The sequence below is a fragment of the Rhipicephalus microplus genome, chromosome 7 (genome assembly GCF_043290135.1).
Source record: "Rhipicephalus microplus isolate Deutch F79 chromosome 7, USDA_Rmic, whole genome shotgun sequence".
In the NCBI taxonomy this organism is placed as follows: Eukaryota; Metazoa; Arthropoda; class Arachnida; order Ixodida; family Ixodidae; genus Rhipicephalus; species Rhipicephalus microplus.
The window spans coordinates 151,364,885-151,653,242 of record NC_134706.1 but is presented as its reverse complement, the minus strand read 5'-3'; positions in this window follow the sequence as shown (position 1 = coordinate 151,653,242).

Below are 288,358 nucleotides of genomic sequence, written 5' to 3'. Positions count from 1 at the left end.
TATTCCTTGGTGGCATCACGTCCAATAGTGAGACTCTACAATTAGCTTACACCGCGTAATTACAGCGTTATTTATGTGAGATTTTCTGTCTAAAATTTACACAGTGACCGTGTTGACTATGCTGTTGCAGCCTTGTAATAAATATTATATCGTTGCTACTATGACTCAGTAAGCTAAAGTCTAGGGTTGTTCGGGCCTCCAGAAATCAGCGTACGGTGCCTATTAGGGTTTAACGTCTCAAAACCACCATATTATTATGAGAGACGCCGTAGTGGAGGGTTCCGGAAATTTCGACCACCTGGGGTTGTCTAACCCGCACCCAAATCTGAGCACAGGGGCCTAAAACATTTCCGCCTCCATCAGATATGCAGCCGCAGCAGCCGCGATTCGATCCCGCGCCCTGGGGGTCAGCAGCCATGTACCTTAGCCCCTAGACCACCGCGGCGGGGGAGCGTACGGTGCCTGTGATATACTCGTCAGTGCAGAGCAACTTTACTAATATTTGACGCAACTCATGTCGGTGCTCTAATGTGACAGCAAACGTTAAGTTTGCACTATGAGGTATCCTTCAGGTTTCACAGTGAAGTGGATGTAATTGGGAAGGTTGTGTTACGCAAACAACTGAATTTGCAGAAAGATTTCAATCCGCCTCATAACACTTGACTCAAACATTAAAAACATGGCACAGGCCGCTATTCGACGACTATTTCACATGACATGGGTCTTACCACGCGTTAAGTTCCATATAATTTCTCGTACCAAAAATTATAATGTCAACTTGAGTAAAGGTTTCAATTCAGTCTATACGCTCTGAGAGAAAAAGAATAATGAAGAACTCTGACTTTTGTGTCCTTGTTTGCGAAATATGGTAATCTTCTTTAGAGACACATAATTCCTCTCTTTGGGGTGTCGCACCTCATGCGCCTCCCCAAAGCGAGCATAATGATCTGTAAAAGAGATTGACATATCCCAATAAATGAAGTATTACATGTTACAACTATTCAGAAAGAAAAACAACAGACACTAATATTTTTTAAATGCGAAGCATTTCTTAGTGAGCTTCGGTGACTGAGCGTATCTATCTCGCCGCTTACGTTCGGGTGCTTTCGTGGTCACGCCATTTAGTTGGCGTGAACCGAAATTAGCTTGAGAGGGTAAGATGTCTTGACGAATACGACGCGCTTGTCAAGACAAGAATGATATCATGATCCCGTCGCGTACGTTGCCAAATACTTCCGGTCAGACAGTGGCACATACCCTATGTGCCCCTGATATGCGGGTATGTGCCACAGGTGATCGGCACTTGTTATCTGTTCAGGAATGACTAGAATACACATGGGCAATTTTAACGCGTGAGTGTTACGAAATACCTGACGTCGGTAGCGTCGACCTGACGAGTACCAGCTGGAATCGAACCCAAGCATTCAGGGTGCCAATGAAGCATCATCATCATCTTCAGCCTGACTACGTCCACTGGAGGACAAAGGCCTCTCACATGTTCCGCCAGTTAACCCGGTCCTGTGCTTGCTGCTGCCAATTTATACCCGCAAACTTCTTAATCTCATCTGCCCACACAACCTTCTATCTCCCCCTAACCCGCTTGCCTTCTTTCGGAATTAAGTTAGTTTCTCTTAACGATTAGTGGTTATCCTGTCTGCGCGCTACATGCCCGGCCCATGTCCCTTTCTTCTTCTTGATTTCACCTATGATATCCTTAACCCCCCCTTATTCCCTAATCCACACTGCTCTCTTCTTGTCTCTTAAAGTTACACCTACCATTTTTCTTTCCATTGCTCGCTGCGTCGTGCTCAATTCAACCTGAACCCTCTTTGTAAGTCTCCAGGTTTCTGCTCCGTAGCTAAGTACCGTAGCTAAGTACAATGAAGCATTTTACCACAAAGCTACGCCCGGTCTCAGAACTAATTTTCAAATAGACGCTAATCTTCGTGAAACTTCAATAGTTGTTTCAGTGCTGCCTACCCGATGTTACAAACATTACCTATGTACTATTTTGACACATTTGTTACGTCGGGTTAACGACCGATGTGGTTAGTTGCCATGCGCTGAAGTTGATTTGTGTAGCAGTGTCCAGCGGAAGCATCTTCGAGAGCATCAGCGCTTCATCTCTGCTACAGGTGTTGGTAATACGCATGTTCCAGTTGGCATCGTTGCGCAAGTGCAAACAACTGGTTATATAAATATCTGCAACTTTTAACATATGTCTATGTGTGCGACAATTGTACAATTATTTAGCATCACTTCATGACGTGTCGCTCAATAAAAAAATTGCCACACGATCACCTTTCTTCCGCATGCCTCGCATAACGTGGATTCTCAGGTACGTGGTGTGTATTGCCCCGTAGGTTGCGGTAATAGATGTACAACCTAACGAGGGGACGTCCGACTCCGGTTCGACCTCGGCCACTACCTCGAGGAAGCGAGGAAACACATCCAGTGAGAGCGACGACACTGAGCTGTACTCCGCATCTTGCGACGAGTTCTCAGACGACGGCTTTCAACCTGTCCTGCACCGCAAGGCCAAGCGACAGATCATCAATCCATCGCCGGTATCAAGTACAGCCACCGTGAAAACGGCGCCCCAGCGATGGCCCCATTCCATCCTGTTTGTGCCAAAGAACGCTACCGAAAGTCTGCGTGTTCTGAACAAGGAAGCGCTTTCGCTCTATTTTGAGAACACTGTGCCAAACGAGATTAAATACCGACGGCTTAATACAAGAAGAAACATCCTGGCTGCCGATGTGCGTCACCCGAGTGCGCGGAGCACGCTGCAACAAGTAACACAACTGGGAAACATTGCAGCTAGGTCTATCATACCAGCCGATGGTGCGACCACATCAGGAGTCATTTACGACATTAACACGGAAATCCCAAACGCAGACCTTCCAGTACTTATAAAACCAGCCAGTCAAGACAACGTCATTGTCAGCGTTGGACGGCTTGGTAACACACGCTGTGTGAGAGTAACGTTCAAAGGCGACTGTCTTCCCGCACACGTGAAGGTTGGCCACTTTCGTCAACAAGTTCGACCGTTCATTCCTAAACCCGTGCAATGCTTCAATTGTCAGAAGATCGGCCATGTAAAGGGTGTTTGCAGGAGCTCCGCAGCGTGCCCCCGGTGCGCCGAACCACACGCGGAAGAGAACTTAGCGCTACCACACTGAAGTGTCCTAACTGTCAGGGTGCTCACAAGGCTTCTTCGAAAGAATGTCCACACATAAAGAAAGAATTTTCTATTCTGAAGCAAATGATACGAGAAAGCTCAACCCACAAAGAAGCTGCCGAGAAAATCCGGCGAAAACGACGTCGCCGTCGAAGGTCTTCACGTCGGAGAGCGCCAACTTCAGGCGATAAGTCGACGCATCAGGAAAGATCGCCAGCTGCAGTTTACAGCACGGCAAACACAGACGTTGGAAAAGAGAAAAGGGGCAGACCAGTTCCTACAGAAGAGTGGCCTCCACTTACGCGTACACAACGCTCAGAAGAGCCGCAGCAGAAGCCGTCTTCTTCAGAGCAAGCTGCTGCAATCGAGGACTTGCGGAACACAGATCAGCAAGTGATAGCTCTTTTGCGACCCTTAGTTAACACCATCCGCTTGTTGTTAAGCAACATGCACACACCGTCAGCAAGAAGTGCATTGCAATTACTGGACGCTTTGAGTCCAGTACTCGCAGCGCTTGAGTAAACAGTGGCTCACCAGCCACTGTCTTTCAGAGAAGAGGTCTGAAAAGCAGCGATTATTCAATGGAATGCCCGCGGCCTGAGGTCACGCATCGCCGATTTCCGTCGGTTCGTGTACACCAATAAGTTCCCCATCATTGTGATCTGCGAACCAAATTTGCAGAAAGAAATCAGACTTTCTGATTATGAGTCATTCATGTCGTCTACAACTGCGGACAATAGCAAAGTTCTGATGTTTATTTGCCGCGACCTCACCTACATTCATCATCCGGTGTCACCCCGCGACGACAATTATTATATAAGTATAACAGTGAAAAGGAGACTTACCATCACGGTTGTGGGTGCCTACCTCTCTCCGTCAACCCGTTTCGACCATACAAGACTACAAGGTATCCTGTCAGCAACTTCTCACCCATACATTATAATTGGCGACTCCAACGCCCATCATACAATCTGGGGAAGTTCGAAGACCAATGTTAAAGGGAGAAAGTTGGTATCCTTCGCCTCCGACAACCAACTTTTCTTGCTAAATGATGGCAGTCCAACGTTCCTACGTGGTTGAAGGTATAGCAGCTGCCTTGACCTGGCCTTTGTCTCACGAGACCTCGTCAGGCGTGCTGAGTGGTTTCCAGACATTGAAACGCATGGAAGTGACCACATTCCCACTTACGTCAAAATCGAAGGATTGTCCCATGCTAAGATACGCGACAGTGTTCAGAAAGTGGACTGGTTGAAATTCCAGTCTCGCATGGAAGAGCAATGTGAAGCAAACATATCCCTCGACATAGAGGAGATAATTAAAAGCAGCACAATGCACGATACTACGTGTACCCTCACCTGCTCTCCCAAAGTAACGGAATTTGACATCGAGCTAGAACGACTTCAAGCAATCCGACGGCGTGCTGAACGAAGATACCGACGCACGGAGGCATTAAAAGACTTACGGATCGCTCGACGTATACAAAAGAAGATTCAGCGTCGCATAAACAAACTCGAGTCACAACGTTGGACTGCTTTTTGTGAGTCACTTGACCCACGAAAACCTTTATCCCAATTGTGGAAGACGGTACGAGGTCTCCGCACAAAACCCAGTCAGTGGTCACCATTCAGGGCTTTCGCACTTTCTGAACAGAGACGCGGCATTGACGTGGCAGGAGACTTCTGTGCCAGAGTGTCTGGGCCACTCGCAGAGCCAAATAGCCTGTTGCCCTCGAAGTAACTGTCCAAAAACACTCGATTCCCGCATGGATATGTCTTTTTCCATCGTGTAGTTCAGAGCAGCACTAGCTTTGTGTGGACGCACGTCGGCACCTGGGCCCGATAGAATTTCTTATAGGGCCTTGTGTCATCTGGGTGAACGCGCGAGAGTCGTCCTTTTGGAGTTGTACAACAAATTCTGGCAAGATGGAACGCTCCCGACAAGCTGGGAGACAAGTCACCTAGTTCCACTTCTGAAGCCAGGCAAGTCACCGTTGGACCTCTCATCTTATCGTCCGATCGCATTGGCCAGTTGTGGAGGCAAAGTTATGGAGAGGATGATCCTTGGACGCCTGGAGTGGTTCTTGGAGTGTAACAACATCTACCCTGATGCCATGGCAGGATTTCGGCGTGGTCGAGCATCGATTGACAACGTAGTCGACCTGGTCACTTATGTCCAACACGAGAAAGGTCGTAAGCGTCTCTGCGCATCTTTGTTCCTAGACGTCAAAGGGGCGTATGACAACGTTACGCATGAAGCTGTTCTCACCGCTCACGAAGATATAGGAGTAGGTGGTCGGATGTATCGCTGGATACGTAGTTATTTGTCAATGCGATCCTTCTTTGTGAGCACTGAAGATGGTCCAACCTCTCCACATTACAGCCACCGTGGCGTCCCCCAGGGTGGCCAACTCAGCCCTGTGCTGTTCAATCTTACGTTAATTGTTCTCACTGAGCATCTGCCAAGCACGGTCAGGCTATCAGTGTACGCAGATGATATCTGCGTGTGGACATCGGCTGTAACACGCCTGCAGTTACGAGGGAGAATTCAAAAAGCTGCCACTGAAACATTACGCTACCTCTGAAATCGAGGCTTGGAAATTTCTTCCGAGAAATGCGCCCTTGTAGCTTTTACACGAAAGCCTGTGCATAAGTACACCATAAGCATCAGTGGTCAAACTGTACCATACGTTCGATCACACAAGTTTTTGGGCGTCATAATTGACAGGAATCTATCATGTAGCGATCACGTTTCGTACATAAAGAAACGGTTATTGGACATCTGTAATATACTGAAGTTCTTTGCAGGGAAGACTTGGGGAATGTCTTCCAGTGCAATGCTACAGCTGTACAGAATACTTTTTCTCGGTTTCCTGCGGTACAGTTTACCGGCATTGACCAATGCAAGCAAAACAAGCCTTCGAACGCTACAGAGTGTTCAGTCCCAGGCACTCCGGATATGCCTTGGCTTGCCTCGTAGTGCGTCAACAATGGCTACTATAGCTATCGCCGGTGACCACCTCATCACTGAATGGGCTTGGCAACACCACAGCTATGGCCACGGCCTCTTACTTGCAACGCCTTTTTGTCCTGCAGGCTTTCGTGTCACTCTGCGGCCCGCGGTCCGACGGCGCGCGCTTCGGTGCCTTTGGTGACTTCCCGGAGGCGTCATGGTCCCCGGCATGGCTGAACGTTGACCGCTACCCGGACCCACCCCTTCGGCCTGTGCAACTACGACTGCCACAATCGCCTTCTGCGCCCCCGCGCAGAAAGTGCGTACCAATGCATCGACTGCCGCTACCGGATCAAGTGATTACAGGGATTGCTAATCTTCGGATAACATCCTCCTTGCCCCCGGACTACATAAGCTCGAACTCGCCCAACGCAGCCTTCAATGGGCTTGGCAACACCACAGCTATGGCCACGGCCTCTTACCTGCAACGCCTTTTTGTCCTGCAGGCTTTCGTGTCACTCTGCGGCCCGCGGTCCGACGGCGCGCGCTTCGGTGCCTTTGGTGACTTCCCGGAGGCGTCATGGTCCCCGGCATGGCTGAACGTTGACCGCTACCCGGACCCACCCCTTCGGCCTGTGCAACTACGACTGCCACAATCGCCTTCTGCGCCCCCGCGCAGAAAGTGCGTACCAATGCATCGACTGCCGCTACCGGATCAAGTGATTACAGGGATTGCTAATCTTCGGATAACATCCTCCTTGCCCCCGGACTACATAAGCTCGAACTCGCCCAACGCAGCCTTCAATGGGCTTGGCAACACCACAGCTATGGCCACGGCCTCTTACCTGCAACGCCTTTTTGTCCTGCAGGCTTTCGTGTCGCTCTGCGGCCCGCGGTCCGACGGCGCGCGCTTCGGTGCCTTTGGTGACTTCCCGGAGGCGTCATGGTCCCCGGCATGGCTGAACGTTGACTGCTACCCGGACCCACCCCTTCGGCCTGTGCAACTACGACTGCCACAATCGCCTTCTGCGCCCCCGCGCAGAAAGTGCGTACCAATGCATCGACTGCCGCTACCGGATCAAGTGATTACAGGGATTGCTAATCTTCGGATAACATCCTCCTTGCCCCCGGACTACATAAGCTCGAACTCGCCCAACGCAGCCTTCAATGGGCTTGGCAAGACCACAGCTATGGCCACGGCCTCTTACCTGCAACGCCTTTTTTGTCCTGCAGGTAAATAATCGATACTCTCCGTATGCACGTCGTACTCGTTACGCGGCCCTCCTGGTGTTGCCAAGCCCACAGTGTTGTTTCAATGTCGTGCTTGATTGCGCGCATGTCATTAAGCTATTGTTAGCTTTGTCAGGCGACATTGAATTAAACCCTGGTCCTACCACTCGCTCTAACGTATACGACTCTAGCGAATCGCTACTGTCGAGTGACGTAATAACAGCACTTAAAAACATCCAATCTGGTCAAGCTTCCATGCTACAAGAACTTAAGGCAATCCAGCAGAAACTGTCTCAAAACAATGATTCGATCAGGGAGATGAACAATAGACTAACTAAAATAGAAAAAGACTGTGAATCAGTATTGGGCATAAAAACGCAATTGGACAATATCAGTAAGCTTTCAGACCAAAATGCACAAGATGTCACTGCAATCATGACCAAATTGGATGACTTTGAAGACCGAGCACGTCGATCGAACCTTGTTCTTTTTGGTTTAAAAGATCGCGAGCGTGAAACTTGGGCCGAATTGGAAGCCTCTGTGCTCCAATTTTGTAGCAAAGAATTAGAAATCAGTCTTGATGCAATGGATATAGAAAGGACTCATCGTTAAGGTAAATATAATGCTAACAAAAACCAACCAGTCATCATTAAATTTGCACACTTTAAGGTTAGGGAGAACGTACTGTCGAGTGGGCGCAAGCTATAAGGTTAGAACTATCGCATATCGGAGGACTATCCACCTAACACACTTAAAGCCAGTAAACTTCTCGGTGAGTTTGAAAGGGCACAGTAGCAACTTTAGAAACTCCGTCATGATAAGCTTGTCATTGGCAACAAAACTTTCATTTACGATCGTAAGACTAACAAAGTCGTTCTGCGCCCGTTAAACACATAGGCCCCAGCCGTACTATTCCAACCAGGAAATCATTCTCCTTTCTTTATACTAACATTAGAAGCATTATGCCGAAAGTTGATGGCTTACAAAATCTAATTAGCTCTTCAGAGTCAGATTTGTTCGTAATAACCAAAACTTGGCTTAACTCTTCAATAGCAGACTCAGAGCTGCTACAATATTTCCCGGACTTCAACATTTTTTGACGTGACTGCACTAAGAAACGTGGAGGTGGAGTGCTGATAGGCAGTCATAAAAGCCCTCAATGTACAGAAATTCGTGTGTCCTCATGCTTAGAAATCACGTTCATTCTCTGCAATACTTCTTATCCCCCCACGATAATTGGAGTTTGTTACCGCCCTCCCGGTCTTCACCCCCTTTTTGTACCGAATTTCCATGTGGCTATTCACTCTTTAACTAAACCTTTCCGTCATTATCCGATAATTCTCTTCGGTGATTTTAATTTTCCAGCAATTTCGTGGAATAATTTGCCAAGCACAGCCGCCAAACACGGTCCTGAAAGCGATTTCGTCAACTCATGCCTAACATTTGGACTAACGCAACTCGTCACTGAACCCACACGTCAACATTCTACCTCCTCCAACACTCTAGATCTTATCATCACTTCCGAGCCTGACAAGGTTTCCAAGATGACGTTCTTGCCTGGCTTAGGTGACCATTCAGTGATTCATGGTACCTACCTCTGCCAACTAACACGCTGGCCTAAAATAACAAAAACGATAACATTGTATAACAAAGGAAACTATTCCGCCCTAAACAATGAATTTGCAGATTTCGCTACTTGCCTGCTAGCTGATTTTTCGCAGCGCTCTGTCGAGACTAATTGGTTGCTCTTCAAAAATAAAATCGATGACCTGTTTCTAAAATACATGTCCACCATTACCGTCACCGAAAAAATACGTCGCCATGGTTCACAGCTACACTAAAACGACTCAATAATAAAAAGAAAAGACTTTTTAGATCAGCAAAACGATCTAAACACATTTCTGCATGGAAAAACTACTACGCTGCGGAAAAAGCATTCAGCACGCATGCTATGAAAAAAAACGTTCTTTTTACTCACAGACTTTGCCGGCCATGCTGACCAATAACCCGAAGAAATTTTGGAGCGTTATCAATCCTCAAAATTTCCAACCACTGGCACTGTTTGATAATCATGACCTTCCGATCCCCGACAATGAAGCCGCCGAACAACTTAATCATTTTTTTCTCTTCCATGTTCACTATCGAACCTAACGGCAACTTACCTTCATTCCATCCTCGTGATTACGACATGATGCCGGACATCACGCTTTCTCAACAGGGCATTGCTAAATAATCGACTCATTAAAGCTTAGATCTTCTTGTGGCGTCGATGGCATCAACGCTAAAATGTTAAAAACACACAACCCATTGCCAGTCTGATATTATGCCATATTTTTCAGCAATCACTGTCTTCAAGAGTGGTGCCGGAAGACTGGAAAGTGGGTAAGATTGTACCAGTCCCTAAAAAGGGCCCTCCATCCCAGCCTAGCAGCTATCGTCCCATCTCGCTCACTAGCATTTGCTCTAAACTAATTGAACATGTGATCTACTCTAACACCGTCAAGTTCTTAAACCGCCACAACTTCTTTCATCATAGTCAACATGGGTTTCGCTCAGGATTATCCTGCGACACACAACTTGCTTCATTCTACAATGACATCAGTTCTAGCGTTGACCTAAATATACCCATCGATGCCCTCTTTTTAGACTTTAAAAAGCATTTGACAAAGTTCCGCATCAACGGCTACTCCTCAAGCTTTCTTGCTTAAACATTAATACATCGTCGTTCAACTGGATTCGTAGTTTTCTGACTAATCGGCAACAATTTGTGTACGCTAACAACCATTCATCTAACCATCTTCCCGTGATCTCTGGCGTCCCACAGGGCACAGTACTCGGACCCCTACTTTTCTTAATTCAGATAAATGACCTCCCAGCTAATATTTCATCAAATATTCGCCTGTTTGCAGATGATTGCGTCGTGTACCGTCCAATAAAAAACCCTACCGATATTCCTATACTTCAAAACGACCTTAACCTTATTGAATCCTGGTGTAACGACTGGCTAATGTCTTTAAACGTAAATAAGACATCGCTAATATCATTTCACCGTAAGCAACATTATCAGCAAGCGACTTACACCATTTCGGGCTCTGCAATCTTAACAACAGAATCCTATAAATACCTCGGCGTAACTTTCTCAAGCAACCTCACCTGGTCCACTCACGTTAACAACGTAGCATCCTCCGCTAATTGTGAGCTGGGTTTTCTTCGTAGGAACTTAAAACTTGCTCCCTCATCAGTGAAGTTGTTAGCTTAAACCACATTTGTTCACCCTGAATTGGAGTTCGCATGCTCGGTTTGGGACCCTGATCAATATAATCTATCTAACCTTCTCGAATCTGTACAAAATCACGCAGCCCGGTTCATCTACTCCGTGTGCTCTTATAATTCCAGCGTTTCCGAACTTAAAACTCGTGGCCACCTCAACAACCTAGAATCACGTCGTCATATATCTCGGCTCTGTCTTTTTCACAAATTTTATCACGCTCCTTTCAATGTTCCAGCCATCTTGCCTGCTCATCGATTATCTAGCCGTACAAACCATCCCCGAGCCGTTTATCCACCGCCAGCACAAACTACTGCCCACCTTCGCTCCTTTTTTGTTGCAACCACCCGGGACTGGAACAACTTGCCTGCCTTCGCCATGCACCACTCCGACCCACATGTATTCAAGACCGTGATTGAATCGTTAATATGTTGCTAATTATGCCCATCCCTCATGTAATACCCCGACTGGGGCCTGGTATACTAAATAAATAAATAAATAAATCACGACACATATCGACGTTGAGGCACTCAGGACACATATAAGGCACATGGCTCGGGCACCCTGCCACCACCTAGCCTCTTTACCAGCAGACAGACCACGTTCGTCATTTTGCCAAACGGTCACCACATACCGCGATCCTTTGCCAACATGCTTCACACCCGCCGCCAGGCCTTCGACTCCTCCCTGGTGCCTGACTCAGGCTAATATCAGGCTAACTATACCTGGCATCAAGAAAAATGCAGATATGTCGTCACCTGCTCTTAGAAAGCTTGCTCTGCTCTTGCTATACGAGACGTATCAAGGCTGTATACACGTATACACCGACGGCTCTGTTTTACAGAAGAGTTCAACGGCATCATTTGTTATACCGATAAACGACGCGACAAGAAAATTCAAGACCCCCCACCTCACGACATCAACGGGAGCAGAGCTCACAGCTCTTCGTGCCGCAGTGGAATTCATCAGCGATCAACAGCCACAAAATGGACAATTTTCAGTGACTCAAAGGCGGCACTGCAATCCCTTTTATCGCCTTTACGCCATGGCCTGTACGAACAACTGGTATTTGAGATTGCAGGAAAGACTCACCAATTCATTGAGGAAGGACATGAAATAGCCTTTCAATGGCTTCGAAGTCAGTGTGGAATAATTGGCAATGAACGGGCCGTCGAGCTGCCCGTTCTGCCCATTCTGAAAGCGATGAAATATCAATTCCGCTTTCCAGATCTGACGCTGCACGGAAACTCCGCATGCTTGCTCGCAAGCGCACCACGTCACAATGGAACGAGTCACATTTCACCCATGCTCGGTTAGGTACTTTAGACCCAACCCTCAGTCTTCGAATTCCTCCGGAATTACGCCGACGAGACGCTACTATGCTGTGCAGATTATGGTTGGGCGTCGCATTTACCAATGCGTACGCATTCCGCACAGAAATGGCTGACACTGCTGCATGTGACCATTGTGGTAGTGATGAAACAACTTGGTACATTCTGTGTGAATGCCCACAATACTGCTCGCAGAGACAGTCACTCTGCAATGCACTAGATAAACTGGACAATGAGCCTCTTTCGGAAGAACGACTGCTGCGCTGCCGACAGGACTTTATGTCGCAGAAGGAGGCTATGAAGGCGCTCCTGCGCTTCTTGCGTTCAACCGGCCTGTCGAAACGACTGTGATCGGAACTCCCTGAATGTGTGTGCATGTGGTTTTTTCCTAATTTATTTTATATCTCTCTATATCTATCCTCTTTCCGACCCTATTCCCCACCCCCGTACAGGGTAGCGAACCAGTTCGTCTAGGTTAACCTCTCTGTCTCTTACTTTTAATTATTTCTCTCTCTCTCTCAGGTACGTGGAATCTGCCGCATTTTTTTCTGTACAGTAGCACTATCACAGCGTAAAATTGGTGTGGTTTGTTTGAAAGTTAGACTAATTGTGAGTATGTGCGCAGACCACGTCGTGGAAGAAACCCGACACGGACAGTGGCAAGTTACCGTATTTCTAACCAATCCTTTTTTATGAGAAGAACGCATCTTAACAGAAAATGCCTAATAGTTCGGCAATTTGTTTGAAAATTACGCTAGTATTGATAAGCAGGCCTTTTAATAGAAAGAACATTATAGCTAAATAGAGAACGTATAACGGAGGTTCGTCAGCGTGATACATATTGTTATATTTCAGGAATCGCTTTCAAAGTTTGTGTTGTCGGTTAGGATCGCATTTGTGGTGCGTTTTGCATTTCATAAGTTCTTCACGTCGGCCGGCATTCAATCAGTGGTTTTGATAGAATGAAAGAGAAAAAATAAGCAAAAATAAATAGAATAAAAGTCATTGCAATTTCCTAACTACTGGTTTGAAGAGGTTCTCGTAGTCGCAGTGTGATTGCTGACGTGTACAATACTGAAGCGAAGGCCGCTTCCGGACCCATGTCACTATACAAGGCCTATTGGGTCTGAAAAAAATGCACTGAATAAAATGAAATCGCACAGTTGACCTTCTACCTCTTGAATTTTAAGAGACATCCTACGGACTTGGACACTTGTTTAAATGTGTAATGTATGTTGTGCTTTGTTGTTTGTTTGTTATTGTGCCTGTTATACAGACGCTTGTCCCTTAGCTTTGTAGCGTCCCAGGAGAGAATAAACTTTTTCTAAACACAGAGACGGCTTTATGCTCTCCCATAATAGAGTACTTCGTACTCTAAATTGTTTTCAGTTTTTTGCAAACACACAAGAACGTTGTTTGTATATCTGCTTCCATTCACAGTTACTGCATTGCCTTCCGTGCTCCCGCTTTTCGGCAGCCGCTAACCCTGTCCTGGAGCGCAAGTGTGCGTGCCACAACAAATCGCACACTTGTGTTCGGTTACGGTAACACGTCAACAAAGCTGCTAAGCATTGCTAAGCAGCATTTAAAGTAACGCTAACATAATTCCGTCTCCGGTGCACGCAAACTATTCTGTTTATTTTGCTGAGATGAAACGTACACTAAACGCACCACCAATCACCATTATTTAGATTCGTCTAATGATCACTGATCACACCTTAAGCAGAGAAATGAAAGCAAGAAACATACCACCGGCACACTCAGTAACAAGATTATTGTGTAGCCTTTCTAAAGCTGAAAGAGAAGGAGAGAGATGCTTGTGAACAGACACGTGCAAACGAAGTGTACGCTGACGTTTCCAAAACCGCGGTCTGATGATTGCTTTGTAAAGTGTTCCTCTCTGCGGGCTGTACTTGTATACTCCGAAAATCCGCACCCCGCCACCCACCACCTCACTGGCGCTCCTCACGCCGCCATGGCGGCGTGAGGAGCGCCACCTGGCGGGTGATGAAGACGTCACACCGGCCTAATTGAAACGACCGCGCGAAACCGGGTGTGCGTGCGTGTGCGAAGGAAGGGCCCGTAAAGCACGAGGGCTTCTCACCTAAACATTCATCACGTGACCCATGAAAGCACACGAGCCCGCCTTCATTGGTCACGTGAAAGAAAAGATCCTGTGAAGCGCAATCCTCACCTGCCCTCAACAACCGGATGCAGTTGTTTTGTTGTACGTTTCGCCTATCTTTTTTTCTTCTTTGGCTATAGGCCACCAAGCAGGCACGCTAGCGTCTGCCGAGCCCCTACTCTGTTCCAATACAGCAAACAGTAATGAGCAAGCAACGTAGTGCTGCACGTACGGTTACGGGGCTCGGCTGTCACATTTCGATTGAGGTGAGAGGCAGAGGACCTTGCACTGTACGATGTCACCGCATACATTATTAAAAAAAAAAAACACCAGTTGGGCTGCTCGATGGGTCGCTTATTGTCGACACTGGTGAAAAAAAAAAAGAAAATGCCCTGACTTTGCATTCTAAACCAACGTTGCAAGTAAAGCCTCCTACAGACTTTTCCACGGTGAATATGAACCCCTGAGTATCGTTTACGCAACTCCCAATAAGGACCTTGTATGGTTTATTTTTGTCAAGTACATACCTTTTAAATGCATGTAAATAATTCCCTTCCCAATATTTTTACTGCTTTTTCACTGCGTTGCTATGAAAGCTCGACTCAGTGGCTGCTGAACAAATTTCGTTGCATTATCGTATAAAATGCTCTGCTTATCAGTATAATGTACTTCGATGCTTAAGTTTCAATACGTGAGCACCCAACCATTGAAAATCTATTTTGCTTACTCAGAGTTCAATCACAATTTTATTCACTTGACAAACGCATATCAATGTATGTGCGTTCGCGTCGTAATTGTTCAGGTACTTACTACCTGTACTTTATTGTTGTTTTCATGTTAAACAGCAGAGCTCCAGCAAGTGTCATGTAATAACGAAAGCTCGTGGTATGGCCTGTTGTGACGCCACAGTGACATCATATCGGTGTAATGATGACTGACAAATTTTGTTATGTTATACCGTATGGTGGTAAAAAGAAGCGTAAATTTAGGAACCCCTTTGCTTTGGCACGCAAAGTATTCTAACTCTTAATAAGACTGTGTCTCACGTTGACGTCATAAAATGGTGATGAATTTTTCATTGTTAATGGTTGCACCGACGCCCCACGACGCCGCTGTCATTAACAGGGGACGCGTGCCAATTTTCTAATTTTCTGAAGCATCCAAGGCTATTTTTTGCCTTTAGAAGTGACTGCTCGATAAGATATCCACATTATTTGGGTGATTTTTTCATAATGGTGCCTATTATTCACAATTATTCCAAACAATACTATGAGCGGAGCCTACTGGGTCTTTTAAAAGCAATAAACAAAACACGGTCACGCAGTTGACCTCGCTTGTCTCATGAGATATTGCGTCATGAGACAAGGTTATTCATATTATTTTCTAGCCTTAGAAATTCCAGACGTTTTTCTTATTGCTTTAGCAAGCTGCCGCATCGTCACCATCTATTGAATTCCAGCACAATGCGGCAGATTGGGAAATGAAGATGCAGACGCTGAAGTTAAAGAGGCTTAACCAGTGGCTCTGAAGTGCGTATTCAGTTTTGACGGCCAGACATGAACACCCTGCATCGGTGCGTGATGCGAAACTTGACGCTTGGGCACTGAACTAAACCGGTGTGACGACACCGGTGAGTACGCAAATGGAATGCGGAAATGAAATTCCGAATACAAAAACGGCATATCTCAAGTCTGATTCACCGTGTTCGTCGTGGTGTGGCCTCGACACGGCGTAATGCTCATACCATCGGCTACCGCGACACCTGTTTTAATTGTGAACACTGGGAAGAAGCATTCATTGCTAACGCGCGTCTGAAGTAGGGATTATCATAATTGCTTCGTTTTTGAAAGCCGGTACCCCCCTACAAAAGGCACTCACGCTACTACGCCTATTCTGTTAAGGCCACGTAGTGGATGCACAGCAAACTTGAAAAAGTTTACTGCCTTAAGTGTTTGAAGTACGCCCTAGGAACAGGCTGGCGCTATCGCGTTGAACTCCCAAAGGCGAAGCTTTAGGGTGCCCTAATTCTTCATTTATTGCGCCCTGCCCTAATACAGATAAAAAAAGAAAACAATGCTGGACATTAAAAAAGAAAACTTTGATTTGAATACAATGATTTAGCAACTTTATTTGACAGATTTTCAGGCAGCTTTGATACCCAATTAGTGTAGTTTAACTGAGATATGTTTGCACCTCAAGAAGAACAAATAAGCAATACGTATATCTCTTGCCATACCATTATATCAACGTGCGTGCCCCATGGCAAAACGCTCACATCAAGCACCTATCTAACAGAAACAAACGTTTTTATCGTGCAGCAAGATGTTTACCTACCATTCACCCGCGCTGGCTGCCTATAAATGGGCATCATTCATCTACATATCTGCACTGAAATCCGCCGAAGACAAGTTTCTTACTAATGATTCGCGGTCTATGATGTTACAAACTAAACTAAAAAAATTCTGAAGAGTCATGAACCCGCCATCCAACAATCATATTTCCTTGATTGATTTATCTGGTAACAAAATTAGTGAAGGCAATTGCGCGGCTGTTTCAAACGATTCTTCATCAAAAACTTGTCCGTGGATAGTCGTATTTATTTACCTAGCGCGACTTTTCACAAATATTCCCCCACGTCATTAGTCATTATTTAAACGGTTTGAGTTGTATGCCTTAATCAATCACTTAAGAATAATTCATCTCTTGGTTGTGATGGTACGAAATGAATGAATGAATAAATGTTGTTCAAAGTCCAGCAGCTTTCACTGGGCGAGGTGGGGAAAGAGGGGATTAACCCCGGTCCCTTCCCACTTTCTGTTGATGATGAAGGCGATGTCTCAGGTGACCTCTCGAAGTCCTTGGACCCGGGTGGCATCTTCAGCTTGGCGGACGGCCCAAAGCTGGTCGGCCAGCTTGTCGCTAGTGAGTGCCGCCTCCCAGTGGCACTGACATCACCAACATCACACTTTCATCAGATTCTTGATAAATCAGCCCAAGCCGACTGTATTTTTCTAGATTACTTGAAAGCTGTTGACAATGTTTGCCACGGACTGCTACTTAACAAACCTAACCAACTAAGTGTTGACGGTAACCTACTAATGTGCATTGAATGTTTACTCACTAACTGATCACAATTAGTTACTGCAAACGGTCAGAAGTTTTCTTTTCGCAAAGTTTTTTCCGGCATTCCGCAAGGGTCCATTTGTTGTTGGTCATTTATATTGTAGACCTGTCATCAGTTGTATCGTCTAACATTCATCTCCTTGATGACGACTGTGTTATTTTTAGAGCAATTGCTAGCGATATTGACATTAATATATTGCAGGCTGACCTTAACGCTATGTATAACTGGTGTGATAAAGTGCTATTGAACGTAAACATTAAACGAAGCAAACTGATGCGTGTATAGAGAACTTCTACAACGTCACCTTTTCACTATCCTTATAACATTACTCTGAGTTCTGTTAACTCTTACAAATATCTTGGAGTTCACACAGGAACTAATCTGAACTTGTCACCTCATTGAATATAATACTGACAAAGCTAACCGCATGCTTGGCTATTTACGACGCAACTTTTTAACGCTCCATATGACTTAAAACTGCAGCTCTTTAAACACTAATGCGCTCTATACTAAAATATGCTACAGTTGTGTGGTGCCCCACCTATAATACTCTGATAACCTCCCTTGAATGTGTTCCGAATAACTCCATTCGTTTTATATTGTCTAATGATAAGAGAACTACGAGCATTTCAACAATGAAACCTTCCCTTGCAGCCCTTTCTATACCATCTTGCAGAAAGGTATACCGTTCACTACTATTTCACAAAATGTACCATCATTCCTTCTTGCATGGCCAACTACTTCTTCGCCCCCAGCACATATTCAGCTTCATTGACCAACATCGCAAAGTAGGCATCCCTACATTCAACATAAAAACGTTTTTCAATTAATTTTCACCTCGTACATCAAACGAGTGGGATAGGCTTTGCGGTGACATTGTTGCTCTTAGCGGTAACAACTTGTTCCGTAAAACATTAGCTAACATTGTGTAATTATGTATTTTTGTTGCAATAGATAGCATTGTACAGTTAGGTTCTGTATTCTATTATCTAACATGTGTTATTATATAGTGTACAAGCAGACATTGTATATATAACAGATTTATTTGCATATGATCCAACCGTATTCACTGCTTTTTGTTCAATTACATATTCTTTAAATGACCCACCAGCTTCTGTAATGCGATTTAGCCTGGAGCGAGAAATAAATAAAAAATAAACAAAGAAAAAATGCCAAATCTGTTCGCACCTTCACTGTGGATGTCAAAATGTTGGACCAGGTAGAGCCCTCCATGGGCTGATTATTCCGACCCGGGCCTGATCCGGCCCAAAAAATTCATCCTCTGGCCCACCCGAGCATGGCCCCGGGTTTTTTTAACACGGCCTGTACCCGGCGGCCCAGGCCCAAAAGGGATGGGGCCGGTCTAGCCCGGCCCATTTCAGCCATATATGCTTTCAGCGCGAACGAAGCACTGTACATTCGTCGGTGATTGCGTAGATATCGGCGGCACACAAGATAACTTGTAAAGAGTGTTCTTAGAATTTGTTTTGAAGGTGAACACTTTGGCTGGTTCTGTGTATATTTTTAGGTAATTACGCCTGTAAAGCTTTTGTAAAATAATTTTAGAGCTATATAAATTAAAATTGGAGTCATAGTGGGCTCTCTCAAGTACGCAGCCCTAACCACGCTCTCTTATTTTGGCATTTAAAAGAACGACTATAAAATATAATACCCTAATGAAGTGGAAAAAATGGCAGACATCTATTCTTTGAGCATATACAAAGTGCATATGAGCTGCGGCTGTTGAATGGAAGTAGAAGTCTCCTGCATACTTCATTTATTGCACGATGAAATAAAAAAACACGCTCTAGCTGCTTCTGGCAGGACAACACCAAGTTGAGCAGCTTTTCGTAGAGCTTTCATGTCGACTCCTCAGTAGGCAAATGTTCCCAGACTACACAATGTTTTCGCGCGCAGAACAAGAGGGTTCTTGTAGCGAGTGAGCCACCGTACTCAATGTTCACTGACGATGCATATCTCTTTGTCTTCACGTGACAGCCTTTGATGTTTGAGTACGACGTCTCAAAGAGGCTTCCAAAAAACTGTCAGAGAGGGCACAGAAGTTAACCAGCCGGTGCGGTATCATTGGCGTACCTGTACCCGCAGTACGCACTGTGCAGATTGTCTGGAGTGCTATCTCTCTCAGGGACCGGAAGCTGGAGCACGGGTTACCGGTGACTGAAGGCCTTGGTGCGATCGGGGGGGGGGGGTGAAGTCTGGCTGTGTGTAGCTCATGATAGTGGTTGCAGACTTGCAGCTCGTGGCAGCTACAATGGAGGAAAGTGAGGTGTGTCAAATATAGGAAAAGCGGCAAATATGGTGGGGAAGAAAAGCTTGAAGGTAACGAAAAAGATTCGCAGAGCCCATGTGCTCTGGAATGAGCGTTACGTGAAGCATGCGGAGGGAAGGTGACTGTGTTGTAATTTTAAGGACGATAGTATTTCTTGGGGACCTTCCACGCAAAAAATTTTGTCTATCTGTCTGTCTGTCTGTACATTTGTCTATTTGTCCATTGTTACCGCGAACCGGGTACTCTGATTAGCAACAGCCGTTACCCAGAACGACCGACCTCATCCGCAGCACCCACAAATGTTGCTCAAGAATAAGCGTTCATACGTGTGCCATTGTCAATTAAAAAGCAATTGTTGCGCATATCTGAGGCACCATAACAACACGTATATATTCTGCATGTTCGCTTTTTACTAACAAAGGCATACATAGGTAAATCTAAGGACCGTAGCGCTTATCACGCTGCGCTGACCATGCAACGCTTGCACACAGAAGCGAGTGTTTCCAACGCTTAGCTAAGACGAGATGGTGGTGGCACCCACCTATCGCCTTGCGTTCTACACCTTATCACCTATTAGACGGGCACGCACGCCCGTCTCAGGGCCACGCGCTTTTTTTTTCAAAAAAGACTGCCAGATGGCGCTCATGTCTCATGTGTGACGTGACTTGATGTGCTCGTTCGCCTCCGCTGCACGCTCGAGGCACTCTAACGCAGCTCCTCCGGAATAGCATTCACAGAAATTCTTGCGCAGAACATCAAATAAATGTTTTGTTCACTCTCTCCACACGGAAGACTTTCGTCTTTCGACGACATTTGCAGATTACATGCAGATACGGGGCCAATTTTTCATTTAGTAAAACGTTATGAATTGATGTGAAAGTTATGTTGAAAATTGTACGCACAGTCATATGTTGAGCAGTCGAATATGGTTGATATAACCAGTTGTTTACAGTTGCGTAACGATATTAACAGCAACATGTATATTAGTAACACAAAAAGTTGTTAGCTTATATGTCGCACTTGTGCTTGCGAGAATGGTAGTCCTGGACACTGCTACATAAATAAAGCTCATTGGATGTCACTTAAGCACAATTGACGCAAACCCAACGTGACAGCTGCACCTTGGGAGTATGCATGTAATGTTTACTTTGAAAATTCCATAGCCAGCACTGCAACCACACTTGACTTTTTACAAACATTACTCTCTATCTAAAAAGCCGTTCCGAGACCTCGCGTGGCTCTGTGGTAAAATACTCGATTACCACGCAAAATGCTGGGATTGGATTCCTGCTAGGACCCTGACATTACTTTTTTGCAGTAGTCTGATGTCAGCTCTTTCATAACCCTCTCTGGTTAGGTTTGCAAATGTCTATTCTGACCATTCCTAGGAAGATATATAGCGTCAGTCACCTGTGGCACTGCCCGCGTTCTGCTTCATCTAGAATTTTGCCCAAGCACGCGGGGACAAAGATGAGAAACACAAACGGGTGTGAAAACAGACAGGCCCGCTGCGAGGAACGTGCAGCGTAGTCACAGCGAAAGCTGGAAGAGCGGCCTTTCAGAGCTTTTTCTAAACTCTTTGGGTAACTGCTACAAACACACTTGCTGATTACCCACTATGGCATAAACACTTATAGTTTTTGTGTAGTAGGTCGGTCTTATTTTTCTTGTTCTTGTTGACCTCTTTCTGCGGCTCATGTGCACTATGTGGGATCGGCCAGTAATTTAGTGGTCTTAAAATATACCATTCAAATATGCTGTAGCCTTCACAGAGCACCGATAAACAAAAAAGGATAGCTTTCGGTGCTTTGCCAAGCCGGTTTTTTTTTCGTTTGTTGAGTGCAGAACTGCGGTAGTATACTGTTTGCTCTTGTCATCGGCCAAATCGGCCGGTGCCCAAATATTAGGTTGACGAAGCACAAGAGACCATTGTCTAATAATGCTTACTCACACATAAGGTGGCATTGTTCACAGAGTGGCTGTTCCCCGCTGTTCTCTGAGATTGAAATACTTTCCAGTCACAGAGATCATGTGACCAGGATAGTTATCGAGGCCTTCCACATCACAAAAAAAAAGAACTGCATTAGCCTTGCATCAATAACTTTAATTGATTGCGGAGTGTACATTTAGAAAATATGCTGCAGACTGAACGTCATTGTAGCACATGGTACACCGTCATGTTGTATAATAACTATGTTCTTCTGTCAAATAAACTAGCTGAGAGTGTAGCGGTGTCCCTATTGTTCCTTTTGTGCCTGTCGTCATGCACTGCTTCATATGTTATCATGAACTATTACCGACTCACCCAACTTTTGACATTACTGAAAGTAAAACCGGATACACGTGCCGATACACCGATAGATATGAGACCCGGGCCTCATTTAAGCCTGAATCAGGCCCAGTTCACAGGCGCAAGCCCAGCCCGGGCCCTATCTAACAATTCCTTAGCCGTCCCAGCCCGCAGGGTTGGCCGGGCCCAGGCTTTCGGGCCGGCCCGGGCCCATGCACTGCCCTGCTTCAATGCACCGCTACCGCTTCGGTATAGCTCTCCGATCAGAAGTATACGCTAGACGGAAGGCGCGTTATTATACATTCAGTACACATTACGCAAACCTTCATGACATTTCTCTGAGACTGAAATACGCAAACCTACATGACATTTCTCTGAGACTGGACATGTTGCACAATGTACGTACAGTGGTCAACATGTTCTGCGTTGCAATGTCGCAGAAGATTATGAATAATTTTTTAAAGAGTCTGAGTGAAACGGTAAAAAAGCGCATGTTGCTTCATTATTTCGTTTCAAATTAGTTTTATCACTTAGAATTAGCTCCCTGGCAAAATTGAAGAAATTGTGGGCTTCGAGCCTATGCTGAACGTGGGCAAAATTATCCCAAAGTTAAAAATTATTGGTAACATTTTTTCTGGACCAGTTCTTTCCCGCCTCAGCGCTGTACCCGTGCGTCCACGCGATGTTGTGAGGACGCCTCATATTAAGCCGACGTACACGGGTCTCTTCAATGCGCCACGCGCGAGCAGTCCATACAGAGCACGCGATGCGCCCCTGCTCCTTTCCGCCTTTCCTCATTCAACCACCCGACAGAGTGTACCCCTCTACTTCTGTGTTGTTTGCACTTATCGTGCCTACTCCTCCATTCCCCTGACATCCCTCCATTCAGAGTTAAGGGGCGCTAGATTTGGGAAGCGGGGCTGGTGAGGGATTCAGGTCGGGCTGCATCGCGTCAGAGAGGAACTGGTGCAGTCAATGGGCCGGAGGGTGAATACGCCGCACGTAGGGAAAAGAGGGATCAGCCACATCAGGATGGCCAAACGGAAAGAATACAAAAGCAAACTAGAATTTGAAGGATGATATCGCGTACGTTACAAATAGAGTGAGGTGCGAAAAGGGGAGTGTGCTGGGGGGGGGAATCAAAGAGGGCCGCGGGACTATAGAAGCACGCCGTGATAGGATGCAGCGTGCATGTGCTTTTGATAGTAGTTTTGGGAAGGAGAAGGGGCAGGGAAGTGTGACAGAACAAGTGCAAGGAGGGAGGGAAGATCGGGACGAGGCTTGAGGAAAGCAGGGGGATAGCATCGACGCTGTGGCTGAGGAGAAGCAGGAAGTGTAAGCTTTGATTGTTAAACTATTTGAATTACTTTGATTTACTGCTTGTTTAGAGACATAGGGGTCGCGGGAGGTAGGAAATGAGTTTTGTCTGCACACGCCTTCTCCCCACTAGCAGTTGATGGCTTAAGCGTGACGGGCTGGGGACGACAGCATTAGAGCTGGTATCGGGGTGATTTTGCAGACGTACTCTGAAGTACGTGCTCTCATGGTTTTCCGAAGCGTTCCTTTCTTTGCGAGCAGAACTAGAACTCGTGGTGTCGGGGCATTCATGTTTGATGTAAAATGAGGTTGACGGTGCGGCACAACGCGTCTTATTTGACAGTGAGGACTATATATAATGCAAGAATGGCATCCCATTGGTTGAGGATGGCTGGGGGAATCCACAGGGACAGGAAGGATGTTGTGATCCGCGCTGGGAATAGCTGGGCTATCCCCAGCGCGGTTCAGGTGGTGTCAGTGGCGGATTACGATTCTTAATGGATCTAATCCAATTTCCTAGGTGGCGATGTGATCTGGATTAGTGGTTGCAGAGTCAAGCACCATCGTCACTCCCAAATTTCACGCTCAGTGGACGACCATTGCGTTGAGATAAGTAAATAAATGGCTTTGAAATCAGGATATTGTTGAAGAGATTGTGGGAGGTTTTCATCTGTCTTTTTTTGGTACTTATGTTTTGCTGAAAATTGAACTGTCTTTCATGCAGCTGATATTTGAGCTTGAATTATGTACATCATGAAGGGCCCACTAGAATGTGGTGAATTTATTGAATAATGCCCGTTATTCTTACGCTGACAAAGGTTTTCATCGCCTCCACTCAGCTACAGCCGAAGCAAGAACGTCTTTTCTGCGCAGAACCACCAATTTTTGCCGAAATAGATATTCTTTAGGGAGTCGTTTTAAGGATGCGGTGACTTAGACTATTATTTGTCATGCAAGAGTGGTTTGCAGGTTTTTATAGAACATTTTTGATACATTGTTTCGTAATTTGTGTTTACAGAAATATGATCACAATGTTTACTAGTAAATAATCCTACCCTGTTGAGTGCTAGGACCCCTAAATAGAAACTTTAGGAGGCTCTGCGCAACGGGAGATTTCGTTTATTTATTATATATTTTTTTTGTTTAGATCTATCCTGGATTCGTTTTTTCACAATAGCGATGATATGGGTAATTCTAGACGGATTCTTGCCGTTGTTGTCACCGTCTGGTGCCGTATACCTAATTATTTATTTATTTATTTATTCTCATAACTTAAGGGCCTAGGAGCGCTTTACATAGGGGGGGGGGGGGTATTTACAATAATGCGGGGTCATGTTCTCAAAGGAATATTTACATAGAACAAGAAAAGTTAAAAAGGTAAATGCAAAAACTCAAGAAGTTCGCACTAAAGCAGAAATAGTATTGCGATGCAGCACTCGGTATGACATGAAAGTAAGTATGCAATAACTCATGTAATATTGAACTTAGACTAAACAAAATAAAGGTACACAATGTTACAGTTCTACATTGCACATATCCTTTAATTTGCTAACAAATGTTTCGTGATCGCGATCAGTTGCAACATTTCTTGGCCGTCTATTCCAATTATAAATCGCAAAAAGGAAGGGTGAGTCCTGAAGGAAATTAGTACGGGCAAACATGGGTTTTAATTTGTAAACAACATTCAGGCGTGGGAAATGTTTCATGAGCTGGTTTAATCTGTGAATATAAGAACGAAAAATACCTGAAATATAGCCTGTGGAAATGAGACAGCAGTGTGATAAGCCTACGCTTTTCTAGAGTGGGTAATTTCAACAACGTTTCAATAGCTGTTGGGCTATATACCCGGAATTATTTTCTTGTGGTAAAGCGGGCTGCTCTGTTTTTAAAGACCTCGAGATTATGTATAAGATATTGCTTGCTAGGATTCCAAATAAAAGCCTGGTTTGTCATTTTCGAGCGAACTACAGTTAGGTATGAGAAGTTTAGTGGACTGGTTAGCAGAGTCCCAATTTAGTTTAATGAATCCTACAGCTTTTGTAGCCTTACTGCTTGTCGCCTGAACATGAGTACTCAATGAGAGGTTGTGTGCAAGAACACCTAAGTATTTTATTGTGCTCACATTATTGACTAGCCTATCGTTAATTATCATGTGAAAATATAACTGACGTTTCGTAGTTTTTTGTATATTGAGTGTACTTCATTTTTGAGACATTATTTTTCATTTGCCATTGATAGCATCAGTCGGTGATTCGGTTAATATCAGACTGCAGCACACTCACAACAACATGGTTTGCAATTTGTCTGTAAACTACACAATTGTTGACAAAAACCTTAATTGGGAACGACAATTGGCAATTTATATCATTGATGTGTATCAAGAATAGTATTGACCCTAACAAGCTACTTTGTGGGACACCTGAATTTACCTTTACTAATACAGACAAGGTATTATTAACAAAAAGAGACTACTAGCAATCGAACAAAAATTAAGCAATTTATTTAGAGAAATTAAGAATGATGTTAAGGATGCTCTGTGTCATACTTACGCAATTATGGGGGACCTTGTCGAAGCCATTGGGAAAGTGCATAGATAGAGCACAAATGTCTGTTTCATTGTGTATCGCTTCGGCAATATTTGTTTTTAGTTTGAATAGCTGAGTTTTGCAAAATAGGACGCGCTAAAAATCATGCTGACATGGTAATTACTTGTTCGTGGTGAGATGTGTCATAATTACTAATAATATAATGCATTCTAAAAGTGTTCACGGTATTCTTGTTAGTGAAATTGATCTATAGTTACAAAGCATGGGTAGTCACACCTGATTTATAGATGGAAGTGATGCGGGAAATTTTGTTTCAGGCGTCATCAGACACACACACACACACACACACACACACACACACACACACACACACACATATATATATATATATATATATATATATATATATATATATATATATATATATATATATATATATATATATATATATATTGTCATGACCAAGAAAGACACTGGGGCTCCGGCGCGCGGATAGCTAGAGCAAAGAAGATAAGAACGAAGTCAGAATAAGAACAGCTGGCCCAGGATCGGGTGTTGTCTCTTGTTCTCTGTCTAGTACATCCATATATATATATATATATAAATATATATATATATATATACACATATATATATATATATATATATTTATATTTATATATATATATATATATTTATATATATATATAGTTAAGTAGATCCTGCGTGAGCAGTCCTAACGTGGTTTATTTCAACGTTTCGGCCTATACAGTCGGGCATTTATCAGGATTGACTATATATACTCTTTATAATCTCTATATATATATATATATATATAATACTTAAGCGCTCGTTTTTCTGTGCTCGACGCAATAATATTGATATCTAACAGAAAATAATGCGAAGTAAAGTATAAAGGAAGGTAATGAACCGAATCGTAATGTAAATGTCAAGATTGAAAAGTTGGTAAAAAGATAACTTGCTGAAAGCAGCAACCGAACCTCTCACCTTCAAATAACGCGTTCGATGCTTTGCCACTGAGCTGCCCCCATCACCCAACCCACTTTTTAGGGCATATATCAATATTAACGTGGGAGTGACAGTCAGCGCCACAAGTAGCCAAGGCGGCGAGTGTGGTACACTCTTTATGAGCCTGTTTGGCGTCACGTAGCACGTGAACATATTACGAGCTGGTAGATGGCCAATAGCCCCTCGTATAAAAAATAAAGACACGAAGTCTGCCAGCACGAGACCCTCATTAACGGAATAGAAAAGAAGTCTATACTTAAGAGCTCGTTTTTCTGCGTTTGACCCAACATTATTGAGATTTAACAGACAATGATGCAACAGGAAGTATAGGAGAAGCTATTAGACCAAATTTTAATGTAAAAGTGAAGAAAGAAAAGTTGGTGGAAAGATAGCTTGCCGTGGGCAGGAATGGAACCGGCGACCTTCGAATAACGCGTTCGATTCTGTACCACTGAGCTACCACGGCGGCTATCTCCCTAGCCACTTTATAGGATTTATATGTGATTTCAAAGTGGGAGTGTCAGTCAGCGTCAAGTGTAGCCATGCGGCTGAGTGTGGCACACTCATTATGAGCCTGATTGGCGTCACGTACCACGTGAACTTATTACGAGCTGGCAGCTGCCCAATAGTCCCCCGTGTACAACCCAACGGCACCATGTCTGCCAGTACGAGACCCTCGTTAATGAGTAAAGGAGGGGGGGAGAGATGAAAAACATAGGTTTGCCACCCTACGCTGGGGGAACAGGAAGGGGGCATTAAGGAGAGAGAGATGAAAGAGAAGCGAAAGAGAGAGAGAGAGAAGACAGGATTGTCTGTCAAAGGGCTGACGCGTATGCAGCGGTGGCACTACACAAAAGTTAAAGGTGGTCACGTAGGCCTGTAGTCCTCAAAAAGCACAAGACAGCTTTAACTGCTTTTTGAGCCACGAAAGGTGAGGACGGTGTTCCAGTAGCATCTGCATTGGGAATGGCCGATCGTCCGATTGTCACAATGCGTCCGAAAGCCTCTGTCTTTCAGAGGCAAATCGAGGGCAATGGTATATCAGATGGTTGATGTCTTCTTTGGTGCAGCAGACGTCGCATTCCGCATTGTCGGTCAATGCAATGAGGGTTTTATATGTTTTTGTGAAGGCAACCCCCAACCAAAGGCGACAAAGAAGCTAAGCTTCACGTCGACGGAGTCCGGATGGAGATTGAAGTGCCAGTCAAGGGTTTATTTGGTAGAGTCTAGTATGTCTTATGCTTGGGGCATTCCACTTCAGCAAACACAGACTACGTGCCAGGTGACAAAGTGGCTTTGCAGCGTCAATTCTTGACAAAAGCATCGGAAGGGTGTGCTCTTCTTGGTGCGATGTGCGAGCCGCGTTGTCTGCGGAATGATTGCCACTGATCCCACCCACAATGCCCAGTTATCCACTGAAACTTGACCTCGTGGCCTGTTTCTGTGACGTGGTGAAGAAGCTTGACACGCTCGTAAGTTAACTGTTCATGGCAACCCTGTTGAAAGACTGATTGCGTCCTCTGTAGGGCCGGTTTCGAGTCGAAAACACAGCCCATTTATTCGGTCTCTGGGATTTGATGTACTCTAGAGCGCCACGTAAAGCCGCAAGTTCTGCCGCCGTAGACGTAGTGACGTGTGACAGATTGATTCACAGAGTGATTCTTCTAGCTGGAACCACCACCGCACCGCCAGAACCAGACGCTGTGGTTTAACCATCGGTGTATATGTGCACGTGTTTATTGTACATTTTGTGCTGGAGGTGCAAGCTCACTTGTTTAAGGGCTGATGAAGGCAAATTTGATTTTTCCGTATTCCTGGAATTGAAAGACGTACCTGCGAAAGTGTCAGGCACCACGAAGGTTACGACGGTTTCTCAGCAGGTGCAAAACCTGACGTAAACGACGCACGATGTGCACAGACAATTGAACTAAATTTCGTGTGGGGCCTCTCAGTAGCGAGGGTTGCCAAGTGGTGGGAAGGATTTCTATGCCCGAGGTACGTAGGCATCGTTCAATGGAGATGTGCGTCGTGATCGAGTGGTCCTGTGCAGTGGCAATTTTTCAGCTGTCGATGCGCAGTGGGGTAAACCAAGGCACATTTTAAGCCCCTGGGCTTGAATATTTTGGATTGTGCGCAGGTTCATTTTGCACGTGTTAGATATAACAGGTGTGCTTTCCCACAGGAATCCAATAATTATTACCTTTACAGCTGTAACATAGACACGACAGACACTCCCGAACATTTCTGGCAAGGAACCTGAACAAGCGACAAATGGCAGTCAGCCGCTTTTTCACGAAGTTTACGTGTGGGGTCCAAGACAGGTTTCCGTCGATTATAACTCCCAAGAACCTGTGACTCGGCTGCATGACACCAATTGCCCGTTAATTGATATGCCGTAAGCGGACATTGGCTTTTCTTGTGAAAGCCACGACTGCACACTTTCCACATGAAATTTCGAGCCCTTGTTTGCGTAGGTGATGCGATGTCACTGATGCTGCCTTCTGAAGTCGAATGCGAAGTTGAAGTCACACCTGATGTCCACACACAGATGTCATCAGCATAAATCGAAAGTCGTAAACTGCTTGGTTGTTTGCTAACTAGTCCAATGAGTGTTACATTGAACAGCGTCGGGCTTAGCACTCCGCCTTGCGGGACTCCTCGGCTACAGTAATACTCGGGTGTCGGGCCATTCTTTGTCTGCACGTGAAATAATCTACTCTGTAGGTAGCTCTGAACCCATTTGTATATTTTGCCACTGAGTCCCACTCCTAATACGCCGAGAAATGCTTCGTGGGTGACATTGTCGTATGCTCCTTTAACGTCAAGAAACAGAGAAGCAGATAACCGTTTGCAGGCCTTCTGGTGCTCTTCATATGTCATGATGTAAACTACATTGCCAATTGATGAGCGGCCTCGTCTGAACCCGGACATGGCATCTGGATATATTTCGTAGAACTCTAAGTAACATTCCAGACGTGTTAAAATCATCCTTTCCATAATTTTTCGCACACAGCTCGTGAGGGCGATCGGGCGGTAAGAGGAAATGTCCAAAGGTGACTTGCCGGCTTTGAGAAGTGGAATCAGGCGACTTGACTTCCCTTCCTGTGGAACCATGCCAGTTTGCGAGGAGTCGTTGTACAGCAGCAAGAGTGCCTTCTGAGCTTTCTCTCCTAGGTGACAGAGACCGCGGTAAGTAATGTCGTCAGGTGGTGGCGTTGAAGAACGTCTACACTAAGCAAGCGCAGCTTTTAGTTCGTCCATTGAAAACGAACGCTCCATTCAGGGATCACGTCAGGATACAGAAAAGTTGGGCGTCTTCGTCCCAGTTGCATTTGCCCCGCAGGCAATTCTTCGACGGAGAGAATCTGAGACATCAATCTCTTCGCAGCGTAAGTCAAGGGCCAGAGATTTTGATGGGTAGCACTGAGTAATGGTTGTATAAAGGCTCCGGACAGTTCTCAAGATTAGTGACAGAGCCTTTCTAGGATCCAGAGACTCGCAAAAAGATACCCATTGTTAGTTATCCAACTTGACCAAGTGACACTGTATTTTCTTTTGTGTGCGTCTGGCCACTCTCAGATCATCAAGTGACTTCGTGCGTCTATAACGTCGTTCTGCACGACGGCGAATCGCTCGGAGTTTTTCGAGATCAATGTCCATATCACTGCGAGATGAGCTCACCGGAAGCGAACGCGTGGTGGACTGTAGGACACTCTTTATTGCGTCCTCTAGGTTGAAGGGTGTGCCACCAACATAGTCTTCCTTGATTAACTTGTATTTTTGCCAATCGGTGCACTGGATGGCTCTGAAGGACTTGAGACTTGAAAAGCCGTCAATTTTCAGGTATGTTGGGATGTGGTAACTACCCCTTGTTTCCAAGTCCGAAAACCAGTGCACTCTGCTGGCAAACGAGCGTGAGACGAAAGTGAGGTCCAGGCAAATGCTATAGGCTGATCCGCGCAGATAATGAGGGCTGCCGTCAATCACGAGGATAAGTTTACATTCAGAAGCGAAAGACACTAACTCTCTACCTCTAATGTTGACCCTGGAGCTTCCCCATAGGTAGTGGTGGGCATTAAAGTCGCCAGTTGTCAATCATGGCTGGATAGTTGCATTTGAAATCCCGCGCAAGCGCTCATGGTCTAGACGACTTGATTGAGGTAAGTAGGCTCCGATGATTGTGAATGTGGTCTTCTTGTTTATTACTGTTAGGCAAACGCACTGGTTTTCTTCGTCAGGGGGTACAGGGTAATGAACAAGGGTTAATTTGCGCCGTGTGAACACAAGGACCTTGCTGCGCTCTCCGTGGGTAGAAGACATAAAGCAGTCATATCCAGACAGGCTCATGTGAGCTGACAGGTTCGGTTCACAAATCACAATTACGGGGAACTCGTTCGTGAATACATATTACCGGAACTCGGACTTACGCGCCCTAAGTCCTCTGGCATTCCACTGAAGGACAGATGGGTTCTTAACCTCCTCTGGAAGGATAACATGTCGCAGGCCATTGTTTTACCTTGGAGCTGCAAGCACCAGACTCAAAGTGTCCAGCACCTGGAGTCCGCTCTGCGCTGAAGGGGTGTTCATGTTGCTTAGGAGCATGCGCATTGCGCTAATAAGGGTCTGCAACATGTTAATGACCTGGCTATCCTCATTTGTCTTTTCATCAGTTGTTCGTGATGGCATCGAGGATGGTGGGATTCGATGCACCTCTGAAACAGGCTGTGTTCGTGGAAGCGATGGCCACTGTTCACGAGGTGAAAGTGTTCACCCTGATTCTGTTTTCGGTGTATCCGTCTTCGCAGAGCTTGATGATGGGGGCCAGTTGTTCTTGCTTGAGATGACGTGTCTCTATCGGCAGATGTCAAGTTTTGAGATGATCTTCTGTGGTGACGCCGACGTCGCCTAACAGAAGCAGAGGATTCTCTGTGCGTTGAATTGTCACGCACCATGCGTTTCAGCCCCGTGCGTTCATTTCGCACTCACGGGCAATTTTGAGAGGATGCTTTATGAGCGCCGTGGCAGTTCGAGCATTTGAACGCTGTTGCGTGGCAGGTGTCTTCTGAATGAGGTTCGCCGCACCGCGGGTACACGACATTGCTGGTACATACTCCTTTTACATGTCCCATCTTGAAACATCTGTAGCATTGTAGGGGCTTCGGTATGTATGGACGGACCTGGTGGCGAACGTGGCCAACTTTTACGTGTGGGGAAAGACTGTCTCCCTCAAAAACGATCTTCAGGCAACGTGACTGACCAAGCCTTGCGATGTGCTTGATGAGGATGTCATCTGTGGTCGGCTTTATTAAGATTGGAAAATCGTCAGCGGGAATCGAAATGTCCACGTCATAAATGACGCCAACACTGCCCATACAGTCAGGGGGATCAGTGATTTAACTATTACTCTGTCAATTTTCAATATGTTCTGTAGGCTTTGCAGCGGACTACAGTGTAAAACATCAACTGCCAAAATACTCTTCCGTTAGTTGATCCTGACGTCTTTAATCTCATATGGAGCAAGTCCTTCGAGGTTTGCAGAGAGGTCTTGCCTGTTAAGCCGCCGTAGGTTGGCTGAAGGGTCCAGAGCCATGAAGAGTGTATGTAGTGTGTGGCCAACGCTGCGCGGTAGCCTGCACGGTGGGTAAACTCGCCGTCGACGATGGTCGTAGCAGTCTCCTTTTTGCGTTGCGGCTCATGACGACTGTGTAGTCGTGGTCCAATGACTCGAAGCCGTCGGAGTAGAGCTCTGTGGCCTCGCTGTCTGTCAGACGTAGCGGTTGTCCACCTCGAAAATCCTGAGAGGCTTCTTCATTCGTTCTCGCAAGGAGGGAGCAGTAGCTCCCAGAATTTGCAGAAAAACGAATAGAAAACTTCACACAAGGGTTCAAGCGTTATTTGAAAAATACACTTCAAAGGAATGAAGTGTATACTCAAGGGCTCGTTTTTGCATCTTTTGACACAATGGTAATAAGATATAACAGACGATAATTGCAAGGAATGTATGGGGGAATATATTAGACCCAATTGTAATGTAAATGTGAAGAAAGAAAAGTGGGTGGAAAGATAACTTGCCGTGAGTAGGATCTAAACCTGCGACCTTCGATTAACGCGTTCGATGGTATACCACTGAGCTACCACTGCGGCTATCTCCCCAGCCACTTTATTGAGTTTATATGTAAATTCATAGGTGGGAGTGTCAGCCAGTGCCACCAGTAACCGTAGAAACGAGTGTATCACTCATTTGAACGAACGAAAACCTCTGAAATCATCAAGGATTACGTGACTTTGAACATTGACCTCGATCAACAACGTCGTCTAGGTATCGGGCGCTAAATCGCCGTCTTTCAGCAAGCTTTCCAAGACGCCGCTCACCTAGCCCACGTCAGGAAAACTAAAGTCAGGGGCCTGGGGAGGCAAGGCCGCTGTCGACGCTGAAGCAAAAATACCTCCATCGCTGACTATAACCGACGATGAAAGACTCGGCAACCGGTGCTGTAACGACGACGTCACTTCTGATTTGCGCGTGCTTGTTGATGGCTACGAAGTCATCGCGCTGGTGTACACTGGCACAGATTATTCGGTAATGAGCCGTGAACTTTCGAAAACGCTGCGGAAAGTGATGCCGCCATGAGAGGGGCCACAGATTCAGGCAGCAGGAGGACACCTCATAGACCCAACGCGAATATGCACTGTAAGAATCGGAGTACGGGGTTTCACGTACGCGGCAAGTTTCGTAGTGCTGCACTAGAGCTTAAGGTGATTGATTAATAGAATGGACTTATTGAAGGCTAACGATGCTGTGATCAACTTACGAGAATCCTGTGTTTCATTTTCAACGAGGCATGCTAACGCAACCTTCGACACTGACAAAAACAGCCATGACCTCTGTATTGCGGACGAAAACGTCGTGGTACCGCCGAGATTGTGCGTATCAGTTACGACAACAAGCAAAGCGTTCAGTGACTTCGAAGAATTCGCCGACAGCAAGACGAGCCTGATACATGAAAAAGGAATCTGCATAGCATGAGGCCTCGTTCAGCTACACGAAGGATGCCCCGACGTCTTGCTTGCCAACTTTGGATACGAGGTGCAGCACATTGCGAAGAGAACTGTCATCACCACTTTCAATGACTTCGTCTGGGTCACGGAGGTGAGTGTTTCCGACACCTCAACCTCCGGTGTAACAGATATAGATTCTGTTCTCAAGTCCATCGATATTCAACCACAATTACTACCCGACCAAAAGGAACAAATTGAGAGCCTCGTAAGGGAATTCGCCACATGCTTCTCGGTATTATCCTAAGTTTAACGTACAACTATCGCCAAACATTGTATAATTGTGGACGAATAGGTGAGGCCCATAAATCAGCATCTCTACCGAGTTTTGCCAAGAGAGAGAGAGGCTATTGGCAGACAAGTAAAAAAAAATGCTACGGCACGACGTAATCCAACCGCCAGCAAGCCCATGTGCGTCCCCTATGGTCCTTTTAAAGACGAAAGATCAGACCTTACATTTCCGCATAGACTATCGGAAACATAACGCCATTACTAAGCGCGATGTTCACCCTCTTCCATGAATATATGGCACTCTGGATAGACTAGGAGACACGAAGTACTTTTCCTCGCTTGATCATAGAAGTGGATATTGGCAAATAGAACTTGATGAAAGGGATCACGAGAATATAACATTGGAGACACCAGACGGTTTATACGAATTCAAAGTGCTCCCAGTTGGCCTTTGTTCACCACGTGCCACCCTCCTGCGAATGATGGACTCAGTGCTCTCCAGCCTGAAGTGGCAATGTGGTCTCAATGATCTTGATGACATTGTAGTTTTCCCGAATACCTTCAAGCTTACGCTACTCTTCCAAAAACTGAGGTGAACAACTCAGCGACAGAAAAAGAATGCCTAACAGTCATATGGGCTATCATCAAGTTTCGGCCATATTTACACAGTAGACCTTTCTGAGCCATTAGTGACCACCATTCATTGTGCTGGCTCGCAAATCTCAAGGACCCGTCTGGAAGGCTTGCAAGGTGGATCCTACGGCTGCAGGAATACCACGTAACGGTCGTATATGAATCCGGTCGAAAGCACAGTGATGCTGATTGCTTGTCTCGAGCACTGATTGAACCAATGGTCTCCACTTCCACAGAAGATGGGCAAATTTTCTTTTTTTGGAGCAGTGACGGCATCACAAATGACGCATCACCAGCAATCTGACTCGGAATTACTTCTACTGATCAATTAACTAAAAGAGCACTGTGTTGACGTTACACGAGTGTTTGGTCGTGGTTTGCAGACGTTTACCTTGTGGAATAACGTCTCGTATAAACAAAACTTTGAGCACAATACAATGAATTCCTGCTCGTCTATTCTTCACTGGTTCTCCAGAGATCTTGGAGGCCTGCCACGACGACCCATCATGGGGATACTTGGGAGTAAGCAGAACGGTAGCACGCATTCGTACTAAGTATTACTGGCCAAAGTTGCTGAGTTCCGTGCAACACTACGTTAGGAATCTTCCGGACTGCCAGAGACAAAAACACCACCTTTGAAACCTGCTGGGCTCCTACAACCTACGGAGCCACCAGGGGCACCATTCAGACAAGTGGGAATGAACTTACTCGGCCCATTTCGTACTTCATCATCTTGAAAGCGGTAGATTATAGTGGAAACTGACTATCTGACTCGATATGCTGAGACGGGGCCGCGTTTACGGCTGAGTTGACGAAGTCCATAGGAAAATTGATGCACACCAGTCATAGAAAAACTACAGCGTATCACCCACAAACAAATGGACTAGACGAACTACTGACAGAACGTTGGCTGATATGTTGTCGATGTATGTGTTTCTGGAGCACCGAACATGAAACAAAATCTTGCCGTACGCAACGTACGCTTACAATACTGCACTGCAAGAAACGACCAGTGTGACGACTTTTCAACTTGTTTTCGACCGACAGTTAGTACAACTTTAGATGCAATGCTGCCTGTAGAGGAAATGTCCGAGCACAAACATGATATCAATGAATTTGTACAAACAGCCGAAGAAGCAAGACAGCTTGCACGAAATCGTATTCCCAAGGAACAACAAGTCGACACGTGTAGACACAATCTGCGACGAAGAGACGTTCAGTACGCACCGGGTGGCAGAGTTTGCATGTGAATTCCCGTTAGAGTACGTGGCTGGTCAGAAAAGCTGCTACGCCGCTTTTTGGGTCTGTACAAAGGTCATCAATGGATTGGTTCTCTGAACAATGAAGTTGTTCTGGACGGACAAGAAAACTCATCATGGCGGCGTCAGCGCACAGAAATTGTGCATGTCGTAAGAATGAACCATTATCATGACAGACGATCAACCATCAAGCAAACACTGGCCCTTCACGAAAACAGCTTTCACCAAGAAGCTCTTTGAACGAGCCTGGAAACCATCTCCTTTGAAGCATTGAGACGATGCAGTTTTGGTAGGGGGGGGGGGCAACGGCAAAAGACACAAGAAAACTATGAACGCTCTTGGATTCTTATGCCCTCCCAATATTAGAAAGATCACCAATCCATAAAATAGCACGTGTTAGCAGGAGCCATATAACAGCAGCCTCAAGAGAGACTCTAGAGAAAGAAGATGAGGTGGATGCTTTTGAACGGACCATTGTCAGGAGCGGACACATAGACTTTAAGTCGTCTGTTTCTGGGGCACAAGTTCGTCCCAACCACTTCATTTACTTAAAATGTAATGTTCAATTTTGCGTTACAATATATTAGGATACAATCCAAGAGGATCGTATTGGATCACATAACGATGATAGTATCTTTCATCTGGAATACATCTTGTTCTGTCAACGAGTGTCGTATCGCAATACCATTTCAATTATCTTTGCTCAGCCCGGTGTGGTCGTTAGAATCTGAAAATGTCGCACCGTACTACAAACAACATCGTTGCAGAAGACTCTTCGTAATTATATCTACCTCTAGCGTTTTGCTTTTTTTCTGTTAGCACAATGTGGCAGCGCCCGCGAAATACGACATTGTGCAATGTCGTCTGCACGACTGCAAGTCAAGCCAGCAATATGCATCTTCGAAGTCAATCACTCCCGAGACAACACCACGCATGCATATCTATAACCGTTGCAGTCACTGGACCACTCACATGATCACCAGAGTTAGTCTATTCACACATATAGGAGAAGAAACTATGCCGAAAGCTGTTTCCGATTCTTTTTTTTTATCTTTTGGGATGAAAATGGAAAGAAAGGAATACTGCTGTATTGAAATAAAGTATTACGCGCTAGAATACGTACGTGGCAAAAACGTTTTACTCAATCATATTGCGCGACATACTGTTAGCAAAGGTGTTTATACAGCCATTGCAAACTTAAAGGACCCCTGACACGAAATCGGGAAACTCGAGATGCTTGTGTTCTTTGATAATATTTCAGGCAGGGTCATCTCTGACCGATCATTACCGGCGAGCATTGTATAGAATATATTTTAATATGGTTTTAAAGTAAGGGGCGTGCTTCTCCGAGTATTCAGGTACAATCGACATTTTCTGTGGTTTCACGAAAACGGGCATCCCCTTCTGACGTTGAAGAGGTCAAGAGCAGTTGCGGGACGCGCAAAATACCCCCACTGGCATCGGGCAGAGACTGTTCTTCGTCACACGTCTCGCTCTGCTGCCGGGCTGCTGTCGAGGTAGTTTGAGCTGCTTTCGCCAGGAATGCTTGTCTTTTTTCGGAGGGGGGCACGCTCAAGGACCCCACGTCGTTTCATTCTGCACCGCTCATGGGTCCCCCTATTATTACTGCACAATTTTTAGACGGGCATTTCTAACTGACCCAAAATCGTTCTGAGTGATTACCACTAGCATCAATTATACATTGTGTTAAAGCATTGACGATACAATTTGGGCATTAACATGCGCAAAGCTACAAATTACGGCAAAAAACTCGTTAACAAAGTTTTCGCTGTCAGGGGTCCTTTAAAAATTCTTCAGTTCACCCTGATCATTCTTACTAACATGTAAGAGATGCTATTACAGTCTTCTTATTCCCCGTGACATTGATAAAAGGAAAAATGAGTGTGCACAAGGTAACGATCATCCCCCTGATCCGTGCGATTCGTAAGCCCGTTCAGACACACACCGCTAGAACTCGCCATCGCGAAGCCATCTACCGTTGTGAGTCACACCTTCCCATTCGATAAGTATACATCGTCAGTGTCGACACCCACTGATGCCGTGGTCGTAGCTTAGTACAGATTATCCTCTCCCATCGCATGCCTTAATCTCGAGCAGGGTGGATGGTGACGAAGCACAAAGCAGCACGCGATTTTTCAACCCGCGTGTTTACGGGAGTTTCTCGTTGCCCCAGAATTGGGCAGCGTATCAGCAAAGTCTGTTTAGGGGCCGGCTTAAAATATACGGGGTACATTCAACATAGCAAATGGGTTCTTGCGTAATACAGATATCATTTTATAATGTATTTACAAACAATTTTATTTTGTTACAACCGTCCAATTGAGTGGGGACATGAATACGAATTTATGTGATCACAAAATGGCATGTGGCTGCACAGTTTGCCTTCCACGCATTCATTGATCGCGTGTCTTTCTCTGCGAAACCATTCAGCCATCTACTAAAGTAAGTGGTTAACCCATAAATGAGCCACATAACCTAAGCGTTCAGTTTTATTGTGGGTAGCTGCCGCCTGCAAAACGCCGCTTTTGGGCTTTACAGGCATGACGTCTTTCATGTTTTCATGTTTTAACAGGAAGTGCTTTTTTTCTAAAACAGCGTAATTCAGTGCATTTGGCAAGAATGTAATTAGCAGCGAGTACTGCACCCGATTTATTACAAAAGGTTTGATCAGCACTGGCAGAAAAGTTAGAGTGTATACTGTGTGTTGGCCCAATGCACGTTCTGCCTGCCTATCCTCCTCGATCACCGTACCATTTATCGTCCACGTCCGGTGCCTCATTTCGAACCACTCGTTTTTCCCACTGAAACGATTGTAGTACGCCCTATCATAGCAGCTGAGTCAGCCAGCGTCCAAGCCAAAGCCCAGCCAAAGCCAGCAGTGTCAGGTTGACGCCTGTCATCGAGCACCAACCATGGCCACGACACTAGCACCTCGTCCTTGCCTTTTTATTCTTTGCCGCATCCCTCCGGTGGCTCTCCCATAGTGCATACTGGGAACCAGTGTTTTGTGCTGGGTGACCAGATCTTTGCACTGGATTCACCACATGCTGAGTCACGGTATATGATTAGAAAACTGCCCTAGCGTTACAGGGCCAAAAATGAATTGCGACGGCAAATGCTACGAAGTAGACACGACCGGGAAAATGCTAATTCCCAATACTCAATACTAATGTGCAATGTTAAGCAATACGCTAACGTGCAGGTGTATTTTGACTACTTCCACTACAACAAGGGTTACATGATGATAGTGCACGGTAGTGATCAGGTAGAAGATAGGCCAATAAACGCCAAATAAGGTAGAAAATTCTCATATTTCAAAGACTAAATAGGCAAACTAAGACACTCCTAACCCTAACCTAATCATCAGACAAACACGGGATTTTCGTCACCGGCGAACAAACACTTTATCCCATTTACCTTTGTGGAACTAGAAATAGGAAGCAGACTGACGCCACTTGAACAGGCCAGGTGAGACGTTGTAGCCAGTAATGGCCGGAAAAGGCACTCTACTTGCCATAATCATAAACAGCCTATCAATTATCGTTTCTTCTCTTTCTAGCCTGGTCAAGCACCAAACACCAAGAGACACTATGTAAGCTCTGTGCACTGTATATAAACATACAGTATACAATCAACTACCATAATTAAGGCACCATTTACTTTTGTGTGTGTACCAATTTCTATGTAAACGGTACCATGTTTTTAAGCGTCTGCTTTATTGTTTTATTTAAGAATTTTGATGAACTCAGCTGTGAAAATAAAGACACGTGACTTTCCTCGCGGTCGAAATATCGTAGCTTCAGTTTACAGATGCGTCCTACGTAATGAACTAAATTGAAACAGGGCCAGAATGCCAAAGCATTCTCGCAGAGTTTTTTTTATATTTGTCAGCATCATGTAGAATGATGAGCCAATCAGAGATGACAGGACAATACAGTCTTCAGTTTACGCGCACACACGTGGGTATGCGCACACACATATTCTCATTTGAGTAGCGTACTTGTTATATTCACCCGAGCGATGCACGGAAGACTGGAGCCAATTTTCTCGGCGCCGTTTTTCGTTCGGGGACGTTGAGCTCTTGATTACGAAGCGGAATCAAACAGCCGCACAATGCACTGGAATGCACTGATGCCGAAGCCAAGGATCCTGTAAGGGCCATTAAAGCAGGATCCCTTGGTCTTCATGACTGCTCATTAGCTAAGCAGCCATTAATATTGTATGGCTTCTTATTCATTCCTTCACAATATTTATACGAGAGGCAGGTTTTTTTCTTTCATTGGAGCTGATTAGTTCGCATAGCTGGTTGTTGCAGAACAATTCATTTTGCAACAGACAAGTCTGATCTTGCGTTACCTACGCTAATGACCTATAAGTCACGCCCTTTGTGTCTTCATTGCTTCGGCGACACCTTAATCACCTGAAGGCCTTTTATTGCGCGTCCTTTATTGGAACTTTTCGCTTGGAGCGAATAGAGCGTAATAGAAGTTACGTTTGGAATGAAGTAATTAATACTACCACCGCCATAAGCCTAAATAATTTGCGGCCCGTTAGTGGACTTCATTTCCTGTACCACAACCCACTGATTAAGTGACGCTGACGCAAGCAGCCGTGGAAGAGGCACTTAATAAGTGAATGAAAAGTAAAAGAATAAATGATTTGTGGTAAGGACGTTAAATGAGGATTGGGTAATGCCTCAATGAGATTATTTAGATCTTGCATGATTAATTCTGGCTTCGGAGAGCCCGACTTCTTTGAATAGTTCTGTGAATTTTCCAGTGTGCGCAAGTTTTAGCTTTGTGTTTAGAGACCACATTAGATCTGTGTGTCATGCATTATGTGTGCTTGTGTTAACACTGATACACGTTACGATGACTGCTTGTAGGCATAATACTTTCACTGTAATGTCTCATTTATAACACTGCTTTAAGCATTATTCATCGCGCCCATCTCAGCAGCCCTCTGACGGGAAAGAGCTTCTTGAAATCTGCTATAAAAAAGGTAATGAATTTTTCCGCGACCATGAAGCTATAAGGTTTTAATTCATTCGGGAATTATTGTTGACATTGCTTGCTTGAAGTGTCTTATTTCTTTTTTTTGGTGGGGGGGGGCAACTTGAAACCCGAAAACGCCATATGAGAGGCCCGTCAGGGCGTTCATTACAATCGAATATGTCAACTTCACGCGACGCGAGACAGACATGAAAGTTCACTAATGTAAAATTTTAGAAATACTTTTCAAAGTAAGCCACTCTGCAAGCTTAGTTAAGGACAAACACCATCCGTGGCTGGCGTAGTGACATATAGGAGGCGCAATCATTAAAAAGAAGTTGGCGCAAAAACCTGCGACAGGAACTGGCGGACCAGTCGCGTTTCAAATAGCACAGGTGACACTGTCTCAGGACTAAAAGGCGACAAGGAAGCATATGGTGCCTTGTGCCTGGCCTTGCAACGTCACTATTGGAAATCACCAATAAGACTTTAGCGTACACTATCTTCTGCAGCTTGGGGGGGGGGGGGACTATCGCGTCTTATTAAGTCGTTTGCGCCTCGTGGCGCACACATGTCTCGCGGATAGGCCGCAATTGGTCTACCAGCCACGAGTGATAGGTGTCTCACTGCTCACGCGATCTCGCCATCGTCATCATCATGGTTAGAGCGGTCGCCATAGCAGTAGCGCGGTGGCGAGGCTTGTTATGCGAACAGGAGAAAGGAGCCAGTGTCTTTGGCGTATAGCGGCTAGTACAAAACAGACATCTCCTGTGGTTGGTCCATGGCGAAAGCACCGCAGGTCGTCTCCTTTGGTACGGCACCGCGAGTCGAACAACGGGGACGCTGCCTTCGCGTCACCTCGTGTTTGTTGTCATTTGTTTGAGTGTTGTATTGGGAATAGTGTATAAGAATTTCTAGTGTGTCACAGTAAGGTTTAGGGGCGAAGCTTTTTATAGCGGCACCCGTTCGTCCTTTGTAGCCGTTGTAGTATGTAAAAAGTATAACATTTTGACCTCCAAGGTGGTGCCGGTGAGAGATTTATTCTGTGCGTCGTTGAACAATAAAAAAATAGTGCTCAGTGTACATGACAAAGGCTGCTAATGGGGAATGAGAGACAGGAGCATTCGCCTTTTAGTTAACGCGCACGCTGCGATCCCCATTAGCATGTAGCGGCGAGAGAAGGAGAGACGTGAGATGACGTCGAAGGCGGCCGATGGGGCCGTGCCGATCTCGCCACTTTATTGCAGGCCTGAAGCGGAGCCACGTCGGCTACCAGCGTCCGCCACGCCAGGCGTGTCAGCTCGTTCTCCTTCTCTCGCCGCTACATTGGTGACCCGAACGAGCTTCTGGCCTGGCGGTTTGGACGCTGGTAGTCGACGTGGCTCCGCTTCAGGCCTGCAATAAAGTGGCGAGATCGGCACGGCCCCATCGGCCGCCTTCGACGTCATCTCACGTCTCTCCTTCTCTCGCCGCTACAAGCAGCCATTGGCATGTACATCAAGCGCTATCTGACAAAAAAGGGTTGCTACGTTATACTCGCTGGGTGTAACCTCCTTAGTTTTAGAAAAGTTTAGCGAGCGTGGAGCCGCAGTGCAATGAATAAAATGGACTAGTATATACCATGAATGAACTCGAGGTGGGGACTCGCTCGCTGGATTCCGTGCCGAACGGTTGTGCCCTCGCAATTGCTGACGTCAGCGTAGCTCTGGACGACTGGACTTGCTCTACGACATCTCCTGACGCCAACAAGAGCTCTCGCAAGTGGTGCTCCGTCCTCGGACTCCTGTGACCGTGTTTCCATCTTTCCTATCTCACCTATCCCCTCGATGTGTCGTCGCTCTCACGCTTTCACGCTTACCTCATCTCTCTTTTTCTCTCTCTACACTTTTATTCCTATACTGTTAATCCCTCCCACCCCCATCCCCTGTGAGCTACTGTTGAGTTGTAGCTCCCTGATGCAGACAGTTACGGGGCTCACTTTTCTTTTCCCTCTTACAACATAACCACTCCCCCCACTCGAGGTGGTTAAAGGTGGGAAGTAGGTGCGAAGCGCAAGCCATAAGAAAGTAAAAGCCGAATTCTCCTGACCCTCATTTCTCATTAGCAGCTATTTGCATGTACATTGAGCACTATCTGACAGGAAAAGGTTGCTACGTTATACTCGATGGGCGTAACCTCCTTGGTTTTAGAAAGGTTTAACGGGCGTTGGGCCGCTGTGCCATTAATACAGTAAACTAGTATATACCATGAACTTGAGGTGGTTAAAGGTGGAAAGTAGATCCGAAGCGCAATCCGTAAGAAAGTGTGCTTGTGCCACCTCTCGTTTAGTCCTTGGAATGCCCGCTGGATGACGGTGCTTCTATATGGGGAATATATGATGAAAAGGTGCGAGATGTTGGTACTTGGAGTGTTGAATAGATAGACGAACGGACACACAGACAGATGCATGGATGGACGCAAGAACGGACGCAGGGGCGGATGCATGGGCGAACGCAGGGACGGACGCACGAACAGACGCACGCACAGATGGGCGGATGGACGCATGGACGGTCACACAGACGGACGTGTGGACAGACGGAAGCAAAAACGAATGGACGGACGAATGCTTCGCCCCGCTCTCCATCGATCACTCCGTGGATATGCTGCCATTTTGTTTTTCATTGGGCTGGCGGTGCCGTTTGTAAACGTATTTGAATTATTGTACGCGATAATTGTTGTGCTTCATTCACGCCTGCTGTGCCCGTGTGTTGTGAGAATGGCGCTTTCTTTTCGAGATCACACAAGCTGCAGTAGTACTGTGAAAAAAAAGTCATGCGCAACTCAGAAGTACCATTTTTTGTAAGGTGGCCGTTTCGATCCGTTAGTTTGCCATTTTAATGAGTAAACTTGCAAGACCGACACACGGGCACTAAAAGAGAAAAACAATTAGAGGCACGAAGCGCAGACATACAACGTTTTTTTTTATTTAGAGAATCGCGAGAGGTTTTTTATACATGCCTGTCACACACAGCGATTTTCACGAGATTTCACAGAGCATGTGTGCACTGGAAAACTAATAGACCAAGCAATGGATGGGTCACTGGTACCTTGTATTTTAGATATACGTGGAGCCTAATTCACAGCGAAAGCTGTTAGAAGATAGAAAAATTGCCCGCAGCTTCCCTCGGGGGAACACTGAGGAGGATGCGGAGCATATAATTGGTTAACGGGGTGTTAAATTGGGACTTACTTGGGTCGATGGCTAAATTGGTTAACGTGGTTGTGAAATGGGGTGTTAAATTGCGACTTACTTGGGTCGCTGGCTAAATTGGTTAACGTGGTTGTAGGAGGGGTGTTAAATGAGTGAACACGTACGACACGTATGCGAAAGGGCGGTGTTTATTTATTGCGACGAACTTTGAGCACGATGGCTTTTAGATGCCACTTTGGCCGGCGCTGGTCGAAGGGACGTCGATCATTGCGACCTCGGACGTCGACGCGCCGTACAAACCAACCGACGAGCGGCAACTGAGCGAGCGAGCACCGACCTTGAGTATGTATACAGCGCGACGGCGCATGCACTGTCAGCTGTCGAATGTTCGAGAAGGGGGAGAAGCGCAACGGCGCATGCGCGCGCGTCAGCTGCCGATGTTCTCGAAGCGCGACGGCGCATGCGCGCGCGTCAGCTGCCGATGTTCTCGAAGCATGACGGCGCATGCGCGCTACAGTATACAGCTAGCGAATGTTCGTGAAGAGGAGAAGCGCACGCGGTGTGTAGAGGAGGAAGGTTGCACAGATGGTGGAGGAGTGAAGCGCGCGCGGTGTGTAGAGGAGGAAGGAATGCACAGATGGTGGAAGAAGGAGGAGGAAGCTTGCGGACGACGCCGCACTACAAGCCTCGAGTATTAGATGCTCCGCATCTAAAACACGGTTGACGTGCGGAGCCGTAGTTGTCCGCCGCTGCCGCTGCCGCCGCCGGTGTACGTAACCAGTACCTATGAATAAAAAAAACTTAATATTAACAAAAAAAAACGCCAGGTCTGCGCAGAAGGCATATCATAGCCACAGCGAAAGTTGGAAGAGTGGCCTTTCAGAGCCTTCACAAACACTCATTGGGTAACTGCTGCAAACGCACTTGCTTGATACCCATTACGGCATAATAAATCTTAAGGGTAGTAGGCCGGCGTTTGCTATGCTATCTTTCGTCATTTTTCGCAGAAGCGTGGTATCCACTAAACCCCGCACCTCCACCAAATTGTTAAGGCGTTTATTAGCCGGCAACGAGCGAGAATATGCAATGGCGACAGTCACAGCAAAGCACGGGCTCTCAGCGCGAGCGGCGTCCTTGTTGGGTAGCCCCACTAGAAGGTACGCAAGAGTTCGACCCATTTCATAGTTCGGAGGCTTCGCTACACGAGAAATTTGGTGCCAGTTGTTCATGCAGAGGCTGACGACGAGAAGGAATTATGCCTGAAGCGCGTATGCGCCACAGATAATAGCTGAACAAATTCAAGCTTTTGTAATGGGTTGGAACGTTGGATGGCCCACTTGTTACGCATTAGCATTGTGCGACCACTGCTTGTTGTTTCGCTGTTTTAAAACGCTTGATAAGTCGTATTAACGTGAACGCTTTTGTGACATCAAGCCTACGTAAGGTAAGTTTGCCAACCAAGTGCAAAAAAAAAGCTGACTTGGCTTAGTGGTAGAATACTGGGCTGGCACCCAGCGTACCCGGGTTTGAGCGCAATTGTGCCATTGGTACTAAGTTTTTTTCTTTAAATTTCGAGCGATATGGTTACAGATACTGGTGGCGGACAACTACGGCGCTTATAAGAACTTCACTATGAAAATATTAGGGACACAATGGGATTCAAAACCGGTTCTGTTGCGTGCCAGCCGAGTATTTTACCACTAAGCTATGGCAGTGCTAGTAACTCACTTCTTAACTGGCCCCAGGCAGGCTTTATGTTGAAAAATAAATTGCAATAATAGGAGTAATAAAGCATTTTATAACATCAAACGAACGACCAGGCGTCGCATATAGCGAATTGCGTAACGAGTGGGTGATCCAAGGCTCCAACTCATCAGAAAACTTGTTCCGGATCATCGAATGCATGTGGCGCAAACACACGTAAGGTATAGTACTTCGTCTTCAGCATCCACTGCATAAAAAAGTGCAAAAACAATTCGTAGCAGGTGTGTAGCCGATCCCACGCTCTGCAATAATTTACGAAGGAAAGGATAGGAAATTCTGGCCTACTACACAAAAAGTATGATTTTTTGTGGCGTAGTAGGTACCCAGCAAGTTTGTTTGTAGCAGTTACCCAAAGAGTGTTTTGAAATGGCTCTGAAAACCCGCTCGTGCGGCTTTCACAGTGACTGTGCGGCGCGCTTCGCGCACACCAGGCGTTGTTATAAACCACGTCAATACCTTCGGCTACTGACTTTTAAATAAACAACTCAAGTACAGGCCTAAGGTAATGCGATGAAAAGGGCTAGTTGGCTCATGTTCACTTCTGTCAACATTGTGTCATGTGTTTGATAACACTACGTTAACATGTCTCCTGTGTTCTTTTTACACGCCGTCAACACATTCTGTTAAGACTACGTCCTGTGTTTATTGCTCTCTGTAGCTACCGTAAGCTTATCGCAAAGCTACAGGCCTTAACCCACAATGCTTGCCGTGAATTGCCAAACAGCCAACTGTTTTATTCTCGACATTATCAGCACGCTCGTGTAGAGGAAGAAAAAGATGCGAGCAAAGGCTGTTGCGACTTTAGGAGCTTCCAATAGGCTATGTTGTTCCCAGAATAAGGCAAATATAAGCGAGATGGTTGTGCTAATACTTAGCCTTGATCACTCCTTCCTCCAACAGCACTCGTTAAGTAGATCTTCTGAGGCCGTCTCGTTTTTATTGTTAGTAGCAGGTGGTTTTATCTTTATTGTAGCAGTCAACTGCTTCCGAGTTTGAGAAGTCGCGGCGTTCATTTGCAGTGTGTAACTCATCTATCTCGTATATGGTAGCCACTTCAGACCATAGAGGAATGGTCGAAATCCTCTGTGTGGAAAAAAGATTTGAAACTATAGTGAAGAATGAATCAAGAAATATAAAAAATTAATTGAAAATTAGGGATGCTTGTAGTGAATGTTACTTAAAATAGACGTAATAGTGTGAATTATGTTGACTGAGAAAACAATAAAGCTGGCCCCGTGGATAGTTAAAACCTAGACATAGGGACACTTACGCTCTAGAGGCATAGGAAGGTGCCTCAAAGTACAGTGTGAACGGACTTAAGAATTGGCATTTCGTGCCTACGTAGTACTTGTTCGCCTGGAAGGCAGTAGACTAAACTCGTTTACTGTTCGAATATAATGAATTGAGCGTCTAATTAGACTGTAGAATGCCGATAGATCAGACTTAAGGTGCATGTACAACACTGCACTTCATGACAAATTATTTGCTCTGACTGGTTGAGATTAGTAAAACCTTTATGGGGAGCGCACTGCATCAGCATACTCTACCATTCTTATGAGCTTAGGGTAAGAAAAAGAGTGTCGTTAATCGCTGTACCCATCCGCCATAATACAGAGGCGTCATTATAATGCCATCGTACTATAATGTCAGCTGGAGACGTGTGCGCGCTTGCAGTGGCTTGCGCTCGCTCCCTTGACGTGTAATGGAGATGCGCGATGGTCAACCACGAAGTCTTAGCGCACTGTGTGAGCTCACGCAGTCCATAAGTTCACACGAAGGGTCCTCAGAGTTTAGTGAAACTACATTTCATCGCTTGAGCAGCGCTTGAGCCATTTCATCACTCAAGCGCTGCTAAGGAAGCCTTAAGCTTTAATCTTGTGTACAATTCGGTTGCCCGCACATATTTGCTAGGCAACCATTTTCATTGGAGTCAACATAAGAGAAATAAAAGAAAATGTAAAGAATATAATGACGCCAGTGTATCAGCCTGCCTTCAACCAAAGTTATAACTGTCTAATTAAACAGCAGCTTCGCCTTGGGAGCGAGCACACCCAGCTGAAGCTTATAAACTATTCCAAAAACTTAAGCATCAAGCCACATTACATGAAGGAGGAATGATTTACGCCGATATTGTTAATCAATAATTGCGTGCAGATCAATGCACTAAAGCTGTTCTAATTGCAAACAACACCTCTGCTGTTGCGACAATTCAAACATGCTGGGTAAACATCACGTGTTATCCTTTGCGGTATGAATTGAATAGCTCTACGAATAAGCGCCCTATTTCTGGATGGATAGATAGATAGATAGATGGATAGATAGATAGATAGATAGATAGATAGATAGATTAACGTTCCTAGGTTTTGCTAAGGAATGCTTCGCATTCAATATAGTGCGCAGGCAAGATACTTTGTTTTACGGGCAAAGCTCCTTAAGGTGTGGGCTGTGCGTCCCTTGTATGTAGCCACCTCTCGTTTATTTCTTGCACTGTTCACTAGATGGTGGTAGCGTCCGCTGTATGTAGTCACCTCTCGTTTAGTTCTTGCAGTGTTCCCTAGATGGCGGTACTTGTAGCTGATGATGAAGAATGAGCATGGTCTATAAAGAAAAGGGGGACAAAGCTGACATAAACAACTACCGCCCTATAACAGTGACATCGGTGATCTACAGGCTGGCGATGTAGGTTATAAAGGAAAGAATGCAGGCATGAATAGACGATGAGGGGAGGCTGCGGGAACGACTAAATGGGTTTTGGACACCAAGGAGGTTGGAAGACATTCTGTTCTCACTGACGCTGTGCATCGAAATAGCAGAAAAGGAACACAGGCCCCTGTGGCAATCATTTTTGGATATCAAGGCAGCATACGATAGTGGGATTCAAGAGGACTTGTGGGGAATACTGCACACACGAGGTGTGGAAGATGGGGTCACTAATATTTCAAAGCATATCTATAAATATAACAAGGTAGTTATGAAGTGGGAAAAACAGGTATGCAAGCCCACAGGGGTGAAACGGGGGCTTAGGCAGGGGTGTCCTCAGTCACCCTTGTTATTCATGATGTACCTACAAGGATTAGAGGCCAAATTAGAGGGAAGTGGACTTGGCTTCAACTTCTCTTTCGTCAAACAAAGTAAACTCACTGAACAGGCACTACCAGCATTGATGTACGCAGATGATATAGTGGTAATGGCCACCAACAAGGAAGATTTGCAGAGATTGATGGAGATTTGCGGTAATGAGGGAGACAGGTTGGATTTCTAATTCAGTAAGAAAAAATCAGCAGTCATGTTTTTATAGATAATGAAAGTAGTGGGCTTAAAATTCTGGATGTCACGCAAGAGAAAACAAATAAATACAAATATCTGGGCATATGAATAAGCAATGGGACCGAGTACCCAAAGGAACACGGAATATACGTGACGACTAAAGGTAAGAGGAATGCAGCAGTGATGAAAAACAGAGCAAGTGATATTAGAATAGGTATGATGTTGTGAGCGGAACATGAAAAGGCGTCATGCTCTGACGTTTGGCAATGCGGTGTTGTGCATGAGATCAGAAGTTCAAGCAAGATTAGAAATTAAGCAACATGGAATAGGTCGGTTTGCCTTAGGAGCTCACGGGAATGCACCAAATCAGGGAGTGCAAGGTGATATGTGATGGACATCATTTGAGGGCAGAGAAGCCAGCAGCAAGATAAAATTTGAGAATTGACTGAGAGAAATGGGGGAGGAGCGTTGTGCTAGGAAGGTATTCAGCTACTTGTACATGAAGAATGTCGATACAAAATGGGAGAAGTGAACCAGAAAATTGAATGGTAAATACTTAAAAAACAGCAGCGGGCCGAACCAAAAAGAATTATTGGTTAAGAAGAAGGTGAAGGAAGGTGAAACCGATATTAGGAGGATTGGCAAGATTAAGAAGTCTGCACTAGATATTTCTCGAACTTTTGGGCAGGAAATTGCCAAGGAAAGGATCTATGATAACACTCGGGGTAGTTCTCTAATGTTTGAGGCAGTAATGGGAACCATGACATATCGGGCCAAATATGAAGGGGTAGACACGTTATGCAGTGCGTGTGGAGAGGAGGAGGAAACTGCCGAGCACTTGATAATGTTCTGTAAAGGGCTTCACCCTATAGTTCAAGATGATGGTGCAGAGTTTTTCAAAGCACTGGCGTTTAGGGACAGGGGGGGCATAATAGACTTTAAGCGGGTAGAAATAACTAGAAGGAGGTTATCTGATTGGTGGCTAAAGTCAAGACACGAGTGAAAATTAAACCATTCACAGCAAGGTACCAGTCCTAAACCTCAATATTTAAAGGGTTCAAATCACTTTATTTATTGGCTCACTAAGTATTACGCCTTTGTGGCGTTAGTGACCAGCCGAAGGGTACAGCCTTATGAATTAAGGCATTCATCCATCGGATGAAAAGATGCAAGATGTTATGAACTAGACGGGGGTATTTGTAGTTGATCATGAAAGATGCGAGAGAGAGAGAGATAAAGATGCAAGGAAAGGCAGGGTGGTTAACCAGACGCACATCCAGTTTGCTACCCTGCACTGGGGAAGGGATAAAGGAGAGAAAAGAGGTTGCAGAAAGATTAGAAGGTACACAAAATCACGAGCACACTCGAGGAGCACACACAGTCTACAGGCGGTCGCTCAGGTTTGTTGAATCGTGTGTGGCCCACAAGAGAATGAAGAGAAATTTTCGATACGTTTGGGCAAACTTATGTCATGTCTAGTTTGCTGAACGTTTCATGCCTTACTGAATATACAAACAGCGCAACCTAGAAGTAGTTACAGCGTAACTAACGGAATTACAAACAAAGATAAAAAAGAGCACTGATTTTAAACAATGACTTAATAGCAGAGTGATGTACGTATAAAAGTGAAAAGGGAGATTGCGCTTGCGTATAAGGGCGCAGTTTTCAATCACTGCGATATAATGCCAACAAAACTTGTCATTGTTGAATGAGCTGAAAAAAAATACAAAGCCAAAAAGTCATACAAGCTGCCTAGAATATGGCGACAGTTCTTGAATAACTGCAGATGTTGTCAAGTAGGAGAAATAAACTTTAGTTTAATAGAAAATAGATTTCAAAGACCAATTTGGGTGTTCCCGATAGCCGGTGTTCCTATTCCTGGACACCGGAAAGCCAAGCCACCACTCTTGCCTTCAAAATAGGCTCTCGTGAGCTCCCGAGCATCCTGACAGAGGTCTTGGTTGTCGCCCTTACGGTAGGGAATATGAATGAGAGTGGTTTCGAGTGCATGAGCACACTATTATACAAAGGCTGGCGTATCCTTGCAGTGCGGACACTTCCCGTCTGGGTGGGACTCCTAGAAATATAAAATAATGCGGAGCCGAGCAGGGAATCAGTTTGTAGCCCCAGATAACTTGCTCATCCCTCCCCTCAGGCATTTAGCCGGGTGCGAGTAAGATCAAATTTGCTCTCGAACATCAAGCAAAATTTTCTTAAAAGTCAGGAGTGGTTTCCTGTATCGTGAGTCTTCAAGAATTTGGGAAACGAGACGCCCGAAACGTACACGCGCTTGTCGATGGCTTGAGTTAGTTCCCCATTATTTCTGAATAACGTAAAAACAGAAGGACGAAACCCGTTTATCGTGTGTACTCCGATCTGAAAGCCAATAAAAAAATTCAGGAAAAATATTCCATAGCATGTTTAGACAATAAAGGTCTATCAGTAGTAATAAGAGAAGTGAAGGGTAAGCAAGCATTGTGAATCAGCGTGGATTCGATAGCCAACTGTGGTGAGACTTACGTCGAATGCGTCGCCTTTTTTACGCCCTGCTGGTTTGCTGTTTCAAATAGATTGGATGGGTTGTGAAGAATACTTGGGAGCTGTTAAGTTTTCAGACGTGGGGATATTGAGATACCACTTTGTGCTAGAGCAGTGATGTGGTTAGCGCCTATTAAGACTTTAGACGAAATCAGACAAATGCAAAATAAGGCTTTGTGGGACACTTAGTTGACGAGAAAAATGCAAGACTCTACGTAGCGGCTGCGGGAATCACAAAATGACATGCCGGAAGGTCTCTTCCAGCCGGGAGTGTTTGATTGAAAGACTGGCTCATCAAGCTGGAAATAGGCAGAGGTGCTGCGAGACAGTGGTGAAAGGCGTGTGGTGTAACGCCACAGGCCGTTGGTCTCATGCAACCTCAGTTGGAGCATACCGGAGGTGGTTATTGGTAGTCATAAAGGTAGGCAAAACGAAAAAAAAAGATTGCAGATAGGCATGGCGAAACGTAAAATAGGTAATGCGACTTCGATCTCTTAGCGCCAAAATATGGACACAAAAGAAAGAGACGTAGACAACATGAGCGCTAACTTAAAACGCTGAGTTAGCGCTATGTTGTCTACGCCTCTTCCTTTTGTCTTCGTTTTTTGGCGCTAAGATAACGAAGTCATGCATCTTCGCCAACCCGCCCAACTCGCCTCACTCATCAGTAGGTAATGCGATTCAAGATATTAGCAAAATGATTAGTGGCTAGAGGCAGTGATCGTAGTAAACTTTCACTTCAGTCACACTCTGAAGGCGGAGCATTTCGACCACCTGCGCGACCAGTAGAGCCGTTCTTTAACTCCTTCGGTGTAGATCCTGTCGAGCCAGTGGGGATAGGAAAAGATGGGGTAGGATAAAAGCTGGATTGGGAGCAGTTGGCATGTAGAAAGTGAAGCGTGACGGGTCGACATATGCAGAGTGACAATACGGACAGTAGAGGTCAGATCAAGGAAAGCGCGACAGGAAGTGTTTAAGGCAACGCATTTGGGTCTTACGTAAAACTCAACACTCTGGCGCAGTGAGTGATGAACGAGGTGGAGTCTAGAGACCCTTGTTGAGTCTGAGCTCAAGTCATATCTAATTGATAGGATGGTGCAGGGAGAAGGACGCGGTGAATGGAAGCGGTATTAATGAGAGTCGTAGCGGGAGTGTCGCTCTGAAAAGGATTCTACTACACTTTTGGAGCTTCTTGAGAAAACGCAACTCATCTGTAGTGGAGGCTCCCGAGGATGCACGTGCCAAATAATACAGCACAGCACGCCATTTCAATTTACAAAAAAACAATAAAATGAAGCAAATAATTGGCAGATCCCACGTACAATGGTAATCAATGATATCCGAAGCATGAATGAAAAAGGTCGATATGTCACTTTAAAATCAGCACAACGTTACGAGACGGAGGTAAATGATGCCACGTACATGACTACAGTGTCATTATATCATGTTTGAATGTGGAGTTTACTTTAGTCATCTATTCACTTCACGTGATACCGAATTTTTAATATGTGGAGCTACCGACACAGCTGCGAGCACACTATGAGCGTGGTATGTTTTCATGTTCTTACATGACACGCATGTCAGGATATGATGTTTGCACTAGTAATATATGTCATCATCCATTGACGTCAACTAACACCAAATTTAGTATATGCGGAGCTAGCAAAATGGCCACGACCTCATCATGAAGGACCCAATATACTCCAATTAAGGGTTGACATGCGCGCACGCTGGGCACACTGACGCTACGTTAGCAAAATGCAAGCAATCTATAGGCTGACGCCAGGCGCGACCAGCTTCCGTCGGCGCGGCCCGACGACGGAAGCTGAATTTTGCGCCGATTTCATATAGCATTACTCAATGCGGATGCATTACCCACACAACACTGCGTCTCCCTCTTTTCGTTGCGGAGGGACGCAAGACGTGCTGAAACACGCATGCGTCAAAGCAATGGAGCACGGCGCGTGCCTGCGAGTGTATGGCACGACCGACACCTGGCGTGGCAACGCCGGCGTGACGCGACGCAATTAACGCCGGCGAGCACGGGCACCGCGTCATGTTTATATGTATTGGCGTCTTGACTATGGAATGTGGTCATGTCCTCACATGACACGCATCTCATGATTATCATGTTTGCATGTGTCATATACTTTCTTCATCCATACACGTACCGTAATACCAAATTTGGTATATGTGACGCCAGCAAAACGGCCGCGAGTGCATCATTAGCGTGGCATGTAGCCATGTTGTTACATGACCCAATTGCCATAATTTTCACGTTAGGGTCTGTCGTTTGTGTTCGCAATGCAATCATGTCATACCATACAGGTTTCGCAACATGCCATGTGAACGAACCCACCGCAAGAGCTGTAACACCATGAAATGTAAGTCATGACACTCATAACATACATATCTTTACTTTCATGCTACGACTAGTCAAATATGCTCTTCCTACAGTCACGTTATGCAATACCGAGCTTGGTATTGATACCATTAGGAAAACGGTCAGGAGAGTTAAAAGTCGTAGGCGGCTAGACAGATAGATACGCTCTAATTCGCCGTATTTCGCTAAGAAATGCTTCGAATTTAAAACGCTTTCTCCTCTCTCAACTAATAACGCTACAGGCTTACCTAGGCCTAGTATCAACAATTGACTGGTTCCAGCATGGCGCGCTTGCTCGTTACTGGGACGTTCGTAGAAGGCCGCGACTTGCCCGCGCGTGCGCGCGACATCGCAGTAAAACGCCGCGCATTCGAAGAAAAACGAGGAAAAGGGGTGAAGTTCGCGAGAATCCACGTAGTGATGACTTCTTAGTGGCTATTACCGTGGAAGTCATGCCTAGTTCACACTTAAACATCCGCTTTCTACAGCGACCGAAATTCCCCTGCCACCGAAACGCATTGTCGTTCGCACTGGACGCGCCCCGTGCCGCCGAATATGCTATCTACTACGGCGCGAACGCGGGATGGATGCGCTGTCACCCGGTTGTTGTCGCGGCTCGCAAACGCTACTACGCTATCCGGTGGTGTATACTTCGACGATTCTCGAACGCAAGAAGCAAAAAAAAAAATTGCCCGCAGCTTCCCTCGGGGGAACGCTGAGGAGGATGCGGACCATATAATTGGTTAACGGGGTGTTAAAGTGCGACTTACTTGGGTCGATGGCTAAATTGGTTAACGTGGTTGTGAAATGGGGTGTTAAATTGCGACTTACTTGGGTCGATGGCTAAATTGGTTAACGTGGTTGTAGGAGGGGGTGTTAAATGAGTGAACACGTACACACGTATGCGAAAGGGCGGCGCTGTTCGAAGGGACGTCGATCATTGTGTTTGTGGATTCGTTGGAATTCATTTCACCGCGACCTTGGACGTCGACGCGCCGTACAAACCAACCGACGAGCGGCAACTGAGCGAGCGAGCGCCGACCTTGAGTATATATACAGCACGACGGCGCATGCACTGTCAGCTGTTGAATGTTCTCGAAGCGCGACGCCACATGCGCGTCCACTGGAGAATCAGGAGAATTGTAGATGTCGAACGCGGTGTGTAGAGGAGGAAGGGTGCACAGATGGTGGAGGAGTGAAGCGCGCGCGGTGTGTAGAGGAGGAAGGGATGCACAGATGGTGGAAGAGTGGGCGACGGCGCGACGGCGCATGCGCGCGCGTCAGCTGTCGAATGTTCGAGAAGCGGTGCGGACGGCGCGGACGGCGCAGACGGCGCACTACAAGGCGCGAGTATAAGATGCTCCGCATCTAAAAAAGACATTACTGATTACTTCGCTGGCAAATGACTGTCTTGTATTGCACGAAGAGTAGAAAAACCACCGACGTAAGTGGCGTTGGTGGGTTCGTTTCGCTCTGCAAGACCGCAACAAGCTCGGTCACGCCAATAGCAAGCTCGATCACCTCTTTCATGAAATACGGAGGTGAAGTATGCACAGAGTAGGTTAAACTCCCTTTGGTTTCAACATTGAGTTACGTGCACTGCGGCATAACAAGTGAGTAGGGCTTGGCCACCATTTTTCAAAATTCCTTGACTAGCGCTCCTATTGGTCCGCGGTGACCGATTCGGTGGCAGACGCCGTAAAAATCGGTCCGTGAGCGATCGGCGCGGAGAGGGCCCTTTCGACGGATCTCGCCACCGCCGAACCGGATTCGGAGCACTTTCGGCGGCCGGAATGCTAAGTGTGAACGCGGCCTCATTGCACCTCTCCCCAGACTATTGAGAGTCACAGACTGGGGATACCTTTCGTCAATTGCAAAGGATACAAAGGAGCTAGGACCACCATGGATACGGCAGCATAACTAGATAGCCTCATCGGAAGGCTCGTAGGGGATGCTAACGCTGCGAACGAGGTCGCCAAGATGAATCTTAGGGTGGGCGCAAAGTATCGCATTCCGGTGGCGTTTTCTACGAGCAATAAGATGTGCAGGAAACATGGAGCTGTTGAAAGAAATATAGAAGACACCTGTGCAGAAGTGGCTCGAGTGTAAAGTCAAACAAAGAGACGGAGTAACGGAGTGATATACTTGGTCCCTTTTTCCTGTGGCAGCAGCTGTATTGGTTCTTGAAGAAAAAGCTTTAAATAATTACAAGTTATTGCGTTGTACTGAGTGCATCCCGGATTTGCGGGGAAACTTAGTTCATTGCGCGGCTCCAGGAACGTGCGACTCTTGATCTTGTTGACGCGTATTTTATTTTAAAACCGGAGATAGTCGTGTAGCCAGAGGCTCTGTTGCTATGCGCCAAGTTGTATCTGCGATACGGTGGTCTGAGTCATTGTGCATAACTAATGAGAGATTGGTTATTTTGATGCGAAAATGTAGGAGTTTTTTGGTTTTTTGGAACACCCACTTTGGATTTTGCGAAAGTTTTCGGAACAGCCACTTTGGATGTTTGAACCTACTTTGAGTTTTGCGCACGAAATTTTTTTGCGCAAGAAATAAAGTTTAGGTTGTGGGTAGTTTCCTGCGTCGGTGCTTTTTTTTTCGTCCACGGTTTTCGCATAAACTTGGTACTGTTACAGACATAAAAATATTCCCTACATCGTCACTCGTGGCTGATTCTGATATTTCAGTTTTACATAAAACACGTTTGTTGCGTGTTTATGTAATGTACATATCTGCCTACTTCTAAGGAAATTTTGATGTATTCATTCTGCCTTTTTTGTCCCTACACTTTCACGTAGCAGCATGATCACTTCTAATCAAAAAAAAATTCCGCCATATCCACGAAGTGAATGATGATGAGTGGGCGAAGCTTCGGAGGTAAACCTGGTAAACCATGAATCTTCTGTACATTTTGCCCACTCGATTTTATTACATCGCTCCCCCTAGCGTACGTCGCCGCACTAAATCGAACGATTGCCTTCAACCAATGACACGCGCCATGTGTGACATCATTCCTATTTTATAAGATCTCGCGTCTTTCATCAACTACAAGTACCGCTTTCTAGTTTATAACATCTTGCATCTTTTCATCATCAGCTACAAGTACCACCATCTAGTAAACACTACAAGAACTAAACGAGAGGTGGCTACATACAGGAGACGGTACCGCCATCTAGTGAACACTGCAAGAACTAAACCAGAGGTGGCTACATGGATGGATGGATGGATGGATGCTATGAGCGTCCCCTTTATAACGTGGTGGTGACAAGTATGCCACCAGGCTCGACAAAAAAAAAAACCTTTTTTCCTTTTTTTTGATGTTGGCCTAATGCCTCTACTTCGATAAATTCTATCTTAATGGAAAAAAAGGTAAATTTTCAGCTTAAGTTCTCTGCCATTTACGGCACACTGTCCATAATTTATTTTTCCAATATTTATTTTTGTCCTTTCTCTCTCATTTTCTGCCACCAATACTCTAACCGTCTCTTACTTATTTCAATCGCGGGTGTGTTCAGCTTTCCATTGTTGTTCCTAAAACCCAAGGCTTCCTCTAGGCTCGTGCCCAAACGTACACCTGGGTGGATATCTCCACATTCAATCAGAACATGCTCCGCCGTTTCCTTATCTTTCCCGCAGCATGTGCATTGTTCTTCTTTTTTACTGAATCTTGCTTTATAACTACGCGTTCTAAGGCAGCCCGATCTCGCTTCAAACAGTAAAGCGCTTCCCCTTGAATTATCGTAAAATTCCTCCCTCCTTATTTCATTTTTGCCCTTTCGGTAGTTACTCAAAGCCGGTTTTTTCTCCATAGCTGCCATCCAGTAAATCCTCTCCGCCTCCCTGACTTTTCCCTTAACGCTCTTTGTTGACATATGGCTCACAATACCAGCCGTATATTTACTAGTGAGTCTTCTAGTTCTTTTTCTCCACTGTGTGTCCACGCTCTTCCTATACAAATAACGGAACACCTTCTCTGCCCATCTACTCTCCTTCATATTTCTTAGCCTTTCTTCGAACCTTATTTTGCTCTGCGCTTCCCTCGCCTCAAAACCTGCCCACCCCATATCGCCCTTTACAGCCTCGTTTGTCGTCTTCCCGTGAGCACCCAACGCGAGGCGTCCCACAGTCCTTTGATTTACATCCATTCTCGATTGCACCTCTGCCCTCATGCACACCACTGAGTTCCCAAAAGTAAGCCCTGGAACCATTACACCCTTCCACAGACCTCGAAGCACCTCATACCTATTGTATCCCCACAACGCTCTGTGCTTCATTATTGCCGCATTCCTCTTTCCCTTTGCTGCCGAGGCTTTTTCCTGTACCTCCATGTATCTATCACTCTCATTTACCCATACTCCAAGGAACTTGTATTCACTTACCCTCGGTATTTCTTGGCCTTGTATGGACACCGTCTGATCACAGGGATCATTGAATACCATCAATCCACACTTCGTTACACTGAATCCTAGTCCAAGAGCTTCACCTTCCCTTCCGCATATATTCGCCAGCTGCTGTATATCATCTCGACTGTCCGCAAATAAGACGATATCGTCCGCATAAAATAAACCTGGAAGCTTCTGCTCAATCATCATGCCGCCCTGTTTGTGTGCCAGATTAAAACCAATGTTGCTACCTTCTAGCGCTTTTTCCATACTCACCATGTACAGCATGAATAACAGCGGGGACAAAGGACATCCCTGTCTCAGACCCCTGCTAACCTCAACGTTCTCTTTGCTACGCATTCCTTCCCACTCTATGCAAACTGTATTTTCTCGGTATATCTCCCTCAAAAGCTGTATACAGTCGTCGCCCATGCCCATTCCTTTCAATATATCCCACAAAATTTCCTGATTAACGTTGTCGTGTGCCCCAGTGATGTCTAGAAAAGCCACGTACAAGGGCCTATTCTCTATTTTAGATATTTCTATACACTGAGTGAGAACAAACAGGTTATCGTCTAACCGCCTGTCGACTCGAAATCCGTTCTGAAGTTCTCCCAAAATATCGTTATGTTCGGCCCATGTTTCTATTTTCATTTTTACTGCTTGCATCGCCAACCTGTATAGTACCGATGTAATGGTTAGTGGTCTATACGAGCGAATCTTGTCCTTTTCTCCCTTGCCTTTATAGATTAAGTTCATTCTACTTTGTCGCCAACTGTCCGGTATTTGTCCGTCCTTTAAGCTTTTTTCTACTGCTTTTAACAATGCTTCTTTAGTGTTATGTCCTAGTTCGTTAATGAGGCTAACGGGAATCCCATCTAAACCCGCGGCAGTGCGCTTTGGAATTTTTCCTTCGGCCTTTTTCCAGTTGAAATTATCAAGTACTAGCTCTTCCTCTGTTGCTTTCTCCGCCACACTTTTACTCACCGGGGAGATTCCCTGGACGCTCTTTTGAAACGAATCGGCTGTTACCTTTTGGATGTAACCTAGCGCTTCGTACCCTTCCAATTGATTTCCTCCTTCATCTAGAATATGTTGTTGCGTTGTGACAGACTTCCTACCTAGCGCCTTTATGTGGCTCCAAAAAATCCTAGGCGCGGCCTCCTTTTTTTCGTGTATCTCTGTCATCCAGCGTTCACTTTCACCTTTAATTTTTGCCTCTACCAATTTCTGTACATGGGATTTTTTCTCTAAATATATTTCCCATATTTGTTTGACTTCGTCCTGCGGCCGCTTCTCCTTTTTTGCCTTTCTATGCTCCCGTGATGCTTCGCGTCGCTTCTCGATCGCCTCCCTGATTTCCTTGTTCCACCAACTTTTTGGCTTCCTTTTTCCTTTCCAGCAAACAGTTTTCTTCTCTTTCCCTATCTCCTTCGTCATTAGATGTAACAGCTCACTATACTCCCAGTCCTTGCCTGGTATTTCGCCTACTTCTTCCTCGAATCTTGCGGCTATATTTATTATTTGTTTGTCATTTAAATACGAGCTGCCAGACTTTGATTCCATGCTCATATTTTCAGTTTCGTATCCCATTTGTAATGTTATTCGTTTATGATCACTACCCAAGCTGTTAATGCCTTCCTCGTCTATCCTCATTTCTGTCAGTTTGTGGTAAATTCCTTCAGTCATGAGACAATAATCAATACTTGATTGCTTGTTTCCGACTTCCCATGTGATCTGGCCGTCACATTTAGGCCCCGTGTTTACAGGGGTTACATACAGGGGACGGTACCGCCATCTAGTGAACACTGCAAGAACTAAACTAGAGGTGGCTACATACAGGCTACAGGGGACGCACAGCCCACGCCCTAAGGAGCTTCGCCCCTAAAAGAGCTAGTATTACCGACGACGGAATGAACAAACGGCTTGCAAGCATGTCAATGCCCTCGCTTAATAACGATATCCCGAGGCAATTTGTTGGGACCACCCTGGTTTTTCATCTTGCTAACCTGCAGAAATGACTTAGCGATAATGATTGGCGAGTGATTATTTCTTCTTGACATTGGTACTCATTGGCTGTAGATATCGGCTGCCATTTCACGTGGGCCACGTCTGAAGAAATGGTTATGTTACACGATGGCAGTTCAACAAAAATAGCTTGATTGCACGGTGTGACAGAATTCAATGCTGTGCATCATGCCAACACAGTATCCCTGGGCGACAAGCGTCGCCTAACGACAACTCGTGATTATGGACGTCTGCGAGTTACTGCGTCCCTGCAAGGCATACATTTAAAAAATGCAACATTACACGGTTATAGGTGTATTTATATATTTCGTAGCAAGCGATGAATGTAGAAACTATTACGTCACAAGAGTGGAAGCTTGGGCTAGTTGGTGCGTAGTCATATTTGCAAGATGTTTCAGCGCGCGAACAAAGGTAAAAGTACAGGGTAGACAGAAAGAGCGCTGACTTCCAACTAACTTTATTTCACAGAGTGGCAAGAATATATACTGCTAAAAAGAATGATAACAGAGCATGAACGTAAAATGCAAGCCTAATCTACACATCAGTAACAAAACACGTGTGACGGGTCCTCTATCGCCTCAAAGCCCAGCCAGGCAATCACGTTCAGCCTGTGATAAAGCAATCGATGATGTGCTTACAAATTTATCTCGTAGCAAGTGTATTTTTTTTTGCTTCGATAATTTCTTGAGTAAGCTGGTCCCTGTGCCTTGCCAATATTGAGCACTGATCAAAGAGAGGGGTGCACCCACAATCTCGGCAATGAATGCCAAGATGCCCTTGTACCACATTGTGCACATTACCCGAGAAATTATCGAAGCCGAAAAAATACACTTGCTAGGAGATAAATGTGTAAGCACATCATCGATTGCTTTATGACAGGCTGAACGTGATTACCAGGCTAGGCTTTGAGGCAATAGAGGACGCGTCACACGTGTTTTGTTCACACGTGTGACGGGTCCTCTACACATGTCACACATGTCACACATGTGTAGATTAGGCTGGCATTTTACCTTCATGCTCTGTTATCATCCTATTTAGCAGTATATATTCTTGCCACACTGTGAAATAAAGTTAGTTGGAAGCCAGCGCTCTTTCTGTCTACCCTGTCCTTTTTCCTTTGTTCACGCGCTGAAACATCTTGCAAATAAGATATTACGTCGCTCTTGCACGGAAAGATGACATGTGTAGTCGCACCGTTGAGTTACGATGAATGGATTTCGTGGTGACCAGCGGCGTTTTTTTCTTGGTTATTGGTCAAATATGATTTCATCGTACTGATGTCATTGACGATGATCACAGCAATAAACTTATAGGGCCTGGAAAGTTTTTCAGAGTGTCGAAGCTGTTGGTTTGGTTTATATCAGGAAGAAAATGCTTTGATACTGGAACTTGTTGCTGGAAGACTTATACATTTGAAACCACACCTGCGCAATGTACTTAGACCATTTGTGGTTGCGTGCCTACGTCTCTGATACGCTCTCGTCATTTAAAATTGTAGTGGACTGGCAGTTTGACGATCACTGAGGCAAAAGCTAGTCAAGCTCAGGTTCACGTATTTTCTATTGCATACTTCTTTGTTGTTATATCAAGCCCTTGCTTTTAAATAAACCATTATGTTCTGAAGTTAGATTAGAAATTGTTTCACCAGTTGTAGCATTAAGGCAATCAACAGCGAGAATTGCTTTCCTATTGAACCAAAGTTCTCATTGGTGAAGTCGAAACACCGATCGGGCAAATGCACCTCACCTTGCGCTGAATAATTTTGTAGTTGAATCACCAATCTCTGACTTCATCTCCAGTGAACGGAGTTTCAAATTCACATTAGACACCACAACCTGCCATGGCGACTAAAAACTGACGCAAAGAAGTGGGCTTGTTCTACGTGGCCGAATTTCGTCGCCGTGGTTTGTCGAGCTGTTTGCTGCTACGAGGAATTGCCAATTAGAAGCACAAGCCAAGTTTCTGTGTTCGCAGTGTAGAAGCCACCAGGCTTTATAGTTTCCTAAAAATCACTAGAGAAAGCTCTAGCGCTCCGATCTTCAGGCCTATGGTAATGATGAGTAGTACATGAATTTGTCCAGTCTTCGGCTTCGGGCTTTCCCGCTTTGAACTCACTTGTAGCTTTGTTTATTCCTGTGTTTTGGTTTCGCTTAAAATAAAATAGTGAGCCGTTCCAAACTTCATGAGTTGATTTAAATTGGTAAGCCTAAAAAGTTTGTCGTAATGAAGCATAACACCTAAGCCTTCGCTGAACTTTGTTTTGCGTCAAAGTGGACTCAGGCCATACGGAGACAAACAGAGCGGAAAAATTGAAGATGACACACATCCGTGTACTACTCATGGATTCCATGCTAGCTGCACTGCAGTACGTTTCCGCCCCCATAGACACTAGTACCAGAGTTTTCTCTAGCGCGACAATGGGAAGCTTTATAGCGAAGACAGAAGCGCAGGGAAGTTCCGTGAGGTTAGCTTGCACTATATGACCTTTTCACGGAGCATAGGCAAAGTGCGCAATTGCTCAATGCTCTTTAATGCTGAATGTTTGTGGAATCTCTCATAATATTTTTATCTGCTAATAATGTTTCGAAAATTAATAAACTTTTCCTTTTTATTCTTTTTTACAGCCGGGGGTAAGCTTGCAGGCCCGTTGTCGTATAGCTTTATTACTTCTAATACATGCGACACTATTGTTACAAAAGAGGCGATCCACTCGTGTTGAACTTGCATCATGCCCCGACGTGGTGGTTCAGTGGCTAAGGTACTCGGCTGCTGACCCACAGGTAGCGAGATCAAATGCCGGCTGCGGCTGCTGTATTTTACATTGAGGCGAAAATGCTGTAGGCCCATGTGCTCTGATTAAGGCGCGTGGCAAAGAACCACAGGTAGTCGAAATTTCCACAGCCATTCTCTATGGCGTCTCTCATGATCATATGGTGATTTTGAGACGTTAAACCCCACATATTAATCAAATCAATGAACCTCCATCATCATAGCATTCCACAAAAAAGGAAAGATGGTGAAAACACCGTGTAACAAAGTTGGGTTTTAAAGAAACAGTAATGGTATATGCTTCATGCAGAAGATAGTGAGTGCATGAAACAAATAAAAAAGGAAAAGAGAATGGTGGCACATTACTCTACAACCATTTCTCTCAAATACAAAAGTCGTGGGGCCAGTTTCTCTTGTCTTCCGCAGAAAGCTTTTCTCTCTTTACAAGCTTTTAGACAGAAAATAGGGTCCTGTTTATTTTATCCTCTCTCATTACCGTGTGTATGTGTGCGTGTGTGTGTGTGTGTGCGTGTGTGTGTGCGTGTGCGTGTGTGTGCGTGTGTGTGCGTGTGTGCGCGTGTGTGGGCGTGTGTGGGCGTGTGTGTGCGCGTGTGCGTGTGTGTGTGCGCGTGTGTGTGTGTGTGTGTGTGTGCAGCAGCAGACACACTTTTCGTCCTCACTCATAGCACATATACCGCGAACTTGTGGAGTAAGGGCAGAGCTTGCACGAGCAAATAAATTTATGAACCGTTGTCTTTAAAAATTAGTAACCGAAATCACTTGTTTGACCAATGATTCTACGAATGTCTTGATCAAATAGTAAAATAACACTAGCAGGAAGACAGAGGATTTCTTGTCTGTTATTTATTCCATGTTTCTTCGTTTTTAAAAGGGAATCGTTTTTTTATGTACTGAAGTACTGAAGCCACTCTATCTATCTATCTATCTATCTATCTATCTATCTATCTATCTATCTATCTATCTATCTATCTATCTATCTATCTATCTATCTATCTATCTATCTATCTATCTATCTATCTATCTATCTATCTATCTATCTATCTATCTATCTATCTATCTATCTATCCCCCTAAGTCTGGGTGCTCTCGTACTCATTTCCTTAACGTGGGGTAGACAAAAAATAGTATGGGAGGGTCTCGTCTTGACAAAAGTAACGTGAAAACTTCTTCCCGTACGAAGTCAAACCCTTTCTTCCATATAAATTGGGGCACATATCCGTATTTCAAGGGCCTCACTGCGCGGATAGGCGCCACATGTGTTTAACAGTTTCTATCAAATAAAAAAATTGCTGCTGGGCTAGTTGATTGCTATTTAAAAAAATATCATCAGCACATTCACACACGCACACACCCAGTGCGCTGTTCGTGTTTGGTGCCTGGGTGCGTGCACGCGTGAAGCCGTGTGTTTACTCTCTAATGATATTTGGAGAAATACAGTTTATATCAAATAAGGATCGACGAGAACTGGCATTGCTAGTTGAAACGCGCTGGTGTTAAGAAAAAAACAGACATGATTAGCGCAGATACGACGAATGCAAAGAATATGTGCTATGGTCAACCCCCAATCGAATCGCTGCACTCCGCATGGCAATCAAGTGTTCTACCACACAGTGTCGCTAGGTCTCGGAACTCTTTTAGAAAAAGATCCTATGCAGGTGCAATGTTCGTGAAACGTCGATTGTGATTGCATTGCGGCCCATCAAATATTATAAATGCTCTTTGCTCTACCGGCTTAAGGTAATCTTCCCAGGATTTTATTACAGTTCTGTGTCTGTCTGTCTGTCTGTCTGTCTGTTTGTCTGTCTGTCTGTCTGTCTGTCTGCATATGCATTGCAACAATACAGTTGTCGCGTCATGTTAGTGTTAATTGTAGGTAAAATCTGCGGACTAAAGTTTGTGTACGCAGCACTATCCATGGCTTGCATCACCGTAGCACAAAAGCTACATTTAAGCTTCCAGACGATTATTTACTTTATTTATTTATTTATTTACAGGATTTCTGCTGGCTTCAAAGTGAAGCCATAAGCAGGAGTGGGTAACATATAAATATAGCACGCTGAACATTTTCACAATATATTACGCACAGAGAATGTCGCGGACACACAGGTTTTAACGCGGTAAAAAGAAAAATATACAGTGCATGACATGCAATTGCGCATAGCATAATACCCATATAAGTGCGTTCTAACATCACTTGTGTACTAACAACGAAACGTCACAAAACAAAAAGTACAAATAGGGCGGGAAGACATGCTATAAGTTTTTTAGCTCCGATAAGAATGACGCCACTGTCGCCGCCTCCACAATCCCACCAGGGAGGCGATTCCACTCGCGTACAGTTCGTGGGAAAAAAGAGCCCAGTACAAGTTCGTTCTGCAAGAAAATTCCTGTAATTTTTTTGAGTGATCCGCCCGCGTGGGTCGTCGCACAACTTTTTCTATATACGCACTTGAATCAATGCCAAGCTTATCGTGGTAGAGCAGATACATATATATTAGTCTTTCGCGATATCGTCGCAAATGTAATGCTTCCAAGTTCGCTGTCTGAAGCAAAGCGATGACTGACGTAAGGCGATTGTATGAGCGAAAGATAAATTGAGCAGATTTTCTTTGTAGGTTTTCTAGTTTATAAATATTTTTGTTTGTGTATGGGTCCCAGATCACGCAGGCATATTCTAAAAGGGGACAAATGTAGGTTTTATATGCTAATAGTTCTATTTCTCGCGTTGACTGTCGTAACGATCTTCTAAGATATCCAAGATTATACATGGCTTTCTTTTCTAGAGAAGTAATATGTTCATTCCACCGGAGGTCTGAAGTGATTATTAAACCTAAGTATTTATAACAATTTACAGAACTAAGACAGCGACTATTTATTGAATACTGGAAAGTTTGTGGTGCCTTCTTTCTTGAAATTGTCATTGAGACGGTTTTTGTAGTATTGATGCTCATCTGCCATTTTTCACACAAAATATGCAGTTTGTCCAGGGCACTACTTAATAATGCTGGTCGGTAGGTGTGTTTACTTCCTGATAAAGGATGCAATCGTCTGCGAAGAGTTTGAGTTTGACAGGTATATCGTTTACGATATCATTTATATAACCTAAAAAGAATAGTGGCCCGAGAACCGACCCTTGGGAAATGCCTGATTGCACGGGCGCCGGGCGTGAACACGAGCCGCCAACTGATACGCATTGACTCCTAGATGATAAGTATGACTCTATCTATGAGAGAAGTGAGTTATTTTGTAATATGGGTTTTAATTTTAACAAAAGCTTATGGTGCAAGACGCGATCAAATGCCTTCTTGAAGTGAAAAAAAATATATCGATTTGACTCTGTTTATCTAAGGCTGAGGCAAACTCGTGTATTGTCTCAAGGAGTTGGGTAACTGTCGACATTCCCTTACGGAAACCATGTTGGCGGCAATCAATCAATTTATTTTGTTGCAGAAAGTTTGACAAGTGCAAAAAATAATATGTTCTAGCAATTTTTAGCAGGTACACAGTAAAGATATTGGTCTGTATGACGTAACTAGTGAAGGATCTTCCGCCTTAGGGATCGGAACAACCTTCGCGCGCTTCCAATCTCTCGGGAGTTCTGAAGTGAAAAATGTTTTTTGAATATAATAGATAAATACTTTGAACACCATTCTGCATACCTTACTAGAAATGCGTTTGGCATGCAATCGATTCCTGGTGATTTCTTTATATTGATTTTAAGGAGCAGTGATAAGACACCCTCTTCAGTTATCATTAAGTCACAAATTTTGGGTAAGTCCTGAAAACTCGCAAAATTTGGTTGTTTCCCATTGTAATTTGTGTAGACTGACAAGAAGAACTTGTTAAACGATGACGCAAGGAGTGATTCATCAGTTACCAATTTTCCAATAATGAGGATTTTATATGCCTGTTGCTTCCTAGGTGACAAGTGTCGCCAGAACTTCGCAGGAGCAGAAAGCAAGAAGTTTTTCAAAGATATGTTGAAGAGGTAGTCCTTTGCCTTCTTTATGGTTTCATTCAACTGCAAACGCATATTAGAAAATTTGGATACATGAGAAGACGACAGGTTCTGGCGCAGTCTTTGCGCATCTTCTTTAGTTTGCGTCCCGCTCGCACTACTTTCCTCGTTGTCCAAGGGCGAGCAGATTGCGTCTGATAATCTTTGAGGGGACATCACTTGAGACGCATTTCATAAGAAGATTCTTGAAGAAACCCCACAAATCTTCGACAGAGCAACTACTTGATTAATACATATCACCGAAATCTGAAAACGATATATATAACAGGTCAAGAACGGCGACGTCATCAGCACGAGTGAAATTTGGCACTACGCGTTTTTTCTTCGCTTCTTTCCTCACGTGGAGTGGAATGCTCAAAGATAACAATCGATGATCGGATACACCGTCATAGACGCACAAAGCAGGATTTCGACCAAGGATTCTGTCACTCACAAGAAACAGATCCAAAATAGATTGTGCGTTACTTTGAACACGGGTGGGTTGTTTTATCAACTGTGTTAAGTCATGAAAAAGAACAATGTCGACGAAGGGCTCAGCAGCACTAGAAAGCGGTTCCGGGAAATCCGCGTCCCAATTAACTTGAGGAATATTAAAACCGCCATCTAACAATATATTAGAAGTGCTTGTGTTGCAAGAACAAAGGAAATCATCAATACCATCAAAAAACGCCTTCTCGGCATACGAAGGGCGGTAAAATGCACCCACAACCAGGTTCATTTCTTCAAGGTGTATTTTAATAATGACACCTTCAATGCCGTCTCTATCGGAAAGCCTAGTCACCTTGAGGTAGTTTTTAAACAGGATGGCCACACCACCGCCACGGGATGGTCTGTCTTTCCTCTAAATGCCATATCCTGGGGGCGCTATTTCGTCGTCCTTAATATCTGAATGTAGCCAGGTTTCTGTTATTACAATCAGATGGGGTGCATGGGCTATTGTGATACTTTTCATTGTCGCTACTCAACGAAAAATACGGCCAGAGGACCCACATTTACACCGATGGATAGGTCTCGGCTGACAGCTCCACAGGTGCTGTTGTCATCCCGGCGCACCAGGTCACTATAAAGCTCAAACTGTCGCATAGGACAACATCCACAGCAGCGGAGCTTGCCGCCTTACGTGCTGCTATACTTTATATCGCGGAAGCCCGACCTCAAAAATGGCCTATGTTCTGCGACTCCAAGGCATCCCTTCAGAGCTTGCAATCAGCTTTACGACAGAGGGAGCATCAACAACTAGTGAATGAAATAAGAGAAGTGATTCACGAAGTTTTATCGAAAGGACATGACTTGGTGTTCCAGTGGTTACCGGGACATTGTGGTATTGTCGGTAATGACCTTGCTTATAATGCTGCCCGATCCGCCCACGCGGACGCCCAGACAACCCCAATTCCATTGTCGAGAACCAACGCTGCAAGGGGCCTTTACTCGTTCGCTAACACCATGTCGGAAACTTGGCTGAGTGACCCCAGTGTCAGGAACCGCCGCCTACACAAATTGGACCCATCGAGAAAGCTTCAAGTTCCATCGGACCTCTCCCGTCAGGATGTAACTTTACTGTGCCGCCTGTGGTTAGGAGTAGCTTTTACAAAGGCGTACTCCTTTCTCATAGGAATGGTGGATAGCTCCCGATGTGAATCGTGCGACACTGACGAGACAATAGAACATCTACTGTGTTCATCTGAACGTTTTGCGAGCGAACGCAATTTGCTACGCGAAACGTTGGAGACACTAGACAGTAGACCTTTTTCCGAAGAGAAGATACTTGGCTCATGGATCTACGCGTCGCTGGCCAGCAAAGCGACGCGGGCACTGCTAAGTTTTATAAAGACGACCGGACTACGCGACCGCTTATAAGCGTGCAATGGACAAGGTCACACCTACATACACGTTGCCTTTCACTTCTCTGTCTCTTCTCCTTTAATCCCCTCACCCCTTCTCCCAGTGCAGGGTAGCGAACCGGACGTGCGTCTGGTTGACCTCCCTGCCTTTCATTTCTTCCCTTCCTCCTCCTCCTCCTCCTTTCAGGTCATCAAGTTTATTAATGCTGCTGCGGGCGTTAAACTGAATGCAGCGAAGTGAATTGCCTGATTGTGCTTCGGTTCACTGCTGAGATTTCTCAACGACATTACCTGGAAGTGGCACTCGTTCGTTACGGTCTGCATCCCATACGAACAGAACACTGTTAACTCGGATTTTGTCGTAGATTAATATCACCTTTTCGCCTGCCCTTCGATTTTGCGCCGTGCTTTTCCAAAGTTTTCTTCTTTTATGTCGTGTAGCTTCCGAGAAGTCCTCATAAATCGAGAAACCTATACCATTTAGTTTGATGCAATTTTTAAGTACAGGAGCCTTGTCCTAGTAATCAATAAACTTTAGAATTATAGGGCGAGGCCTACGTAGTTGTTTGCGCCCAATTCTGTGCATTCTTTCCGCAGACGACACTTTTATTGCCAGGATATCGGTAAACACACCCTTCAACACACTTTCGCCGAGTTCATCGAAACTTTCATTAGTTGTTTCCGGTATACCGAAGACAATCAAGTTGTTCCGCCTATTTCTATCTTCAAGATCAGCTAGCTTGCTTTCCAAGCTTACGACCCTTTTTTTCAACTTATACGCCATTGTTTTCACATCATTTACAGCCGTAGCAACTTCTTCCACTTTTTTCAACTTCAGCTCAATGCCATCCAGCCTTTTCCGAATGCTTGTCTGTCCATCCAAAAGCTCAGCAAGCAACTTTTGAACGTCAGGACCGGGATTCGCCTCGACGTCGCCACACAATAAAAGCAAAGAGAGGAGCGTTTCGCGTACACTAGAACAGATTCTGCTTAAGCTACAAGGGCATGTCAGCTGGACAAAGAAAGAGTCGTCACATATGACAGATGAAACATCATCATTAACCTGCGTGAAGAAAATAAACGGATTTGACATGATGTCGACGCGAGGCCAGCCGACATGCCCACTGAAGAAGCTCGATGGATGCCGTGAATTTATATCTCCGTCCGGTGACGTCGATGTAGCCGCGCGTGGCACCTTCCATCTTTCCCAGCACCGCTTGTAGTGCACTGGTTATCCGGCGCAGTCTTCAAAATTTTCCAAGGGTTCAGCGAGGACGAATGTGCAATGCGTCTCTCGGACCGTCGCCGTCGATCCCAAGACGAGAAGCTGCATGAAGAAAATAAACGGATTTGACATGATGTCGACACGAGGCCAGCCGACATGCCCAACTGTTAACTGTTAACAACTGGTTGTGTGAAACTGTTAACTGTTAACAACTGGTTGTGTGAAACGTGCGCGACAGCTCAACGTACTTGTCTGTAAGGATAACACTTGTAGATAAGTTTAGCGTCGTTTCGTAAAGTTTCGCTCAGAAAAAAAATATTACATCACAGTAACCTTCTCTTTGTATACTTCGCATGACATCGATTGTCATGGTTCGTGAGATGTGCCGCATTTTTTGTGTGACCCCCAGTAAAGAGTGTTGAATCCATGCGAGCTCATATATAAGTCAGTTATTCTTTTTCCCTAGCTTCTTGGTGGAGGCACGTAATTTATTAGTGACTTCGTAATGTGATTGTCACTCATTATTCTGCCTCGAGCTGCAATGATTTAGCGATAAGTACACAGAGAGGGGCCTTAGCTTGTCCATTCAACAAACAAGTCTCGTCCAGCACCGAATGGATTCTGCCTCGGGTACAACCCTATGTTTACGTCTGTAGGATAACAAGGTGAATTTATTTTCGCGAATGTTCCAGCCTCACGCACTACGCTTTGGTGACCTTGTTTAGGGCAGCCGATCACGCCAGCGGCTGCTGTTTTCCCATGCATTCATCCAGGACACCCCGGATATTGTCGTCCGAATATACATTTTCAGCCAGTAGCTATAGCCACCGATATAGGCAGGAAGCACGCGAGCAGTGAACAAGTCGCGATCGTAAAATTAATCTCCTATTACAGGCGCGCACGCCATTGTAGATTACATTCTCAAGAGCATGCTAGCCCGGATTGGCTACTACCATGGAAGCTGTGGCATGGAGGCTGTAAAAGCTATGCCTCATTTTGAAGACGTCAAGGCGTCGAACTTCAAATAGAGCATTGAGAACAACTATGTTTTTCTCGACGTCGTGCTTTTTTTTCGTAAAGTTTCCATAATGTGTTCACATCAAGTAGCCCACCTATTAACCTTTCTGTCAGTTTATTATGTTTAGCTGCCGCTTTCATGTGCAGTGCCGTGATGGCAGAAAGAGAATATGGGCTCTGGAGGACGCTTGTTTTTCGTCATGATCGTCATAGTCATGGCGTTTAGACTAGCGACTGCATTGACGAACGAGCCATGGGCGTCTACCACGGAGACTGCGTAGGCGCCATAATTCTAATATTTTGCAGCATTAACAAAGAGCACGTGTGCATCGTTGCGCATGATCTTGGCGTGTATGGCCTTAACACTTATTCATTCTGCAAACTGGAGTTTCAAAGTTTTACCGAGGTAAATAGATTTTCAGATTCCCTGGATGTTTGGACCTAAATGTTTAAAACACTCGTCTTTTATATTAGTGGGCTCTGGTTTCGAACAGCTAATCAAAACAAGAAACCAGTAGCTCAAGAACATCTCGTTGTATACATAATTAGTGAGTGAGCAAGTTAGTCGGGCAAGCCATGTTGGTCCGGCCACGATTCTTCACACTCTCTCAAACGCGCGAATACAGACACGTCCACTTGAGGAGTCAAAGACAACAGTGCTTCACTCGCTTTCATGAGTGATCGAGTACTCTACCCATTGAGTTGAAGATACTGCTCTTCGAGCAGCTGTAACAAGATTCTGCAGGTAGATGTCAAGAGGAGCCTGTATTTTACATCCGCTAGTTGTCTCTGTCAACGGTACACGCTTGTCGGATGATGGCACGTCGAAGACGGGGAATGATTGAACATATTTTCTTCTTGTTTTTGTGCAGTATTGATACCTATAAATCCGCCACTTATGGTAACCAGTGTCATGGGAATCGATGGGGTGCGCCCGTTTATTTCTTTTTTTATGTCGCAGGCCTATTTTTTAGCTTCACACACATCTGAATGTTGTGCGTTTATTCCCCCCAACACTCTTTAAAATTTTTATCCCAATGAACCGTTGTTGTGTGTGTGATAGTGCAAGTAGTTATTCGCTTTTCCATAACCTGAGCTGATCTGAAAGAGAATGGCATGTCTGGAGCCTTGCCGCGATGTAGAAGTATTTTGTTTTGTATGTAGCCGGAACAGATGACATGCAGCTGACAAGCTCTTTCTATCAGTCTTCTTAGAATCAGTAATTTTGCGCTGTTTCTTTTGTCACTATTTGTAAGAGTTTTGTCAGTTATAACTGTAGGCACAGAACCATCGTGAAGCTTTTTGGCTGAATGGTAGAGTGAGAGGGTTACAGTACAGCAGCTACGCTAGAAGGCTGGTAGAGACGCTGTATACATGCAACAACGACAAGCTTGCTCTATATAACGGCTATTACAACCACTCAGGAGGTGCCATGAGAACCATAACAAGGACTAGACACACAATATCTGCAGTTGCTAGACCCCCAAGCAATGTCATAGGCAACGCGAGACGTGAAATTGGAGCTGCCATTTAATCTATGCCACATCGCATGGCGTTCATGAAGGCTTTGTAGATATTGAGTGCGTGAAATCTTATTATTGCTGCTATAGCACTAATATACGAGTGCGAAACTATGTGTATGTTTCTGCTTTGTGCGTGTGTGAGTAGCGTCGTTGCCGACACTATTAACTTTATAAGAGTGTGTTAGTATGTACATTTCGTTGTGTATATCACGTGGCGCTGGGCGCTTGCGTCTTGCACACCCCCTGGGGAAGGATATAATTAATATCTAGGCGAACATAGACTGTTGAGAATTAACAGCCCCCTCATTGTTCGCAGGCGTAATCGTTTCACCACCTCATTTCAAGCATACACTTGAGAACAGTTTGCTCGCACTCGGTAGGAATTGCTCAAGCAGCGGCATCACTCATACGTGCTGCAGGTAGAGATGCAAAGGGTAATGAACCAGGCGCATTTTCAAAATTGACTGAAAAACACGAGTGCATCCTCCACTGGAACAGCGCCCACTGCTTAGGAGCGTCTCGAGTGTCACTGGCTTATTAGCAACACTATTACGTGGAATTGGCATTGTGCCGTCATAGCGAACCCTATTATAATCCTTCAGTGCTGCTGTTGAGAATGCGGAAGACGTTAACTTGGTTGGTTTCTAACTTTGTTCTTTTAGGGGCGAAGCCCCTTAAAGCGAAACCTAATCGGTTTTTGATCGTCGATCATCCGGTGTAGCCTGTAGTGTTCGCTTATATTACTATAGAAGGCGCTGTGTTATGGAGATGCATGCAAACTGCAGGTGGGTGACGATATACAAGATTGCGTGGTACGCATTCTATGCCATCATCTCTATTTCTTGTGACGATTCTAAGAGGGCACTGACCCATAGACATGCGCACATTGGGGAAAGGTACGCTAGTTGACGTTGGTGGTGCACCGCTCACCGATTGGCTGCTGCGTTGGCTGCCCGTGGCTGAGCGGAAACTCTCATTCACCGGGATCGTCGCCGTACGTGGAGGAGTGCGCTTGCCGGATCGTGCTAGGTTGGACGCAAGATTGGAAGAACGCACGGACGATTGGATGGACGAAATCACGAATGGACGGAAGCCCGCACGGATGGATGAGTGGACGGAAGAACGCACGGACGGACAGAAGCATGAACGGACGCACGGATGGATGGCAGCAAGTACGGACGGACTGACGCTTCGCTTCACTCATCATAATTACCTCCGTAGATATGCTGTGTTGTTTTTAAGTTTGCTTTGTTATTAGTAATTTATATATGGTCTTGGTCATTTATTTGTGTTCTTGATTGTGCGCAGTGAGCAAAGCGAGGTGAGTTCCTGTGCATTGTATATTGTTTGTAGGTTGCGACAGAACACCACTCAGCTGCCGGCGCTGTGTCAACGCTTGGTGTCTGTGATGTACGCATTACAGTTAAATTTACACTTATATCACCCGAATTGTAGATGGTCGAAAAAAAATTATGGGCTATTCTTAAGTTTTTTCGTTTCGATCTGTGAGCATTGCACCCTGCTTTGAGGAACCAAAGTAGCAAAAAAAATTCACTGCGTGTCTTACCAAATATAAATATATAGAACACGTAATTATAAAAACAAGGGGAACGTAGACGAATAAAAAGAAATTCAAACGCAAGACAAATTCAAACACGGGCTCATAAATCTCCTCACACCTTAAAAGTTGCAGATATGCAACATTTTCTATTTGTATTTGTGCAAGTGGTAATTTATTTTTGCTAATTCCTCGAACGTTAAAATGAGAAAAATACATAAATGTATATTTACATCAATATATTTATGAATAGTACAATAGCACGAAACCCATATTTTCCTGATGTAGAGTTTTCAATTAAACAGAGCACTGTCTTGAAGAAATAAAAAAAAGAAAGTGCTGTCGTATCGCCTAAACAAAACAGCCTAATGACGTAACTATGATTAGTATGAAGTTATTAACTCAGGAAGCGTGCAATGCGCTATGTTTTCTCAGTTATACTTTTTATGAACAACGTGCGAAGGTAATGAAAATGATGAACTTACCTTAAGATTTAATCGATACTTGTCTTTCAAGGTGCCTGTTAATCCTGATAACGTATTCACACCTTAAAGCCACCACATCCATTCGTTCTGCTTTTGGGAAAAGTTTTGAAGGAACGCTTGCCCGCAAGCATGAGTGTGCATTTTGTTTTCACACGAAAAGTTGACGATCGCCAATGGAGCGGTGTAAACACGAACACGCACACAAAAACACTTCTACATCTGTCCACAGTTTCGCCACGTACAGCGAAGTAGGTTACTGAGAGCTGCATGATTATCTTGTGTAAATTGGAGCAGTAGTTGAACACGAAATAAGAGCAAGAGGAATGAGAATTGACAAACTCGATCAGCACTGCACCCATAACTACGGCGAGCAAAAAAGCAACATTGGTGTGGATGGATACAGTGGAGTCTTGACAATGAAACATACTTTACTCCTTGAGCTCAAAGATTTAGGCGCTTTTCACTGAAACTAACTTTTCTTGAGCTGATCGAGAAACGACGTTTCATTGTTTAAGAATTATTGACGCAATATTATTACCATACGACCGAATGTTTGGGCAAACTATTTTCTTCGTCGTTACTTGAAATGGGCCGTGGCACTCTCTCTCCTGCTGTGTCGAAAGACTGGTGTAGGCCACGGTTGGGCGGCACGGCACTCATGTAAACTTCTTCGAACAACGTTCTCCAAATTTTCCACCCCATGTGACTGTTGCTCTTTTTGTATTTGTTTACTGCGTGCCCCTTGAAAACTTGCCAACAGCTGCAGTGCAGTCGGGAGAGTTTTCCGGGTCAATGGACCTCAACTTCCTCCCGCGGGCCCAGAAAGGTGCAGGTGCAGAACCTTTGAGACAGGCATTCCGTGAAGCTGGAATCACTGCTTCGTGTACGCTGGCTGCCAAGACGCTTTTCAGCCAGATTTTCATCTTATTTCTCAAGCATTTATAATAATAATAATATTGTGAGCGTAGTCACCGACTTTTCTTTGTCAATCGGACGTGTCATCATCATTTGTATAATTCCTCATCTGTAGATACCATCATCAGTGTGTGCCAGCTCGAGCTCGTCTCGAATAAAGCTCTTCCACATAGGTGCTGGACGGTGCCTTTCGATCCCCAAGTCCTCTCGCACGTTACCACTGGAGCGCCGCTAGGCTCATCGTCTACTACCACTGGAAAGACAGTGCAGGTGGTGGCAGGTGTCAGGTGGCAGTGCAAGACAGTCCTGGTTCATCCAACACCACCGGCCCAGTGCAGCCTCCGCCGTCGACTCTGGCCATCCACAGCCACCAGCGTTGTCCGCCAGTGTTTTCGGGTCTCAACGGGGATGACGTTGAAGAATGGCTACACACCTACGACGTCGTAAGCGAGTTGAACAGGTGGGATACTCTTCACAAATTACGTATGGTTCCTTTCTACCTGACTGATGTTGCCAAAACCTGGTTGTGGAACCATCTCCAAGATCTTCCCGAGTGGGACATGGTTCGCACGGCAGATTCATCAGATTTTTGGTTCCACCAGTGTTCGCGCTGAAGCAGCAACGAAGACGCTTGCTGAGCGCATTCAACGGGCGGGTGAATCATACACCTCGTACATTGAGAATGTTCCTGCCTTGTGTTGTGCAAGCGTGTAAACTCATCTATGCCTCAAAGTGACCAAATACGCCATATTATCAAAGGAATAATTACCGTCGCATTCAACGCTCTTGCGTCGCAAAATCCTACCACGACACAAGATGTCATCACCATTCGCCAGAGACTAGAAGAACTTTAGTCTATTCCTATCTGCCATGATGCCTTGGACACTCATCTTCCTGCGGCCCTTGACATCCGTGCCCTGGTCCACGACATCGTTCGTGAGGAGCTTCATGGGCGCTGCTCTTTCTGCGCTCCACCATCTACTTTAACCTCGGCTCCAGCCAACTTGCGGGACATCATTAGGCAAGAGATTGCTTCTGCGTTACATCCCTCATGTTCCGCCGAATTCAGACCTCGTCAGGTACCAACGTACGCAAAAGTTGCGCCGCTCTCAGCACCCACCACTATCCCAACGGCTACACCAGGTGGCCATGTACCTGTGGCGTCAGTGTCACCACCGATGCGCCCACAGCCGTATTACAACAAGCCGCCTCCTCCTCGCCCAATCTGTTATTATTGCGGCTATAGGGGTCACATATCTCGCTTTTGCCGAAGGCGCCAACGGGACGAAACACGTGGCTACGCTACAGAGGTACGCGGACGCATCAGTCCACTCATGAACTACCAGCGCACACCTTACCGGTGTTCCTTTCAGCGTTCGCCCTCTCCACCTTACAGTATGGGTCTGCCTGTACACTCCAGTGAGTCTCGCCGCCGCTCACCATCTTCGATCGCCGTGCCGTGTCGCCTCTGCGACCTGCCTTCAATGTTCTGAATGCCCACTCGGAAAACTCCCTATTGCAGTTTTAGGAGGGGAAACTGCATCCACCGGACAGCCAGCAATTCCTCCAGACAGACCATCCAACTTGTTACTAGTGTTAGTAGAAGGTATACGCGTTGAAGCTCTAGTGGATATTGGCGTTGCAATTTCGATTATTCGCTCTGACCTTTGCAAAGTCACAGCACCGTACTCGGACCCGTCTCTCCGTGCTGCGACGAACGCCATTACTCTCCCACTCGCCCAGTGGGCAGTTTGTGTTTTCATAGACGGTATTCGACATCATATTGCGATTGCAGTTCTCCGTGAGTGCACCCATGAACTCATTTTGGGGTGGGATTTCCTGTCTTCTGCATGCGCTTCTATTTCTTGTCGTCAGCGCCTCGTCCACCTGAATCCCACCGACTCTTCTGTATCAGAACACGAAAAGCGCATTCGTATGGTCACCAATTCAGATTATGTGCTTTGGCCATCCCGAGAAGAAGTAATTAGCGTTAATTGCATCAACATTGTGGATGGCGACGGGCTGCTACTAACGTACGGCCACACGGTACATCAAGGCATTCTTATCATTCCAGGCCTTGTTCGTTTTTCCAAAGGGTCTGCTTTTATTACTGCGCTAATCAGACCCCCGAATCCTTATTGTTGCCCTGTCGATCAACAGTGACATGCGCTATTGACCGGCATCCCGTTGCAACTGTTGCCCTTCCAAGTCAAGAAGACCTACCTGAGCAAAGCGCGCCGCCCCTCTACTCTCCCCCTCCTCTATCGCTGACGATAAGCCCTGATCTGACAGCAGCCCAGAGTCAAGAATTGCTGAATTTATTGAACAGACATCGCTATTTGTTTGACGTTCATTCTGCTGTCCTTGGTCTGACAACTTAGGCGACTCACCAAATTTAGACTGACGGCTCCCCAATTATTCACCGACGCCCGTACTGCGTGTTTCTTACAGAAAGGACGATAATCGAGGAAAACGCCTCAGACATACTTCGACAGAATATCATACGTCCATCCTCGAGTGCATGGTCTTCGCCAGTTGATTTGATGAAAAAGAAAGACGGAACAGTACGTTTTTCAGTTGATTACCGGGCACTGAACAAAGTAACGCGCAAAGATGTTTACCATCTCCCACGAATCGACGACGCACTAGATTCGTTGCATGGCGCAGAGTTTTTTCCAGCCTTGACCTGCTATCGGGCTACTGGCAAATGCAAGTGTCTGAATCTGACAAAAAGAAGAGGGCTTTTACCACCCCAGATGGGCTATACGAATGTAACGTAATGCCTTTAGGACTTTGTAACGCGCCCGCTACCTTCGAACGTATGATCGATAGCGTACTTGGTGGCTGAAGTGGAAAACCTCCACGACATCTTAGTGTTTTTGTCTACCCTTTCGCAACATCTGCAACGTCTCGAAGAAGTCCTAGGTTGCCTTGCAAAAGCTGGTGTACAGCTGAATACAGAACAGTGCACCTTCGCAAGCAGCACGATCAAGGTTTTTGGGCACTTAGTCAGCAAAGAAGGTATTCGACCGGACCCTGTAAAGCTTGCCGCCATCCTCGAGTTTCCCCGTCCATTGCGTCAAAAAGACCTGCGCAGTTTTTTCGGCTTGGCATCCTACTTTCGGCGCTTCATACGCAATTTCGCAAAGCTTGCATCTCCGCTCCATCAACTGCTCGCAAGTAACACGGCATGCGACATGTCCGAAGACTGTGAAAAGACTTTCCTGGCGTTGAAGCAAACCCTGACATCCGACCCGATACTATGTCACTTTGATCCAGGTGCACCCACCATTCTTCACACTGACGCCAGTGGTCATGGACTCGGTGCCGTTTTACTGCAGCGTGACAACCCCGCACTGGAACGTGTCATCGCTTACGCCAGTCGTGCTTTGACTGCTGCCAAGAAAAATTACACAATAACCGAACAAGAGTGCCTTGCTGTTGTATGGGCAGTACAAAAATCTCTTCCATACTTCCATGGCCACCAATTCACAGTCGTCACCGACCACAACGCATTGTGCTGGCTTTTGTCACTAAAGAACTTATCGGGGCGTCTTGGGCGCTGGGTGCTTCGTTTAAAAGAGCGTAACTTTGATTTCGTCTAAAGGTCTGATAAGAAGAACCAAGATGCTGATGCTCTCTCTCGCTGCCTTCTACCCAACCGTGATAGCCCACCGTCACCAATTTCCACCGCAGCATTACCCATCGCGGGTCTCATTTGGCTAAGATCCGGTCGCCCATCTACCCTTGTGTCGCATCAACACGTTGACCCTTATTGCCGCTCCATAATAGCACGCTTAGAAGGCACATCTGCTCCTCCGAACGCCCAACTTCGTCGACAACTGAAACAATTCAAACTTCACGATGGTATCTTAGATCGCTATATTTACCACGTTGAAGGAAACAAATGGGTCCCCGTTATACCGCGTTGTCTACAACGTCAGGTTCTTGAGACATTCCATGATGATCCAGCTGCTGAGCATCTCGGCTGTCACAACACGTACGACAAAATGCGCAGTCGGTTCTCTTGGCCTGGCCTCTCATCTGTCATTGCCAAATATGTTTCTTCGTGTGCCTTATGTAAACGGCGGAAACGACCTATTACTGCTCTTTCTGGCTTTCTCCAACCTCTTCCTTGTCCCGCTTTGCCACTCGAAGTCGTCGGAATAGTCTTGTATGGCCCCCTTCCAGTGACCTCCAATAGAATTCATTTGATTGTGATGGCTGTTGACCACCTCACTCGTTACTCGGAAACAGCTTCGCTGCACGCTGGTACAGCCACTGAAGTAGCCGATATTTTTTTCTGCGTAACATATTTTTACGCCACGGAGCTCCACGTGTTCTGCTCAGGGACCGCGGCAAGGTCTCTCTTTCCTCTGTTGTTGCTGAGGTTGTACACGCCACCAACACCATCCACAAGACAACTTCTACTTATCATCCACAAACAAATGGCTTGACGGAACGCTTTCATCGTTCCTAACGGACATGATTGCCATGTACGTCAACCCTGACCACACGAACTGGGACGCCGTTTTGCCATTCGTAGCGTTCGCCTACAATAGAGCTACGCAACGCAACACAAGCTTTTCTCCCTATTTTCTGGTCCATGGCCGCTCTCCAAATGTAGCTCTAGTCGTCTCCTTTCCTTCGACTCCTGCTACCTCAGCAGGCCTTTTATCCGCACAACTTTGTCTCGCCTCGAGCACTGCCGTCATCTGGCCCGAACCAACACCGGAATCTCTCAGGAAGCTCGCAAGTCTTCCTACGACTGAACTCACCGTGCTGTCACCTTTTCTCCAGGAGACAAAGTTCTTCTCTGGACTCCCGTGCGTGTGCCCTGCTTATGTGAAAAATTTCTCAGTCGTTTTATAGGACCTTAAATGCTGATTGAACAAACGTCCTCCATTAATTACCGTATCTCACCACTTAACCCTCACTCCGACCATCGTTGTCGTCGGACAGAAATTGTGCACGTTTCTCGACTTAAGCTGTGTGCCCGACGCAATTCCTAATGATGTCTTTCTCGCGGCCAGGAGGCCACTTCCAGCGTACCGGGCAATTAGTGTTAGCGTAGTCACTGACTCTTTTTTATCAATTGGACGTGTCATCATCCTTTTTATAATTCCTCATGTGTAGACTCCATCATCAGTGTGGGCCAGATCAAGCTCGTCTCGAATATAGCTCTTCCTCAGATTATTCAATCAACCAATGATCAATCAATTATTTTGACGTATCCAGGAACAACCATAGAGCCTTTCGTGCTGGCGCTCACAAAAATAAAACAAAAAAGAAACAATACATTACAGGCTATCCACAAAAAAGCGAGAACGAGCAGTCGAAAAGAAATCAACGCACAATAAGAACAAACGAAAGAGTACTCACGGAATGGCACTGAAAAATAATGTGGAATATAAACTACCGTTTTCTTCAGAGACGGAAAAGGGAAGAATCTGCTCATGTGCAAATCTACGTTAGGACAGGGAAGCACTCACTGACCAAAAAATGACTGTAGATTATGAAAAACGTAACGAATCAAGAAAGTAGACGTTAGAGAGACTCCGTATTCTGTAAAGGATAGAGTGTAGGAAGAAGCTGGCAGGTACATGCAACGGTCGATTCTCTCTGGATAACTTACGCGGAGTTTGAAAATAATTACAACGGAGAAGGGCAAACTATCTCACCCTGAACTAGCTTGTAAAGAATTAACAGCTCAGCACGATTTTGTCGGCTGCCTAGTGAGGGCAAAGATAATATTCTAGCAGTGTTGAAAGGATAGTAGTGAAACGATGAGTAAATGCTCATGATTGTTTTCTGAACTCACTCAGTGGCGTTACTGCTGGATCTAACGAAGTTATTCCAGATCAGATATGCATATTCACTTCTTTTGAACACGACATATCACGTTGCACAATTTTAGAAGGCTGTAGAAGATACGAATTCTTGAGAGATAGTCTGCCAGCAGGGAGAGAATGAAGGCCTCGCATAGCAGCACATATATTGCAAGTAGAAAAATTTCAACGCGCTATCAAAAAGAACACCAAGATCACTGATCTCTTGAACCTTACACAACGACACAGTATTGACAGCGTATGAAATTGAAACGTTGGACGTTTTGCGAGATACAACAACAACAACAACAACAACAACCACGACGACGACGACGACGACGATAACAACGACAACAACAACAACATACTCATATCATTCTGACATGGCCGAAAATATCTGGCCATACTGAAGGAAATGCTATTGTCCGGGTGCCCCTTAATCTCTATACGTGAGCGTGTAATTGCGCAGTTTGGTGGGTATGTACTGGCATACATATTTTATAGGTAAAAGCACCACAGTGTTGATGTTCAAAGGTTATGTTCGCAAGGAATTTTGATTATTACGCGCCTGCACAGCAAGGGGCGGTTTACATAATGTAGAGTTTGGCTTAGGCATCACGCACGCCCGCAAAATTGTGTCATAGAAATTGTATTCGTGAAGCAATGTTTAATCTAATCATGATGATGGAAAATGCGCATTAGTAACCTCGACCAATTAATGACACGCCCATACTAAATAGAAGTTTTCTTAATTCGGCAGCCTACGTTAAATGTTGCAATAAAGCTTCAGCATTTCAATACGTGGTCCATTAAATTTGTATCACGTGTGAGTCAGTTGCACCTTTCTTAACGTACTTGTGTGTGACGTGACATTTATTTAACAATTGCAAACATTACAACAAATTATATGTTTACTAGCTCCATCATAAAATTTCTAATGACTTTACTATGTGCACAGACAAGAACATTGTACGTAGCTAAAGGAAACGCAAGATATATTTTTGCAATAAATTAGTACAACTTCAATCTTGATTTTCTTCAAAATTGTGCCTGCAAGTTGCATTCACGTAAGTTCTTTTTTTTGTTTTTGAAGATACTCCCTTAAACATTGCACTGCGCATGCAATTAGGGTAAATGACCGCTGAAAGCAATCGCAGATGGGGGTTCAACAGGATTAACCGAAATCTTCTTATAAGAAAGGAGAATATAGCCGTCAAAACTTTTAAATAATCATAAATTTTGTCCACCGATGTGGAAGCTAAATATGCATTCAAACTGCCATTTCTTGCTGCCACTCCAAACAATGCAATAATGTGAACAATATAAGTGGCATGCATTTAGTTTTTCATAAATCTATATAGGATCGCTCTAAATTATTAGCGACGTTCGGGAGCATGATGTGACCTGACACGATTGCTTCCTTGTAAAACATATCTGCTCTCGTATACATTATTTACGTCGTATTGATTGCAACTTATGGTTTGAAACCTAAATGCCTTGAGAAATTCACAAGTTAAATTACACGAATACATGCATACTTACAACTAAGCTGACCTGAAGTTTTGTTTTTTTTTGCTTGGCAGAAACAACATATGTAATTAATACTCTTGTTATTGTAGAATATAAGCTGTTCACCTTTGCGTACATATTGTTATGTATTACAATCCGCATAAAACTGTGTGATCATTGTGCTAAATATATACGTGGTTCATTCCATATAAGGGAGCACTTCCACATATAAGGATCCGCTTGATATGTTATATGTGGTGTGGCTGTGCCTTATAAGGCCGGATTCGACTCCTTATGTGGGCCAACCGTGTCGTTTATGGCTTTATATAACCCCATACATGAACCGACTCCACCAGGTATACATTCATATATCGTAAATGGAAGCCACACATGCTGACATATATGCTCATATGTGGCCACATATAAGCTACATAAGTGCCATATATGGCATTTCTGTAAGGAGACGTTCAGACGTGGTGTGCTGGCAACAGAGAGCGAGCATGTATACTGTGTGGAGGCGCTGCTCAAATGGCCCAAGCTAGCAGGCCATCCTGCATCCTACGCGACTACCAAAATAGTGCCGGTCACGTACGCACACAGTAAAAAATTTTACACCCAGAAGGGTGTAAATGAGCTTGTCCCGTGGACGACACCCTAAGGGTGTTAATTCAGCACCTTCCAAAAACGGTGCTTTACCATGCACCCTTAGAATAGGGTGTACATGTAAAAAACTGTAGGGTATTACAAAAACACCCTTAAGGAAGGGTGCCTTCGATGTCCATCACTTTTTTAGCACCCTCTGAGGAGGGTGCGAGAAGGGTGCACAAGGATGTTGAGTGCCCATGGCAGGGGTGGCCGTATTCTTTTAGACTGCACTAATAGATATCAGCATGCACTGAATAAACACTACTTGAAGAAAGTTGTCCTGATTATCGATGGTGCGTCACATGTCGAGCTCCATTCATTGCGTGTGGGCGAAAATATAAATGCGTACAATCGTGTATGAACTTGTGCTGGATCTATATATACTTCACAGTATATGCATAATGCGCGTTACAGAAAATGAAGCCTTGCTGCCCTTGCATATTAGGTTTTTTAATTGGCAAATAAAACATAAACTTTTCTTCTGCCACACAACTTTTTCACCAGATATACGTTCACGTATACGTACACTACACATGCAACACCTCAAATGTTTATTATATTTATTCAGTTTCACTTCATTGACAATTCTTTGCAACATACAATTACACTGGTTTCAGTTTAGTATACTGCTTCAAGTACATATAGACTACAAATGAAATACGCTAACATATCCCTATAATTCTTTCAAGTATCTACAATCCCAGGGGTTTCCAGTTTAATACTCCTTCGTGTACACAATCGCTTAATAGGAATGAAATGCAGGCAAATATATTTTTATGATTCTTTCAAATATATACAATCACCATGATTTCACTATATACGCCTTCATGTACACCATCGTTCCCAAGAAGTGATGCACACAAAAGTATATATGGATGGTGTTTTCAAATGTATACAATCACAGTGGTTCAAGCTTTGTATTCCTGGATTTATAACAATTGGTTATGAGAAATGATGTACATGCAAACATATACGGGTTTTCGCACATATAACTTTAGCGAATACTTAAGAAACCAATACAATGATCAGAAACACAATAAGCTAAAAACGAACACAAAACTGAGTCAGGACACACAAAAAACAAAAGAGGTAATGCATAATTATGGCTAATGACACAGCTGGGTCACTTTATGCCAAATGTCCCAGCCATTTTGGCAACCATCTCAAATGTATTCGAAAAACTCGTGCTGCATTGAAAATAGTGAACTTCTCGAATATTTAGGAGAGGAAAAATATTTGGTCACGTGGCTGCCTTCTGAACTTCCTAGAATGCCGTCTAGGTGTTGTATGTGAAAAATTTAATTTTAAAAGCACCGCTCCTTCTTTCCATACGAAACACGGTCTACGTGTTACGTAACAAGAGCTAAATTTGGGAGAGTTGGTTCATCGTGGTTGTGTGCTAGTCACAGCGCGACAACTTTAGGAAGAGCCAGAAAGGACAGGAAAGAGCACCGACTGTCAACTGAATTTAATGAATGTGCTACGAGTGCTTTTATACGGAGTACAAGAACCCTGTTCATGCGCGACGACACGTGTGAGCACTACAAAATAATCTTAATTGTAAAAAGAATACTCCCTTTCGGAAAGGATAAGTGAACGTGTAGTGATGCACTGATCATTGGTTTACCTGATAAAAATACTTCTACAAACGTTAAATTGGCATTAAGTAAACCTATTATCGTGACGAATGGGGCACGATTGACTATTCCTGTTGCTGTTTAGTACACACACTTTTGAAAGCTTGCAAGGGGTGGAAAACAACACGCTAATATCATATCTGCTGGCTATTTTTTTCATTGCGAGACACGTGATGTGGTATAACATGCAAAGGTTTCGGTCATTGTTTTTTGTTGGTCCTGTCTTCTTTCACTTTACTTTCTGCAGGAGGGCTTTGCAAACAAGTGTGATGATTCTGTTGGGATACCCAGCATCTTTTAGTCTTTTAATCTGGTCTTTAAGCCTGACCTCACCCTTGTGCTAACATGACTTCTGAAGGGTGGCCTGAATACATGTGGCATCAATGCCTCTTTCTACTAATCTTGAATGCCCACTATCAAAAGGCAGAACATTCTTAGCACTCCTGGGCTGATAGCACCAGCCAATACCCCAACAGCATCATCACACCTGTTTGCGAAACCCTCCTGCAGAAAGTAAAGTTAAAGGAAACAAGACAAAAAGAAAAAGAGAATGACCAATCACTTTTGCATGTCACACGGTACTACGTACATAAGGTGTCTCAAAATTTTAGGAAAAGAGCCAGCAGATATGACATTGTTGTTTTCCACCCCTTGCAAGCTTTCAAAAGCACATGTACTTACAGCAACAGGAATAAACAATCTCGCATCATCCGTCACTAGAATAGGTTTACTGAATGCCAATCTAATGTGTATGAGATACCGCTAACACGTGGAAAAGTGAACATAGGACAAACTGGGCAATGCTTCAATGATCAAGCAAGACAGCATGCTTTAAATGTTAAGAAGGGCTATAGTAGTCTCATGGCCGGACACCGTAAAGAATGTAAGTGTAGTCCTAGGTTTCATAAAACACGGTTTTTGAAAAAAATAGCAAGCAGAAAAATGAGAGATTTTTGATCTCTTTATCAGGAAGGCCAAAGATCAATGCATCAGTACACCTTCACTTATCTTTTCCGAAAAAGAGTATTCTTTTCTCGGTTAAAGTTATTTTGTCATGGTCACACATGTGTTGTTGCAGTGGAGTCCTGATCTTGTGCTCAGTATAAAAACGCTCGTAGTACCTTCAACAAATTCAGTTGACAGCACTCTTTCCTGTCCTTTTTGCGATAAGATTTTTATTACAGAAAGAATTTCATTTTCTTACAGTTTAGGTATAATGATGAGTATTCATTGTATCACAACATGGAGCAAATTGCATCTCAATACGGACAAAAATCACGATTTTGTAAAATTCGTGATATTTTCTCGTATATTTTAGCAGCTTGAGAGGTATAAAGATATTTTTTCCTCAAAATATACCTTCTGTGGAGTAAGTATTCACTGCTCAGATATTCATACAAAGTGCAATATTGCAATAAAACAGCAAACATAACACATTTTAGCTGTATTCCTGGAAGCGATTGTGGCATAAAAATTGCACTATTATTATTGAGCTTCAAATACCTTACAGAAGCACATTTACTTAACAGGTAGACCGAATTTGCTTTAGAAAAAATAAGCGGTAGTTTTAAAACGAAATTTTCCACAAACAGCACACAGACGGCATTATGCCAGGAAGTTATAAGCCAGCCACATGAACAAAACTTTTTTCTCGCTGAAATATTCTAGCAGTTCACTGTTTTCAACGCAGTAAGTCAGCACATTTTTTTTTCAAATACAATTCACATGGTCGCCAAAGTGGCTGGGACGTTTGGCATAGAATGGTCCAGCTATATTTAAGCAAAATAACTTACACAAATAACAATATTTGTTCATCTACCATGACCACACTAGAAAAAGTTGTTCAGGCATTGTGACACTAAAATTTTCAGCGTTGTACTGCCTGAACAACTTCTTTGATAAACTCCAAACTCACGCCGAGAAAAAGCCGCTCAATCAGTGTGGTTAATAAAGGCCTTGTGGCCGTAGACAATGTTGAAAATAAGAAAAATCAACTCATCAGTGCTGTTACTCCTTCTTCGTCATTACTGAGACGGAAGATTTTTCGGTTATCCATGGTTCAGGAAGTAGGCTTGCTCTAGGCTGGGTCCGGGGTAGACTACGCAGGACGTCAGCGGCACCCTCTCATCTTGTAATAAGAGCAAATATGACTTCTCATAAAAGGATGTTTGTGCTGTTCTGGCAGCACCATATATAAAGAATGTGTAGTGTGTATCCTTCGAAATGGCCCGTAATTGACATTACACTGAACTCGAAGCATACAGCCTATATATTCCAATAAGTTCGTATGTTAATGATAAGAGTTTTCCAGCATACAGCGAATTCCCAAAATGAGGTGAAGTGTAAGACTACAGCTCAAAAATGGCACTTACGAAAGCCTGAACTCACCTAACAATCAAATTCCTTTTAGGGTAGTGAGCCAGTGTGAAAAACAATTCTTGAAGTACAACGTTCAGAACATGTAGCATTAATCAAAACGCACAAGAAACTTACCTCTTCATGTACAAACAGTGAAGACATCTCTGCTTTCTCTTTTACATGAGAACAAATGATCTTGGGCGTGGCACTAGCGAAGAGGTCTGCAAAAAAAAGTAAAAGATTTACTGACTTTAATCACGCCTCTAACAATCTGAGGAATTGTTACAAGTCACCAATCAGTGCAATTCTGACTGCCTCTATAAGGGCATCAAAAATGAACAATTTTCTCGTTCTTTATACCCTCACAAGCCAATGGAATCTAATCCGAATTGGACGCTGTGCTTCCTATTTGCCTGCTTTTTAGACGTAGGGCTGCGAACATGTGTTTTGTGCACCTAATAATCTAGCACAGAAATTCGTCATATATAATTCAATCATCTTAATTCATTGTAATTTGATAAAAGATGTGATAGCTCGCCCAGTTTTTCAAGAGTTGCGGGCCTGCAATAGGCACTGCCTTGCACGTATGAAAGTACTTCTTTTTTAAAAAAAATTCAAAGGTTGCTTTCAGAAAAAGCGTCTGGCATATTTCGACAACCAAGCCCATCCTCTGATGGCAATCAGAGGCACGCTATTAGCGATTATTAACCACGGGATTTACAAACGTAACCCGTGCCTAAATACTCACTTAAACACAATCAAGCAAGTAGGAGCGCTCGAACGACACCAACGCGCGCGGACGCCGTCTACGTTGCAGCAGCCATGGCTTATGCTAGAGCTACCGCACATAGCTCCCACAGTCACGTATACTCTCTCGATTCTGTTATAACGCCGAACGTTATCGCAGATGAAGGCAAAGCACGAAAACAGCAAACAGAAACGAGGGAAAACAACGCACGGCGATGGCCACAACAACGCGCCTTTGGAAATCTGCTAGATCTTTCCCTGTTGCTGGTGACACTTGTCCTAAATAGCTTAAAAGACCGAGGCGCACGTGCTGGGAGCATCGCGGCATATCAGCACCTCCAACTATACCATCTTTAAGCAAAAAAAAAACATTTCGTACAGTGCGCCTCTGTACATATTTTTTTCTTTTTCTTTCTTTTCTATGCTTACACCTACAGAAGCACGTTGCACATTTGAGTATTAATAGAAATGTTATTATGATGTAGCCCAAAGCACATCTTAAAACAATATCAATCACTTTGTGCAGTGTAGAGACAATGTGCGATCAGCAACTAATCCAGCCCTTGTTAAGTGATCACATCACTCACTGTATGAGTGATGCAGGCACTTACCCAACATCGCGCATAGCAGTGTGAACTCGGTAAGTCACACGTTTAATCGGGCATCTGCAACAGGCCCGCGAACGCATGCTGTTGTACATGGCTGGCAGCCTACTTCGGCAGAGCTGCTGCAGGCGCCCAGCTAGCGCTGTATGATTACTACCTACGAAAACAGTACACTCACCGTTAACAGGCCCACGTTGTCCGTGTCCGCCACTCCATGAATATTCCTTAATCCGAGCATCACTTCGAACACGGTGTCATGCGTGACCACCATTGCATACGCCTGTTCGCTAGAACTCGCACAGCGACCAAGACCCCAGACCAACGCAACGCATTTGAAAGACCGATGAGACAGAGAGAGCGACGTTGAGAGAGAGAAGGAGGAGGCACTGGCGGCGGCCGGCGCCGCAGCTGTCGACGCAGGTGCTCGGTGGCGCAACTATTCGCTTATCTACGCCGCTGTTCTGGGGGCAACGCTGGCCGGGGTGAGCGGGGGGGGGGGAGCTGGAAACCCGTCAAGACGGGGCCGAAAGGCAAACGCTATGGCGCATACGGCGGACGGCCGTTCGACGCGGAATGACTCCTTGTAAACGGCAACTCTCCTTCCAGCCAGTCGCACAGCGACGCAGGTTATTTACCAGCCTCGGGTTCTTTGAGTACTTTGACGGAATGCGATTGCAGTGGGCGAAAAATAGCGAAGCAAAACTTGCGGAAAACGAAGTGCACCATGGAATAGCCTGAAACAATAATTATTTCGTCCTCGGTGGCATTAGCGGGAGAGCATCGCTACACCTTTTTCCAGAGGAATTTCTTTTCGCATTGTCTGTGTCTGGCAATTCCGCGTATGGTGCCGCCAACACGGAATGCGTAGTCGAAGCTGGAACAAATTAATCCACAGTCGCGTATGTTTAGAAGGCTTGTCACGCACCACGAAACGTGCCGAGGTTGTTATAACAAACTTTTTGCTGACCACATGATCAGCACATAATTCCATATGGTTGACCAATGAGCTAGCTAAGCACCTGTAGCAAAGGCAGGGCACGTTCTTGTTAAACGTTGTTAATATAAACGATGGTTGTGCATAAGTGCAGTGACAGCTTTCCGTGTGAATTGGTCATAACCCACGTTTTCGAGCGTAGAAGCGCCTCAGCGGACCTAATCAGCTACCACAGCAAGTTCGTAAGCAATGATGAGGTACGAAAATGTGCAGCTGTTTTCCATGTACTGAATAGTCCGTGTACAGTGCGTTGACCAGCGCCATTCCTTAAGCCACCTCACATATAGACTCCCAGTCGGAACATGTGTGGGACCTTAAACACTAAGAAGCAGTGCCCCCCCCCCCCCCCCGCACACACACACGAAATTGGAGGGCGCACGGGCTGATACACACGCATACTTACTCACAGGCGCACACACATACACGTATACACACATACGGCAACACACACACACGCGACCGTAAACGCACGCATGCATGGGCGTACACATGTGCACAGGCACGCTTAACACAAGCACGGACTCGCACATACACGCGCACGCACACTTGCACGGGTGTAGACACAATCGCGCTTACACGCGAACACATGCGCAGGCTCACGCACACACACCCATACTCGGGCGAACATTATGTTCCTGTATATAATCCACAGCGAACATGTAGCTTATAACCAACGCTAAGGTGAGCTTTCGTAACTTGGATTGCAGTTAATTGCCAATATAGATGAAACGCGATTTGCTTCTGCTGGCATTCTGATTTATTCGGAGAGCACTTTCACACATTCTAAAGTCTAGGCCGTCATTTAACGCAAGGTCCACATATTCGTGCAGTAGCTACGTTGCTCGGCCGCCAATCTGAAGGTCGCGGGTTCGATGCCGGCTGTGGCAGTCGAATTCAGATGGAGGCGAAAAGGTAGAAGCGTGTGCACTGTGCGATATCAGCGCCCATTAAAGAACACCAAATGGTCAAAATCTCTTCAGCTTTCCACTACGACGACCCTCATGATCATAATGAGGTTTTTGAGACGTAAAATCTCAAATATTATAATTATGTGTTCTTCTTATGCTGCATATTCCATCTGATGAATCGTCACTTACACCCTTCTCAGGCACAAAAGCACCTTAGAGCCTATTTTAGGGTGCTATCGAGGCAAGCACCCAAACAAATGGGTGCTTTTTTCAATCGACAATTTATGGGTGTTAAAGGTTGTTGCAAAAAGTGCTTTCTCGTAAAAGCACCTTTTTACACCCTTTTGGGTGTAAACATTTTTACTGTGCAGTCGCCTCCCAGCTGTCCGCCTGATGACGCCATTCGGGAGTGCGTGCCTCTTTCTGCAGGCTTCTCTGGACACAGTTTTGTAGGACTAATGCAGCAGACACCTAATGTTGTGCTCGGCCAAACATAGGTATGGTGTTTTGCCACCAGGTACCACCACAAGGCTCTTGTTTCAAAAGCAGCTAGTGCCACTCGTACAGTGGTCTATCACTTAGGCCACCTGCTTTCAACTCGCCATGTTCTTCTTCCTTTTCTTGCCGGACGACGTGGTATTTGCGGTTAGCACTTCGCGGTCGTTATGTCATCTGAATGGTGCGAAAGTAAGAGTTTTTGTTTTTTAAATGTGTCCCGCAACGCCCCAGCTAGTTTTCTCTTCCTCAGGAATGTTCGTTGAAAGAAGAAAAAAAGCAGAATGGTGGGCCGAAAGCACACATAGTGTCTGTTTGACGAATAGCATGCATGTCAGCTAAGCCTATACAAGAAAACGAGCAGACGCCAGACTAGAAAGATATAATTACACCACAACCAAGCAAACGCTTCAGTGGGACGCATAAAGAGTGCGAGATAAAGATGGAACCATGAAATGTACCCTGCACTTAACCAAGTGCTACCTGCCCACTCAGAAAACAAGAAAAAGAAAACCCACTGTTATCATGAATTACGCCCAGCAGGGTCGTGCGGCTTGGTTCTACTATGTTCTTCTGCACATGGTCGTCAGTATGTGCAACGTGTTTCTTGTGAACCAGTTGACTCTGCAGTTTTCCTAAAAAGAAAAAAATCGCTCTGTGAGAAATATGTTGTGGTGCCTCATGTGGTTTTCGTGCTCTGATGGCGTGCGACTTTTTTCTGCTGTGGTTTCCTTAGGACTTTTAAGAAATGCTATGTTTACCAACTTTATACTCTTGCTCTGTTCAGCAATCATTTCGCTACCGGCATTGCCTGTATGATGAATGAGACGAGCTTTCAGAAAAGGAAAAGTTTGTCCTCGTTCTATGGTACCTTAGATTCCGGCTTGAAGTTTGCCTCACAGTGGCAAAGGATTTTCACATATTCACCGGCCGAGTTCCTGAGTAAGTGAAATACACTGTTTTTTCGGAACACGCTTACCGAAGATCGATGACTGCTGTAAGCGAGCATGTCTTCAACCTTGTATAGCAGACAACTTAGCAAGACAAATCTTCAGTTCCAAAACCAATGAATCTTATACTGCAAATCTCGCTTTTTTATCAACGTGTATTCACCCTTAAAGGCATTTTTTACCTGCCTTCTAATATTGAAAAGCCGACATGGTAAAGTGAAGATGGCCGTCAGCTTTAACAGCAATAGTTCTCTCAAAGATTGTTCTCGGTGTATTTTGCTGCTTTCATGGCATTTTGGGTTCTTTCTTCAAAGCTATACTCTCCTCGGCTTGATTTCACGTCTCACTGGTGGGTAACTTTGTCTTCCTTGTTATCTGAATTCCCCAGTGAACTGGAAGCCATGACGGGCTTGCGAGAATAAAAATGTTCATACAAAAGTTGGTCCACTCACATTGGCAGGGCGGGGGAGCCGAGAAGAAAATGACATGAGGCTTTTTCTTTTTACGATCGTAATTGTTATAAAAGTTGTACTACGTACCTGTGGGCACGTGGAAATACTAATCCAAGGTTTCAGAATGACATTCTGAAAAGGTGTTGCGTTCCTTTAGTTTGTGTGTGTATGTATTTCTGTGTGTGTGTGTGCGTGTGTGTGTGTTACGCACATAAAGGGAACAAAAAAAATCTAAAATAATTTTTAAAGACAAACCACTAGACGAAATTTTCACAGCAGAAAAATGATTCGCGCAGTAACTTTACGCTCAATGCACGCTCATGAGGATAGAAAAAGTACTGAAGACCCTACATTTCTGCGTGGAAATTTTTTACTCATTATATTTCGGGAACAAAGCAAATGGAGACACATAATATTGAAAACGTGTTTGGACGAATATAAGCTCTGTTAGACAAAAAAATTCGCCTTAATTGAAACCGGAGCTTTGTATTTTATTGTTTAAAAATGATCTGTTTTGAACTTAACTTAAACAGCTGAAACGCGAGAAGGTAACAACGGACTAAGAAAACAACGAGGACAAGCGCTAACTTCCAACTAAAGTTTTATTGCAAAGTAACTGACTTCTTTACCTGCCTCTTTCTCTCGCATTGCTGGCACTTTGAATGACCCACACGAGAAGGCATGCATGGCGAGCTTGTGCAAGCCGCGCTTCGAAGACGTCATTCTTTTTTTTCACAGTGATCAAAATTGCACTGCAAGAGCCTGATGGAGCGTCGAGTAGAAACCGATTCATCTCTTGCAGCTAAAGCACTTCAGACGCTGAGGGGCATTGATCGAGGTTGGTCAGCACACCGGAACTGCAGAATGCGTGGGAAAGGCCAAGGTGCTCACTCATGCGAAACAGTATTTCTTCGTTGTGCTAACCACTGCGTTCAACTATCTTCTCTGCGGTCGTTAGAGTAGAGCTATGGTACGTTGCTGCGTTAAATATGTTACCAACGTTCGTGTGCTTCACTTCTGGTGTACTAAGTGGAAGCGCATCTGTTAGACCGCCGCTGTCTACCGTTCACAGTCAGTGTTATTAGTGAGCGACAGTAATCTGCAAAGGAAATTGAGATATTTTCGAGTGCTCTGGGCAAATCGGAGCAAAGCCACGATGGATGATCTTTAATAATGGATTACGGTTACACCCATAAACAAACTAATGATTTGAGCGTATACTGCAAATTTACGTTATCGGAGTGTGCCTATTTAGTTGCGGTTGACTTCTATAGCGGTCGGGCCAACATAATCCGCTGTTTTTTGAAGTTCTGGCGCAACCAAAGGGCGTGTTTTTGAAGTCGATATCAAAAAATCCGACAGTTAATATTAGCAACAACTATCGCACACTAGACAGATGACTTTGTCTGGAAGCACAAATACATTCTTCAAGTTGGGGCAATGATCACCAGCGCATGAAACAACCCGTGTGAGCATAACGGTGCATTTACTTTGCGATTCGCGTTGTGGAAGATATTTACTAAGCCATAAGAACTCCATTGGGGTACTACACGAAGTGCGACCGAGTTAAATCAGTTTCGAACCAGCCAAAAGAATAATTGCAAGGGTTTACATCTCGCTTTTTAGCCCCTTCAACCTAGACAATGGCTGTCTGAATAGAATTCAAACTCAATTCACCTCAATACTCGCTAGCACTTGCTTCAGTTCAACTCACGCCCATCGGAGAATGCTCTTGAACAATGACGAGCTGCTTTGTGGGCGTTGTTGCGGTTCCTTGAAGCAACCGGATTGGAGACAAACTGTGATTGTTTGCGGATACACGTTGCTTCCAAATGCTCGGTTAGGGCTCCAGTGACTACAATTTTTTTCGCTACTCTCTCAAACACTTCTTCTTATCTTTTACGCCCATTTTCCATTTTGAGGCACTGCGTAGCAAACCGTAGCCCTTTTTAGCCAGTCTCTCTGCCTTTCCTTCTGTGTGAACTTGCACAAGTCTATGTATGGTCCCTTTTCTGGCCTTGTCATTTTAGCCTATTGTATTCAATATCTCCTAGATAGTGTTATCGCTGCTAAAAGTTCTCATTTCCCAAGTTGCTTTTTCTTATGAACTAAAATTGCCATTTAGTACATTGGCGCTGCACCCTTGCTACTTCCCGGCCCAGAAATGTTGGCTTGTATCTGCCAGAAGTGAAAGGGCCAAACGCAACAGTGTGACATGAAGAGACACGCGACCGCCATTTGTGGCTTGCGAGATGGGTCTTTTTTACAAGATGCGCTGTCAAAATGACAAGTCGCGAGGATGACGGACTACATTGGAGGCACTATTAGCGTGCTTACATTTGGCGGACTATTGCAGCAGGTGCGTTTGTTTGCGAAAATTTAACACTACACAGATGTTACAAAAAGAAAATGACCAGACCACTCATCGAAAATGCAAGCTTTTGTTACCAGCATTGTTAAAATCAAGCTTTTCGTGATTGCTTCTGTTTTCAGTTTATATTATGAAAAAGTACTTTGGGGCAGAATGATTATGATCAGTGGGATAATAATGTTTGCCGGTGTTCAGGTTCAGCATCGCGAAACGGCATTATGATTATGAAGACTGTCGTAAACCAAGGCTACGGAAATCTCGACCACCAGTTATTTGACGGAACCTATATCAAAGTACACGGGTCTCAAGCACTTTAGATTACGTCAATAATGCAGCCACACGCAGGATACCATCCTGGGACCTTTGGGTGAGAAGTCTAGTGCTGTAACCACCAGACCACCAAGGCCTGAATCCTCTTTGCAAAATGTGGCTTGACTAGTTGGATTCCTATTCTGCACACCTAAAGTGGTGACATTTGCAGCTCGAAAAACGAAAATACACATTGGATGCTCCTGCGACCGGATATGAGGGAGAAGTCGTGGAAGAAGAAATAAAATCACCGTCACGGGAACCCTGTAGTCTGGTTGATATCTTTTTTTGCGGCGCCGGGGAAGCCTGCCATATGCGAGCCAATGGAAGCGGGCTGTAAATCTGGCCGTAGCAGGCGAGCACCGCAGTGCAGAGGGCTTCATATGGCTGCAGGTTGGAGCTTGATGGGGCTGCAAGACGGCGCAGTTTCGTTTGGAAGGCGTCGAGGAGAATGGCGCGCTTAAGCAGTCGGTCCGTGACGCTAATGGCCGTGAGGACGGCATCAAGCCACATGACCGCCGTTTCACCCGACCTTATTCTATGCTTGAAATAAGGGTGCGTCCTCCAGGTCACCAGAGTAGTGAGAGACGAGACGTCAGACGACGTCGTGAAGGCGGCCAACGGGGCCATGCAAACTGCGACACCTGCCAATCGTGCCAATCGGGACACGATGAACCAATGACCAATTCAGCAAGGTGAAGTTTGCGACGAGAGGCGATGTGCCTGCACTGAGTCCATCGGGCATCAATTCGGTTTTCTCTGGTTTCTTCGTCAAGAAGAAGCTATTTCATTCACTCGCCCTCAGAATCACCGTCGTCGGCCGTCAATTGGTGCTGACGTTTGCGATTTTTCTGTGTTTCAAGTGCACCAAAGCCGCAAAGCTCCGCCACGTTCCGTCGGTTCCGCAGAGTGAAGCAGCAACATGGCGTCTATTCTCTGCGTCGCTAGGATACGCCTGTTTTATACAATTAAGCCGCTGGTTGTGCTCGTGGAAACTCCAGCCAAAAGTAATGACGTCATCCAGATAAGACATAGAAGTCTCCCACTTGAGACCACGAAGGATGGAATCCATATGTCACTTGAATGTTTGTGGAGCATTACGTAAGCCACACGACATAAGATTAAACTCGAAGAAGCCGTTGGCTTAACGAAAACAGTCTTCTCTCTATCAGAGAGATGAATGAGTATTGCCAGTACCCATATCTGATGTCAACAGACGAAAACTACACAGTAGGGTGCAGGCAATCTACAGCATCGTCGATCCGTAGGAAAGGATGCACGTTTTTCTTCGCGACATCATTAAGGTGGTGTTTGCCGACAGAAAATCTCCTTGAGTTGTCCTCTCTTTCAAAGGTATAACAGGGGCTGCCCAAGAGCTGAATGACTTCTGAATAATGTCTTTCTGCAGCATGTCGTTGACCTCATTATGAGATAACTTCCTTTCTAAAGGAGATACATGGTAAGGCTTTTGATGTATCGGTGTATCATGTCCCATGATGATGCAAACGGGGTGTTGGAAGGGCAGAACAGAATTGCGCCGAGCATAATCAAACACTAACATATATTCTACAAGTACTTGTTGAATAACATTTTTCTAGGTGGACAGCAATGACTGCTTATCATTCGCCATAAGTCGGCTGAATAGTCATGCGTTGGTAGACGGATATCGGAGAACTCTTGAACAGACCAGATGTCAATTCTGGTCTGCTTTTCAAAACTACATAATTTGCGTTCGGCTGGCAGACAGGCAGATTCTGCAGAGGCGTTCACTGTCCCCAACATGGCAAATTTGTCGAAGACTTCAATCAGCGACCAAGAGACTAGCACAATCTTTTTATGTGCGTTGGTGCGATGTGGCTCCACTAACCGCTGAGGAATCCCAGCTGGACGTGAGAAAAACACATGGAAAGAAACATGGCTGAATGACCAGGTATGAACGTGTCAACGACAACGAAAGAACACCGGCTGCATTGGTACGTAAGTCGTCAAATGCAGCTGTAGGCAGCGTGTTTTAAATAACAACATCCCCAGAACCTAAGAAAAGCGTAGCGCCGCCATCATGAAGAAAGTTGATTCCTAAAACGACATTACGAGATGCTGGCGCTAACACAATAAATTCTGCTCGAAAATTTCCTGCCCAATTATTATTAAAACAGAACAAACACCAACGGGGTCCTTTACTTCTATTCACACTCCACGCAAAGTTTCATTGCAATCCTACGCCAACATAACTTTATGTTCTGAAAAGAAGAAGAGATATCTCAGGTACAGTTGGAATCGATGACATGCGAAGCACGAATGAAGAGTGTTAATATGTCACTTTAAAATCAGCAAAACGTTACGAGGTAAAGCTAAATCATGCCGTGCCTGACCTCCATACCATGATTATTATGTTTGAGCGTGTAATTTACATTGGTTGTCTGTTCACGTATTGTGATAACAAGTTTGGTATATGCAGACCTAGCGAAACGACTGCGAATGCACTATGAGTAAAATTGTAGTCATGTTTTACATCACAGGCATGCCAATATTATCATGTTTGCACAACTCATATACCTTTATCATGCATTGGCATCACGTAATATCAAATTTGGTATATGTGAAGCTAGTGAAACGGCCGCGAGTGCATCATGAGCGTGGATTGTCATGCTCTTAGACGACACGCATCTGATGATTATCATGTTTCCAGAAGTCATATACATTCTTCATCTTTTCACGTCCCGTAATACCGAATTCGGTTTGTGTAAAGCTAGCGATACGACTGCGAGCGCACCACGAGCGTAGCGTGTAGTCATGACTTAATTGACATGCATGGCATGATTTGCACACTAGGGTCTGTCACTGATGTCGCCATGCAGTCATCTTATACCAGTTTTGCATTATGTCATGTGAAGGAATTTACCGCGAAAGCAGAAAGACGATGAATTGTAAATTATGACATCCATGCCACGATAATAAATTCATGGCTAGTCAGTAATGCTCGTCATTACAGTCATGTTACGTCATACCAATTTTGATATCAAGACCATTATTGTAACGGCCATAGAGAGCTAAAAGCTAAAAGTCTTAGGCGGCTAGATAGATAGATATATAGATAGAGAGATAGATAGATAGATAGATAAATAGATAGATAGATAGATAGATAGATAGATAGGTACGCTCAATGTTGCTGAAGTTTGCTAAAAAATGCTTCGCATTTAAAAGTGATTTATGATATAAAGGCTAATCACCGAGATAGTGGCACCAGAATCCAGAAGATCAATAGTAATGACGCCGTCTATTCAAAAAACGCAGTTTTTTTATGGCATCATGGCAGAATGTTGAATTGGCAAATCTAAACATCCCGCGTCCACACCTGAATCGGCCGCACTAGCTAGTTTCCCAGTTGGGGCGAAGGTGGCTGACGACGCAGAGACGGCGAACGGTGTAGTCGTCTCTAAGGTGTCAGACCACTGTTGCTGTTAGACCACTGTTGCCGTGGAGAGCTGACCATAGATTGAGAATGTTACGTTTTGTGCACACGAGCCAGGTATGCTGAAAAATGTGGCACCTGCGTTTGGCGGCGACAGAAGCGCGAGACGTGCCCACGGAGACCGCATTTGTAGCAAGCTGGTTCATCATGGTTCAAACTGGTAGTAGCAGAGGCCTGCTAAGTTAGGTGGCTGTCAACAAGCGCACGCCGTGACGTCTGATAGTTGTCAGCAGGATGTCGTTGTGGTGTTGGTTGCTAATCTTCAGCAGGACTTCGAGGTGTTGTTATCCAGAGGCGACGGTGATTTGACGGGAGTAATCAAAAGCTCGTGTGGATGTGTGCCTCTTCCTATTGTGATCGATAGTCGAGGTGACGCTCTTGCTTCCAAAAGTAAAGCGGTTGGGGAACCTCGTCGACCGCGCATTGTCAGCCAGTCTCTGCCACACTGAAGTCTTGCTAGCTTTTGTTGAACTGCTTGATACTCGATCAGAGAGACGGCTTAAAAGACTACGCCCTTCATACTTACAATCTAAATGCATGTCAATAACCCGGCGATCTGTTTCTCCCCCCTGTACCTACAAAATTAACGCCGTTCCCCTCCAACATGTCTCATCATATAAGTACCTCGGCGTTTACATTACCAACAATCTATCTTGGCACACGCATGTTACCTACATCTGTAATAACGCTAACCGAACGCTAGGATACTTACGCCGCAACTTTTCTCGCGCTCCGCTGTCCCTCAAAATTCTATTATACCGATCACTAATTCGCCCAAAGCTTGAGTACGCGTCCGCTATATGGGATCCCGTGCAGCAAAATTTAATTAACGCGTTAGAATCTGTTCAGAACCGCTCAGTTCGGTTCATTTGTTCTAATTATTCCCGTACTGCTAGCATATCAGAAATGAAATCTAACCTTGACCTACCCAATTTAACTGTCCGGAGGAAACTGGCGCGACTGCATTTTTTTCATAAGATATTTTTTCACAATCCATCAATGAAGCGAGACCTCATTTCACAACCGTCATACCACTCATCGCGCATTGATCATCAGCATAAGGTTGCCATTCCGTTTTGCCGCACCAAATTCTTTTCAGCAGCCTTCTTACCGAAAACAGCCGCCGATTGGAACCACCTTCCCTCTTCCGTTGTATCAATAACAGACCCCTTGTTATTCAAGACTGTAATTTCTCAGCAATGCTTGTAACTCTACGCAGTTTCCATTATCTATCTTTGTCTTGTATGTGCTTGAATTCTTATACATTTTTAGTTGACTTATGGTGCCTTCCTGATTTGCGCATCTGATACTTGTTTCTTTATCTTGTCTTTTTTTATTGTGTGTTATATATGTTGTACCCACCCCCTCTGTAATGCCCTACGGGCCCTGAGGGTATTCTAATAAATAAATAAATAAACCGTAGGCACTTCGTGCAAGCGCCCGAGTTTCGGTAGAATTCTTCGGGGTTTCAGCGCCTCTAATGCTCGAAATTTCTTGGTAAATTCGAAAGGTGTGATCAGGTTGTCCATTGTAATAAGAAAGCTACAAACATCTTCAACGATGCCTTTCAACCGATGTCTGACATTGTCTTCGTCGGGCATGTTCATGTTTACAAATTCATAAGCTTCCACAATTCTTCAATGAACCACATACACGTTTTGCCGGAAAATCGTGCTATACGTGCAAGTGCTTGTTCAGCCATCTTTTTTCTTGAAACTCCTGTTCCCAAAGCAGGACTTGAGTTAATTAACAAAGGTATGCCTATACTCTGTTCTAGAAGTTTCGTGCTGCAGAGCCAAGGCTACACGACCCTCAAACGCAGGTTGTTGCTAAGCGAGGTGGAGTGCCCCACAAACGTAGGCCGTTGTTTGTCCTAGTGACTTTTGCAAGCATTCTCGTCGGAGCATTTTACTGAAATGCTTGTCTGGGTGTTGTAGCGCTGATTTGTATGACAATTTTGTCGCACTTTCAGTAGAAAACAATTTTTGTGGCTCCATAATACTGCAGAAAGAGTTCTTGCTTGTACGTGACGTGTAGTAACATCCAAATGACGAAATAAATAACGCTGTTGTGGCTCGTATGTGTTATGTTTTTACTTATAAACTGCGAAGGAATAGTATGACACTGCTTAAACTTTTATGAGTAGTCCGCCCAGCCCGAGCGTCCACAGCGCTGCGGAGGACCAAGTCTTCGGTTGTAATTTGTCTGCGGTGGCAGATTTGGTCACTCCTGTCAAAATGGCGGCACCTGGATCAGCTTTACAACAAATGAGTGACGCAGTTGGCTCTAAATGTGTTCGGGACACTGCGTAAGGAGGGCGCCATAAATGCAAGCATGATCTTTCTCTTTTAGAGAACGGCTGCGTTCACCAACGTCAGCGAGCGTGCGCTGTACAAGTGGGTAGCGCAGCATGATAAGCTCGGTGAGGGACGATAAGAACGGCGAAGCACCGAGAATGAGCCATCATTTTGTATCGAATGCGAGCGGCACTTCGCGTGCCCGTAGGCTTGCGTATACGAAACCTGATGAAGCGTGGTGCTTTCATTTTCAATTTAGCTAGTGCGGCGCTTTGCGATGAAACATGAGCTGCTGAACCTTATCCTCAAATCTCTACGTAGAAGTATATTGAAAACGCGCGCTTTTACGGTGCGGAGAAGAATATTTAACCGCTTTCACAATTACAGCTCAGCTCACTGTACATTTGCACAGTGTCCCGAGACGCTCTTGCTGCTTTCGCTGCAGCGCACGTCGCTAGTAGACGACCGGGCGCGAAATGATACACTGGTTGAGAAGGCATGTAGCTTCCACAGTGCTGCATGGAACTTCTGGAATAGAGTAGAGTTCAGCCCATGCTCATGGCTCTCAGACCAAACGAGAATAGACCCTGAAAGAACGAGTGCCACATTGATGACCTTAACAGACGTACTTCATTCGTGCCAGCTACACACTCTTTCGTAGTGTTTGAACCAGTGAACCACGTCTTCATCGAGATTTCCTGAGAATGTGCATGGTTCAGATGCGTAGTACGTAGCGTGTCTAGGTTGGGAGCTTCTTTGATCCGTCACACTGGCCGCTGCCTGGGCGTTTCCGGTCGACGGACTTTCGCGGGCGTCAGTCATGTCTGTGTGCTCCGGAGAGTGTCCGGCAAGGCGTGGCCTTCTTCGAAGATAGTCTGCGACAGTCACGTCCACCACAAATATTTAGAGAAATATATATATATATATATATATATATATATATATATATATATATATATATATATATATATATATATATATATATATATATATATATATATATATATATATAGACGTGTGTGTATTGATATCAATCAACACTTCACATTTGATGGGTCTGGTCTGTTATGCTATGCTGACAGATTCATTGGGAAATGCAGAAATATTTCTGCGCGTAGCGTGTTAGCAGCGTATGTCGTTTTCTGGCCTAGAATCCTTTCATAATGTCGATGTGTATGATTTATTGATAGATAGATAGGTAGATAGATAGATAGATAGATAGATAGATAGATAGATAGATAGATAGATAGATAGATAGATAGATAGATAGATAGATAGATACGCACTCAATTACCACAGTGCATAGACGCGCCTCACTGGCATCTTCAATGGATCCTATTGCCTCCGTGCACACGGCAGCGTCACCGCTAGCTCGGCGTGGGGAACACTATTCGGCTCGAATACACTCTTTTATTCCTCTTTCTCACCCTCTCTCCCAAGCAGCCTTCGCCATCAATGGAGACGTCACGGCAGATGAATTCATAAGGACGACTCACTGATAGGATCTGCGCACGCAACCCATCCATCACAACGCTTGCATTCTCCTGTATAATTTATTTTGCATGAGTTTGCGTTATGCCGTAACTCTTGCATTCCTTTTTTAGTCTCAACTGTTATATAAAGAGCGTCCATTCTCACTTTGCACGCACACACACACACACACACACACACACACACACACACACACACACACACACACACACACATATATATATATATATATATATATATATATATATATATATCTGTACTCCAGTCATTCACTCCGACGAAGGCAGGCCCACCTGCCGAAACGTTAGTAAAACTAGTGTTTTTTCGCACGTTTGTCGACCTCTTTTTATACTATATATATATATATATATATATATATATATATATATATATATATATATATATATATATATATATATATATATATATATATATATATATATATATATATATATATATATATATATATATATATATATATATACCTATTGTGTATTTGGCGATTGAGCTAGTGGCGCAAACTTATCGACCCGTCTTTTCTTTCGGGACACGTACGCGTGGTGGCGCACCTGCTGCTTCTATACTTTTCACAATCTATGTCATGCACTCGCAACCGATGCATGCCAGACGGATTGGCTTGGCTCGCCAGCAGCTCGCAAAAGAAAAGATTGTGGACTCCTTATTGCTCCCACCGTTTTATATCGTGTTCATTAAAAGTTTTCCGACTGGGCACGAAAATGCTATGGTTTTGTGATTACATTAGAAAGCAAATGCCCTAAAAAATTTGAATCCCTTATGATTGATACGGAACTCGAGTGGCAGTTTCTGTTCAGTACACAGTGCGCGTGCATCTATTGCATTATATCTAGTTTTAAATGGTGGGGAGGCTGGTTAATGTGGATGGTCTATCTTATACGAATTGGTAATAACACTGAACTATACACTGGTTCACTTAATGAGTAATCTATCAGAATAGATTGACTTGATATGAATTCTCAAGGTTTCTGTATTTGTGTGCTTGCGTGAGGGAGCTTTTCAGCTTGTAAATGTTGCCGGCAGGGTTTAGCTTTGTCAACCTCTCTACGTTAACCTAAAGCATTTGTATTTATACCCTTCATCCCGATCTGATCTTCGTCGCTTTGTTGCTGCGTGTACAGATAATCACGTTAAAAAAGTTAGATTTTTCAGCATAAATCACGAATTTCTTCAACATTCAGAAGCGAAGCAACGGAAACTAATGTGAGCTTGCATTACACCTCTGACGTTTCTCATCATAATTATCAAAATAACTCATGTACACTGCAGCAAAAAGGCCTAGGCCCGAATTTCCGCCAATTTATTCTATATTGTGTTATCTGCATCCACTTGACCCCTGTCTTCTTGTTTTTGTGACGCAAATGCACTCGCAGCCATCCAGGACTACAATATTTTCATTTTTCTTGATATGCAATTCATTGCCCTTGCAACCTTTTTTTCTGTTGCTGACTTCATACGGCCGGTTCTGGCATCTTCTAGTACTTTATACATTATTCACACACCTTGGCGATGTAATGCTGTAGTTATGGTGCTCGAATGCTAACCAAACGTTTGAAAACAGACCCAGCTCTCTACTTTGGGGGGAAGAGGTGATGTAAACCGAATAGGAAGTAGAGGGTATCCTGAGTGCGTTGTTTATAAAAGTTATTGTCAAAAGAACCACATCACGGCGTGAATACTCCCAATTTCTTCATCTAATTTATCAAAATTGCGGATACAGGGGGCAACAGGCACTGAATGGAGGGATCGGAGTACTGACCCAGGTTTGGTGGAGTGGGATATTACCAACACTTCCCCCTCCCCTAGATTCATCGATGCACAGCTGACGGGACCAAATCCCTGCGGAGGTGGCCTCGTTTCGATGGAGACAAACTGCAGCAGGCCTGTCTACTTTGTTTGTGCACGTAGAACCCCAACGGCTCGGAACTTCCGGAGCGCGTAACTACAGCGGCCCTCATAATCATATTCGCATTCGCTCGAAGCATAAAATCCAAACATGCGTACTATCTATATTACAACCCCCGTTCTCACTTCCCAGCGTGTTCAACGATTAGAACTTCAGGTAACAGTCGTCCAGTCAACAGAATTGAGTAGTCTCAACTTGCGCATTTCCTACCGAGTCCTTAAAGAGAGCATCTTATCCCCCAACCCTGGAGGAACGTATACATAGTAGCATAAATAGTGCAAGCCATTTTCATGTCAGTAAACGGTCATATATAGGACAAAAAATGAGCAATATACATTTCAGTTATAATGTGAATATTAACGGCTCACAATAATAATACTGAATTCGTTGAACGCCTATAAATTTCCCGCACTTTACAACGCTAGGGACGCTTCATCTAGATTAGCTCTATACGTTGAGTTCTCAATTTACTTTGCCATAAACATAAAAATATAGCGGCTATACCTCACGCCAATACTCTGTGAGTACGCGTACTTTGAGAATAAAAAAAAGGAAGGCATAAATACTGGCCGCAGACTCAGTTATAGAACTTCATCATGATGTGTGGTGAAAGCACCTCTAATTGAGACGTTATCGCGGATGCACTTAATATCTGTTCTACAGCTTTTGAAACGTGGCTACTACGTGCATGCATCGTACAAAGGTTACACATGTGGCGCCATAATGCCGAAACACCTATTTAGTGCTGTTTTCATTCATTCTTGTTTTGTGTTCTACGCGCTCGATTGGGGTTTCGGTAGGTGTTGCACCTCAATGCTGCAAAATTGGTGGGTTGAAGAATGAAATACGGCGATGATGATGATGCTACATCACTATTGCCGGCCGAAGGAAAACGTAGGCAAAATAAAACAAAAAAAAATCACAGAGAACGTTTTTTTTTTATCATGGAGATTCTCTTAGCCGTTGATTACGGTTCAATGTTAACGCCGTGCAAGGAACTTCGTTCTGGGCCACCTTCACGAAGGCCCTTTTAATTTTTCTGTCTAGTATAGGCTCATCTACAACACTCAGTCGAGAGAAATCAGGCGCGGCATGCGATCACTTAGATATGTCATAGGAGTGATGCGTAGTGCATCGACAAGCCTAGTCTTCGTCCTGCAACTTCGAGCACGCTTGTGTCTTTCCTTACTGGCGTTTTTGGTTTCCATTTTTGATAAAATAAAAATCCTCTTGGGGAATTTCGCGAGCTGATCTGAAATAGTGCGCCAATAAATGGTTAAGGTGGTTGTGTCTGATTTCGTAACCTTTTTTTTCTGAACCGAAAATTTTTGAATTTTGGATTTTTGAACTTTTGTAAAACTTTCAGTCATGAGCCAATAAAGAACAAATCACAATTAAGTGCAAGTGAAAATATTTCATAAAAAGGCGTCACTTATGATGCGATGACTATGCGTGCACTTCTTACATGCGAACAAGTCATTGCTTCTTATGTTTCGTTATTTTTGGAATTAGTAAGCATGAACGATATTCGGAAGCCAATATCGTTTCGTGCTTGCCCGGCTTGTCAAGCAATTACCCTATTGACGACAAATTTATGCAACAGGAAATGCCAGTGGTGCCAATGTTTCGACGACAGGACTCGTATTTGTCGGGGCGATCTTTCGTCGCCACACTTCTGGCTGAAGGTTGGCTCTATTACATTACCGGTTGAAAGCCTTCCAACCACTTCAACTCACCCCGTTCTCTTGAACTAACACGATCGGTTGTCAATAATATTTATTTCATGCGATTGCGCCATCGCGACACGTTCAAGTCTACGTCGGCAATCAGCAAGTAACGACTGTAAATGAACGGCCGTATCGCTCGTTCAGCCGAGGACGTTTTCAGCCCAGTGTAAGATATATTGCCCGTAATAACGAGTAACGCTGAGCATAGAAGCCGGTGCGTCTTTAAATATCATGCAACCCCTCCTTCCCAGCCATGCGTCTCCTCGCTCCACACATTCCTGCCTTCTTTAATTGTTATTACCCATGGGTAAAGCATAATCTTCGATAGGGTCACCGACGCTAAGCCCTCCGGCAAATGTCTGCAGATTCTCGAAACCCAAACGAATCGAAGGTTGACTTTCCATAAGGGAGGACTCATATATAAGTGCCCTCCATGTTCACTGCCTCATATTTACTCATTGGCAGTGCTACACGGTGATGTCGTAATACGATCCCCGACTTTGACCCACAACAAGTCATCGCTTCTGTGACACGTTTCTTAAAAAGATTCACTATATACACACGCTGCATCATCGAAACAAAGGTTGCAGGAAGATGAATATACAGCAGATTATGCGTTTCGAATACGTACAAGTAATGCACGAAGTTAGCAGCCCAGATTGCCATACTGACTCCGTTCTGTGTAAAACATTCAAACCAGCCACAAAACCAATGACAGTAAATAGGTTAAAATGCAGTTTGTTAACAACTTCTGGTAGCAGTCAGGCAGCCAGTATAACAAAAAATCACATCAAGTTCATGAGTGAGTGATGATGAGTGAGGCGAAGAGCCAATCCGTCCGTCCGCGCATGCGCCCGTCCACCCATCCATCCGTCCTTCAATGTGTGCATGCGTCCGTCCATCTGTCCCAAAGCGTGTTCGTTCATTCGTCCGTCCGTGCATGCGTCCGTGCATGGCCCCGTCAATCCATCCCAGCGTATGCCTGTCCGTCTGTTCATCCGTCCGTCCGTCCATCGGTGCACACGTCCGTTCATTTATCCATGCGTCTGTGTGTTCGTCCGTTCGTCCATCTATTCGTCTGTCTAGCTGTCCATCCGTCGGTCCGTCCTTCCCTTTGTCTGTTTGTCCGTCTGTTTCTCTGTCTGTCTATCTGCCTCTCTATTTGTCTGTCCGTTTGTCTGTCCATCTCTGTTGGGCAACACCAATTAATGTGCGATAAGAGCGACGCTACTGCCTACGCCGGATGTAAGGACAGGACGACCGACCAGGTAATGCTATAAGGAGCGAAGTAGCTAATTGGGTTAGTTAGAAAATACTTAGCGCCGATCGTGATGCTGATCGTGCGCTGATTGTGATGAGTGGATGAGTCACCTTTTGGTCGCCGTCAACATAGCAATAGAAAAAGCACGTGCTGCTTTGCAAGAAACGTCCGGTAACTTCAATTACTGCTCTCTAACGCTGAAGCAGAAAACATGTTTTTTTTAATTGTACCACAATAAGGAAAAACTTTTTTTTCGCTTTCCGCTAGAAGGAAGGCGCTTGAAGTTAACGACTAACTTGTACAATGTTGTGTGTAGCTTAGAAGAAAATGCATTTGAATTATTTGGCCAGACAAAGGCAAGAAAAGTGTTGAAAATGAGTGGCGTACTCGCTATAGTATTCGTTACCCGCCAATATTTACAGGCCACACTCGCGCACGAAACCGGAAGCTGTCCTGCAACTTTGTTCGAAAACAACAAATTGGCCTATAGGGAGCTTCGCTCCTAAAACACTCGAATGGGCTCGTCGTCCGCAGCTCGCACCCAGCGCTCGCGCTTCGCACACGGAGACGGTCCCACTGGCGATTGCTTTGCTCCGTCACCACTAAAATACCTAGGTGATGAAGACGAGCCATCTTGGTGACACAAAGTGACGAAAGAATTTGAGCGTCCTAGGAGGGTTTGAGGCTACCTACGTGGACCGTCTCATGCCCTAGATGACACTAGTCTGTCGATGGCTTGAGGTACTCAATCACACATGATAGACGAGGGGCACTTGAAGACGCGGTAAGGCCAGTACACTTCGGTGTAAACTTGGGAGTCAGGCCAGGCCAGTAGAAAGGCTGTCGGAGCCACAAAGGAGAATCGACGAGGAGCGAACCCTGCTTTCGTATTTCTCGTTCACAAAATGTTGGTGCACATCGGGGACTAGCAGCAGTCGCGCGATGATTTGCGACTGGCGACCAAAAAGCGGCTGATGTTCACACCGGCAGACGCTGCATGTGAGCGACCGGAAGTCATGAAACCGGACATTCACGTCCACTTCTCCTTATTAGCAAGAACTCTGAAGATAGGCGCTGATCAGCTGATCGCCGCCAGCTGAGTGAGTGGAGCAAACCGAGCACGCCGCATTGATTGTTTTCGTTCGTTCGATCACAGCGTTCCCAGTAGCGTCAAGAAGTTTGACTCAAGCGAAGAACAAGAGATTGTCATGGTGGTGGTGCACTATTCCATGTTGTCAGCGCTGGCAGCACAGAAGCCTCCAAAGAAAAAAAAATGGCAGCATATCCACGAAGTGAATGATGGATAGTGCGGCGAAGCATCTTTCCTTCCATTTGTTCTTGCTTCCGTCCGTTCATTCTTCCGTCTGTGTGACCATCCATGCGTCCATTATACCGTCCGTGAGTGCGCACGTCCATCTGTGAGTCCGTCCTTTCGTTTATCCATGCATCCGCCCCTGCGCCTGACCATACGTCCATCCGTTCATGCAGCCATCCGTTCGCCCATCCATGCATCTGGCTGGGTGTCCGTTCGTCCATCTATTCAACACTCCAAGTATCATCATCTCGCATATTTTCATCATATATTCCCCATATAGAAGCACCGCCATCCAGTGAACATTCCAAGGACTAAACGAGAGGTGGCACACGCACACTTTCTTACGGCTTGCGCTTCGTCTCTGCTTCCCACCTTTAACCACATCGAGTTCACGCTAAATACTAGTTGACTGTATTCATGGCGCTGTGGCCTAACGCTCGCTAAACCTTTCTAAAACCAAAGAGGTTACGCCCAGCGAGTATAACGTAGCAACCCTTTCTTGTCAGATAGTGCTCAATGTACATGCCAATGGCTGGTAATGGGGAATGAGAGACAGGAGAATTGGGCTTTTACTTTCTTACGGCTTGTGCTTCGTATCTATTTCCCACCTTTAACCACCTCAAGTTCATGGTATATACTAGTTCACTGTATTCATGGCACTGCGGGTCAATGCTCGCTAAACCTTTCTAAATTCAAGGAGGTTACGCCCAGCGAGTATAACGTAGCAACCCTTTCTTGTCAGATTGTGCTCAATGTACATGCCAATGGCTGCTAATGGGGAATGAGAGACGGGAGAATTCGGCTTTTAGTGAATGAGCACGCTGCGAAGTTTTCATTGTTCAACAACGGACAGAAAAAATCTCCCACGGGCACCACCTTGCAGGTCAAAACGTAAGACCGGTTACACACTACGACTACTACTAAACTACGACAGACAAACGGGTGCCGCTTTAAGGACCTTCATCCCTGACAACAATTCTGAATACGGAGAAAATAGTGCATAATTCCTTTTCTCCTCATTTTGACGGTGTTTAGCTTTTATATGTGAAGCATTTCTTAACGATTTTCGGTGACTTGGAGCGTATCTATCTATCTATCTATTTATCTATCTATCTATCTATCTATCTATCTATCTATCTATCTATCTATCTATCTATCTATCTATCTATCTATCTATCTATCTATCTATCTAGCCGCCTACGACTTTCAGCTCTTCTGGCCGTTTTGATAATGGTATCAATACAAAACTTGGTATGGCAGAATATGACTGTATGAAGAACATATTTGACTAGTCATAACATGAAAATCATGGAATAAATATCATGAATGTTATGATTTACATTTCATGGTTCTGCAGCTCTTGCGGTGCTTTTGTTCACATGACATTTTGCAAAACTTGTATGGTATGGCATGATTTAATGGCAAACACAAGCGACAGACCCTAACATGAAAATCACGACATGCGTGTTATGTAACAACATGACTACATGCCACGCTCATTATGCGCTCGTGGCCGTTTCGCTAGTGTCCATATACCAAATTTGGTATTGAAGGTTGTGAACGGACGACATGGGTAAATGACACATTCAAGCATGATTATCACGACATGCATGTCATGTAACAACATGACTACATACCACACTCAAGGTCCCTAGACATTTTGACATGACGCGGTGCGCGTGCTCGCCAGCGTTCATTTCGTCGCGTCACGCCAGGATTGCCACGCCAGCAGCCGGTGCTGCCATATAGTTGCAGGCCCGGGCTGTGCTGCGTTGCTTTGACGCATGCGCAGTTCAGCGCTTCCGGCGTCCCTCCGTGACGAGAAGAGCGAGACACGGACTTCTCTGGACAAAGTATGAGCGCCAAATGCGGCATGTCGCATTTCGTGCCGGTTGCCGTCGGGCCGTGCCGATGGACGCTGGTATATAGTGCTTGCGTTATATATGTCATACTATATAGTGCTTGCGTTTTGCTAACGTAGCGTCGCTGTGCCCTGCGTGCGCACGCACCAACGCTATATGGGAGTATATGGGGCCCTCCATGATGCGCTTGCAGCCGTATTGGTAGCTTCACATATACCAAATTTAGTGTTACGTGATCTCAATGAATGACGAAATAAGTGACTGGTGCAAACATGATCATCCTCACATGCGTTTCACGTAAGAACATGACAACATACCACGCTCATAGCGGGCTCGCGGCTGTTTTTCTAGCTCTACGGAGACTACATTTGGTATCACGTGGCGTGAATAGATGATGAAGGTAAACGACACATACAAACACGATAATCATGACACAGAAGTTATGTGCGGCATCATTTACCTCCACCTCGTAACGTTGTGCTGCTTTATAGGGACATATCAACCTTTCTCATTTGTGCTTCGCACGTGATCGAATCGATTCCCACTGTACATGGGATCTGCAAAGTTTTTGTGAATGCCGCCACGTTAATTCGACACTTTGCTCGAGCTGCTGCGCCCCGCCAATTCCAAGCCAAGTACTCTGTGGTGACCACGGTGCCGCATACCCAGAGGAATGCACTCGTTTGTATCTGGCAACAGGAAACCTGCGCAATGAAAAAAAAAATAAAACAAGGAAATGATCGTGCATATTGGAACCTCTACACATATAAAGAAATGCTGGAGTCACTTCTGGTCATCGCTTATTGGTTCAAGCAGTTTTGACTGCAGTCACGCGACTGAAAATTGAGCAAGAAGCGACTTCCCAAAGCAGTCGATTTGGGACCATTTGCAACCATTTGCGACTGTTCGCGACCAGTCGCAAATGACCGCATGACTGTTGCTAGCGGCCGATGTGCACCAACCTTCAGGCTCCTGGTCCATTTTACAGCAAAAACTGGCATGAAAATACAACTTGGGTCTCGCGTAGCCCCGTAGTCATCCGCCCCACTGCCGCTGCCGTCGCCGCTTGTGTCCGTAAAACATCGCGCGAAATTAGAACAAAATCTAGTACCAATGACACAGTGGGGCTCAAACCCGGGTCTGCTGGGTGCCAGCCTAGTGAATTCTTCCAGAAAACTAGAAACCACTACTCGTAAAACCCGTTATAAAAATAATAAAAGATTGTGTGCTTCGTTTGCCGAGGTGGCATTGTGGCTATGGTGGTCGGCTGATGACCGCAAATTCGATGCCAACCGTGTTATGTAGTCGCATTTTGAAGGAGGAGAAATTGTATAGGCCCGTGTATTCGGCAATGTCAATGCACAATAAAGATGACCTATTGGTGAAAATTTTCGGAGGCCTCTACGACGGCGTCCTTCAAAATAATATCGTGGTTTTGGGAAGTCAAATTACAGGAATTTTATTTGAACATGTGTTAATGCCCAATCCAGTAAGGAACAAATTTCTGTGTTGAACAATGGTAGGATATTTAGTATAAGAGGAATACGGTTCCTATTGAAAATTTTTTCTTCACAGAGAGATAACATTTAGCGAAATATGATAGTTCGTATTAGCTGATTATCAGTTTTTTTCTGTAGCCAAAAATATTTATATATGTGTACAGTGCGAGAATAATATTTACAGCTGGTGAAAAAGTTGCAAAGATATTGCTACGTGGCGCCACGGATAACTCGAAACTTGATAACGAAGAGTGATGATGTCGGAGCTCTCGTGCACCCTGGGTTTCATCTTGTCTGCCTATTTCTTTTCTCGATAGTAAACATATTTCTCTGACGCCTTTTCCCCGTAACATTTTGGTGGAGAGTGGAGGTCTACGAAGCGGGCGTTCCTACGATGGCTTATCACAACGACAAGGCGGATTCGTCGGTACCTTCACCAAGCGTATCTCGTCATACCACGCAGCTTCCAGCAGCGTCGCATCCAGCTGTCACGAACCGCACCATCATTCTGACGATCTAGGCACCTTTTCATGACCCAGGCACCTGACCCAGGCACATGACCCAGGCACCTTTTTCGGCAACGACGAGAAGGATGTCGAAAAATGGCTTTAGCTATACGAATGGGTGAGCGCACTATAAAACTGGGACCTGACGCTCATGTTGGCCAATATTCTATTTTACCTTGAGGGCACGGCCAAAGTATGGTTTTCCAACCATGAGGAAAAAAATCACGAGTTGGGATATTAAGTGTGAATACACTTTATAAGCGACCCCAAACCATCCACCGCCGTCGGCGGCGTCCGCAGTCTTCTCTCTATCTTTAAAAGAAAGAGGACTTGGCGGGCCGCAGCGCGACGCTCTACCGAATAAGCGACGGACGCGACGCTGATATCGGTGTCAGTAAGGCCCCTTATACCCCCTCCCCCTTCGCTCGCCTCGCTCGCTGCAGCTGCGCGCGCACCCCCCTCTCTCGCGCGCCCGCCTTCTCCCTCAGTGTCCCGTCGAGAGCGGGTCGTGAGGGGGAGTGAAGTTAAAATCCGTTGGCATTCGCCAGTGAGTTAACGTAAACTCCCCCGTGTGATCAAATTGCGATTCCCAGGAACCATTACACCATAAAGGCACCATAGTGTGATTAATAAATATATTATTAGTGCGAATTAATAAATACCCCTCATAGCATCACCCCGTGTATTCGCACTTAACCATGTTCACCCCCGGGGAAATGCTTGGGAGTTTTTGCTAACACAAACTATCGACCTCTTTGGCAAGCCCATTGGACGTCTTCGTTCGGCGCAAAAAGAACTCGCGTGCTGACTGCAGTCTTGCACCGAGTCATACGCGATATACATTCAGGATGTACTCGCCCTCTGCCGCATGGTAGACGACAAAATGCCGGACTACGAAAAGGTCGCGCACATCCTCAAAGGAATCGCGGATGATGCCTTCACTCTCCTTGTGTTCTGCAACTCTTCGACAGTTCACGACGTCATTAACAAATTCCGACGCTTTGAAGAAGCGAAAAGTCGTCGTATTGCTCCCCAATTTTCGCATCTTCCCAACACGGCTGCTACGTCTACCTGCGAAGACGCCCGTCTCCCTTGAGCCGCTGCTACTACCCACAATATTGTGCGCATCGTCCACCGTGAAATCGAGGCCACATCTCCTATTGTTGATCATGTCTGTGCCTCCGATGATTCTCGCGCAACAATTTCTTTAATACAGACCGTTGTCCGCCAGGAACTGGCCAACGCCGGACTACGGACGCTCTGCCCAGTTAACAGACCTTACCAATTACCTAGTGTGTACCTGATATGCCCCGCGGTCCACACAACCGTCCACGTTACCGGAACTTGGCTGAATGGCGAACCTTTGATGATAGACCTATCTGCTTCCACTGCGGATGAGTCGGTCACATTTCACGTCATTGCCGTAATTCCTGAAATTGGCAGCCATGGCCGCACTACGCCCACACCCGGTGCCTCCCTAATGGTTCCCGCATATTAATATACGTCGACCACGCCAATGCTTCGCTACCCATACCCACTCGAGCGAACCGCTCGCCGTCACCTCCCGGATGCCTGTTCCGCTCACCTAACCGTCGCCTCTCTTATTCTCCCTCCTACCAACCACTCCTTGGAAAACTAGCGGGCGCAGCTCCTAGAAATAAGCCTGCCTTGACGACCTGACCCGAAATTCCTCTGCGCATGCTACCCGGACACAAGAACTTGATAAATGTAAATGTAGACGGCACACCTGCAATAGCACTCATTGACACTGGCGCTGACATCTGTAATGAACTCTAGTTTTCGTGCTCGGATAAAAAAGTGCTTACGCCTGCTGCTATCACTGTAGTCCGAGTAGATGATGCAGCAACGTCAACTGTCACTGGGATGTGTGCAGCCCGCGTCACTGTGGCTGGATGTCATACTTCTGTTTTGTTAACGTCCTGGACCACTGCCCACATGAAATATTTCTGGAATAAAATTTTCTGTCGGAGCATACCGCCATAATTGACTGTTCTGCGGGCGTTGTTCAACTTGCTATACCACACGCTGTTCACCATCCTGCTCCTGCACTGCCAAGGCTACACTCCGTCGAGCACATTCGCCTATTATATCGAGCTGTGACGTATATGGACGTATTTTCCGATCCGCCTGTGGCCGAAGGAGATTATGTGGTGTCAGCTAACGCTACCGTCCTTTCTTCGTTCAATGTAACGTTTCCGCACACAATTATCACTATGAAGGACAACGTGGCACGTCTCCCTATTGTCAACTTTGGAATTCGCGCAAGTACTGCCCCGAGGAATATGCCTAGCAACACTTGCTTCGGCCAGCGACTACAATATTTCCGCTTTAACAGAGGATACACCGTCACCTCCCAGTATTGAGTTGGGCACTACCCCAGATGGCATAACGAAAATGATCGCATCTGATCTTTCTGCCGAGCATGTGCACGCGCTTCGTGGCCTTCTTGCGTCGTATGAAGACAACTTGGATCTCCACGACCGATCACTAGGCCAAACGACCATCGTAAATCATCGGATTAACACCGGCGATGCAAATCCAGTACATCGGCAGCAATATCGAATATCCGCCAACGAACGCCACGTGGTCCAGAAGGTAGTCAACATATGCTTGCTCGAAACATCACTGAGCCTTCTTCAAGCCCCTGGGTTTCGCCTGTTGTCCTCGTCAAAAAGAAAGATAACAGCTGGCGTTTCCGTGTTGACTACCTGAATCTTAACAACGTAATGAAAAAAGACGTGTATCCCCTGCCGCGGATAGATGACGCCCTTGACTGGCTTAGTGGAGCAAATTATTTTTCTTCCTTCGGCCTCTGTTCCAGCTACTGGCAGATAGCAGGCGATGACATGGACCGTGAGAAAACAGCATTCATAACTCCCGACAGACTCTATCAGTTTAAAGTAATTCCGTTTGGGTTATGCAATGCCCCAGCTACATTTAAACGAATGATGGACGCACTCCTTCACAGTTTCAAATGGTCAATCTGCTAGTGTTACCTTGATGACGTCATTGTTTCTCAACGACTTTTGAAACGCACCTCGAGCGTCTCTAAACTATTCTTTCTGCTTTCCGCAAGGCAGGGCTTCAGTTGAACTTGTCCTAATGTCACTTCGGCCGCCGCCAACTCACTGTCCTCGGTCTGATTCTTCAGGTGTTCGTCCCGACCGTGAAAAAATCCGCGCAGTCAAAGATTTCCCTTTGCCGACCTCCGCAAACGACGTTCGGAGCTTTTTAGGCCTCTGCTCCTGCTGTCGCAGATTTGTGCGGAATTTCGCTCACGTCGCGCGCCCATTCATGGAACTACTGAAGAGCCCCGCCACGGTGGTCTAGTGGCTAAGGTACTCGGCTGCTGCCCCGCAGTTTGCGGGTTCAAATCTCGGCTGCGACGGCTACATTTCCGATGGAGGCGGAAACGTTGTAGGCCCGTGTGCTCAGATTTGGGTGCACGTTAAAGAACCCCAGGTGATCGAAGTTTCTGGAGCCCTCCACTATGGCGTCTCTCATAATATTATGGTGGTTTTGGGACGTTAAACCCCACAAATAAATCAGCTACTGAAGAAAGTTGTGATTTTTTTGTGGGGACTTGAACAAGCCAGAGCATTCGCTGAGCTGACCGCTAGACTTACGACGCCACCGATTCTCGGCCACTTTGATATGTCCGCTCCAACCGAAGTGCGCACCGAAGCAGGTGGTCATAGAATCGGACCAATTTTGGCACAAAGACAGCATGGCTGCGAGCGCGTCATTGCATACGCTAGCCGTGTCTTATCGCCAGCGGAACGAGATTACTCAATCACTGAACGTGAATGTATGGCGCTCGTTGGGGCAGTGGGTAAATTTCGACCATATTTATATGAACGGCCATTCACAGTTGTCACTGACCATCACGCCTTATGCTGGCTGTCGATCCTAGTGGACGTCTCGGCCGGTGGGCTCTGCGGCTACAAGAATAGTCGTACACAGCCGTTTACAAATCGGGCCACCACCATGAAGATGCCGACAGGTTCTCGCGTCATCCAGTCGACCCACCGGACGTTCCTAAGAGTGGCGAGTCTACTTGCATGCTGGCACTTTCCGCCCTTAAGCAACATCGGAGATGAGCAAGGTCGTGATCCTCACTTGAGAGATATCATCCTTCGGATGACTGGTCCCACAACTCCTCCGTCTCTCCGTGTGTTCCTGCTCCGAGACGGCGTAATATATTGCTACAGCATACACCCTGACGGACCTGAGCTGCTACTGGCCATACCCCAACATATGCGCCAGACTGTCCTCGCGCAGTTACAAGACATCGCAATGGCTGGTCACTTAGGAGTTTCAAGAACTTATGACCGTGTTCGACGTCGCTTCTTTTGGCCTGGTCTGTAGCGATTCGTCATCGTTACGTCGCTTCTTGTAAATCCTGTCAACACCACGAAAAGCCAACAACCCTTCCAGCAGGAAGCCCTCAGCCCATTCAGATACCATCGGAACCATTTCACAGAGTAGGTCCTGACCTACTTGGATCTTTCCCTTTATCGGTCAGTGGGAGCAAGCGGATAGCAGTCGCCACGGACTACGCCACTCGGTATGCCATCACACGGGCCCTTCCCACGAGTTGTGCAATCGACGCCGCCGACTTTCTCCTAGAAGACGTTATACTACATCACGGCGCCCCTCGACAACTACTCACCAATCGGGGTCGCTACTTCTTATCCCAGATTATACAAGACATATTGCATTCTTGCGCTACAAGACACAAGTGTACAACAGCCTATCACCCTCAAACCAACCGGCTCACAGAATGGCTAAATCGAACTATCACAGAAATGCTCGCCATGTACGTTTACACCGACCATTGTGACTGAGATGCGGTCCTGCCATTTGTGATTTTTGCCTATAATACGTCCCGGCATGATACTGCAGGTTTCTCGCCTTTTTTTCTGATGTACGGATGAGAACACACGCTACCTTTTGAGACGCTCCTTCCTACCGTTACCCACACATCGGACTACGCCCACGATCTTATCTCCAGAGCTCTACAGGCACGTGAAATTGCTCGCCTGCGTCTTAGTGATTCGCAAAGCCGCCAACGACTGCTGTACAATGCCCGCCACCACGATGTCAACCTCCAGCGTGGTGACATGGTCCTTCTCAGCACGCCATCACGGTGAGTTGGCCTGTGCGAAAAGCGGACTTCGCCATACTTGGGTCCGTACCATGTCGTGCATCACGTACCGACGTGACCTACGAAATCGAACCTCTTCACAGCACCGGCGCCCGCTCGTGTTCTGACAATGTGCACGTCTCTCGGTTGAAGCGATACCACTTGAACCCACCGAGCACCGAGACGGTGCCTTCGCCGCCGGGGGGTGATGGTACGTGGCGCCACGGATAACTCGAAACTCGATAAGGAAGAAAACGATGTCGGAGCTCTCGTGCTGACTGGGTTCCATTTTGTATGCCTGCTTGTTTTCTCGATAGTAAAAATATTTCTCCGACGCTTTTTACCCGTAACAATATTTGTTTCTGTAAATGTATATTTGTAAACTTAGCACTGAGGTGGTCCTAGTATAAAAAATATGGTAGGTATCACATTTAGTAGTACCCTTCATTGGTTACTGCCAAAGAAAGTCATCAAATCGCTTTTTATTTTAAGAGATAAGAAGGTTTTTAGGTGTGGTTGCTCGACTGTGTGCTTGTCTGTGTTTATACCTTGAAGCAATGCGTCCTAGTGGTGAGTACTAGCTGCACAGGCATGAGGAACAATTAGACAACATATCAGTGTCGTCCACGCTTACTGTGATAGTTTACTTCCTAGTATTAGCCTGCATGAGTAAACTAGTGGTCCAAACCATACAAGGGTGTATTTATCCACATGCAGCTGTCTTCTGATAGTTCGAATAGTGTGCTTATGCAGCACTGGTAAGTGACACCTATGCACGGACCAACCCATTACCTGTACGATAAGATTTGGAAGTGGCAAGAACACCACATTTTGGAAAAGGATCAATTGAAATAAGGAAAAAAACATGATTAATCACGAGCCAATACAGCTGTATTCAAGTGGCAATGCATGTCGTGTAGTTGCAGCAAAGTTTAGATGCACGGATGAAAAAAAGGAATATGAAGACACTGCTGACTACTGGCATTTATTGAAGCCTCTGCAGATTATATGGCTGCTGTTATCTGCAGTTAAAAACTGCTTGTCACTGATTGGAAAATAAAAAAAACACATTTAAACCATAGTGGGGCACTTATCACGAAGTAGTTGATTCTTTCAAGGTGAAGCTTTATTTAGAAGTTGTGTTCTTTTCTTCAGTTCTCTTTAGATGTCTGCAGGGTGCGAGCTACTTACTATCTTTGATGTCACTTCTACCTTAGAATGGACAGAGTTGATACCTAATGTTGTTCGTGAAATAAAATTAATTCATTTTTTCACTCGGTAACCAAGTTGATACCTTCATATTGTAATAAAGAAGAATCAATTATTTTTTCAATTGGAAACAATTGTCAATTCGTTTCAGCAGAAGCTTTTACATTCACAAAAGGGCTGCCTTCTTGCACACTCTCAAGTCTATGTGCTTTTGTCATTACTAGCTTCTAAATGTAAAATGGTTCACATGATCGGTTGCAATAGCGAACTTTTGTATACTAACTTGAAAAGCTCTGATTCTTTTCAGAGAGAACTGAAATAATACAGGGCCAGTAATTGGCTTTGGCTACTTACTGTCGAAATGTTTTTGAAGCTCATATATGCTTACTTGAATATTTTGTTGTATATATATTTGATTTAACACACCTATTCTAAACATACCGTTTTTATTTAGGTTCTGCTAGTGTTATACCTCGGATATAATTATTATTCTCAGTGCAGCAGAATACACGAAACTACTTTAAGAAGTGTGGTTATTATACAATCTCATGGAATAAACTCAAACACAATGTCGTGAATCTCATGATTTGTGGAGATCGATTTCGTGTGAAAGATTCAATGGCAAGCTGTCTTTGCTGCATTTTTTTTACTCCTGGTGTCAATCGTTACTAAGTTGATATATATTTTTGTGAAAACTCACGAGCTGTCAGCATACGAAGGGCTTATCAGATATGTCAATTGCACTGATGCCTCAGGAGTACCTGACGGTACAATATTATGCCTGCACTCACATCTGTGCTTTTAGGAGCACATACTTCACATTTATCAAAATCAGGTGCATGCCACGGTGCCATGATGCGCATATCATGGTTTCTGCCAGATAAAACGGCGCTTCATTCTAGCTTGTTGAGTCATATATGAGTACAGATTTATTGTTTATTACATTGTTTTAAGCAAGGATATCCAACATTGCAAACACACTCGGCATTCCTTCAATACAATGCCTGATTAGTTTTTTCTGGAGCTTTTACAACAACTAGTGTGGCTATGTTCACCATCTGGAACTCCAAGGTTCCAATGCAGCCACAACTAATATTTACTATATCTTTTCTTTGAAAGTTTTCACTCGTTCTGAAGCTGCTATTATTGGCAAAACAATGTACTGTTGTACTGTCTCCTCAATGCTTACTCAGGGATTTCCAAAGTGCATTCTTTCTATTCCTGAGTCAACATAAGCAGTGAATCACATGTGGATCATACCCACATCCCACAGACAGTAGTGTGTAGGTATGCACACACATGACTGATGAAAAAGGTTTGACATCGTGTTAGACAAGCATGACTCATTATTAATTTCACGGGCTCATGACAAAGCAGTTACAATGTCAAAATCACTTATTATTCTCTTTCAGGTGCTGCTAGTATTGTTCTTGGGCCAGCTGTCACTTCTCATGCTAGCGCCATTATGACTGTTCATGCCACAAGCACCTTGGTGACCTGATGTTGCAGGAATTCCTGTCACCGCATCACCAGCAAATTATCAAGCGCCCTAATTTTCGCTGCATCCTCCACTGCCAATTCTGGACGGTTCATCGTTTAGTACAGCAGCATGGAAGAGTGACAGGTGATCAAGCAGCTCATAAGCGCACCCATATATTCGTTGCACGAGGCTATAGCTCTGCAGTCAGGATTTTATACTCATTGTAAATGTTTTTCCACGTTAGTGAGTGTGAAACAAATCGGTACCATGAGATGAAGTTTACTTTGTTGTCATGATCTAGTTTGAAATTTCCTTTGGACATCGCAAATTCAAAACATAGTCATCAAAAGATGACCTTCAAGACCTGCAGCTGTAACTTCTGCGTTGAAGTTTATACTGGCAACCTCGAGCCGTAGTGAGTACAAACATTTAGTTCTGGCAACCTAACAAGAGTATTGTAAACATCGCTGGCACATTGTTACTGCTTTTGACTGCATACCAAATTAGTCAATTAGATCACAAAAAATCCAAAGAACACCCACTAGGGCATCCAAGTTTTCGTTCGTAATTTTGCATTACTTCAGTGGAATGAGTGGAGGTGCCGTGAAGGAGTTTGTATAAAAAGTCAGCAACGATACCTTGATTTTGAAAGCGCATGCTTGGGCCACTTTTAAACTAGTAAGATCAGACCCATCATTGCCAACTTTCATAGCAATTAAGAAGTTTAAACTGTGATGATTAGCAGCTTTCCTGTTGCAAGGCAAGGCCTCTAGCTGGAAGTTCGGAACATCATATTCAAATATCAATGCGGCTTTCTCAAGTCTTTTCATGTGGCACTAGACTTGGCCTTTTTAACATGTATGCATTTGTTACTCGACATGGCCTCTCAGGTTGACGCATTGTTTCCATATTTTTTCTACAGCTCTTGTTAGGGATTCTCGCTACATATTTTACTAACACAGCAAAACATTTCCTGAATGTGCTTACTTGGGTTAAAGACTTTTTTGTGCAGACATCCGTTTACACCTGTTAATAAAGACAACTTTCCTTCTGCTTATGTGACATCTGCTGTGTTCCAAGGAAGTGTGCTCAGTGAAGGCCTGTTGTCAGAGAGACGCCCCAAGAGTTTGTCCCCCCCTCCTCGAATTCACATGTTGTGGGTTGTCCTACTGAGCATAAGTAATGAAGAAAGTCATTTTTCATGGTCATCAACATGTGCCCCCCCCCCTTTGAAAAACATTCCTGTATACACAGCTGTCTCTTTATGAGCTCGATAATTTTTCTTTCTCGGTCTTCATAGTTTCTTTTTACCTCGCATTGTCTGCATGTGTATAAAAAAGGGTGTTTAAAGAAATTTGTCCAATATTCTTTAAAAATCAGAGAAAGGGGGTACTTGCGTGCTAGTTGCGGCATTGCCTTTCCTGTGGCAAAAGGAATCTTCAGATGGGCACAAATAATAATTGCGGCAGTAGTTATACCAATAAGGACAAATACATTTTTACCAGTGGTAGTAGCCTGTAGAGTCAAAGGGCAAATTCAAGTCCTTTCTACTAAAAGTCTATAGCAACTTTGAAATTTTGGAAAAGCAGCCACTGATAATCACCGTGTAGTGATGCAATCTACGTAATTTAGCTGTTGAAGAGAAAACTGATGCTCAAGACAGCACATCTACCATGCATTTCAACAATGCCCTTAATGACCACACTGTTTTTCTAGTCGTTATCAACCGTCAATTTAGACACTTTGCTTTGTGTCCGCTTATCGACGCTCACTTTTCTTGTCCCCCAATGCAAGAAAAACAGTGTCGCCATGGAGGGCATTATCAAAGTGAATGGTAGATGCACTGTCTGGTGCATAGGTTTCAGTTAAGCCAGCTGAATTGAGCAGAATGCGTCGCTCTGCGGTGATTACCAGTGGCCATTTTTCATAAATTTTAAACTGGCTATGGACTATTCGCCCATTCGACCCGACCAACTATTACCACATGTAGATAGAAAATTGTGTTATTTTCTAAAATTACACCCGTAATCAATGTTTGTACCTATCTGAAGATGCGTTCTGTCACAGGAAGGCAACGCCCCATGTAGCACGCAAACGCCTCTTTTATCTAATTAAAATAATATTTGACACATTTTTTGTCTGATCTGTTGATGTTATCTCTATTGAGTCATTCCATGCCAAATCATCGAACATTTTTCCGACCATCATAAATATAGCTGATAAAGCTTCAGCATAGTTCTCGAAGTGCGAAACTCGTCCTTGTCATTTATTTTTGTTGCCGAAAATTCTCCTCTCTAAAAAGAGCGTATTGTTTGGCGCCAAGTAAGGTAAAACGCGTCAAAAAAGTTTTTTTCTAAAAGAAGTTTTTGGAATGCACTCGATAAGAGGCATGCCTGGCAAAGTAATTAAGTTATCTCACTTTAAAATAATGACCTAATTATGTGTATCTATTTTTGAGGGCTTTTCACACGAGCAATATTGAATAAAGTTGCCACATTTAGGATTGCAAATTTCAAGAACACAAATAAAATATGTGCTGGTGGCCAGAAAACATGCTACAAATTAAAAATAATTTAAACACTGATGTTATATCACATACTCTGGGAAAAATTGTGAGTGTCACATTGCTTACAAAAACTTCGGTATTCAGCCTCAAAAACTTGTCTTGGTGGTCTGACTATAAAAACACAAATTTTCATTTTAAAGCTCTATGGGCAAGGTAATTATAGGTGGAATTACTAGAAGGTATTATTTTTAATTACGAAAAATATTTTGTGAAATATGTATCTGCACCAGCTTTTCACCTACGTAACTCAAGCGACATGACATACTTGCAAGGGCAATCTTCAGCAGAATAACACTGACCTGGAATACAGAGAGCGAATTCGGTGCTCTCTACAGAAAAATTTAAATGTGAATAGGGTTATCATCTGCATTCACTTGCCAACGTAGGGGTGCTACAAGGACTGGGTTCAGTGTGGTGGCTTCCAGGTGAGCTATGGAGCTTTAGAGATATAAAATCAGACATCCTGCTTTCCTGGGGAGTTCTCCAAGTGCAGTGGGTGTGCTTTATACTCTTAATAAAATTATTTAGTCATATTCAGTACATATGTATAATAGCATGTTAGTAGCATCAATGCAGTACGCTGATAAACGCTATTGTAAAAGAATTGTTTCTTATTTTTCTGGCTTTCAGGAGAGCTCCCTCAGACCCAAAGCCTGTCTTATGAATACAGAAGCGAAAAAAAACTTTAAGTAAGAACTGGTAGCCAAGGCGATTGTCTCGTATATGTTGTGCGTAAGGGATAATCGTGTACTGTGTACTCTTTAACCGCTTTATGGCTCATCTGGGAATCATCACCAGTGGCGTAGCCTGGAAGGCAGGAGGAGCTGCTTAACTCCACCCGCCACCCCCTCCTCCAGCACAGTCCAGGTATTTTTGTATCCTAAAGCCGTTGATTGTCCTTCGACTGTGACCGGTTCCTGACCGCCTGGTTTCTCTATGACTTAGCAGAGTGCGCTAGTGTGAGTGACAGACAGATAGACAGACGGATTCAGGGTTACCAATAAAACCCTCTGAAGTTCCGCCCCACTCATCAACATTCAATTCGTAGATATGCTGAAATATTCTTAGTTCTGCATGTGCATACCTACGTGCACACATACAAACACCCAAGAATCTACATAAAGTACGAGCGAAGTCGCCTTCCCCTCACACAAAACGCAACACGAAAATTATCTTTTCGCTACGCTACTCGTCTCCACACACTAGCGACATTCATTGTAGCGCACCTCTGTCAGCAACGGAATGCAGATGATAGCTCCATTCCAGTTTGAATCGCTCTGCATCAAGCTTGTTGTGTGTACCTCAGATCTGTGGAAGTCTGTTGAAGATTTGCGAGTGCTTTATGCCGCTTGACTTAAGTAGGGGTAAAGCTGGTAAAGATACATAATTTAAAAAAAAATACTTCTCGAGTAAAAAAAATTGATACCCTTTAGTAACTTCACCTATATTGAGGTAGTACGTAGAGCTTCAAAATGAAACGTGCATATTTTTTGTCTGACCACCAAGGCAAGCATTTTGATGCTGAATACAGAGCTTTCCCCCCCAAAAAAATGAAATTCAAATTTTTTTAGATATCTGCTGGACTTCAGTTTGTAAATTATTTTTAATTCGTAGCATGTCAAAAATGTCACCAGCACATGTTTTATTTGTGTCCTTGGAATTTGCCATGATACCAGAAAAAAATTCCAAACCTGGCAACATTATTCAATATTGCTCGTGGGAAAAGCTATCCAAAAATTAATATACATAAGTAAGTCATTGTTTTTAGTTAGATCACTTCATTACCCTTGCTGGAATGGCCAGTTATTGAGTGCATTTCAAAACGACCTTTGAAAGAAATTGTTGTTTGACAACTTTTAGCTCAGTCGGTGCCATACTACAGACTCTACTTCAAGATATGTGAAATTTTTTTCAGTCATATCCGTGATGGTTAAAAAAACACTGGGTGATTTCGCACGGCATAACCCTAAATGTATTGTTTATCACATTGACAAACTCCTTTGCTCCTTTAGCCTCAACTAATATTGTTAGCCAATATTTTGGTGTGTTTATGAAGTTGTTTGTGCTTTCAGCCATTTCATTCTGTATGATATATATATTATTTTTTATGTGTGATCTTTTATTTTTTTGCTGCAAGCCAGTGTCTCTAACAAGGGCTATTAGGAGTCTTCATATGATTAAATCAACTGTGCTCGCACTGTTTTCTGCTCAGTACTCGCCTGGTGTGGTTGTGCTGACAAATTGTGTTTCCTCCTTTCCAGAAAAGAAGTCTGCACAATAGTGTTACAATAGGAAAACAACACAGGTGCTTTGGGTATCTAGAAGTTATGATATTCCTTTTTCATATTTTCGATTCCAGATACAAAGCCGCCAAAATGAAATAAGTTTCTCACAATTTTCGTTAACACAATTTGCAGCATGCCTGTGCTGTATTTCGTTTTATCTTCATGAGAAAATAAAATTACATTTCAGTGAATAGGAAACTTGTCCTTGTTGGTTTTTAAACATTTGAATTCACTTCATGATTTTTTTAGCATGTACAGGTGCAGTCAAAATTTCTCAGCAGACCCTGCCACGAGATAGATTAGTGAGAATAGTGGCCTGGGAAATTTTGAATGGCCTGGTACTTGCAGAAGAAACATCTGCTGAATACGTACGCGTCATCTTGAATCTAATGGAAACACGTTTGTTATTTAGGGACATGTAGCAATAGTATTATAAATAATGTGTGAGAAACGGCCCTACAGAGCAGGTGTTGTTCCGTAGCAGCCGTTACTTTATTTCTTCATTGCGGAGATCTCCTTGAAAGTTCAAAGGGCTGTACGTTTTATGTGTTCTACGTAATCTCTGGTGTACTATTTTCTTTTTACGGAAATGTTTGGCAGCATGTTACCTACGCCTTTTTACGTAATCAAGGAAAACTATTTTTTGTAGTGTAGGCTAGGTAAATATTATCTCACCTATGCAGTTGGAACTCAGCTCCTTTTCAGTGCGTATAGCATTCATCAGTGCTTTTGTAGTGCATAACTCTCATAATATTCATTGTACGCAGAAAGTCACGTGGGCTTGCGATTTGCTCTCGAAACAGTGGCCACTGATGCGCCGCTTGCTTCGGTGCGTTTGTTAATAGATGGCAGCGCACTGCAAGTAATTCAAAGCAATTCGTTTGGAACGGGTTTCAGGGCGAAATGTTCACTGCGCCTGGATAAACGTGGTGAGTGACTTGGTGTTGCTGTTTTGGAAGACGTTCGGCGGAGGGAATTCCACAGATTGCTTTCAGCAGGGAGGTTGAAAGAAACCATTATTACTACAAAAATTTTTTGCCTAGAATATTGTCAATGCACCGAGAGTGACAGCGACGATGAACAATCAGCTGCTAACTCACGAGGAGCACGTTGCACTTCACGCCCTTTCGTGTGTTACATTTTTTAGGGGCAAAGCTCCCTAATGCGGCACCCATTCATCCTTCGTAGCCGTTGTAGTATGTAACAAGTATAACATTTTGAACTCTAATGCGGTGCCGGTGAGAGATTTCTTCTGTGCGTTGTTGAACAATAAAAAATAGTGCTCAATGCACATGCCAATGGCTGCTAATGAGGAATGAGAGACAGGATCATTCAGCTTTTAGTTAACGCGCACGCTGTGATCCCCATTAGCAGCCATTTGCATGCACATTGAGCACTATCTGACAAGAAATTGTTTCTACGATGTACTCGCTGGGTGTAACCTCCTTAGTGTTAAGGCCGGTGCACACCAGCGACTAGCAGTGGTTGCGCGACCATTTCGACTGGCGACCATAAAGCGACACACGTTCACACCGGCAGGGGCTGCATGCGAGCGACCGGAAGTCGCGAAAGCGGAGAGTCACGTCCGGATCTCGTTATCAGCGAGAACTCTGGAGACCGGCACAGATCAGCTTATCGTCGCCATCTTAGTGAGCGGAGAAAACCGGGCGCGCTGTATTTATTGTTTTCGTCCGTTCTCGCACAGCGTTCCCAACAGCGTCAAGTTCGATTCAAGTGAAGAACAAGACATTGTCATGATGCTGATGCGCTGTGCCATGGTGTCAGCGCTGGCATCACAGATGCCTTCAAAGAAAAAAAAATGGCAGCATATCCACGGAGTGAATGATGGATAGTGAGGCGAACCATCCGTCGTCCATTTGTTCTTGCTTCCGTCCATCCATGCGTGCGTTTGTGTGGCCGTCCGTGCGTCCATCCGCCCGTCCGTACGTGCGTCTGTTCGTGCGTCCGCATGTTCATCTGTGCGTCCGTCCCTGCTTTCGTCCATGCATCCGCTCCTGCGTCCGTCCATGCGTCCATCTGTCCGTGCAGCCATGCATGCGTCCGTCCATGTATCTGTCTGTGTGTCCGTTCGTCCACCTATTCAACACTCCAAGTACCACTATCTCGCATATTTTCATGATTTATTTCTTATATCGAAGCACCGCCATACAGCGGACATTCCAAGGACTCAACGAGAGGAGGCACACGCACACTTTCTTACGGCTTGCGCTTCGTGTCTACTTCCCAGCTTTAACCACACTTCATTTGTGACACACGATAGGGGCGCTGGCGCATAGCAGTATTCCTCCCAGTGTCAATTGTGTGAACTTTGGGTGTATTTGACTTAGCGCTGCTTGAGGGATGTCACACAAGCGTCTGAATTTGTGCAGCAGGGTAAGAAGCTTCTTACGTTGAGCTGGAGCGAGATGGCTGTTGATAGAACGGTGAAATGTATACGAAGACACACTGGCCGAAGCAAGGTCTAGAACGAGCGCTTTAAGGTCCGGATTGGGCTTAGTGTCAAAGAAATTGATGGTAACGATAACAGGTTTATCGACAGGGTGCATATAGTGGGGTATCTTGTTGGCGCGCACACTCATAGAGCACGATATGGGGTTCCGGTAGAGTCTTCACAAAGTGCCTGAACGGCGAATGCCAGCGACGTGTGGTGGTAGCTACTAAAGATCTAAGTTGGCACAAACAGAATGGTTGCGTCAAAAATTGAAGCGCATTAGGCAGGAGCAAACACGGCGCTGAAAGGGTGGAAGTCAGTGTCCATTGCGACGACGTTTGTCACATTAGATACGGTCGCATCAACGGAAGGTGCATCACGAAACTGTGGCTGTTCCACTGCAGCCCGAGCGCAGTCGACCGCGTCGTATTAAGGAATCCCATCCTAGAATGACATCATGGCAACATGAAGCCAAGACTAGAATATCAATGGTGTACAATACGCCTGGAATCAGCACTTTGGCCGTCATCCAAAGTGCTGATTCCAGACGTGTTGTTCCAGACGTGTTGTGACGAGAAGTGAATCAGCACAACGGGCTCAATTTCTCTCGCACTCGCAGTGATGAGAGAAACCACTGGGGAAAGCATCGTTGCTTTATGAATAGAGCGGAATAGTCTTTGGTCACGGATATCGTGACACCAGTATCGACAGGCGCAAGTCTTCGTATACCTTCGATGATTAGATCAACTTGATTTGCGGGGGAGAGACAAGGACTTACACCAATAGACGATGATGCAGCTCGCACATCCTGAACTGCGGCAGTGAGTTCTCTATCTCAACGAACGTGGGTCATCGACGCATAGGTGGCGCTGAACGACGATGTCAAAGGGAAGTAGAGCGTCGACAACCAGAGGTTTGGGTATGGGGAACACATTGTGGGTCGCGTTCGTATGCTTCAGGTGACAAGTGAGGCGTGCAGGATGAAACGAGTAGTCAAACGAGTAGTCAAACGAGTAGTCAGGTTTGCGGTGAACCCGAGTAGGCTTCGGGCTCACCGCAAACCGTCGTTGTAATAGGCGTGCAGCGTGACCTGGGATTCCGCAGATGTAACGGAGGAACCGGTTATCAGGAGTGCGCCATGAACTTCTGTAGAGTGGCTGTTTATCCGAAAACGGCATGGTGGACGGTCACGCACGTATACCGGGGGTGACACTGGCAAACAACGCGTTGGCCTTGCTGCCGCAGCCACATAAGTCACCGGCGTGACGACAAATGCTGGTGGAGAGGTGAACGTCGGCGATGGCAAAGCCTTGAAGACCTACTACTGAAGAGCTTATCTGATGGTCAGCGTTAGACAGTTCGTTGGTACCACGGTGGTCGTTAAATACGACAAGCAAGAAATCTGCCGAGCCACTTCTTCACGTACATATTCCTTTGTCTGCGTCAGAAGGGTGTTGTCACCAACGACGGTTGGGGTGGCGAAAGAGGCGTCTGCTACTGTCGACCCCCAAACTGCCACACGTTGCTTGCGAAGTTCTTCGAAGCTCTGGCAGAAAGTCACAAGTTCGGACACGATACTTGGGTCCTTCGCTCGCAAGACGTGAAAGGCATCAACGGCTACGCCTTTCAAGGTATGTCTCTGCTTGCCTTATTTGGTGATCTCGGGGTCCAGTCACATGCATCGATTGATGGCATCTTCGATGTAGCTTGTGAAGTTTTCGCCCTACCTTCACGCATGTCTACGTAGTGCTGTTCAGCCCTGTTCTTGCATTATGCGGGGTGACCGAATACTGCTGCAACGATAGTCTTGAAAATGACCCACGTATAGAATTCGGAATAATTGTTTGGGAACCACTGGAGTGAGGTCTTTTAAATAAAATGGGACTCACTCAAATTCGAGGGGTCGTCCCACTTATCGGCGGCTCTTAACTTTTCAAACACCAGCAGCTAATCGTCCACTTAATTGGCCTCGGTGCTGCTGAAGAAGGGAGAACCTCCTTGGAGAGGTAGGTTGACCCGAAGACCACAAAAGATTGGGCCGTGCTTTGCTGGGCGGCGTCTTTCTCGGTGGTCTTTTCAGGCACTACTGGCGCAGTGGGCAGCGTCCAGCTTCGAAGTTCCAGATTGCACTATCCAGTACACCTCCACCACTTTCAAAGAGGGTTTAATAACAAGGACTGGTTGCAGGCAGACAGCCGGTACAGTGAAAAACAGTCGAATGGCATCGTCGTCAATAGCTCGCGCTTTGCAGTAGGAGATGGCCTTGCTCCTTAACAACTACACACTATACAAGTACATACGCAGACAACTTAGTCATTAGCAAGGCATGAAATAACGACAGTGAACCTGTTATTTCAGCTGACGACAATGATTACCTCACATCATCCATGACTTTGGTTATGGGAGTGAAAATATTAGACAAAAATATTTAAACGAATAACCACCACTTGCCAACGGCTGCCACCTATGAACCAGCATTGGCCACAACTATATGCTATCGCTTAACCTATATCTGTGCGATAAAGAGGCCCATCACTTACTTCTAATTATCCTCACAGCTGTCTTGATATCCCATTCGCACCTAGATCTTACAACGACAGTGTACAAGTATGATGGGCAAGACACGTACCTGATGGAAGTTTGTGCCTTCAGTTAGAAAAAAAGACGTGACTGATCCTCCTATATAGGAATCAGAATAACACGAAAGTTAAATGTGTTTTTACACAGGTAAATGAGCGCTTATTGTGCATTGTTCCAGCAACAGCAACAAATTTTATAGTCATGTTAGAAACGGCAAGCAGCTCGAGACATTCTGCGAACACCTCAAGCAGAAAGAACGCTCGAAATCGGAACGCACAGTACAAGCAGAGACAAAGAAGTGTCAATGCTCGACTCCTAAAACGCGCTGTTCAAACAGAAGGAAATATGGACGAAAGGAGCGCCCAAGTACACAGAGGATAAGCGCAAACTGTCACAATTCTTCCTGCTTCGCGTGTTAGCAGCGTGCTTCTTTCGAAAACGCGTCCGTGGCAGCGTGCGAACTGACCTTTATCCTCTGCCATAATACGAGTCTGATAAGCGCGCACGCAGGAGAGACCACGCTCCGTGGAGGCGGCGCTTTCTGGTGGCGATGACCTTTAAAGCACGCTCAACGCGAGCTTCTTGCGCCATCTCGCCACTCAAAGCCAAACTGTTTTAATGTTTTAAAGCTAGGAGGACCACGAACGTGTATGTGTATACAAACGACTTGCCGTGAGGAATCCAGACAACGTTCCCCTTGTGTCGTAGTGGTTAGCGCCGCGCGCAGGTAATCGAGAGGTTGCTAGTTCAATTCCGCAAGACACATGCTGGCCATCTGTGTTTAGGGGCGAAGCTCCTCTTCGTCTAACCTTGTCGTGAGCCACGGGTAACCACGTGAAAAGAGACGAGAAAAAAAAGGCAGTATCTCCCGAAAAGTGTAACAGACCGCGCTGTTTCACAGAAGTACATACAAACAGCAGTTGGGTGAGGGTATTCTAGATGGCGCTGTATCGCTACTTCCCGATTGGCTGCTGCGCCGGCATCGGATTACGCGGAGTACGCAGAGAACGGGTGCCTCTCTCACTCCTCTAGATAGTCGCCGTACGTGGGAGATGGGTGGTGGGCCATGGACGAAGCAGGATGACGGGCGCTGTAGGACGCTTGCACTCGGCGTCCTTGACTTGCGTCCACTCATGCCACCCAGCGCACTACCTGCATTCTGGAACGTGATCGGACGCATGGACGCATGGATGAACGGACACATGAATGAATGAAGCGATGGATGCTTCGCCCCAGTCATCATCATTCACTCCGTGGATATGCTTGGATTTTTTTGAAATTTGAAATCTCTTAGCATCTATGTGTCAACGTCACTTCCGTGATGGAAGTATGTCAGTGGAGCTGTGAGGGACGCCAACATAAAACTCCTTCTTCTTAAAATGCAATGGTGGCCCGGTTTCACGCTGACAAATGTAATCTGTGCTATAACAGAAGAGGGGATCGCCCAGTCTCTAGATAATATGATTGAGTAGCCTCTTAAGGTGCAGCTTGTTCTTGCCAGTTCCCCGGACTAGTTGGAAAGAAAGGGCAAGATACATTCCGAATGGGATCTACTGAACCCTCACCATAATCAACGCGTCTTGACTTGATCCCAGTGTGCTGCATACCACTGCATTGATTGATATGTGGGGTTTAACGTCCTGAAACTACCATATGATTATGAGAGACGCCGTAGTGGAGGGCTCCGGAAATTTGGACCACCTGGGCTTCTTTTTTACGTGCACCCAAATCTGAGCACACGGGCCTACAACATGTCCGCCTCCATCGGAAACGCAGCCGCCGCAGGCGTGATTTGATCCCGCGACCTGCGGGTCAGCAGCCGAATACCTATATTTAATACACACACACACACACACACACACACACACACACACATATATATATATATATATATATATATATATGAGACCTAACAGACAGTGTTGCCAAGGAATGTACAGGGGAAGTTATTAGAACCAATGGAATGTAAATAAGAAGAAAGAAGAAAGAAAAGTGGATGAAAAGATAACCGGTTATCTTTTCATCCACTTTTCTTTCTTTTTTATTTACATTCCATTGGTTCTGATAACTTCCCCTGTACATTCCTTGGCAACACTGTCTGTTAGGTCTCATATATATATATATATATATATATATATATATATATATCATGTCAACTTCAGACATTGCCGAACAGTGTATATATATATCATAATTCGCGCCTGAAGGGGGTCGGGGCATGTTTTTATGAGACTGTGGGCGCAGGCTGTTTGCACTTCGTCACATTTATGGCTTTCAGGCTGTACGAAGAGACAAGCAGGCCGATACGCTATCCGTCTTGCATCTTCAGACAGCCTGAACAATGATTCGTTGAGATAGCCGAAGAAAGCCAGTGTCATTAAAATAGTGATAGGCCAATGCGAGCATCTGTTATACGTTTTATAGCCGAATAAGTATCTATACAGACAGCCGTAGACAGTTCTAGAGACACAACCTCTACAGCCGGCCGCATAGAGGACTACTGAGAAACTCAGCTTTGAGCTCATTTGCTCAGTGATGGGCATAAATATGAGTGGGGCAATTAGATCCGAGAACTTTTAAATACCTAGGCACGCCGTCACCCATCAGCAGGAAGTCAAGTACTTACGCTACACTTAATAGGCCGTTTTATGCCACGCAGCCCAGCCTCGTTATAAGGACGATAGAAACGGTCACCTGGGGCCACGGGCAACGATTGCGGAGCAAAGAAGTCATCATCGCGAGAACGACGCACCCTCGAGGTCATTTTGGCATAGCCACGAACATAACTGCGCTTCGCTGAGGAGGCTGTGCATTCGTTTACGAAATCAGTGTGTCCCCGCTATGAGCGTCCACTTTACTGCGACAGCACAGCAGTTAACATATCCTCAAAGAAAATGACTTGATTTATCGATGGGTAATTGGGAGACCATTGACCCTACAATTTATCAAATACGTTTCAACACTCGGTGAACTTTTCAACACTCGGTGAGCATAGCGTCAACATTGTTCTAGTACCATAGGGGCACTGCACGTTCTAGATATTTGGTTTGCCTCGTGTGTACGTTTAGTCTGTCGTGTTACGCTGATTACATTTATAATAGAGGTGTTCGCAAGCCTGCTGGTGCCTTACATGCAAAGCATTCTACAAATAGAAAAATAGAATATGTGACCAGCGCATATGCGCGCTCAATCGAACACAAGCGAAAAACTTGTCATACCTAACATGTGTGAGCATGAGAAAGAGAAAAAAAATAGAAATAGCCTGGAAATGTACGACAGGTGTGTTAACCACTCCGCATCATATTTGTCGCTAGCACAAAAAAAAATGATTGTTTGTGTATAAGGAGGTGTTGGTGGCACTGATACCATGTTTGTAAGGGCCTATTTCCTGAAACGTGTAGGGAAAGGCAAGAACGTTGAAGTGAAACCCTTACGACCAGTCTGTTTGTTATATTCGAATGTTATTTAATTTGCAGCCGCCTAGAATCCTTGTTGCCTCTTTCCCCTTTTTTTATATCTTTTCATGCAAGCCTCTGCGTATATATGCCTGTCTTTTATTCTAAGGAGTAGAGTTCTGTCAAGAACTTTCCTCCCCTTTTCTTTCCAAAATCTTAGATGTCACTGCGCTGACGTCTGTGGTCTCCAAAAACTGGTTCTAAGTAATTAACATAAAGGCAAAAATGAAACTAACATGGGAGGCATGTTAAGAACACTGAAGGGCAAGCAGTCAGCTGTTTGAAGTGAAGTTGGGTTACATGGAACGTTTAGTCATAAAGCGCGATTCATTAAAGAAGGCCACAGCCTACGCCGTGGAAAGATAAGGAAAGGAGGAAAGGATGGAGCCTGCTATTTGAATTGGGAGATATACACACATAAGGCTCTGCCGTATGCATATTATACATACAGATGTCTCGCCGCATCTGTATACCCCATGCATGGGAGTCTAATAATACCATTCCTGGTTCGAAAGAGCATTTGCGAGTCATACGATTCAAAAAAAGAAAAGCCTGTAATGATTTCAAACCTTTGCCTTTTTCGTTTCGCAGGTGTTCTGCTTTCTGCCATATTTTGTGAGCCTAGTTCATTACTGCTCGGATGTGGCACCATAAACTCGTGATTCCACGAGTGTAAGGTGAGAAAACAAGGGCACCGAGGGGGAACCTACTCAGCATGCTTTTTCCTAATTATGTTACGTTAGCTAGCCTTTCTGCTTCTGAGGTGTTCTGAAATAATTCTGAATGATTCTCCAACTGAGCTAACAAATCGGCTGGAGCTATGATAATGTACATTGGGGACCTATATTCAGTTTTTGTTACTTCCTTTTTTTTGATTCAGGGAGTGATACATTATTGTTCCTTTTTCTAGTCGTTGCTCACCAAAAATGTGAAGACTAACGCGGGCGAGCACTCAGATTATTGTACACGTAGACCAACGAAAGAACTTATATTCAAACGGGAAGGAGTGTTCGTACTACTCCTGAGCCTAGACAGGAAAAAATCTGGTAGGCCGGACGAGATCCGTTTAGAATTTTTGAAGCGCTACACTGAATTGATATCGTATTTACGTTACAGTAATATTTGAGAAATCGCTAAATACCTATTTTTTACCTTTGAACTTGCGCAGGGCAGTTGTGGTACCGGTATACAAAGGAGGTGATCGCAGACTTGTAAAGAATTTACCGCCCCATTTCACTCAAATGTGTTAGTTGCAACATTTTGGAGCACCTCATCGCAAAACACACTTCACAATTTCTTGAACAAAACAACTTATTATGCTCATTACAGCATGGCTTCCGAGCTGACCAATCGACAGTTACACAATTAATTGAAGTTTTTCATGATTTTGTGGCAGCTTTTGGCAATAAGCAACAAATTGACGTTTTTGTATAGACTTTACATGGGTTTTTGATAAAGTCACTCATGATAAGCCAATGTTTTTAGCTTCAAGAAATTGGTATTGGCAGAACACTAGGGACTTGGATAAAAGAATACTTGAGTAACCAAAAACAGACAGTACGTTTAATTGACAACTTGTCACGTCCACTCGAAGTGTTCTCAGGTGTTCCCCAGGGTTTATATCGGGTACTTTGATATTTTTGATACTTTTTCAGTGGTTGAACGCGTAAAACTTTTTGCAGATGACTGCTTAATGCACTCTACGGTAACGATCAAGCACGATCAAGTTAATATTAGTCATTGCTTGGAAAATTTCAGTCATTGGTGTAAGCTATAGGATATGAAAGTAAACTACAAAAAATCAACATGTACACATATGACTAAAAACAGATGTTATGTCCTTTCAATATTCTACTGACGGGAATTTACTCCTCCATGTTAACCAATTTAAATATTTCTGAGTCACCCTTACTGAAAATTTCGCATGGCATACACACAACGAAATGTTTGCTTGAAAGCGAACCAGAGACTAGGTTTCTTAAGACAAAAACTACATCAGGCTACGCGAGATATAAAACTTGTAGCTTACAAAACCTTCGTTAGACCCCTACTAGAATATGCCCCAGTCGTGTGGAGTTCTCATCAAGACATCCTGAAAACAAAATTAGAAAAAGTTCAACGCCATGCCGTCCGCTTCATATGCACGAATTACCGCCGGTTCGATTCTGTCACGCAGATGTTGGAGTCCTGTGAACTGGAATTACTTGAGGCACTAACACAGAAGAAGCGGTTGAAAGCTCTATTCAGGATACTGCAAGGAAAACTGAAAATTACCAAAGATTTGTACTGAAAACTGCCGGGGAAATGAAGCAGTCAGGTTAATCACAACTGTGTTTAGTACCGTACACTTGTCGGAGTGATGTGTTTCGTTATTTCTTTTCCATCTGTGATTGAGCTTTCGAATGCGTTGCCAGGCAATGTAGTAAATTCGAGCAATCTCTGCCAATTCTAAAAATGATTGGACTTGTATGTGAGTGACGGAGCTGCCCGATGATTAACCTGCATGTTTCCTTGGTTTGAATTTCTTCGTTTTCTTTCTCCCAGATGTGTTTATAATGCTTCTCCAGGCATTGCTGTAAATGCAGGCACTGTTTTCCTACTTGAAATGTGTTACACATGTAATAATTGATTGCGCTACTACCTGACATAGATGTAGATTGGTCTGTTTGTATTTGGTTGTACCCTCCCTGTAAGAGCCCTCAAGAGAGGGCTGACAGTATTATAAAATAAATAAATGCATGTATCTTACACTTTGTGAACAACTGCTGCATAGCCAATCACCACCAGGATGGAGTATTTTCGACTCAAGAATTCTAAGAAGCGGAATACATTTGATTTCGACAAGCCCAGATAGACACATGCGGGAGGGAAATAGTTACACTCAATGCGGGAGACAATTGGAGAATAGGCAGAGAGCGGCAACTTTGTTTTAGGAGAAGAGCTCATCAATACGTGAACTTTACCATTCATCGATGACAAGAGTGTTATGAGGATACGAACACGCCTTCACAACACAAATACGAACACGCCTTCACAACGCGGATCTCATGTGCGGCGATAAAACACCGGTGCTACTCCCGAACCATCATCGTGTGATTTATCTGAACGCAAGCCGAGCTTCGCGCTAGGTTTTGGGTGGTGAGAGCCAGAGAAGCCGTAAAGCGTGTGATTGGAAAGTGTTTGACGTGTGTGTGGTTTCGAGCGAAGGCGACTAGTGCGCCAACGGCCCCTCTTCCGACTGACACACTGCATAACTCAAGGCCTTTTTAAACAACAAGAGTAGATTTTGCTGGACCCATGTACGTGAAGGACTCATCTAGCCTGGGTCAGCACGTTTGAACAAGCGCATGTCTGGGTCAGCGCGTTCAAACAAGTACGACATGTCCTCAACAAACATAGCCATGCTTTCGTTGGGCTTCTGAATTCAGATATGCAGGGCCTGCTTGGCTTTCTCTCTTCTCTCAAGATTACTGAATGCTTCACGTAGCTGTCATTAGAATTCTCGCCAGGTGTTCAGAGATCACTCATGAATACAAGAACACGTACGAGCGTAGTCTTCGATGTCGAAGTAGACATAGCTCAGTTTTCTTCTTTCGTCCCACCCATTGGCTGCTGCTACTAGGTCAAAGTAGTCTGGGCAATCGTCCACATCCTCGAACACATCGCAAAGGAAAGACTTTGGGTATGTGTTATTGTACCACACTCAGGATGGCAGTCAGGTGGTCTACATCACCCTCTCGCGTTCGATTTGTCGTTGTGGTAAACATTCTTGCTGAACTCAATGGGCTGAAATCAAAAGACGATAAAAACAAGTTACAGCTGTGCCGAAGGGGCCGGTTTTCTCCGGAATCGCGGAAATGGTTGTAGGAACTCGTCGCGAGGTTGCAATAGCAGAAAAGAGTAGCACACAAAACTTCCACCAGTTTGTCACGGTAAAGAATTAAAGTCTACCAGCACGTCAGGTATATTCGAGCCTATTATATATATATATATATATATATATATATATATACGGTAGAAAAAGAGGTCGACAAACGTGCGAAAAAACACTAGTTTTACTAACGTTTCGGCAGGGGGGCCTGCCTTCGCCGGAGTGAATGGTTACACATGACACACAGGGCACATATATAAGCCGCTTTTTTGCGTATCACACGGCTAAGTCATTATCAGTAGTTTAGGAAACAAGATTATATATCACCAAAGGTTCGTGGCTATAGTGAATATACCGCTGAAAACGCGTATCATTATACAATAGTGAATTGGCACGTATTAGATACCCTACAACTTGTGTGGAATGAAACACGTCAGCAAAATAACAGACTGCGCACGCAGTAGCTCACTTGGTCATACGTTCTGCGGGATAATCACAGCCTAAAAACATTCAGTAAGCCTTTAAAAAAGAAAAAGAAGTTTAGAGAGATAAACAAAATCACAAAGCAGGCAGAGCAAAATGAATGCGAGTAAATGGTGAAGCGACAAAGGCCACCTACATTATGTAGGTAATATTTGACAATAGGCCAACATTGTGCGAAGAATATACACTTTTCAGTAAAACAAAAAAGCGATTTACTAAGACAATATGCAAGTAAGCGTACCCGGGCTCTCGTTAATGCCGGCAGATAGTGTTTTGAATTTAGGAATTAAAAATGACTCTTTTACTTCACGTTCATGGTGTGAATTAAAACCCGATTCGAGTATTGTGGCTATCATGTTACTGAATGAATGACCTGCCTCGGTGACATGCCTTGAAATCGGTAAGTTAGGAAGGGCATGCACATGAGCTTTATGATTATTGAAACGGTATCGAAAAGCAGTTTCAGTATGACCTATGTATTGTACATGACAGATTGAGCATTCTAGCAAATATACGACATTTGCAGTATCACAAGTAAAACTGCCCTTAATTTTGAACTTGAAGTTCGTCGCAGTACTGGCTGCCAGTGTTGTTGTCGTCATGTGTGCACACACTTTACAGCGGGGCTTTTTACAAGGACGGCAACCAAGCGACTGGTCGTTATTGCTCTGTCTGGTTTTAGAGGAAGTTAATAAATCTCGCAAATTTTTGCCTCGTCTGTACACAACACGTAGTGGTTCTGGAAACGCTTTTGCAAGGCGTTCGCTCTGCATAAGTATGTTGTGGTGTTTACGGAAAATTGATGCGACGTTAGGTGCCGATGCGTTATGGGTTAAAACCAGGTTAACCTGTGAATGACTTTTAGGATTTTTCTTGGGGATGCAGAGTGCTGTACGGTCTTGTGCGTCGGCACGCCTTACTGCGTCATCGACTAACTTGGGCGGATATTCCTGTTTAAGAAGTGCAGTGCGTAGCTGGTTACAGTTATTATCAAAGTCAGATTGCTCAGAGCAAATTCGCTTAAAGCGTAAGGCCTGGCTGTAAGGTATGCTGGATTCGCAGTGCCTTTTGTGGCTGCTTTCAAAGTGTAAATACCTCTATCTGTCAGTCGGCTTGCGGTACAGTTTAGTGCTCAATTTTGCATTATCGAGACATACTGTGGCATCGAGAAAGTTAATGGCCACTGGTGAATATGTGTGCGAAAAGGATATGGAAGGGTGAGCATTATTAAAGTCCAAAATAAAAGACAAAAGTTCCTCCTCTCCATGTGGACAAATCATGAAAATGTCGTCAATAAATCTTTTATAATAAAAAGGTTTTAGCGAACGACCCGACAAGAATTTGTTCTCAAGGGATCCCATAAATATATTTGCATAGCTTGGCCCGATCTTAGTACCCATAGACGTACCACTTACTTGAACATAATGCACTCCATTGAATTCAAAGTTGTTGTACTGAAGAATCATTTCAAGCAGTATAGCTATAGTCGAGCTATCAATGGACTTGTCGAGAGCGGAGTGATTGTAAGCCTCAACCACGGACCTTATACCATCCAAGTGCGGTATGCTTGTGTAGAGAGACGCAACATCGAGAGTGACAAGGAGAGCGTTGTTAGGTATAATAAGGTTGGCAATATCAGAAAGGAAGTCGTTAGTATCTCGCAGAAATGACTGGAACGTAGGGGGTATCTGGTTTATCAGGCTATCTACGTAACGCGACACGTTTTCTGTCACGGTAGCTATGCCGGAAACAATTGGGCGCCCAGGATTGTTGTGTTTATGGATTTTCGGCAACAAATAGAACCTACCAGCTGCCGGACTAAGAGGGATTAGAGAAGCTGCCCTATCATTTAGTTTTTTCTCCTTTATTAGTTTTCTTATTGTGCCGTGTAATATCGCTTTATAATCCTCAGTCGGATCGGCCGCGAGTCGCTTATAAAACGACCTATCATCAAGCTGACTGTTCGCTTCAGCAATATATTTGGTCGTGTCCATGACAACGATGGCACCTCCTTTGTCCGCAGGTTTTATTGTGATGTCGGTGCGTTCGCCAAGGTTTGCTATAGCTTTTATTTCTTACAAAGAGGGTTCAGCTTAAATTGAGGACGACGCAGCGAGCAATGGAAAGAAAAATGGTAGGTGTAACTTTAAGAGACAAGGAGAGAGCAGAGTGGATTAGGGAACAAACTGGGGTTAAGGATATCATAGCTGAAATCAAGACGAAGAAATGGACATGGGCAGGGCATGTAGCGCGTAGACGGGATAACCGCTGGTCATTAAGGGTAACTGACTGGATTCCCAGAGAAGGGAAGCGGGTTAGGGGGAGACAGAAGGTTAGGTGCGCAGATGAGATTAAGAAGTTTGGGGGTATAAATTCGCAGCAGCAAGCACAGGACCGGGTTAACTGGCGGAACATGGGAGAGGCCTTTGTCCTGCAGTGGACGTAGTCAGGCTGATGATGATGATGATGATGATGATGATGATGATGATGATGATGATGATGATGATGATTTCTAGGGTCGATAGGTTTCGACGAAAAGACTGGGGTTCATTATAAGCTTGAATGATATCTCGCTGCACTGCTTTAATAAATATGTCCAAGTGTTTGTCACGTTGTGACCCCGGTGTCCAACGTTTAGCCGAGGGTAAAGCGGTTGGATCGTCGGCGGAAGTCGGCTGATCGAAGAAATATTCGCGTAGTCTCATATTTCGTGTGAAGTTGTCTAAATCTTTGTATAACTGAAATTCATTATAGTTAGCACTTGCTGGACAGAAGCTTAAACCACGGGATAAAAGACTGAGTTCTGCTTTAGATAAGATAGCAGTTGAAATATTAATAATGTTGTCGGGTGCAGGTTTACATGTTCTTACCTTGGCCGAAGATGGAGGCGTTGAGTTTCGATGTTTTACACCATCTCTGAGCAACTTTTTGCGTTTCTGTGCGTTAAGCTCGGAACGTTTCTTTTGCTCATATGCTCTTAGGGACGATGATTCTTCTGGAGAAAGGCTAAACTGATCGAGTAGTTGGCGCTCCCTGTTTATCAGGGATTTCAGGGAAGATCGATAATGGTTGAATACAATGTGTATTAGCTCAAGTGAGGCGTTCTTTAAGGTGTCAAACCACTTCCTCGCGTTGCACTTCGATAGCTTTGATGTTGCTGGCTGTAGACAGAGACTTAAACTTCTAGGCGGAATGAAAGCCGCTAAATATGCTTCTAGAGTAGACACATGTAGCTCGTAACGAACACGTTTCTCGACAGACTTCCTAATTATTTTAAACTGCTTAGAACACTTTGAACTCACGATACTACTCGACAATGAGTGCTGCAGTCAATTATTTGGTTTTCTTTTTAAAACGTCTACGCGAATATTTCTTCGATCAGCCGACTTCCGCCGACGATCCAACCGCTTTACCCTCGGCTAAACGTTGGACACCGGGGTCACAACGTGACAAACACTTGGACATATTTATTAAAGCAGTGCAGCGAGATATCATTCAAGCTTATAATGAACCCCAGTCTTTTCGTCGAAACCTATCGACCCTAGAAATAAAAGCTATAGCAAACCTTGGCGAACGCACCGACATCACAATAAAACCTGCGGACAAAGGAGGTGCCATCGTTGTCATGGACACGACCAAATATATTGCTGAAGCGAACAGTCAGCTTGATGATAGGTCGTTTTATAAGCGACTCGAGGCCGATCCGACTGAGGATTATAGAGCGATATTACACGGCACAATAAGAAAACTAATAAATGAGAAAAAACTAAATGATAGGGCAGCAAAAAACTTGTCGCGTTACGTAGATAGCCTGATAAACCAGATACCCCCTACGTTCCAGACATTTCTGCGAGATACTAACGACTTCCTTTCTGATATTTCCAACCTTATTATACCTAACAACGCTCTCCTTGTCACTCTCGATGTTGCGTCTCTCTACACAAGCATACCGCACTTGGATGGTATAAGGTCCGTGGTTGAGGCTTACAATCACTCCGCTCTCGACAAGTCCATTGATAGCTCGACTATAGCTATACTGCTTGAAATGATTCTTCAGTACAACAACTTTGAATTCAATGGAGTGCATTATGTTCAAGTAAGTGGTACGTCTATGGGTACTAAGATCGGGCCAAGCTATGCAAATATATTTATGGGATCCCTTGAGAACAAATTCTTGTCGGGTCGTTCGCTAAAACCTTTTTATTATAAAAGATTTATTGACGACATTTTCATGATTTGGCCACATGGAGAGGAGGAACTTTTGTCTTTTATTTCGAATTTTAATAATGCTCACCCTTCCATATCCTTTTCGCACACATATTCATTAGAGACCATTAACTTTCTCGATGTCACAGTATGTCTCGATAATGCAAAATTGAGCACTAAACTGTACCGCAAGCCGACTGACAGACAGAGGTATTTACACTTTCATAGCAGCCACAAAAGGCACTGCGAATCCAGCATACCTTACAGCCAGGCCTTACACTTTAAGCGAATTTGCTTTGAGCAATCTGACTTTGATAATAACTGTAATTAGCTACGCACTGCACTTCTTAAACAGAAATATCCGCCCAAGTTAGTCGATGACGCAGTAAGGCGTGCCGACGCACAAGACCGCACAGCACTCTGCATCCCCAAGAAAAATCCTAAAAGTCATTAACAGGTTAACCTGGTTTTAACACATAACACATCGGCACCTAACGTCGCATCAGTTTTCCGTAAACACCACAACATACTTATGCAGAGCGAACGCCTTGCAAAAGCGTTTGCAGAACCACTACGTGTTGTGTACAGACGAGGCAAAAATTTGCGAGATTTATTAACTTCTTCTAAAACCAGACAGAGCAATAACGACCAGACGCTTGGTTGCCGTCCTTGTAAAAAGCCCCGCTGTAAAGTGTGTGCACACATGACGACAACAACAGTGGCAGCCAGTACTGCGATGATCTTCAAGTTCAAAATTAAGGGCAGTTTTACTTGTGATACTGCAAATGTCGTATATTTGTTAGAATGCTCAATCTGTCATGTACAATACGTAGGTCCTACTGAAATTGCTTTCGGTACCGTTTCAATAATCATAAAGCTCATGTGCATGCCCTTCCTAACTTACCGATTTCAAGGCAAGTCACCGAGGCAGGTCATTCATTCAGTAACATGATAGCTACAATACTCGAATCGGGTTTTAAATCACACCATGAACGCGAAGTAAAAGAGTCATTTTTAATTCATAAATTCAAAACACTATCTGCCGGCATGAACGAGAGCCCGAGTACGCTTACTTGCATATTGTCTTAGTAAATCGCTTTTTTGTTTTACTGAAAAGTGTATATTCTTCGCACAATGTTGGCCTATTGTCAAATATTACCTACATAATGTAGGTGGCCTTTGTCGTTTCACCATTTACTCGCATTCATTTTGCTCTGCCTGCTTTGTGATTTTGTTTATCTCTCTAAACTTCTTTTTTTTAAAGGCTTGCTGAATGTTTTAGGCTGTAATTATTCCGCAGAACCTATGACCAAGTGAGCTACTGCGTGCGCAGTCTGTTATTTTGCTGACCTGTTTCATTCCACACAAGTTGTAGGGTATCTAATACGTGCCAATTCACTATTGTATAATGATACGCATTTTCAGCTGTGTATGCACTATAGCCACGTACCTTTGGTGATATATAATCTTGTTTCCTAAACTACTGATAATGACTTAGCCGTGTGATACGCAAAGAAGCGGCTTATATATGTGCCCTGTGTGCCATGCGTAACCATTCACTCCGACGATGGCAGGCCCACCTGCCGAAACGTTAGTAAAACTAGTGTTTTTTCGCACGTTTGTCGACCTCTTTCTCTACCGCATTTTCCACCGGATCCATTGAATATCACCCAAGCATATATATATATATATATATATATATATATATATATATATATATATATATATATATATATATATATATATATATATAATGGAATCTAACAGACTATAATGCCAAGGAAGGTATTGGGGAAGTTATTAGACCAATTGTAATGTAAATGAGAAGAAAGAAAAGTGGGTGAAAAGATAACTTGCCGTGGGCAGGATCCGTACCTGCGACCTTCGAATAACGCGTTCGGATTCGAAGGTCGAGGTCATTCGAGTTATTCGAAGGTCGCAGGTTCGGATCCTGCCCACGGCAAGATATCTTTTCACCCACATTTATTTCTTCTCATTTACATTATAATTGGCCTAATAGCTTCCCCTATACCATCCTTGGCATTATAGTCTGTGAGATTTCATTAATATTGTGTAAAACACGAAAAACTAGCCCATAAGTATACACTTGTTTCCCTTATATATATAAGGGATAGAAGTGTATAACTAAGGGCTCGTTTTTCCACGTTTTGACAAGATATTATTGAGATCTAACAGACAATAATTCCAAGGAATGTATAGGGGAAGTTTTTAGGTCCAATGTAGTTAGTTAGACCAGCATGTGGGGTGCAGCGCAATTAATGCGGCTGATGTAGAGCGCGTGGCCAGTTCCCGACCCATCAACTAAGGAAACTGATCGGTTCCGTGAAGGCGAACGTGGAAGACCCGAGCGCGGGAAAGAAAGGAGACTTCTTCGTTCTCACGGTCAAAGTAATCGCCGTTCGGGACTAGAAGGAGAATGCTTACTCGGAAAAGCGTCTAGCAAGAGGCAGGTCAGGTGCCACCGTCTGAGTTTAAGCCATATTTGGCATGCACGCGTGTCATTGAGAATGACGCGGGGACGCGACCACTTGGCTGACCGAGACATAGTGGCGGCAGGGAAACGACCATAATCTCCCCCGCTGTTGATAGGATGGCGTGGCACCTCGCTGTCGCATGTACACCTGGTAAGCGCACGGAGCACAACGGTGTACTCACTGCTCTTAAGGACGCTTCTACGAAGCAACATTTAATGAGAGAGCCGTCGGGGCTCGAGCATGAGAACGGCCACCGACGGAAGTCGGCCGACAGAACAGCACGGCCTGGCATGGGAGAGAGTGTCACACGCGCAGAACCTATCTCTTTGCGTGTTTTATTTGGTAACGTGGTTTTAACCAATGTAGTACCTGTTATGAAGGTGTTTCTGCGATTGGTTGAGATGATGCGAGCCCCGACATGTGATTGGTGTTTGTAAAGACTCTTTGTTCAACCGAGGGTTGAAAATAGGATGTTTGAATTAGAAATGAGAGCGGAGGTTTGGGCCTGGACTCGGGCAGTCGCCTGAGGCTGCAATAAAGCGTCTCTTCACCGGACTACGGCTCTTCCTTCGCGCTGCCACCGTTCACTCGAGTCATCGAGGGGACCCATTCCGAACCTCAAACATCTTCCCTCCTTAGCTAGTGTTGAAGCTAGTCGAGAAGGAGGAAATTAACTAATGTAATGTAAATCAGAATAAAAGTGGGCGAAAAATTAACTTGCCGTGAGCAGCAAACAAACCTATGACCTTCGAATGATGCGTTCGATGCTCTACCACTGAGCTATCACGGTGGCTATCCCCCCAGCCAATTTATTGGGTTTATATGTGAATTTAAACGTGCGAGTGTCAGTCATTTCCACCTGTAGCAATGACGGCGAGTGTGGCACACCCTTTTTATGAGCCTGTATGCTGTCACGTAGCATGTGAACTTATTACGAGCTGGCAGCTGACCAATAGACCCTCGTATACAACCTAACGGCACCACGTCTGCTAGTACAAAACCCCCGTTAATGAATATGTGAAAGAAGTGATGCTCCTTGGCTCAGTCATTAACGCCTCGCACTCACATTTCAGATGTGCCAAGTTCGATTTCGCATACCGGAATCTTTTCCTGGAATTTTTATTTCTTGCGTTTTCATGCATATAGATGCCTAACATATACGGTGAGTGACGGTGACGCGCTCATCGACGCTGACGCCGGCGGCAAAGTTTAGCCGTGAGTGTCCACATAATTGCTATCACAATAAAGAAACAACCATTGAGAGCTCTCTAAATACGTTGTGTTGACTACTCATCGCTTGCCTTTGTGTACCAATCCCCGACCTCTTCGTCTCCCTGATCTTCAGGCGCACCTGGCTTTAAACAACTTCAAAGTTTCGCCATATTGATGCTACGTGAATTCTATTAGGACCCGAGAATAGTTCTGATGTTGTTTATCTGTGTGATGAGCAGATGCACCAATATTCGCTAGAGCTCCGTAAATCTGGTAGAACGGGCGTAGATACAAACAGCGATCGAAATAAGCAACCGAAACAGTAACCAAAAAAACGCAACACGTCACAGCTAGTGCAAATGTATAAGAAAAATAAGATTTACCTCATGCAGGGATGAAGCAATAAATGTCGCAGAAAGAAACGGTACTGATATACGAAGTAACGCTATATCAATTAACTATTTTGGATCCAATCTCCCGTACCTCTACAAAATTTCCGTGTAAAGCAATAAGGCCGCTCCAGGGTGTGAAGAGGTTTCCTTGCGGTCTGTTGTGTCAACACGAGGTGGGCGGCGACAGCACAGCGCCAGGGCTCGCGACATCATACGTATCACCAAAGCTTTCAGTTACGGCTACAGAGCGACGCATCCACACACCCATCCCTCTCTCCGAACTCTTGCACGCTGTTTCGACTGACGAAAGACAGAGGGGTTTGCTTTTTGCCTCAAAGGAAACATAGAACAATGTTATCAAGTGCACCCTATGTGACATGGATATCCGTTTTCTTTCATCTATCCTCTAGTCCCGTTCGTCTTTAGTGCTCTTGCAGCTTCACAAGCGCACAGTACATACGAAGAGCAAGTGCAGCTCCATGTTATCAGTTTGGACTTTATACTGAACATGATGGCAACGGTGATGGCAAAAACTACTCCGAAGGTGTCTATTAGATAGCTATGGCCATAGCCATGCAAACAATCGAAGGGGCCGGGGAGCGTTCACCCCCCCCCCCCCTAATCACCAAATAAAGAGGACGCAAAGACTGTCCCTTACAGTGACCGAACAGGAAGAGGGGGGGGGGGAGGCTGCGAAGAGTTCTTACCACCCTTTGAGGCGGAACTCTGCGTATGCCAATGGCTACCGCATTAAAATGGAGTAGGCAACATGCGGTCGCCGATGCTTCAATTCCTGCTGGATTTCTGGTACACCCTTTGGCACTATCTCCACCCGAAATTCATTTTTTGCACGAATTGTGTATACCAATAGTATAAAAAACAATAGCAATAACAAGCGCATGATTTAGTCACAGGCGACGCATTTCAATCCACTCGACTTCGTTTTTTTTTCGTTTTTTCCAGTGGTTTCACGGCTACGCCCACAAGGGGTGCTGTTCAAGCTGGCAGATGTGCCGTTGATTGATCGATGCATAGACGGCCGGAACGGACGCATGAGTGATCACCTGCAATCAAGTCGAGCGTGAGCTGCGGCTACCCTAAGTGGGTGCCATTATTAGAACGCCTCTTTGAGTTGCGATCACCGAGCCTTTAAGACCTTGGAGAGGAGAGTTTAGTGTTTTGGGTAGATGAAGGTTCATTATGCGCACGTTAAATGGATCCACTCTACGCGCCATGGTGCTGCTAACCACTATTTATGTGCAGACTTACCTGCCTACAGTCGTATCACTATGAACGATCATTTCGGGCCGCTTGACGGGGAGTGACTGCTGTCAGTTGCTTTCCCGGATGCAGTTACGTCAGCGGTGCACCTTTAATGAACAATGTCTCTAAATATGCGAGATTACCGGTCGTTTGTAAATGTGCTCAGAAAAACTGGGTAATAGATTCATGCATATTTTATTTGATATTGCAGAGTTGTATTGTAGCTATATTCCAGAAACGTATAGGTGGGTGGATTAAACAGCGTGCAGTGCTGTGCAACAGCACTTCTCGCTTTTGGAACTTTTTTTTTTGCTTAACAGTAAAAAACTTATGCGAGATTAGATATAATGTGATTGTACACACGTTTTTATATATGTGTTCATAGTATTGTGGTCTTTTTCTTCAAAAGTAGATTCCAGTGCCTTAAAAACGCGCGAACAATCATCGTAAGGGAAACATATTTATTTATTTATTTAGAAATACTGTCAACCCTCTATAGAGGGTCATTACAGGAAAGGTACGACACACTGTACAAACAAATTGGGGATATAAATATACATCTTCGATTGATAAACCAGGTATACATATATACAAATCCGTGAAAGTTCTTCATTTCAAACGAAAAACACACACCCTGATTCGCAATGCAACAAATAACATTCGCAATTATATTTACAATAAATTACATAAATGTAAATCACGTAAATGCACAAATTCATTACCATCACCCGCATTGACTATGTTACTCGGTAACCCATTCCAATCTTCAATGACATCGGGGAAAAAAGTATGAAGGTACGCCTTCGTTCGTGCAAAATAAGGGTGCAGTACACGTGTATGGTTTGCCCTCTCGCTTTCTTTCCCAGGTTCTTCTATGTAGTCATTTCTGTTAATTTTAAACTCACTTTCTAATAATTGAAAAAGAAACGTTGATCTATTTTTGCGTCTGCACTTGTGGAGCGTCTCCTGATCACATATTTGTAGCATTTCTGTGACTGAGTCGTCCTGCTTATATCTCGAGCATATAAAGTGAGCTGCAAGCCGTTGTATGCGTTCAAGATCATTTACAAGCACTTTATGGTGGGGACTCCAGACAATACTGGCATGTTCTAGTTTCGGCCTTATGAAAGTTTTAAAAGCAAGAAGTTTTACGTCCATACTAGCACCCTGCAGTTTTTTTTCTTAATATGTACAATTTTTGTGAGGCCCTGGAGCAAACATAATCAATTTGTGTGTGCCACTTTAGGTTATGCGTTATTGTCAGACCTAGGAACTTAAACGCATAAACTGTCAACAAGGTGTGATTCCCGATACAGTATTCAAATGGAATTATCGTTTTTTTCCCTAGAAATGTGGGTGACGGTAGATTTTGAATAATTGATTTCCATTCCCGAAGCTTCACATCAAGAGTGTAATTCCTTTAGACATTCAGCAATCGTCAATTGGTCCTTCCTACCAGTCACTCGCGCGTAAATTAAACAATCATCAGCAAACAGTTTCAGCTTAACATGGGGTTTTGCGATATCTGCGATATCATTGACATATATAAAAAACAATGAGGGCTCAAGAACTGAGCCTTGTGGAACCCCAGAAAACACTTCTAGGGAGCTAGACATAGAGTTATCAATTTTCACGATTTGCTTCCTGTCATTTAGGTATAGGCTTTAATCCAATTACGTAAAAGCTGACTGAGTCCAGCGCAGTGAAGCTTATACAGTATTCTGTCATGAGGTACCTTATTGAAGGCCTTAGCGAAATCTATGCAGATGACATCACTTTGTTCATTCATATCCAAAGCTGTCGCAAAGTCATGAATAGTTTCGATAAGCTGTGTTGTAGTCGAAACTTTACTCCTAAAGCCATGCTTATAAAGATAAAAGTAATTTTTATATTCTAGGAATGTGATGGCTTGCTTGACAATGACATGTTTCGATATTTTGCAGCAGATAGATGTGAGCGATACGGGACGGTAATTATTGGCGGACAACCGATCGCCACTCTTAAACACAGGGACAACTACAGCTGTGCGCCAGTCCGATGTCAGTGAACTAGTAAAATAGATTTTTAAAAAATCTATTTGTACTAGTTCAGTACATTAAAAATGGAACGGGAAGAAAAGTGATACTATAGTATACACAACTACAACAACCACAATGATATCGCACCATATCGCGTCGAGCTATATCTGAGGAGGATAGCATAGCTCAAATTGTGGTAATATTGCAAGCAGCTTTCTCGGACCTTCAAGCAACTTGTGTAAACACTATATCGCTCATAGTTTTCACTACTTGCTTCACAGATCACCTCCTTAGGTATTGTGCGTCACTGCATGAGCAGGAGTTAAATCCTGGGAAGCTGTCACAACAGCCAAACCAACTCGGAAGTCATTAGGTTGGCGAGGGGAGGGGGCGTTTCAGGTGCCTCCCTGTGCACCTTCTCATTTTTGTGTGTTACATAAACACTTTTACATACAGACACACACTAACATATATCAATACTTGCTTGACTCCCTCCCACCCTTCAAATATTTTTTACGCCAGTGTCAGAGATTTCCTAGTGGCTGGCGCACTTCAGGAAACAATTTTACTTCCACTTTCACTTTTATTTCTTCAAGGCTTCACAGGGGGGTGGCGGTATTACTAAAGGTGTGGGTTACAAGATATATGACACGCTGAAACCTTTGTTACAGGGTATAATCTAATACGATTGCTTCCATGAAGGTAAATGAGCTTGAGTTAGAAGTAGAATCTTGGGCCTTGCAGTATTTGCGTGCTCGAAAAAGAAAATGTGGCGGTTCTACTGCGCTCATAAGGACAGGCAACAATTAAGTGGCGACCAATGCGATAGTGTATGAGTGATGGTAGGAAATTATATGGCGCGTCATTAAGTGCGCAGTGGCAGAATCTATAAAATAACTATGAGTTAGCAATGAGGCGTCAACTAGAAGGATTTGTAAGCCGCATACGGCTTTTAAAGATGTCATGCTGATTTCATATAAAACGTTCGAATGAATCAGATGAATCACACAGTTCAGTAGGACCTCGAGGACATTTGAGAAGAAAATCTCACGTGCATTCTAAATACTTCATCAAATCAAGTCAACTCATACAAAAAGTGTCTTTGTTACTATGGTCAAAGGCAGATATTTTCAGCGTGACGGGACCCTAGCATCCCAATGCACAGTCAGACCATGTATGAAACAGGAATATCATCATGCGCTCCTAATACATACAGTCACAGTTTCGTACAAGGCGAACAGAATGCATACCTAAATGGCTTAGTAGTGGTCCAAATGGTCTAGTTCAAGGTGTATCTTGTAAGCTGATAGTCTGACATGCTGTGGACCAGTTTATAAGGCACATCGTAAAATCCCAAACGTTTCGTTAGCTGGTAAAATTACGTTTGTTACAACCACACACCAGTAGAGATCATTCGATTCTGTTACACCTAAGGGCATATAATGGGTTACCATCGGTAGTTGCTGTCTTTTTTATTTTCAATCGAAATTCCGAGAGGGTAACATAGTGACAGAACAAAAAAGTTTTGTGTTTATTAGTATTACTAACACTTAGTAAGCGTTTATATCAATCTTCAATATCGTGCATGTCCTTCTGTGTAGCGGAAGAAGTCTCCTCTTGGAATCATTCTTTATCCATGCTATAAGTATGCGAAGAAGTTTTTTGTGGGAGTGAATGCAAAGCTTTATACAAAGGAGGGGAGACGGGACAGTTTTGCAGTTTCTTTTTTTTTTTCTCAGTTCTCCGAAGGCCGACCGGTCCTCATATTGTTACACAACGTCGGGAACGAGAAAGCATCACGTAGACGATAGAGACGACGAATGCGATCACACTCGTGTTGTTCTTGTTCCGCCATCTTGGCTTCTGCTGCCTCTGACTTTCCCTGTATATCTTGTCGATTTCTTTATTTCGTTCATACTCTCACCCATGTGACATTTGGTGGAGGTGCTGGATACAGCAAGATGTAATATAACAGAGCTACGCAGTGGCCGAAGTTGTAATTTTCCGACCATGACAAACCAGGGGCCCGCTCCCGCCGAGGCGACCACAGCAACAACTGTTGCCCGTCTGCAGGTGAAAAATCCTGACTTGTTCTGTGGAACATTATAGCCGACGATAAATAATGGTGGCCTTGCACGAACGTACAAGTAATAATTACTGCTGGTATGAAACTTAAATGTTGGCCGTCATCTTGTTTTATAGAAAAAGAACAGCAAACTTGTGGTTAAAAACCACAAAGAACAGGAAAGCTGGGATGCGTGAAAGGAAAAGATGCATGTGCTTTTCAGCAAGACTTCGGGTAGAGAGGCAGCATCCCAGAAGGAGTTGGCATCTGGTGCGCAAACATCAGCAGAGTCCTACGCGACTTACTTGCAGGACGTGCTCGCCCTATGTGGAAAAGCAGACCACGGCAAGGAATAAATCAAGAGTAGTTCACATACTGAAAGGCATAGCTGAATATGCACTGAACCTTCTCATATGCAAAGACTTGAACATAAATGAGGTCATCATTAAACAGTTCAAACGCTTTCAGGCCGCAAAAAATCAACATATCGCCCCACATTTTCCCTCGACTTCCCAACACTGCAGCTACATGGTGGTGCAAAGACGGGCCTGCATCACAGGCACCGCTAACTGCAGATCACGTCACCAAGATCATCACACGTGAACTTGAAGCTCTATCTCCTGCGTCCACGTGTTCACGTGCCTGTGACTCTAGCCCTCAGTTGGTGCCACTCGTAAATGCCATTGTGCCACAGTACATGCCAAGATTTTTCATTTGCTGGACTGGCCTTCTATTGCACTACAGCTCCCTCTCAGTCGATCAACCGTCATCGACCCCCTCTTTCGTATGCCCAAAGTCAAAACCGTCTGGTGCGCCCTCGCAATCCAGCCAAATGGATGACGGTTGTTGATCGTCAGATTTACTTCAACGGCCGCCGTATCGGCCACGTGGCCCGACTTTGTAACACCTGGTGGGATCGGCATCAGGGATACTATGGGTAAAACAATCGCCGTGAGAAGGATCATGGACGTTTTATACCTTACCGGCATACACCTCGGGCCACCAGTGAATACGTTCCTTCCATGCCACCGTGTCGTCGTCTTTCACCATCTCCGCATGCTCACCAGTCCTGTTCACCGCTCTCCCGTCATCCGTCGTCTACCTCCTACCACGGGAAAAGCAGATGATGCAGCTCCCAGAGCTGATACTACATTGATCACTTGCTTACCAAATCCTTTGATTATGCTGCAGACTAGACGCAACCTTATTGATGTTGAAGAACACGACACACCTGTTGTCGCACCTGTGGACACAAGGGCTAACATATCTTGCATGAATCGGGAGCTTCGTTGCCGCTTTAGTTCAACGCCACCCACAATAACACTCATTCAGGTCTCCAACGGTGGCAGGTATCGCTTGCTTGGAATCTGCCCCGCGCGTGTAAGTGTTGCCGATCGCTCCATGGTCGCATTATTTGCTGTGCTCGACAAATGCTCCCATGAACTTATTCTCAGCATGGACTTTTCACCGGCTTACTCTGCCCTTATTGATTGTGGAACCGGCACGCTTAAGCTTTATTTACCGTGTTACCATGGAAACCCGACACAAGATGAACCACGTCTATGATCTGTAGATCACGTTCGCCTATCACCTCAAGTCGTTACCTACGTGAATCTGAGGTCTGTTCCTCCTATCCCCGGCGGTGATTACATGTTGATACATATTGATGACGTCTTGCTGGCCAAGAATGCCGTGCCTCACATACTTTTCACTGTCATTGGTCTCCGTGAGGCGGTGGATAGAGGCGTCTGCTCGTTCTGTACCACTGCAGAACATCGGCGTAGGTTGTGATAAAATACTCTCCGTCTTCGGCATCGGGTCGTTGTGGCTCCGAGGAATGCGTTGACAGAGACCCGCGGCTAGTTAGCGCGTGTGCCTCCGTATCTGCCTCCTCGTTGCGGTTCGGGCCCACTTCCAGCTCCCCGGCGTGCGCAGGGAACCACTTAACGGTAATGACGCAGAGAAGCAGCCACTCTACGGCAGGTGCAAGTAAAAGTCATATGGACCCCCGTCTGGGCAAAGCACGTTTGCCCGGAGGTTCACATCACTGATGTATGCCAACACTGCAAGAAGGCGCGAGCCACCCAGAGACACCTCCTTTGGGACTGTGCACCACCGCCGGGTAACCAACAAGTAATGCCAACTGCCATAAGCAGCAAAATCATCAGCCGAGAGCCAGGCAACCAAAGAGACGTGGTCCAGCACGTGCTTAGCATTTTGGAACGCCAGCGGCCGAAAGCGGCGCCCCCACGGGTTTGACGCGAGTAGGTTGCTGCTCCGGGACGTCCGAGCACGCTAGTGTCTCGCTTTAATCCCCCTACCCCTTCCCCCTTTATGCCGGATCATCAATAAAGTTGTTTCACTCAGTCACTCACTGTCATTGGAAATGGAGTATATCTTACGATCACGAACTTCAGCTGCTGCACTCAAGTTATTCTAGATGGCATGACTGTGGCAAAAGTTTGTGTTATAAACTTTTACGTTTCGGCGATCGTTATCGATGCTTCTTCGTCCTCTGCTCCATTTTCTTCCTCGCACAGCACAGCGGATGCCAACTTCGACAATAAGATCACCCCTGAGCTCCTTTCAGCGCAAACAGCTGAAATCCGGCGTTTGCTGAAATACTATTATAAAAATTGATTTTAATGACCACCCTTTGGGTCAGACATCTTTCGTAACTCATAGGATCAGCACTGGAGACGTCAGCCCTGCCCTACGACGTCCTTATCGCGTGTCTTATATTGAGCGACAAGTTATGCAGCATGAAGTTGAAAATGCTCCCAAAGACCTCATCGACCCATTCTGCAGTCTATGGACATCGCCTGTCGTGCAAGTCAAGAAGAACGATGGCAGCTTGCACTTCTGCGTAGACTACCACAACACAAACAAAGTAACACGACCTGTATCCACTGCCACGGATTATCTGCTCTCGACTGCCTCCATGGGTCTGCCTAATCTTATTCATAGACTTAAAATCAGAATACTGGAATATTTTTGTCAATCATCAAGACAGCGAGGCAACTTTCTTAATTACACCGGACGGCTTTTCCAGTTCGAGGTTATGCTGTTCGACTTCTGCAGTGCCCCAGATAATTTGAAAGGATTATGGACTGCCGCCTGCGTTGACACAAATCGCCCAGGTGCCTGTGCTATTTTGATGGCGTCATTCTATTTTGACCCATATTTGAAAGCCCTTATCCGCCTGTCAGCTGTTCTTGAGGTTTTCGAACATCACGCCTTCAGCTCAACTCTTCCAAATGTCGTCTTCTTGTGGGAAACACTGGTTCTCAGAAACCTACATTATGAGCTATCTTCCAAGCGTTTTATCATAGAACGCTTAGAACGGAGAGAGATCAAATCAAAGAACGAAAGTTGATGCTACTCTGGCCGTCACGATGTGATAACAGCCACAGAACGTGTATAAAATGGCTAGAGGCCTTGTTCTGTCGATAAGATAGATATAAAACAGCTCGAAACGTAAATGCTTGAACCCGTTAAATTGTATAAGCGCCTTTTTCACCTCGCTTACAACAACTTCTCACCTACAGTTTGGGAACATCACTAACAATCTACTCGTCCAGTAGCAACGCCACGTAGCATCCACTCAATACATTTACACAAATAAAGAGCTGCAGTCATCCCGCTCTTCAACCTCAAGCTTTGAAAATCAATGCTGCTAACATTGATGTCCATGTATAATAATTTTGTATTTCATCATGCGTTGAAAGCATTCCGGCATTTTCTCAGCACGCCTAAAGGCTATACGGTTCTTCTCGTTCTCCCCTTCACTCCCTCACCCTTACATGAAAGAACGCTTGCAAACGAGCACCCCTACTTTCACGGTAATGTAGCTTTTTAAAGACAATAGACTTTCTTGGGGACCTTCGACACAAAAATTTTGGCTTGTCTGTCTGAACTGCCCCACAGTGGCCAAACAACACTCCAAACGGCCGACCCCATTCGCAGCGCCTACCATTATTGCTCGAAGTTCAGCGTTACTACTTGTGCAATTGTTAATTAAAAAGTGAAAATTGCGCAAATCTGAGGCACCACAACAACACGTCAATATTCTGTATGTGTGTCTCTTATTAGAAAAGGCATACATAAGTAATTCTAAGGACCACAGAGTTTATCACGTTGCGCAGACCACGCCGCGCTCCCACAAAAAGACAAGTCTTTCCAACGCTTTGCTGAGACGACACTGTGGTGGCACCTACCCGTCGCTTTTTGTTCCACAACTTATCACTTCCGAGACGGGCACGCAGGGCGCACGCGCTTAGTTTTCCAATATAACTGCCAGATAGCGCTCATGTCCCACGTGTGACGTGACTTGATGCTCTCGTTCGCCTCCGCTGCACGCTCGAGGCACTCTAACGCAGTGCCTCCAGATTACCATTCACCGATTTTTTTTTTTTGCGCAGAACATCAAATGAATGTTTTAACTCTCTCCAGACGCAAGACTATCGTCTTTCGACGACATTTGCAGTGTAACATGAAGATACAGGGTCAATTTTTTTTTATCAACGCTTGACTTTCTACTTTTGTTTAACTAGTATACTTGTTTATTGTATGCTGGGCAGTATTTTTCGGAATGTCGTTTGTTTGTGTTATACTTATATAGCTCTTAGTACGGGTCCTCTACTTGTTTCAACTGTTTGTCCACACGTATCATGTGCTTTACATTATCTTGTAGTATTTAGAGCTCAGAACACGCCTACCTTTGTACTTCTATATTTTTTTCTTTTCTGCTTGTGATTGTACTATCAATGGCGCTTTTTTAGATGTACTTTTGTGGGATCGCTTACTTTTGTTGCTAATTAGGGTAATGGAATTCGCACATGTCCCCGGCCAAGCACAAAGCTACCCTCCAAGGCACGTAAAAGCATACATGCGAAACCACTACAGGCACACATGCATGCAAGATGGTAGACATTACTGCGAATATTGTTCCTGTGAAAATCATTTGTGACGACAACTGAATCGTTCCGGGCTCCGCTTTCATACGTATACGACCGGCGCATGGCTGTGGTTTTGAGAACGTATTTTTAAGGCCTGTGACTGGCTCTGTTCTTTTCTGTTCTTCATGCACAACTTTCTGTGACCTTGTCTGAACAGACAACGTCTGTGTACAATGATCATTGCTGAGATATATGCCGAAAAGTTTCAGCAGGCACGTCTTGTTCATGAAAATCCATACCTGTGAGCCACTAGGTTTCATATCAATTTTTCAGATGGGAAAGCTCAAAACGACTTTTACTTTGTTTTTCGTTGGCTCTTACTGGCATTTATAGTGGCTACATGCATAGGTCAGCACACACTTTACAGCTAATTAAGACCCACTCAGGAAGTACATTTTGCTCTTAGGCCTCACTCACACTCAGACTCCGCAAACTTTCTCTGAGCCAGATTCTCCCGGACCCACGAATATTTTTTCCAACTGAACTCTCTCAGACGAATAATCGTAGCTCAATCTGAGTCGGACTGAATACAAATGAGTTGACTTTTGGGCGAGTTCGCCCACTCTCCCTACGAGACACAAATATAGGCTTCCCACAAACTGGCATGAGATTACTCTTTTCGCTGGAGTGAATCATTGGAGCTCAATAATTACGCACAGAACTAGAGGTATATATAAAATGTACACAAACAGACTAACTATTGCTCAGAAAATATTCGTTTTATATGAAGATGACATAGACAAGTAAGAGTCCCAGACGAGAAGTAAGATATATCGAACACAGCATGGTAACCTAAGGCAATCTGGAGTACATTGCCTGTTTCATTGACTATACCTTGACGTCCTGTATTACTGGTTTTTTTTACTTAAACGATTGCTTCGAATACACCATTACCATACCTGACAAGTCGTTTAATAAAAAAACAAGTTTATTTACCAAAAATAACTATCTTGTAATAAGTATTTCTTCAAAGCATAACTATTTGTTTTTTAATAAGGTTGGCAGTTACAGGATAACGTTGTGCCTAATATCCTTCCGATGAGCTGTCGCGCAGGCTAAAAATTTGAGTGTTTATTTTTACCTTGCGTTTTTAATAATTATTGGAGGTAGACCAGATCACTGGTAAGCTGTGCTGTTGCGTCTCATCTATTATTGCGTAATGATGTTCTATAATGCGAGCAAATAGTCAATTTCGTCGCTGCCTTTATTTGATGTCTGTGGTCTTGGGTTTTGGGACTACCGTCTGCAGTCTATACAAATGTATGGTTCAACACATATTGCAGTTCGGTGCGAAAAAAAAAAAACATGGACAAAGGGATGTACACAAGGCGGGAGCAAATTTAGGTGTAGTCCAAAGCAGCTCAATATGAATCAGCAGCAGCTCGACACATGCCTATAACAACTAATATAAAACAACATAACAAAGGCCACTGTGCAAACGCCAAATACAAAAATTGATTATAGTGACATGCAGAGTAACAATGATCACCACTGGCACCATCCTACAAGACCTCTAGGTGTGATTACACAAAACAATCTAAATATAACAGCCCCTTAGGAAGCAAATACCCTCGTATGCTATATTTCATTATGTTTCATTAAAAATAAACTCCGAAATGCGCAAAAGTTGCAGAAGATTTATTGAGGCCGTACCTACTGGTTGAGTTGTACCCCAGAGAAACGCCTTTTCTTCACTATAATTTTATGAAAAAAGTGTAAATATTTCAATCCTTCTCGTTTATAATTTTGTTGAGCACTGCCAAGGTGTGTCGCACGTAAACGCCTGTCAGCTCTGAAATACCAGCAGAGCTGCTGAGAGCAGCAGCATTGGCTGTCTTCATCACGTGGTGCACTTCTTTCGTATATAACATCAATACACCACTAACGAGGTACACACGATAAAAATAGGTCATCCTTCAAAACCTTAAATTGCTTTAACAACCTAGTGAGCACGCACATTTCAGATGCTGAACTTCGCTGTGTGTGCAAAATTTTTGCGACAATATGCCTCCTAAAAGTCACTCAATTATTCGTGTCATACGTTGCTGTCATGTAATCTATTTTTTGTTAAAAATGTCGACAAAATGAAAAACTTCATTTCCTTCGAAAGATCATCAAATTCCAGCTCTTAATGACAATGTTAACTGTAAAACGGTGAGCAGTAAAACCAGTGTTCAAAATTAGACAAAGCACAGTGGTTGTTGATAAAACAGCACGTGTATAATTACCTAACTGGAGGTGATTTTGTCTACAGGGCTGTGCAAGGTTAGGTGAACATGATTAATTTGCTTAATAAAAATGAGAGCTTGGGAATGGGTATAGCGTACGCTAAGCATCACTTTTATTTTTCCATTTTAGAGGCGACGCTTCTTATGGCGTGGCTTGTGCGTCCTTTGTTGTCGTGCATAACCACCGGTGGCACATACCCGAGAGAGTGGCCCTTAGAATGTCCGCTGGCAGGTGGTACTTGTATATGATGGATTCATGATGAACAGATGTGAGATGGCGGTACTTGGAGTATTCACTAGATAGACGAACGGATGGACGGATGGACATACAGATAGACAGACGGACAGACAGACAGCCAGAGGGGCAGACGCATGGACAGACAAACTGACATACAGACAGGCAGACTGAGGGACGGCCACACGAACAGACGCACAGACAGACGGACACACAGAGGGACGGTCACACAAACAGACACACCCACGATCACACGAACGGACGGACGCATGGACGAACAGAAGCAAGAACGAATGAACTGACGGGCTGGCGAACGCTTCGCCCCACCAATCATCATTCACTCCCTGATTATGGTGTGATTTCTTATGACTCACTAAAAAGCGCGAAATATGAAGGACCAACTTCCAGGAAAGCGCTGCAGGTGTATAAAACAGGCGTGGGTGTGCGCCTAGCAGACGACGTTTAACAGTTGCCCTCTTCCCATTCCTCGCTGTTACGCCACTTCGTTCGAAGCACGTCTGCTCGAGCTTTCTCAAGTAAGAAAGAGCTAGCAAATACGTAAATATAAGAAGATGTGTGGAAATACACTTACAACAATGAAATCAAAAGTACTCAGTCGTGAGGTGGCTCACACGTTCGAGAACCAAGTGTTGAAATAAACAGATGCAGCAACGCAGCAACAAATGAAGACCGAAATGATTACTCCCTCACACCCACAGGCTGGTTCTTATATAGAGGCGCCGCCCGATAGAGGCGCCACCTAGGAGAGTGCTGCATGCGGCTCTCAGCGGGGCTAGAACGGAATATATTTTATACTGACGCTTTGATGGATTAAATAAAAGAAAACAATTACCATACACGTGACAAGCCGAGTGCCAGGCATCTGAGTTTATTGTAGAACCAGTATACAGGCGCACGTTGTTTTGTGAATTAGTGGGTGGCGCTAATTGTGACTTGGCAAAACACCACAGGTAATCCCTGCTGCGGCGGCTGCATTTCCGATAGAGGCGGAAATGTTTTAGGCCTGTGTGCTCAGATTTGGGTGCACGTTAAAGAACCCCAGGTGGTCGAAATTTCCGGAGCCCTCCACTACGGCATCTCTCATATTCATATGGTGGTTTCGGGACGTTAAACCCTACATATCTATCTATCGAAAACACTATAGGTATTAAGAAACAACTGCCGCTTTTTCACTGTTATATGTGCATGTCAATTGTAGAAGTACACGCATGTTTTGAAACAGGCAAGAAGAACGCTCGATATTTTGCCGTGAAAAGGGGAGAAATGACGAGCACACACAAAAATATGAGGGGATCTCCAAATGCAGCTCCTGTTTCACTGTGCTACTGAAAAATACCAGTACGTACTTTGTTATGAGAACACCTATTCATACAGCAAGTTGACTCTATTTCCTGATTGGGCCTTTTATAAGGCGTCAGCAGGAGTAAATATGCTCAAAGTGCAGAGACTTCTTTTCAAGGCCCTTGGCTTATTTGAGTGTGTTAGTTAGACCACAAAATATTTATTATTTGTTGCCATACTTGCCAGAAACTCTCAGACGTGCGCAAATTCGTTGCCTCTGTAGTTATTTAAGTTCACGCATATTGCATCATCACTGAGTATGTGCCATTTTTATTCACACTGATGTCGCGCCTCTAATAAAAATGAGTGGTACACTTTTCATTGGACTCTTCAGGAATTACGTATACCTTAAAAACATCCGCATGAATGTACTTTCTTATCGCAGACAACTAAATAGCGCGAGCTACGTGGGTTTCACGCAGGGTGCGATGAAGCGGCTGGTTTTCTGAAGCATGGTTGCAGAATTCCTGCGGGAAGCACAAAACGTACTCACTGCGACGTAACTTTATCAAACAAAAAAATAAAATTACCAGAATGTAGAGTAGAGCCTCGTTGATACATTTCCGAAGACAAATCGCGGAAAACAAACGTACAATTGTGCAAAATGTTGAATCTTCTGGAATCAGCCAATCAGAATCGGGTCAATTTATTTTCGAGATGGCGAGCGTAAGAGCCGGGTAATAGTATGAGGCCGAAAAGTATCAACGAGGTTCTGTTGTATTAGCGAGCATAGGTCGGCAAATCCACTGACATGTTGATTCACTCAGGCTCTTTCATACTGACGTGATGACTCGAGTGATACAAATGAGTACTGCGGAGACCCACAAGGTGGCACAAGAGTTTCTCACCATGACTCAAATCGAGCCATGAGTCAGAGTCAGAGTGAGTCTGAGTAAGTAATATTTTGGCGAGGCAGATTTTCAGGGAGTCCAATTGCAAGAAATCTCAATGAGTCTGAACGCCTAAGTTCAGTTGATGTTTCATGAGTGAGTATGAGCGAGCTCTAAAAGTTTTGCCGACCAATGTTCGCAAGTGCCAGAATAGCGATGCGAGGCAGCGCACTGCCTAAATATACTGCTCACCCGAGAGCAAAGTATGTGGTTCTTTGTCATCCGTGTACTTCATTTTCTTTTCACCTGTGCTGTCCAGTGGCGAGTCGTTTACTATCACAAGCATTTTTCTGAAGAATTCCGTCAGAACAATGCTCTGAACAGCTCCACCGTGGTAGCCGTCCTGAAGGTTCGCGCAGGCTTGCCAATCAGCAGAGGGCGTGGTGGTCTGTCACTATCTTGAAGGGACGACCATAAAGGTCCGGGTGAAACTTGGTGATTGCCCACACGACGATGAGGCACTCTTTCTCCGTAGTGAAATAATTCGCCTCGGTGCGAGATATAGAGCAGCTGGCGTAGGCTATATCTCTTTCGATGTCCGCTAGACGCTGAACGAGCACTGCACCGAGCCCAACGTTACTGGCGTCAGTAAGAACCTGCGTGTGAGCATCATCGTCAAAAATAGCGAGAACGGGCGATGATTGCATGCGCTGCCGCAGTTCATCAAAAGCTGCTAGTTGATCTTTTTCCCACACAAACGGCGTGTCGATCCTCGTGAGACGAGTCAGAGGTTCTGCTATCTGTGAAAAGACATGAATGAACCGGTGATAGTAGGCTCACAAATAAAGGAAGCGCCAGACGGCTTTCTTATCGACAGGAGCTGGTAATTCGGCAACAGCGGTAAGCTTGTCCGGATCGGGCGGGACTCCTTCAGCGCTAACTACATGTCCAAGAAATTTGAGTTCTTCATAGCCGAAGTGGCGGCGATGCAGCAGGGTGTTTCATAGCCTCCGCGTAGGTTGTGCAACGGCGGTGTTCAGCAGGAGCTAGCGCAGCTGTGTCAGGAGGCAGGGTGTCCTGGAGGGCCTGGTGCAGCTCATCCTTGATCATGGTTGCAATAGAGCTAACCGTAGGATGAGGTGTTGCACCAGCCTTTTGCAACTCTTCACGTACTATATACGGATGAATTCACGTAGACAGTCATTGCTGGTTCCAGCAGCGGCGAAAATGTCATCAGAAGACGTGTCACTGACTCACCTGTCGTATCGGTTGGATCGCTGCTGCAGCATTTTTTTCATTGTTACGGCTTCGGACAAAAACTCCACGTCTGTCTTCGGAGCGCTTCACACAAGGCCACCAAAAAGCCAGTCCTTGACACCGCGCATCAGGTGACGCAACTTCTTGTCCTCCGTCATTCTTGAATTGGCCCGTCGGAATAGGCGCGCCATGTCTTCAACGTACGTGCTCAAAGTTTCGTTTGGCGACTGGATGTGGGCCAGAATAGCTCAGTCAGCTCGTTCTTGGCGATCAGCGCTGGCATAGGTCTGCAGAAGTCTACGAGAGATTTCGGGCCACGTCGTCAGCTGCTTCTTTCGAGTTTGATACCACGTACGTGCCCCGTCTTCCAGATAGAAATAGACACGATCCAGTTTCGCCGCGTCGTCCCACTGATTTAAGGTGGCTACGTGCTGTAAGTGCGCCAAACAGTCCTCAACTTCCTCGCGCTCCGTACAATGGAACGTCGCCGGTGCCCTTGCGCTTTCCAACGTATAGCGGTTCGGCGTCGTGCTTCCCATGCCGGTTGGCAAGGTTTGCACCAAAGTGCTCGTCATGTTTGTCGACGTGGTGGGAGCAGTATCGTCGACTTCTGGAGGCAATCCCCTGATTCGGCGGCTGGTCCGATGCACGGGAGTATTGACTGGCACTGCACTCGTATTACGGCTCCCTGGGGGGGGGGGTCTGTAGCGTCCGTGAAACTACCCGACACTTCCACCAGTTTGTCACGATGAATCACAAGTTCTGGGGGGTTTATTATACCGCCGAGTAGCTAGCTCTAGGACGATGCGTCAGTCGTTGCTGGCTCTCGAGCGGAGAAGCACGCGATCTTCATTTTCCTCCAGTTTGAGAACCGCTCTTCCATTCGACCACTACGTGTGGGTGGCAATGTATAAAAAAAGAAGCTGGTACACGCACGAGACTGCAAGCAGCTCCTTTATGAATTTACGTTTCGGCCGTGGCCCGGCCTTCAGACGAAGGCCGTGCCACGTAAATTGATGAACGGAGGCAGTGCCAAAACGTAAATTGATAAAAGAACTGATTGCTTTATTGTACGTGTGCCAGCTTCTTTTGTTATACGTTAGATCTTATTAATATTGTGTCAAAACACGAAAAAACGAGCCATTCAGTATACAATTTTTTCCTTAGCCTATTCATTAACGAGGGCCTCGTACTGGCAGACTTGGTGCTGTTAGGTTGTATACGAGGGACTATTGTCAGCTGCCTGCTCGTAATAAGTTCACGTGCTACGTATCGCGAAACAGGCTCATAAAGAGTGTGCCGCACTCGCTACCATGGCTACAGGTTGTGCTGACTGACACTCCCACGTTTAAAATTCACATGAACCCAATAAAGTGGCTGGGGGGATAGCCACCGAGGTAACTCTGTGGTAGAGCGTCTAACGCGGTATTCGAAGGTCGCAGGTTCAGTTCCCGCTCCCGGCAAGTTATCTTTACACCCACTTTTCTATCTTCAGCTTTACATCACAATTAGGTCTTATAACTTCCCCAATACACTCCTTAGCATTATTGTCTGTTAGATCTCAATATTATTGAGTCAAGACACGGCAAAACGAGTCCTTAAGTATACACTTCTTTCCCTCACACACACACACACACGCATATATATATATATATATATATATATATATATTTAGGAATAAAGGAGCACACTTACGAAAGTTTGATAATTGTTTACTCTACGTTTCGGCCGTGGCACAGCCTTCAATCTTGACGAAGGCCATGCCACGGCCGAAATGTAGAGTAAACAATTATCAAATTTTAGAAAGTGTGCTCCTTTATTCCTAATTATATTTGCACCGGACCCACAGAATTTCTTTTTTGAATGATATATATATATATATATGTATATATATATATATATATATATATATATATATATATATATATATATATATATATATATATATATGTATATATATATATATATATATATATATATATATATATATATATATATATATATATATAGAAAAAGGAGTAATTCACACACAACGAACGTTTCAGCACAGTTTAGTCCGACGTTTCGACCGTGGGACCGGTCTTCGTCTGGGAATACAGGGCATAAAATTCGCGCGCTTATATATGTCTATATTCGAGACCCCCCCAAAAAAACACACATGCTCTTGTGTAACGAACAAGGCTCATCTGTATCAGCACAAAAACGGTTTTCAGTGATCAAAAATATATATCTATACAGCACTGTGTGATGTCACCATTTGTAAGTCATTGGCAGCTGATACGGCTTTGCGGGATACACGTGTGCATCGCGACATTACGGATGTCAAAGCTCTTTTCTTACAATAATGGTTCGCGTGTAAGATATACGCGTTGCCGATGATAAATAATTCTATTATATATATATAAGAATCGCTGTTTCTGTATACATTATCAGCACAGCACACTCTCTGATAAAGAAGCAGACTAGCGTACACTTGTTATATTGTTGACCAATAAGCTGACGTGGAAGGAAGACACGTCAATGTGCCTGCATCCTCATTGATACCATCTGCTACAGTATTGAACTTGAATATCAGGTATGATTCCCGGAGTTCACGATCATGGTTTGAGCGGAAACCAGATTCAAGAATGGTCGCTTTCATTTGATCGAAAGAGTGGCCCGGCATGCGAACGTGTCGTGATAGCGGTAGATGAGGGAATATATTTACATGGGATTTGTGGTTATTAAAGCGTATTCTGAATGGAGTTTCAGTATGACCAATATATTGTTTCAAACAGGCACTACATTCCAACATGTATACGGCATTATAAGTGTCGCAGTCGAAGCTACCACGAATCTTTAATTTCAAGTCCGAAGACGTGCTCGCGGCGTTTTGCGTGGTTTGCATGTGCGCACACACTTTGCACCGTGGTTTGTTACAAGGTGCACAGCCACTCTCTTTACGGGTACCAATTTTAGATGACGTTAACATGTCGTGAAGGTTTTTTGACCGTCGGTAAACAACACGAGGCGGAACAGAAAAAATTTTTTTGAGATTATCACTTTCGGTTAAGATGTTGTGGTGCCGTTTCAATATAGCAGATACCTTAGGAGCTGATGATGAAAATGTCAGAACAAGGTTAGTTTGAGCAGAGCTATCGTTCCCGTCCTTTCCTTTCAGAATCTCGGTGCGGTTGAGTTGGTCAGCTCGAGTTATGGCATCGTCTATTAGTTTTTCCGGGTATTTTCTTTTTACTAGAGAACTTTTGAGCCTATTACAATTTTCAATGAAATCTGTACGGTCAGAGCACAACCGTTTAAAGCGGTGAGCCTGGCTATAGGGAATTCCTGTTTTGCAATGCCGGGGGTGGCTACTCTGAAAATGCAGGAGTTGATGTCGGTCAGTAGGCTTGCGGAACAGCTTCGTAGCAAGTTGTCCTTCGGAAATGGTGACTGTGACATCGAGAAAATTTACAGAAGTGCGCGAAAATTGGTGCGAGAACTTAATAGACGGATGGAAATTATTAAACTTTTGAATGAAACCAAGCAGACCTGCTTCATCGTGTGTCCAGACAAGAAAAATATCGTCAATGAAGCGCCTATAGTAGAGAGGTTGAAGCATGTTTTTACCTAAAAATTCGCATTCCAGAATGCCCATAAAAATGTTAGCGTAGTTAGGGCCTACTTTCGTACCCATTGAGGTGCCGTTGGCTTGTACATAGTGAATGTTGTTAAACTCAAAATTGTTTAATTCAAGGATAAGTTTCAAAAGAGTACCAAGCGCTTCTTTATCAATAGGTTTATCTAAAGGGGAATTTTCATAGGCCTTTATTACTGCAGAAATACCATCTTTATGCGGTATGTTGGTGTATAGTGATGCTACGTCCAGCGTTACTAACATTGAACCAGATGGAACATGAAGATCTACAATTTCTTGAAGGAAATGGTTGGTGTCTTTGATGAATGACGGAAATGTGGCTGGAATCTTGTTTATGAGGGAGTCAACGTAACGAGATAAATTTTCGGTAACGGTGCCGATTCCGGAAATGATGGGGCGGCCGGGATTATTCTGCTTGTGAATTTTAGGAAGCATATAAAATCTTCCCGCTACGGGACTGAGTGGTACCAAAGAGCGGACTGTCTTTTCATCTAATTTACCATGTTCTAGTAAAGACGTAAGTGCGTCCTTAAGCTTAGATTTAAATTCGCTGGTAGGATCGGAGGGCAAAGCTTTGTAAAAAGTGGCATCTGAAAGTTGCCTCTCGGCCTCGCTTATATAATCAACCGCGTTGAGAATTACAATGGCCCCCCCTTTGGGGGGGTCTCGAATATAGACATATATAAGCGCGCGAATTTTATGCCCTGTATTCCCAGACGAAGACCGGTCCCACGGTCGAAACGTCGGACTAAACTGTGCTGAAACGTTCGTTGTGTGTGAATTACTCCTTTTTCTATACTATCAGAGCCTGCGTGATACTTCCTATAATCCCTATATATATATATATATATATATATATATATTGTGGGCATTTAGCATACGCATCCTCTTCACCGGTACATTATCATCATTATCATGGGTGGCTCATGCATCCTCATGGTTGTCGCGTAGCATCATCATCTTGGCTCATTCATCGTAGCTGTCGGCTGCCGGTTCCTCGGGCCTAATGAAGGTAATCCAAACCAAGACTTCATACGTGGTGGAGCGTGCAGTTAGATCCCCCGCCATCCTCTCGACCACTCTACCCCCTGGAGCTATGTTCAGGTTGCCGCTTGGGCCAGGTGTCCGGAAATGTGTCGCACCAAGATGAGGCCGGTGCTGCAGCCGTTCCCACTCCAGCACCGCGTGCCGCGCCTTGTCACGTCATCAACAGCCTCCAGCGTGAGCCCCATCCCTTTGATGGTATGCGCGGGGAAGATGTGGAGGAATGGCTGGACGATTTCGAACGTGTCGGCGCTGCTAACCGGTGGGCTAACACCTACAAACTCGCTCACGTGTCATTCTACCTCACGGGTGTCGCGAAGACGTGGTTCCTCAACCACTTCATTGACATCCCCGACTGGTCAGCTTTCAAAGATCAGCTTCGCCATGTCTTTGGCACACCGGCTGTTCGTTCGGCTCTCGTAAAAAAATCTCTCGCGACACGAAAACAGCACATCGGGGAGTCGTATACATCCTACATCGAGGATGTTCTTTCACTTTGCCGCCGGGTTGACACACCAATGACAGAATCAGACAAGGTGTGCAAGCATCTTAAGGGAATCGCACCCGTCGCATTCAATGGCCTTGCAATCCAGAATCCGGCTACCGTTGCTGACGTTGCGATAACCTGTCAGCGCCTCGAAGAACTTGAGTCTATGCGCCTACAACCAGACGTGACGCGGCGCGTATTATGACTGATGCACACCTGCGAGACACGATAAGGGCGATTATACGCGAAGAGTTAGAATCAATGGGACTCACACTACCTTCAGTGTGTCCCATTCAGTCTTCTTCTACGTCATTGCGGGATGACATCAGGAAGGAGCTCACGTCCATGACCCACATGGCCAACCTGCAGCCCACTGTCTCTCGTACTCTCCCATCGTTCCCGCACACCGCCGCCGCGCCAACAGGCACCGTCAACTCGACGTCCCCGCCACGAACGTACGCGTCGGTATCTGCCACACCTCTCATAAGCTTTTCCACGAGCTTTTCATCACCACCGCCAGAGCCATCATCTGTCCCTCTGACTGCTATCTCTCCCGGTGCAGTTAGCGCAAGCTACTACCCTCTTTATCGATCGACTCGGCCTACGTGCTAGTATTGCAGCTATCGTGGTCACATTTCACGCTTTTGCCGCAAGCACCAGCAAGACGAGCGCCGAGGTTATGACATACGCGAACGGGACTATACCGCAGGAGCCTTGTACCAGGGCCGCCGTTATTTGTCTCTGCCGCGTCGGTCTCCATCTCCGCCGGCATCGGGGCAACTGCGCAGTAGTCAACGATCGACCCGACGCCATTCACCGTTGCCCTACCGACGCTCCTCTTCTCCTCTTGAGCCTGCTTCCTTTACTTCTGATCGGCGTCCGGAAAAATAAGCGATGCCGTTTTTGGAGGACAAACTACATTCCAACACAGGACTCCAATTCCTCCTGCGCACCCTTACAATATGATTGCAGTCGCAGTTGAGGGAGTGGACGTTGATGCGTTGTTGGACTCTGGGGCTGCGTTTTCTGTTATTCGTGCTGTTTTGTATGCCCGTCTTCGAAAAGTCACGACGCCTTATGATGGACCGACTCTAGTTACAGCCCAGTGAGCAATGATTTGCCCTTCCACTCTCCGTACTGCCCGTGTACTAATTGATGAAATTTTTCATCATATAAAATTTGCTGTGCTATCCCCTTGCTCCCATTAACTCATTTTAGGCTGGGACTTTCTTTCCTCTGCTTCTGCGGCTATTTGTTGTGCACAACGTGTCGTCCATCTTACTGAAACGGACCACTTGCTCAACGACAAAACCGACAGGCCACTTCGACTCATCGCTGCTGTAGACATCGAGTTACCACAAAACGAACATCAATTAGTCACAGTTTTGTCCAACGACGTCGACTATGGTGAGATTTTGGTCACTCCGTCACCGCGTTGCCTTAATAAAGGCATAGCTCTCGCATCAGGTGTGGCTCGTTTCAACAATAGATCAACTGTCCTCACTGCTACCAACACCACACAAGACAAAATTTTACTGCCACGGGGCACTACTGTCGCCTGCGTTGCCGATCTGGAGCCTGTGTGCGTTTGCCTCTTACCCTTGTCTCCTCCAAAGACCATCCTGCAGATCTTGCTGCCTTCTCGGCCTTTTCAGCAGCCATCAACAAAGACTTGACAGACTCACAGAAGCAACAGCTGCTTGATTTGTTGGAAAAGCATGCAAACTCCTTTGACGTTCATTCATCCACCTTGAGCCAGACAACCGCTACAGCACACCGTATTCAGACTGACGGAACATCTATTGTGTACCGCCGGCCGTACCGCGTCTCTCTAGCCGAACGAAAAATTATTGAAGAAAACGTAGACGATATGCTCCAGCGGGAGATAATCCGACCCTCAACCAGTCCTTGGTCATCTTCCATGGTTCTGGTGCGTAATAAAGGCGGTTCCATACGATTTTGTGTCGATTACCGAGCACTCAATAAGATCACTAGGAAGGACGTATACCCCATGCCACGCATCGGCGGCGCCCTAGATTCTTTACAGGGTGATGAATACTTTTCAAGCCTCGACTTGCATTCCGGCTATTGTCAAATCCCCATGCATGAAGATGATAAAGAAAAAACTGCGTTTGCAACCACGGACGGCCTATACGAATTCAATGTTATGCCATTCGGTCTATGCAATGCGCCCGCAACTTTTGAGCGAATGATTGACACCGTGCTGCGTGGCCTGAAATGGAAGACTTACCTATGTTACCTCGAAGACATTGTTGTCTTTTCATCGACGTTTCCTCAACATCTGCAACGCTTGGGCGAAGTCCTGACTTGTCTTTCGGGCGCTGGTCTTCAAATTAACACAAAAAAGTGCCATTTCGCCAGCAGATCTATCAAGGTACTCGGTCATGTTGTGAGCAAGGACGGAATTCGTCCTGACCATGGTAAAACTGCTGCAGTGCTTCGCTTCCCTCGCCCTAACAAACCGAAAGATTTGCGAAGTTTCCTTGGTCTCGCCTCTTACTTTCGGTGATTCATAGAAAACTTTTTCTCCATAGCCGCACCACTTCATAAGCTACTTGCTTCCGGTATGCCCTTTAAGTGGCCTCAGGAATGTGAATCGGCTTTCCACAGGTTGAAGAGTGCCCTCACGACCGAACCTGTACTTTCTCATTTTCACGATGATGCACCGACCTTCCTGCACACAGACGCTAGCGGCCGCGGTTTAGGAGCCGTGCTACTCAAACGCGACAATTCTTCGTGAGAGCGAGTCGTTGCATACGCTGCCGCGTCCTCTCCGCAGCCGAGAGGAACTACACGATCACCAAGCAGGAGTGCCTCGCCATCGTTTGGTCAGTACAGAAATTTTGTCCACATCTGCATGACCGCCATTTCACCATTGCGACCGACCACCACGCTTTATGTTGCCTTTCGACACTCAAGAACTTGTCGGGACGCCTCGGACGCTGGATTCTACGCCTCCAAGTGTGGCAGGAAGCATAGTGACGCCGACGCTCTTTCTCGCTGCCCACTACCAGCGACTCCACTCGGGGTTTCCGCAACCAATTTGCACAACATGCCCTCAGAGTTCACGTCTGCGGCGGTTTCCTCTCTCGCCTCTATGGACCAGCTGCTTTCAGACGACCCCCACGATTTTCCTTCTCGACAGTTGGCTGACCCATACTGTCGACGTATTACAGGCTACCTCACTGGCAGTTTCCGTCCACCTAATACAAGGCTCCGTCGCCAACTCTCGCAATTTAAGCTGGACAACTCGGTGCTGTACCGCAAAATTTTCCATCCTGACGGTCAGCGCTGGGTTCTCGTTCTACCCCGATCGCTTCGGTTCGAAGTCCTCAGAACGCTTCATGACCATCCGACGTCACCTTGGTTACCATAAAACCTACGATCGCCTTCGAAGTCGGTTTTATTGGCCAGGCATTGCCACTAATGTAGCTCGGTACGTCGGGTCCTGCACTACCTGCCAATGTAGAAAACTACCAACATCTGCTACCGCCGGTACACTACAGCCTCTTCCGTGCCCAGCCACACCATTCGAAGTTGTAAGCGCCGATCTTTATGGCCCCCTCCGGGTCAGTGCTGCTGGAAACCGGTGGATACTAACAGGCGTTCACCATTTGACGCGCTACGCCGAGACGGCATCCATTACTACTGGTTCAGCTTCTGAAATTGCCGATTTCATCCTCCGAGTCATTATACTGCGTCATGGTGCTCCACGCGTGTTGCTCAGTGACCGTGGAAGAGCCTTCCTTTCACAACTAGTGAACGAACTTCTTCACGCCTCCGGCACAACTCACAAGACTGCCTCTAGTTATTATCTCCAGACCGACGGCCTCATTGAGCGATTCCACCGCACACTTGCTGACATGATCACTGCCTATATTCAACCAGACCACAAAAACTGGGACGTAGTTCTACCATTCGTCACTTTCGCCTACAATACGGCCATTCAGCGGACAACCGGCTACTTGCCATTTTACCTAGTTTATGAACGCTCCCCTACTTCTTTTCTGGACGTCTCTTTCTTTACCTGCTAAGCGAATTCATCTCCATCCTCTTCAGAGGAATACGTTTCATGACTCGCACAGTGCCACCAAGGTGCTCGTATAAATACTGAAGCCCGACAGCGAGCCAGAAAGCTAGTTTATGATGCATCACATCGTGCTATATCTTTGCAACCTGGAGATGAAGTGCTCCTTTTGACGCCTGTTCGCACACCTGGTTTGTTTGACAAGTTTCAGCCCTAACAGCTTTCATGGGGGGGGGGGGGATCGGTGTGGGCATTCAGTATACGCATCCTCTTCACCGGTACATTATCATCATTATCATGTGTGGCTCATGCATCCTCATCGTTGTCGCGTTGCATGATCATCTTGGCTCATTCATCGTAGCTGTCGGGTGCCGGTTCCTCGGGCGGGCCTAACAAAGGTAATCCAAACCAAGACTTCGTAATTAATATATATATGTGTGTGTGTGTGTGTGTTTGTGTGCATGTATGTAAATACAACAGTGTGCATAAGAATAATTAACCGCCATAAATTATTCACAATACAGACTTAATGATGAATTAGCACAGTTGCAGTTGCCCTGTGTAGGCAAGACAAAAAAAACGATAGGACGAACAGTTTTTTTTATTCTGACCTTTTCAAGATGTATAGTTCACGAATAACTTCATAACTTGACTGTAGGTTTAACAAATTGGTTTTTATGCATCGCATTGTATGTGTGGTTTAAGGTGCTAGATGCGACTAAAAAAAGAATCCTAAAATTGTATTGAGGTAATGTTCTGGAAGGAGGTCTTCACCCTCATAAAATGCTTCCCTGAAGAGATATATTCACATGTTGCTTAAACTTATACTTCCCTCTTAGTTGTGGTGATGTATAGGATACACCTGTCTTATACAATGTGAACTGGTTCACGTTTAGTACCAGATGAACGAGATTTTAAAAGGTTACATGACCGAAATAATCCGATTCGAGGTGTTTTCCTCTACTAACCGGCCGTGGACATATCTGAAACGATACTATTCGACCTTGTCTTCACAAGTGCGTGATCTTTTTGTACGGGCAAGCTGATTATATTTGAAGTGGTATGAGCCTTGGGACAGGAGAAGAAGAAGCATGAGGGCTGAGGCATGAAAGAAGAGAAGGATGAGGTTGAGAATAAAGCAGATTAAGATGGATGCCAGTTCAATACGAAGGCTATGAAACAATTCCTTCTCAGAAACGAGGCACCGTCCGTTTCATGGCTGATCCACCAAGGTAGGTTGCGCCGGGACTCTGAGGAACAACCAACCAACCAAGTTAGACTATAATGCTGTTTCGTTCTTTTAAGTAGAAGCACTACATTATTTTGGCGCAGCCGGCCATCGAAGACATGATGCGGGTGATGTTCTTCATTGACGAGGCCTCTGCGGACATGATCACCTTTTCGAATTACCGCGTTTAAGATGAAGCAGCGGTGGACCTACCTCCTGAGCTCTGCTCGGAAGAACTCGTGAACTAGGTTGTGGGAAAGGCAGCCGCGGACACTACTGAACTACGACGGAAAGATTCTGCAAAAGCGAACTTGCTTGTGGCGACCTTGTACAACCCAGTACTTGAACCAGAGCATCGAGGAGACTTAGGATCACAGTCTTCAATGGAAGAGGTGAGAATCGTTTTGAAAGCTCTTCAACTGCAACATAAACAGATTGTGCAACAGAACCAAATAATACAACCCATATAAGCTTTGTGAATGCTGAGAAACTGGTGCCTAAATACGTAGAGCCTGTGCCTTCGGTGGTATGTCTTCAAATCCAGAAAGTTCGAATGAGTTCTACGACTATGCCGCTGAAAAAAAAACAGGTGGCTCTCTGATAAGAGTAAAATCGCGAACATGCGCGCTTATTTTTATTTTTTTACTTTATTTACAAAATACTGCAGACCCATTTAAGGGCCCCGGCAGGAGGGACAAAGATCATAACATCGCACACAGGTGTAAAGAGCAAGAACAAAAAAGGCACATCATATACAAAACATAGAAAAAAATTCCGCCATATCCACGAAGTGAATGATGATGAGTGGGCGAAGCTCCGGAGGTAAACCTGGTAAACCATGAATTCTCTTTACATTTTGCCCACTCGATTTTATTACATCGCTCCCCCTAGCGTACGTCGCCGCACTAAATCGAACGATTGCCTTCAACCAATGACACGCGCCATATGTGACATCATTCCTATTTTATAAGATCTCGCGTCTTTCATCAACTACAAGTACCGCTTTCTAGTTTATAACATCTTGCATCTTTTCATCATCAGCTACAAGTACCACCATCTAGTAAACACTACAAGAACTAAACGAGAGGTGGCTACATACAGGAGACGGTACCGCCATCTAGTGAACACTGCAAAAACTAAACTAGAGGTGGCTACATACAGGGGACGGTACCGCCATCTAGTGAACACTGCAAGAACTAAACAAGAGGTGGCTACATACAGGCTACAGGGGACGCACAGCCCACGCCCTAAGGAGCTTCGCCCCTAAAACATAGGTCATGGGTTAATACGCTCAAGTGCCTCTACAGAGGTGGTTAACGATTGAGGTTCCAGTCGTTTAGGGTTCCAGGAAAGAAGGAGTATTTGAAATTGTTTGTTCTGGCAAAATACGGTGTTAATGAATGAGTTTGTCGATGGCGGGTTTGTCTTGTCGTAAGCGGTTTCAGATACATACCACGGTTTACTGACAGCTTGTTGTTATTTAAAAAAAAAGAAATATTAGCCTGTGAATTTTACGACGATTTTAAAGTGTGGGTATACTGTTTTCTTTCATAAGGTTTGTGGGCGAATCAGTTCTTCGGTACTTGGAGTAAATAAAACGTACCGCTTTGCGTTAGATTAGTTCGAGAGCCTCAATGTTTCTTTTTGTGTATGGGTCCCAGACGATTGAGGCATATTCTATTGAGGGGCGCATAACAGTCAAATAAGTTAGTTTTTTTACAGTAGAAGGAGCACGCTTTAGTTTGTGTCTCAAAAGACCAAGTTTACGGAAAGACGATGCGCAAATATTAGAGATGTGCTTATTCCAGCTGAGGTCGTTTGTTAGAGTGACACCAAGGTACTTATACTCAACAACCTCAGCTAGTGTCTGGGTACCAGATTGATATGTAAATGGTAAAATAATTTTTTGTTGGTTACTCGCATGAAGACGGTTTTGTCTGTGTTTAACCTCATCTCCCATTGCTCGCGCCATGCAAAGATATTTTGGAGGTTAGGGTTAGCGAGACGTTTAGGAGGTTAGTGTTTATTGAGACGTGTTGCGCTCAAGTAGAAAAAAATGTTCATTCGGGAAGACAGTGACGACTCTTAGAGTCAGTGGACGAAAACAACTTTTGACTGCATTTGGAAGCAATCCAGTACATAGATGGAGTACAGCACTGCAAGCAAAGCTCCCTTGTCGATTACTTATTCAAGAAACTCCATCTTTTAAAGCTAGCTGGGTCTTTGCTTCCATCTACTGCCGTAGTAGCTTTAGTAATGCATGAATAACACGCTGAAGTCTTGAAGAAGGCGCAAATACGGTCACCAAGAACTCTAGATGACCTCCTGAAGTGTCTTCAGAACATACCATCAGCTTCGAAAACAAGCATAACCGCTCATTCAAGCAGCTGTTTCGGTCGAAGTAAAGCGGACTCGTCAAGCCGCGATCCGCGAGAACAGAGCCACCTCGCAATATGCACGAATAGCGTGACCTGGCGCGCTCCAAGAGATCGACTGAATAATATTGACGCTGAAGCACAGGAGGATTCGACAGAAAAAAAATAAAAGAGGGTGATCAGTCCCACCCACACTCCAAATGAGACTGTTTATTTATGTTGTTCTAGCCAACTCCACATTCCCATCAAAGTAGGAAAGAAGCCGATGACGGCTCTGGTAGGCACCGGTGCATCTTTGTCTATTATAAATGCCAAGATGGGGGATTCACATCGCGTGCATAGTGGAAGAGTCCTACGGGTACGAGGCTATGATCAAAAAGTAACGTTGCATGATCAGTAGGCCTTTGTGAACATATAGTTTCAGAGTAAAAAAATAGCGAGTGAAGTGTTGGTGGTAGAGGGGGTAACGTACGACTTTTTGGTATCAAGACCAGATATAAAGAAATTAAAGATCAATGTATATTTGTACGATGTGGTGCTAGTCGAGGCCGTAGCATGGAACGAGGCATGTCATGGTAGACAAGATGGCCTACGAGTTGTCAAGTGCGCGGAGGATATCGCAACGACCTACCCTGAACTTGTATGCAGAGAAAGCTACTCTCAGGTGATGAAGGCATACAAGGTTCCTTTTGAACTGGCTGACAAGACCGTCATCCGAAAATTGCCTTACAGTATGTCGATTTGGCACAAGATTTGGCACAAGTAAGAGTTGCCGAAGATGCTAGAGGCTGGTATCATACGACCATCGGCATCACCCTTTACTTCTCCTATAAAGATCGCACCTAAAGAAGAGGTAACCTTCAGATTGTGCACTGACTACAGGGTTCTCAATTGTCAGACAGAACCCATAACATTTTCCATGCCGAACATCGACACAATTACAGATGAGACTAGTGGTTGCCGACACTTTTCCCGCATCGATTTATGCAAAGGCTTCTGGCAGATCCCACTAACCGAAGAAACAGAAATGTACACAGATTTTATCACTTCATTCAAGCTCTACGAGTATAATCGGCTTTCTTTCTGTTAAAAAAACTCACCTGCGTGGTTGCAGAAGATCATGAATGGTGTGCTAAAGCCATTCCTTGGTGTTTTCTATAATGCTTACATAGACAACATAATAGTCTTCTACAAGAAAGGCTGAGCATCAGTACCACCTGTCTCAGTTGTTAAACACCTTGAGCTTTGCAAATGTCAAGGTTAATATTAAAAAGAGTGTATTCTTTTAATGAAATATTGTGTTTCTTGGACGAGTCTACGACGGGAACACCAAAAGCACGAGACAAAAGTTCGTTAAGAAGATCTCGCAGTTGAAAAAAACCATATGACGTTCATTCACTGCGTGTGTTTTTGGGACTGGCAGGACATTTTAGATCTTTCATAAAGGACTTTGCTGTCAAACGAGTTGTCTCACACGTTTAACACAGAAAGACCTCCCCTTTGAGTGGAGGGAAAAATGAGAGAGTCTACCGTGACTTGGTGTAGAGAATTTCCTCTAACTCTGTCTTACGCCTACCAGACTTTACTTTACCCTTTGAGTTGAACACTGACACCTCACATTATGGGACTGGTGCAGTGTTGTATCAAAAATGTACTGAAGCATCCAGCCTAGAAAAGTGACACGTAGTAGGTTACTACATTTACACGTTTAGGCCATCTGAAACTAACTGCAATACTACAGAAAAGGAAACCCTGGCCATTTTGAAGGTCTTTGAGTACTTCTGTACGAACCTGGAAGGTCCGAAGTTCACTTTGTTTAACAATCACCAGGTTCTCACTCATCTCTTGAATATGACCCAAAATAAAGGACGTATTGCTAGATGGATGAATGACTTGCAACAATACGACTTGAACATATCGCACAGATCAGGACCACTTTTAACCGATGCAGATGCTCTATCAAGGTTGATGTTACGAAGCAACACGGAATAATTGGAAGAAATCAATTAAGTCAAGCTGTGGGAAGGCTTCGAACAAATGATTTTTACTGAAGGTCGGTATCAAGTCCCACCAACACTTGTTTTCAGAGTATTTTATTTGTACCACGATAGCCCAGATTCTGGAGGAAACGACCAATTTTGGCGCCCCTACAACAAATTGGTCAAAAGATTTACATGGCCTCACTTGAAGAAAGACGTCAGTCAGTACGTTCATTGCTGCCATGTGTGTCATGTACACAAAGTCAAATATAAACAGCCTAGGGATGCTATGATACTACCTTGACACTCGAACGTGACTTTCCAAGTAGTTCACCTGGATTTCGCCGAACTAAATAAGAAACGGGAAGGAGTCAAGAAAACGCCAGCTTTTCTTCTGGCCATAGATGAATGCATGAGGATGGTCGCGGCACAAGCAGGAAAAGAAGATGCAGATAGCGTTATAGCCCTTCTCGAAAGAGACATGTTTAAGACTACATGGTCAATCGTATGCGAAAACGGCCCTGCGTTCAAGAGCAAAAAGCTAGTAAGATGGGCTCGGGATCACAATATATCGATAAAGTTCTGCGCTCCATGCCATTCCGCAGCGAATAGGCTGGCAGAACGTGCCATACATGATGCAAAACAGGGCACTAAGATGTACGATAACTTTACAGGTGGATTAAAATGTTCTTTAGAAGTCGCCGTGAAATATTATAATCCATCCTATACAAGTGGCTTAGGGGCAGTCCTAGTACGCTTCTTCAGGAGAAACCCCCATTCTGCAGGCAGACCATGTGTTGGGACTCTTCGAAAACATCAAGGTCGTCGAGGAGAGGCAAGAAAAGTCTTAGGAGGAGAGACACCGAAATCGAATGAGAAAGAATTTCGACAAGGGGCACCGAGCAGACAAGCCAGACATTCAAGTCACCGACCTCGTACTAGTGAGGAAAGGAATAAGATATGACAGTGCCAAATTTTACGGTCCTTACTCTGTGACTAAGACAGCCACCCAGAACCAAATTTGAAGAGTCTCTGGTACACTGATGAACGTGGATCAGATGAGTGTGCTTCAATTGTAAATGTCTTCAAATATTACCCGAGGAGGGGTACTTGAAAGAAAGCGGGAAGGGTGAAGTGGTATGAGCATTGGGACAGCAGAAGAAGCATGAGAGCTGGGGCAGGAAAAAAGAGAATGATGAAGTTGGCAATAAAGCAGATTAAGATGGACGCCAGTTTTATACTGAGGCTATAATGTTGTTCCGTTCTCTTAAGTAGAAACAGTACAACATATATACCTTCTCTCACTTTTTCCCCGACTCTATATATGTAATTAAGGTAGGGTCGGACGCCCGAACCACGGTGCCGAACGAAAGATAATTACACGGTTGGAGGTATTCATTTTCGTGTCACGCGTAAGGCGAAATTATTTCTCCCAAGAAACAATTATCAGACAAGGTTGGCCACTCTGACACTTCGTATTTTTTCTGTTCCGGTGGATTCCTCTGCCCTAGAGGAGGCGGCTTGCAGCGATTCCTCCCTCCAATTTGAAGGAAATAATGACGGCAAATTAGCCGCACAGTCATACCCCGGGGACGACTTGTGATAAAGGCCATTATTTGCGTGTTATACGCCAAACGATACAGCAATGTGTGTAGTTGGTTAGGATGAAGGTACTTGCATTAGGGTTCCAGCTAAGTCTTTCAAACAATTTGTTTCAAATTGACCAGGTCTCGTTGGATACGCTGGAAGTTCTTTCTGGCTTCAACTCGTAGACCCTACATGCATTGTGCCTTGCAGTGACAGCGAAACGACGCAAAAATATTAACTGAGCAGGAAAGCAAGATTCGTAAGAGTAGTGAGCGATGCTTGGGCAGTCACATTTATTCGTATTACGGATCGGCGAGGTCAGCTTGACTACAGTGTTGCACTTTTTTGCGCGTGCACCTACATTTTCAGCTTGCCGCTGCAATTCTTGTTCGTGACGTTCTTTCGCTGCCTCAAAATTTAGCGCATAGTATTGGCTTTCTCTATCCTGTTGCTTCTCTTTCTAATGCTATAGTGTCTTACCTATCACTCCCAAAGCTTTACCGGAACTTCTAAGCTTTAGGCATCTATCTGCACTCATTCCGCAAGAACGCAGTGAAGCTCCAAAAACGTGTTACGAGAACTTACTCCTGCCGATGACGCTGGGGATGTAGACAGTGATGTTTGCACGATCACTTTATTTCTCGTCCTTTGTGGTAAAAAAACAGCCCGGCACAGCAAAATTGGCTGCTAAACAGACATATATTTACAAAGAGAAACGACTTTCAAAGACAATGCATAAAAAGCAGAGACAATTCATACGTTTCACTCTAAACGAGAAGCTAAGGGAACACAAAACGTCCTAAAATAGTATATTTGGTTTTTGCACGTCTGACTTATGAGATGGCAGACATGAGCAGCAGGTCAAACGGAGGCGGGCCAACCATTCACTGCAAGCAGAAACTCAGGCAGCTCAGGAACCAGCCAGGTACCGCATTCGGGGAGGACCTGGGCCCCCTTTGTCAGCGGAGTTCGCAGAAGCGGGGCTCGTCAGTAGACTGTACAGCTGTTTTCCTGTGTATCCATCTGTAACGCTGTCTCTTGAAGGTCGTTAGGCAACTTTCATGGCCGTAATGCTAGCTCCTGCTTTCTTCTTCCTTTTGTTGTCTTTGCCGCCGTCACCACCTTCTCCTTTTTGTCTTAAACGCAATGTTTTTGTGCTTTCTCACCTCATTTTCTTTGGTATTGCACCGAAGGGAGCATATATTCAAAAGAGATACGTCATACGGAGGTCTACGTCTTCCTGTCCTGTTTGATGAGAACTTTTTCTGATCATTTTGTTTATTATTTTATTAGATACTCTCAGCTGTCCTTTGGTAGCCATGGCACATGTGGGTACATCACGTCACAACATTAAACAATCTAGCGTTTCTGTCAACAAAAAGATATAAATAATCAAAACAAAAACACACCTCGGAACAGAACCACATATAACACGAAATGAGAACAATTGCAGCCAAACGTGAAATGAAGACGCGAGCATAAATATCAAGTCGCGCCGCATTTGCAATGATACACTGCGGTAGGACAAGGAGACAATAACACGCACAGAAGCGAGTGATTGAACACCGGTAAAGAGAATATGAAATATAAAGCAAGACTGCAGAACTTGATTGACTAGAGTAATGAAACAAAATAAAATGCTGAGAACTAAAGGGCACCTTCATCGCATGAATGCATATCAAGCGAAAATTCCGCGTACATTGCTAGCTGTAAAAAAGATAAAGAATGAAAAGAGCTGCGTACAGCTACAGTGTCTACAAATTTACTGCCTAATGTGCTGAGCGCGTGCATTCTGTACGAGAGAGGGTGGCCCCGCATGTGATGACTGCACTGAGATGCCACAAGCGGCGCTGCGTGTCGAGAGGGTGCACGAACGAGCAAAATTCATCTCGCCCTGTTGCTGCCAGTGCCTCCCCTACTGAAACGTTCCGCATATACGGATCCGTACATACGCAATTATTGGACTACGGAAAGCCGCATCATGCGGAAAGATGCGAACATCCGCAGCTTACGGAAAGCGCCATATCATGCGAAAAGATGCGGACATCCGCAGCTTACGGAAAGCGCCATATCATGCAGAAAGATGCGGACATCCGCAGCTTACGGAAAGTGCCATATCATGCTAAATTACCCGATAAGCAGCTTACGGAAATCAGCATAATGCAGAAACCATGCATCTATCTGCTGCATCTTGCAAAGATCAAATGGACATCCTAGATCTCGAGTAAAAGCAATTGGCCATTCACGTTGTTTGCAAAAGCAAGTACTGTGTAGAAATATATATGAATATTTCATTCTTAATATGTTGCATGAAAGTGAAATATGTTTGCTATCTGAAACAGCCTTGATGAGTAAACAAAGGCTTGAAAGAAACAAATGTGTTAAGAAGCTACTTAATGAGGGATTGAATCATCGGCATCTTTCTAATTGTCGTGATGCGGAAGCAAAATTACCTTTCAAATAAAATACATTACAAAACTACTGAATTAACATGCTAGCGATTATAAATGGTGGTTACATTGCAACACATTAATGCAGTGTTCTATGCAAGACCTAAAGAACTTATAAAGTTACTATTATCAATAGAGAAGCATTATTGTACACACCAGCCCTGCTACAATCAATATATTTTTTTATTTGTCTGTATGCTTCAGCTGTGAGTGGTGACATTGCAGTGTTGATGGTACACAAATGAGGTGACTACACCGTAATTTCACGAGCTCCACCTAAGCCACAGGATGGTGGCACAAAACACAATGTAACAGCAATTTTAGAACGAAATGTTTAAACATAAATAATAATCATAACACTGTGAAAGTGTGGCACTGTGTCTCCTGAACGCCTTGTGGAGATCGGCGAAATGCTGCTTGAGGCTCCGGCACCACTGTAAATTTCGAAGGTCACTGCCATAGAACTTACGTGTCCTTCATAGGCACCTGGAAATGAAAATAATTGGCACAAATAATGTCAGAGACACATGTTAGCACATTAGTTCACATGCACAAGAAATACAACACACAGAATGAAACTGAAAATGTAAGGCACACAATCCTTCATGTTATGCATATATGAATAATAGAAGGAATGAGTGTATAAATTAGTTCTGCCACATCAAAGAAAACAGCATGCTTATCACAGTGAAAATAACTAGGTTGTCACGATTTTCAATGGTAGAGATAATCGATTAATATGTCCTTATAAAATTATGATTTAAATGCTTCCTGCACAGTAAAACTTTAGGAACTGTAAGTGAAAGCTCTCAATGTACATTTAATACTGTGTGCATGTACATCTGCTGCCTTCATACTATACAGTTTGTGTACAAATTTGGCATCTTGAACAATTTTGAGAGTTAAACCTATGCAACTTATGAAGGTTAATATCACCATGAAAGCAAGCAGGACCAGACAGGTGCCATTAAAAATCTGTGCAAGCCAGATAACTATAACCGAACTGCACACATATAGGGGAGCAAGAGTAACAGAAATTCGGCTGCTGACCCGCAGGTCGCGGTATCAAATCCCAGCTTCATTTCCGATGGAGGCAGAAATGCTGTAGGCACGTGTGCCCAGATTTGGGTGTACATTAAAGAACCCCAAGTGGTCGAAGTTTCCAGTGCCCTCCACTACGGCGTCTCTCATAATCATATAGTGGTTTTCGGACGTGAAACCCCACATATATATCGAGAATATTAGAAATAAACTGCCAACAGAAAAGTTGAGTGCATGTGCTATCTGTAAGTGCTTACACCTTACTACATACAGCATGCTCATTCCATTTTAAATACCGATATTGAAAATAACTGCTTTATTAGGAATGTAAAAGGTAAGGTAGAACTGAACGACTCTACAAAAAGTGACCCTATTATGACATCACGTTTTCTTATAACAAAATTGACTAAGACCCTGAAATATCATTATGCAAGAAAACATCTTCAAAAGAACAATCAAGTTTGAAGTCATATATTTTTAATATGGCTACTATGACTATAACCAAGAAATCGACCTCAACATGGCTAATGTTAGTTTTTAAGGCCTACGTTCACTAGACAACGAACTATACCAAAAAAAGCACAGCGTTCAGGCAAAGCACCACACAAAAAAAGAAAGCAGTCCTTTTTGTTATTACCTACAATGCCTTTAAAATGGTATTTTTACCTCTACTTCCCGCTTTTTATCAAAGTAACTGGTGTAAAACAAGTTAGCTGAAAATGCACTGTGCCTCCAAAACCTGTTGGTTGAGTCTGAATTTTTAAAAAATGGTGAAGCTTGCACTAAATTAGGCTCCGCAAGCCTTGGAACAGCGAGACTGCATGATTCTTAGGACTACTTTGGTTACTTGTGTTTTGTTTCTGGGCCTAAGCAAAAAGACAAGGGCTTAACTGAATTGCTGCTAACAAACAAATGCTTTCGAAATTGCCCGAGCGTCAAAGGATGCTCAGACATTTGTTGTTTTTCGCACTGGGCTATTCTACACCAAACATACAAACCATACTGCCTGGCGACCATCACAGATGTATAGTTTAAAAAATGATGTAATTTACTCTTCTGAAAATAGCTATTTGCAGAAATGTTTTGAAGAGAAAAAAGTAGTGGTCACGTGGGTACCTTCAGAATTTCGCAGAATGTCGTGCGGGTGTTATTTGTGAGAAAAATTTCAAAGTACCGCTTTTTCTTGCCATATCAAATTTGATCTACATATTAAGTAAAGGTGCTTCTTAAAGTATTTGAAGCCGAGTAACATTAGTGCAATTTTCCCCCTACATAGGCTTTGAAGAATTCAGCTAAACTGTTTATCGTTTGCGTTTATTGTATGGCAATACTGCACTTTGTATGAATATTTGAGCCACAAATACTCACTGCACAGAAGTTATATTTCACGAAAAAAAAATAATGTTAGGTCCAGATTACAAATATCACTATATAATCGTTTTTGTCCACATTGAGATGCAACTTGAGCTGTGTGTTTGTCTGATTGAAAATTACTTTTATGTGTAAGTTGAAAGCAAATAAACAGTTCTTGTTATATGGCAAGTGTTATCATTACAATATTTGTTTAAATGAGGAAAATTATATTTGAAGTCTTCTATTGAGGGCCATGGAGAACTTCGGAACGAAAGCTGTCGTATATCAAATGCAGAAAACAGCCATCATAAGAAAACTTCAAAAATTCATTTCTACTTTAAGACAAAGTGTAATCATATAACTTGCCATACAAAGAGAACTGCTTTCTTGCTTTTGATGTGGCAAAAAAATTGCACTAATATTACTGAGCTTCATGCACTACACACAATCACCTTTACTTAATACCTAGACCGAATTTGGTGTAGAAGAGGCAGTATTTTTGAAACACTTTTTACTTTTTACAAACAACACCCAGACGACATCCTGGGAAGTCCAGAAGGCACCAACAAGCCTAATATTTTGTTCTCTGCGATATATTTTAGCATTTTGCTGTTTTCAATTTGGTAACCGAGCACAATATTTTTTTTCAAAACACATTTAGTACGGTTGGCAAAATGGCTGGGATGTTTGATGTGTAATTGCTTCACTGCCAGCATTTATTCCTCCGAAGCTCAAGCTATCACCTCTCTGTTACTGCCTCCCTCACATACAATGCCTGCATAGGAGAGAAAAAGAAAGGCAGGTCCGACAAAGTTCGCAAGGCAAGATATTTTCATGTTTGATAAATTCATTACCATAAACAGCAGCAAAATAACATTCATTTTGAGTAGTCCAAGACACAAGCTATATACCAGCATACTAAGAGCCAAGCACAAACTTTTCATTTGAACATGTATGGTGATAGACAGGAAGCACTTATTGCAAGACTGATCAGTCTGTAATTAACTGAATGAAGTACAATGCACTGTTCAATCCAACACCACATAGGCATCTTTGCTATAGCAAAGCCATGTGTCATTGATTCATGCACTAGATGGGACAATGCAAATGTAACAAAAAAGGTGAAAAAAGAAAACAAGGGAAAAAAAGAAGAAAAGGGGGGATGCAAAGTAGGAGCAGTGTAGCACTACTTTTACTTTGCATCCCCCTTTTCTTTCTTCTTTTTTCTTATTTTCTATCATTTATCTTTTTTTTGCTTCCCTTACCCCCAACCTCCGACAGGAGACACTTTGTATCAGCGCAACCTAACTTGAAAAGAAGCAAGGGCTGCACTCTTCTGCGTTATAGGTTTTTTTTTCAGACAAACATTTCCAACAGGCACACACGCCTACGCCAAAAGATGATGTCGTTACTGACCCCTTTTAAACTAACACGCCAAGGATGACAAGGTGACTTCTAAAAAAATAGGTCCTCCTATCGCAACATCGGCCAGCCTGTCTGAGGCACTTCCACTGTTCACCCTGATTACCCCACTAGATGTTTCCATCTGTCGACTCACATCTTCATTTTGGATAACACTAAGAAGAGCTTACATTGATGAATACGCATGAAATATTAGTGATGTATCATGTATGAGATTAAGCAACTCTGTTAAAAAATTATTGATAGCTTGCTTCCAGGCTTTTTATACTGTAGCCTGAAACTTCGTAATGTCTTCTATGCACATGAACCAGATTGACAACGTAATGCACAACATGCTTAAGAATACTGCGAGGAACATGATAACGACAAAACGACCGGCCACCCAAATTTTTCGCTGTACATGTTTATAAAATGTTCATGTACACCCAAACGAGGTGCTTATGATACAAGCCGAAAAAACCTACAAGTAGGGCCTTGGAGCCTTCCGGAAGTAGACGTGTTGCATTTTTTCTGTGGAGGGCTTTACACCCATAAGTGAGGAACAAAACTCCTGTATAATGAAGAATGTTGGCAGCTATGAGTTTTAGAAAAACCTAATGCAGCTAATCTTCCCCGACACATCTGTACATTTAGAGAGGTGACGTAGCTTCTGTGATTGTGGCAGTAACTCCAACAGGACCAGTGCGAAAATTGGCACTACGTGGCTAGACAAATGTCCAAACATGCCTGCCCGACTCCCTCTAGCCATCCCGGCTGAATCTGACACATGATTTCTTAACTGCTGGCTGGACAAAAACAAAACCACTGAAGCACTCACAATACACAGCGTGAAGTTCCTCTGGAGTGGTCAACTTCGTCTTCTGCGATGAAAGAGCAGCACAGTGTACTGATAAGGCACTCCTTGCAATGGTTTTCAATGCCACACAGTGACCATGATGTTCCTGTCGAAGAGAGCTTCGGGAGCTTGGAGGGTGCTTGCTCTTTTCTGGGGGCTGCTGCCGCTCCTCGCTTTCTGCTCAAGGTCAACCTGCACAAAGTTGTAGACGAGGCTTTAAGAGTTGTATATAATGATATGCAAATTTTCGCTGAACACACATTTCCTCGTGGCACTCTGAGGAATTTCTTATAAAACTTAAGGCCTCGCATATGCAAACATTTACAATCGATCTGAAGATGCACTCGACTCTAAAGGAGCAAGTTTGTTATGTAGTGTATATAAAGAAAGGTCATTCAGCACAACCACAACTACAGTTGCACACGAAAACATTTTACACGATACTGTTTATTTACATGGTCCATTTTATTTTATTTACACGGTCCATTTTACACGGTTCTGTTTTACTCGATCTGGTCTGCATGAACTCTTGAACCGAGCACCATATAGATTGAAAGACACACACAGAGTTTGAGACAAACCTAGTTTCCCGTGGAGCATCCTCTTGCACTATAACAACACATCTCAATTTAGTTAGTTGGTCAGAACGAGGTGAAAACAGCTCGCACTTGAAAAGCACGGGCAGAAGGAATGACGCCTGCACCCTGTGCTCCCTGTACATTCTCGTTGAGGGTGCAGTTTTCACCTTATCCTTATGCAATTTCGCATTTATAACATTGTTCGCTGCATATTATTTGTGGCATTAAAGTGTGTGATACCGTCATGTGTATCCCATGTAATTTATAAAAATAGAATATCGTAATTACTCGAATCTAACGCGCACCTTTTTTCCGGTTAAGCGAGTTCATAAATCGCATGCGCATTAGAATCGAGTACGAACAAAAAAATTACGGCCAATCTATTGCCATCGGCAAATCTAAAATGGCCGCCCCCTACGTGCGTCGGCATGGCGCGTCGTCCATTTCTGCCTATGTGTTTCTGATGTGCGGCACTTCGTACGTGTGCTGAAGAGTTCGTCATCTAGTAGTGCATTAGTATCGACGGCGTGGAATGGCCGACTCCAAAAACTCGAGTGCACCACGATGCCGCTTTTAAAAGAAAAGCCATCGCGTGTGCAGAAACGGACGGAAATCGGGCCGCATCGCGGTCCTTCTCGAAACGTTCGTGCGGGACCGGCGGAAACAAAAGCAGAAGATTGTCGACAGCAAAGCTTCACGCAAAGGCTTCAGTGAACCACAGCAGGGTCGGTTTCCGCAAATTGAAGAGCTGCTCCGCGAGTATGTGCTTGAGGAGCGAGCGGCACAGCGGCCCATGACGACAGAACTGCTCCAAGTGCGGGCTATGCAATTAGTCTTAGAAAAAAGTCTAATGCGGAGCCTGTTTAAAGCGAGCAGGTGCTGGCTAATTAACTATATGAAGAGGAAAGGCTCTTCCCTCCGAAGGAGAACATGCATATGCGAAAACTTTTGCGGAGAAGTACGATGAAAAGCTTTACAGTTTTCAGAGGTTCGTCCTAAACTTGCGGCGCAACAACGGCTACCTGCTTGGGCAAATCTGGAATGCCGATCAGACGCCTCTTTACTTCGACATGCCTGGCACCACAACTGTCGAGAAGAAGGGGCGAAGCAAGTTCGGGTGCTGACATCGGTCCACGGTAAAACTACAGTGACGGCAATGCTCTGTTACACGTCAGATGGGCACAAGCTTCGCCCGTACCTCATATTTAGATGGAAGACAATCCCGAAAGGAATCGTTTTTTCGAGTGGTGTGATCGTGCGGGCCAGCAAAAAAAAAAATGGGTGCGCGTTGCAATCGATGTCTTACGTTTTTTTTTTCGCGGTGGAAATCGGGTACGCGTTACAATCGAGGGCGCGGTAGAATCGAGTAAGTACGGTACAATATAGCTTGATTCAAAAATAACCAAGTGAATCCAGTGCCATGTCCTGTAGCCATTCTTTAGGCAAGTGGCAGAATGATTTATTCTTCAAAACATATCTTACTTGTAACCACTAGAAGAGCTAACTCGTGCACTGGCACATTCTGTTTGCCTCTTCAGATTATAAGGCACCTTTTTTACACCAGAAAGTCTTCAAGAAGAATAGAAGTGTTGTAATTGTGAAGAAAGAAAAGTAGAAGGAAAAAAAGATAACCTGCCCTGTACAGGGACCGAGCCTGCGAACTTCGAATAACATGTCCGATGCTCTATCAACTGAGCTACCATGGCGGCTATCCCACTTCCATTTTGTACGGTATATATGTGCATTTATACATGAAAGAGTCAGTCAGCGCTGCTTGTTACCATTATGGCGAGTGTGGGACAGCTTTTTTTTTGCCTACTGGTGATTACATTACGATTGCAATTACGTTACGATTACTTCCAATATCCCTATACTTCTTTGGCAGCATTGTGCATCTGTCAGTTCTCAGAAACTCTGCTAGTCACAGGAGGTGGCAATGGTTCACCCTCCCACCTAAATGCATGTACTTGAACACATGCACAACTGATCAAAAAAAAAAACAAGTCACACACTGCTAAGATTATTGAGATTCACTGTTTCAGATTCATGAGTAAAGGAAAGAACTATAAATTTAAGGGTTTGTTGTCTTTGTTGAACACATCATAATGAGAACTAGCAGAAAATGATGCCAAACAAACTATAGGGGATGTTATCAAAAGTAACTTTAACAAAATTGTGAAAAGAAAAGTGAACAAAAACGTAACTTGGCAACGTTTTTTGACAATTGAATTGACATGGCATAGACATTACTTTTTATAACATCCCTATATTTTACTGGGTAATGTTGTCGGGTAATTCTCATTATTAGAGTGGTGAGTAGGCTGACAAAGAAAGCATATATGGCATTGATACTTCTTTTGAACACCTAATAGTTTGAGGACCTTAAAAGAGCGGAAGCTACTTTGAGTAGACCAGAATATTTAGTTGGAGCGAAAAAAAAAACGTACACACATTTTTACCAGGCTTTTTAACACATTTTGAGACATAAAAGTGTATGCTGCCAGTAATGTTAAGTACCATTACTTTTGTCACACTATGCACTGTAGCAGGTGTAGTTAGAGTGGTGATAGTGAAGGATTAATCAAGCACGCCACCAACTGCGTTCACATCAATGGTCGCGTATTTTAAAAATAAACCTGCTGTATAGTAAAAAAATTTTTAGAGCATTTATGATTTTATCCAAATCAAGTTAAACCGACTGGGTAAGCAAACCATTTGCATAAAATCAAAAGGCATAAAGTGATTCATGTATTATAACTATGTGAACAATTTCAGCAACGCAGGGCAAAGTGACAACAGCTCTATTAAAAAGCCCTCTCATTATAACATGCATGAAAAGCACCACACCAGAATATTTTATAGTGCATGTAATATCGAGACTACTAGACTGTCTATTGACCTTTTAGAAGAAGGGTATCTCTTTCACGTTCAAGGGGCAACCACTTAGCCTTTTCCTGAGCTTTTCTGTGAATATTTCCTGAATTTCAAATATCATTAGGATTGATTTAGAGTGAACAGATTTTGCTTACGCACTGAAACCTAGTTCTGTATGTAACTGCAATTATGGGTGCCAAACCACCTCCAATTAATTTTTAACATTTAACTCATTTTTTAACTACAGCAGCACAACTAGCTGTGGGTGCCCAAAAAGTAGCTAGAGACAATACCTTTACCTCTTTGAGCCTTTTGGAAGCGTTCACCTTCTCAGTGCTCACCTTACAACATTTTTTAAATACGTGTTTGTGTGCCCACTACTCTTGCTCCTTGTACAGTGAGGAGGAGGAGCACATGGCAAGAAGAGACAAGGAAGAAGCGTTGAAAAAAAAGCGAAATAAGCGAGGACCTCTTTTGTATCGTACAATGTGTGTAACATTACTATTGCGACAACATATAGACAAATTATCACGGCTATGCATCCATTGTAGAGTCATACACAGCTGAAACACCACGACTAAATTTCAACCTTGTGTTGCTTTAGTATCCCTTTATAGTGGCAAGCTAATGATATCTGCATTTGTTTGGCACACATTGAGATGCAGCAAAATGTGATATGGTAATCTCATTTAGAATGCACGTCATGTGGCTTCATTGTATATGTGGCTACAAGTAACTCTGGTTGCAAAGCAATATGGCAGAGCCTAAACAGACGTCACCGACCAATCCAATCTGTACTTGCCTTTGCTACTTGCCCATTATCATCCCAGCTAAAAATGAATAATTGAATCTGCTACAGGTATGTGCTAGCTTATGCTAAGGACCAAGTATGAAGGGTGTTTTGTCATTATTGAGATCAGTTATTTGTTCAAGAACACTTGCTGTCAAACACAAATACATTGCTGTCGAAGCATCAAGATTCAAATATAAAGCAAAAAGAAGTGTCTCTTTAAAAATTACAGGCCACAAGGTGCAAGATAAATATTTGATATACTTAGGATGTAAGGCACGCACAAGAGGTGCTGCCATATCATACTTTTCCTTGTGTTCAAACCTGCTTGCTTTACTCACCCAACACATCTGTAAAGATGCCGTGAAAACACCAAGGAGCTGATGCAGCAAGGTTGAACACATGTCCAGGGATTCCACCATTCCTAAGCAGCCCTACAGCCTCCACAGTCCTGCAACCATTTGTAAGATAAATATAGTTCTACCCAAAGTTCTTGGTTTACAGACACACATGCAAGACGCATAACCACTCTATAGGAAGTTTGCATGATAATGCGCTGGGTAGCAAAACGAATGCCAACATCAAGTATCCCGGCCTGCCGCTTCTTTCTTTCCGTTCTTAATTAATCAATCCATGGTTAATAAGTGTTCCCCCAATGTGAAGTGTACTGGCAGTCCGGTGAAGAATTGCAATGTATTTCAAACACAGTCCAATTCATGGCAAGTAAGCATTCAATAGCGTTTTGTCAGCTGTTCAAGAAAAGAACATGAAGTTTAGCCAAAACATGTTTTTTATAAACACCATTCAATTTGATATAAAAGTTGTGAGCATTATGTGAAGGAACACGGATTAATGTTTAATCAATGATTTCTTATAATGTACTGATATGAATGCAACTAACTGAATATGAAACGATAATTTTTGCTTGTGAATTTAGAGTTATGAACACTATCGCACTTGCCAGCTGCATCTTGTCCAAAACAGCAGCAAGATAGGCTAGTTTCTGTAGGTGAGCAGTAATGAGCAGTGCAAAGTAACAACAAGAAACACCAGTAAAAACAGTATGGAGCGAGCACAGACTGCCAACTGTATAATTTATTGCACAAAAGTTCGCCTGAATATCAGTCAGACAACTCGTGCAAATGAAGGTCCAGTTGGGAATGAACGAATTACGAAATCAACAATGCCTGCTTTCACTAACAGGACCCTCATTCACATAAAGTATGCAGCGATAGGCCCCTACCGAGGTACGTCACAGCATGATGTCACTGGCACATGTAAAAGGTGTGGCTGGAAAAACACTCCCGCTGGTGGCTCAGCCCGGTACAGTCGTGCGGTGTTTGGGGCAAGTTTTAATTTTTTAAAGCTTACACTTCACGTTACAATGTCGACATTAGCTGTAGTATGTGTCAGCAAACATCTAGCTGTGTGGTAAAATATTTGCCACGCTGTCTGTTTATTTTGAAGAACTGAACACACGTGGTGGCCTGTGCGAGGAACAGTGGCATGGTCTTCAAAAATGTGCACTGTTGATTGCGGCATGTAGTGTGCATTGAAAGGTATTGAGAATATTGGTTCAACTGAGAATATTGTGTGTGGTGTGTGCAGTGTCAATAACAATGTGTCTTGTTTGCGAAGACATTAGCACTCATGGCAGGGACCGGTCAATGAAAAAACTTGATTCGACATTTTAGTCAAGGTAAATATGCACTTGACGCGACCATCTGCGAGTGGGTACATCTCGGTGTTTGCGCTGTGTGCAGAAAAAAATTGCATGGTCACCGGGCTGGAAGATACCATTTGCTGAAGCTGCATGTATGAATCGCCCCGACGAGTACGCAAGCCCAATAAATGTATAACTCGTTTTATCGAAGGCCTCATATGTCTTCATGTAATAAGCAGAGATTCTTGTTTCACATACACTCAGTACCTTTACCGCTCGATATTCATGAAGTGACAATGCAAACAACAAGTTTGTGTGTTAGGTCCTAAGGGAGCAATGTAAATATGCAAATAAGTTGTAGGTGTCAGATGCAGCGATGTAACTGCGCAAAAGATTATGTATATATTAGGCTACAGGTTTAGAATCGCATACATCTCAGTGGTCTATCAGGAACGTCACAAACAACTTCCTTGCCAACCAGCCCTTGCACAGAGGGAGGGAATGGCTGGCACGGCGCTCGAAGTGACGTCACACTATTTGCAAACATAGAGAGGTTTCTTACTTAGGCAACATTTCGCACAATATATTTTTTAGATGCAAGACTGTACCCGTCCACATTGATCATACTGATGTCTTTTGTTGTTACTTTGTGCTTTGATATACTAGGCATTTAGTCACCATGATATTTAAAAGCTAATTTCAGTGTTCTCTCTCATATTGCTGACAACTGTGTTGTTGCATAAATTGGGCAAAAAAGCAACACAGAAAGGCTGTCACAATAAATACACCAACATGGGTATTCTCCAGCAAACAAAAGTCGGCACTGTTCCTGTCATTACCCGTCTTCCTTCTCTCTTTGCCTTGTTTGTGCTGAAACAGCCAAACACCTGATGAGTTAGATGAGAAATATTAACCCATCAAAACTATAAGTGCTTGCATCAGCAACTACACAACAGCGTGATAACCGCACCCCTGCCACACAGCAGCGAAACATATTTTGAACATGCTGCAGTGTATTATTTTATAAAAAGCAACTCTAGCAGAATACAAAATCTCACATTGTGCATGCAAGTTTTCTTCAAAGTCAGGCATACAATGTAGGTGCTGGCCGGTACATTATTAGTTACAAGCAAAAGCGTCTTGCAGGTACATATGCAGATTGCACGAACACCTCTCTCTCTACACTAGGCACACACATTATATCTTTTAACAAGCACACGCCACTGTTTAGGGGCATAATAACGCTCTACCGTGAACGTATGCTAATCAACCCACTTAGGCGGTTGGCTAGGTGAATCGAGCCAAGTTACAAATTGTATCGCCCGCGAACGTAAACAAAATGCTGCTTTCCATCAAATGGCACTGCAGGCTTCGTTTAATCAACAACATAGCAAGCGCCGTGTGCGTCTTCCTCACTACATTGCACATACGAAAAAATCGATCACCATACACATGCATGCTGCCGCAGTTGTCTCGAATTAGCTCCAGTAAGGCCGCGCCGATGCGCCATGGCTCTGCTAGCGTTAGCGTTGTCAAAGCGAATCGGCAACCGCACTCGCAAAGGCGCGTAAGGTTGCCGTTTCACGACGCCTCGTTCGAGTGCAGCAACACACACTTGCACTGAGTGGCATACTTGGTCTACATAAAAAAGTGTCCCCCTTACCTTTAGTTTCTTTCACACTGTCCTGAGGGAAGCAACCACAGGCGTCAGCCGTCACCTCGGAGTCCTTCGAGCGCCCGCCCAACCCGCCGATTCCTTGGACGACTCGCACTTGATCCGCACTCGAACAACCGCGGGAATAGGGCGCAATCTTAGCACATCACACGAACGAGGAACGGCGCTTCCTTCCGTAAATTTAACATTTCGTGCTCTCGTGTGTAGCAGCGCGAACACATGAGAGAGCATGCCCACGGAGACAAAGACAAACAACATGTGGCTTTAGCTGTGAATGGATTTGGCTTGGATATCTGTGTGAGGAAAATAAAAAAAATCATCTGTCGCTGCTATAAACAAAATAAAAAATGTATGTTATCTGGCGAAATAACTTTAAAAGTGATAAACGGTTATTCAAAAAACAAGTTACAACTTATGAATATTTTCGCAGGTCTTTGTTTTGTTTTTGTTCTAGCAGACGACAGCCTCTTACTGCTTTTACGACAGACGTAGTGCGGTTTCACGTTCGGTGCGTGTCGCCGACGCAAAGCTCTACAGTAGTGATATCAGAGTTATCAATTCTCAATGAATCATAGGATGGCTACAAAGCAGTAACATTTTGACATAGTGCAGTACGAAATCTTTCAAGGTATGACATTTCTTTGCTCTGAAGCAAATCGAAGCAAGCTGGCCGGCCCAATCAGCTGATGTCGCCACTACGCGAGGCATGGTCGTGCGCAATAGCGTCGCGCCCCGCGCTCGGTTTGTCATCAAGCGATAGAGCTACTAAGTGGAATACAGCTAGATGCAGGGATTAATGGCGTATCACTCTAATTCCCTGTGGTGGCCGACTCAATCGCAAGAGAGCCCCGGGAAACAACCTTCAACTGCTCAAGCTTGTGTGTGGGTGTAAAAATACTTGTTTTCATCCGCTGCGGGGCAGCAATCTATAGTTGAAAGACACGCGAAAAGCATGTGACGTATATACAATCACAAAACATATGCACACAACAATAGATACGATCGCATATCGTACATAAATATACGAACACATAGCGTGTAAAAAGCAAATTTATATACATAGCTTAAACCTCGATCTTCCTCCAGTGCGAATAGCTTAGCAAGTTAACGCACTCAGTTCACGTACGTGAGCACAACTACGTGGCGTAGGTTCGAGTCCCGCCAAGTTTAGTTTTTTTTTTGTTTTTTTTTTCAACGTTTTCATTGTACTGCTATCTTTTCTAATGCCTTAGGTTTTAAAACAAAATAAAAGCAATATTGCATTCAAGTACGAATGTGGGACTGTGTTTTTTGCGCAACAGTTATTAGTATTTTTATTTTCATTATTACTTTTTTATTTATTTCATATTATAACAAAATTAAGGACTAAGGGGAACATTGGGTCTGCTTGATTGTGAAGGGGCTCGAGAAGTGAGAAAACTCTAACCAAAAAATTTATTTGAGAAAAAACTGAGCATTTCACAGCCGGACCAGTTTCTTCAAGGGTAGGCCCTAGGTATGCGCGAGACTTGCTATATGACTAATCTCAAGCTGTGGCAGCTGAGGGAAGGCAATATCACCGAGAAGCAGTTCAAAAATATATTTTGGTTGATGTTTTTTGATTCCTCCAAAATAAGGGCTGCACAATTGTGATCGAGCCAAACCAAGAATTGCTGGCACGAAGTCATGAGACAGAAAATGAATAATGTTGATTGTTTGAAAAATTGCCCTTAATAAAAGGAAGAGTTATGGAGAGCTACGTAGCTTAACTCGCAGTAGGAATTTTATATATACATATAGATAGTTTAAAATGGACAATGTTGCACACACAGACATTGGTTAAATTTCTTTGCAGCACAGTTGAAGCATCTATGTAGAACTGAAGCATCAAGAGAAGCTCATGCGTCCTCACTTTATTGCGCTTTGCATAGCTTGTATGCGTCCATGCAGCCATGATATGATATATTTTAAAGCATTTGTTTAACCTATAATCTTCTTATTCATTAAAGCTGGCCCATAAGTTGTGTCTTATGTAGCGCTACAATTGAAGCGTAATCTGCATGGTGGTCTGAAACAATGCTTTTGAAAATTTCAAAACGACCCAGCTCTATACACGACCATCTGTGCATCAATGATAAGCACCATTATGTGTTTGTACATATCAGTTGTGCTATCATACTTAATTATTTTTCTGACCACTCCCTCTGCCCCTACCTCGTTTCTGTCGTGAAGCTGTGGCAAGTTGTGTATAGCTGTATTTATATTGTAGGAGCACATACTATCAATAAAAAATTATTTTTAGGCTACATGCAATTAGTTTTCATAAATTTTCATTTCTTTTGTCGGTGCTTAGGAGAGCTAAGCTCATGGTCGATATTTTAAAATGACATTTCTTTTTGCCTATGTTAATGAGAACAATTTCATTAATATTGACAAGTTCATTCACATTGAATTTAGTTCTCATTATTATTGTTTCTATTTAAAAACGAGCCCTTGAAGTTATGCTTTTTTGCTTGATTTGTTTTCGTGTGACAGCATGCAAGTAAAATGACAGTTATTGTCATTCCTTGTGAATGACACATTTTCCGTGTGACAGACTTTAGCACCTGGTCATCTGCAGAAGTTGTATTCATTCTGGAAAAGGGCGAACAGCGGTGACTGACAACACAGAATAGCCTGCGTTATTCTTTTGTACTATATATGTCACTGTGCATTCATTTATAACTTTATAGAGCTCGGATTTCCTGCTAAAAATGTGACAACAACTGTAGAGTTTTCACATTTTTTGCAACAATCCACATGCCTTTCATACACTATTGCACATTTTCGTAAGCACCTTACAAAATCTGTATATTTCCGTAAGACCTTACATTCTGCATTTTTCTTATGATAGCTTCTGTACACTCCATACACTTTACTTATCCTTCCATATCTTCCATCATGAACTCTCCGTATGCTCCATAAGTTTCCTTATCTTTCCTTATCCTTCTATATACTCCATAAGAAGCTTTCCATATATGCCATACATTTTCCTTATCTTTCTGTATACTCCATAAAAAGCTTTCCGTATACGCCATACAATTTCCTTATCCTTCCATATACTCCATAAGAAGCGTTCCGTAAATGCCATACAACTTCCGTATATTTCCATAAAACTCCTTATGTTTTCCGTATGTAGCATAAGGAACTGTTACGGAGTCCATATATTTTCCGTAAGATTTCATACGGAACTTTTCAGTAGGGTCGCCACGTTTAAAATCAGTGTGTGACAGCTACCATCTGATTTACTGTGAAGTTCGATGGCGCCATATGCACACTGCAACACCCTGAGATGTTAAAAGCTAAGCGGCAATGCAAAGAAAGGACGTGCATTTTGCCACTGTGTCAAAGAAGTTATTGGTCGAACAAGGAAACGGTGTCTTGTTCCCCGCACTAACGGTTCCAGCGCGGTTTCCTGAATGAAAAAGTAAGATCAGTCGGGCAGACAGAAGGCTGAATCCGAAGGCTGTCGTATGAGAAAAGCATTCTGAGAGTGACTCCATCGAACTATCTTTTCAGATTAGGGTGAACGGTGTCGGGAATGAAATTGCCGTTTAGGCACAATTTCAAATATCAATTTTTATCTGGAAAAATTGATTATATCCTTTAAAATTTCATTCACACAGTTTTTCTCCCATTTCCACGTCGGACTCCCTTTCCAACAACATTTCTGGTATCATATGCGGCCAGTGTCAGATTGTTCATTGGCATGTTATCATTCTTTGTTTTCACTCGAATCCTAATGGAATGCATGCTAAGAGGTGAAGGTTTTTGGGTCTTCTGTGATAATTCTTGCTCTCAAGAACAAAGCACACTTTTAAAAATAACTCTAGTGGTTGAGAGACCGCCAGGTGGCGCCATTTTGTTTGGCTGGCCGCATACAGTGCTCCACTTTCACGTGTTCTTGGCCCGTTACCGGGCCCCGCCCGTGTCTGGACAAGCTCACTATTCCTTTTAGAAGACTTCCGGGACACGCCGCCAACATCCGGGCCCCGGTCCGACCCCAGGCTGGCCCCCCAGGCCCTTTCAAAAGTACGAAGCGGCGCGGCGCCGCGCTAACCCTAACGCGCCGCGCCTGCACCTCCACGATGCAGAGTCCCGCCCAGCACTCGACACCAACGACAACTTACGCCCTGTCGGTAAGCCCAGCCTCCTCCGGTCGTACGCCTGATAAAGCCGTGCCTTCTCTGTCACCATCTGGCAATGTCACCAGCCCCGCGCCGACAACAATACAGCAACAGGCAGCGTTCCTCAACAGCGCGCACGGTCCAGCAACGTGCAACGCTGGTGGCATCTCTGCTACTCTCAGCTTGATAGCCACGCAAACGCCGGAGCCCGAGAGCCGTAATGCAGCGTTGGCATTGCAATCAACCACGCCTGCTGCTCTCCCTACCTTATCTGCGTCTGGCCTACCCATTGGAAATTCCGAGTCTGTCGACAAGCGCGTTTCGACGAGCGTCGTTCCTTCCATCGCCGAAGTTTTGCCTTCCATCACTTCAGCTGACGACTTATCAACGGAAATGGACTTCACGGCATCGCAAGTCAACGAAGACAATACGCCATCCCCTGAAGGCAGCTGGAACACCGTTAGTGCCAATCGAAAACCTGCCTCGACCGCCCGCCCCCGCTCCGAGCTCATCACCGTCGGAATTCAACTTCCACCCGGAACACTCACGCCGAAACTGCCTCTCTATGACCTGCTTTCTACCATCACAGCCGCCGCAAATCTCTCTCCCAAGACCAGTGCGGAGGTCACCCTTCAAGCCAAACCTGCTCAGAGCCTTGTGTTTCTGAATACGCACTCACCTCTCACTGCCCACCTCCTACTCTCCCTCACAAGTCTGGAACTTATTGGTAAGCCGATCACCAAAGCCCTATGCCCTCAGTCCTCCAATATCATGTCTCGGCGTCATACACAAGGTCGGTGGTCACTTCACAACATCTCAGCTCTTGCATGACCTCGAATTCTTTACTTCAGATATACTCGCTGCACGTATGATGGGCTCCACTGAATCCGTCCTCATAACATTTGCTGGAACCATCATCCCTCGCTTTGTGTACGTCAAACGCGTCTCTTTCCGATGCCGTTCACATAAACCCAAGCCCCCTACTTGCACTCGGTGCCTTGCTATAGGGCACCGTGCTCATCAATTCCCCCAACACAGCGTTCCGGCCAAGTGCCGCCGCTGTGCGTCTCCTCTACCGGCAGATCCCGATGCTCACGTTTTCGCCCAACCCTGGTGCATCCATTGCCAAGTCAACACCCACTCATCTCTCGACTCCACCTGCCCCTACCTTCTAGCTAAGCAACGCGACTGCGCCAAAGCAGCTTTTCTCCGTCGCACAGCCATGCGCCGAGCCACTCAGCCTTCGCCGCCCTCCTTTTCAGCGTTGAGCTCCTATCACCTCCCGCAACATCCCCCCCCCGGGCTCATACGCCGCTAAGGTTAAGGGAACACCTCCCATGTGCACTTCTTCATCAAACACACCTTCCCCATCTTCAAGTAACGAGAGCCGCTCCTTCGATCTGCGACTGGCTATGTTTTAGCGCAACCAGCGCGAGGAACAACGCGTCTCAGATGAGCTACAACAGAAAATACTTGCACTGACACAGACACTCGCAACTACCACATTCTCTCTTACCTCTCAACTCACGGAGCTAAATAAGCAACTCACCACACTCACCGCCCCGACCTCCAGCTCCCATGTAACCAAATTGGCCGACATGGTCGAAACCACCACCACTGCGCATCACACTCGTTTGGTCCAGCTGGAAAATTCAATTGTCCGGATTCTTACGACCCTCGAAACCCAATCTAAGCAACTGGAATCTTTCACCTATATGCTTAACTCCCTGCAGGAGTCACTTCCCCCGGCAACAAAAAAGGAACGCGCACGCGTAGGCGCTTCCTCTGCTCCAAAGACCTAGATGGCGCGTGAAAAGGACCTCAATATTTTGCAGTGGAACTGCCGCAACTTTCGTCATAATAGGACCCCTCTCCACCAATATCTTCTCACCCGCCAAACATTACCCCATTTTCTCCTTATACAGGAGACTCGGGCGGCCCTTGCCGTCCCAGGCTACCGTGCATATCACGCTACGACGGGAAAGCCACTTGCGTCCATTTATGAACGCAATGACGTTTTCGTTGAACCACTAGACGTACCCTCCCCCCTCCTGAAACATTTAGTTGGTGTGGTCTATTCTAACCATCTACCCGTATTTCTCTCGCTCTGATGTCATTTTATAACCCCCCCCCCTGTCACGTCCTCTTTGTTTAGTGCTCTTGGCAAATTCCTGCACTCCCTTCCATCGACCACCCATATCCTCCTTGGGGGTGACTTTAATGCTCCTCATAGGCTCTGGGGTTACCCCCAAACACTCAAACCATGTCGCCTTCTACACTGCCTCGCCCAGGAACGCCATCTCACCCTTCTTAATACTCCTGACACCCCTACTCGAGCGGGCACTGTTTCACAGCGTTCCACTACACCCGATCTCACGTTCTCTCGGAGTTCCCTTGCTTTTCACTGGCAGGTCTCTGCTGAAAATTTTTTCAGTGATCACTTTCTCATACACATCACCACCCCTCTTTCCCACAATAGGCGGAAACAACGAGTCGCTCACACTGACTGGGAAGCATTCCGTAATAACCTTTTGTCTCACTCATTTAAAACTTACGACGACTGGACGTCGCGGATCTCCGCAGCAATGACATCCTGTAGTCGCCGCGCTCGTTTTCAACTCCCCATTCCTGACCCTGATCCTCACTTCCTCCGATTATGCCGATGTCATAAACCTTTGAAACGCGCTCTCCACTCGCAGCCACACAACTTCCAACTTTCCTTCCGAATTGATGCTCTGCGGGCTGAAATTATCGCTTATGGCACTTCTCTCGAGCACTCTCGTTGGAACACGCTGTGTGATGGCCTTGACTCCGCACTGCACTCGCGCTCTACATTGTCTCTGTTTAGGTCTCTCTTAGGTACCAAGCCTGCCGTTGCTCCCACCCTAGCTAAAGCTCTCACTCAAGGGACTCCATCTGATGTGTTTGAAAATTTAAAATCTCTGTATCTCCCACCCCTCCTCACACCTTCCTACCCAGATTACTGTGGCGAAGCTAACCCAGACCTCGACCACCCATTCACGCTCAGGGAGCTGGAAGCTGCCTTAGCCACTCAATCTACCCGCTCGGCACCCGGTGAGGATGAGATAACATATACTACATTACGTAATCTCCCCGACAACGCGAAGGAATTTCTCTTACACACATTCAACGAAGCATGGAACAGCGGCTGTCTTCCAAGCTCTTGGACATCATCTCTAATTTGCATGATTCCGAGCCCGGCAAACCTCCATCTCTCTCTAACCTTCGCCTTATCTCTTTGACGTCATGCGTTGGCAAGACTCTTGAACGAATGGCCTTGACTCGACTGTCTGATTTTATTGAGGCGAAAGAGTTTTTCCCTCCTCTTATTGGCTTCCGACGCCACGTTTGTGCGCAGGACATGTTCCTTGTTCTTCAGCATTTCTTTCACCTTCTCGTAGTCAGATCCATGCGCTTGTAACCGTCGATGTACGGAAGGCATTCGATGGCGTGAGTCATGACCACATACTCGCTCAGCTCTCCTCCCTGTCATGTGGCTCCCGCATGTATTCTTACATCCGATCATTTCTTTCCAATCGAGTTGCTCGCTTCACAGTCGATACTCATTTCTCTAACCCACACTCCCTCAACCACGGCACTCCTCAAGGTGCCGTACTATCTCCTACTCTATTTATTATGGCTATGGCCCCCCTTGCCTCCCAACTGTCCCAAATACCTGACCTCCATCATATTTTTTATGCAGACGACATCACTCTCTGGTGTACGTCTGGATGTCCCGGCTACGTGCAGGATACTTTACAACGTGACCTGGACCTTATCGCTTCCCTTCTCGCTACTGCTGGCCTGTACCCTGCACCGGAGAAATGTGAAATACTTTTGCTAAACCGGTCTGCGTACCAGCGCTCCCACAATACTCTCATCTCCCTACATCTTTCTAGCTCTCTCATCCCCACTGTTCAGCAATGCAAAGTTCTTGGCTTCCCTTTGCACGCGACAAAGAACGCGCAGGCCCTACATCACGCTGTGAGGACTTGCCATTCGGTGACCCACCTCCTGCGACGCGTTGTCACTCGGCAGTCGGGGCTCCACGAGGCTCATGCGTGCCGTGTTGCACATGCGCTTGCCCTTAACAAGTTCTTGTACTTTGTACCCTACGTTTATTTCACCGAAACGCAACTCAACACACTCGAAAGAGCTCTATTAGGCCTCTACAAGGCAGCTCTAAACCTCCCTCTCACTACCTCTACCACTAAGCTCTTTGCCACAGGCCTCTTCCATTCATTACGTTCTCTTATTTCTCTGCACCACGACTCTCAGATTGCCCGTCTTTCTCTCACTCGTCAAGGCCAATGGCTATTAGCCCAAGCTGGTATCCCTCACATTCCCGTTTCCGTTCCCACCTTGCCTTCTGCCGCTAGCACCGCTGCTTCTAACCTTCGCATCCTTCCCCTTCCATCCAATATGTCTCCCGTTCTTCACGCCGGCCGGCGTCATGCGGCAGCACAGCATCATTCTCCTCCTCTCTCTACACAGGGATTTGCCTACACAGATGCCTCATACATGGCTCCTCGGGGCTTGTGTGGCTACGTTATCTACCATCCACACCTTTCGGCACCTGACACGCACACCAGCGGGCCATACTTACACCCGCCAAATGTACTTTCGCTCGAGGTCCTTTTCATGGTCCACGCCATGCAGTCATTTTCCTCCCTCCCTTCTCTCCCCGAGTACACGATTTACTGCGACTCTCACGCCACCATCCGTCACATACAGAACAACACGTTGCCCCCTGCTCTTCAACAGGAGGTCGAGCTAGCGGCCTCTGCTCTTCAACCCTCCACTGTCTTCCTCCGCTGGGTTCCTGGGCATTCGGGTATTAACGGCAATGAGCTAGCTCATCAGCTTGCCCGCGATATATTGCACCGGGCACTGTTTATTCCCTGGCCCACACCTTCGGAAGACAGTGAGAGCTCCGCGAATAACGATGGGCAGATCTCCTTGCGTCACACTATCAAGGAGGTATATCTCCAGCTCCGGCTCGACAAGCGTCTTTACCCTCCCCCTCATCCATCACTCACGGCGCTCGAGGCTCGAACTCTACGGCACATCTAAATGAACTGCTTGATAACCCCCTCTCGCCTTTTCCTTTATAAATATAGGTCTAACCCCTGCTGTGCTAATTGTCCCTCCCCATACGCTGACCTGTCACACTGCCTGTTTTACTGCCCAACTGCTCAGCAATCCAGCTATTACCCTCCCCCATCCCTTTCCATCACCTCCTGGCTCGACTGGATCGGCGCCGAAAGGGAAGAAGAACAGCGTCGACTGATCGCACAGGCGGTCGAAATGCTCGGCCTGTAAATTTGGCTGAATAAAAGCCTATTACTACTACTACTACTACTAGTGGTTACACTGTCAATGGTTCCCAATATTAATTTCCTTACGTACTGCAACCACTTTGAGCACCAATCTATCTATCTATCTATCTATCTATCTATCTATCTATCTATCTATCTATCTATCTATCTATCTATCTATCTAACTATCTATCTATTTATCTATCTTTCTATCTATCCGCCTGTCTATCTGTCCATCTGTCGACCTACCTATCGGTGCGTCCGTCCGTCCGTTCATCTGTCTGTCTGTCTGTCTGTCTGTCTGTCTGTCTGTCTGTCTGTCTGTCTGGCTGGCTGGCTGGCTGGCTGGCTGGCCGGCTGCCTGCCTGCCTGCCTGCCTGTCTCTGTCTGTCTGTCTGTCTGTCTGTCTGTCTGTCTGTCTGTCTGTCTGTCTGTCTGTCTGTCTGTCTGTCTGTCTGTCTGTCAATGTTTTGTCAAATACTCAATCCTTAGTGATCTAATTAGTTGGACATTCTTTCCGCCTCGGCCTAGAAATTGACTGCGAAGACGACAAGTGCCTACCGAGGAGAGTTTTTTAGGCAAGAATCTGTAGCGTTTAGAAAAAAAACACCTTTCATAAGCTTTCCAGAAAATGCAAGAAATCTCGTAAACAGCTTCGATGGCACGGAGGCCAGAGGCTTTGCGTGTTTCTTTCAGGTATAGTGTTTTTCTTTTTGCCTACCATTACTAGCAAGGGTACAAAAGCGGGAAATCTTTAGGGATGCTGCGAACATGTTGTCAAAGCCGTCCGTGTTTTGACTCGATACTCACCATATTGTGATAAATGGTGTTAATGAATGACATCACAATGAGCTTGTTAAACTTTTTTGACGTGGCATACAGTAGGTGAAGCATCAAGCTTTTCAAGGAAAAAAAAATGGGCAGATCGCACGTACCTTGGGATCGACGTTGTGTGAAGCATGCGGAGGCTAGTTTTTAGGAGACTTTTTTTTCGTGTTAAGTCATGAAATGACGCTAAATATATATGCACATTTTGCACGCACTGCCATATTTTGAAGTGTTGTAGATGTTTATATAACCAGTTGTTTCACTTGCACAACGATGCCAACTGGAACATGCATGCGTATTAGCAACACCAGAAGCTGATATAAAGCGCTTATACTCTAGAAGATGCTGGCCCGGCACACTGCTACATAAATGAACGTCAGCACATGAAAACTAACTACAATTGACGTTAACTTGATGTTACGGCTGTATGAAAGGAGTACATATGTATAGTTTATAAAATTGAGCAGGCAGGACTGCAACTACTGGTGACATGTCATGCAAATTAGCGTCTATTTGAAAAGTAGGTTCAAGACCTTGCGTAGCTCTGTGGTAAAATGCTTCATAGCAACGCAAAATTCTTGGGTTCAATGCCTGCTGCAACCCTGGTTTTTATTCTTTGCATTTGCCGGGTCGACGCTAGCGATGTCGGGTATTTCTTCACGCTCGTGCGTTAAATTTGCTTAAGGGTGTTCTCGTTGTTCCGGGATAGATACAAAGTGTCAGTCACCTGTGGCACATACACGCATACGAGCGGCACATACCCGCTCTTGCGTATGTACCGCTGTCTGGAGGGAAGTGTTTGACGACGTACGCGACGGGATTGTGATAGTAATCAAGTTTTGACCAGCGCATCATATTCGTCAAGCCATCTTTCTCTCCTATGCTAATATTGGTTCACGCCAAGTTATGGGGGTGACTACGAAAGCACCCAAATGTGAGTGGCTCGATAGATAGATAGATAGATAGATAGATAGATAGATAGATAGATAGATAGATAGATAGATACGCTCAATGTTGCCGAAGTTCACTAAGAAATGCTTCGCATTTAGTGTGCCGCAGCAACAAACAACTTCGAAAAGATTGCTGAAGTTATCAGTCACAAAAGTCGATATTATGAATGCAGGACATCAGGCGTGCAAAAGCTGAGGCATGATGAAGGCTCCAAACTAACTGCAAGTGAGCCTACTTTCTGTTGTGTGCTGGTTTCTTCCGAACCAATTTCGAACTAATCTTTGCCCAAAGAGTGTTGTGGTCTCACAGGAAAAGAAAAGTTTAACTTCCAGAATGCTTTATTCTTTTTACATCAAAGCAGCAGTGGCTAAATAACATTTCACAGCGAATGCTGCTATGAGATCATGACAAGGGTGCCGCAGTTGTTTGCAGTACGCTGCCATAAAAGCACTGCAATCGTCCTTTCGTTATTAGTACGTTAACGATGAAAATTGATATAACTGATTTTTTTTTCATTTATGCGGCAGACCAGCAGTGCTTCAACTCAATGGTACACATTATTCGGAATTATGTCGAACCAGCTATTCATGGAATGAGCGTTTCTGATATATCTTTTTCCCGTTTTGTATTTTTAAGGCCTTTAATTTCTCGCCAATTGTCTGGCTATTAGTTATTACATGATGTTTCACAAAATATGAAATGAATCAGTCACGAGTTTGCTCACCATCTGTTGCTATCGCGCATCTGTCCCACTCTCGTTTGAAAGTAAACAGTGAAGCAAAAAGCTGAATCATTTTCTGTTGGTTCGTATGCTCTTTTCAATGGCCATGTTTTCTCATCCCCTTCTACGGCCTCAACAAAGGTCTCGTTCAAGATGCTATCAGTGTGAACAGAGCGCATGCTCCGCTCGAAAACCACCAAAAAGTACCACGCCCACTACCGAATTGATCTTGAAAGAGTACCACTCATATGCCGCAACTGCGTTTGAGTTGGAAGGACAATGGCTCGTTTATTATGTTGTGAGGATTATCTGTACAGAATGGAAGCTCTACGTACATCATTTTTCTCAGTCAATATCGAATTAAGGAACTTGAGAGTATGAAGCCCACTCGCACAACGATCTAGAGTGCCGGGAGAAGCTTGCTTTCGTCCGTCTTGAGTAAGTTCTCGACATGCTTTGCAGACAACTGTAGCACGATAATTAGCTCCCGTCACGTCATTCAAAACAGCGTATGGGCGTCACTGGTGGCATTTGTATAAATTGAGTGCATTTGGCTTTTGTTATTTGCGTTTTGTTTCTTTACTTTCGCCGTCTGTGGTTATGTTCGGTCGAACAGGCTCGATATCTGTTCCCGTCGAATCAATAATACTGGTGATTGATATCAAACCACAGAGCAGGACCCATCATGGGAGGGGGGTCCCTCCTCGTCAAGACCAAAACCCGGAGGAAGCAAACACGGGCAAAAGTTTTGTTGACATCCTCATAGGATAGACAAATCATGCATATTCGTTTAAAAATAAGATATAACCCTCCACAGTCTGTCCTTAAACAATGTCAGTACAAATGCTTGTTTTCCGATTGACAGGTACTCAAACCGCAACTCATATTTAGCGTAATAAATATAAAAATATTTCACCTGTGGTTTTGTAGCGGCAGTGCCAGCCAATCAATACAGCCTCGGCTCTCCGATCAAGGAAGATGGCCCTGTGTTCGGCGGGATCAAAATTTAGCATATATAATGAGGTATGCAAGCGTTCAATTAGGGATGATGGATACCTCATCTCCTGCCAGAAAAATAGGTGTCTACTAGGCTACACAGAACGCGTTGTCTGCAGCCGAGGAAGGCAGGCGTGAAAAAACAGAAACAGATACGCTTGTTTAGTGGCGTTCGTTGGAGACGCTGTCCTTTTCAGTAATTATCGGCTGCCATCGCCTTGCTTAGACCACTGACATCCCGCCATAAAATCAGCCGGTTTCCTTCAGTCTTACACATATTGTTGTTTAGTTCACATGGCAGCGCGCTCTCCTTTCTTATAGCTGGTTTGTTTCCTTCATTCATGTCTTAGCTTTTTTGTACTGAAATTGATGTTCTTCGAAGCCTTACGTCGGCGCTTTTAGCAGGTTGGCGTGTAAAATGTCATCAGAAATGCGTCAGTTGTCAAACACTACACTTCCTAGAAAGGTGCTCTGGTAGTTCTTTCGAGTGAACAGTTTTTCTTCCTCCTCATATACATCGAAGGACTCAATTTCAATAAATGACTTTACTTAACAAGTTCACTGTTGACGGCACACCTGACTGTCAGTTAGCGGCGCCTCAGCGTCTAAAATGTGCGTTGCAGTGCATTCGAGATTATTTTCTCTGAAGCTCACTAGCTTTTTAGGCATGTCAGAGAGTGCTTTCGGGAATTACGCACGTTCGGCCTAGTTGGTAGACGTGTTTTTTAATAGTTATTTAGGGCAAAGTTAAAGAGCGGGTCAAATATATTAACAACTATGTCGACGTGGTAAGTGCAGCGATACTTTCGACGTCGGATTATAGGTGTTAAGAATATCCTGGTTGTAATATTGCGTGAAAGCTATTAGTTCTCATAACTGCGATATTTTTCTATTTCTGCGCACAAAAGTCTCAAGTATTGAATATTGGCATATTGAGACTGCGTTCCTGCCACATCATATGTAGTGGGCAGACCCCCAGCAGAATTTTATTTTGAAAGTTCCCTCCAGTGTAAATCTTTGCGCGTGTGTGTTACTGCGCGTGTACACTCTATTGAAAATCCCACCATTGCCTATGCTAAAATTTATCTTGGAAATATGAGTAGCTTTGATGGTAATAAAGTTGGCGGTTATTTGGCATTTTGTTGGTGTCATTGGTGGGATGAGCTGATGTTGGCTGGGTGGGTGGTCGGATAAGCGGACACGCAATGGGTAAAATGGGTGGTTGGCGGGACACACAGCAGGTGTACGCTGAGACAGGTGATGGGTGTTGTGGGTGGTTTTTAGAATACTTTGTGTTTCGCGGGAGACCCGGTTGGCGAAGTTGGTGCATACACGGGAGATGTGCTGGGCGCAATAATTGCTATAATAACAGCATGATAGGATGCAAGGTTGCCGTTAGACAGATTTAAGGAGACAGATTGAAAGCTTCCAGTAGACAAAGTAGCCCCGAAATTCAAATTTGTCGCCAAATTTGTAGGCAAAAAGAACAAAAGAGGTGGGGCTAAAAATTACACTAATAATTAAAAAAGACTACACATTGTAATCCTATTTTCTATGCGTGTGTATTTCTGGCAATTAACCTCCAGTGGTTTCTCTTCGCTTGTATCGTGGCTTATCTTCTTCGCGTTACTGTTTTTTTGAGCGAATGCCATTTACAATGCAACAGCAACTCACCCAAAGTTCGGTTATTTAAAAAACCTCATCACCTCATGATTACCTTTGTCTCTAACGGAAACAGGGTGATGCATTTATTCTTAAATGTCAAAGCCATTTTTTCTGTCCTCTGTCCCCGAAAGGCACCCATCGTCTATAATGTGATGTATGCAAAGCTTTTATTTGTTAGCCGCCAAAGATCCCAGACTTTTTCTTAATTGTCTGGACACCATGGCTCAAGCCTTGCACGAATGGCAACCCTCTCAATCCTAAGTGTAGCCACAGGCACTCTCGTTTTGCTCAGTGCCCCTGCATGATCTGAGAGAAACGCTGTGTGTAGGCGCATTCCTTCGCAAAGCTTCAGGAGACACCGGCAGCCTTTTGCGCATTGAAACGTCAGTTGTTTGAAACGCAGGCCTGCTCGCATGCAAACTTGTTCACGCGAAAGACATCATGAGAACGAGAAACTACCAAATCAGCCTTTGCTTCTTGTCCTCTCACCTCAAACACCGTTACAGCGCTATGACTCGTCATGCTGTCCTGAAAGCTGTCTTGAAAGGTGTCTTGGAGGCCGTCTTTGTAAGCATGTTTTCTTAGTGCCATTTGTACACTAGAAAGCTCTGCGAAAACGCCCACTGTGGGAAGCCAGAATTGGTTTTTGTTTGTTTGTTTTTCTCGCAGATTTTCGAGTGAGGCGTGCAAGGGTGTTGCAGACGTCGTTTATGACGTGACTACTCTGAAACTAAAAAAAAGTTCGGCAGATCCCACGTACCTGGGAATCGACGTTATGTGATTCATGCGCAGAGAAGGTTACCGTGTTGCATTTTTTATTTGAGCGACACGTAATGAAATGACGCTAAATATATGTACAAATGTTGCACGCACAGACAAATGTTGAAGAGCTGCCAATGTTTAAATAACCAGATGTTTGCACTTGCGCAACTATGTTCACTGGTACATGCGTATTCGCAACACCATAAGCTGATATGAAGCGCTGTGCTTGCGAAGATGGCGAAAATGCTGGCCCTGGACACTGCTACATAAATGAACTGCCGCGCATGGCACCTAACCACAATATACGTTAACCCGACGTGACGACTGTATCAAAGGAGTGCATATGTAATGTTTATAAAATTTCGTAGGCGGCACAGCAACCACTATTGACGTTTTACGAAGATTAGCGTCTATTTAAAATAGTATTTCCGAGACCTGACATAGCTCTGTGGTCGAATGCTTGACTGCTACGCAAAACTCTTGGGTTCGATTCTTGCTGGGACCCTGAAATTTATTATTTGCATTCTTTGGGGGGTTAAATGGTGCCTATGTCAGGTTTTCCTTAACACTGACATTTATTCCTGGCCTTCATTTTGTGAACGCTACCAATGTCGGGTATTGCTTAACGCTCACGCGTTAAAATTACCCATGTGTGTTCTCGTTGTTCCTGGGTAGATACTAAGTATCACCTGTGGCACATACCCGCATACCAGCGGCCCATACGTGCCCATGGGTATGTGCCACTGTGTGGTGTGAAGTGTTAGACGACGTACGCGACGGGATTGGTGCATTATTCATGTCTTGACCAGCGCGTCATTTTCGTCAAACCATCTTACTCTCCCATGCTAATTCTGGGTCGCGCCAAGTTAAGGGGGTGACCACGAGAGCCCCAAACGGAAACGTCTACATAGATGGATAGATAGATGAACGGATAGATAGATAGATACGCTCAAAGTCGCTGAAGTTCTCTAAAAAAATGCTTCGCATATAAATAGAATAACATTGTCGGTAGCTACTATATTTTCTAGCGAGATATGATTTTTTTTCTTCTTTTTGGCGTGACTCCTTCAAGTTAAAGTTTGCCCGATTATAGTCGAAGCCAGATATTCTCCCACCGCTTAGCTTCCCGCCCATCACCTGTCATCTTGGGCATGAAGCACATGTCAAGGTATAAACGAGTCGACTCCTCACTGCCTCACTTTGTGTTCAGAACCTGCTTCACAGAGAAGAAAAAGGAAAAAAACGAACTGGACATATCTGCGGCTCGTTGCAGGCCCTGTAGACGTACACATTTACTTATGGACGTTTGAAACTTGAACTTTGACCCTGCTTTGTTTTTGTTTTGTTTTGTATTTTGTTTTTATTCTCGTTATCATTGTTCTCGAGTGAACACAAGCTCCGTAAGAGACACCCAGTCAGCTCGGTGTATAATTTATGTAGTACAAAACTGTTTTATTTTGCAGACGAAAGAATCGAACTTTCAACATCCCGCCATCCGCGATAATAGGAAGCACGCGTTTAGGTCACTGAGCTATCAACGCATTTCTCAAGTATTTTTGGGATGCACCTTGTGACTCACACTACTTCTCTGTGTACCCGCACTCTTCGTTCGTCGGGGTGGAGTGGTCGCCTAAGAGCGGATAAATGAAGTACTGCGTCATGACATCAACAAACACCGATAGATAACGTTGTGGTAGTCTCAGCCCTTCGGCACCCCGATGACAGTTTTCGAGCTGACACTGTGGCATCAGTAAGGATCCTCGATACACGCGCCCCATGGAACGGCGGAGGAGAAGACCGAGCATCGAAAAACCCTACGAATGAGAGCTTACCAACGCCGCCTAGGTGGCGTTGGCCCAGCTTGAATTGAAGTGTAGCGTTACCTCGGTAGTGAGCTCTGTCAAGGATTCTGGGGTTGATTTCGCAGGCCGGAAACGCAGACTGTAATCGCCACGCGCTCTACGCTCTGATTCGACGCAGAGGCGACACAGTTACGTTATTCGTCTTTTAGGTTGCATTGGTGTGAGACATGTTTCATCTGTCGCGTTGTGTTTGCGTGTGCAATGTGGTGTAGCTTCGATAAGCAATAAAGGTGTATCTCCCTTATAAATACTGATACGAGTGCGATGGTACCGACTACGAGAACTGTTGCATAAGGCACCGCTGAAATACAACGGCCTCGACGGGCGAATGTAGCGCACGTCAGTTTGGTGCAGCGATGGGCATATCAGGGGGGAGCGCGAGGCCTTCGCATTTACGGCACAAGATGATAACTCTCTCTCGCGTTTGTGAAGTTGAGTGCATCGCAACTTAACTGGCCCAAGCAGAATGCCGATACAAACACCGTTGCAGGGCCGAAATGATCGTATCTTGACCGCAGTTACCTATCAGCAAGACGCTGCTCTCCAACACGACGCTGCATGCCAAGCACACATACAGAGGACTGTCGCCGGCCCGCAAACCACGCTCCTCCCTGCCGCACACCATGAGTTGAAAAACGACTGAGTAAAGACCCGTTCAGTTTATATTTCATGGTTCGTGAACGCCGTGGTTCAAGTGTGATTGGCGCGATGTTCCGATGCATGTAGTTTCCCCGAAAAGTGTATACTATGCTAGAGTCGCTCGTTGTCATGTTCGAGATGTGCCACTAGGTATCAACGATGCTGCATTACCATCTAAAGATGCTGTAGCCACTATGCGCTTATAGACATTATATTACAATGTGTAATGAACGTTGAACTGCTTCCGTGAAGGCACGGTTAACTTCCGTGTGTTATACTGAGTTCTATGACAGAGGGATCAATCAATTTTTTTGTTTATTCACGGATGCTACAATGCTGGTGATGATGTGGTCTTATAAGAGACAGCAAAACGTTTTAGATAAAACAGTTTTGCCGCACTGATTCTTTTTCGAGAAAAGTGAGGCGATAGTCCAAGGAATGAGCCATGCATGGTTCCGCAAGCATTACAACAGAGATGACCAGTTTTTGTCGATATCGCTGCTATCATATTTTGCAGCAACCACCATTTTCCTCGTTTCTGCTGCTAACAACTGCCAAGCACTCAAATAGTATTCAAGAATTTACGCTTACTCATACGCACAGACATGCACACTGACACTACTTAACAAGAGATAGTCGCGAGCTGTCTCATGAGAGGTGTCTTGTACTTCGTCCTACATTTAAATGTGTGACTTACTAGCAGGAGCAACAGCTCTGCTGCAAGTCACTAATCACAGTATGCAAGCACACGCACATAAAGAACGTGCCCGTACACACACCCGAACGCACATGCTCCCACGAGTTAACGTAAACATACGCACACCGTTAAAGGGGCCTGCGTGGCCACTGGCTCTGGGAAGTGACCCATCAGCATTTACACAAGCAGATACTCCATCTTGTGATGTATTTCTCTGCTGTGTGCCTTATGTACGTTGTTTGCGAACGCATATGCGCATATGCGAAAGGTAGCTAGCCTTGAATTTCGGTTACACCTGCCTAATTGTGCGCCTAGTTGGAATCGCACGTGCTAAGCAGCTCCTTTTCTTTCGCCACCGTCGTAATCACTGCGTCAGCTTGTTTGGCTCGCACGGCGCATCGCTTCATCAAATTACGCATAATCAAGGCTTTCTTGAATGCAGTGGTTTGCGAGAGGCCGTAGGGGTTCGAGGGCCGAAAATAAAAGTTCTCTTCCCACTCGACAGGCAGAACATGGCAAACTTGCTCGCACACGTATTATGCACGTCAGTCGCTACCTATGCCTCATAGTTTTAACGCGATAGTGTTAGGGAGCTCGTGTCACAGAAATTCCACCGTCGGCGTCGGCACCATTGGTTGTGAGCAAAAAGTCGTCCGTGAACGAAAAATTGAAAAAGAAGCTGAAAAAGAATAAAATTTTTGGTTCCATTGAGGATCGAACCCGGGCCGTTCATGTGACAAGAAAGTGTCCTACCACAAACCCACGGTGCTACTCAATTTTTTTCTTTAATGCATGGAATCATCACCAGTAATGGCGAACTAGGCAAAACCTACTTCATCGAAAGTCAGGCAAACACACACAAGAGTCCAGTAGGAGAATCCACTCCGGAATGGGGTCAGAAGCCTCAACAACACTGAGCACTTGAGAAGCTGCTTCTCGGAAGACGGATATCGTCGAGCGTGGTGGCTCCGCGTGTCTTTCTATCGTGCGACTTTGCATAGAAAATAAAGTCCCAATAACATAAACAGGCGATATGGAGTATTATCAGTCAGGCTCTTTTTGAAAGGGAGGAACCTAATTCCATGAGCTCTGAGTGTTCTATTTAGAATGTCCCAAAAATAAAATGCGTCGCGACAATGAATAAAATAATGCTCTGTCCTTTCGTTGGTTGCAGGGCCTACGATTCTCTGTCGAGGGCACATATATTAATTTTCCATTGAGCCACGGTTTCACTGGCAGAGTGGAAGTTTGCAGTTTAAAGAAAAATGTTTACGCCTAAGGAGATATCCACATTCTACGTACACGACATCATGACCAGATAAAAGCGAATATGGCATTTGATAAACGGATTGAATGAAAAGGTTGTTCACAAGTGTGGCGGTGAACTTTGTTTTGTCAATAGTATACAAATACTCTAAACTAAATCTTGCTTTCAAAAAAATTGGCTGTATCAACACTTTCATTTAGGAATTCCTACACTGGCAATTCCTTAGCAACGAATGTTTTGACATGAATGGGAAGGAAGGTGGAAGGTGGTAACATAGGTGGTTTCGAAGAACCGTTAAGAGGAAGAAGTGGCACACATTCTTGAGGTAAAAAAAAATTGTAACAACAGCTGTCGCACAAACATATGCACCACGCTGAGACTACACTCTTCAAGCAGAAGAAAAAGATTCTCTTTTCTCATTGGTTCCCAGGAAGAGCTCCAAATAAAGCGGGCAAATATGCTATGAAAGCCTTGAATGTGCACACGTGAGTAGAGCAACACATGTAGAATATAAATTAGCTTTGATGCAAGGAATATATTGCACGCTTTCGCTCTCGCGAAAATGTACAGCTCTTGTCCGTGCCATGTTGCCACTTTTCGACGGATCGTAATTATCGAAGCGGTCCAGTGTGGGACGCTGTTACGATAGTTATCGAGAAGCACAACAAGGTATCTCATAGGGGTCGCATTCTAACGGATATTAGAGAAGACCGATGGAGTTTGGGCCCACATGCGTAGCCAGAACCTTCTACTTTCATCAAAATTTATGTTGGCGCCAGTGACTCCGCGGAAACGTAGTGTTAAAAGCTTCTTGAACACTAAGTTTATCAACACAAAAGAAGGCAATATCAACTGCATAAGCTAGAACGTTAAGTTCCTCAGCAGGCTATCGGTCGCCTCTCATGTTAGACTTTAGAAGCCCACTTAAACATAATGGCTCCAGATAAATTGCAAAAAGCAACGGCGTGTGCGGATATTACGGTCGTACAGATGAACTTAACTCAAATATATTGGAAATTGTGCGATTTACAATTTACATCACCCAACTGCAGGTGTCTCAGGAGCCGGAACAAAAAAGCGTGCTGTACCTTATGAAATGCTTTCTCAAGGTCAATTTGAAGGAGGGTTACTTCGTTAATGCTACCATCAATTCACTAAAAGACTAACGTGCAATATGAATGCTTGTCTGTATAGTGCGAACTCGAATTCCACATGTTTGGTGGTCTTCTACACATTTAGTAATCACTGTCTGCAGCCGATTTGTAAGCAATTTCGCGAACATTTTGTAGTCAACGCTACATAACAATATAGGCCTATATTCGGTAACTCTGTTTAATGCTTCAGGATCAGTACTTTTTGGATGAATGTTGTATGACCCTGGTAGAAAAAAGGAGGAAGTTCACTACATTAGCATGCCACTTTAAGAACTTGCACAAGAAAAGGTATCAAAGGTTCCTGATATGCTATTTAAAATTTGCCACTAAGGCCGTCTGGGCCAGGCGTTTTTTTCTTCTGCAACGTTGCTATTGCAAATCCAATTTCTTCTTTCGTTATGGGCCCATCCACAGTGAGTCTGTCATCATCTTGAAAGTGAGGCACAAGGGCAAGTACGTGGTCAGCTTCTTCCTCAAAATCCTCCTGAAGCTCAGTCATGGGGAACAAACTTTTGTTATCTTCAAACGCGGCTCTTATTTCACATGCATCTGTGAAAAAAAGTACTCCGTGACTCAATTTGCAGTATCTCTTTAAAAAGTGCATATCTCTTTTCATCCCCTAGAGATTTCTTAGTGGATTCCTCTTCAGTGAAATGTTAACGTGGGAAGAAATCATTGCTCCTCTGTATACATCTGTAGCGTGTTTTTGTATCTGTGCTCGAATCGCATTTATCTCATCTACGTACAATCACGGCTGCTGACTTTCAAAAATATGGAGTTATGAAGTAAATCATAAAAATAGTGCTTTTCGGATTTTTTTCTTGAGTTATTTCACATGCAATAGTAATTTCCTGATACTTACCTCTTTCTTTGAACCTTTCCTATTGAGCGAAGATTGTTAGCCGTCAACACTGTGTTACCTCTTGTACCAACTGTCTTACTGTTTACAAAACTATCCTCACTCAACAACTGTACTTCCATGGTTCTTGGTTTAGAGAGACGTTACGAAATTTTTCATGACCCTAAGAAACGGTGACTAAGCAATGATCTGTAAAAAAGTATGGGCTTCACAGCATATTTATAAATTTGAGATCATCTATAGAGCTCTAGATACATACACAACGTCGAGCCGAGCATGAAAGATGCCCTGAAAGTGCGTCAACCTTGCCGAGGAAGGCGCATGCGCTTTCACATCTGTTAAATTGTGGTCATTCATCAATTTCTGCAGTAAAGTTGCACTTGCATCACAACGATTCGTTTATATATAATGATATCTCGCGTCACAAGCACAATTAAAGTCTCCAAAAACAATAATGTTCTCTCAGTGTTCAGCAGCGAAGCTAAAGAGAGGAAAAAAAGCACTTTTTTCATGCACTTTGGAGGGAGCATAGACACAGATAAATCTCCAAGTATGGAAATGTAAAGAAAATTCACCACAAAGAAGGCGTCCTTTCTCATCAACTTGTAGCGACGTCAAAATATCATTCAAGCGCTTCCAAACTAATCAAAAGCATCCAGTGGAAGCACCACGTGCTTGGCTCATGTATAAAACATAATACCTTAGTCTCTTTCACTGCAGCTACATCAATGTTGTACTGCTCAAGCAAGTGGTGCAACTGCCCACGACACCTCACATTCCTCAAACCACGTAGGTTGAGTGTCGCTACACACATGCGAAAGGTTAGTGCGGTAGCCATTTTGCTCACTTAAAACTTTCGTTGGTCACCTTTAGCCACAGGGCAACCTACATCTTTACCTCCTTTGCACTATTTAGGAGCACTTTCTTGAAGACGCTGGCATAGGCGGCGCGTCACACGGTTCCGAAAAAAGGCAACACGTGGACCACATGAATACACTTGTTCTGTCATGTCTGGCGCACTCGCTGTTGCTTCGTAGGTTACCAGTGCCTGACGTTTCCTTGTCTGACTGCTGTCCACAGCTTCTTGTCCCTCAATGTCAAGATGCTTGTCTTTAAAGTCTTTCAGATGGTGTTCTCCTGCTGCATTGCATTCATTTATGCTTTCATTAGGGTCTTTAACGATGCTATTTTGAGTTCTTATAGTGAACCCCATGGACTCGGCTTCCTTTGAGCCACATTATGCTCATCCTGCTGCTCCTCCTGCTGCTCCTCCTGTCGCATCAGCTTCAGTGGCATCTATAAGGTGATCCAGATGCGGCTCTTTAGTGCCTTGGCCAAAATGGAGTTTGTTGGCTTAAGTTGACACGCAGGCATCCGACGAATGACCAAATCAATGGCACTGCCAGCACCTCGGTGTTTTGCACTGTCGACGGACATGCCCCATTCGTTTGCAACGAAGGCAACGTGGAGACTTAGCGGGAATAAGTACGAGGCATTGGTGACCGTAGATAGACATGAGGTGGGGTATTGAGTTCACAGTGATGGCGTCCTTGAGCTCCAAAGCAACGTCCCTGTTTGTTGCCATCCATTGTTCCATTCCTGCACACACCGATGCCTCTCTCTCAATGGCCACACCACACCGTAAGCTTAGAAGGCCTCTTCAACACGTCGTGTTTCAAGATGAGGTGGAAGCCAAAAAAGTTTTAGCCTATTATTGTTGGTATCCGAATCTGGCACCATGCACTTAGGACCTAATACACGTAGCTCACTGCAAGTGACGAGGTTCTGTTTACTGGCCAACTCCTACGGTGTCCGCTGTCGTCGCCACTTCAAGCAGCGTGTCACGGAAGTCTGAGGCACGATACGGCCTACCACTCAAGTCGGCATGAAGGAAAACGGAATAGAAAACATCGCTACCGGTTAGTAGACGTCACAGGACGACTTTATACCTTGAGTCTTCATTATGAAACGGAGTCGATGATCCTCGGCCTTTAGCCGATAAGCTGTTTCAGCAGAGAGCATTTTCATACACAGCCGTTCAGTGCTCAGGGAAAAAACACTACATAAATGCCATGTAGTATAAATGTCTTTAACGCACTTTGTTCAACAGGGGTCACGACGAAAACGAGCCCACTCGGCGATTTGTAGGCGCATTTGAGAGGCCATCAAATTACGTCGAAAAACGCCGGGATAGTGCAGCCATCGCCGCTGAAAACGCCCAGAAACCTTCAAACAGCTCTAGAAATGGACAACTATGTTCATCTAGCGGGAAACATAACGTTTTTTTCCAGAAGCGTTGATCAAGCAAACAGCAAACGCTAGTGTGATGAGTGAAGAAAACGACAACGACGGAAGTGCGGGGCAAGACGCGTGTAATGTGCGCGTGAGTGTCAGCGAATCAGCTGATGACCTGTGGTGGCCCATAGAGGTGGCGTGCCACGATTGGGCCACGGGCGACCATCACGTGGCAGTGGGCTTTGTGGCTGGGGATGAGCCGAGGCAGCGGAAGACGGGAGACAGTGGGCCGAAGCGTCGGACGCAGGCGATCCAGGTTCCGGCCAGGGAACGCGGCCGTCCACGCTGCTGCCGTCCAAGCACCAGCTGGGGCGGCATTGCCGGCGCGAGTACTGCATCTCGGGGCGCGGCCTGGCCTGCTGTTCTCTTCCTTGCCGAGGGCATCGCGGATCTCGGCGAGGCGTCTCCACGGTCAGCCGTTCGGCACAGCGACGTAGGTGGCCTGGCTAATGGTCACGGTTGCGCCGAGCATCGCGTCTCGACGCAAGCTGTTCGCTGGACGGGCTGGCCATTCCCCGCATGGAGCATCGCGTCTCCGATGCGTGTTGACTGCTCCGTAGCCGCTCCCACGCCATCAAGCGCCGGTGTCACCAAAGCGTCGCACATCGGCAAGGGACGAGCAAGACGTTCTGCCGGGCGAGACGCGGGCGTGTGTACGGAGGACCACGGAGCCGGTCGAGGTTCAGGGTGGCCGAGGATCCAGGTGCCAGGGGTGCTGGCTGAATCGAGGATTGCCGAGCGGTGCCGAGCCGTACCGAGCGACGCGCCAGACTCGAAAGTGGGCCGCCAGCTCACGAGCTGTGCACCCGATGGTACCTGGCTGTGCCCTGGCCAAGGCGAGGAACGCCGGTGAGTGAGCTGCCGCTCCGCAGCTGTAGCGAGCAGCATTTCAGCACGGCACAGACGGTGCTGTGCTGGCCAGAACCCGCACGTGGAACCGCTACGCCCGGGCGGTGATCAAGAGCTTGGAAACGAGGTCCGAGGTCGCGCTGGTCCAGGCATCTCCGCCACGGCAGTTGGAGGGTTGAGGCCAGGAAGGCAGAGGAAGTGGTGCACTGCTCGAGAGGACGAGTCCCTGGCAGCATTCCTGAGCCGGACGTGGGACCCGTACGTGTCAGCCATGTCGAGCTCCGGTGTGTCCGATCGAGGTCGAGTCCGTCGGCCTGTTCAAGGTCCAAGGCCGAGATCTGCTGAACGGCTCCTGCCTGGGTGCAGTGTCCGGGAGCAGGTTCGTGGACGAGGCCTACCGGGCGTGGTCGTCGTCAGCCGTGGCCTGATCCTGGACCTCCGGAGTTGCGACCCTGACTGCTGGGTTGGCCGCGACGTCCGACTCAACGGCGCTGCACACGGTAGCGTATCCGTGCGTCGTGAGCCGTTCCACCCATGCCATGAAATAAAAAGTTCATGTTAATCCTTTCTCGTCCGCTATCAACAAACATAGTGGCGAACGTTCTTTAATCATCACAGCTAGGTAATATGCTGCCATCTGTGAGGAATTGTGAGACTTTTTTTGGCCCCAAGATTGCGAACGCGCGGCGTGTTTCTTGAAGGCTATGCGACTCTTGCTTTATATCATCACGCGCACGCGCTAGTACAATCTAGTGTGGTGTGTTTGTCTGTGTGTGTGTGTTTGTGTGTTTGTAACAAAACATATTAATAAGTAAGCACTTAGCTGTTCAAGGGCACACTAGGGGCCGGATTTCCTATTGTGTTCATTTTTTAAAGGCGAAGCTTAAGGGTACCCCAACTTTTTTCTTTCTTTTCTGGCTCAAGAATAAATGGACTATCCAGTCGCTTTAAGCCTTTAGTTGTTTATTAAGCATCTGTACCTACGTATCGAGACCCGTTCGGTCTTTTTTTCAGGAGGTGACTGTCCAGCCGGCTCTGAAGCTGACGTTTTTTACTGGCTGTCTCTCTGTTGACCATTGTTCTTGTTCTCGTCATCACTTTTGTTAATGCGTTGTAATCTTCATTCTATCCGGAGACCGTGCACATGCGCACTAGGAGTTCCAGTTGACCTGTCAAGTTTTCCGGTTGTCATCCCCAGGAACATAAACATGGTAACCTCGAAGATGGTCAGGAAAAGAATAATGAAATCTTGCAACTTCAGCGCCCTACGAAAGTCACGTCCTGAGAGCATGCGTGAAAGTTTCATTCAATAAATTAGCCATCTTCGGTTTGCAGGTCACCCTACGCATGTAGAGTGTCATCCTTTATGAAAGGGAACACGTGAGCACGTGTCTGGCGCTCTGCGGTGGCTGCCTACAGGATCGTCATCAACCGACAGCAAAAGAAAAGACGTTGGCTTTGGCGTCATCTATTGGAAAGCAAAACAAGAGTTATGGCCGCTTGACAAGCGTAGCAAGATACTGCAGGGAGCCATTGTAGAGAGCTGGTCAATCGATCGCGTGTTCTCTTTCATAAAGAAGGACAGTGTACTTGTGAACGTTGATGAGGGCCTTCTCAAATCCCGCATGTTAGCTTCTAGCTGATGCGTTGAAAGTCGTGGTCGTTCCGCACATGCACGAGTTACCACACAGACTAAGCAAAATAGGACAACGCGCAAACGCAATATAAGTAGTGTTTTTGGCTCCCGTATTATGCCAGCTGTCGTTCAGGCTAAGCAGACTGGCCTTATTCAGAGAAGCAGGGGTGCAGAAAGAAGCACAAGAAGTTTTATAGATTATACTGAGGCCGCAGTGCTCAAGCTCTCCTCAACATAAGGCAATAATTGTGTGGGTCAAAGCGAATCATTCCTCGGTGCCCCGCCACGGTGGTCTAGTGGCTAAGTTACTCGGCTGCTGACCCGCAGGTCGCGGGTTCAAATCCCGGCTGTGGTGGCTGCATTTCCGATGGAGGCGGAAATGTCGTAGGCCCGTGTGCTCAGATTTGGGTGCACGTTAAAGAACCCCAGGTGGTCGGAATTTCCGGAGCCCTCCACTACGGCGTCACTTATAATCATATGGTGGTTTTGGGACGTTAAACCCCACAAATCACTAAGTCATTCCTCGGTGAACTTTCACGCACTATCCACTACTACACAAGCAGAAAAAATTACAGCATATCCACGAATGGAATGTTGATGAGTGCGGCAAAACATTGGGGGGTTTTATCTCTAAACCATCATGAATTATCTGCCCGTCCACGCGTTCGTCCATCCGTCCCTCTGCCTGCCTGCCTGCCTGCCTGCCTGCCTGCCTGTCTGTCTGTCTGTCTGTCTGTCTGTCTGTCTGTCTGTCTGTCTGTCTGTCTGTCAGTTCGTCGATCCGTCCGTCCTCCGCATTTGCTGAGTGAGTCACAGAACTAGGTGGTCACGCACCAAGAGGGACATGCATGTGTACAGACGCCACGGCTTAAGGAGCTTCACCCCTAAAAAGGGCTGGATTCATCGATGGTGACTGCAGACATTGCATTATTTCAGGGGCTACTGCAAGCGCCGATGTTCATATATAAAGCATGCATGCCGATTCTTCAGGAGCGTTTTGTTGTCAGTAGCAGCAGAGGACAGGTACACATAGGCAGGAAAAAGAAAAACAAAGTTCGCACAGACTAACTGGAGGAGCCTTTTTCGTGCTTATAGGGTTGACTCAGACAAAGAATAACTGAACATTGTCCAACTGGATTCACTAGGTCTCTAAATTTCTCCAGGGCGATCGGGGACTCAGACTCGCGGCCCGATAGGCATCTGAATGAGTTTCAGTCGGTCAAGCCATGGTTATCGAGCCATTTGCTGAGCCATAGTAACCTGACCCGAGAAATAATTCACTTCGAACTGAATAATAGGCTAGCAGATATCTGTGATTTCGAGTCGTCAATTGCCCTTTCATGTAAGGAGTTAGCCTATCTAAGTAAGGACACACTGAAATGTGTTAAGTGCAAATAGTGGCGATAGTTGAAAAGGGATGTTGCAGATATATATGATGTTCCCTGCTTTCGTAATAAATATTCTTGCAAATCAACACCTGTCACGTGTCACGTATTTCTGTGCCTTGTTCTCTCGTGCACAATAAAACTTCAGTACTACTAAGTAATGCGCCCATAAACGCTACGTTACTTGCTGTTCGAGCGGAGCTCAGTTAGGCACAACTGTTTTTCACAGGTGAAAGATGGGCGCGCAATAAGTAGAGCAGAGCTTTCTTTTTGAGGTTGCCAGAGACTGTAGATGACTCTGTGTATAGCACTGTGTTTCATGGCGCGGCACGTACGTTTGATAAGCGTATGACGTCACGTATCACGGTCTGGAGAACCTTTGATGTCAGTAATACGCTGGTTCTTTCCACTGTGTCTGTGTATTAGGGATAGGCGGAATGAGCAGAGGAAGTGCCTCAGACTGGCGAGCCTGTCTAAGACACTCCTTCTGCTCTTTTGATCCCGCTACGTGTTTTGGCCTTTGAGCTCACACCTTGATTTTGTGTCTGTGTAGTGCTTCTTGAGGAAAGTGATGGACCACGCATGAAAGGCATGAAACTCCATTTTTGTCTTACTATATAACTAAAGATTCACCCTAGACGTTCTGTCCTAAGTAGACAGCACAAAATAGAAAGTTCCAACAAAACCAGTTTGCTGTCAGCCATTTACGTTACAACGATCTTCTTCTACCTCTTCTTCACTCGCCTGCGTTTCGCTGGCTTTTCCAGTCAGATCCCTTGGATCACTTCATTGATGCGTGTGCGTGCAAGCACGCACACTTCAGCGAATGTGCGTGAAATCTACTGAAAAAGTTGTCTTAAAACAATGAATGCGGAGCAACGTTTCTCCTTTTTCGCTTTTAGGCTTCCCATTTGTGGACCACCTCTCGAAAACTCGCAGGCGTGTTTCGCAAGATAAATGTTAAGAAAAGTGCTTACGTGACCTCACACACGCTCTTATTGCTCAACGGACACGTGACACTGAATGCGGATGCGCACGCGAACTCCACAGAAGCTTCATATAAAATTGGAAGAAAAAAAATAAAGGAAAGAGGGTACTTCTAGGCTTGCTCTCGAGGTGCTATCTTTTTCTTTTAATGAATTATTGTTTTAGCTACGGTTGGGAGCACGGAATGCTTACTCGTGCTTCGCAACTTGAAATTAAGATACGCCTAGCGTTCTTTATGGCACCATGGCAATGTTACTTGGGCTCTCAAAATAAGATATATGCACTATGAGAGGATTGATAAACCGACATGTCTTGGCTTTGACATAGCTTTCATTAGACTTTTATGTTCACCAATCTGTTTCCTTTGGTTAGTTCAGCCACCCTCGTGTGCATCATGAGGCAAATGAATGATTATGAAGTCTTTCAAAAAATTAAATAGCTAAAGAAAGAAAGTGAGAGAAGTAATATCGAACAGCGGCAAGGGTACTATTGCTTTTAGACATTTGTTGCCATCACTGAGCACGTGTGTGTTACACGCACTTTCTCTAGTGGCACGTCACTTCTTTTCTTTTCTTTCGGACTGGCCTTTAGCATGGTGTCAAGTCAGTTTAAAGAAACAATAAAGAGCAAATCAATTTTTTTCCTATTGGTAAAATATTTTCGCAATTTTGAAAACACCACTCTTACTACGACATGACGCTTGGTAAGCAAATGAAAAATATGCGCGTAAAGAAAATTCAGGTCAAGAAGCCACCTTAAGGTTTCCACACCAAAAACCATGAAATCATGAAAACCATGAAAACCATAAAATCAAATCGTTTTCGAAGAAGCGTATTGCATCATAATGTGCCTATAATCGATAAAAATGAAGTACTTTGTCTTCTGTAGGTGACATTGAATTAGCGTATGAAGTTACAGAAAATTTCATTGACACATTGTCTCATAAATACAACAAATACAGTGTGATACTTTTGGCGTCATGCGCGAACATTTTAGCGTGAAATTCGAAAATGAAACATGGTTTTTCTCAACTAATCATGAACCTATGATTGTGAACGAAGTGGCATTGCAGTTCTCGAACTGAAGTTTGTCTCCCGCATAACTCTGTAAGAGTCAAGTTAGAATGCTGCTGTGAAATGCCTCCGCAAGAGCACGAAAATTGAGTACGCACACGTTTCGTCTAATCTGGCTACTGGGCGCCTAACGTAAGACGTCTCGTATACAACCTCAGTGCTGGAACAAAGAACGTCCCTGAATTTGTAAAAAAAGAAGAAAACGTATTGCGACTGTTCTAGCTCAATTTTCATGGAAATAATTCAAAGTATTGTGCATTTGTCTCAATGTAGCACTTGGCATACGTATAGCTACCTAGCTGTAGCTCTTGAGGAGCATGTATATAAAGTGAAAGCAACAAGATAAATCCGTTTAGGCAGATGAATTATTTCTGTGAGAATTGTATCGTCAATAACTTTATTAGCACAGGTTTACTACTATATGGTAAAAGAAAGCTTGAAATTATATGTTTAAGTTTCACGCCGAAACTTCAGCAAGGAACCGTCAGCGCGACGCCGCCAATTTCAGTACTTTTACAGAATCTGGCTACATTTTTAATGAACTAATGTGACTTACCAAGCATAGACTTTTTTCCTTTAAAATGCAATGTAAATAATACAAGGTACTGTAGTTTTACGGGCTGAAAACGCGATATAATTCGGAGGCAGCCCATGGTAGGCGACTCCGAAAGAAACTAGTAAGATAGTAAACACCCATACATTTCATCAAAGTGCCAGTAAAGAGTCACCGACTTTTTCGTAGATTCTAAAAAAAACTCGCTAATTTGTTGAGTACGCCAAGGCGATCACATTTATTTGGTGTGATTGCTGCGCAGAGCACTGACAATTTTTTTTTCAAAAATTTATTCCCGCATCCTTCTCAAGTGCCTCTGCAGTGCTGTTGGCCAACACACCGTATAGTAATTTGCCTATAGGCAGCATTATGCAGCACCGACGACGTCGATTGATAATTTTCACTACGAAATGGTGCCTTGGTCCTGCGATAGTGCAGCTTTGGCCGCGCAGTGAGCATTTTCGTTTTTTTTTGTGCTGCTCTCTGCCCTTTTGGTTCAACCCTGAGACCACCGGAGCAAGCGGTAACGGCAGAGCAAAAGCCTCTGAGATCAACAGCCACCTCGTGCATTCACCACTAGAGGAAGGGTGCATGAGCACTGGAATTTTTGTTGACCTCGCCATTAGCTTGAACTCCTTGCCTGCACCGCGCTTTCTCACCGCGGCGCTCTAACACAACGGAAACGTAACGGAAGTCTTGTTCGATCGTTAGACACGCACCGATGACGTAATCGCTCACATCAGGCAACGTTTCCGAAGTTGCCCTAGTCCCGGTGCCTACCGATCATCGCTATCGAGAAGAGTGAAAAGGTAGAGAGATATACAAAAACCAGACAAAGTGGGTTGTTCTGCGCCCCACAAGTTCATCAAAACAGCGATTACTAGCAATATTCTAGGAACAGCATTAACATGTATAATGGGCAGTTGCTTTTTCACCAAAAATTTTGGACGGGGTACTTGTTCACTGGCCCTTTAATATTTAGGCAAAAAAGATTACCGATGTGAGCAGTAAGCCGTGAAGACACGAGACAGCAAAATTGTACGATTCTGATTACTAATCTCCACACCGGTAGACTTTATTTTAGGCCTTAGATCGGTGATTCAGGTCGTTTATCGGTTACTTCTAGGTCATTGTAAGGCTTTATATATGTGATGCTAGGTTGGTTCTACGTTGATTCGTGGTGAAGTGAGGTTCAACTCAAATTAGAGAGTCACAGAGCCGACAAGGATGCCCAAACTTCAGAGATGGAACGTCGCACTGAAACCAAGCGGTCACAAGTCTCGTAAATATACGGGCACGCTTACTTTGACTCCGAAACGCCGAAAGGCGTTTCGAAGTCTTACCCTAGCCGGAATTGCCGTTCTCGTTTACTTGTGTTCTCTCGTACGTACTCGGGTTCTTCGGCTCGCCGCCATCGTTTTGCAGCTGTTTGCTGGCCTGGCTGTCGCCTTCTTCATTTTAAGTGGGCCCACTATGAGTATTGTACGATATACTCAATTTCTTGTTCTTTTTCACCTATTCTCCGTGGCACATAACCACTGTGGGGCATTGGCCAAGAATTTATGTTATTATTAATATATTGTGTAGTTTTAGAATAATGTGGATTATATATTAGAAAGATTACCGATGAATTAGGAAATTGAGGTGCATAATCTAATGCACACAATTATTTAAATAAAGAATAGAATTTATTATAAATTAGCGCCATACTCTGATTTTTATACGTATATAACCTTTTAGATACGTTAGTATAATAATACAGATTAATCAGTCAACCTAATAGTTTCAGTAATATAGTCCCAAACAGCCGCGAATACCGTCGCAATAGAGAATCTAGAAATGGAAGCTCCAAAAGACAAATTGACAGGCACAGATAAATCCTACCAATACCATGTAAAGGTATCTTTAAAAGAGTTTTCGGTATTGCGTTAAATTACCTGCAGGTCAGAAAGAAATGATCAATTGTTTGAAGTTTATCACACAACGCACACATACCAGTTTGAGATGATGATAGTGCTTTCAGTTAGCCGGACAAGAAGAAATCCGGTAAGCAGCTTGCTTCTTCATATTTAGTGTATCATTGGCATGTTGTGGGTTTCAGTCATTTGATGACACATACACATTTTTATTAAGTTAATGAGTTAGTGAAAGAACTTTATTACGAATCGGCTTGACGACACCTGGCAAGGCCCACTCGGGGATGATAAGGTTGAACCAGACCGCCCTGCCAGGGCCCTCTCTCTCTCTCTCTCTCTTTTGCGTTTTGTCGGACAACGAACGATTTGCTATACATCTTTGCCGTAAAATTACACAATCATCAATGAAGCTTTGCGAATGAAGTGTCGTACAGCTCTTTCAGTCCATCTATTCAGGCAGCGTAAGTGCAGGTGAGCGGATGATTATCCCACTACCAGGCCGCCTTCATTTCTTTATTTTTTATTCTCCCTTTCCTACTGCCTATTTATTCAGGACATATTCCTCTATACCGTTGCAGGTGACTTTGGCCAAGCCTCTAATTCATCAATCTCAGTTAGGTCGAAACTGCAGCATGGTAAGAGTGCAGCGACCTCACTAAAAAGGCGTGCGATTTCCCGATGCGTTATGATGCGCTGGAGGCTCCCGGATGCTCAAACTGATACCGCGTGTTCCCCGCGAGCGAAATGTAGCAGCCAGATTTCACTCGAACCGATCCAAGCTGCTGGATGACAGATGCAGTGGACCTGGTAAGAAACCATAACAACGCTGTGAAAAAGCGTTGTATATAAGCACACGTTGTGGTCATGTGACGCTTATACCTTAAGTTGATTCGTGACCCATGTTAAAGAGTAGAAGAAGTTTTAAGCCAGGAAAATTACAGTTATAAGATGCCATTTATGCAACTAAAACACAACCATAAAACAAATTTTCGGATAAAGGCTGTTTGTCGAAAGTGGCGGTACAATAGCGGCAACTTTTTGATAAGTGAGGGCCATCCATAAAGAAAAGTTACTGTGAAAAAATCTGGTTCCTGTCTCAACGTCATCTGTGCTAGATTTCTTTATAATAGAAAACAATGGAAATAGTTACGATGAACTAAAACGAAATTCACTAAGGTATCTGACATACGAGATAAATGCAGGCCTAGATGGTTATTCCATTCCATTATTTAAATATATATATATATATATATATATATATATATATATATATAATTATAAGACGGTTTATTGAATAAAACGAACTGCCTGGTTCAAGAGGCGTCAGTCACTGTCACGAGCTCAGCTCTTCGTCGTAGTCGTCTTTCAGGTGCTCCAACTAGATACTGTCTCTCTCCCTCTTCCCCACTACATTTGCCCCGGTGGTGAAGAGGAGCCATCCTGGCGACTCACGGCGAAGCAAGCACAAGATCATAGTAAGTTTTTAAGCGGCTGATGTGGACTGTCTCGCGACCACGGCATCGTCTGCCCTCGGCAGGTGTCACTGGTTCGACGATGTAGTTGACCGGTGACGTGCATTGAACGATGCGGTACGGACCATTGTACTTGGGTGCAAACTTTCGGGAGAGGCCGGGGGGCTGGAATGGAACAGAAAGCCATACAAATGAGCCTACGGGAAAGCTGTGAGCAGGCTTGTCTTGGTCGAGTCGTTCTTTTTGAAGACCTTGTGCGACGGACGTAATGAACGCGGTAATATTATATATATATATATATATATATATATATATATATATATATATATATATATATATATATATATATATATATATATATATATATATATATATATATATATATATATTAAAACGAATACGCTGGCTATTAAGAATTTTGTATTTTTTATTCGGTGCCAAAATACTCATCGCAATGTGAAAACTCCCAAATATGGTTGCTTTAAAAGCACGTGGCCCCTCTACGTTTGTTCTGGCGCTTTTCGCGTTGTATTATTCACGAACTTTTGTGTTCTAAATAGTGCGCCTCTGACGCCCTTTACGCGTTTTTGCGCAGTTCTTCACAATATCCTATAATAACTATCTATTTATGGTGTATTTGATGTTAATTTGATAAATTATGGATGGTATTGGTTTTTTAGTCGTCACCATATCAGCACACATCATTATCGGTTTGATTATTTTATTCGAAACCAAATATTAAGTAATCATAGTTCTTGACGTCCCAAAACTGCACATAAAGTTGTGAAGGATGTCATAACGAAAGGTGCCAGTTTAACTACGCGAACCCATCGATCTTTATCATATCCGCTAAAATGATTCTGCATTTATGAACAATTTTTCAGAATCCTGACTTTCAGGTAGCCACCGAAGCTGTAGCGCAAATATATGTGCGTTGTGTAGCACCGATGCAAGTGACTATGCAGTTGGCCAATGCTGTTTTCTAAGTTCATGTCATTCGAAGGGCCCGTGTTACACAATTTATATGCCAGTTCAATAATACCACATATGTTTTCCTACAGCATTCTCGTAGAGGGTGCATAGTATCCCTATGTATATCACACACAACCGCACAAGTTTTACATAAGTACATGAGTGTTATGTGAAATATCTGTGGATTCTCTAAAACAGGAATCTACTAAAATAACAATAAGAGCACTGTCATAGAGGCCCTTCAATGATTTTCGAAGTAATCATATTGAATGATGTCGGTATGGAAGCGTATTGCGGAGTTGCGCAGTTGATTTCACTCGCATGCTTTGTTTACGACCTCAAACATCGAAAACGTGCTCCTCGTGCAAGAGTAACATTCTTCATTCTTTTTTGGTGTAGGGTAGTGAATAGTAAAATTGTACTTTGGAAAAATTGACGCATCTTCACAAAGTGAGTCATGACAAGGGAGCGAAGCTCTGTGTTGGGTAAGTAACGGTAAGTTGCCTGTGCGTACCCCATGTAATGTACTTTGAAAACGTAAAGTGAGGTAAAGTGAACAAAACAGTCCACGACAAAGGTAGGTCCTAAGCTTCATAAGGCCTTTGTCAATTTCGCCGACTACTCTGAGTTTGTGTTTGTAAGTGTTTAATATTCTTCCGTGACAATTATGATTGATATTAGTCTATTGATGGGCCTTCTCTGTTATTCATATACACACCTGTTTCGACTACAGCAACAGTTTTCTAAATACCACGAAAGCGTACACTGACAGTAGACGACACGTTAGCTTCTAAGGTCGATATTGTGTATGTTGTATATAGTCGCCGACAAGCATAAATGGGCTGTGTTTGTAGGTGTTTCATATTATTCTGTCCCTATAATGAGGGATGTTAGTCATTGTTAAACGTTTTCAGTCATATGCTTTTATTGATGGGTGCTGGAATGGCGGTGTTTCTCTGGAGTTGTGGCCTTTTATTTGTCCTTCTTAACCTTTTACACTGTACTGTGCCATGACAGTCGATATTGTGGAAAGACACGCCTGAGCACTACCGGGCTTCGCCGGTAAAGAAATGGCTCTGAGTTCGCACATGGGCGTGGTGCACTTAGAAATGGCTCGACGACTTGAAGGGAACACACTTGATAGCTACTTGCCATTTAAATTAAACTCAGCCCCAAATGGCGTCCTATTTGCAGGAACACGAGCCTCCCCTAGTAATAAAAGACGGGCTAATATTGGGCAATGAATGCGCATAAAAATTTAGTACTTACACGTAACAGAGACATGAGTAGCAGTGAGGCTTCTTAAATAGGAAAGGTGGGATAGGTTGGCTGAATGGGTTCCCTGAATGTTTGCCTCTTTTTTGTTTTTGAAGGTGTCGCTTGCCGTTGGGAGTGAGCTCTGCAAAACGACACCACCCAGACTTCATCTGCAATTTTCTCCATTTTTATTCTCTATATTGCGTCATTGACTTCTCCCCGGTGTTGCCGCAATGCATTTGCTCCCCCAAGTGCCTTTCACTGTGCCCTATTTTATTTAGTATTCTAGTCGCCTCAACACCACGAATTTAACCCTGCCCTTGTGCGCCATGAGTCGTAGAGTGATTGAAATAATGAGCCCGGAAATTGCGCCAGTGGCGTCTGTAACAGCTGCGACCAGACAAGCTTCCTTAGTCTTAACAGAACGCCGCCGTTGTTAAGGGCGCCCCCCCCCCTCTTCCCTCGTCTTTACTTACGTCTTTACCACTCTTTTCCGCCCTCTTGTGCTTGAGCCATCCTCGTTCAGTCGTTTTGGCTTGACTCGGCTCTCGGCCGACACGGGTGTTGTTTCTATAGCCGCGTTTGCTCTGTGATGGCACGTACTGCCATTTCGCTCTCATCGCTTAGTCTTCAAGAGTTTTATTTTAATGCCTCCCTGCATCGGTTTGCCCGGCAAAAGATTGGTTCGCCGTAATGAATACCTTGCGACTATTAACTGGGAACAAAACCAAATAAGGTACAGCGTGAGCCTCTGTGTTTTGTCGGCACCGTATACGAGGCTCCCTGTGCTCCTGCTGAAGATCTAAATTTTGTATTGTTGCTTTCATTGTATTAGGTATCTCCTTCGCCATTTTGTTTCCCTTGCGTGTTTTTGCTCACACACTCCAGTACGGTCGCTGCTCACCGCCGCTGGCACGGCAGTAGCGGTTGTTCAAATGGCAGAAGACTAGTAAACATGATGTCACGCTTGTCGTGTGCTCGTCGAGAGCAGTGAGCTCAAGTCGCCTGTTTTCGTTGGAATGATGCGCCCTTAGGACTCCGTGCACTTCTCCCTTTAATATGGCCTCCTGTATCGGTGTGGCGGCTTGCAATGGTTTAATTGTCGCGTTTTCATCTGAGCAAAAACCAAGTGACATATCCTTTCAGAGGTGTGGCTACTGCGATACCCGTGTGTATGCTGGAGGACAGAGAGCCTACAACGCATATGATTGTCGTGCCAATCATATTTGACTTGCACGCAGGGGCCACTTTCACTGTTTAACCTCTTCTCGTCTTCTCGCATAGACGCAGCTCGAAGTGTGAGTTGGGTTCGTGTGGGTAGTCCATGGAGTTAGAGGCTATTAAGAAAGTATGGCCAGATGCTTATGAAAGACAGCGGGCTTTTTTTCCACCACACTTATAATTACCACTTCACTGGCTATGTACACTCGGCACTCTGTACCTAATATTTGGGAGCGTTATCACCAGACGCGAATTAAACAACGTGCTCAGTCGTATTCGCATTTTTGCCCTTCTGGGGCCCAATGTGGTTTAATGGCTGCAAAGCTCGACAGTGGAAGCACCGAGAAACTTTGACGAACGGTTCCAACGCTAAAGCTCAAAGTGATTATTCCTTTATCGTTAGAATGATGGACTTGTGATGGCATGAGAGTGACACCTATATGCATGCCTGGTGTTGAGGCTCCGACAAGCAAGGACATATTTAGGAGAGGTGATTGTTGGATCCACTTGGTACATACTTAGTTAACAACAAAAGAACCTCAAAAACGTCGAAATAAGAAAAGAGCAGAGTGGTAGAAATAGAGACAAAGAGCAGGGACGTAGGTAACTATAACATGTTTTGCTGCGATTCGAAAGAGTAAAGTCAGGTGCGGGCCATGCAGTGATACCACTACATAATAACGAAGTTTTCTAGTATCTCCAATAAAACCTGTCTTAATTTATGCTTTCGTAGAAATTTGAATACTGAATAATGAATACAAAAGCTTTCATGGTATGGCTCTTTTGCTCGTATCTAGCATAGAGTCAGGTTTATTCTGTGGTTGATGATGCACAGGCTGGGGAAAGCACTTTTCATTTACGACGTTTCGCTTGGGGGCGTTTTCACGAACATATTTAGAACTCTCACCTGCATAATGTTGGAAAGAGGAAGGTCGTTACCTTCAGTGAATGGATGTATCCAGCCCCTTGTGTCAACATTACGCGCATTCAGAAGACACGACATGATGCACGTCAATGGGGCTGGTACTGTATTAATTTACGTGCTTATGTTGACACGGGTGAAAGAGCTTCCAGTGTACGTCAGTTGCGCGCACCACGTAGTGAACACATTCCGAAGCACGGTTTGGAACGTTTGCATCTTTTCCACTTGCGCTTTAATGCAGTCATCACAGAACGATAGGACAGGCTCCTAGCAAAGAAAAAATACAAATTTGACGACCGAATTCAACCGACTGAAACAGAAAAATTTTGGACGGTCTGCTGGCCAACGCTCGGCTGACAACTTCGAGTGGTTGTGAAAGAAAATGTGCAGTATTATGGCTGCGCACGCACAAGCTGAGAGCGCGTTTTACTTTTTAGAAGCTTCGTTTTTTGCATTTTTTTTTCATTTCACCTTCATAGCAGAAACAATTCGGTGACCGTGATTGGAAGTTTGTAGATTACGCTTTATTCTTCGTCTTGGGCCAGTCTCCTAAAAGGGGCATATCACTGATGCTTCCTAGTCACGAAACATCAGACACGTGCGTCTATCACCTTTGGGCGACGGATTGAGAAAATGAAGATATGTGATTATGTCTGTTGCGCACTGTCCAGAGGTGCACATACATATTCCACCTTCTACACATGCCATCTATACACTAAAATAGCTGGTAAGCGATTTGATTGCGCAATTTTCGATAAATGAGGCGATCTAAAAGAAGTGGGGTCAAATTGAGACCCACGCAATGACAATAAACGGAGTGACGAAGTGTGCGCACTGTGACGGGGGGGGGGCAGTGCAGTAAGCTTTTTCATCAAACCGACAAAATAAGAAGAGGGGCACGGCGAAAAAACTTCGCCCTCCGCCTTGAGGGGAACCCTGTACCCACCCATGCTCTCACGCTTTCACGCTTACCTCATCTCTCTTTTTTTCTCTCTACACCTTTATTCCTATCCTTTTAATCTCTCCCACCCACATCCCCTGTGAGCTACTGTTGAGTTGTCGCTCCCTGATGCAGATAGTTACGGGGCTCACTTTTCTTTTCCCTCTTACAACATAACCACTCCCCCCACTCGAGGTGGTTAAAGGTGGAAAGTAGGTGCGAAGCGCAAGCCGTAAGAAAGTAAAAGCCGAATTCTCCTGACCCTCATTTCTCATTAGCAGCCATTTGCATGTACATTGAGCACAATCTGACAGGAAAAGGTTGCTACGTTATACTCGTTGGGCGTAACCTCCTTGGTTTTAGAAAGGTTTAACGGGCGTTGGGCCGCTGTGCCATCAATACAGTAAACTAGTACATACCATCAACTCGAGGGGGTTAAAGGTGGGAAGCAGACACGAAGCGCAAGCCGTAAGAAAGTGTGAGTGTGCCTCCTCTCGTTCACTTCTTGCAATGTCCGCTGGATGGCGCTGCTTCTATATGAGGAATATATGAAGAAAAGATGCGAGATGATGGTACTTGGAGCGTTGAATAGGTGGACGAACGGACACACAGACAGATGCATGGACGGACGCACGGATGGCTGCACGGATGGATGGACGCATGGGCGAACGCAGGGACGGACGCACAGATGGACGTGCGGACGCACGAACAGACGCACGCAAGGACGGGCGGACGGACGGACACACGGGCGGCCACACAGACGCACGCATGGGCGAACGGAAGCAAGAACGAATGAACGGATGGATGCTTCGCCCCACTCTCCATCATTCACTCCGTGGATATTACCACGTTCCATTTCTCAAGTTTTGTTATCGCCCCAATACATTACACAATTCTCAGCACAAACCGCGCCGGCAGTTTTCGAGAAGCTTCAGGACTGTAGTAGATGATTTCGATAAGATCACGCCCACTCCGCGAACTGTACAGATTATTCTAGAACCTACGTCACCACCAGCGATAACGCTAGAGCATTCGATGGCAAGAGGATAAATGCCGACGCACTTCGCCGCTTGTTAGTAGTTTATCGACGGCCGACGCTCCATTCGCCGCTATCAGTGCAAGCCTGCTACTGTGATCCGACTTTCCCTTCACCTAGCACAGGTTCGCCCAAATAAACAGTTTATTTTTCAACGTACTCTTTGCTTCTTAGTCGACGTCCCGACTCGTGACATCTGGTGGAGGTGCTGCTTCTTTGATGTTCCGAACGCCCCCTTCAAGCCACGAGCCCAGCCCAAGCGGCAAAGAAGACATGGACGCCAACGCTGAACAGCGAACAAGCCGCAGGCTGAGGGCACTACAACCGAAGTACGGGCTCCTTCCTGAAGCAGCCAGGCAGACCCGTATCCCGACATCAACTACAGCGACCATGACCGCCCCCGTGCAGCCTGCTCCAGTCATTCTCCAGCACCCCAAGGAACCCCCAACGTTCCATGGATCGTGAGGTGAGGAGCCGGAAAGCTGGATCGAAATATACGACTGAGTCGCCGCCTTGAATAGCTGAGACCCCGAAGAAAAATTACGCCACGTCTATTTCTACTTAGAAGACGCGCGAAGACGTGGTATGAAAACCACGAATCCACACTACGAATCTGGGAACTCTTTCAGACGACGTCCCTGCCCACATTCACGAGCGTCGTCCACAAGGAAAGGGCTGCCACAATGCTGGAGACAAGGGTGCAACTTCCTGATGAAAGCGTAACCCGCTTTGTCGAATGGATGACCCGGCTGTTTTGACACGCCGACTCCAACATGGCTGAGGAAAAGAAGCTCCGGTTCCTCATGCGCGGAGTCAAGCAGGAGCTGTTTGCTGGACTTGTCCGGAGTCCGCCCAAGACTGTCAGCGAATTTCTTGCCGAGGCCACAACTATAGAAAAGGCACTTGAGATGCGCACAACGCAATACAACTGCCACGCCTCATTGAACTGCGCTGATGCCTTCAGTACCGACGACCTGCGCGAGACGAGTCGAACGATCGTACGGGAAGAGCTGCGGAAATTGTTGCCTTCAACACAGCTTCAAGCCAATTTCATCACTGACATTGTCCGCGAAGAAGTTCGGCAGTTGCTTGGAATCACAGAAGCACCGCAGCCTGAACAGGAAGCAATGAGCTACGCCACTGCAGTGCACCGAAACGCTCCTCCGCGCCCTCGTCGGGACACACCACCGCCGCAGTTCTTCCGCCAGCCACCGCCACCACCACCGCCGACGCCATACCACCCGCCGGCCATCGAACGCTACGCTTCAAGGGAGACTGACGTCTGGCGCACCCCTGACAACCGCCCACTGTGCTACCACTGCGGTGAGGCCGGGCACACTTGCCGCCATTGCCAGTACCGACATATGGGACTACGTGGCTTCGCCGTCAATGCACCACTTCTGCAGCCAGGAGAACAGCCACGTGACATCGCCGACTACCTGACAGAAACTCAGTGAACACCACGAAGCCTTTCGCGTTCGCCGTTGCCCAGCCGCCGCACGTCACCGCACTACCGGCAGTACTCTGGCCTAATGCGGAGTCGGTCTCCTCTCCCGTATACGGGAAACTAAGGGCAGCAACCGATGAAGGTGCGGTTACTCCTCGACGAACAAACGAAGATCCTCTGAAGACGACGACGCCACGACGGAGCTTTCCGAACGCGACGCCAACCAGGCAAAGTCCTGACAGCGAAACCTTATGTACAGAAGGTGAGCTGACGACGCAATATGGAAGCACCGGAACAAGCCGAAGCAGCCGTGACCCGACGCCACGCCCTAACTGTAACGCGAGACGGCGAACTAGCGACTTCGACGTTCTTAGCGACGGCCACAGTGTGACCGCTCTCGTCGATACTGGAGCCGACTATTCCGTCATCAGTGGGCCGTTTGCCGCAAAGTTGAAGAAAGTTAGGAGAGCTTGGGAAGACTCTGAAATCCGCACAGCCGGAGGTCATCATGTAACGCCTGCAGGAATCTGCACAGCGAGAGTCACCATTAACGGCCGTATTTATCCTGTAGAATTCGTAGTCCTGTAGCATTGCTCGAGAGATGCCATCCTTGGCATGAATTTCTTATGCGTCCATGGTGCTGTCATCAACCTAAGAACAAAACAAAGTCGATAAAGTTATCCACAGAAGAAGCACTACCTCCACGCACGCCGTCAGGAAACCATGCCTTGAATATGCTGAAAGAATTTGCCCCGCCGCGGTGGTCTAGTGACTAAGCTACTCGGCTGCAGACCCGCCGGTTGCGGGATCGAGTACCGGCTGCGGTGGCTGCATTTCCGATGAAGGCGGAAATGTTGTAGGCCCGTGGGCTCAGATTTGGATGCACGTTAAAGAACCCCAGGTGGTCGAAATTTTTGGGGCCCTGCACTACGGCGTCTCTTATATTTATATGGTGATTTTGGGACATTAAACTCCACATATCAATCAATCAATGCTGGAAGAAGAAGTCACCATTCCGCCTCGCTCCAGCGTCATTATTTTAGTCGGCGGTCTTAGATCACCTGACTTGGAAGGCGTCGTTAAAGGCAGCCAGCATCTGTTGGTCACCCGCAATATTTGCGTCGCAAGAGGAATCGCAGAGCTGCGGGGAGGCAAAGCAACGGTTCTGCTTACGAATTTCAACAATGAATACAATCACGTGAACAAAGTAACGACGGTCGCATACATCGAAGAAATCGTGGAAGCCGCCAGTGCTTTCGCCCTCGCCAATTCTGTGGAGCCTGCTCAGGGAAACCAAGCCCCTCCCTCAGCTTTCGACGTAAACCCCAGCCTTTCGAACCATAAGCAAGAACAGCTTAAGACCCTGCTCCGGCAAAAGGAAGATTGATTTTCGTCGTTGTCGAAAATTCGGCAGACACCAATCACGAAACATGGCATCATAACCGAGGAAAATGCCAGATCACTCCGTCAGGGTCCGTACAGAGTTTCGACCCGCGAACGCGAGGCCATAAAGACACAAGTTGATGAAGTGCTACAGGACGACATCATCCAGCCATCCAAGAGTACACGAGCATCCCCCGTGTTGTTAGTGAAGGAAAAGGATGGAACCCTACGTTTGTGTGTCGATTATTGCCGCCTGAACAAAATCACAAAAAAGGATTTGTATCCTCTCCCACGAATAGACGACGCACTGGATCGGCTCCATAACGCCAAGTACTTTTCGTCAATGGAGCTCAAGACTGGCTATTAGCAAATCGAAGTCGACAAAAGGGATCGAGAGAAGACAGCATTTATAACACCAGACAGCCTCTCCGAGTTCAAGGTGATGCCCTTCGGTCTGTGCTCAGAGCCTGCAATTTTTCAACGTGTTATGGATACAGTACTGGCAGAATTGAAGTGGCAGACTTGCCTTGTGTGCTCTGACGACGTTGTCGTGTTTATCTCGAGTTTTGATGAGCATTTTCGGTGCCTTGAAGCTGTACTTCAAGCCATCAAGACGTCCGGACTCAGACTGAAGCCAGAAAAGTGCAGATTTGCGTACGAAGTGCTCTTGTTCCTGGGGCACATGATTAGCAAGTCTGGAGTTCGTCTCGATCGAGGAAAAACAGCCACCATCGCCGACTTCCCGCCGCCCACTGACAATAAGGCGGTGCGCCGATTTCTGGCCCAGTGCGCCTAATATAGGCGGTTCGTGAAAAACTTCACCCGCATTGCCGATCCACTCACTAACATCACCAAGGCCGACGTGGAGTTCAAGTGGGAAACGCCGTGAAACACGCTTTCCAGGAGCTTAAACTTCGCCTCCAGACGCCTCCGTTACTTGCCCATTTCGACGAATTCACCGAGTTATGAATACATACTGGCGCAAGCAGCGTAGGTCTCCGCGTGTTCTTGTGCAGAGGGCTGACGAACTTGAAAGTGTTATTATTTACGCCAGCCGATCGCTATCCAAAGCAGAAGCCAATTATTCCACAACATAAAAGGTGTGTTTCGCCATCATCGGGGCTACGTCGAAATTTCACCCCTACCTCTACGGCAGGCCCTTAAAAGTTGTGAGCGACCACCACGCCTTGTGTTGGCTAGCTACCATGAAGGAGCCTACAAGTCGCCTCGCACGATGGAGCCTGAGACTTCAAAAATATGACATTACCGTCATTTACAAGTCCGGCAAGAAACACACCGACGCCGACTGTCTCTCTCGTGCACCTGTCGACCAACCATCGCCCGATGTCCCGGATGACGACTACTTTTTGGGAACGATAACTGCCGACGACTTCGCTGAACGACAGCGGGCCGACATGGAACTTAAGGTCCTAATAGAATACATCGAAGGCAGCCCACCGAAATCTCCAAGGTATTCAAGCGCCGAATTGCGTCGTTCTTCCAACGAAACGGTCTTCTCCAAAAGAAAAAATTTTCACCGCTTCGAGCCAAGTACCTCCTTGTGGTGCCTTCAGCTCTGCGACCTGAACTCCTGCAGGCCCTGCACGTCGATCCGACGGCAGGGCACCTCGGTGTTTCCCGCACACTCGCGAGGACACAAGAAAGGTACTACTGGCCACGTCTTACCACCGCCTCCACTCGTTAAGTGAGGACATGCCGAGACTGTCAGCGACGCAAGACACCGCCGACAAGGCCAGCGGGACTTCTGCAGCCACTTCAACCACCTCGCCTACCATTCCAGCAGATTGGTATGGACCTACTGGTCCATACCAATCTACCTGACGTCGGCTTTCGGAAACAAGTGGATCGCGGTAGCTACCGACTACCTTACCCGCTACACCGAGGCAAAAGCCCTGCCCAAAGGCAGTGCATCCAAGGTAGCTAATTTCTTCATCAAAAATGTCGTCCTACGTCATGGCGCCCCGTAGGTACTCATCACCGACAGAGGAACGGCACTTACTACTGACCTAACTCATGCTCTCTTGGCATACAGCCAGACAAACCACCGCCGGACGATAGCGTACCACCCGCAGATTAACGGCCTCACCGAGCGGCTAAACAAGACGATCGCTGACATGCTGGCAATGTACGTCGATGTCGAACACAACACGTGGGACCCCATTCTTCCGTACGTGACCTTCGCATACAACACGGCGGTGCAGGAGACGACGCAGATATCTTCATGCAAATTGGTCTACGGAAGGAGCCCAGAACGACGCTCGATGCCATGTTACCCAACGTCACTGACGAAGAAAACCTTGGTGTGAGTGAGTACCTTCAACGCACCGAAGAAGCCCGACAACTCGTGCGTCTCCGTATCAAGAATCAACAGACGACCGACAGCCGCCGTTGCAATCTTCGATGACGCTTCGTGGAATACCAGCCTGGTGAACGTGTTTTGGTGTGGATGCCTATACGCCGACGTAGACTCAGTAAAAAGCTTCTGCGACGGTACTTCGGATCGTACTGGGTGGTTTGACGTCTCGGCCCACTTGAGTACGAGGTTGTCCCCGACGGAATCACGAACTCTCAACGACGCCACTCGCGAGCTGAAGTCATCCATGTGACGCACCTCAAACATTTTCATGCGCGTTAACAAACTGAAACAGTGTTTTTAATTACAATTGTATCGTAATTTATTCATTGTACTTTCTTGCATTATTGTTGTACCTTCATCTTTAGTTAAAGCATCGGGACGATGCCTTTTCCAGAGGGGCACAATGCCACGTTCCATTTCTCAAGTTTTGTTATCGCCCCAATACATTACACAACTCTCAGCGCAAACCGCGCCTGCAGTTTTCGAGAAGCTTCAGGACTGTAGTAGATCATTTCGATAAGATCACGCCCACTCCGCGAACTGTCAGATTATTCTAGAACCTACGTCACCGCCAGCACTAACGCTAGAACATTCGATGGCAAGAGTATAAATGACGACGCACTTCGCCGCTTGTCAGTACTTGATCGACGGCCAACGCTTCATTCGCCGCTATCATTGCAAGCCTGCTACTGTGATCCAATTTTCCTTTTACCGGGCACAGGTTCGCCCAAATAAACAGTTTAACATTCAACGTACTCTCTGCTTCTTCGTCGACGTGACGACCCTGTGACAATATGCCACCATTTTTTCTTGTCTGCTATGTACTTCATTACCTCCTCAACTTTCGTGCTTCCCTTTGTTATCATGAGTCAACACCAACGCACCCAATTTTTATTTTTATCTTACGGCACAGCTAGCTTGAAGCAACTGGTCAGAGGTGACCGTGACTGCAGCGATGTAGTGATGAGTTGTTTGGTGATTGTGTTCTATAGGCTTATCTGCCAACACATTGTGGTGAAGCATTGAGGTCGCGTACCTAATAAACCTTTTGCCGGGAATATCCCGGGTGAGATGATGGCATATGCTGTGTATGACGCTTGTTTCTGTTCATGCACAGAAATTATTCCGTCTGAGTAGAGGTACACGCTCGCCGCAGCGTACATATTAGCACGAAGCTATAGTTCCTGTCCGTCTGACGAACACTTTTGTCTGAAAACTGTCCTTTTAACGAACAGTCGAAACTCATGAGCAGTTGTCTTTCATGAAAACCACCGATTTCCCCATCCACTAATAGTGCTCTTCTTTGTCAAAAATTTCAATCAAGGTGCCAACCAAAAAAAAAACTGAAAGTAAGAGTTTTTTTGGCCCCAGTACAGGGGCTTTGCTTGAAATCGCACGTGTTCATATGATTATCTGCACAAGAATTTACAAGATTTCACAAGATGTTCACGAGATTGTGAACAAGGCTTCCGCACAGGAGCGGAAATGTCTGTTATATTCAAAGTGCTTCCGGGCGGCTCCTTCATTTTACCTTTCGACCATGATTATTCCCGGCCACACAAGTTTGATTGATTTGAACATTGTCTTTCGCAGCACACCATGCAATATGTGCTTTAATCACGTGCTTATTTTGTTCCAATACAGTGTGATCACTCGATTGATGGTCAGTACTTACGCTTTTCCTCTCTATTGTGTTAGTCTATGGACACTTAACTTGTACAGAAAAGCTGCGTAAGGCTAGGTGAAACGGAAATTCACCCGTCCTATCACATTTCCTCTCTACTTGTATAAGCTATAAGGGCAATTTGGCTGAAATTTCTATCGCATCACAGAAATCGAAAGAGCTCTCTACTCGCTATACCAGCTTTCTGTAAATGAAGACCTATAGGCATCAATGCGAAGTTCACTCAAAATAATGAAAGAGAAAGAGACCTATGCCATTAGCTGCGTCATAGGTGACAATATTATCTCCTATGCAACCAACCACCTTATAAAGAAACACAAGTACGCACCAATAAATTAGGAAGACATTTATCAACTTTCAAAATTAACCCATTGAGCCACAGGTTTCAGCTTTCCTGTTAACCAGCTGTGCCTTTGGTGTGGCCTCTTCCAAACTGTATTGGGCTGCATCGGCTTCCGTTGCTCATGTTGATTTTCACAGACGGGATCCAAGAGTTGGAATTGCTACTATGTCCTGTGAATGCTGTCAGGCGTTAAAAAATAATGGACATCATGAGCGTGAGATCGCACGAGATTAGGGAATACTTTTATGGAGTCCTGTGATATCCCCCCCCCATCCCATCGTTGGCCGCTCAGACACGGTGCTAAGCCGAGAAGAAAGGAGGAATGCGAGGATAACTTGCATGATGGGGTAGTTCGTAATGGTCTTGAATGGCTACAGCGCGCGTATAGGCGCGTACAAAAGAAGGAAATTAAGCGCCAAGTCTTGTGTTTAGTTCCCTTGTCCTCGTCTGTATTTTTTTGTAGTCTTTCAAGAGGAATACGGCACAGACTGGAGCAAATCTAGAAGTGAATGGTTTTAACGAGCGTGCCTTTCAGTGCTTGTTATTTTGCCGGGGGGCACGCGACCGCGCCGCTTCAGAAAGAGTGAGGCGTCAGTGGAGGGCATCTCATACCGCCACGGGCTCGAGACTCCGCCAAGTTATACAGACAACCAGACAACCAAACAACCACGCCACCCGCCGGCGCTCTATGCGTAGCTAAATAGCCACCCCACCCGGAAGCTTATTCCTTTATCTCATTTCAAATTACTTTTTTCATGTCGTTATTTCAAGCCATCACAGTCATTTTGAAAACGCGCTGATCCATTCCTGTGGTGTCCATTGTTGCCGTTTTTTTTATCCTTCCTGCATCGGTATCTGCTGCAGTGTCTGATGAGTAGCATGTACGAGGATGCGTGACATGGTTCCGTGGAGGCGTTATTTCGGGCGTATGCAGACAGCAAGCTTCCTCAAGGCGTGCAAGAGTTGCCGATCAGAAAACTCGCGATATATTTAAGATACTGGTGAATCAAAAAAAGAATAGCAAATAATATTTTGCAGAGTATTTCACCTTATTGGTGCTTCGACGGCAGCTACTTATCCGCACTGGCCGTCAGATGGGTGCAGCATTTTGTGGTTCCAAGAAGAATTAGTCTTCATCTGGGAGCTATTTTCCAGCTATGGTTCATCCAGTCCGAGAAGCCCATGCGCACTCACTTTTGTCGCTCATTGCTATAAACATCTGTTATTCTGTTTTCCAGCGTAGCTTGCAGTGACTAGGCAAAACGAAAGTTCGTCCATCGTATGCACACAAATGTTTGTAGCGTGTATGCGCTACAAAAAGAGGGATAGCCCTACTGCACAACGCACTTCCGCTGAAGTTGAAGGCGGGACAGATGAGCGGTAAAGACCGACTACGATATCTATGATTGAGAAAAACTTTCATGAACACTTGAGATGAACTCAGTCATAAGTACCAGAACTGCACGTTTTCAGCTTCGCTGTTTTAACATCTTTAAGAAGTGAAAATAGCTATGAATCGATGTAAAGACCGGTATGACACAAAGGTGCTCCAGAAGCACCATTTTTTGTAGACTTCTTTGTTTCAACAATGATTCACGTGATGTTTTGCTGCATATCGTGCCAGTGGTAGTTGTCCGGTGTAAATTGAGACCTAAGCTCCTATAAAGAAGACCATTGATGCATTAGCAGGAGACAGGGCTTAAGACTTCATGATATCTTGTTTGAAGAAACAATCTCAACATACCATGTTTTTTAGAGAGTTCAGGCTTCGCGCTTCGCTGGAAATGAACCATTAGTATCTTGCAGACAGCACTTTTTGTAAGGCGGGATAGCAGAATCAGACTTGTAATGCCCTTATAGGCGGTTTCTACAGCTGCATCGGCGACGAATTGATGTATGGTGTACGGGCAATTCACAATGTTTAAAAGAACTACAGCTATGCTGCGTTGCCTGTCGTCAAAAGCTGCCGCATCCAGCAGATTTTTCTGAGCTTCTGGGCTCTTGACAGTAATCGCAGCTTTCTCTGTGCCAGTCTTTCAAAGTAGCTGTTTACTCATTCTCCACACCAGGTTTATGAGCTGTAGCCGAATTATATAGCTAACTAGTGCGGCCTATTTGTGATAGCACGTGCTTCGCGGAATTCCTAATATAGTGCGATGCAAGATAGTGGGGATGTGTTTAAAGAAAGCTAGAGGGTTGGCCCGGCGGCACGGCTGTAGCATGCTTCTTCTAGTGAGCATAGTGGAAAATGGAATCGAAGATCGCTCTGAGTTGAGGAGGCAATAATTTGTACAGAGATTCGCTCAGATTGTATGATCACGAGGCGGCTGAAAAAATTTGACAAACACGCTTATTTTCTAGGCACTGAATTTTGGATCAGCTGAAGAACGCCACTAGGCCGAAAATTTACGTTTCCTGTCGGCAATCTTGATGATGTAGGGAAGAAGAGGGGCCTCAGCAGCATTTCTCGGCACCACAAGGGCATTGCCATCAGCATAGGTTCGTGCTTGCTGCGCTTGGCCAGGCGCTGCTGACTGCTTCGCCTTCTGCGTTCTGTTCTGCAAATAAACCCTGTTACAAGTGGTGGAGGTGCTGAGTTTCGATCACCCTGGAGCTTCGGAATTGCATTTTACGGTCGATGATGCCTACCGACGCAAGCGCCACTCCAACGCCTCCACCGGCATCGCCTACTGTCCTCTGCGCCGGTTCTCCGCATCTGCGAGATCCCCCTGTTTTCTCAGGCGCAAAAGACAAGGACGTTGATGACTAGATTTCTATGCAGAAGCGAGTGAGTACTCGCAAGAAATGGGATGACGCCGCCAAGTTGGCCTACGTCTCTTTGTACCTGTCGGACATGGACAAGCTGTGGTTCATAAACCACGAAGCGGAACTCCCTACGAGGTCTGTCTTCAAAACGAGCCTCACACAAGTTTTCGGACGGCCTGAGGTACGCAAAAGCCGTGCCTAACAACGCTTGCATACTCGGTCCCAGCAGCTTGGTGAGAAATTCACAAGCTATGACGCTATGACGCTATGAAAGCTAGGACGTTCTGGACTTTTGCAAGACCTTAAGATCAAGAACATCATGAAGGGCATTGAGGACGACGCTTTGAAAATGTTGCTTTCTAAGTGTCCTCGCAACGTCGTAGAACTGACGCAGTTATGTCAGAGTTTTTACGAGTTGTGCTGGCAATGTCTTTCCACCCGACGTCCCTCGGCGCTCGACGACTCTTTGTCTGGCCTTTCCACCCTTGGCATAGGATAAGACCATGCCCCTCTTCTCTCCGAGGTCTAAGAGTTCATCCACGCTGAGGCCCCTCTTCTTCACTACGGATACGGCGAGAATAGCATTAATGTGAATCTTTATTTCAATTATTTGTTGGTTGTTGTTTCAAACAATCTTAGTGTTTGAATTTACTCCAAGGAAAAATAAACTGACTCTGTACACCCACTCGCCTTTGCAACCCATTTGGGCCCAGCGCACTGTACTAGGTACGCTTCATTTTTCTTGTGTAGAAAATACAAAAGAAATGGTTGTGACCTTCTCATTAAAATTTCCGAGGGCAAAGGTTACAGCAAGATGATCCTAATTTGTAAAGCACACTCAGATGTGCTTGTTCTGTTTTACGAGTCGACAGACTTTAGAAAACAAAAGCCCGCTAAACACTTGGTGTGGGAACTCTTCTTTCTAAATTTATTTGAATTTATACATTTTATATGTAAAAAAACAAACTGTTTCGGCTTCAACAAGAAAAATTACAGCTTTAAAAGGGGGAGAAGCGTATAGCGTGCGTATTATTGCTTTATAGAGTAACTAAATGTGACCGCACTGTACGTAGTGCAGTGTGACTTTCTCAGAACATACATGTGTCTGTCTTGCAATGCTCCAGAGATTAATAAAGCTATTTTCTTTAAAAGATTATACTTTTTTTCTCGGTTATCTAACACTCTGGAGGCAGCGACAGATGTTGCTGCGAATGTTCGAGAACTTTTTGTTTTACTCGTCCCTTCTGGCCCTTACATGAAAGCACAGGAAGAGAAAGGAACGATGACGCTGCAATCGAATGCTTTCTGCAAAAAAAAAGTGCATGGACAGATAGCCGCTTTGATTCAAAAACGGCAAACACAACATCATAGTTACTATGCTGCTGAACGACGACACAGTTGAGTCACTATGCTCTCTGTCCTGTTGGCTATCCACTGAAAAGAAAAAGAAAACCGTAGTGCTATTGCCAAGCCTATTCAGCTGTTGTAACAATGGCATGGGACGGGCGGAGCTCTGCAATCAAAGAGTTACCAGCTACTGTATAACCAGATGATGAATGTTGCCACCAAGGACGCATACCTAGTTTGCTAAAACATTGGAGATTTTAGAAGACCCTCAACGCGATGACTATTGTCATTTAGTCGTATGATAGCGCGATACAAACTGCCTCTTGTTGTGCCCAACAGAAGAACCAAGTGATCTTCATCGTCCACTGTGCTTGCAGTTGCCCTCTATCTATAAGGACATTTTCACAAGACGCTTGCAAAACAGCCAAAGTCTGCCAAATTAATCAAAATATATATCACAATGATGTCGCGAAAAGAGCGACAATACGCTTTTCATCAAGCACTGGAGCTTTGATGCGTGGCATGGGCCAACATAACTTTGGTATTCGTTTCGAAAGGGCTTCGCGTAGCCACGGTTCTTGCAAAAAACTCGCATGCCCATTGCTATGTCGGGAAACTAGCGTAATTTTTAAGCACAGAAACAACTTCTGAAGAGTAACTCTATGAAACGTGTTGTCTATTACCGTTAAACGAGTGAAATATAAATAAAATTCAACCAGTAGTTCTCGCAAGAACCTTAATGGGTTAAAGCACCCATTTGGTCAAGGTAGTCAAGAAACTTTCCTTACGCACCACTCCTTCTTGATTTATCGCTAGTGGAACACGAAAGGTGGCTCCACTGCGTCCTGCCTATCTTTAGGAAGCAATCCGCGGGCAACGGGCACGACCAGATATTTTCGCAAACCTTGGCCCGACATTTCGCGATGAGGGAGCAGCTCTATAAACAAACGCTCGGCCACTAGGCGCTTGCCTTCGCCGCGCGGGGCTCAGAACGTATAATTGAAAACCAGTCCGGCTGTCAACAATGCTCAATTTGACAAGATAGATGGGTGTTTATACGCAGGCATGCTCTGTCCATGCGTGATGCGTGTGTTTGAGCAAGCGGCGTTTGTTGCAGCCGGGGCGAGAAAGAGAGCATCGCTGTCGACAATCGGAAACACGATTCTGATGACGATGACTTATTTTGCACACGTGCATTCTGCCCATTTGCCTCTGCTTTTAGTGTTACACGATCTACCTTCTTTGAAGCCGGGCCTACGGGAAAGGGCAGCTTGGAAGACGATGGCTACAGATTCTACGGGAGTGATTAAAGCACCAAACGATGCGAGCGCCATCTTAAGCAGGTGGCATCAGCGGTGAGCGAGTGACTGTAATTGCAGGTTTGCACTGCACGGACTGTGCTAGTGGTCAACAGATGGCGCCCCATTGGGCCCCGCGTGTTAGAGAGAAAGGTTGTGAGTAGGGTTTTTTGCTACTACAATAGCCCAGTTTGTTAACTTCTGACATGTATTGGCACTACACCTCCTCTCAGATTCTCCGCAGCGTGAAGTCCAGTGCCCAAAAGGTCACTGAATAAGTCGAAGGTTATTCAAGTACGTACTGTGGGGAGCTTTAAGCCTGCCCTCCCGCATGCAGCGCTAACCAGCAGACAGGATACGAACCTTTCTTAAAATAACTTGTTGTTCGTTGTATTGAACTTTACATTTCGGCATTTTTTGTTTATATTTTTCAGCAGAAGGCCCTCTATCTATGTCTACCTTTATCTACACATTTACCCAGTACTATTCTACGATTTGATTCCTTTGCTTTATTTCCTTCAATATTTCATGCATATCTTACTTGCATGGTTGGCCATTAATACTTACCTTCACTTGGAAGCTGATATCCTCTCAAAAATTGGCACATTCCCCAGATCTCGAAAAATTAATATTCCGAAAGTTATTGTGGCTAGTAGACTATCATATATGCAGTAATTTCTCTCAAGGTAGCCAGTTCTATTTGGACTGAACTAGATGAGCATAGCATCATGGCCACGATTCAAGAAACACAGACCACGTGGTTTGTGCTCTCACCTGCTTTTTCGCGAAAAGTATAGGTGTGGGCACAAGGTCCTATTCTTTGTGGCTCAACGTGACTACAATAACGCAATTGATGTGACTCCTGTCTTCTGTTTTGATAGGATGTTTTCGAGATGAGATTGTTTCTTCTCTTTTGTATGTAGGTTACCAGTGGACTGTGGCGAATGTCTCTTCGCATTCAATAATGGATCACTCCCGTGACGATTTGCCCTCTGCGGCGAACATTATGAAATATATGCGGGAGTATTGAAGACCATGAAAACAGGATGCGTTGTCACAGAGAAAAATGTCCCGGGTTCGGGGGTACGGAAAAATGGATGCTCGAGGATTCAGGCGAGACAAAATAAGGAGTGAAGCGAACCATTTAAAGCCCTTGGCGGCGCGTGACCGCGCGGCTTCTGCAAAGGCGTAATGCGGAATTTATGCAAACGATAATGTCTTCTATACGTGTTCATGTATACTGTGCTTACTTTTTGTAGGGTTGAGAAAGCGCTGAGGCTTCGAATTTCTGGTAAACTACGACTCATTCTGGCGGTAGTTTTCTCGTTTTTTTTAGCTTTTCTTCTCCCATTTTACTGGGGCTACCTCTACCTTAAGTTGTTGAGGTTGTGTTTGCTTTTTTGTTTTTGTCGGGGGGGGAGAGACATTTATTTTAGATTATAAGGAGGTACGTTTGTACGCCTATACCTTCCTCGGAATAAAGGTTCTGTCGCGAGGTTGTTTCTTCATGCAATTGTTCTGCGTGTCTTGGTATGAACAACCTCAAAGCTTTCAGAGATTAGTAAGTATTGTGCTACTCAGGTATGAGGGACCGTATTGGCTCTACCTGATCGCTGGTATGTTATGACTGAACCAACCGACAGCCGCTTCTGGAGAGACACATAAGTCGTCATTAGTGAATACGTTGAAATGTGCTCCGGTAGTCGCACTGCACGCAATGGGTCTGTTAAGTGGAATTTATTCGCCGACGACTTTTCTGCTATCCATAAATGTCGTGACATGTCTTCCAGTAAACTGCGTTGCATGCTAACAAATCTATGTGGTCCCCTTTTGATGACAGAAAAGTTTGACTTGGCAAGCTGTATTTTATTTGCACCCTATTAGAGTGTTCGCATGTGGGAGCACCTGATGGAAAAACATTGTTTTGTTTTACACTTTCTATGAATGGGCAAAGCCATTGTTTTAGCTCACCTGAAACAGTCTTTGTGTATCTACCATATGCGTTATTATGCTATTATGAATCAGTGCAAGTTTGTGAGTGTTTGTAAGTAATACAGGAATGAATTTATCTAATGCATGGCTTATGCAAGCGAAGCAACAACAATGACGTCATAATTGTAGGCTACTCACCACCTCTACCAAATGTGATGGTCTGTTCTTCCAGCAAGAAATGGATCAATTTCAGCAATAGTAACGTGGAGTTACATCCTCTTCTTCCTCTTTTCAGAAGCCAGACGCCATATCTCCACCTGAACATGTAGCTACGTTGCGACACTGTTAGCGGAATATGCCTTACACGTCATACATCATAGGTTACATAGACAGCAGAATAATTTATGAGGTCATGTCTGATGATAGTAACATCGCATGCACTATTCAAGAGCACCTTACAATGAGATATGATGAAACTCGAAGATCGCGTGTTGCCTAATTCAAACATTTTGATTTTCTTTGTGATCCATGATGCGCAATACTACTTGGCGTCCGGCTCCTGCGCATTGCCTCTTAGTGTCAGTAAACGACACTAAGAGGCAATGCGCAGGAGCCGGACGCCAGGTAGTATTGCGCAACTCTCTTCTCTTCAACTGCGTCGCTCCTTCCATGCCATATTGTATTAGTGCACACATCTATGTGCTGCTCTGAATGCGGCTTCAGAAAATGATAATCTCAGTTTTTCTAGTTGTGGACTTGAGCAGTGAATCTTATGAACAACTAATGAGGTTCTTTTCTATGTTGCAGTATGGTGTACCTGATGGACCAAAGAGTCACACTACAAGTGACCGCAAGAATTGCACGAAATATGCAACGCATCAACCGTGTCATTCCGCGTACATATGATGTGAATTAGGTTATTATTACAATCCCTGATTTCTGAACGCTAAGCACTGTGCTTCATCTGGCTACAACTGATTCTCTCCTCATTATTTCATTGCATTGTATGCTTCTAAGGCCAGTGTTCGAGTCTGCCCAAAATAATTACCGCCGCGCCTCCGAACGACCTCTGAGGCACTTGAAAAAAGCGGATGGCAGCGCTTGCAAAACAATAGGCAAATCCCTATAATCACATCACCGGAAACCGCGGTGAACGAGCCGTATTCTCACACATTCTGAAACAGTATTGAGCGGATATCCTCGGAGAAAGTAATGGGGCAATTATTCAAGGACTAAAGGGGGTATAGTTCGTAAGAGTGATGAAATAGAAGACTGAATAAAACTCACATGACTCGTGTTATTGACTTGGCTGTGATCTAGAGATTGCGGCTACCGGATGAGCAGAATGAGCTACCTTTTATGAGCAGAAGGTTCACCGAATGTACTGGCACTCGAAATAAATGACGGAGTTTGGTTACGAGCTATAAACCTATAGCGAACAGCAGATGAACTTTTCCCAGCTGTTCTGATAGACTCATGGTGGTCGACAGCCAGAAAGTAGTGCCGAGCGTAGCAGACCACGGTGCATGCATGAAACTCACACGTCACGCAGTGGAGCCATACGTCGTTGCATTCTGTGGACACCTGCTCGGGGCTACAGAAAATGAGAGGAAGGAATGGCTCCATCTTACTGCTTTCTGGTTTACTTATAATGTTTGCGCAATAAGAAAGGCAACCCAATTTAACACATAACGGGCGTTAGTATAGTAAACTCTGGCTTCGAGCAGAATAACAGGCGGAACTATTATACTGTCATTGTAGTTAACAAAACGTCCTATGGAGTGCAAGTACTTTCAAAATGTCGCATATACTTGCCTCCCAACATACTTGTAAACCTTTACTACGCATTTGTTCATTCTCACATTATCTCACACTATATAGAGGTTTGGGGTTGCACAAACAGAACTCATTTGTCAACAGTATTCGCGCTTCTAAAAAAAGTTCTCCGTATTATAGGGCCTAACACGGCGCACATTGAGAGCAAAGATTTATTTAAAAGTATCAATATTATCAATATTTACGATGTGGTGACATACAACATTGCCTCACTCACGCATCAAATATTCAATGAAAAACTTGTCATGACAAGTCTCCCTTCACCACTCACCTCGCATTGCTAAGAGTGTATCGCGTCATCATTTTATTCTGCCTAAGATAGCTACTTATTACAGCCGTTCGGTACTAAACCTTCAAGGCACATCATTTCGGAATGATCTTGATTGCAACCTAACCTGAAAAACACAGTTGAATACTTTTCTAAAGAAAGATAATACACTCTCTTATCGACAATGTAGAGCACATTTTCTCGCCGTTTCCTTTTTTTCCCTTTTTTCCCTCATAAGGTGCGTTTTATTGTAGGCTATTGTTGCAAAATTTTGTAATTTGCTGACATTTTATTTTGCACTGTACATATTTGTTCTACGTAATTTATAATGGCTAATTATTTTTTATTTTACTACAATGTGTGTATTAACAGCTGCTACAGATGTTCTTACGAAAGATACCTTCGGTAGGGACCCTTCAACAAATCTTCTGGGTTCCATAAGTGCTTTCTGTAATCAATACACGTTTTATGGTAAATAAATTTTCAAACCTTTCAAAATTAGAGTAGACGATGCTACGGGTTTTGTCTGATTCGTTCTATCTGTTGTTTGGCTATACCTCACTTCGCTATTCTTTTATTGATTCATGTATTTTCAGTTCTTTGCTTACAGGTTCAGCCACACACGGCACGTGAATGGCGGGCCTGTACTCAGCTCCTTTCTGCGTTGTCGGATCCACATCACAAACTGTTTTTGGTGTCTCTCCGCTGGTTCAGCAGAGAACATGAAGCAGTGCGGGATCGTAATTTGTGCCCCAGCCACCAGCTTATTGCCGACCACTCACCATTTCCTGCGCCTCGTCTCTAGCTCCCTGCATAAGCCGTCATGCAGCTTTCATTCCTGGCAGTCTCACGGTCCTTCGTGCAAATTGTTTCCGTATTTCCACGCAAAGCAGTCACTGTATGCATTTTGTATGGTTACTCAGGGGCCACGCTTAGCTTACATCATTACACCGTATGGCGAAGTAGCGCACTTTTTTCAGGGACAAATGGGACAAGATGAACACAGCAATCAATACTCTCGCTGCTAGAACCTTGTCCCATTTGCCCCTGTCAAAAGTGCGCTACTTCACTATACGGTGTAAAGATCAGTCACCAACTAGGCCAACTTTCAACCTTCTTGAACTTCATGTTTAGTCTACATTTTACCGGAACGCCCAGACGGAACCGACGTGCAAAGAAACATTTGAGATTAGGCTTGCATCCGGTAGTAGGCCCGACTGCTAATCGAAGCAAGCCTTCTGGTCGCGTTTTTGGTAAAGTCTGGCAGACAGGCCGACTGATTCATCAAAGTAATAGGTGTAATAATGCGAAACTTGTCCCAGTTATGCGACTGGTAGCATTGCATGTGTCGTAGTCGAGGTAGGTGTCGGCATGAGATATCAGATTACTCGGGGAGTTTGGGTTATGATCTTTGCGGGCATGGCCACTGTAAATACGTATCTTTTTTTAAAATAGTCGCTGTTAAAAATTTTGTCTAGCGTCACATTTAAGAAGCTTTAGTAAGTTGCTGTAATCAATGCGAAGCATTTTTTAGCGAACTTCGGCGACTTCGAGCGTATCTATCTATCTATCTATCTATCTATCTATCTATCTATCTATCTATCTATCTATCTATCTATCTATCTATCTATCTATCTATCTATCTATCTATCTATCTATCTATCTATCTATCTATCTATCTATCTATCTATCTATCTATATATATATATATATCTATCTATCTCTCTATCTATCTAGCCACCTACGTCTTTAGCTCTCCTGGCCGTTTCGACAGCGGTATCGATACCAAACTTGGTATGACATAACATGAATGTGTGAAGAACATATTTTACTAGTCATAACATGAAAATCATGACATGTACGTCATGAGTTTCGTGACTAACATTTCATGATTATGCCGCTCTTGCGGTGGTTTCATTCACATTGCATGTTGCAAAACTGGTATGGTATGACATGATTGCATGGCGAACACAAACGACAGACCCTAACATAAAACTCTCGACATGCGTGTCACGTAACAACATGACTCTATGCCACGCTCATAATGCGCTCGCGGCCGTTTCGCTAGCATCATATATACCAAATGTGGTATTACAGTACGTGAATGAATGACAAAGGTATATAAATGGTGCAAACATGATAATCGTGGGAGGCGTGATGCGTATCATGTAACAACATGACTACATGCTACGCTCATGATAAGCTCGCGGCCGTTTCGATAGCTTCACATATGCCACATTTGGCAGTACATCACGTACATGGATGACAAAAGTGTGTGATTAGTACAAACATGATAATCATGAGATGCGTGTCATGTAAAAACTTGAGTACATGTCACACTCAAGGCGCCAATACACTTTGATGTGACCCGGCGCGCGTGGGTGCCGGCATTCGTTTCGTGGCGTCACGCGGGCGAAGCCACTCCAGGCGCCAATCTGCCTGCCATATTTTCATCTGCCGCCAATCGGCCTGCCTTCAAAGCAACACAGTGCGCACGCCGCACTGCGTTGCTTTGAAGCGTGCGCTTTTGAGTACGCCCGGCGTCCCTCTGTCATGAAGAGAGGCAGACGCGGTACTGTGCAGGTAACGTCGGCGGTGCAATATGTAGCATGTCACAGTTCACGCCGGTTGCCGCTGCGCCATGCCGACAGACGCGAGTCGCGCAGGTCGCGCCTGGCGCCAGACTATATAAGTGCCCACGTTTTGCTAGCGTAGAGTTGCTGCGAGCAGCGTGAGCGCGCGTAAACGTTACCTAGAAGTGTATTGGGTTTGTCATGATGCGGTGGCGGTTTCGCTAGCCTCACATAACCAAATTTTGTATCATGGGACGGAAATGGATGGCAAAGGTATGTGACTGGTGCAAACATGATAATAATGAGATGCGTTTTATTTAAGCGCATTCCTACATGCTACCCTCATAGCACGCTCGTGGCCGTTTCACTTGCTCCACAGATACCAAATTTGTTTATCAGGTGACGTGAATATATGACGAAGGTAAACGACACATTCAACAATGACAATAATCATGTGCGGCATAATTTAGCTGCGCCTCGTAACGTTGTGCTGGTCTTAAAGTGACATATAAAACTTCCTCATTTGTGCTTCGCATATCATGAATTCCCAGTTCAGATTGCATCTGCTAATTTTTTTTATTTGTAGGGCTTTTTCCCGGACGTGATCGATGCTGCCATGCTATCGTAGAGCCAGGCCAAGCAGGCAAAAGTCACCTCTTTATCATTGTCTTTTCATCTTCTAGTGTTACTAATGTCCTAAGTCAGACCAACCTCAATTCTATACTTACTAATGACCAATACGGTTTTATGAATTCCTTTATTCGATTGCCTTCCTTCTCGGTGTCGTTTTCAATATAAACACTGCTTGTTTTGAAAGCGATAAAAATTTGCGGCTTGGGTAGCAGACTTGAACCTATCAGAAATGTGAGGACATAAATAGCACATGAGGCCCATGCGAGCGTCTGTCGGTCTGCAATTCATTCCCCGAAAAAAAAAACCGATACATCGCTGACAGCTCATGGATTTTTGCATGGTAAACAAGCAATTGAACGTACTTGACCACAGGAGCGCGGTCTCAAAGTGAAAGTTTTCAAACAGTGTTGCTGTAAAGCATATTCATGTATCTTTTTATCTATCTATCTATCTATCTATCTATCTATCTATCTATCTATCTATCTATCTATCTATCTATCTATCTATCTATCTATCTATCTATCTATCTATCTATCTATCTATCTATCTATCTATCTATCTATCTATCTACCCAGCCTGTCTGTCTGTCTGCTTGCCTGCCTGCCTGTCTGTCTGTCTGTCTATCTGTCTGTAGTAAATACAGAATCGTTTTCATCGCATCTGTAAGGGAGGAACTACAAAGGGCTCCAGTTTCAAGAGATCCTCTAAGAAGGCAGGAACGATGCAAGTAGACATGAAATAAAAAGCTAGGCCTTTAGTGTGCGCATTGTCACGAGGAACAGTGGCTTTGTGCTACCATCATGGCGTTTTGAGATTCCTTTTGTCCACAAACGCTGCACACCTCACCGTTACCTTTTATGTAGCAAATGTGCCAAGATTTGAAACAAAGGCAACCAAAAACCCGACTCGAAGTTTATGGTCGACCTCCTAGACACCACCGACGTGCCCTTTACCCACCATTTTGCGACCCGCTATGGCGGTGGAGAAGGCGTTGTCGCGGTGAAGCACGCTCACTCATATGCGGGGGCATCACCGCCTGCTTTTGTTTTTCTCGTACTTTAGAGGTCGGCAGTAGAGTCAGTATTCAACGCGTTGCACCGAAATCACCGGAGTCGCGAAACAAAGAGTGCCGAGGTCATTTCGGCAGCATCCACACATACTTTTGGCGTCTATTTGGCACCTTCCCGAAGCGCCATCTGTTGGAGACAAAAAGCGAGGTCAGCAGGCAGGTATTGTTCGCCGAATAAGTCAACAAACAAAAGTCAGGCAGCAAAACGACTCCTGCTGGAGGGCGTTGAAACGGGCGCTACAATGAAGCTCTAGAATGATCCGTCAGCGGAGCTTCAGAAGCGACGGCTAGGAAAATGATCAAGTCTTGTGCCACTCCTATATCCTGAAACAACTTCCCGCATACAGTTATTGTCTTTGTCTTTTGTATTTTGTCGATAGTGGAGTCCTAAGGATAGCAGAAGGTGCGTGTCTTCGACCACCGTTGAGCTTTCTTTTGTTGTTTTTATCTTCAACAGACGGATGACGCTGCGAGAGCACTGTAGCACCGTCTCACCCTGCTGCGTTTACTTTGCCGCTATACTTGACCTGCTCACTGAGGCGAATTGAGAGGAAATTTAAGCTTATTGTCAGAGTTACCCAGGCTAAAAAACAATATGCCTGTTTTTGTGGATGGCTAAGAAGAAGCAGTGGTTATAGCAGCGGTATCTGTGTTGCAAATCATCAATTCAGCACAATGACACATACATATAGCTAAACATCCTGACCTACGTGTGAATAAACGCATTCTATGTACAAAAAACTAAAGATTATGACACATACGCACCTCACAAACTATTAAAATATTGCTTGTCTTATACCTTTCACATTTATTACCAGGTTACGTTAGGAATTATTTGACCCAGTTTTTTACTGAAGCAAAGAAACCAGATCTTCCTTGTCGGTAATAGGTAAGGGAAGATCCACACATTACATCTAATATTGGTGCGTTATGTCGAACGGCATATTGTTGAAATAATACTTTATTCTGTTCAATGACGCTGAATCTTTCTTAAAAAGCTTGTTTGTAATTTGTTATTTTTTTATAAAAATTTATTTTTGTTTGAGCAGATTGTGTGTTTTTTGTGCATCGCAACATATCATTCACGGCATTCTGAAGACAATATCGTAAGTAACACGGTATCTGAAATGAATGCACCAACACGCTGTGCCGTGCCAAGAACAAAAAAAGTGTGTACCTGTGTTAAGACATAATCGTGTTTTTTTTAAACCCACCTCCTCCTCCGTAAAAGGCGAGAGAACTTAGCTTGATTGAATGGTTGGTTGATGATTGATCGATTTCACCGCCATATACACGTGGTGATTATTATTGACATTGAGCAACTTTGTCTAATAAAACATTGCGGCAATTAACTGGAACAGATTAGGGTAGATGAGAGACAACCAAATTTATATCAAGAGGTGGCGGTTGCGCTGAGAGCTGTTCGCGACATGCGTTGCTGTTTGCATGTGATGATCTCATGGGGATGAAAACGACACACTATATTTGAGCCAAAAGGGGTCTCACAGACCTATTGTGGCTTAAAGGAAGCTAAACAACATTGGCATTGTTACAAACTAATTGCGCACTGGCGCAGCCGCTGATAATTGAAAATATAGAGAGAAGCTAAGAGGAAAGACAAAGGCGTTAACTGGAGGAAATCTTCCAATTGCTAACCTGTATTGAGAATTTAAAAACAGAGGTGTAAAAACGAAAAAAAAGAATAATTGTCTGCGTGTTTATGACAACGTGTACCAGGGAATTACACAGGGGAGACAACGGGAAAAAAGGAATTAACATATGTAAGTGAGCACTCGTGCTGTCTATGTGTTTTTTTCTTCATTTTGGCTGTGAATTTGGCGTGAAGTTGACTTTTAGTTGCTGACAGGCACCATCTAGATCAACAGCGAGTTCTTCGAGAGAAATCATGGAACACAAAAATTGAGATGACCATTTCATGGCGCTGTTTAAATATATATGTATAATATATATATATATATATATATATATATATATATATATATATATATATATATATATATATATATATATATATATATATATATATATAAATATAATATATATATATATATATATATATATATATATATATATATATATATATATTATGAACTTCGAGAATAGTGCAGCATAGGAAACAAAACAATAAAATATTTATTTAATCCTAACAGTTTCGGCTGGTGGACCAGCCTTCTTCGGAGGATGTAAGTGAAATGATACAAGTTCCCGTAGCAGAGGGTCACCCTCACAGTTTAAAGACCCTCCAAAAAAAGAGAGAGAGAAAAAGACAAGCGGGCGAACGAGGTAGCAACAGACAACAAGAAGCAGAAGAAGGAGAGGAACTAGAAAGGAGCGACGGAGAGCCGCCGGAAACGAGCGGGTAATTCTGGCATTGTTGCTGCGTATAGGTAAGACGCGCCGCCAGCGGAGGCGACCAAGAAAAACGGAAAAATGTGGAACATGTTGCCGCTTACTCGCATCTCACACATGGATCGAGTTTAAGTTCACGTGGTTCGGCGGCTGGCCCGTGGCATCGGGCCACACACACACACACACACACAAGAAGCATACGACCCGCTCCAGCTTTCGGAATATAATGGCCACGTTGGAAAGCTAATGTGCCCTCTCCCCCTCCCTCCACCTGCCCTCTCTTGCAGAAGCCCTCTCCCCCTCTCTCCACCTGCCCTTCTGCAAGAGAGGGCAGGTGGAGGGAGGGGGAGAGGGCACATTAGCTTTCCAACGTGGCCATTATATTCCGAAAGCTGGAGCGGGTCGTATGCTTCTTGTGTGTGTGTGTGTGTGTGTGGCCCGATGCCACGGGCCAGCCGCCGAACCACGTGAACTTAAACTCGATCCATGTGTGAGATGCGAGTAAGCGGCAACATGTTCCACATTTTTCCGTTTTTCTTGGTCGCCTCCGCTGGCGGCGCGTCTTACCTATACGCAGCAACAATGCCAGAATTACCCGCTCGTTTCCGGCGGCTCTCCGTCGCTCCTTTCTAGTTCCTCTCCTTCTTCTGCTTCTTGTTGTCTGTTGCTACCTCGTTCGCCCGCTTGTCTTTTTCTCTCTCTCTTTTTTTGGAGGGTCTTTAAACTGTGAGGGTGACCCTCTGCTACGGGAACTTGTATCATTTCACTTACATCCTCCGAAGAAGGCTGGTCCACCAGCCGAAACTGTTAGGATTAAATAAATATTTTATTGTTTTGTTTCCTATGCTGCACTATTCTCGAAGTTCATAACTTTTATTACGGTAGCCGGAAGAAACTCTGATCATCTATTTCATCTATATATATATATATATATGTGTGTGTGTAAAGAATGCTCGGTAAATTTAGACAGCAAATATTTACCACACATTCATCGAGAGCAGGCGCCGCTGTATCATCTGTCTATATTGTTCAGTTAATACATACATTTTTCAAACGGAAATGCTGAAAAGTACTACAAAATAACGTACTTTCATTTGCATGACACATGTACTTATTATGGGCAGTATCATAACACACCCATAATATGCGTCTGCTGAAGTGAATGACGTGTCGACTGCTTTGTACAGATGAGAGAATACATATTCATAAGGACCAGACGTGTGCTCTCCTATTGTGTGTTGGTTGGACAGAATACTTTGAACTGGTTGGACAGAATATTTGATTGGTGGGACAGTATATTAACGAGGGACCTAATCAGAGACTTCATTCGCTGACTTTTTGACAGTTCCTTATTATTGTGTTGTGATATGTGCATATGTGTTTTTGCGTATGTGTTCTCAAGTGTTCTATTTTCCACGCACTCTTTCATATGTTTTCTTTTAAGAAACGTGTTCGACTTTCACTGAAAGACTAAGGAGTAGCCGGAACCATATTGTGCGCCAACATTTCCTTATATATCACGTCAATAAAAAAATGAATTTGCACATATTGTGGCAAATGCAAGTTGCAATGAATCTTCCTAAATAGGCCTCATTTCATGCCTAAAGAATACGGTAATCTTGATTTTCAAAGGATAAGCACTGCTGTGTGATCTATTTAAGAAAAAGTCGTTGTCAAAGGCAAGCATTAAAGGTACCTGGGTGTAGACGTGAACGAACTAAAGGCCATGCTAGCTTTGGAAAGCGTAATGAAAATAACAGCTAACAAAAAAATAGAAAATAATCAATAAGTGAACCAATCATTTTGGAGCTTGAATGCATATCGGTGGTGCATGACTAAATGCATGACTAAATTGCATGACTAAATGCATGACTAAATGCATGACTAAGTGCATGACTAAATTACCTAAATGCGTATTGTTACCAGTGCTAAAGTAAAATAACACAGTTATGTGCTCGGAACTGAATTTTCTGTCAAGGTTTTTATTCAGAAGTTAAGGAAATAACAGTGCACCCATTGGTATAGATGACCCACGGAAGAACCCCGAGAGCACCATCACGAAGGATATAGATATGGCTTCATATTTAGTGAGACATGTGCGGAACAAAAATTTTACTAAAAACATGTAAGTATTGTTTCAGTGTTTATTTTCTATGCCACACCTTGAGCTTCGCATGATCGTGGTCATGGAGAAGTGTAATGAACGTTTCAATGCGTTTCGCAATGCGTTAGTCACAGTGGTTGCTCTCCAACCTCCACAGACGTCGCAGCCGAAGTCATTGTGCCACTGGAAACACTACCACTGAAAGCGGGTGTTCGCCCCGGTGAACGCGCTCCCGCAATCACCAAGTTGACGCCGAAATGGCACTTCTGCGGCGTAGGCCCTGTGCCGTGTCACCTATAGGCAGATATGACTTAGGTGCCATTCTTCCCTTCATCGAGAGCCATTCATTTATTGTTCCCCGTGGCGTTGTTGGAAGCGTTTGACATCACAAGCTAACTTGGCGGTGTAATTTGCAAGATCCGCCACCACTGGTGCTTCCGAGTTAGCGAGTTCTGTACTGTTAGCGATTTCTGTTCGCGAGTGAGCGCGACTTCGAAGGCTGCCGGACCACCAGTACGCAGCTGCGGAGGACACTCGACCTCCCGGGCCTGTTTTTGTGTCTGACTGTACTCTAGGCTTGTCGAATGAGGGCTGTCTCACGTTTTCAGTGTCAGCGTTCATACCTATTTGGAAGGTTTCGGGAAAAACTGATGCGCACATGCTCAGCGCCTCTGCCTGTACTTGTAGGTTCCAATCAGTGACAGAGATGAAGGAAAATATTAAGCAAGGTCCGCCTGCGTGAAACAGTGGCTACGATGATCATTTGCTGGCCCAAAGGTCGCGGGTTCGATCCCGGCCTGGACAGTCGCAATTCCAAGGAGGCGAAAAGGTTGAGTGCCGTGTACTGTGCGATGTCACTGCACGTTATAGAACACCAGATAGCTAAAATTTCTTGAGCCCTCTATACGGCATCTCTCGTGATTATGGGGTGCTTTTCGGACGTAGAGCCCCCAGCGTTATTTTTTTATATAATAAGAGTGCTGGTAGCCAAGTACAAAAAAACTGTACGGGTAAAGAGATATGATGGTTTCATAAAAAGAAGCCTTGAGAAGCGTTAACGCGCACATTGGGTATAGCAATCGACGTAAAAATACTATAAAATGGAACTTACAAAAATGAGTAGTATTGAAAACTGCGCAATTTGGTAGCAATCGATTCATAGCTGGTTGATGTAAACAGCGCAAAAAAAGGAGGCAGAGTTAAGGATGGACACAAGACGAGCGCCAACTTCCAACTGTTCAATGTTTTCAGGAAACACCAAACGTATACGTTTTCCCAAGCATGTTGTTACAAGGCAAGAAAACTGAAAACACCCCTGTGTATACACGGGGCGTCGCATCTTGAGAATGCTAGCGGCAATAATCTAAAAGGATACTTCAATATCATAGCGAGCAATTGATGGTTCTCTTTAATATTGAAATATAATTTAGATTGTTCCTGCAAACATTGGTAAAATAGGCTGCCTCATGTCTACGCAGGAGTGTTTTCAGTTTTATTGTCTTGTAACAACATGCAGGGAGAAAAATGTATACGTTTGGTGCTTCTTCAAAAAAGTTCACAGTTGAAATGCGGCGCTCGTGTCGTGTTATTTCATCACTTTGTCTTTGCTGATTACGCTGTTTACCTAGAACAGCTTTTTTTGTAACCATGCTACCTCATGTTATGCCTTTGTTCTGTACCACTCCCCTCTGTAATGCCTCTGGCTCTGAGGGTATAATAAATAAATAAATAAAAAATGGTCATTAGGAAACTAGAATAAACAACATGCGTGATAACGCAAGGAGTAGTGCCCTGCCATGTGAAGCACGATTTGGCTTCGTGAAGTGAAAAACATACAGTAGAAGGAACTTGTGAAATATTCAGAAAAGAGCGAAAACAGCTCAACTTCTGGGAGAAAAGTGCAAAAACTACTCAAGGCATCGCACTTGAACGCCAATTCAGTCAGTGCTCCTGGCATTGGAAAGACGGCGCCTAACCACACCCTCAGCTTTTTTTGGATGATAACGACTTACGATTGAAATTGAACTTTATTCAATTTAGTAAAGCAGTTCCACAGAAGAGATCACACTTCTTCAGTTACATATTTCGGTTACAAGGTCTTCATCGTGAAACACAGTCGCATGCGACCAGCCACTGCGCTCAGCTCCACTCAAGTGAAGATCTTGGCACATTCTGGTGACGTAGCTGCCCAGTGTTTTGAGACGTTAAAGCACTCTGGTCTAAATGACGGCGACCGGCGTAGTTTCCTTTGAGAGCTTGATGTACACAATTAAAAATATTACTTCCAAAAGGGTGTAAAAGAGGTGCTTTTACGGGAAGCACTCTTCGCAACATTTTAACACCCATAAATGGTCGATTGAAAAAAAAAGACCCCTTTGTTTGGGTGCTTGCCTCGATAGCACCCTAAAATAGGCTCTAAGGGTGCTTTTGTGCCTGTGAAGAGTGTAGGTGACGATTGATAAGATGGAATATGCAGCAAAAGATGAACACAGGGTAATAATATTTGGGATTTTACGTTCCCAAAACCTCGATATGATTATGAGGGTCGTCGTAGTGGAAAGCTCCAGAGATTTTGACCATTTGGGTGTTCTTTAATGGGCGCTTATATCGCACAGTGCACAGACTTCTACCTTTTCGCCTTCGGCCTAATGCGACGGCCACGGCCGGCATTGAACCCGCGACCTTCGGATTGGCGACCGAGCAGCGTAGCTACTGCACGAATATGTGGACTTTGCGTTAAATGACGGCCTAATTGACTTATAATGTGTGAAGGTGCTCTCCCAATACAGCAGAATGCCTGCAGAAACAAATCGTGTTTCATGTATAATGGCAATTAACTGCAATGCTTGTTACGAAAGCTTTCCTTAGCGTTGGTTATAAGCTACATGTTTGCTATGAATTATATACACACACATAATGTTCGCCCGAGGATGGGTGTGTGTGCATGAGCCTGCGCATGTGTTGGTGAGCGCGATTGTGTGTATACCCATGCATGTGTGCATGTGTGTGTATGTGTGAGTCCGTGCATGTGTTTAGCGTGCTTGTGCACATGTGTACGTCCATGCAGGCGTGCGTTTACGGTCGCGCGTGTGTCTTCTGGCCGTATGTGTGTACACGTGTACGTATGGGCGCCTGTGAATAAGTATGCGCGTGCATCAGCCCGTGCGCCCTCGAATTTCGAGTGTGTGTGTGCGGGGGGGGGGAGCACTGCTTCTTAGTGTTTAAGGTCCGACACGTGTTCAGACTGGGAGTCTATATGGGATAAGGCTTAAGGAATGGCGGTGGTCAACATACTGCGTACGGACTATTAAGTAAATGGAAAACAGCTGCACATTCTCGTACCTCATCATTGCTTACGAACTTGCTGCGGTAGCTGGTTAGGTACGCTGAGGTGCTTCTACGCTCGAGAACGTAGGTGATGACCAATTCACACGAAAAGCTGTGACTGCGCTTAAGCGCAACCATGGTTTATATTAACAAGATATAGCAAGAACGTGCCTTGCCTTTGCTACAGGTGCCTAGCTAGCTTATTGGGCAAGCATACAGAATTATGGGCCGATCATGTGGTCAGCAAGAAGTTTGGTATGTCAACCTCGGTACGTTTAGTGGTGCGTGACAAGCCTTCTAGACATCCGCGACTGTGAATTAGTTTGTTCCAGCTTCGACTACGCATTCAGTGTTTGCGGCACCATACGCGGAATTGCCAGACACAGACAATGCGAAAAGAAATTCCTCTGAAAAAGGTGCAGCGATGCTCTCCAGCTAATGCCACCGAGGACGAAATAAGTATTCTTTCTGGCCATTACAGGGTGCACTTTGTTTTCCGCAAGTTTTGCTTCACTATTTTTCGCCCACTGTAGTCGCATTCCGTCAAAATACTCAAAGAACCTAAGGCTGGTAAATAACCTGCACCACTGTGCGGCTGAGTGGAAGGAGAGTTGCCATTTACAAGGAGTCATTCTTGAAACGCAATTCGATTGCCTTCCGTGTCAAACCGCCGCCCGCCATATGCGCCATAGCGTTTGCCTTTCGGCGCCCTCTTGGCGGGTTTCCTGCTCACTCCAGGGAGCGTTGCCCCGGCAATGGCCGTGTAGGTAAGCGAATAGTTGCGTAGACAGCTGCGGCGCCGCTGCCAGTGCCTCCTACTCTCTCTCAACGTTGCTCTCTCTGTCTCATTCGTCTTTCAAATGCGTTGCGTTAGCCTGGGGTATCGGTCGCTGTGTCAGTTTCAGCCAACAGGCGCATCTTCAATGGTGGTCACGCATGACACCGTGTTTGAAGTGACGCTCGGATTAAGGAATATTCATAGAGTGGCGGACACGGACTACGTGGGCCTGTTAACGGTAAGTGTGCTGTTTTCGTAGGTAGTAATCGCACAGCGCTAGCTGGCCGCCTGCAGCAGCTCTGCCGAAGTACGCTGCCAGCCATTTACAACAGCATGCGTTCACGGGCCTCTTGCAGATGCCCGATTAAACGTGTCACTTAACGAGTTCACACTGTTATGCGCGATGTTGTGTAAGTGCCTGCATCACTGATATTAGGAGTGATGTGATCACATAACAAGGGCGCGATTAGTTGTTGATCGCACATTTTCTCTGCACTGCTGAAAGGGGTTGATATTGTTTCAAGGTTCGCTTTAGCTACATCGTAATAACATCTCTATCAATACTGAAATGTGCAACGTGCTTCTGAAGGTGTAAGCGTAAAAATAGAGAGAGAGAAAGAAAAAATTATGTACAGAGGCGCACTGTACGAAGTGGCTTCTTTTTTTGCTTAAAGATTGTATAGTTTGAAGGGCTGATATGCCGCGATGCTTCCAGCACCTTCACGTCGGTCTTTTAAAGTATTTAGGACACGTGTCACCAGCAACATGGAAAGATCTAGTAGACTTCCAAAGGCGTGTTGTTGTGGCCATTGCCGTGCGTTGTTTTCCCTCGTTTCTGTTTGAAGTTCTCATGCTTAGCTTACATCTGCGATAACAATTGGTGCCCCGCCGCGGTGGTCTAGTGGCTAAAGTACTCTGCTGCTTACCCTCAGGTCGCGGGTTACGCCCCGGCTGCGGCAGCTGCATTTCCAATGGAGGCGGAATTGTTGTAGACCCGTCTGCTCATGTTTGGGTGCGCGTTAAAGAACCCCAGGTGGTCGAAATTTCCAGAGCCCTCCACTACGTCTCCTCTCATAATCAAATGGTGGTTTTGGGACGTTAAACCCTACACATCATTCATCATCAGCGATAACGTTTGGCGTTTTACCAGAATCGAGAGAGTATACGTGACTGTGGGAGCTATGTGTGGTAGCTCTAGCATAAGCCATGGCTGATGCAACGTAGACGGCGTCCGCGGGCGTTGGTGTCGTTCGAGCGCTCCTACTTGCTTGATTGTGTTTAACTGAGTATTTAGGCCCGTGTTACGTTTGTAAATATCGTAGTCAATAATCGCTAATAGCATGCCCCTGGTGGCCATCAGAGGATGAGCTTGGTCGTCGAAATATGCCAGACGCTTTTTCTGAAAGCAAGCTTTGAAGAAGTTTTTAAAAAAACGAATTACTTTCATACGTGCTAGGAAGTGCCTATTGCAGGCCCGCAACTCTTTAAAAACTGGATGAGCTATCACATCTTTTATTAAACCTATTAAATTACAATGAATTAGGATGATTGAAATTATAGATGAAAAATTTCTGTGCTAGATTAGGGCAGAAAATACACGTTTGCAGCCCTACGTCTAGAAAGCAGGCAAACAGAAAGCACAGCGTCCAATTTCGATTAGATGCCATGGACGGAGCTTCTTGTAAGGGTAGAAAGAACGAGAAAATTGTTCACTTTTGATTCCCTTATAGAGGCACTCAGAATCGCACTGATTGCTGAATTGTTTTAATTCCTCAAATTGGTAGAGGCGTGATTAAAGTCAGTAAATCTTTTACCTTTTTACAGACCTCTTCCCAAGTGCCACGCCCAAGGTCTTTGTCCTCATGTAAAAGAGAAAGCAGAGATGCCTTCACGCTTTGTACTTGAAGAGATGTTTTTGCGTTTTGGATAATGCTACAAGTTCTGAACATTGTACTTTAAACATTGTTTTCACACTGGCTGTATACCCTATAAGGAATTTGATTCTTAGTTGAGTTCAGGCTTTCGTAAGCACCATTTTTGAGCTGTAGTCTTACACTTCACCTCAATTCGGGAATTCGCTGTAGGCTGGAAAACCATCTCATCTTTATATCATGATATTATTGGAATGCATGGATTGTGTGCTTCGAGTTCAGTGTAATGCCAATTACACGCCATTTCAAAGGATACACACTACACAATATTCATATATGGTGCTGCCAGAGCAGCACGAACCTCATTTTATGAGAAATCATATTTACTCTTAATACAGAAATAAAGGGTGCCGCTCACGCCCTGCGTAGTCTACGCGGCCCCAGCCTAGAGCAAGGCTAGTTCCTGAACCTCCACATGTATCACCGAAAAATCTTCCATGTCAGTAATTACGAAGAAGGAGTGACAGCACTGATCAGTTCATTTTTTTTATTTTCAACATTTCTACGGCCGCAAGGCTTTCAACAACCACCGTAATAGAGTGGATTTTTCTCGGCATGAGTTTGGAGTTTATCTACGAAGTTGTTCAGGCAGTACGATGCTGAAAATTTCAGTGTCACAATGCCTGGACAACTTTTTCTTGTGTGGTCATGGTTGAGGAACAAATATTGTTATTTGTGTAAGGTATTTTGGTTAAACATAGCTGGAGCATTCCATGCCAAACGTCCCAGCCACTTTAGCGACCATCTGAAATATATTTGAAAAAAATGTGTCGAGTTACTGTGTTGAAAACAGTGAACTGCTAGAATATTTCAGCGAGAAAAAAAGTTTTGTTCATGTGGCCGGCTTCTGAACTTTCTTGCATAAAGCCGCCTTGGTGTTGTTTGTAGAAAATTTCATTTTAAAAGTACCGCTAATTTTTTCTATACCAAATTCGGTCTACGTAGTAAGTAAATGTGTTTGTGTAAGGTATTTGAAGCTCAATAATATTAGTGTAATTTTTTCGCCACATTCGCTTCCAAAGATCAAGCCAAAATGTGTTCTGTTTGCGTTTGTTGCAATATTGCACTCTGTCTGAATATCTGAGCAGTGAATACTTACTCCACAGAAACTACACTTGGAGGAAAAAATATCTTTAGACCTCTCAAGCTGCTGAAATATACGAGAAAATATCACGAATTTCACAAAATTGTGATTTTTGTCTCTATTGAGATGCAATTCGCTCTATGTTGTGATACAATGAAAACTAATCAATATACCTAAATTGAAAGAAAATAAAGTTTTTTTTATACTAAAAATCGTATCACAAAAAGGACAGGAAAGAGTGCTGTCAACTGAATTTTATTGAAGGTGCTACGAGTGCTTTTATACTGAGCACAAGAACAGGGCTCATCTGCAACAACAAATGTGTGACCATGACAAAATAATCTTCACCGAGAAAAGAATACTCTCTTTCGGAAAAGATAAGTGAAGTTGTTCTGATGCATTGATCCTCTGCCTTCCTGATAAAAAGTTCTAAAATCTCTTTTATTTTTCTTCTTGCTTGTTTTCAAAAAACTGTGTTTTATGAAACATATATGAATGTTAGTGCAGTCCTATAGGACTGCACTTACATTCTTTACAGTGTCCGGCCATGAGACTACCAGCCCTTCTTAACATTTAAAACATGCTGTCTTGCTCGATCATTGAAGCATTGCCCATTTTGTCCTATGGTTTCTTTTCCACATGTTAATGGTATCTCATAAACATTATATTGGCACTCAGTAAACCTATTTTAGTGACGAATGGTGCAAGATTGACTATTCCTGTTGCTGTAAGTAGACGCACTTTTGAAAGGTTGCAAGGGGTGGAAAACAACAATATCATATCTGCTGGCCCTTTTTCCAAGATTGTGAGACACCTTATGTTCGTCGTACCGTGTAACATGCAAAGGTCTTTGGTCATTCTGTTTTTTTGGTCCTGTTTGCTTTAACTTTACTTTCAGCAGGAGGGTTTCGCAAACGAATGTGATGATGCTGTTGGGGTATTGGCTGGTGCTATTAGCCCAGGAGAGCTAACAATGTTCTGGCTTTTGATAGTGGCGTTCAAAATTAGTAAAAAGAGGAATCGACACCACATGTATTCAGGTCACCCTTCAGAAGTCATGTTAGCACAAGGGTGAGGTCAGCCTTAAAAACCAGATTAGAAGAATAAAAGATGCTGGATAGCCCGACATAATCCCCACACCCGTTCGCAAAACGATACTGAAGAAGGTAAAGCGAAAGAATACATGACCAACAAAAAAAAAACAGAATGACCAAAACTTTTGTATGTTTTACCACATAAGGTGTCTCACAATTAAAAAATAGCCAACAGATATGATATTACCTTGTTGTTTTCCACCTCTTGGAAGCTTTCAAAAGTATGTTTACTGAACATAAACAGGAATAGTTAATCTTTCACCATTCGTTATCAGAATAGCTTTACTTAATGCCAATCTAAAGTTTGTAGAAGTATTTTTAACATAAAGGCCGATGATCAGCGCATCACTACACCTTAACTTATCCTTTCCGAGAGTGAGTACTCTTTTCTCAGTTAGGATTATTTTGTAGTGGTCACACATGTGCCGTCGCGCATGAGCACTGTTTTTATACTCCGTATAAAAGTGCTCAAAACGCTCGTAGCACGTTCGATAAAATTTAGTTGACAGTCAGTGCTCTTTCGTGACCTTTTTGTCTCTTCCTGAAGTTGTTGCGCTGTGACTAGAACACAACCACGATGAACCAACTCACCCAAATTAAACTTTTGTTACTTAACACGTAGACCGAGTTTCGTATAGAAAGAAGGAGCGGTGCTTTTAAAAGAAAATTTTTCACATAAAACCCCTAGACGGCATTCCAGGAAGTTCAGACTGCAGCCACGTGACCAAATAATTTTCCTCTCCTAAATATTCTAGAAGTTCACTAATTTCAATGAAGCACAAGTTTTTCGAATACATTTGCGATGGTCGCCAAAATGGCTGGGACATTTGGCATGAAATGACCCAGCTGTGTCATTAGCCATAATTATGCAATACGTCTTTTGTTTTTTGCGTGTCCTGACTCAAATCTGCGTTCGTTTTTAGCTTATTCTGTTTCTGAGCATTGTATTGGTTTTTTAAGTATTCGCTAAAGTTGTATGTGTGAAAACCCGTATATGTTTGCATGTACATCATCACTCATAACCAATTGTTTTACATCCAGGAATACAAAGCTTAAAGCACTGTGATTGTATATATTTGAAAACACTATCGGTATATATTTTTGTGTGCATCACTTCTTGGGAACGATTGTGTACATGAAGGCGTATATAGTTAAATCTTGGTGATTGTATATATTTGAAAGTTATATAAGTATATATTTGCCTGTATTTCAATCCTGTTAACCGATTTTGTACATTAAGAAGTATTGAACGGGAAACCACTGGGATTGTAGATGCTTGAAAGAATTATAGGAATATATTCGTGTGTATTTCATTCATAGTCTCTATGTCCTTGAAGCAGTATACTAAACTGAAACCAGTTTAATTGTATGTTGCATAGAATTGTCAATAAAGTGAAACAGAAAAAATTTAAACATTCGAAGTGTTGCATCTGTGGTGTACATATACGTGAACATGTTACACGTCTGGTGACAAAGTTGTGTGGCAGAAGAAAAGTTTACAGCTATGGCACCAACTACTAAATGAGTATTATTTGCATAATGAATTAATGCAATATGCAAGGGCAGAAAGGCTTAATTTTTTCTAACGCGCATTTTGCATACACTGTGAAGTATATATAGATCCGGCAGAAGTTCATACACGGTTGTGCGTGTTTATATTTTTGCCCACACGCAATGAAGGAGCTCGACAGGTGGCGCACCATTGCTAATCAGGACCACTTTCTGGAAGTAGTGCGTAATCAGTGCATGCTGATATCTATAATTGCAGTCTAAAGGAATACTGGCACCTCTGCCATGGGCACTCAACACCCTTGTGCACCCTTCTCGCACCCTCCTCTGTAGGTGTTAAAAAAAGTTGAGAACATTGAAGGCACCCTTCTTTAAGTGTGTTTTTGTAACACCATACAGTTTTTTTACATGTACACCCTATTCTGAAGGTACATGAAAAAGCACCCTTTTTGGAAGGTGCTGTATTAACACGCTTAGGATGTCGTCCATGGGAGAAGCTCATTTACACTCTTTTGGGTGTAAAAATTTTTACTGTGTATTGTAGATGACCAGGGCACACAGCCTTGCGAAAACCGTGCCTGAATGCCTGAGTTTTAAAATCTTCTGATGGATACGCGAACCCGAACCGTTGCTGTCATTCTAGTGCCGATGCGGCCGCCAGCAGTAAGGTTCTAATGTGCGATGCTGCATGTACTCAAGTGCTTTACCACGCATCGTATTCCTAGATGGTCGCGGACAGTTATTGCCGCTATCAGCGTAGAGCGTGAATCTCTGATGACCTTGACTTCTCCCTTTTTGTGTACAATTTAGCTGATATGATGGGTGGCGTGTTTGTCCATCTTGCTGTAACCTTCTTCTTTGTCCCTACTGCGTCACGATATTAGCACCTTCTCTCTTTAATACTTTTGTTCTGAGTTACTATCGATTTCTCTCGCAACGTGCTTATTTATTCTGCCGAACTAACAGTCCTACAAATCGAACGTCAGGACTTCACGTAACCTATAGTCAAGCACGTATTATAGCCCTCATTGGTTATGGAGCGCATGCCATGTTTAGGCTTCACCAAACTTCGTCGTTAGGCGTCGCCACTAAGGGCGAACTTCCCTGGTGCCAAAGAACAGACCGACACAAATAGCAGAAGTAGAAAGATTTCCGATCTCACAGTGATTACCTATTGCTATCCCCAACTGGACGCTTTACTGTACAAGGAACGCACGTTTGTGAATTAGGTTCCGATATTGCTGCAGAATTTCACACATTTAACAAGCAGTCAGCAAAATAGCGCAGGTGACGCAATTCAGAAGAACGAGTTTCAACACTCCCTGGGCATAAATATAATATACGTCATTACAAAGCCACTGCAAAATAACACTCAGGCAGTGCCGAAAAATTATGTACGGGTTGAAGCCCCATTAGACTAAGGGTGTGGCGAAACGCAGCACTGACTGACTCGGGCCTCTAGGATCAATTTTGAGTGACCTGGCGAGCCCGGCAAGATACTAAGAAACAGGGTCCCTCTACGATACTCTCGGCCCAGCCTACACTCTAAGTCAGGTGCCGGATAACGAACGACATAGGCGGTGCGCTCCTGCCTACTCACTAAAATCCTGTCTATAGGGAGCCCAGCAATAGAAAATAGCCGTGACATGCGCGCGGCACGAAAGTCACGCATACAGACGGTAAGAGCAGGCGCAAGAAGGAAAAAAAAGAAAAAGAGGGGAGAGCCGCTATATCCGTCGCGCCAGCCTGGCGTCGGGAGTCGGCATCAATTTATGGCCAACCGTTCAGCCACAAGCGTGAGCGCGAAACAAAAAATTGCCCGCAGCTTCCCTCGGGGGAATACTGAGGAGGATGCGGACCATATAATTGGTTAACGGGGTGTTAAAGTGAGACTTACTTGGGTCGATGGCTAAATTGGTTAACGTGGTTGTGAAATGGGGTGTTAAATTGCGACTTACTTGGGTCGATGGCCAAATTGGTTAACGTGGTTGTAGGAGGGGGTGTTAAATGAGTGAACACGTACACACGTATGCGAAAGGGCGGCGCTGGTCGAAGGGACGTCGATCATTGTGTTTGTGGATTCATTGGAATTCATTTCACCGCGACCTTGGACGTCGACGCGCCGTACAAACCAACCGACGAGCGGCAACTGAGCGAGCGAGCTCCGACCTTGAGTATATATACAGCACGACGACGCATGCACTGTCAGCTGTTGAATGTTCTCGAAGCGCGACGCCACATGCGCGTCCACTGGAGAATCAGGAGAATTGTAGATGTCGAACGCGGTGTGTAGAGGAGGAAGGGTGCACAGATGGTGGAGGAGTGAAGCGCGCGCGGTGTGTAGAGGAGGAAGGGATGCACAGATGGTGGAAGAGTGGGCGACGGCGCGACGGCGCATGCGCGCGCGTCAGCTGTCGAATGTTCGAGAAGCGGTGCGGACGGCGCGGACGGCGCGGACGGCGCACTACAAGGCGCGAGTATAAGATGCTGCGCATCTAAAAAGCGAAAGAACCCCCCCCCCCCCTTACGCCAGCTGGGCGCCCGGCGCCGGCGTGACGTTCATCGTCACCTGCATGCCGTGGTATTTGTACGTCGCTGTTTCGTCCCGCTGTCTTGCGATGGTCATTTTCCTAAACAATGGTCTGAGACGGAAACATTTTCCAATGTTATATGGCAGACTTTATTCAAGATATCATACATATCTCTGCATTTGGGCATACACTGGGATGTGCAGTGCCATTGTTACTTTTTCGACTTCAATAAAAGAGTACAAACAACATTCCGTTCATCAGTTGTCGAGGTATGACACTGTGTCATGCACTAAATAAAAGAGTACTAGTGCGTGCGTCACAGCTTTCTGAAACGCTGGCCTATGTATGTTCATGCTCAAGTTCTACCAAACAAGTTAAAATAATGATTTTAGGAAAGCATGGCAAAAAGAAAGAAACCGTAGGCCGCGAGACAGAAAAAGATCAAAATTGAAAATCTATTGGCCGATCTTTGATTAGTGGTTGCGTAATTTGATGATGAACATCAAGTACACAAGTCAGAAGTCAGGTGCAGAAGTCAGCAGGAGAGCCCCGCTGTGGTTGTCTAGTGGCTAGGGTACTCGGCTGCTGAGCCAGTCGTGTGTTCGAATCCCGGCTGCGGCGGCTGCATTTCCGACGAAGGCGGAAATGTTGTAGGCCCATGTGCTCAGATTTGGGTGCATGTTAAAGAACCCCAGGTGGTCCAAACTTCCGGAGCCCTCCACTACAGCGTCTCTAGTAATCGTATGGTGGTTTTTGGACGTTGAACCCCACATATCAGTCAATCATTCGAAGTCAGCAGGAGAGTGTATGTTACCGACATTTGCTCACTCTTTTGAATATTAGGTACAGTTCTCATATTCCAGCATGAATTTGTAACAATCAACCATGACCAAGACGCACGTGCAAGAAACATACGCAGGTTTCGACAGGCGAACACAGCCTAGTCCGCGAATTTCGGTGAGCGTAACGCCCGCAGTTCACGGGGAAGCACTAACACGACGCACAAACACACGTTAATCGTTCTTGCGGAATGGCGCACCATAAACCGAAGTCGGAGTCGAAAGTTCTCACCGTGGTTGTCTCGAATTGAAGCCCTACAAACTATTCGCTGATCAAATGCATGCACATGGCACAAAAGCAGTTCAAGGCTCCGAAGACGGTTTGCAAAAACCCACTTGGTAGATATATACCCGCAAAAAGACTCGCCGCCATGCGGTTGCGTTTTGGTGCAATGGGTAAGACATCTGCTCCACGTGCATGCGGTCCCAAGTTCAATTCCAGGGCTGTGGTTTGCATGTTTATGTCTTATATATAGGTAATTTTGACACTAATGGTTTTCTAATTACCTGTAGTCGTAATATCCCCCCATTCTCGGCGAGAAACCACGCTGAAAAGCGTGAAATAGTACTTTCTTTTCCGCCACTGCATCAGGGCCGGGCCGCCTACGGAAAGTCACCCCTAACCGCAGGCCGTATCTTGCGAGGAAAAATTCACCTGAAATCCCGGCAAATCTTTGTCCCGGCTATTCTGAAGGCCACTTCAATTCAGGCTGGTTTCTCTACAACACGGCTACGGAGCCGTCTAGAAGCGGCGATAATTTGACTCGATTTCCTGCCTGCGGGCGTGTAGTCTAGCCAGGATTTTATTTAGAGTGTAGATCAACACCATATGGTTGCACAATAATGAAGATGGGCCACTCAGCACTATTTTATCAGGCCCGCGTTAGGGAATGTTAATAAATATCAATGTGTCCATCCTGAATAACATTTCCGATTATTCGCTTCGAATGAATAACTACAGATAAAGTAGACAACGAAATAGATAAGCCTATCTTCAAAAGATCAAGCGTATTTTACGATTCCTTCTCCTTAATTGAGGGATGAACAATCACAGAACGTCACAATAAGGTGGGCCTGCTCTTTGCACCCTTCAAGGTTTTCTTACCGTGCGTTCATGAACTAGCGCATTCAGCATAATTTAGAGTTAAAGAGTGTAATTTGTTATTTTTTCAATTCGCGCCTATAAACTTGGTTCGTGTTATGTCACGTTAACGTTATTCACCGTCCACGTAAGAATCGTCTTAAAATGTATTAGAACTGTGTTAGGTTTGCGCTGAATCAATATGTTGAAAATGTGTAAACATTTCGGCGAGAAAAAAAACAGCATGTGCTCAGAAATGAACTCGCACTGTACTTCAGGTGAGGGCACATCTAGCTCAATGGATTGATTGATTGATTGATATGTGGGGTATAACGTCCAAAAACCACCATACGATTCCTAGAGACGCCGTAGTGGAGGGCTCCGGAAATTTAGACCACCTGGGGTTCTTTAACGTGCACCCAAATCTGAATACACGGGCCTACAACATTTCCGCCTCCATAGGAAATGCAACCGCCGCAGCCGGGATTTGAACCCGCGACCTGCGGGTCAGCAGCCGAGTACCTTAGCCACTAGACCACCGTGGCGGGGCCTAGCTCAATGGATCAGCATGTATCTGCGGCGCTTGCAACCTAAAATATCGCGTGGTGTTTTCGAACAATGCACGAAAAACAGTGGTTGAAGTTATTTCCCACAACGATATCATTGATTACATCATGCTGAATTCTGATCACTTGTGCATGGGTAAAAGAAATCTTAAGCTGATCCTTAACCATACCAACGGTCTAATGGTATGTGCAGTTTAACGTCCCGAAAACCTAATACCGTTCAATGTACGCCATTCAACATTAAATTAACAGTGTGCTGTAGGTATCTTTATGTCGTTTACCATACATTTTATATACGTGGAATAGAACACGAATTTGACTTCGATAATGTCGACAATCGTTTGGGCTGCAAAGAGATATAGGAACACCTTTGTCGTCAATTACACACTCCAGACGCATTATGATTCCCTCATGGCAAATTAAAACAGACGGTACACACCATGCGAAAATGAAGCATGATCTGCTCTCAATGGTTGCTCTGGCGTTTTTAATCTGTCAACAATACTGCTGGCGCATATAAAATCAATCCTATGAGCGATATGTAACTTACGGGCTGTACGCAAGTTTGTCGATGAAAGTGTATATAAAAATAAATATCCACTTGTCGCTCACCGTTCACCGCATGCGGATTTCGTCGCGGTTTTTCAATAATGAACGCCAGATAGAGTCGGAATTCCCGTTGGGGCTAATGGAAAGCTAGGAGAGGAATAGCAGCCGCCGCAAATTTTAAGTGGCAATGTGGTTTCTGAAGCACTGATACAGACTAATTATATGCGCAAATTGAACCTTTGTATTTGTTTTTTATGGGCGAGACCAATTTGTGATGAATAAACAATCATTAGTGACCGAGTGTGAAATTCAGTCATAAAATAAATGTTTTTAAAGAAAAATCATTACTTCGTCGCTATGCATCAATTTTATTGCTTCTTGCGTTTTGATACTGCATCTCTACAACCATAATATTGCGCTCTTCAGCCATTTTACTTGCTGGTGTCTCAATTCGGCTTCGTAAGTTTATTTAGAGATTGCCTCGGGCGCTCGCATTCTCCTTTTTTTTCTTTTTCCTTTTTGTTGTCTGCACAGAGGATTTTATTTTCGAGGCTTCCCGAATCACCATAATTCTCGCTCACTTTTCCCTAAACATGTAATGAACAGGAAACAGCCTAATCACCCGTTCAAAAACGGTGATTAGGGCTCAGTTTTAACTTTGCTGCCTGACTTCTCTGCATTATTTACTCTTCACCTTTCACTGACCTATCTAGCTTTTTTCACTTTTTTGTGTAGTTTTCCACCAGCAATCAACAGCACTTTAAAATAATGTCTCAGTGGCCGCACTCGTCAAGCCAATTGCTCTTACGGCTTGTCAGTGCATATTTCCTTTTCTTCTCTGCCCTAGATATTTATGTACAGCCTCCAGTTTGATATTCATTTGTATTTTCAGGTGCTCAAGCAAATCCCACTATTTTTTACGCCCAATAAGAGTCAGAAAAAACATGGACACCATGTTTAGCTATATGCCCACCGGTGATTTTGGATTCGAGCTTTCTTTTGTCTTTGTCAAGGGAAGCGTGGTTTCCTCAAACTTATGAAAGCATGAAAAGCACAACTACCCTGAGCTTTCCCTTCGTTCTTACAGATGAAGAGCCGAACAATGGCTCCCATTAAGCGAAAGGTAGGCTCAACTTGGATGAAATGGGAACGCAAAATTCGTTGACTGAGTTGCTGTTATGTTGCCTGACGGTTCTGGGTCAGTATGTATATTCACTTTGAGGTACATGAGTAATACGGACAGTGTTGATGAACTGGACATCCATTTCTTGTGTAGATGATTAGAGTGACGGGGGTATTAAAATTGTGGAGATAATGACATCACGTATTCACGAATCTGGCCACCAAACTGGATGTTTTTCCTGACGTAATGCTCTCAAAGTATGACCGATATGACAGAAGCATGAAAAGGTGAAATTAAAAGTACATGCACTACTAGCGATAACTTATCATTTTCAAATGGTCAGCGCTGCACACAAGGTCGAGGAAACATAATGCGTTCCGGCTCAAGATTCGCAAAGGTAATTTTGTGTAGAAGGTGTAAGCGGGATTAACGTTTTTCTGAGGCTTTCTTTAGCACATATACGTAATACTAAAATATAATGCAAAAACTGATACTGCCCGACGGTTTTCGGCTGGCGTTTCGTGTAGATAGAATATTGAAAAGTAGGACTACTTAATTCAAGAAGTGTATATAAGTTTAGAGCTTAATTATTGCAATGGATTATGGCCTCGTTAGCATCATTAACAGCTAGACCATCACTAACAACGTAACACTTGCGTGTACACGACAACGAATGACTATTACATTGCTATCAATATTCACAAAAGCCACCTGTGCGTATGTGCACGTATTTCATAATTTTAGGAAAGGAATTTGAAGCTCAATTGTCTGCAACAGCACTTTACTTGTCTTAGCATCCCCTTGGTGACATTAAAAAAAACTCTGCTTTTTTTTTGCATCTGCAGCTGTAAACTGCTTCAAAGGAACCAAAAAATTACCGTGTTCAACGTAATGAGAACAATGAGACAATAATAGCAAAGAAAGTATACGGGACGTTGTTAGTACTAATTGTAATGTAACTGTGAAGAAGCAAAAGTGCACGAAAAGAAAACTTGCCGTGGGCAGGGATCAAATCTGCGACCTGAATTCTGCACCAACGGAGCTACCATGGTGGCAATCCTTCCGTTCACTTTGAGAGGTATACATCTGCATTTAAACAAAGAAGCGTAAGTCAGCGCCGCCATGGCTATAGCAATCATGGCGAGTCTGACAAAGAAAAAAAGAGCCCTTAATATGTCCACTTCTTTTCGTGCTCAATATAGCCAGTCTTCCAAAACACTTGCCATTGGCTTGACTGATTGCAGTAAGAGTGTATTCGACACACAAACGACCTTCAAGGGATAGTTTTCGGGCAACTAAGAGTGATTTGTTTCTGTCGGACATAATAATCTTGATCGGCACACTTCACCCTTTTACTGTTATTAGCGATTCCTGTTCGCGGCAAAAAAGAAAAGAAAACGCTTTTCGCTCTCATACACAGGGCGCTGCACCACAACAAGCAAGTTCTCGAATTCTCACGTATTATACCTACGAGCCTATCAGTGTTGCAATACAGACCGTACCAAGCGCACTGAATATGGTAGGTTTCGCAGCACAACAAAATCTCATTACACCCGCTATAAAAGGCCACCTATTTACCAGGCCTCGCACTCACACAACACCACTGCAAAACGCCCACAACACTCGTAAAATGGCGTCTACAAGTTCGGAAATTGTTTCAGACAGTTGGTACTGTGCGTATGAACGAAACCAACCACAAGCATGCATTTGCAGCTGTTTGCACAAATTTGGGTATTTCTTTTTTCGCGTTTCGGCTCAAAATATAGCCCACTTTCAGATAGGACTTCCAGGAGGGGCAAGATAATGTAAATACTGGAAACCCCACTAGGCACAAACGTGATACTTATGCCCCTGCTATGTGACATGGAAGCAGACACACGCCGAGAGAAATGCAGCCGACACAAAAAAAGTAAGCTCAAAACACCAAACTAATTTATTTCAATACTCAAACACGGAAGTATATGCAGAGCCCTTTGCTGTACTGAAACATTTACAAGCGCCTCTAAGATTGCGCTTTTTTTTTCTTCTTCTGAAATCATTGAATTTATTGCGACATACTTTAATAGTACATACTAGTAAGTTTAGCGACCTTCTATATTGTTTTCATAAATACTTGTTATACCTCACAAACAATAGGTTTCTATGAGTCCCCGTAATAACAAAGCATGGCAGGTAAACTGAAGGTAACCTGCCCCAACGTCGCGTTATGTACGCAGCATCGGGCAGTAGCTTTCAAGCACGAGAGGGGTGTTTTAAGGGAGCCCCTGGCTGCGGTAACACGGTCATTGAAACTTATACGTCGTTCCTAAAGCACGAGAGAGCTGCAGGTAATCATGAATTAAAAGAGTTACGCTCCCGGTGTCTGTAACCTGTTATTTTCGGCCACATCCATAGCAACGCCCGTTCGTTCAGTAGGGAGCCCATACGAAGGTTTGCATGAAATTTCCACCAACGCCACAGTCATTGGTAAACGATAGTCACTCCGTCATAGGGGAAGAAAACTTTGCACCGTCCCACACGCTAGGTGTACCAATATATATATGCCCGGGAACTCGAAAACTTTCATGCTGAAAAAAATTGTTTTAGCACAAAATGCATAGCGTAATTGAGCTATCTGCGATGAACACTGAAGCACACATTGCAAGCGTGCCAAGTAAAACCATCGTGCGTGCAGCCACTCGCAAGGTCCAGTTGCAACGCCCACCTAGCGAAGATTGCGTTCCCTAAAAACCAGATGACGGGCAATTCGAGACGAAAAAAAGCAGACGGCATCGCGAGTGCGCACCCAGATAATCACGTGCTTGCACGCTGCACCCGAGAGTATATCGTGTTCGTGCGGGGGAGGTGGGCTGGGGAGGGTGGACCAATCATTTTCTTGCAAGTGTTGGCGTTTGATGAACGATATAGGCGCCGCCTACACAGGAGGGGCGATTTTATGTGTGCACAGCACTGAACGAAGGGGCTTTATTTATGAGTGCGTGGGGAGGCGGTAACCACTGCTGCTCGCGTGACTCGGGACAACACGAGATTTCACCACGGTCTGCTGCCTCTTCGCCCCACTTATTTCATGCCTGATCGTGGGAGAGCTGAGTTTCGTTACAATAGATGAAAGCTGCGTTTTGTACACTGAGAAACGTTAAGACGGTTCTAAACTCCGAAGAGCACGTTTTATTTTCGGCAGCGTTCCTATTTTGACGTCAAAATGAATTGTGTACGCGATGTCACAAAACTGAATGGGGTGCGTATGGGTATACCTGCTTGGCGTGGCTGGCCGCATGCTCGTGCGGGCTGTTTCGCACTTAGGGAAAATCTCGAAGCGCGCGCCATCGTGATACGGCCAGCACCGCAACTACGCGGCGTCAGCTGCTCGCACGTGCGCAGATGATTCAGGAGGGTAGTTTTGAACCGCGTCGTCTGCTACGGCGGCTCTTGCCGCATTGCTAGCCAGCGCGCGAACATCATTGCAAGTGCAGGAACTGGGCCAATAATCTGTACTAAACGTTATTTGAAGCCAACTTCTCAGCCCTTTTTTTGTGATAATGGGTTGCTACAAGCACAATTTGACAGCATACCTTGTTTGCCACCTTGAAATGTCGAGATGCTGCGTGCGTTCATAAAGATTTCTTGACTTTACGTGCAACGCAGTACACTTGGACGAGGAAGACACGCAATTAACACGCAATGAGCGTTGTATTGACTTGACTTTGAGTATAAAAATCGCACTCAACCGCAAGAGTCGTGCTTTCGCACTAGCTTAACGCGATAAAACAGATGGGAATAAATTCGAGGATGTTTTAGTTCAGGACAAAGCCTTAGCGTGTCTCTTAACGAAGACTTTTCATTACCACAAGCCTCGCTACCCGGCTCCGAGATGTAGTATAGTTTTTACAACAGAGTTCAATAATCTTAAGCCTCTCTTTTTCTAATATACGGGACATCGTATACAGCCAAGCATCACAGTATTGCTGTTTTTATACAAGAAAAAATGAAGAAGAAAACGTATGGCAGATCAGCCCCTGTTTTATGCGGCTCAATCTGGATCTTGTTATGTCACGCCCCCATTGTCAACAAATGGGACATGCAGTGGCGGGACACATCGCTCGCCATGCATTCACTGCCGTCTAGAATGAGCGCCATCATTGCTATCGCTCGTTACATGAACTTGGAAGCGTCACGAGTGCATTGAAGTGCCTGGAGCAAGTCATTTCTGTCGTGATCAAACATATCCGAAAATGAGCACGTTCAGGTGGTTGTTCTATATTAAATTGTCTCTGAAATCCTTCTTGACACTCACGCGTTAATATTTCTCATGTGTGTTCTCGTCGTTCCTGGGTTGATACTACGTGTCAATCACCTGTGGCACATACCCACATACCAGTGGCACATGCCCAGCCCTGGGTATGTGCCACAGTCTGGTGAGAAGTGTTTGATGACGTACGCGACGGGATTTTGACATTAATTAACTCTTGACCAGCGCGTCATATTCGTCAAACGATCTTACGCTCCCATGCTAACCTTGGTTCACGTCACGTTAAGGCGGTGACCACGAGAGCACACAAACGTAATCGGCTAGATAGATAGATAGATAGATAGATAGATAGATAGATAGATAGATAGATAGATAGATAGATAGATAGATAGATAGATAGATAGACAGATAGATAGATAGATAGATAGATAGATAGATAGATAGATAGATAGATAGATAGATAGATAGATAGATAGATAGATAGATAGATAGATAGATAGATAGATAGATAGATAGATAGATAGATACGCTTAAAGGCGCCGAAGTTCGCTAAGAAATGCTTCGCTTTTAAAAGGATTGTGCGCGTATGCAGCGGTTGACACTACACAAAAATTAAAGGTGTTCACTTAGGCCTGTAGTCCTCAAAAAGCACAAGACGGCTTTGACTCCTTTTTGAGCCTACAAAAGACAAGGACGGTGCTCCAGTAACATCTGCATAAAGAGTGGCTGGTCATCCAATTGTCGCGATGCGTCAGAAAGCTTCTATCTTTCAGAGGCAAATCGAGGGCAACAATATACCAAATAGTCGATGTCTTCTTCGGTGCCGCAGACGTCACATTTCGCATTGTCGGTTAATTCAACGAGGGTTTTATATGCTTTTGTGAAGGCAACCCTTAACCAAAGGCCACAAAGAAGCGAAGCTTCACGTCGACGAAGTCCGGATGAAGGTTGAAGTTCCAGTCGAGGGTTTGGTAGAATCCCGTATATCTGATGCATGGGGTGATCCACTCCAGCAGACACAGACTACGTGCCAGGTGATCAAGTTGCTTTGCAGCGTCTGTCCTTGACAAAGAAATCGGAAGGGTCTGCTCTTCTAGGTGCACAAATGTGCGCGCCGCGTTCTCTGCGAAATCAATGCTACTGATCTCACTATGATCTGGTAGCCACTGAAAATTGACCTCGTGGCCTGTTTCTCTGGCGCGGGGACGAAGCTTGACAACCTCGTAGGTTAGCTGTTCGTAGCAACCTCGTCGAAGGACCGACTGACTGCATGCTCTGTAAGGCCGCTTTCGATCAAGAAAGCACAGAGGATACACCAATTTCTCCGCAGGCATAAAACCTGACGTAAACGATGCACGATGCGCATAGACAATTGCACTAAATTCCGTGCGAGGCCTCTCAGTAGCGAGGGTTGCCAAGTGATGGAAAGGATTCCTACCTAGCATGTTGCCCAATGTACGTACGCATCGTTTCAATCGGGATGTGCGTCATGATCGAGTAGTCCTGTGCAATCACAATGGTTTCAGCCGTCGATGCACAATGGCGTAAAGTAAGGCATATCCTATGAGCCTGGGCTTGAATATTTTGGAGTGTGCGCAGGTTAATTTGCACGTCTTAGATATAACAGGTAGTCTGTGCTGCAGGAATGCAATAAATAATATATTGTACAGCTGTAACATAGACTCGACAGACACTCCCCAACATTTCTGGCAAGGAACCTGAACAAGTGACAAATGGCAGTCAGCCGCTTTTTCTCGAAGTTTACGTGCGGGGTCCAAGACAGGTTTTGGTCGATTATAACTACCAAGAACCTGTGACTCCGGTTGCATTACACCAATTGGCCGTTAATTGATATGCCGTACTCGGCTGCTGACCCGCAGGGCGCGGGTTCGGATCCCGGCTGCGGCGGCTGCATTTCCGATGGAGGCGGAAATGTTGTAGGCCCGTGTGCTCAGATTTGGGTGCACGTTAAAGAACCCCAGGTGGTCTAAATTTCCGGAGCCCTCCACTACGGCGTCTCTCATAATCATATAGTGGTTTTGGGACGTTAAACCCCACATATCAATCAATTGATATGCCGTAAGCGGACATTGGCTTTCTGGTTAAAGCCATGCCTGCACACTTTCCACTTGAGATTTCGAGCCCTTGTTTGCGTAGGTGGTGCGATGTCACTGATGCTGCCTTCTGAAGTCGAGTCACACCTGATGTACACACACAGATGTCATCAGCATAAATGAAAATTCGTAGGCTGATTAATGATTAGTGCAGAGTATCGGCCCAGTTCCCGCATTAACAATGATATGCGTGCGCTGTCGGCTTCAAAGGGAAGTTATTGGAACCAATGTTATCGAAATGAGAAGAAAGAAACGTGGGTGAAAAAATAACTTGCTGTGAGCAGGAAGATGCATTTAAATTTTCACCCACTTTTCTTTCTTCTTATTTTGATTACATTGGTTATAATAACTTCCCCTATACATTCCTTGGCATTATTGTCTGTTAGATCACACGCACGCACACACACACACACACACACACACACTCACACACACTCACACACACACACTATATATATATATATATATATATATATATATATATATATATATATATATATATAATTTCGGTTAGTGCTTTACAGCTCTTATACCAATCCTTTGCAGAATAAACGTTTTACTTGTACACATTGTAGTGGTACATTCTTGGAGTCATGAGGGCGTAGCCTGCATTATGAATGCTTATAATAATGATAGCTAATACTATAGGATACAATATAGCGTCTAGTGTACCAAGCCCTGTATGAAGAACAAGACCATGGGATGAAACACGTAATTTATCTTCAATGCATACAACTACTTCTGTAGGCATGAAATACATGGCATATGAAAACCTTATTCTAGTTTCTCAGTGCTTCCGCTTGCGCAATGTAGGGGTCACAATGAGAGCTTAACTTAATTTTGTTTTTGTAAACTTTGAAATGTCTGCATTCAAAAGGAATGGCGCTTGATGTACGCCACTCTGCTCTATGTGATTCTTAAAAATTTTCTCCTGTTCATCCATACAGTCCTCGGGGAAATTGGTTTTGGCTTCAAATCATTTGTTTTATCCGTTGAACAGTTCTTGACAGGTTTAAACAATACAGCGCCTGGAATGTTATGGTTTCATGCGTGTTCTGTGTAACAAAAAAGGAAGTCATGCACAGGTCAGACATTGTTACCTAGTCTTGTCGGACATGTGGCACTATGAAAGCGGTATGTTGGTTTAATCAGTAAATAATGCACGTCGACATATCGAACAAACCTTTAAAAAGTAACTAACACCTAAAAGTTATGATAGCAATACATTCCTGGTTTTTACAGCTTTCAATTTGCCCTGAACAAAGCTTCCTGACTACGATTATGGTCCGTTGCTCAACAGCATCAACGGAAAACATCGACGCCCGATGCATACTCAGAAAATATAAGAACTTTGCAAAGATCACGTAGGTCAGGCCATTGCCCAAGACCTAATCGTCCACAACAGGTGGCTTCCGACAGAAAATGGAAGAAACAGGAAACGAACATTTAGGCATGCTAGTGGGGCTAACTAAATGGGAGCGCAGGGACCAGGCGCGAGCAGTTGTCATCCCGATGTTCTCGCTAGGGGAGGCACGATTTGCGGAGCCAGAATGCAAAAATAAGCAGCAGAAAAAATTACGAGCCGAGATCTACAACAAACGTTCGGCTATACTACGACCGGCGCCGCTGTGGGCGCCGCGTTGAGGCGCCTTCTGGCATCCACCAAACCCCGCTACCACTTAACAGCGTGTATCACGACAGCGGAAGCGCCGACCGTCTTCTTTTCCCGAGAAACACTCGTGCACGAGTGCACGCACTTGCGGTTGCGGTCTTTCGATTTCTCGCCTGTCACTGACGCCCTGCATCTTTCGGGCCTTGCTCAGAACCAAGCCTAATTTGGTCATTCATCGTTTGTCTTCGCCAGTCTAGCTCACGCGATCGCTGCACAAGCTCAGGCCCGGTTCGGCTGCGGAGATTCCTTACGTAAGCTACGTGACACACATCCGTCTACATGGTCTAAGTTTGAAACCTAAGCTGTCGTTCGGTTTCCGTCGCTTCGTGGGACGCTGGCCTCAAGGACAATGAATTAGAAGCACTCGCGGTTGCTTTATTCTTCTCAGCGTCGTCCATGTGTCGCCATCAGCGCATCTTTCGTGATCTGCTGTCATAAATGGTTTCGCTAGTGGGGCCACAGTTCGAAGCTTCTTTGCGTGCCGTCACAAGACGAGTGTGGGCAACAGTTGCAGGTAGTGCGTGTGCAAAGCTATAAAGCGTCATCTGCGACTGCAGCGTGAAAGGTGGTGAGGGGATCGCAGATAATTTTGCCCGCATGTTAGAGCTGTGATAACGCCAAATAGTCGCTTACTCACGGTGCTGTTTTCTACTAATGATGATGTGACGGTTACGTAACCCACGCGTGTATTGTTCTTCCTTCTCCGTTTTGATTTTTGAGAGTTGTTAAGATGTTTGTCTTTGTTCACATTGTTTTCTCCTTCTTTACGAAGAGCCTGGATTGTTTTGACAAATTATCGCAATGTGCACCTCTTCAATGAGCCAAAGTGGGACAGCAGGAGGCTTATCTTCTAGACAGGCAGTAGCACTCCCCTGATTTTAGGCTCGTTGGTTGCGTTTTTCACAAAAAAAGTTTGAAGGGGAGAGAAAGAACTTGTGTTTTCTTGCTTGGACACTGTTGTTACACGGCGGGCAAGTTAGGCATTTGTTTGCATCGTAGGGCACCTTTTATGTTATTCCACTTGGGTGTGAGAACCATGAATAAAATTTTGGCGTGACGGAGTACTGTATAATACCGTCTATATAACTTGTAGGGCCTACTTATATAAATTCCGTCCCCACAGTGAAAAGGACGGGTGATTTTAAATTGCTACTCACATATGTTCGTTCTTGCAACGAACAAAAATAGATAAGTATGAAGATAAAGATCGTGACGATTGTCTTGAGTGAGTTGAGCGATGCTTGGTCAGATGCAATCATGTGCACACACGTCTCCTGTGATGTTGATAGGTTGCACATGCCATATTCAGAATGTGAGTAGTATTATCAAGTAAACAAGCTAACTAGCATTGCTAATACATATTTCTTATTAGGGCCATTGAGGTCTTTCTCATCTCACAGATGGTTTGAGTTAGCACATAACTGAATCGGCGTTGTTACGCACGAGCATTTGAGCGGTGCTTATGGCTGCACGAACATGTGCGCACATTGGTGCTTCGACGAGCTATAATACACTCCACTGCTGTAAGCACTGTTAATGCAACGCCATTCAGACATGTTTTTTGATTTCTTCGCCAGCTTCATGAAAGGAAGTGATCGTGGCTTTGGGTATCGGCTGTAATGCATCGTTCATGCCTTAGAAATGAATACTGCTGCTGCCAGCAATGTTTTGTGACCAGCCATTCATATGTCAAGGGTGTTAGAGACATGTCCAAACCATGGCCAGTAATATTTGTGTCACTGCGCTGAACATTTATTGCTGGAAATTTTCTGATTTCAAGAGATATAGAATATTCTCAGCCATTCATTATACTGTCTTTTTCAACACCTGGCGTCGCCATTATTATAAACTACGTCACCACATTTCTCTGTTGGTAAAAACGAGGACATTGGTTACCCAATCTTTTCTCTCTGATCAACACTGCCTTAGTATTGTCTCCTATTGTCACGCATTATACTTTAGGCCTATCAAAGTTTCATCCCCCACTGGAGGACGAGCGTTTGGCCGAGGACGCCCACGCAAAGCATGCTAACGATCATGAATTCATCACTTGCGCAAGAACCAGACCGAGACGCTTCCATTTGTCCCGCGCGAAACTCGAGCTCGAGTTTCAGCCAATTGATTAAGCAGCATCGCAGAGCTCTGCCAACCTTTGGCTCCCATATGCCACGTGACTAATTCCCACGCATGCGCAATCGCTGGTGTCTTCTCCGCCTCCTTTTGCACTGGTGTTCCCCTCGCAGTTTTTGAGGGACCCCGTCATCTGATTTGCATTATATTATGCAGCCGATGCCTACTCCAGTGTAGTTTAATGATATCGGTGAATTCGGCCGCACAAGGCGTGAAGGCATGTGTACTACAGCTTGATTTATATCGTTTATTATATTTACCTAATTGATTGCACATGTTTGAAAGACTGTTTACCTCTCCTTTCTTTCTGTCATGTTGTTTTTGATGAGAAAGAACAAAGTACGCGATAGTGATTTATATCGACGAGACGGAGGAATTAGTATCTCAAAATGTAAAAGTTGGCCCATCGCTAATGCCAGCAGCTTTAACAGAGAAAACTGTAAAAACTCACAGGAATCGAGTAAGTACTGCAGGAGCAGAAGAACTGTATTACTCTCCACGTAGTTCTTTAACTCCCTGGGCGAGTAGGGTAGGGTTAGCCACGGAACTTACTCTTTCCTTGAAGGCTAAGTAAAAAAAGACTGCGGACACTCTGCTACTCAGGTGGAGTTCTAAATCTAAGCAACTCTCGGGCCGATGAGGCGCGAGTGGGCGTTTACACTACTTCATTGCTGACGGAGTACAATGTAGCGGCTGCATATCACCACCGACCCCGCAAAGCAATATACCATTCTCGTAATTATACGCCTCTGAGCGTAGACGCCCGGCATGCAAGTTTAATGAGTAAAGTTCATAACATAACTTTCTTTGATAACAAAAGCATAGTTTTGTGATTATGAATTTTTTGTTCCCGCAGCATCAACAGTAGCACCTTTGAAACAAGAAACAGCGGCAACTTCTAGCGCGTCAGCAAAAGCTAATTTATACAGAACAAACACATTGCCTCTAGAGTAAGGTATACCAACTCCACACGTATGATGAAAAAAAAACGAAAACTGTCTTGAAAATTTAGACTCCCTAACCCCAACGCAGTTAACTCGCCACTTACATATAACCAGGTGAGTACTCTACCACTACGCCACGTCACATTATGCTCGCTTCATAGTAAAAAAACTGGGTAAAAGAAAACACACCGTTCCGTTTCGCAGGTCACAGTTCCAACACAGACGCAATTTCTTTTTTCTTAAACCTTACGTCTTCATATTATGCAAACCACTTTCGTCCACGCACAAATTGCCACTAGTGCTAAGGCTCAAAATTTCTTTCAGAATTCACTACATATAAAAGAAAATATTCAAACTTTTCCGAGAAGCTTGGGCAAATTATCAGCTGCTGCTGCCGAGTCCAAGAGACGTTTCTCACTTTATATGCTGGATCACGGCCACAGAAGTTGTATAGCGACTGTAATGTTCGATTGGTATAAGCGCGTATATTTGAGTGAATAATGTGTATTTTCTTGCGCAAGCGATTATGTTATAGTGCAGCAGCCGTGTCAGAGTGTAGTGATATGCATGTGTAAACCGATTGCTGGAACTGCATAGCCGATTGCCAAAAATGAATTTGCATGTGCAAAATGTGTCTCATCGTGTTACTTTGTGATGCGCGCCAAATGAGAAGCCTGTGTTTTCACGTATGCGTCAGCGATGTGCCGATGAAGGCGCCCGGATGCTTTCAACGGCGGCCCGTGTGCACTGCGCCGCAGGCTGAAAGCGCATCGCATCAATGCTTATCGCTCATTGTGCAGACTTTGTACGCAAGATTCCCATTTACTTCAAGTTAACCGATGACAAGGTTCTACTTTACTGTCATTCTTACTCCTCGCAATCGCATATTTTCAAAGCTAGAAGCGCCAATGACG